The sequence below is a fragment of the Alligator mississippiensis genome, chromosome 1 (assembly GCF_030867095.1).
Source record: "Alligator mississippiensis isolate rAllMis1 chromosome 1, rAllMis1, whole genome shotgun sequence".
NCBI lineage: Eukaryota > Metazoa > Chordata > Crocodylia > Alligatoridae > Alligator > Alligator mississippiensis.
The window spans coordinates 258,349,726-258,593,518 of record NC_081824.1 but is presented as its reverse complement, the minus strand read 5'-3'; the positions used below and the strand labels follow the sequence as shown (position 1 = coordinate 258,593,518).

Here is a 243,793-nt window from a genome sequence, read left to right as displayed (position 1 = left end):
AGGGGTGGGGGAGAGGGCAAACAACTTACTTTAACTTGTAACCAGACTCAGATTTGACCCAGGCCTTTAGAAAGGGTAATGCATTATTCCAATGTCAGCAATTAAATACTTACGTTAAAAATATGTAAATGGAAAAGCAGACATATTTAATTCCTTTCAAGCCCTTCACAAGTAATTTTCTTTCAATACTAGAGAATATCTAATCAGGGTTTGAAGATTATAGGTTGTGTCAATAAAATTCTATGGACTTTTCCATTACTTAACATATTAAAACAGAGTGGAAGAGACAAGTTTGTTAATGAGACTTCATTAGCGTATTTATAAAAGATCTTTAATAAGTTTGAAAGTCTTTGAGTCACAAAATCCAATGTGGCTCCATTTATAGAACCTAAAGTGCTATGTATGCATCTGTAATATTCTGCAGTGTAGCAATATTGCAGAAAAATTATAGAAACTTTTATTTGCCTAAAATACAAGTCAGTTCCTTGCAACTTTAATAGGCACCTATTGTGGTTTCTGGAATCATAGTGGCATGCATATCTCTAGTCATATTCGATTTCTCCTTCAGCTTTGATTGGAGCAATGTATGTTCCACCACACCAATCCGTATGTCCATCTGAACTGTTTCTTGCTTCAGTTTTGTTAAGGCTTGTTTAATTTTTACTAAAGGAGCTGTTAAAAAAATAAGACAGACAAACAGTTCATTTCTGTATCAATCTAATAGGTTAAGCATTTATTTTCCTTATATTTCACTCTCTGTGGTAATGGGAGAGCTGAATGAACAAAAGGATGATATACTTTAGACACACAACTTTACTGATAACATTTTTAACAGGCAAGCCTTTTAAAAAATAGAAATAGGTGGTGACAATTTTGCTGCCTTCCTGACATCTTGGATCTGATGATATGCATAAAAATAAAAAACATTTCCCAATCTCTTATGTTTTGCACAGCAATAATTCTCAGCCCTCTTGCTGAGAATGGGTCTGATGAAGAGCCCCTTAAGCAGCTGGATATAAGGGGTCCGGGACTTAGGCAATGTTTATGTACCTTCTTCCCTTCCACCTCTGCCTAGGTGGGCTCCCCCTTAATTCCTCTCCCCCTTGTGCTGCATGATATATGGGCTAGCAGGGAAGTAGATTTCATGTTCCAGGTAGTTCTGCACTCTGGAACTTGTCCTACGCACTGCCAATGCTGCAGGGTGACAGGGGTGGTGTGAGGTCAGGAGGCTGGCTCTGCCTGATAAAACAAGCCTGTACAGGATTTGATTCTCATAAGGGACAGCCATCATAAGTGGTTCACTCTAGTTATGCATTAGTTGGTTAATAAAGTGGCAGTCTCTACATTTATGATCCTATTATGGAATTTGTTTCTATATCTGCACCATTATTCCTTTTCCCTTTGAACAGAACATGTTTATCAGGCAAAAAAGCACAATACACTCCAAGGCAGTGAGAGGCTGATACCTACAGGATATTTAGATTTAATATAAAACAAAGGTGATATAAACACAAGTCTTAAAATGAACGTTTCCACCAGCTGGGAACCCCATCTCAAGCATTCTGCTTACTCCCAAGGACAGTCCGGTTATAATAAGTGTTTTCAGGCTCTAGCTTCAAATCATTTTTAATTAGTTAATTATTCAAAGAATGTATACAGATCATTTCTGATTCTATGGTTACCTTTCCAAGAAGTGCAGAAGTTTAAAATCAATAGGATTTGGGCTCCTACATGCAACAGTCACTTTTGAAATTAGAGGGCACACTCCTAAATCACTTTGGCTCCTATGGAATTTTTACTTCATCTTTTGCACTAATCCTTCATTCCTGTATTTTTCCTTGATCTGGGGTCAACTGTGCACACTTGATTTCTTAGTGAAAGGGAGCCCCACTGAGGAAGGCATGTACTTACCTCCATCAGTCATGCTGCTTCCCTTCTCTTCCATCTCCTGCTTCACTTTCTCTAGCACTTCAGTAATCTTCGAGTAGACAAATTGATTTTAAATGAACTGTTCATGCTTTCTGAACTTCAGTTTTTAAAATTCTGCCCTGAATAACTTGCATTAGTTTTACAAAAATGACTAATTGTACTCAGTTCTGTAAATACAGAAATGCAATTTTTCAATATCCAACTACTCTTACAAACTGGATTTTTAATATGTTTAAAAAAAACAGAAGCACAAATTGTGTTACATAAGAAATATGTTGACACTGTAATGCTGTTATTGTTTTGAAGAGTTGTACAGTCTATGAAATTATAAATAACAAAGTGATGCTGGCCAATAATGGATGGAGGACAAGAGCAACCATCTTTCAGAGACTAATTTATGTAGTGACATAGGCAACTCCATTACAAAAGACTAAATGTCTTCTGAGCTAGAAAATGGTTCACTAGGTGACAGTGGTTCCTACAAACACCAGGTGGGTACCAGAATGCAAATGTGAACAAGAGCTGCCAGTCAATTTCCCTGGGATGTGTGTCTGTAGAATCGGGAAAGAACTAAACCACATGAACTATCTTTTATGTCTAAGGAGAAAATATAGCTTTATTTTTAGCATTCATACAGAAAGTCAAGGCTTGATCACAGCCATGTGAAAGCAAATCTATACCAACATCAAATGCATGTAGATTCCCTTCAGATATTGATGACTCTGAAACTCATGCTAAGCTCAGGCCTACTCACAAAAATTAAAATACAGAATACTAATGCTAATTGCATATTGCAGGAGGATGCAAGTTCATGGCTAGGCTATCTGAGAAAAAAAAAAAAATAATAATAATGAGGTATCTCTTCATCTTGTCTTGCTACATTCAGAATGATTTCAGGCAGACTCCTAGTTGCCTGGTGTGTAACCATATGAAATGTCTATCCTTGATTAATTAGTATGGTAAATATTTCTTTTGAGATTAACTCATGCTTATGTGCAGTAAGAGACATTTTCCATATGTGATAGATGTCTCCTCTTGATTTAGTATGCTTTCCTGGCTGTTAATCAGTTTCTAGATATGTTCCAAACTGGATAACTTCTTGTTACTGAAGAAGATAACACATTCAAATTAGACATTTCTGAAAACCAGTGATAAGTAGGTTCATTAACATGATTTTCCCATCAATTACTGCTTGGGACTCTCTTGATTTACACAACTAAAAAATGCTTTGAAGATGCTAAGCTAAGGGTATAAAAAGGCAGTAAAACAGCAAACAGCGCGTGCGCTTCAAGAATAAGAAATCTCTCTGACACCAGTTGCTGATGCGCCCAACTTACTCGAGAAGTTGAAGAGAAACAGACTGCCTCTTCGTCGCCTGTTTGGTGAGAAATCATCACCTTATAGCTAATTACTGGACTTCGATTTGGTTTGGGCTCACTTGACTTGATTTTGAATACTTGTAGTAAATAAAGCCTTTCTGTCACTCATCAAACGAAGTGTTGTGTCAATCCCTGGGCTAGTCCAGAATCCTAGGTTTTTATTTGCTAATAGATATGTACCACAACAGCTAAGATCAGACTCTGGCTCAATATCTACTCTGTCATATATGTTTCTTTACTAATCATCCACTAATTATAACAGCACAAAAACATTATAATGACTTCAGATTTGTAAAGTGTTCCAATTTTCAAAAATGAGTTCTGCTTTTAGGAGGAGTAAAAAGAAACTAATTTTCTGGGTTTCAAGCACAAGGTTAAATATAATTGTACAATTAAACTTTTTCTAAAACAGGTACAGCTCTACGGAAGCTGCTCACTGGAAAAGACAGGTTTGTATCAGACTATTCCTATTAAATTTCTGTGATAAAAAGTGAATGAATGTATAACCCATTTAAAAGCAGAAATCTTAAATGTTGTGCTTGTAGTATCTAACACATTGCTGTTGAGTACTTAGCCTAGCCAGTAGAGCTGGGCTGAAAATGTCTTTTCTACCCTTCCATTCTGTTAAGAACCTTGTTCTGTCCTTGACCAAGATGAAAGTCATAATACTGAAAATGTTAATGGAGTGTAAATTCTGGTGTGAAAAATGTTGAAACAAAAATGTCAAAAAGTTGAAGTCAAACATCTTATTTCAAAGCAGTGCTTCTGATGAACTAAAATGTTCAGGGACAAAACCACGTGATCTTTTTGTAGGAAAATGTTTTGATTAGCTCTGCTAAATAACAACTTTTAAGCAAAAATAAATAACGATGGACGTTGTGAGATTTCCAGCTTTAAAACACTTCTAAAATCTTCCTAGGTTAATCCTCAAATAACACTTTGTGACAGGCAATAATGTTGTGGTACTATTTTTATATATAGACGGGGGAAATTAAGACAGGGGTAAGTAGCTTGCTCAAGCTGATAGATGAAACCTACAGTGGAACTTGGTTGTTTTATGCCTACCCTCAAGAATCATCAGTCCTGGGGTCACACCATAGGTTCTAAAAATATTAGCTTGAACTTGTGCTATGTAAAAATGGGCTGGGTTTATAAAATGGTAAATGTGACAGCTTGGGGTATCTGCCTTCCATTTTCTGTCTGTGCTCCCTGGCCTCCTCTGCCTCCTGCTTCTCATCTGCCATGACTTGATGTTAACATATATAGGTTTAAGAGGAGTCTGGCTCCAGAGACTGGGTCAGCCTCTACTTTGATGCTATAGAGCCTACAATTGTGGCCTCCTGCTGCCCCCACAGCAATGCCTATGCCCCGCAGATGACCCTCAATTGCCCCTTATAGGGGATCCCTTGGTCCCAAGTAGACACTGGGCCCCTCAAGCCTCAAACCCTTGTCCAGGCTTCAGCCTTCTTTAACTGGCTCAGCCCCATCAGCCCAGGTCCACTGTCTCAGACTTTGGGTTCCTGGGCCCTAGCCCTACACCTCTCTGACCCAAGCTGGTCTCACAAGCATAGAGTACCTCTGACACCCTGCTCCATGTCCTCCAGACCTCCCTTACAGCAGTAGGCCAGTCCTCTGGTTTTAAACACATAAAAGAAAACCAGAAAATGAAGGGTTATGTCTCACCTACAAGCCCCTTGGGGCCATAACAAATGGCACCACCATAAGAAACTGCCTTGATTCCCACCAGCTTCAGGGCACCTCCTTTTCACTGTCAGTCAACTCGGGTCTTCCGCTCCTTCGCTTGCAGGCATTAACTGCCAGCCCCAGCTCAGAGACTGGGCTTACATATAGGCAAACGTGGCCCCTTCCAGTCACCTGACTGATGCCCCTGAAGCCAGGCTCAGGTGTTCCTGCTCAGCCTAACAAACTGCTTTGGCTTTTCTTGCCCTGCAGCCCTCCCTAGCTTTTTAGCAGTCCCAGGCCTTGAGTCTCTGGTGGGGCGGGTACTGCAGCCATCTGACTCTGCAAGCTACGAAAGTCTGGCTCTCCTGGAGACCCCACTCTTTTCTCCTACTCCTTCTGTGGATGTAGTTACCAGGGTCAGGGTTCCCTGTTACAGTAAACAAAGAGGGAGACTGTCTGAGCATGGTGGATTATTTTCAAATAATGTATGGAAGATCTACATGACTCTGAGAATTAAGACCAGAAACAAAGTACATGAAAACATACTGTACCTCAGAAAGAATTCTAGTCCTTTCGGTTACTCCTCCACTTCCCTGCTGGTATTTCTCCTTGGCCTAGGAAAGCAGAAAATAAGCCAATATACAGCTTAGAGAATGTGCTTGTTAAGGTCCCAATACCAGGAAGTCCAACCCAAGAAAGCAGTCCCAATGCAGGCTACCAGTGCTTCATAGATCAGAAATCTTACAAGAATCTTGAAGCATCTTAATTAACCACAACTCTGCATGAAGGAAGCAAGTATCATTAGTCACTTGCAGGGGAAAGCAGGGAAATACCCAATCGCTTACCAAAGCTCTTGGGGTATAGAGGGAGGGGGGAGTTGTCAGAACTAGAATGGAACACAAGAGTCCTGGCCCCAAGGCCCGTGGCTCTAACATACTTTATTATACAATTAGGAAATGAAAACTGCTGTTTTCTAAAGTGAGTGTAAGGCAAAGTGCTGGTATTTTGTCACTCCACTCACAGAACAGTTTTCAAATTAGTTTGAAAAACTATTTTACTTAAAATATTCTATTTGAAAGAGTAATCAGTCATTAATTGCCTGAAAAACAGGGGGAAAATCAAGAGAGATCCTCATGTGTTAGCAATAAGCACTGTCATCAAGTCCATCAAACAGAGTTTGCCTGTGAAATGAGGTGCATAGAAATGGTCCAGGTTACATACCAAATAGGAATATTTCCTTCCGGGTTTAAAAATAAGCAAGCAAGTGGAAAATTTTCACACACACAAGGCTGATTCTAGCCTTATTCAAAGGCAGGGGTGGCAAACTCATCAGGCCTCACAGGCCAGATGAATGTCATGGGACTGATCCATGGGCCACATCAGGCCCAAGGATCTCACCCCTCCCCTCTCCTCCCTAATTCAGTGGCTGCTTCAGCTGTCTGGGATCCACTCTGTGTGTCTCAGATCCCAAAGCAGAGTGAATGGGCACCACTTGAGACACAGTCCAGGCACGCTGCACACAGCAGCTGCCTTGGCCAGACTGGACTGAATACAGTCCACCCTGGCAGCTCTGGGACTGTGCCACATGTGATGCCTGCTCCAGCCAGTCTGGGACCAGCTGGAGTGGGTCCCGCATACAGTGCAGTCCAGGCAGGGTGGCCACTGCATGCAGCGCTGATGCTGCTCCAGCCAGACTGCACCATATCATAGAATCATAGAAAATTAGGATTGGAAGGGACCTTGGGAGGTCACCTAATGCAACCTCCTAGTCAAGGCCCCAACTAGATCATCCTTGCTAGTGCTTTGTCTAGCCAGGTTCCAGTGTTTTACTACCCTCCCAGTGAGAAAATTCTTCCTTTCTTGAACCCTCCTTCAGGTAGTTGAAGGCTGGTATTAAATCCCCTCTGTCTTCTCTTCTTCAAAATAAATAAGCTCAGTTCCCACAGCCTCTTAACCCTTTGGAATCTGTACCACATGCAGCACATATCCCAAACTAGTTAGCACAGGCACTGGATCAGATATGCTGGGGGAGGGGAAGGGGGTCTGTGGGCCAGGTTCAGACTGGCCCCAGACTACAAGCGCATACAAACCTGGTGCCTCTTGAGTCAGGTGGAGCATGTCCCCCCCGGCAGCAGTCAGTGATGGGGGTGGGGAGAGTCCCCCTGCGGCCGATGTCACTGACTGGAGGGGAGGGGAGAGTGGGGGTGAAGTCCCCATGGCCGATCTCACACACCAAAATCAGCCATGCCACTTCCAGATGTCCCGTGGCCACTTCCGGAAGCGGCGCAGCTGCTTTTACTGGTGGCTCCACTCCCTGGCTGGCGCTCACGGGCGGGGCACCGGTGCTCTCACCTTCCCTGCCCCTCCCCCCCATCTGTCACCTAAACAGGGAGCACGGCTTGACAGAGATTGCACCAGCGCTCTCAGGGGGTGCCCACGCACCCCCTATGCATCGCCACTGCACACAATACCCCATGTGGGTCTGATCAGACCCAGGGCAGCACCAGGGGCTAGATGGCAGGGTTGCATGTTTGAAACCCCTGTTCTAAGAGGACTGATCAAATAAGTAGGTAAAGCAAAAATGCTCACTAGCTAAGGACACAGGCAGTCACCTTGTCACAGTAACTAAGAGGCTCATAAGAATTAAGACAGTTTATCAGGACTAAAACCTGTGAGATAAGGAACATTTCAAACAGGGAATGGAGGCACAAAGTTCAGTGGAACTTTATTTAATCCACACAGGACGTCATTAATTGAGTTAAAAAATGAATCCACGTTCCAGATCTACCACTGTATCTTGATAACCTGGACTTTCAAGGGTAGAACTTACCAGCAGCCCCAGTCTTACAACCAATTTCCATATTTAGGGAAATACTAAATATAAGTAATTGACAAATTATTTTGCTGTTTTTATCTTCCCTTCACTGTGACAGCAGAAAGTTTCTTGAACACTGTTTATTGCACTTAACTCCTGTGGGTGAACCAGCACTACAGAAAGCAACAGCAACGGGTCAGTACATTACCTCACTCAGCTGGGCTTGTGCCACACGATACTCTTGAACCAAATGCTCCAGCTGATTGTTGATGTATTTTTCCCGACTGCTGACCTTCTCCAGGGTCCTACTAATTTCATTTTGAAGTTTGTCAAGGTAACCCTGGAAAAGGTTATTCTATGATCAGCTGTTATACATAAAGTACCTCAATGTTTTTTAGAATTTGCTGTAATTCTGACAAAAATCAGAGAAGTTAGAAATAGAAAAGAATGATTAGGAGACTTGCCTGATAGCCAATGCAAGACTGCTCTCTAAGCTTGCTAACAGTTAAGTCTAATCCAGATCCACATTTTCAAGGAATGGTACTTCCAATATGTCTGCTGACAGACTATTCCAATACATCTCACAGTCAGAAAGCTATTCTCATTACTGTATTAAGCCCAAGTTCTGGTCCATTATGCTTAGTAAAATCTGGTGAACCTTCTTAAATAATTCTTCTACATTCTCTTCTCATAACTGTAGGTACAGTAAAAGTTCTGTTAACTGGCATCTTACAAGCCGGCATGATCTACTAACCGGCATGCTGGCTTGTAAGATAAAGTGAAACCAGAAGTGGCACTTACGGTTTCTCCGAGCCCCCATGGCCCAGGGCAAAGCAGCTTGTGCTGCTGAGCCCCCACAGCCAGGGGGCATAGCAAGCTGTGCAGGGCCCGCCTCCCTGTCCCATGGGGCCCACAGGGTCTGCGGGAGGGGCGGTGATGTGGCGGGAGGGGTGGCAATGCTGTGGGAGGGGCAGAGGGACACCCCAGATGCGGTGGGAGAAGCAGCGGCCGGGGTTGCTCAATTAATTGGCATATTTTGTTATCTGGCATCCCACATTACCTTGGGATGTCAGATAACAGAGCTTTTACTGTAGTTAGGTCTCTGTGAGGCAATACTTGGACAAATGGTATAGTTTCACTTCCTCTGATGTTTCTTTCATATTTGCTACATTTCTCTACAATGTTGTAAAACAACACCAATAAAATACAAGTTTCCCTTGCTTTATGAGGGTTCTGTATGTGCAAATTCACTCTTATGTGATGACACTTTTTATACCCAAAATTAATTATATGTGAGGTAAATTCACTCTTACGTGATTGGCATAGGTGTGCCCCACCCCCCCAAGCAGATAACTCTGTGGGGGAAGGGGCGGGGGAAGGGGAAAGGACCACGGCCAGGGGCGCAGATTGAGGCCCCAGCAGTGAGGGAGGGGGCGGGACACAGGCAGGAGCAGCGGTCGGGGTGAGTGGGGTACCGGTTGGGCCGGGTGCTGGGACAAGCAGAGGCCCGGGGGGCACGTGACCCCCCGATCTGTGCATGGGACAGAGGTGGCTGCCACTGCACTTTGAGCCCCACTGCCCCAAGAGCCGCTCCCAGGGCAACTGCAGCAGGGAGCAAAGTGCAGTGCGCAGCGGAAGCTGCCTCCACCCTGTGCACAGATTGGTGGGGGGCACCCTGGGCCTCCACTTTTCCCACTGCCCAGCCTGGCCTCTGCTCCTGCCTGTGCCATGCTCCCTCCCTCACCGCTGGGGCCTCGGCCACTCAGCCCAGTCCAGCCCCAGGCCGGGAAGAGCCTGGCACCACCCCCGCCCCAGCCCACAGCGGCAGTCTGGCCTCGTCCCACATGCAGATCTGGGGGCACATGCCCCCCGTGCACTCCCAGAGTGTATGGAGCAGCAGGAATCGTACACCCCATCCCATGCCTTGCCCCAGGTATGCAGCCCCAGCCCCAGCCCCTCTCCCTCCCTCATGACCGTGGGTACAGCTGAGGTCTTTGAACATATCCCTATTTGTTACATTGTAAAGTGGGTTCCCTTTATGCGAATTCGAGTTATGTGCAGTTTTCCAGGAATGCATGTACTGCATAAAAAGAGGGAAACCTGTAATGGAGAACTTAGCAGTCAATATATAATTAAAGAGGAGCTGAAATGCTAAGAGATCAATAGAGTATCCTGCAGGTACAAAACATACCCTAGTTTCTTTTAAAGCAGATTCAATTCCATCTTTGTGTTGATGCATTTGATCTATGTGGATTCGCCAGTCCTAAAATACACAAAAAAGTCAAATTAAATGACTAAATTATACATTTAAATAATACTGTAAATGAAAAGGGATATAGAGAGAGATGCCAACACGCAATCCTGTTCATACCTGGTGCTGTAAACTGTTGCCATGTGCAGTTTTGCAGCTATATTCCTACCCTGAGGGCATTGCTTTATGGTGACATGATTTATCAAACTCATGAATGTCACACTGTGACATTTGAATTCAAAACCAAACACTGAACATCCTCACTGATGGGACTGAGGCCAGGATCTTTATAAAAGCACTTCTGATAGAGAACACTTTGCTGGGGCTTCCAGGCATAAATATTGATTACTGCTTCATTAGTTGTGGTAGGTGTCAGGCAGAGAAAAAGCACAACTAACACATCCAAAGATGCAGTAGCATTTGAATCATTAGATCTCCCCATTCCTAGCCATGTAAAGAGAGAGGAAGGAAATAAGCAAGCAAGGCTACCCAGCTCCCTTATCTTGGAATGCAGGGAATAAATCTATATTACATTTGCTGGATTATATGCACATTATATTAGGATATAGGAAAAATACAATATATAATATTACTCTTCTCTAAAATTTCCCATGCCATACCATGGCTGATTCTTGAAGGGTGCTTAAACACATGCTTACCATTAAGCACAAGTATCACTTCCATGAGAACATTTACCTGCTTAAAATTAAGCATTTGCTTAAATGCCTTGCTGGACCGGTACCTACATGTGACAGGGAGAAAGAAGCACAGATCACAGGTCCAGCAGCTGTGAAGCATGTGCAGCCTGCTACCTGTAATCTGTTCAGGAATTAGGCAAAGGCTGGGTACAGAAAGTGTATTTTGTGTCAGGGCAGGTAGTAAAGAATTGAAACTGGGCAGGAGACCTAAGGTTACAGGTTTGTCTTTTGTTGATCAGTGAAGGTTTGTGATGATTTGCTGGACTCTGAGGCTTAAAAACATACTCTGCATATGCACACACAATTCATTTTATAATGAGCTGTGTTAACAATCAGTTAGCCTTCCCTGTATGGGCACACACAGCTTGGGAAATCATGCACAAGGTGATGTGTGGTGCTTTCTCTATGCTGTGTGAAAAAGGCCAGAACAGGAGGCAGGCCTGCTTCCAGTGCACTAAAGCAGTGTTGTACAACTTCACTAAAGCTAGGGGCTGCAGGTGGTGCTGTTGTGTGGTCCCTGGGCTATATGCTGTAAGGGACACAGAGGGCTGTGTCTATAGCACGCAACCCCCTGCAGCCCTGTAGGTGGCATGTGGTCCCTTACAACCCCGGCAGGTGGCATCTGGACCCCCCAACCCAACCACATGGTCTGCACCAGCAGCATGTGGCCTCCTGGGGCCTTCTCCATCATGTGGCAACAGGAGAGGCAGCCACTATGTCATACCCTTTCATTTACAACATAGTATATGGAGCATGGAATTGAGATCAAGCATTCTAGTCTAGTTTCTCCCACTAACTGGCTTTAATAAAACTTCAACACAAAGTGTTAGCAAGGATTAATTTGCCTATACTAGGGGGCCAACAACACACTGTCCTTGCTGTTTAACCAAGAGACTAATTAACATGGTTCGAACTTAGGGTATGTCTACACAGAAATCAGTGTACTGCAGATACCCGAACTACCTAGCTTGGGTTCTGGAAACCATTTAGCCATGGCAGCACAATGTGAATTAGCCCATGCTTAATTCCAGGTTTCCAAAGGTAAATGGTTTCTGTTACCTGAGCTACCTTATTTACAGCTGGATGAGTTATCCTGAACACTGCACTAGAGACTGCAATTCAAATATGCCCTTGGAGTAGAAGTGCCCCCCAGGACCATATGCTGTGGGCTGTGCCAACAGCGCACAGCACCCACTGTGGCCCTGCAGATCTGAATGATGTGTTTCATATGGTTGACCATAAAAACCACCCAAAAGAGCCACGTGCTAGGCTATTATGTTTCTTTATGCTGTCCCAAGTAGATCTTTTTTTAGAAGCTAAATTAATGGTTTGAATTGAAAAGCGCTTTCCATATTTTAAAAAGCTTCCATTGCAATTCAAGTACATATCAGCAATTCATTAAAGCATTGTGCGATTAGTGCAGTGCTAATTATTATATAGATTAGAAGAAACATTAAAATAAGTAATTCTGCTACTGAGTTTTATTGCAGGGGCAAGCAAGTGAGAAAAGTTCAAATTCAGTAAAAAAATGCCTCATTGGAACCCATGTCATGTAAAAGATTAGGAGAAATAAAAACGGAAGATGATAAACTACAAACTGCTGATCTGACTCATTTACGTCAAAGCATACCGACACACAAATCCACCCCCTGGTTCACCTTATTGTCAGTTCTAATTGTAACTTTCAGCTGTGGAAGAACACGTTCCACTTCCAGGTTCCACTCTGCTGCATCTGTTGTGGACTCTAAAATCTCTTCTTGCTTTGTGGAGTTGTTCATGTCCTAAATGCACACATTTTTAGGGGGGAAAAAATACAATTTCTAGGTGATCTAAGTTACAGTGGATTAGCCTTAGACCAGTGCTGCTCAACCTCCAGCCCTCAGAGCCTTGGAATCTTGCTTGCAGGCTCCCCAAAGGTCAGGAATTTTGGCAGTGGGGGAGCAGTGGCAGTTAATACTGCCACTCCTCCCCACTGCCAAAATCCCAAGCCCCATACAAGGCTCCCCACACATGGCCAGGTCTGGGTGAGACAACATCCCCTTCCCTCCACATGGCTGGGTTGGGGCTGGACTACACTCCTTTCTCCCTGCAGGGCTGGGCCATGCCCCCTCCCACTGTGCAGCTGGGGTTTGGGGTTGGGCCATGCCCCCTTCTCCCCTTGCAAAGCCGGGACACGCCTCCATCCCTCCATCTGGCCAAGTTGGGGTGGGCCATGCAGCCTCCCCTTCTTGTAGGGCTAGATTGAGGCTGGGTTATTCCACCTTCCCCTGCCACCAGGCCGGGTCGGGACAGAGCCAAGCCACCTTTCCCCATGCAGCTGAAGTGGGGCTGGACTGCCCCTGGCCCCCATTCAGACAGCTGGACTGGGCCCTGCTGTGCAAAACCGAGGCCCTGGATTGGGTCCACCGCCTAGATGAAGCCTGCGGAAGGACCAAGCACTGCCCATCCAGACCTGAAGACAAAAAGTTGGAGCACTGCTGCCTTAGAGTATTGAAAAAAAATAGAAAAAATATTAGATTTTAGTCTTCTGAAGCATTATTTGATCTATATTACTTAATGATTCATTCTTTCTTTTTCTAACTCTATGGTTGCTTGCAGATATGAAAACAAGCAAACAAACTGAGCTTTACTTTCAACTCAGTGTGCTCCCGCGCCAATACCAGCACATGCCCAGAAGAGGCATAGCGTTATTTTGACCCAGCTCTGCAGTGTCTGTATAGATTGGACACTTTAGTGGGGCTTTTTGGGCATTTTTATCTAATAGCTGACTGAATTAGCTATTAGATAAAAACACCAAAGAGCCCTGCTGAAGCACCCGATCTATACAGATGCTGCAGAGCTGGGTTGAACTAACAGGCTGCTTCTTCGGGTAAAGTGTGTGTTTTTTTTCACATCTGCAAGCAGCCTATGAGTAAGAGGAATTAGAATATCTTTCAGATTGAATTAACTATAGAAAATGAGTTAATAATACATATTCCAGATAAAATGAGAGCCAGAACACTATTTGAGCCACTATCTAAAAAAACCCAAACAAATAAATGATGTGTATTTTCCACGTTCAATTTTGCAAGCTGATTCTTCGATGTTCCAGCAGCAATGGTTTAGAAACCAAATGCATTTGCTTTTTTTAAGTTTCTCTTTTGACTTAATGGGATTTTCAAGTTTAGAGTGTATTACTGTCTTTATCCAAATACAAAACAACCTCCCAATAATTAGATTCTATAGCTCGAAAATTATAACTTATAATTTTTGAGTTACAGAACCTAATTATGGGGGGTGGGAAGGGGGGTTGTCTTAAATTTGCCCTTCCCCCACTCCCCATCTCTGACTCCCATAGCTGAGAAAGCAGGGGCTGAGGCATAAGTGACAAGGAAAGCAGCAGTAGGGGAAGCAAGTGGCCTGACCTCCCTTAACCCACCCTGATGCCTGTACTTCTTAGCACCTATCCCCCTTCTCCCTGTCCCCTGTCATTTGCCTCCTTCCCCCGACCACTTGACCCCCCCGCCCCACTCCTGTCGCTTACCCTATGCAACTGTTCTGGCTTCAGGCATAACCCCAACTAGATAGGGGTAGCTCTGGCCCTGGCCACAGCCCCAGCCCCAGCCCCGGCTCAGGGCTGGAGGTGGAGCTGCAGTTGCTCCCCTGCCACTGTGCAGTTTCCCCAATGCCACACACACTGCTTTCCCCAGCCCCTAAACTGCATGGGCTCTCCTGTGCTCTGCACCCCACATCCCACACTGTGCTCTCTCCCCTGTGCTCCACCTCCCCGCATCACATGATCTCCCCTGTGCTCCCTCCCCCATGCTGCGCTCTCCGCCACTCCCTTGAGCTCTCCCCACTATCACACTAGCCACCTCAAGCTGCCCTGGCCCTGGCCCAGGTGGGGGCCCAGCAGTCATCTGCCCCATGCCAGTACTCAAATCCAAGATGAGCTTTTTTTCCCCGTGTCAAATGCAGGAAAAACCCCTCATCTTGGATTTGAGTAAATAGGATATGCTTGTCAGGCTAAAGTGATAGCCTTTACTAATGACAACTGTTTTATTAAAACAGTGTCAACAGGTTCCTTTTTAAGATGTAGAGATTTCCAACTGTTATTAAAATGCTGGCAGGCAAACAAAAACAACACAAAACAAAACTTACTGATTTATAAGTTTGCGCCTTTAGAGCATTCAGATCAATAAAGTTCTCTTCACCGTCTGACTCTTCTTCCTTAAAAGGGAATGGCATGAGTATGTACTTAGTAAATATTGAATTACTTTTCTTTCAAAAACCACGATGCTTTCCACCCCCTCTCAAACCACAGCACAACATGCAATATTTCCCACGTTTTGAAAAAACACAATTTGGCATTTACTGAAATTCAGCTCTTGGGTAGCATGCTTCTTATGAAGAATGAAACTTTGGCTAGGATTTTCATTACAGCTATCTGAAGGTAGACACTGAGAACTAGGTTTTCCATTTGAAAACAATCACAACTCTCAGTTTTTCCCAATTACGTTCTGGATGATAAATGATGTGGCACATTCTATTAACAGCTGCAAGGCAGAGAGGCCAACAATTAAATTACTACAGCTTGACTGGGTTCACACCAGCGGCAAATCTGATTCTTATCCACAACAAAGCTACCACTGGCTCTGTTGCAAACTACTCCACCCAGGGACTGTCTTTTTGCTATCTGCTTATACAGTGCCTAGCACAACAGGGCCCTCCTCTACCACAATGAAAGCAACAGAAGTTTTGGGAACCACAGACTCATTGCAGGAAGGTGGTCAGGTTTTATATTCACTGGCTTATGTCCAGCCAGGTCCTCAGGGGATTTAGACCCTTTTTGCCTATCGAAAGAAATAAAACAAGCAAACAAAAATGAAAGGAAGGCAGCATATGTCTAAAACTGAATTACTATTAGTTAAAAAATAAATCAGTAAGTAATCTTAAATCCCTGAATTAGTCAAATCAACAAATAATCAATCCTTATTGTCACGGGGAGAGGTAAACTGGGGAACCCTAGGGCCAGGAGCTGGGGGTAGAAAAAGAAAAGCAAAAATAAAAAAAGAAAAATTACTTACAGCAGGAGGGGAGGAAAAGCGAGGACAGCGGGGAAAGCCTGCGCAAATCATTAGCCGCGCCTTTAGTCAGCTGTGGCCAGCGGATGACGTCAGCCCCAATCACCGGCCGGCAGAAATAAGAGGACCGGCGGTGAAGAGAGGGAGGGGGTGCGTGGACACTGAGAGAGAGCCCGACTGGTGGGGTCAGCCGGGGGCACAGGACGCTGGGAGAGCCTACACTCACTGGCTGTGGAGGAGCAGTCGACCCAGGCAACGAGCCAGCACCCGGAGCAGGAGTCTCAGCCACGGGCGAAGCAAGACGCGAGCCAGTAAGAGGACTTGGGGTGCCGCGAAAAGAACAGTGCTGGGAAGACCCAGAGAGAGGGCAGCTGTGCCGGGAAGACCCAGGGAGAGGACGACTGTGCTGGGAAGACCCAGAGAGAGGGCAGCTGTTCCAGGAAGACCCAGAGAGAGGGCAGATACGTCTTGAAGACCCAGAGAGAGGGTCACAATAGCAGAAAATTGCGGGGGGGAGAACAGCTCTAACCTGGGCAGGTGGAGCGGAGCCACAGAAGCTGGGTCGCTTGGAGAAGGCTCTGTCAGCAAGTTGATGTGTAGGAGGGCTATCCCTGCTCTGCAAGCAAGCCCAGTAGTGGTGTGGTGGTGGTTTCCTTAGGATTTGTTAAGTTTTTTTGACTAGAGAAGTGTGTTTCATGTTTCCCTGTGTCAGAAGGGGTTGAGGTTGTGCGGAAGCAGGAAAAGCAAGGAGGCGAGCAGAGGGCTCGTTGTTTGGGGGTGGCCAGGGGAGCACGAGGTCGGCCATGAAAGCGACCGGGATCGGCTGGGCTGGGTATAGGGCGAGGTATAGGGGAGGTGAAGCCTCGCAGAAGACACCAAAGGAGCAGGCATTCAACGAGGGCAACTGTGCCGCATGAAGCCCCACCCACTGTGAGAGATTCAAAGTCGTGGCAGGCGAGAAAGGGGCAGCCTGCGGCGTGTGTAAAGACCCCCCGTAAGATCACCTGCAACGGCAAAGCGAGTACCGGTGAACACTCGAATTAAGGAAGCCCGGAACAAGATGTTCGAGGCCCGGCGGGTGCACTTATAAATCCAAAAAGGCACTGAAGGAAGTGGCGCTCTGCTTAGTTATAAATGGCAGATAATGTTTTACTAACACAAGTTAGAGCACATAGCTTATTTTAGTGTGGAACCTTGCAACCAATGGCTCTGAAGATTGCCACAGACTATAGATTGTGCATTCTGAATTGCTTTAATAGGGCTGTATTTAGGGTTGCTTAAACTAGAAGAAAGTTTGTTTGCTTGCATCTTTCCTGTGTGAACTTTAAGTTCATACTCACTCATACCTACAACCAGCAGTCTGTAAATCAATGTTTTCTCTTTCTCGCTCTAAAACATGGCCTGGTCATAGTTCTCGGGAACATGAGCCTTCTCACAATGTGAGCAAATGACATTACATTACAAATGCCGTTACACTGGTGTAAGTGTGGTATGAATGCACAATGTACAGCTCCACGCCGTACACCTTATCTTCTCCAAAATACAAAGTTACCCCTTGCAGTCTGAAGTAATTATACCCCAGTATAAGTCATCAATTTATTCACCGTATAGCAAGTACAGATTAGGGGTCAATTTCATCTTGGGGTAGCTGCTTGCTTAATGCTATAGGTCAGGGGTTCTCAAAAGTTTTTATGCTGTGGCCTGGAAAACTGCAGCCCAGCAGTCACAGCTGACCGCAACCAGAATTTCTGGTCAGAAGACACGTAAGAATACTCCCATTCCCGGGCAGGCGGGTGGGCCAAACCCTGCGCTGCTGTGGGCCCTGTGGAAAGAACTGTGGCCTCTCCTCCCGGCTCTGGGTGATAAATGATGTGGTCCATGGTGACTTCCAGTCCAGCAGCCGACCGTGCTGCAGACTGACAGCCAACCCGCCATGGACTGGCATGGGGGCGCACCCCAGGGATTGAGAACCCCTGCTATAGGTTATTACTGGCTCTCACTTCCTGTAGATGGCTATATACTTTGAGGAAATGATCATCTTCCAACTATGGATACCGATGTAACTTACAGCAGCATACATACCGATGTAAGTCACACCAGTCTGCACATGTGACATGTCTGCCGCCTTCAGGCACATTGTTGACCCAAAAGGGGCAGCTTCTCAGTTTTACCTTTGATTCCTAGGACTTACGATTTTCACTTTTTCTGTCTGACAGTACTTCTCTCCAAAGGCCTTTGGACAGATCAGAAGGAAAGTGAACTTATGACTGACTTAGGTTGGGGTGTCAAACGCACCTGGCCCCCTGGACTGGATGAACGGCATTGGGCCTTCCACAGGCTGGATCAGGCCCACAGAACCTCAGCGCCGACATGCCTGATGCAGCACAGGCAGCACCTGCCTAGACCAGTCTAGGACACCAGCCCAAGAGAGTACCATGGGCAGCAAAGCCTGGAACTCAACCCAAGCAAACATCTCAGTGCACAGGCAGTGCCACTGGTAGCGCAGCCCAGGATCCAGCTCAAGTGAGTACTGTGGGTGGCACACGTTCTGGGTACTGCATGCTTGGATAGTTTGGTGCAACAAAAGGATAGCACTGGGGGCTGGATTATGAGGCTCTGTGGGCTGGATTGTTTAATGCACCTGCAAGCTGGATGTTTGACACCCCTGACTTAGCTCATCTTTAACATTCCTCCCACTGGGGACAAGTCCTGCTTAAACCCAGCAATTTAAAAAACTATCAATGTTTGTATGCCACAGAAGCTATCTTTCTGCAACCCACAAACACTCAGCATAGAGACCACATTTTAGGTAGCCAGTACAGCCTTGCTTAAGCAATAAACAAAGTCCCAAGGGGAGTGTCTACACATGCTTTTACACACGCCTAAACTTAATGCGCATTTGCCTAATGCACATTAAGGCAATTTAGGCGTGTGCCTATACGTGCACGCGTTAAGGCACATTAATGCGGTGTGCGGACTGACTTGGGACTAAAGTTACTCCCAAGTCAGTTGCCATACACAGTGTTAATGTGCCTTAGCACGTCTACATGTGTGGTAAGCCATGTTAGCTATTTGCTATTGGTTAGCTATTTGCTTTTGCAGGTATCAAATTTAGGTGTGAATAGCCTAAAATCGCCATTTTGAAGGCACATTAATGGCACACACGTGTAGACCTGCACCCTTAATGTGCCTTCAAGCCTTACTATTTGTCACTGGTAAGTCTAGGGCCTGGAGTACAGTGTCCAGTTTTGGGCCTCTCACTTCACTTTAAAAAAAGATGTGAACAAATTGGAAGCAATCCAGCTGTGAGTGACAAAAATTAAAACAGGCTTGCAAAATATGACTTATGAGAACAGTCTGAAAGGATTAAAACTGTTTAGTCTGGAAAAGAAAAGATTGAGGGGGGGGATGTGAGACCAGGCTTTCAATATCTGAAGGGCAATTATAAATAAAATGGTGACTGATCTTTCTCTGTGGCTGTAAATTCTAGGCTTTAGTTTGGAGAAGAGAAGACTGAGGGAGAATTTGATAACAGTCTTCAAATACCCGAGAGGATGAAGATAGATTATTCTCTATGGCCACAGGGGATAGGACACAGAACAATGGTCTTAAATTGCAGAAAGGAAAATGTAGGTTGGATATTAGGCAGACCTTTCTCCTTATGAGGATGGTTAACTGTCACACCAGGTTATTCAGCGAGGCTGTGGAATTACCATACCTGGACATTTTTAAGATCAGGTTAGACAAACACTTGACTAGGATGTTTTAGGCAGGGGTGATCCTGGTTTGAGCAGCAGGGGTTGGACCAAATGACTTCCTGAGGTCTCTTCCAAATCTACTGTTCTATGAGGTATGTAGGATTGTGTTCTTTAGTAGTTAAGTCCTGTGAAGGTTTTGTTTGTTTGTTTGTTTTTTTAGTCACAGGCCACCTCCTGATGGCTCTTCTCAAAGCATGAAAAGCATACAATCATTTATACTCTCTATAAATACATATAACAGAAGCCTTTCCCCAACGACTTTACAATCTGAACTAAAACAAGAAAGTGACAGTAAAGAGAAGCTAACACAGTGAAAAGCAGGAGAAAATGGGGAGGAGACCAGCAGAAAAAAAAATATTAGAAAAAAACAAATTACTTGGGTCACAAAGAAAAAAAGCTCAGGATTGATAAATATTGCTATAATCAGAAACAATCACTAACACCTACTGCAATATCCTCCTCCAGCTTATTAAGTGTCAATTCTGCATCATCTTCTGCTATTGCTTCTTCTTCCAGCTCTTCCATTGGGTATGCTGGTCTGAAACAAGGTACACAGTATATGTTCACAGAGCATTACAGATTTCATGAACAGCAAATGACTACCATGTGATAAATGTCCTCCGGAGGAGTTATCAGCAAACAAACATTTGTACAAGAGGCAGAGGTGATGCTGACTAGAGTCAATGACAGAGCAAGCACAGGAAATTAATATTTTGCACACACAAAATGCTAGTCCTGACATGAAAAAATTTAGCCATTTTAGATTACTCCTCAAAGCAAGGATTAAATACTGTGCCAAATGGCGTGCTGTGTCTTTGCTGTGAAAGCACTCAGGGATTAAGGTCGACAGGGTTTCTCATTGCTGACTAACCTTACAAATGGTTGAGTCCCTACAGATTAATTTTGTCTGACGGACACAATTTTAGTACTAAACAAACACAAACATTTTTCCTGGAAGTTCTTCTTCATCTACTTTTCTCCTCCAGTTTTCCCGTGCAAGGTTTAAATTTCCTATTTGCACCAAGATACCAAAGGGAGAATACTTCCACTGGAATGTGTTAGCACTGTGAGGGTCTGATAGGACATTGATTTATGTATTAGTATCCAATGGTTTGACTGGTAAATGATTGTGCTATAGTGGAAAGTAAACAAAAGGTAACAAGCAAATCCAGTTAATCAAGAAGGAAAAATAATGCCCCAAACTGATTCCTGGTATCATTCCACTGAACTGTGTGGTGAATTAATTTGTCTTGCTGTTCCTAACCATAGTGAATTCATCATTTAAGTGTAATGAAGCAATAAACAAAATATTTCACATTTTATTTACAGCTATATCTGTATACAATAGGGTGGGCATCCTGTATGACTAGCATTTGAAAACAAGATCTACAAAAAGATTTGTACAAGTATACTGTACCTTTTCCAGCTAAAGCCAGTATATTTCAAGGCTTCTTCTGCTAAACAGTCAAGAACATAACAAGCTTGTTCTCCAGAACCTGCCTTTAATTTTGAAGGAGGAAAATCCACTGACCTCCCCTAAAACAAAGAGATATAATATTAACTGCTGCCCATTGATTGCACTTTCTTTCAGAGAGGTAACCACATTTTCTTCACTAACACCAGAGGGTTCACAGCACATGAAGATGCTGGAAACTGTTATCCATATTTTAGTTCTAACATTTCCAGTCATGTAAGGAGGATGGAAAAATGAAACAAAAATGGCAGATGAGAGATGAAGGTCCAGGAAGGGTAGCTATAGTAGGAAAGGGTAGCTAGAGTAGGAAGAGAGAGAGAATAAAGAGGACTAAGGAAAGAGAATGGCCAAGCAAATACAAAGAGAAAATGATAAGATACAAACAGTTGAAGCAGAAAATCAGGCATGGCATGAGAAACAGCATGTGTTCACTGCTGATTCATTTGTTCCTGGTAATATTTGTGTATTACACAGAGAAAACAGATGTGCATCTTGTAACTTTATGGAAAGTTACTGCTTTAAGGAAAGGCCTCCTTAGCACTCCAAAGAGATGCTCCTTTCTTAGCCTTCCACAGGACAGCACCTTACACATGTTACAATGAAGTAACAGCTTGTGCCTAACTTTTATTTCTTAATAAAAAAAAAATTCAAAATATAGAAACAATGCCAAGTCATTCACAGTACTAGAAATGTTACTGTTGTCTTCAATGGCAGTGGAAATATTAGCATTTGTACACGATTAAAAAAAAAAATCTTTAATTCGTATATAGCAGAGTATTTCCAGAATGTCACTTGCATTTCAGTTAGTATTGATTTAATCCATTTCACAGAAAGTATACTAAGCTTTAGAATGGGTAATGATAATTGAGGTGAAGAGGTAGCATACTGTACAATGAAACCAAGCATACTGTACAATGAAACCATTTTTTGCAGTTCCCTAAAGAGAATTAGTAAAAACAATCTTTATAAGATTCTCGTTATCTTTCATGGTAGGAAACTTAAGAGATAAAAGGGGGAAAAAAAGTCAAACCCTTGGAAATGTGCTGAGATAAAAAAGGAAATGTGATTATGGAGATAAAAGCAGCAATTACTGTCATCTCAGAAGTTTATATGCATGCCCAAAGCACCTTTAGGAAGACAAAAATATGTTCAGCACTTACAAATGATCGCAGCGCTGAGAGTATGCTTGATATTGTTGCATTGGGGTCATCATATTCTTGTGGCTGCTCGAAGGGATGTCCTGCTTTAGTAATCAGCCAAGCAGCAAGCACACAAAACATATAGAACTGCTCACCAGGGTTTGTAGGCAATGCGAAGTAATGCCTGGTCAAAATAGGGGAAACGTCATTCTCTGACCTCTCCACTAGAGGGCAACACAGTATAGGCAGGCTCCTCTCTTAACAAGTCCCTTAAAATACTCATTCTCTCAAAGTAGCTTCACAATATTCAGCCTTGAGCTAATACAAAAGCTTTGAATCAAAGCTCATAGCAGCTGTGTAACTTGTGGTGGGCCACTGGGGCATAAGCCTCAGGCACTAAGTGAAAGGGAGCACCAGGGAAGCAGGTGGGGATCAGGGTCAGCTCAGTGCCACCAAATTCCATGTTGCCACACTCCACTGGCACAGTGACTTGCACAGTGCTACTGGCGTTTGCAACCTGGGAGCAAATCTTATCAGCTACACCTCTGGCTCATGCTATCTATGGAATACGTGAACATAGGGTTAGTCCATATAGATCTAAAATTACTAAATATAATTAATGTCTCCTGTAGTGAGTGAATGATAAAGACCAGATCATATGAGGAGAGGCTGAAAGACTTGGGACTGCTCAGTCTGGAGAAGGGAAGACTCAGAGAGGACTTGGTGGCAGCCTATAAGTATATCAGGGCTTGGGCAAGAACATCTATTCACCAAAGCCCCCCAGGGGAGGACAAGAAATAATGGGCACAAGCTGATTGAAGACTGCTTCAGGCTAGACATAAGGAAAAACGTTAACAGTCGAGTGCTGAGGGTTTAGAACAGGGTCCCCCCAGAGGTGGTACAGTTATTTGCCCTGGTGATCTTCAAAAAGTGTCTTGACACCCATCTTGCTGGGGTCATCTGATCCCAGCAGTCTTTCCTGCCCAAGTGCAGGGCTGGACCCGATCATCTGTAATGTCCCTTCCAGCCCCTAACAACTATGAAACTATAAAATGATAATCCAACAAGCACATTATGGTAATATAAAACAGTGCTGTATAACTGGTGGCCTATAGGCCACATGTGGCCCGAGAACCCCTGCAGTCTCCTCTCCCACAGCTGCACCGGGTGGAGGGGCCATGTCAGGGGAAGAGGTGGGAATCACAGAGGCCCACACTCACAGCATATGACTGGCACAGCGTACAGCCCAGGGGCTGCTGGGAAGTTAGACAGCCCTGACATAAAATGTGGTGTTGGAGCTTCTAGGAACTAATCAGATTTGGACTCTCTCTCAGCCCCCCGCTGATGCAGTTAAGTTATCAGCAGCTGGGTTAGCTGATCCAAACTGAACCTAGTCACTCTTCTAAGACACCCTAAGGCTCCTAAAAGACATGAGGCTCATTCTGTTTCCAGAGACTTCCATTTTGAACGTAGCACCAGGCCCCACAATGCCAAAACATCATCAATGAGTAGTGAGGGAGCTGTGCAATAATTGAAACTAATTAAAATGTCATCTAAACTGCGTAACACCTGTAACATTTTTAAAGCAGTAAAAAATAATGAGTTAGGCATTCCATCTACAACACTGCATTACTTCCAAGTGTCTGGGGCTACTTTCATTTAATGTATATATTTCTGATATAAAAGCTATTTGTCATTACAAAATTTACATTGAAAACCTACACTTACACAGTGTATCAAAACTTATACACAGCACACTGAAACTTATACAAAACACATTGAAACAGTAAACACGCTGGACATAGAACAATATTAAAGGGAACTATAAGGGGAAAAAAACTCAAATACCCCCTTCTGTGGTAGCAGTCAAATGGAAAATAAAGGTAACAATAAATTTAAATAAATGGCTGCACATAAAGGCTAATATTAATAATAATGTTATAGGTAAAATAAGTAAAGAAAGTATCACTATCAATGCATTTTCACACATAATAAAAAAAATCTGGCAGGGAACCTATTTCAAATTGTATACAGAAACCCATTAAGGTGACATACCAAACAATAGGTAATTTCTGAATCCTACGTTCCTCCCAAAGACTACCTTTCATGTGTAAAAAAAGCTTATTAAAAGATAAAATGCAAGACATTCAAAAAGATATAAAGTCCCCGGTATCAATCTTGCAAACACATACCCCCACAATTAACCCCCTTAATTCTTACTGAACTCAAACAGATTACTTTTGGTGAAGTTACCCACATGCAGAAGCTTTAGCACGTTCAGGGCCTTAGTATGTTATAACCATATCAAACCCAACATCATCCTTGTACAAAAAAAAAGGGCCCTGAATACTTCTGCAATTTTCCATGTCACAGGCTTTGAAGTATTTTGAAAGGCTTTTTATTATGAAAATGTGCCTATACAGATGAGAAACAAGGGGTTTTGGGTGGTCTTTTTTCTTGGACCAACTGTATAGTTGGGAGAGATGTTAGACAAGGTTTTGGGGGAAACCCCCCCCCCGAGGGTTCCAAAGAAGGGTATTTTATACCCTAAAACTTGTCTAACATCTCTCTCAACCACAAAGTTGATCCAATAAAAATAGCATTAAAAAAACCTTGCTTCTCAAATATTTCCTGGACCATCAGGGCAGCACCAATGCTCTAACCCTATACAGGCAACAGTCCTCCTCAGCAAGGTCTCATCGCTCACGCAGGTTTCTAACCTGTGTACAGGACCTCCACCTGACACAGGAGGTACACGGTCCCACTAGGGGGAATGCCATACTGGATCTGGTATTGGCAACAGGGGATGACATGATAGGGGACCTCCAGATCGGTAGCCATTTGGGAGACAGTGATCACCTAATAATAGAATTCAACATAAGACGTCGAGTGGGTAAGGTAACTAGTAGGGTGAAAGTGCTAGACTTTAGGAAAGCTGATCTCAATGAACTCAGGCGATTAGTCAAGGACGCACTGCAGAGTAGGAGTTTTGAAGTGATGGGAGCCCAAGAAGGGTGGCTGTGCCTTAAGGAAACGATCCTTCGGGCACAAAGCAAGACGATCCCCGAGCGAGGCAAAAGAAGGAAAGGGGCCAGGAGGCTTCCATGGCTGACCAGAGAAATCCAGGGCAGCCTAAGGGCCAAAAGGGGAGCACATAAAAAGTGGAAACAAGGTGAGATCACTAAAGATGAATATACCTCCTCTGCTCGTGCTTGTAGGGAGGCAGTTAGATGGGCCAAAGCTACCATGGAGCTGAGGATGGCAAACCAAGTAAAAGACAACAAGAAATTGTTTTTTAGATATATTGGGAGTAAAAGGAAGGCCCAGGGAGGAATAGGACCCCTGCTAAATGGGCAGAAACAATTGGTGACAGACAGAGGGTACAAGGCTGAACTCCTCAACGAGTTCTTTGCCTCAGTGTTCCTAAGTGAGGGGCACGACAAGTCTCTCACTGGGGTTGTAGAGAGGCAGCAGCAAGGTGCCAGACTTCCATACGTAGATCCTGAGGTGGTGCAGAGTCACTTGGAAGAACTGGATGCCTTTAAGTCGGCAGGCCCGGATAAGCTCCATCCGAGGGTGCTGAAGGCACTGGTCAACATCATTGCACAGCCACTGGCGGGAATATTCGAATGCTCGTGGCGCACGGGCCAAGTCCCGGAGGACTGGAAAAGGGCCAACGTGGTCCCCATTTTCAAAAAGGGGAGGAAGGAGGACCCGGGCAACTATAGGCCAGTCAGTCTCACCTCCATCCTTGGTAAAGTCTTTGAAAAAATTATCAAGGCTCACATTTGTGAGAGCCCGGCAGGGCAAATTATGCTGAGGGGAAACCAGCACGGGTTTGTGGCGGGCAGATCGTGCCTGACCAATCTAGTCTCTTTCTATGACCAGGTTACGAAACGCCTGGACACAGGAGGAGGGGTGGATGTCGTATACTTAGACTTCAGGAAGGCCTTCGATACAGTATCCCACCCCATACTGGTGAACAAGTTAAGAGGCTGTGATGTGGATGACTACACAGTCCGGTGGGTGGCGAATTGGCTAGAGGGTCACACTCAGAGAGTCGTGGTGGATGGGTCAGTCTCGACCTGGAAGGGTGTGGGCAGTGGGGTCCCGCAGGGCTCGGTCCTTGGACCAATACTCTTTAATGTCTTCATCAGTGACTTGGACGAGGGAGTCAAATGTACTCTGTCCAAGTTTGCAGATGACACAAAGCTATGGGGAGAAGTGAACACGCCAGAGGGCAGGGAACAGCTGCAGGCAGACCTGGATAGGTTGCACAAGTGGGCAGAAAACAACAGGATGCAGTTCAACAAGGAGAAATGCAAAGTGCTGCACCTAGGGAGGAAAAATGTCCAGCACACCTACAGCCTAGGGAATGACCTGCTGGGTGGCACAGAGGTGGAAAGGGATCTTGGAGTCCTAGTGGACTCCAAGATGAACATGAGCCGGCAGTGTGACGAAGCCATCAGAAAAGCCAATGGCACTTTATCGTGCATCAGCAGATGCATGATGAATAGGTCCAAGGAGGTGATACTTCCCCTCTATCGGGCGCTGGTCAGACCGCAGTTGGAGTACTGCGTGTAATTCTGGGCGCCACACTTCAAGAAGGATGCGGATAACCTGGAGAGGGTACAGAGAAGGGCAACTCGTATGGTCAAGGGCCTGCAGACCAAGCCCTACGAGGAGAGACTAGAGAAACTGGACCTTTTCAGCCTCCGCAAGAGAAGGTTGAGAGGCGACCTTGTGGCTGCCTTTAAGTTCATCATGTGGGCACAAAAGGGAATTGGTGAGTATTTATTCACCAAGGCGCCCCCGCGGGTTACAAGAAACAATGGCCACAAGCTAGCAGAGAGCAGATTTAGTTTGGACATTAGGAATTACTTTTTCACAGTTCGAGTGGCCAAGGTCTGGAACGGGCTCCCAAGGGAGGTGGTGCTCTCCCCTACCCTGGGGGTCTTCAAGAGGAGGTTAGATGAGTATCTAGCTGGGGTCATCTAGACCCAGCACTCTTTCCTGCTTATGCAGGGGGTCGGACTTGATGATCTATTGAGGTCCCTTCCGATCCTAACATCTATGAATCTATGAATCTATGGCCTCTCTACAGAGATTTATTTCTGGATGCAGATTAGACACGTCATTTTTCAAGGGTGGCCAAAATGTAACTGATGGGCCAATGGTAACCTAAGGAGTTTATAAACATTCAGCTCCACTCATGCAAAAGTAAAACTCTGCAATAATGTGCCTATTTAAAAGATCCTGGGGTAGAATTTAAGCTGGCAGAAAGGCATTTGACCAGGACTATCCAAGCCTGTCTTAATGGGGATTTTTACTCCATGTTCATCACTACCATATTTGTGTGACACAGCAGTGGGAACCTGTCATGTGATCCAGCCAACACTAGTCTTTGGCTTTTCAGCAGCTGACAGCTGATCCTTTGACAGCCTGTCTACCTTCCCAGCAAGGGAAAGGGCAGGCTGTCAATGGGTGGGATCCCCTTGGAGTGTGGGAAACCAAGGAGCAGCCCTCTATCACCTCCTGACTAGAGAGCTTGTGACTCCAGCTCTCCAGTCAGGGAGCTGGATTGTTTTCCTGGTCCTGGAAATTTTGGGACCTCAAACTGAACATCTGCCCATACTCTTTGGCTTTCATCCCTTTTCCTAGAGATAAAAAAAAATACCTCCCAAGCTTATGGTGTTGCTAGCTTCTGCAAATCAACAGCACACCAGGGGCTGATTGGCTGGCATTGTGTCTGGCTGCCTTTGACTCCCCAGATCATATAACAAAGTACTACTTTATGTCTGGGATGACTGAGGCTTGCCTTTTGGTACAAGTCTGGAATGGCCTAAATTCAGGCCTCAGGAGCTGTAGTGAGACATCCCAACCAGTTTGTCCCCATGCCTATTATTATTATCATCATTATCATCAATATCAATTATGATGATGATAAAAATAAACATATTTTATACTCTAGGGGAAAGTTGCAATGTGACAAACCTCAGACTTTTGCAAGAAGCATGATAGTAAGTGACACCAAGAGCCAGGATTTGGTTTTTAGAAGTGATCTGTGAAATATTTGCCAAAACAGACTGCACTGATTTTTTAATCCTTTGGGGAATAAAAAGAAAAGATCTGGAAGGCTTGTTCAATCTATTCCTTTCTCTCCCTACCCCCCCATCCCACTCTCTTTTTCCTTGAATATCACAACATCCACTGTATAGTTTGACTGAATCAGAGAAGCATAAGCTTTCATGAACAAGAGCTCACTTCATCAGACGCTATATGACTCATTCATCATAAAAACTAATGAAAGTGTATGCATCTCCGAGTCAATTAAAGTGCATCTTCACCCTGCCTTCTGCCTGACTTCAGACTAATACCACTAACTTCCTCTCGTTATCTATTTTAACTTGATTTTTATGCAAAACATCCGAAGGTCTCTGTGTACACTAATCACTTCCATCTTAACTGATGAGGTCAGGGGTTTGAATCTTAAAACCAAAATATCCACTGTAACAGGAATGCCCAGTTCTGCTACTGGGAAAGGGCTGAAGGACAAGGAAAACCTGCAAGCCATTTAAGAATAGGACTTTTGTAGCCTGGAGAGGCAAGGACTCAGAAATGGGAACCTGACTCCAAGGAGGAACAAGGAGCTTAGCTCCCTGAGACTAGCAGGGGAGAAGGGTCCAGTCTAGAGTCTGCAAGGGTGAGAAAGACACCTGGTACCTGCAACAATAAGCCGTCCTAGGAAGGCAGCCACTAAAACAGAACTGCCAGTCCCTTGGGGATCCAGCTGCCTAGCAATAGGCTTCACAGAAATTGCTCTGCAGGCCAGGAGTAAGCTGAAGGCTGCAAACAGGTAGGGACACTGCTGAATGACAAGCAGCTGGCCCAGGACTGCAGACTCACCTCTCACAGAGGCCCTAGGACAGGGGTGGGCAAAATGCAGCCCGTGGGCCGGATGCAGCTCGCCAGGCCATTCTATCCGGCCTGTGGGGACCCTAAAAAATTTAGAAAATTAATATTTATCTGCCCCTGGCTGCCTGTCATGCGGCCCTCAATGGCTTGCCAAAACTCAGTAAGCTGCCCTTGGCCCGAAATAATTGCCCATCCCTGCCCTAGGAGATAAAGAGAAACCTCTGTGCCCAAGCTGAGCAGCAGGGATAAGCTGGCCAGCATACGGGCTTACCTCCCAGGCAGAGTGGGGCACTCTGGCCCTGACTGTTGAGGATCAAGGAACTCTGCTGCTCAATATGGGGAACCCAGAATCACAAGGAGAGGAGAAGCCACTAGAAGAGGCAGGGGAGCCGCTATACCAGGAGTGTGCCTGTGCCAGGTAACATTTTTGTTAAGGACTGTTACCCAGTGGGCTTTTGTGTTTCTGTTAGGAGTCTGATAATAACGACCAGAGGACCAGGAGTGATTGTGAGGGTGTGTTTGAAGGCCACAAAGCAGAGTGCCCAGCATGCTGCGATCTTTACTTCTGTGAGGGACAAGAGCCTGAAGCAGCATAGGCTGAGGCCATTGGGCCAAGAGCCAGAGCCGAGGGGCAGAGGCCAGGGAGGTTCAGGCCTATCTGAGGAATGTGAGCCTTATGCCGATGGGACAAGGGTTATCCCCCACTGCTAACAGAGGGGGTTACTGGGCATGCGCCAGCTGAACCCATGGGACGACTACAACGCAGAATGGGGACGGGAGCGAAAGCTGCCGTGCCAGACGAGCGGGCTGAGGGGGTCGTTCCAGCAAAGGTTACCAACTCTGAATCTATTCCAGGTTTCATAACACAATGTAATGACATGAATGGCTTCATGTCAGGAAGTCAAATACAACGTTCCTATTACATTTTAAAAACCCACTGGACAACTATATAAATCAGATTCAACATTTAATAAATATTTATTTTAATGAATGCCCTGTCATTGACCTCCCACGTGACACTCAGCAGTCTCCTGGAGATTTATATCTAATTTCTGGAGGCTCCAGGGCAGTCCTGGAGGACTGGCAACCCTAGCACCTGCCAGTGCCCACTGGACTGTGAGCAAGTCCAAGGAGCAAGTGCCTGCTGCCCAATAAAACGCTGCCCAGACCAGGGCCAGGGTGCAGGTGTGGCTGCAGGTCAGCTACTTTGGACCCTGGGGCACCCCTGGAAGGATCTAGGACCACTCCCTCAGGGGCAGGGCGCAGGGCTGTACCAGAGCCTCTGACTGTAAGCCACACCCTACCCCAGCCTCAAACCACGCCCCCTGCAGGTAGACTGCCAAGGCGACGTCACAGGCGAGGAGGGAGGTAGCCCCTAGTTAGCGCCCCCTCTGCCCCGCGCCGCCAGCGGCTTCCGGGTTAAGGGTCACCTGGAGAGGGGCCGCATGTTGTGGCGCCGCAGCGCCTCCTCCTCGTAGTCGAGCAGCTTCAGCTTCTCCAGCAGGTCTTCCATCGTCACGAACATCTGATAGGCCGCGCCCGGGCCCCGCTCCGCTGCTGCCTCCGCCCCCTCCCCGCCGCGCCGCTCGCCGCCGCCGCCCTCCTCCGCCATCTCTAGCCTCCCCCTGCCCAGGGCCTCCAAAGCGCTGCCCCGACCCGGCAGCCGCGCCGTCACCGCGGCAACGAGCTCTGCCAATCGCCTCTCTGCACGGCTCGTTCCGCCCTGGCCCCAACCAATCAAGCTCTCCGTACACCATACCCTTGCACCAGTCACCTCGCAGCTCGGGGGCCCAGCTAGTGAGCGGGGGCTGTTCTCCTTCACGCGCGCCCCCAGCTGAATTGGCGAGCAGGCAGGGCGCCGAAGCGCCAGAATGTCGGGTTCTGTCGTGACGTGTCGCGACGTCACCGCCACCCCGGGGCGCGCGCACGTTCAAGCATGTGCATCCGCTCACACGCCCGTGCCCGTTCACGCGGATACGCACCCATAATCACCCCCACACACGTGCACCCCCATTCATACTCCCCACACAGGTGCACCCACTGTCACCCCCAAACACACGCACCCCCATTCACACCCCCTCATAGGTGCACCCCTATTCACCCCTCCACGCACGCACCCCCATTTACACATACCCTTGTTCCCACACGCAGACGTCCACACCCATTCCCACACACACGCAAACACGCACACCCATTCTCACATATACACCATTTATACACACATTCCCCTATTCACATAGCCCCACTCAAACGCCTGTATACACGCCCGTTCACACGCACCTTTCACACACTCGCACCCTCACTGACAGCCTCATTCTCTTACGTTCATACACAAACACGCACACCTTCACACAAATACACACACGCCTATTCACACCTCTCATTCACACACGTCACCAGTCACACGCAGTTCTCTCACGTATGGGCATCCAGTCACACAAAGCACGCACACACAAAAACATGCACACCCATTCACACACGCACACCCATGTACACACAGAACCATTTACATGGATACCAACAAATGTGCATGCACACCCACTCACACACACCTGCACCCATTCACACACATGCACATGCATGCCCATTCCATACATGCACACACAAACATGCACCCATATACATATGCATGTACACCCATCCACACACACTCCCCATTTACATACACGCAGACCCATTCAGACACACACCAACAGCCATACATACACACACAAACATGCACATCCATACATCTATTCACATCTCCCCATTCACACACGCACACTCCCATTCACACCCATAAAACATTCACACACACTCAGGCACATGCACCATTCACATGAGATGTACTCCCACTCACACACACATACATAGGCACTCCCATTCACACATGCACCTCCACGGACACACAAACCATTCCCACAAACATGCACACGCAGGCCCATTCTCACACACAAACACACACACCCATTCACACATGCACCCCACAGACGCACACACAAACGTGCCATCATGCCCCTGCATTCACACACACACAACCCCATTCACACCTGTTCACCCCATTCACACACGCGTGCCCCCATTCGAAACACACCCATCACACACATGTGCGCCTCTTCGCATACACAAACCACTCACGCAGGCGCACACAAAAAAAAACACGTGTGTTCATTCACACATCCATTCACACGCGCGCGCACCCATTCATGCCCCCAGTCACACAAACGGGCACACCCATTTACACACGCGTACATGCACACCCGTTCCACCAGACTGAGACACGCCCATTGACGCCTTCTCACACACCCCCATTCACATGCATACGCGCGGTCGCAGGCACCACTCACACCCAAACACACAACAGTACACACCCATTCACTCACACACACACACACACACACACACACACACAGATTTGTTGTCAACTCATGATTTTTGGCATTGGTCTTAAAGTCTACGCTTCGGGAATGTGAAAAACTTCCCTCTTTCATATATATAATGGGTGTGTGTGTGTGTGTATAATGTATGGATGTATATGTACATATATGTATGTATATATGTACACATGTATACATATAATACATATCATATATAAGATATATAAAAACGTAGCTATATATGTATATGTATAAAATAATATATATTATATATATAAAATATAACATATAAAAACGTAGCTGTACACACACACACACACGTATATATGACAGGAGTTACGTTTGTCTCATTCCCGAAGGGTCGACTTTAAGAACAACGCCGTAAAAACATGAGAGTTGGCAACACCCAGGCGGCGCCGGCAGGAACTGACCCAGGTGAGGGTGGAAGAGCTGGTGTCTGCCAGGGTCACAAGCGATCGCCCTCTGCTCCTTGCCGCCGTGGTTGGAGGTGCGGGGGATGGGACGGTGCGAGTTGCTACCTCCAGCCCGGGCAGCTCCTTGAGTTGGCAACCCGCTGCTCCAGCGCAAGGCTCGGCCGGACCGCAGGTAAGTGCCTAGCACAGCAGGGCTGGGGGTGGGCTCAGCAGGTGCTCTCGGGCCGGGGGGCCGCAGCTTTCATTCCTCTTCGGAAGAGGACAGAGAGCAGAGCTTCTGTGGCAGAGATCCCGGCCCGCAGCACAGAAATCTCTGCGTTTCCCTCCTGAAATAGGTTTGCTGCCTCAGTGTGTGGCACCCTGCCTCACCCTTGAAAGGATTTCAAAGCACCCCAGGGTGCTGCGGTGCCCTGGCTGAGTTCCTGCTGGCAATCACCTCCAACGTTTGTTTTAATGAGTGCTTCCCAACTTCAGCAGCAACTGATTAACTACTGCATAGTTTGGAAGCAGTTTTTTTCTTTCAAAGACAAAACAAACCAGGAATAAACCAGCAAAAAAACAAAATAAAACTATGGTTTGTTTAGCCTTTGAGGTTTGTTTAGCCTTTGATTTATATAAATCAAACCTGTACACTAAGGTAGGTGAGGAATAAACCAGGAAAAACAAACAAACCGTGGTTTGTTTAGCCTTTGATTTATATAAATCCAGCCTGCATGCTAGTGTGGGAAATAAATAATCCAGCCAAACAACTATGCTTTTTTTAGCCTTTGAAAGAAAGAAACCTGCTTCCAAACTGTAGTACTAGTTAGCTGCTGCTAAAGTTGTGAAGCACAGAGAGAGAGCGAGAGCTAGCTAGCTCTCTCTCTATATAGATAAATCTCTCTCGCTCTCTCAAATCAATACATTCATAGCCTCATTTTATTTTTCTCTTTATCCTTTATATATAAAAAAGTTAACTCTGAACTTTCCTTTCATTTTACTTACTAGCAACTTTGCATAAATGATGACTCAAATCCCAAGGAACAGTAAGGGTGTGTCTAGGTGCCTCCAGATAGGAGCTAACTGTGCACTCCAATGTGCACTCCTTCCCATCTAGGCTGCAAGGTGAGGTGCAGCACATGGGATAGGCTTTACCTGTGAGAAGAGTTGGCACCGGCACATGCAGACAGGTTATGTAAATGGATTTTAAGGCAGCACTCAAGGTAACGCACTTGACAGGCAGACTGACTGGAAACCAAGCCCTAGAGGTTTGTGTTTTCCAGAAACTGATTATAAGAAGGGGGAGGGAGAGGCATGAGTTATTGTTTGAGATTCTTTGTGGGACGTGTATAAAGTGAGATTGCTGGGGCGAACCTAACCCTTGAAGGGAAGCAAGAGAGAGCTATTTTTGCAGGACAGCAAGGCTTGGAGGGACAAGCTGTTTAGCTGGCTTTATACAGACAAAACCCTGATTGTTTGGACCAGCTATGGCAACAGGAAGAACAAGCCAGGGCATTGTGGATGGGGTGACCACGTTTTTCAAAATAGAAAGGCGAGACATGCCTGCAGTGCCCTCCTGCCCGCCCTCGCCAGCAGCATGGCCAGAGCAAAGCCAAGTGGAGCAGGGATGGATGCAGGCTGGTTGCTGCAAGCTCGGGGCTCCCCACCCTGCTGCCTCTCCCCTGGGAGCTCTGTGCCAGCCATGTGCCCCCTGTTCACCCAGCAGTAGCTCTGTCCCGCTCCATGCCCTAGCTGCAGGCTCCATGTGCTGCCCTGGATAGGCAGTGCCTCCAGTCCTGGCCCCTGCCCCACTCCCTCCGTCATTGTGGGGGCCTTGATCTGCCCCCCCTCCCCCTACGATGCCCCACCCCCATAGATTTACCTGCAGGGAGCTGCTTTCCCTGCTGCTTGGCTGTATTCTCACTCAGGTGCATGTGTAGGGGCATGCACACGCATGTGGTGCCCCCTGCATCCCACCCCCAGCAGCCCCAAGCAGTCCCTTGCAGGCTGGAATGCTGCCAGCCTGCAAGGGGAAACCTGCCATTTTCTGTGGTGAATGAAAAACCTGGATTCCTGCACATGATACTGTGAATCTGGGACAAATGCTGTCCTGGAGTCATGCAGCCTGGGACTGGGACTTGATGTTCCCATTCTGGGACTGTCCTAACCAATTAGTGATGGGTGCTCACCCTAGGTTGGGGCCAATGTTTTTGGTAGGAGTGTCACAAATTAGCTCTGTACCCAAGTGCTACTCCAATCTCCTTGCCCTGCCTGATCAGCTGCTCTGCTTTCTTCCCTGCGCTGCCTGTCCCCTTAACTGCCGTGTGCTACACATAGATGCTGCCAGTGCCTGGCCAGCCCTGAGCTAGAGTAGAAACTTTTATAAATGCTCTGTGGTGCCATGCACACCATTGTTGCCACTTTCCAACTCATTGCTGCCCCTTGGGTTATCAGCTTCCTAAGACTTCTGAATGTCATGCTGATCAATATAAGTCTCTTACCTCATCTGCTTTCTCATGCCTTCTGCATAGATCACAAACAGTTTAGGACTGATGTTCTCTGGTTGCCCAAGAACAGAATCTGGGCATCATCCTACTGACTTCTTTTCTACTCTGGAAAACAATGCTTTCATACTGTTTCTGTGGCACTGAAATTTTGACCCCACCTTTGTGCGTCTCATTTGGTGAGCACCACTGAAGAAAACTACCAAGGTTGTACAGGTGGCAAGTCACAGTAATAGAAGTGTTTGTCCCCTGAGTAGGGTGGCCATCATAGAGGACAGTCTGGTTGTCCTCTGTCCTCTATTGATATGAAATTGGACGCCTTTATGTCCTCTATTTTTCTCTTGAAGAAACAAATAGAAGCTGGTCTCTCACCCATTAACTCCTCAGTCTACATCTTCACTGACTGCCTGTCTTGTACGCATACCAGCCCAGCCTCTGGCTTCTTTACTTTTCATTCCATCCAGAAAGAGCACACACCAACTGCTGAAAACTTTCTTAGCCTGACGAAGGGTTTTTGAATGCAAAAGCTTGCTTAAAAATTGTTTTCCAACTATTTAAGTTGGTCTAATAAAATATATCAGATTCACCCAAAGAACCTTGACTGCCTATTATCAGCAATCGGCTTTTTTTGGCCCATATAGCCAATAATGTCACCAAAAAATGCCACATGCATATGTGCAGCTGCAACATGCACACAGCCAGGAATAGAGCCTGGCAGCATGGAGAACAGTGTCCTGATAAGTCTGTGGGAAGGAAGGGGCATAGGAGGTGCAGATTGAAGCCCCCACGGTGAGAGAGGGAGTGGGTGTGGGGCAGGAGCATGGGCTGCCCAGCTCAAAAATATTGAGAGGCTGGGGGACATGATTTAGGAGGAGAGGCTGAGGGAACTGGGCTTATTCAGTCTGGAGAAGAGAAGACTGAGAGGAGATTTAATAGCAGCCTCCAACTACCTACGAGGGGAGGGGGTTTGAAAAAGGATGGAGCTAGACTGTTCTCAGTGGTGGCAGATGACAGAACAAGGAGCAACGGTCTTAAGTTGCAGCAAGGGAAGTTTAGGTTAGATATTAGGAAGAATGTTCTCACCAGGAGGGTAGTAAAACACTGGAACAGGTTACCCAGGGAGGTTGTGGAAGCTCCAACCTCGGAAGTTTTTAAGATCTGGCTAGACAAAGCTTTGGCTGGGATGATATAATTGGGGCTGGTCCTGCTTTGAGCAGGGAGTTGAAATAGATGACCTCCTGAGGTCTCTTCCAACCCTAGCTTTCTATGATTCTATGATCAGGGCTGCTCAGTGCCACAAAGCAGTGGGGGGACACCTGCAGCTGGACCCATGTCCTGGTGACAGAATGGGGCAGGGGGCATAGGAGGAGGGAGAAAATATTATTGAGGTGGGGGTTGAGCTCTCCCTCACCATGGGGGCCTTGATCTGCACCCCAACGTCTCTTCCCCATGACAGACTTGCCTGCTGTGGTGAGAAGTGCTCTACATGCTGCCAGGCTGCTGCAGGCTGCGGCTGTGTGTCTGTGCATGCCTCTCCCCCACTGGCTGCAGCTGCCTGTGCCCAGGCTGCCAACACTGCCCCACGTTTGGGCTAAACCCCATTAACCCAAGCCTTCTGCTGCCAATGGCAGGGGAAGCTCTGATTTTCCATAGTAAAAAAACCCTAAAATCAAACACCGAAATATATAGGTATTTAGAATTTATTTTATTATAATGCTTGAGGCACTGGTAGGTTCCTAATTGCTTTAAAATTGTAAATATATCAATAAAACATTGTGTTCCACTGATACCTATATATAAATATATATATACAGAGAGAGAGAGAGGTGTTTCATTTTAATTGTGCAAACTTTGGGTTTTTAATGAGTTTTGGATTTTTTATAAGAGAATTTGGGATTTTTAAACAGAAAACCAGGAACCCTGCTAAATGTGTGACAGACTGAGAGAGGGGCTGACAAAGGGATTCTGGGTGGACTGTTTGGGGCCCTGTCTGTTGATGTTTTCCAGGTATTTAAAGCAGGTGAAAAAACTGGAATAATTGGAAATGGGAAAGAAAGATACAGCTCAGCTGCTGGAGTGAAAAGAAAGTTGAAATATATGCAGCATAGTGGCATGACTTGAAAAAGAGCAGGTGTTGAAGGAGACTGTGTTCAGTGGGCACTATCATCTATCATGCATCTTATTTAGATGGGCTGCACTAAGCTATCCTTGTATGTTCCCATCAATTTTGTGGCAATGGGGGGCTGCTTTTGTGCTTTTGTTCCTCCTCAGTGTTTTGGCTAGTAGCAAGCAAATGCATTTTTTGCACCAGGTGAGGGTGTTGGAGCTTGCTCTGGCTTCTCCAAGTGCCAGCCTAGGACTCCCTACGCGCACACACACACACACACAGAGCGTATTGGCTGCATTTAATCAATACAGAGTTGGTTTCCATTACTGAGCACATGCTAAGATAGACAATGTATTTAATGCAGTTTCCTTGTATCGGAATGTAAGACTCGGAAGAAAAAAACCTTGTTTTGTATTCAAATAACTGCCTCATTGACTACCTACAAGCTTTTTGAGGTTACTTTCTTTGTAAAGCTCTTCAAAACCTTAACAGTCCTAATTCTTGAAAATTTTACAAGCTCTTTAATAATCTGTTGCCAGGTTACTATCAGAACAAGACAACAAGCTGAAATGCTTTCTGCTAAGTAAAACAAACTAAACCAGCTCCTTATCTTCTTTTTTCTAAGCACATAAAAATAGCAAGTTATTTCCCTAAACCCAATTAATTCCAAATTTACAGTAGTTATGCTGAAAGAAGAGTTTGGAAAGGTTGTAAAATACTACCCATTTCTCATTGGTTTCTCTATGAAATTCATGCTTTTGTAACATGAAATTCACTCACATTGGTGAATTTTATTTAAATAGTAACCTGTAACAAACGTCTCACACTTTGTTGGATCCCGGTACATCAAATAGAAACCAGAGAATGTTGTGTATGTGTATGTTTTGTTAGCCAAAACAAAATTTAAAGCAAATAAGCAATTACAGAAAGCAAAATAATGATGGCTATATGATTACATTTCCCAAATTTAAAAGAAAGAATGTAACATGGAATGCTACAGTATATCAAGAAAAATGTGTCTCTATTAGTTTAAAATCCGGTTATAGTCTTATTTCATAGGCATTTTTTGTTCTAATTGTACACTGTTCTGGGCAGATTTTCTGGGTAATACTGGTTTGAGTTTCTATAAAATTTAATTTACACATTTTCCAAGCCTAAAACTGCACTCCCTTTTGAATTTCCAGAGTAGAAATACACTTACGCAGTGTTTAGAAGTTTGAAATGAATTCTGAAGTCCAGTGACCTTCACAGATAATACCCAGCTAACTGCTCCCTTCCATATAAGCTCTTAGCATGACATTCTCAACAAGTGGGCTGCTTCATTCTGGGCTGACTACTGCTTCTGTTCTATTTTTAAGATTGTAAGAGCAGAATTTATTGTGGTATGTTACACTGTAGTAACAACTGAATGGACAACTGTTGCAGTGTGGTTTTCGATAAAGCAATAGCATGCTTTTTGCTAAGCCAAACAGGGGGAAAAAACTGCCTCCCACTATTACTTGAACCAGTATGTATCCATCTGTTGGGCTTCCCAGAGGGAAGGAAGGAAATCCCTATTTGTGAATCTCTCAGTGCCTCCGTCTTGTTTGGTATCTTAGTACTGTTGTGCACTGCCCACACACTTTGGCTTGGGATGAGAGGAAAATGTCAAGGTTTCAAATCTGTTTATCTTCTAACTCTATTAACATTAAATTTCCTGGCTCTAACTCTCCTCAGAGGTAGGATTGCATGAAAATCCCACTCGGCTGTCTAAATCTTTATGAAACAAGCTTTGTTAAGAAATAGAGAGAAATACGAAATAAAAGACTGTCACCTTACATACCTAGATTTAGAATGCATTAAGATGTAAGAATACAGGTACCACATTTCCAGAGCCTCAAAATAAACTAAATTCTTACAGGTTTCTAGAGAACAATCTTTGAACTGGAACCTGTTGTAACCAATGTAAGATACCACAGAAATCCTCTCAGGGATTTTGATATGTTATTCTGGATTGATATTCTGTCAGGAAGGTCTCACCATATCCTGACCAACCCTTGTTTTCTAGCAAAAATACCTTTGTATTTGCAGATGCACATCCTGTAGATTCATTAACTTGGACTGCATGTCAAATCTTTCACAGAAAAGTTCATTACAAGCACTGTGATTTTGGCAACAGCTGTACCACTAGATTTTAGCAGCATTATTTAGAATCCTAACTCCTCCTGCCTAGGACTTTGAAGGGACCTGCTCCTTCTTGGAAACCATTCAGGTGAAACCTCCTGCCTAAAGCTAAAACTGCTTTAAATTTGCTTCAGGGATGTAACTGTGTTGTTCTAAGGACACAGGCAGACAAGGTTCTTTGAGTAAATCCGATATCTTTTATTAGATCAACTCAGATAGTTGGAAAAAAAATTCTTAGTGAGGTTTTGGGCACCCACTCTATCCAGGAAGAGGCTGAGGAAGTGTCTGCAGGTGGTCTATGCTCTTCCTGGATAGAGTGGTAAAGCAGCCAGAGGCCAGTATGAATGCAAGAAAACCAGTCAGTTAAAATGTAAATTGAGATGATCTGCAGGTGAGAGGCAGGTGGTGGAGGGTTAAGGGGGAATGAATGTAGCTGTAGCCAAAAGATGAGAGACAGAGGTGGGGAGGGGAATGAGAATAGCTGGTAAAAAGTGGAGGGTTTACTTGGGAGTCAGATGTTAGGCAGATTATGTCATAAATCCAATGTCTATATTTAGTGAATGATTTTGTGTATCCAGGAGACTGATGTAGTGAAGTTCATGGGCTTTTCTGTGAAAGGTGTTTTGTAAATTCTCTTTAAGTATTTGAATCGAGAGATTGGAGAGAGAGTGGAGAAATGTGCTCCCACAGGTAGTTGGGTATTCTTGTCTTTGATAGATTTGCAGTGTCTGTTCATTCTGGTACAAATTTGTTGTTTGGTTTCTCCTGTATATTTTCCATCAGGGCATTTGGAGCCCTGGATGTATCTCATTCTGGAGGTGCAGAAATTTGCTTGGAATTTTCTCTTTAGTTATATATTATAACTGATGGATTGAGTACAGAGGTTAGCCTTGTTAGTCAGAAGACAGGCAGAAGGTATGGTATCTTGGAGACTAACTGATTTAGAGAGGCATGGCTTTCTAGGCAAAACCTACTTTGTCAGATGCTAGGAATGGACTGTCAGAAAATCTATGGAGTTAAAGGCTCATTTTCTTCTATCTAAGAATGAGTGGGAAAGCAGATAATTTTTGAGGTCAAGCTTTAAAAATATGTCAGTATTTCATATATTAGGAGCTTGACTCTGCAAGAGATGCAGGGTCTATACTACTGGATGTAAAAGATCAGCAGAGTCATCACAGGTTTTGCAACCTGGCCTCTGACTCCAGCAGAAACCATCATATATACTCCTTGATCAGGATTACCCACTGAGCCCACCTGGATGGTATCAAACTTATGTTTTATTCTTTCCACCTGAGTTCTGATTAGCATAGCTCTCAAATTTTGAATATTTATGATTTTGTACCAATAATGAAGGCTTATTCTCCAGCTCATGGAAAAACAAGCATCTTCTCATTAGCTGTCAACCCCTTGCTTCTGCATGGTTCCGGTTACTTCAGTTAAGTGGCCTTTCGTGATCCCTTTGCATATATACAGAGATGTAAACAAGGGTGCGGACAGAACTGACAATTTTTGTCTTATCTGGCCACAGAAAGCAGTTTATAGCCATGATCAAACACAAGCACACAGCTGCAAACAGCATAAAAATGGCTGAGTGGGTGAAAATCTGACCCCTCACTGCATGAAGTTTCAGATAAAGATGTTTCAAAATGTAGCATCTTCTGTAATTTCTGTCTGCTCTGCCTCCCAGCCTGTCACTATTTTTAGAAGGGGGGGGGGAAGGGAGTGGAGGGAGTTCAGTATGGGGTTTTTTCAACCCCTTGGAGGGTGGGGCATGTATATTGGAGCCTCCCTAGGTGGGGGGCTCCAATTCACCCGCCCCACCCTTCAGCACCAGCTGGGGAGCCCCATGAACAAGCTCCGTCTGTTGCCTTTCCCACCTCCCATTCGGTAAACTGGGAGCACCAGCAGAGAGCCATGGCCAGTGCTATGGGAACATGTCTGCAGGCTCCCAGCCGCCAGCTAGATTCCCCTCTTCCCTGAAACCAACAGTGAACTTCTGTTTGATTCAGTGTTACCATCTCTTGTCATGTATTGCAACTCTTATGATTTCTGGCAGTTTTTAAAAAGCCCAAGCTCCCACAGCCGTGTCATAGTCTCAGTTCTGATTTATTTTTACATTACATTACTGATCTTCAAGGTTACAGAGAACATCTTGAAAACATGAACCCCAAAGACCAAAAGGCAGTAAAAGAAAGTGTGTGTGTGTGTGTGTGTATATGTATGTATTAATTAGGGAACTATGTATGTATGTATGTATAATTAGGGACCTATTTAATTTGTGGTTTCGCTGATTTCATGGAAACCACAAAATCTGGGATAGTTTGCAAAATCCACAAAATCAACAACAAAAAACCCCATAATAAAAATAAAATGCTAGCACCTTCCCCTCACTGTTGGGAGGGGAAGATGCTAGCTGGTGGGGTGGCACAACGGTCAGCAGACAAGATGGCTTCTGCTTCATTATCCCTCCTCCCCCACCGGGGCCTTCCTGGCAATCAGAGCTGAGGAGTAGGGCCTCTCTCCCAATCAGTGCTAAGGGGTCGTACTCTCTGCCAATCAACGCTGAGAGGTGGGGATGCTGAGAAATAGAATATCTTATGGTTTTAAAGCCATTCATGATATTCTGGCCCCAATCATGATTTTGTATGCTTAGTGAGGCCCCAGATTGCACAACATTGTGGGGAAGAATGGCTTGGGACTCAGGAAACTGTTTGAGGAATTGGGAAATCTGGGCTTGAGTCTGCTCCACCACAGATTTCCTGCATGATTTTGGGTATAGCAGTTAACTGCTCTCTGGTTCTGTTTTTAATTGGTAAAAGGAGGGGCAATAGGATTCCCTTCCCTTACTGGAGCATTTTGAGAATCAGTACATTTAATAATATATACATTTTGGAGCCAGTGGAGCTCCATGTTGGCACAAGCTTCCACTTACCTGCAAAGCTGCAGAATAAGGGATTTAGGGCGGTTGTACACGTGATGGGGTTTAGTCCTCAGGGTTTTATTCTGTGCTCCCTAAATTAAAATGGTGGTTTTTTAACTGAAACGCACTGTTTCAATTTTTCTATCACGTTACTGCAAGGAGCCTGATCCTTTTTTTTCCTTTTTTTTTGTCAGAGCTGGAGCCTGCCTCAGGCCGAGGGGCAAGCTGCTAGTGGGCTGAGCGGCCCCTAAGCTGCGGGAGCCCCTGGCCATTCCCTCCATGGCAGTGGCACCTACAGGGCTGCTAGCGGGCCGGGTGCTGCCCCAGCTCACAGGCAGCACCTGGCCTGATCCAACTCTTTCCTGACCCTGAGCTGGGGCAGCACCCAAACAGCTATCAGCCTAACTGGGCAACCCTAAGGGGTGCTGCTGCTGGACAGTGAAGGACTCAGGGGTTGCTCAGCCTGCTGGTAGCTTGTCCTCCAGCTGTGAGAGAAGTGACCAGGCTCTGCTGGAAAAAAAAAGAAAAAGGATTGGGCCCCTCACTGCTTCTGGCTTCAGCAGATGCCTGCAGCTGGCAGGATGCCTGGAGCTGCCTGAGAACAGGCTGGCTTGCCCCTAGGCAGGAGGGTGTCTGGGTTTGCTGGCATCCAGAGAAGGCAGCGGGGATTGTGCACAGGGTGTTGGAAGCACCGGCAGGCTGCTAGCTGGCCAGGTGCTGATCCAGCTTGGAGATGCCTGATCCAACACTTCTCTAAGCCCACCCAGACTTCCAGTGCCCCACGCACCATTCCTGCCACTTTCTCCAGCCACCTGCACACCCTGCTGCCCTCCTGCCACCTTTCTGTGCTGCCCCAGGGGCAGGCTGGGTGTGCTGGTGGCCAGAGAAGGTGTCAGGGACAGTGCATGGGGTGCTGGATGCCCGAGTGGGCTTGGGGAAGCATTGGATTGGGTGCCTCCAAACTGGGGCAGCATTCGGCCAGCTAGCAGCCTGCCTGGGCATGCCCACACCTTATGCACTGTTCCACCGACTTCTCCAGCCACCAGAAACCCAGCCACTCTCCTGTCATCTCCCTGCGCTGCCCCAAGAAGAAACCAGCCTGTTCCCACACAGCTCTAGCCATTCTGCTGGCTGCAGGAGCCTGCTAAAGGCAGAATTGGCAAAGGGCCTGATCTTTTTTTTCTGCAGCGCCTACCCACCTCTCCCATGGCTGGTGGGGGCTTGCTAACAGCTGCATCATTGCAATTTGCAATGATGCAAACTCATCTAAAACCCTCAAAACTGGCACATATGTAATGTGTGACACCATTAAGCCACACAAATGTGTGACAAAAATGCAGTAGTTTCCCATCAAGTAATTCCCTTAGTGGGCAGAGTTTAGAGAACATTGACCTGTATTTGGTCTCTAAAGGGCCCTAGCACGTACGATAGAAACAACATTTTATATTTTACATGCTCATAATTAAGGGTAGGAAAGGAAAGCATTGCAGAGGAATTTACACCATATGTATTCCTTTTTATTATCAGCTGGAAGCAAAACTGCTATGAAGATAAGAGGACATGAAGGTGCACTTCCATCTCATTTTCCTGTTGCATGCATGTACTATAGTTTTAGGTAAGTTTTGGTGTGAGAACCATGCTGGGTTGTGGTGTAGTGAGACTATGACTGCAGGCCCCTGTCCTGCCCCAGGGATCTGTGATGCATATGTCACAAAGCAATAAGAAGAACAGATGATTAAACATGCTGTGAAACCTGCTAGAAGTAGAGAATCAGCTTGGCTGGATTTAAATTTGAGAAAGAAAAAAGCATAGAGACTCACCTAATTTACTCTCTTTATCTTGTTCATAAATATTTCTGTTCTTACAGGACTTGAAATAGTAACTGGACAGGTTTCCAAAGACTGCATTCTGCCGTGCTCCTTTCCACGTGGTGAAGAAGTAGTAATTCACTGGAAGAAAGAACTCCAAAATGTGCACAGCTACTACAGTGGGCAGGACCAACTAGCAAGCCAAGACTCTCAATACCGGGGTAGAACAGCTCTCTTTCATGAGGGGATTCCCAATGGAAATGCCTCCTTAAAACTGAGTAAACTGCACCAGACCGATGAGGGCTCCTATTCTTGCTATGTGGGGACAAAACAAACGAGAACAGAAGTGGAAGTCAAACTGTCCATACAAGGTCAGCAGAACACTTAAAATACAAACATTCAAGCAGCAAATCCTTTTATTTTCTTTGCCACTTGACATTGAAATACCCCTGACCAGTGGTGCCCAAGCTTTTGCCCTATGGGCTGGATGGGCAGTGCCTGGTCCATTTGTAGGTTGGATCTGGTCTGTGGGCCTGATCTAGTGTGTGGGGCAAGTGTGGCAGGATCCTGACTCAGCTGCAGGTGTGGGGCAGGGGTAGGGGGCATGACCCAGCTCTGATCCAGCCATGTGGGGTTACAGGGTAGGGGGAGGAATGTGGCTCAGCCCCAATTCAGCCATGCAGGGGGAGCGAGGGGACATAGCCTGGTCCTGATCTTACTGCATAGGGCTTGGGAATTTGGCAGCAGGGAGGGGTGGCAGTATTAATTGCCACTGCTCCCATGCTGCCAAATTTCTTGACTTGTGGGGAGCCATGTGGGCCGGATGCCCGACCCCTGCCCCAGACTCTGAGGTTCTGCACTCCTGGGCAGCTCTGTACTTTACCATTGCACTTCAGCTACAAAATATATTACAAGTAAGTTACAGCAGACAGAGGTTGAGAACTTCTGTACATAACTGGAGGTGAGAGTTACTACAGGGATATAGGTTGGCAGGAGGGAACCGGATACTGGATGGACATCAGTACGGAGTATGGATACCAAGGGGAGATTGGAAGTCAGTGAAACGTGAGTGAGGTGAACGCTACAGTGTGGGTGCGTCTACATGAGATGCTAACTGCACAGTAGTATTAGGCACAGTTAGCATCACTAAAAAGCTGTGCACCAGCACTAATGCACAGTAGCACCAGTTACTGTGCATTAATTTAGTATTTAGTTATGCAAGTACTAAAGTAATGTGCAGTAACTATGGCACATTAATGAACATGTAAATCCACCCTGTAATCTGAAGTAAACACATATAATTATGTTTAGCTCTGCTCTGGAGATTGTCTTCTACATTTTTGTCTTTATAGCTCCCCCTCATTACGCAATGGAATATGAAAAACAAGACTCTGAGAGACAACTGAAATGTTCTGCCTTTCTTGGCTATCCTAAGCCTAATATTATATGGCAAGATTGCTGTATATCAAGGGAAGACACAAGAACCGAAAGAACCCAGGATGGACTTTATTCAGTTAGAAGTGAGAAGAATATTACAGACAAAGCTTATTCTTATGTGTGTCACATTCAGTTTGGGGATCAGATCTGGACTGCTGACTGGAAGAGGGCAGGTGGGTTTGAACTATTTTCCATTCCTTGAACAAAATAAAGTGCAGGAGAGCTGGTCCATAAGGAAAGCAGTTCATCTACATGGTGATGGCTTGGCAATGAGATGAGACTTAAGGCTGCATCATGTTCAACTAAGGTTACATGGCTCAGATAATCAGAAAGCTGGGATGGTCAGCCAGCCTGTGAAACAGAAATGACTCACTGACAATCATTCCACAAGGAGGTCTCTGTGAACTACACCTGATTTGCTCTGTGTTGGATTCATATAAGCAGTTTTACATGCCCTATGTTGCATAACAAAGATTTTTGCATCATTTCAAAGACAGAACAGTTCAGCAAATAAATTTGAGGACCATAGTCAGCCTGACTTGAGTTTTGAGTTTGTTACACGTTCACATAGTAGCTTGGAAGTCAATGCAAACTCATTATCACAATACTCCACCAAATACTAAACCTTTGCTGTGGACAGCTAGAGGTGACCATGCATGGTGGAAGCAGCTAGTCTTGCTTCGTTACACTTCACTAACTCTATACTATAACAGCACTCAGAATAGAATTCGAGAAAAACAGTGCCAGGAGGAAGCTCAGGGGTTTATCTAGTCCAGGCACCTGCTCAGGGCAGGATCATCTCTGCCTAAAAGATGCGACAGCCCAGATTTGGGAAGCATTATGTTGGGTACAGTGGGTCTTAAACTTTCTAGACTCAAGGAACTGCAAGGAAAATGCCAGTTTTTGGTTTTCACACTTTTTTTGACCACAGAAAAACAACAGAACAATTCTTTTTTGCAAAGAACTCAGAAAGACCATAACAGGTCAGAATGTTTTTAACACTGTGAATTCCTATGTGAAATCTCTGAGTGTTTTAATTAGAGCGGCTCCAAGAGATCTAATTAAAAAAGTACCCGAAGCGTCATGTGTATCAGCATCCCCATGCTCGATTAATCAAGTCTGCTCTGATGCACTATAATTACAGTGCATTGGAGCAGCCTCTCTGCGAGTGTATAAGCGCCCTCTGGGATTATCTTGTGAAGCATATTTGCTGACCTAGCTGTGCTAACATTGTGTGGCATCTTCAGCATCCTTGAAAGGATCTCAAGGAACCCCAGGCTGCTGTGATTAAAAATTACTGGCATAGACCAGGGTTTGGTAACCTTTATCAGACATGGGCCTGAACAACCCAGCTCTGATCCAATGTAGGCCGAGTGGCTTTGGCAGTGTATCAGTGGCAGGGAGGCTTTCTCCACACCTGTGCTGGTATGGGCACAACTTCCAGCCTGCGGGGAGATGCACTGGGGCTGGACAACTGGAAACTGTCCACTCCAACACTGCTTCTCCCTGCTGTCCTTCTCCCTCTGGCTGCAATGTGGGCACACGTCTTTCTCTGTCATGGCCCATGATGAGACAGCCAGGCATGAAGCTCAATTCTTGCTGACCTAAAGCATCTTCCTGGTCTCCTGCAACCAAAATGAAGATCAAGAGTAATACAATAAAAAATGGTCATTTTCTCAATGATAATTATTCCCCTGCTAGTTATTACATTTCATGAATTATTTCCACTGCTGTTGTTTGCTTTAGGAATTGTGAAATAGTGCTAGTTGAGGTTCCCCCCCGCCCCCATGTTTGTTTATTTTTATATAGTTGACTAAAGTAAAATATTGAGCACAGAAACAAAGATTGGTATCCAGATATTTATTTTTCAGAAATGATCCTTACCCATTTGAAAGCTGTATGATATTTAAATCAATTTAATATTATTTTAAACAAAAATCAATCACTTGTGCTATAAAAATTTAAACCTTTAACTGAAAATATGAAAAAACTCAGAAAGACTGCAACAGGTCAGAATGTCTTTGTAGCTATGAATTCCTCTTGGAATGTCTGGATTTATCTTGTGAATCATGTAGGTGTTTGCACACCTAACAGTGCTAATATTATGTGGCATTCCTGCAGCACCATTGACTGGATCTCGCAGCAGCCTAGGGTGCTGCTGCACCATGATTGAGAATGACTGGTTTAGACTGTGAATAGAGATCAAATTGGCACAAGACATCTGCCTGCGAAGGTGCAAGACCATGAAATCTTATTGCCAGTCAGTTTCAGTGCACGATTTTTGGAAGATGACAGTATTATGCAGGGAGACAGAAGGGGGGAAAACACACAGCAAAAAACCCGAACAAGAAATATCTGAAACCTCTAGTAAGACATGGGCTTTTTATTTCATTTTAACAAATATTAGGTCTACAACTACAGTGCCTGAAATATTCTGTAAAGAAGTAGCTTTTGTATGCCTACATTTGGGAAAGCTTTCAACAAAATTATATCACTGTGCTCAAATATTCTTTGATAATGAGGCACTAAATCATATGAAAATTCTCTGAAAATGGACTTCTTCACAATAACTTCCTCCAACTATTGCATTTCCATTAACAGGTAATACTTTTAATTATATATTTCAGATCTACTTTGTAGAAGTGAAGGAGGTACCGCCATAATCCCATGTGAAGTTTCTGCTGAAAGTTCCTCATACACTATTACTTTGAAAGCAATAAAAAGTACATCTACTTCTGTTCTGGCATCCTTCAATAGCACATCAAGAAGCCCTGTACTTCTGCCAGAAAGATTCTATTTGGACACAGACAAACCACATAAATATAAGTTAAAGATAAGTGGCCTGACTCTAGATGACCAGGGAGAATATCTGTGTAATGTTTCAACACCTCAGTACACAAAACTGACTATAACGACTTTACAAGTTGGTAAGTTGCTGTGATTTCCCCATTGCCGGACCTCCCTTGGGAGAAAACAGTTAAATCTATCTAGTGTCAAGGAAAATTCTCTCAGGAGTCCTTCAAAAGATATGGGGAGGAAGAAATATTGTGGTGTTATTAGAGAAATATTGAGCTAGATCAGAAAAACCACACAGGTTTACCTTGTTGATTGTTGAGATTTTTGCACTTTACTGACCTCAAAAGATTGTTTGTCCTTCAGCAACTCTTTCTGGACTTGGTCTCATGTGGTGCTCAATACCCAGTGACTTCAGTTGGAAATGAAAGTGCCCAGCAACTTGCAGGCTCAGACTGTCAATGCTGTGTTGAGGGAGAAGTTTTTTTGGCTACCACGGCCTTTGCACACCTGATAAGAGAAATGGTTACATTGGACACTCATGGGTTTTGGCTTTTTTAGATTTTATGCTATTATAGCAGTCTGTTTTCCAAACGTAAATGCATGGGTGTGCATACCTATATTTTATGGGTATTTCACATTTGCAACTGTGATAACTCTTTTATGTTATTTCCTTCCCTTCATTTTCCAGGGAAGTTACCACTATTGCTTCCATGTCTTGCCTGGGTTTTCTGGCCAAAGGCTAAAAAAAAATAAAATGAAATTCAGGTTAATAGAAGTATAACATAAATAAATTTTAATGAGAATAGTCATTTGGAGTTGTATCTCCTTCCTTTGTAGTGACACCTACAGAACACAAGCTCCTCATCCAGTAGCACTTGAGAAGCTGTAGCTGTTAAATTAAGTTGCTTAAAAGACTGAAGTAGGACCTGGTGTAGAGTTCCTGATACTGTCTTAAGATGAGAGCTGTTGAGCACTTTGTCAGGTTGATGGAAAATAATTTGGGAGAGAGGCATCTGGTGTAGAAATGTATATTTGTGAAGTATTTGCATGGAGATGGTATTTGAATTGTGCTAGTCCAGGGGTTTTCAACCTTTTTTAACAAGTGTACCCCTTCTGCCTCAAAGTTTCAGCTCATGTACCTCTTCATATTTTTTCTTGTTTTTAAGGGGTGGGGGAGGGAGACAGATCAAGGCCCCCATGGTGAGCGAGGGAGTGGGGTTGGTGCTGGGGTAGGGGCAGGGGCAGACACTGCAGAGGCAGGGTAGAGTGTGGAAGGGAGCCACAAGAGCAGTCCATCCGGGGGGTGCAGGGAGTGGGGTGTGGCTTTTGCTGTGCACACCCTTTGCCCCCCAGATCTCTGCATGGGGTGGAGGCAGATGCTGCTGCAAGCTGGACTCTGCACTCTGCTGCCACTGCCCCAAGAGCTGTGCAATGCCATGTGCCTGCTTCTGCTGGGTGGGCAGTAGACATGGACACATATGCAGAAACATACACAGAAACCCTCCCCCCGCAGCAGGTAAGTGTGTGTGGGGGAAGGGGTGGGAGGACCAGATCGAGAAGTGGGGGTTGGTGTGTCTCCATGCCTGTGCCCAGGAACAGGGCCGGAAGGGCGAGGGCAGCGGTGTTCCCTGTGGGCCACATGCACACTGCCTGGCTTGCCAGATGGATGGAGGGAGCTGGGGCTCATATGCTGCCGCTGCCACCTCCACGCGCTGCTGCCGCCACTGCGATGCCCCCCACCACTTTCCCACAGCTGGTTGCACACGCAGCTCTGTGGGCTGCTGACAGGCCTTGCACCTGGCCAATTGTGTGCTGCTCATCAGCAGCTTGTGGAACTACATGTGCAACCAGCTGTGGAAAAGCTGCATGGGGTGCAGCAACGGTGGCAGTGGCACACTGGCGGTGGTGGCTACCACATGTGAGTGCCCCACCCCATCCAACTGGCACATGTGTGGCCTGCAGAGGGGCACTGCTGCCCTTGCTCCCCACCCCCCGGCCCTGCTACTGGGAGGGTGCACAAAGTGTGGGCAGAGAGAATGAGCTAGAAAGGCTGTGGGGGGCGGGGAGGTGCTGCAGTGTGCTGTGTGTGGCTGGCGGTGCCCAGTACGTCCCCCTCCCAGGTAAGAAGCAAAGTACGGGAACACATCGGAGGAGATGCCACTGCCGCATTCTCCCTCCCTGCTCACCTGCCCACCCATGTGTACCCCCTATGGCCTTTCTAAGTACCCCTGGGGGTACACATACCCCTGGTTGACAACCCCTGTGCAAGTGTATGACAGATTCTAGAAATAACGCATAAAATGAGAAGAGAAGCAGTATAGGGACACAGTCTTGTGCAACTTCCATTTATGTGGAAGGAAGTGTGAGGAAGAGCCTCAGAAGGACATACTGAAGGAACAATTGGACAGGGAGGAGGGGAACCAGGAAAGGACTGAGTCCAGAAGAGGAGAGCAGAATTTCATACCTGTTTCAGTGGACTATAGGAAGCAAAATCCAGATTGAAGGTTGGTGGTGTTGGGGGGACTATGATGACATGCTACACAGCAGCTGTGGGCAGCACTATTGGTGAGCTTTTAAATGAAAGGGAGAAGGGGCAGAAATTGAACAAGCAGCCATAAGTAATGCCATGTGTTTTATTTGTTTATAAGATGGGATAGATTCAAGCTTGTTTATACTGTGAATTGGCTGACATGAAGTGGGGAATGACAATGGAGGTAATGGAGATCAAGAAATGGGACAGAATGGGATAACTGGGGAATAATGTGCTATCAGTAAACATAGTGTTACAATATTAAAGGCTTTCCAAGACTCCTGTAACTTGTTGCCCTGTTGAGCATAGCCTCATCAACATAGATGCAGACTCTGTGGCTGCTCCAGGGCTCAAGCACCCACCAAAAAAAATTACTGGGTGCTAATTTTCAGATGTTAAAAACAAACAAACCGAACAAACATACTTTATCACAGCGGTGAGCAAAATACAGCCTGCGGGCTGGATCTGGCCTGCCAGGCAATTCTATCTGGCCTATGGGGCCCCTAAAAAATTAGTAAATTAATATTTATTTTATCTTGGCTGCCTGTCAAAGCTGTCAGGAGCCAGGGGCAGTAGGGCCCAGGGGGAGCCCTCGGCAGAACTGAGCAGCTCAGCCCCACCCCACCCCCAGCCATTTTCACTGTCTTCCTGCCCCCACGCTGTTCTTGCACCATGTGGCTCCTGGCTGCATCACCTGACCAGGCAGCACAGGGCCCCACCAGTACATGTGTATGTATGTGTGTGCCTGTGTGCGCGTGTGCAGGCAAGGGCAGAGTGTGTGTTTGCAGACAGGGGTAGTTTGTATGTGTGTGTGAGGCAGGGGCTCTGTGTGTGTGTGTGTGTGTGTGTGTGTGTGTGCAGGCACGGGCAGTGTGTGTGTGTGTGTGTGTGTGTGTGTGTGTGTGTGTGTTCATTGGGTGAGTCCCACACACACACTCCACCATAAACATGTACCCCCCCTTGCACTGTGTAGAGTGCACATGCAGAGTGCACATGCAGAGTGTATGTGTGTGTGTGCAGGCAGGGGCAGTGTGTGTGTGTGTTGATTGGGTGAGTCCCACATGCACACTCCACCATACACATGCACCCACATCCCCCTTGCACTGCTATACATGCAGACCCCCACACCCACAACCCTTCATACACCCCAGCCAACTTCTCCCACAAACCCCATACCCACCCACACCCCACATACCCACAGCTCCCCACAAACCTATACATACCCCCCCATGATATACAAGAGTAAGACTTCATTTTAAGCTATTGTGCAATCACCTCTGTGTACACTACACAAACACATGTAAGTCAGGACAAAAATATTTTTAAAAATCAAATTAATTAATGTTGTAGATGTTTACTTTTTAGAATATAATTTGATATTTTTCTGCTTCCGATATAGCAAAACCCCTTGCTGAAAGGAGTACTTCTGGGGACAACAGGAGGGACTTTGGGTGGCAAAGGTCAGGGGTTAGGGGGCGGGGGCAGGAAACCTGTCAAGGGGTGGGGCTGCCCATGTGGCCCTTGACAGCTTGCCAAAACTCAGTAAGCAGCCCTCCGCCTAGAAGAATTGCCTGCCCCTGCTCTATCAGAAGTGACCAACCTGACGGTGGGTGGTTGGACCCAGAAAGGTGCTGCGCGAACAGGCCGGGGACGGAAGGGTTACGGGACCTTGTTTCTCCTTCTCTTATCTCTCTTCCTGATGACAGAAAAACAATTAAGGAGGCGGTGTAACAAATAAATGTTTTACTCACACTTTCGTATAGGTGGTTTCCTTTACAGCAGTTTCAAGATTAAACTCGCTGTTAACTCGAGAGCTCTAAACACGTTTGAATGATATACTCGGTCGTGATGGGGGCATCCGGGGGGAAGGGATTTTGTGGATGCAGGACCTCCGGTGAGGGTGATCAGGCCTCTCCGATATGGCGTGGGTCCCTGTTTTTTGGTGCACGCGCTTTTCCTTTTAAACGGGCTGCATCCGCCCGCCCCCTGCCAATCATCATGGGCCGGGACTGCCGATCTCGCAGCTATCAGGCTACGCCCACTACTTCCCCCACGCCATGAGCACAACTTGCTCTCATGTTGGCGTTTGGTCATTTATATATTTTTTTTTCTTTGTCGCAAGAAGAAGCAGCACACTACTTCAACCTGGCTCTGAACATCTATAAAGATGGAGTGTTTCAGGGGGGCTTTTTGGCATTTCTAGCTAAAGCTGATTCAATCAGCTGTTAGATAAAAGCACCAAAAAAAGCCCTGCTAAAGAACTCGATCCTTACAGATGTTACAGAGCTGGGTTGAAGTAATGTGCTGTCTCCTCTGGGCATGAGTGGGGCTCAGCACAGGAACGTGCCAAGTTAGAAGTAAAGCACTGGGTTTTTTGGGGGTGGGGGGATTATGTCTGCAAGCACCCACTGGCAAAAAACAAAGTCAGCGCCTATGTTCCTAATTCAGCTGTTTCTTCTTTTAGAGTACAGTACAGCATTGATTCTCTGGAATAACCAGTGTCACGATCATTCTGGATGGTCAATTTTTCTGGATAAACAAACACCACACTAGGAAGTACTGAAAACTATACTTTAATTTTTGTAATGTACAGCAAAGAAATGGTGGTACTGTGTAATACAGTAGGTGCATACATTACCATAGGCAGAACTTTTGTTACACTAATTGTCATTGTAGATCAGTGATTCCCAATCTGTGGTACACATACCAATTGTACACAGACAACCTGTCAGTGGTACATGTTAACAGATTTATTATAATTAATTTATATGACAAAATTTTGCTGGTGGTACTTAATGTTGTATTATTTTTAAATTGGTGGTATACAATCTGTTAGAGTTTGGGAACCACTGTTCTAGATAATCAATGCTCTACTGCATTTAGAAGTGGACACAGTATTCCAGATGAAGGCAAAATTCTCTGTTTTCAGTGATTCTCAATCCCTTTCCTTATCCATCTTAACACTGATTTTTTTTTTTGACTGATGCTCACTGAGCATATGGCTTAGCTGAATTGTCCACAGTGATGTCCAGATTTTTTTCCATGACTTGTTCCAGTAAAGTAGAACTGAATAAAAAGTGCTTATATGGCATTTGTAAACGCAGTTTATTCTCCATTCATGGTGCCCTTTATTTGGGTCTTCTTTCAAGTAGTTGGGAGTTGAATTTTAGGTGACAGTTGTTATTAATTCTTTAATGTAAAAATCTATGTTTCAAGTTTGCTAACAGTTACTAAGAGTTCCATAAAAAAGCGAGGAGAGGGACTATTGGTGGTACTGGTTACTACACCAGAGAGTGTTTACAGGACCAGGATAATTCATCTTTTAACCAGCCTGTTGGGTAAACCATCCACACACTCTGTAACAGAATACCCAGAACTGAGACTAAAGAAGCAAATAACAAGTGGCAAGCTTTCAACTGTTTGGATTTGTCATTTTAAATTGGTATTCTCTTAAGATTGCAGAATTTTAGAGCTTGTATTAAAACTATTGGATTTTAAGACTGTGATAATATTAATGGACAGACCAAGGCGGGTTCCATCTGCATTACAAATTTATGAATTCTAAATTAGAACTAAAAAAGGACAGGTTACTACACTTTGGGGGATGCTATAAGCATTACTTTGTAATATTATGAATTATTATGAAGCTCTTTTATTTAATTATGTGAAATTAAACCAAAATATATATTTTCAGAAGAAAGAACAAGTACAAATTCTGCTGTATCTGGCACTGGCATTGGCATTGGCATTGTCATCGGCATTGTCATCACTGTTATTGGCGGCATTTCATATTATTTATACAAGGTGCGTATGACTGCGGGCATTAGCAAACACACTTCCACACACTTTAGTACAAGATTCATGTAAAAATACAACTCCAGGTGTTAAGGTTGAACCAGAACATGGACAAAAACTACTTTGGGTTAAAAAACTGGCAAAAGATTGGAAATGTAAAATGAAAAAAAGAAAAAAGTTGTAGTTAACATTCCCCTCTTCCAGCCACTTCCTGTGGCTTGCAGGCAGCCTCCATGACTCTCTGTACCCAGTGTCTGGGTTGCACTACTTTGGATGTTGCCTTGGGCAAGTTTTTCTCTTAAGCAACATACTGTACTTAGCTAAATTAAAAATTGCCATGATGAGGTTGAGCGCAAAATCAAAATTAAGAGAAGAAACTGCATTCAAGCATATCTAGGTTGCAAGATGGCAAAAAAAAGGTATGCTGGATTTGCCTAGTTTGTGTATCATACTGAAGCAGCAGCAGATGCTTGCATTTCCAGAGATCCCAAAACTATTTTGTCTATTCCTGACTCCTGAGGCATCCCCAGTAGCCCAGTTGGGGAAGGGTGGATCCTATTGTCTTAATTCCTTTGTAACCTTGTCTAAGCTTGTCTAAGTTGGTATTTCACCATATTTGGCTTTGTCATGTAACTGTTCATTTTTTCCCCTCCCACAGAAAGGACACCCTAAACAAAACCGGAGTGCGGTAAAAACTGCGTCACCTTCAGAGGTAAGGAGTATTTTCTCTTTCAACTTGCTTTGAAATCTGCTTGGTTTTATGTGGGACTGTTAGGCTTACAGGTGGTGACTGGGATCCTGTCTCTGTAGTTACAGGTAGTTGGGATTTATATATAAATGTCCTCAGTAGCCTCAGATATTAGTATTCTACCTTCTTCCATATTTATGTCCTGTGTCTGTAAAACCAGAAATGGAAAGACCGGTATTGTTGATTTCTTGGGTAACATTTTCCAAAGTTGGTACAAATTCCCTTTCACAGAAGGCTCTTGATTCTGAAAAAACCCACCCTGGGTGAGCATCAGGGTGGAACATACTGTGGTGACCATTTAAGTGTAAGGATGCACCTCATAAAACCAGATTTTCAACTGGTTTAGATACATTGCCCCCCAGGAAACACTTTCCCGTTATTCTTATGCGGTACCTGATAATTGATAATCCTGCCCCAAGGGCCACCTTCTCGTTCCAGCCTACTCCCTTAGCTTGGAAGCTCTTCTGAGCATTAGGCCAAGCTCCTTCCACTGTGTATCCCTCCCTTCAGTGTATTTCAACTTCACCCACAATTCCCTGTTCCTGATTTCTGATACATCCAACTTCCTGTGTCTGCTGCCTGAAATTAGAGCCAAGCATAGAAGATACAAGTATTCACCATCCAGCACAGAGTGTCAAGGGCCTGCAGCAAGGCAGTAGCCCTTGACTTCAGGAGGGCCAGCTTCAACAAGTTGAGGAGATTGGTAGGAGAGGCATTGCGGTCCTGGAGAGTAGGGGAACTAGGTGTCCAAGACGAGTGGTCGTTTCTTAAGAAGATGATCCTCCGAGCCCAGGGGGTGACAGTCCCAACGTGAGTCAAAGGGGTGCTCAAAAGCCCCCTTGGCTCACCAAAGGCATTCAGGAACATCTGAAAGCCAAAAAGGGGGTGTACATCCAGTGGAAGGTGAGGGGGCTATCACCAAAAAGGATTATACCTCCATAGCAAGAGTCTGTAGGGAGGCTGTTAGGAAGGCTAAGGCGGAGATGGAACTAGGGCTAGCAACAAAAATCAAGGACAACAAAAAGTCCTTTTTTAAATACATAGGGACTAAAAAGAAGGCACCAGGCAATGTAGGGCCCCTGCAAGATACGCTTGGCAATCTGGTGGTTGCACTAGATGAAAAACCAGACCTTTTCAACAAATTCTTTTTTCTGAGCAGGAACCAGTAGCTCTCCTCCCCCGGGATAAAGGATGGACTCCGGAGGGACTCCGCCAGGCCTAGGGTAAGGAAGGACCGAGTTAGGGAACTTCTGGAGGGGCTGGACATGTTCAAATCAGCAGGTCCAGATGCTCTCCACTCTAGGGTGCTCAGGGAATTGGCAGGGGTCATCGCAGGGCCCCTGGCATGGCTTTGAGCACTTGTGCTGCTCTGGCCAGATGCCAGAAGACTGGAAGAAGGCCAATGTGGCCCCCATCTTCAAAAAAGGGAGGAGGGAGGACCTGGGCAACTCAAGGCCCGTTAGTCTTACTTTGGTCCTGGGGAAGCTCTTTGAGAAGATTATCCAGGAGCACATCTGGGAGGGACCAGCAGAGGGACGGATGCTCAAGGGCAACCAGCATGGATTCATTAGGGGCAGGTCCTGTCAGACCAACCTGACAGCCTTCTACGATCGGGTCATAAAATCATTGGACGCAGGTGTCGCGGTGGTTGTAGTCTTTCTGGACTTCAGGAAGGCCTTTGACACTGTCTCTCACCCCTTTCTCATTAAAAAGCTAGGTGACTGTGGCATTGATGCCTACACAGTCAGATGGGTCACAAACTGGCTGAGGGGCTGCACCCAGAGAATGGTGGTGGATGGGTCCTATTCAACCTGGAGGGAGGTGGGCAGTGGGGTCCTCCAGGGTTTGGTCCTTGGGCCTGTACTGTTCAATTTCTTTATCAGTGACTTGGACAAGGAGGTGAAAAGCACCCTGTTCAAATTCACTGACAACACCAAGATTTGGGGCGAGGTGGGCATGCTAGAAGGGACAGGATACAACTGGATCTGGATATGTTACAGGGGTGGGCAAATGAGAATAGGATGGGATTCAATACTGACAAGTGCAGAGTAATGCACTTGGGCAGGAAGAACCAGCAGCATACCTATAGGCTGGGGAACTCCCTTCTTGAAAGGACAGAGACAGAAAGAGATCTTGGAGTCATTATTGATTCTAATATGAACATGGGCCGCCAACGTGAGGATGTGGTCAGCAAGATTAACCGCACCTTGTCATGCATCCACAGATGCATCATGAGCAGGTCCAAGGAGGTGATCCTCCCCCTCTATGTGACACTGGTTAGGCCACAGCTGGAGTACTGTGTCCAGTTCTGGGCACCACAGAGGGATGTGGACAGCATCAAGAGGGTCCAGAGGAGGGCCACCCGCATGATCAGGGGCCACCTGCAGGAGAGGCTAAGGGATCTGGACCTTCACAAGAGAAAGCTGAGAGGGGGTCTAGAGACAGTCTATAAACTTACCAGGGGGGACCAGAAGGGAATGGGTGAGACCCTGTCCCCTGAGCACCTCCCGGAGTAACAAGGAATAATGGTCACAAGTTGATTCAGAGTAGGTTCAGGCTAGACAACAGGAAGCACTACTTCACAGTCAGGGAGGCCAGGATCTTGAACCAGCTTCCAAGGGAAGTGGTGCTGGCTCCTACCTTAGGGGTCTTTAAAAGGAGGCTTGATTGTTACCTAGCTGGGGTCATGTGAGCTTAACTTAGTGGGCGTCATATGAGCCCAGTATTCATTCCTGCCCATGGCAGGGGGTCAGACTTGATGATTTGCTCAGGTCCCCTCCAACCCTACATCTATGAATCTATGAAATAGTGGACAGACTCATTTCTAGGAAGACTCCACTCTACGAAGCTTCCTTTTCCTGTTCCTCAAGTGACTGATCAGTCAGTCTGCCAGATGCTTAGCTGTACTATTGTCCATTTATGCAGTCAGCAAGCAGAGTACTAGGCGAGCTCAACTTTCAGGATTGCCACCAAATAGAGATATAGACATGTACACAGAATATAGCTGCTGGGTAGAGAACTCAAGTAATAGGTTTTTTAATTGCCACAGCCCTGTATTGTCTATCAATGAGTACCAGATATAATGACAATGGAAATTCTGGAGTGGGATTGGGATTATCATAGCCTGTTGTATGCAGGGGAAAGGAGAAGGCTGGATGGGAATGGAGGGAGACAGATGGAGAAAGAGAAAGCACGCAATGTGGAATAAGCAAGTTACATAATAAGTATACTAATAGGTAAATTAATTGAAGAGCCTGTGGCCCCTGGCACATATTCAGTTAAAGGTATGATGGGATCCGATCCCAGATCCCAACAATCACACCCCCTACCATGGAATACATGCCTGGCAGGAGGTGTTATTGTGGGATCAGGGATCGTTCCCAATCATGTTATATTGCTAGTGCAGGGGCCACCTAGGATCACTGGCAAATAGCAATCTAGTCAGGTGATCAGCACCACCAGCTTTGGCAGTGCATCAGAGTGGAGGACTCTAATGCACCCTCCCAAGGCTGGGAGCTCTGATCAGCTGACTGCTGCTCCCAGCTTTGGAGGTGCACCAGAGCCAGGGGTACCCCAGAATCTGAGAGCAGCAGTCAGCTAATCAGCACTCTCAGCCTCAGGGGTATGCTGGAGTCAAAGGCTCTGATGCGCCTCCCAAGTCTGGGATACCCAGTCAGCCTGGCCACACATTTAATTTAAGGTATGATGGCACCCGCCACAAAGTTATTACACATTTTGTGCAATACCTTTGTGGTTTATTCCATTTTATTGCACTATTAATTGCATGAATGCTTGGCTGGGTTACTGATAAGATGTGATTAAGTGGTAAACAAATCTTAAGTATAAGATCTAATCTACCACAGGCCCACAGGTCACAGAAGTGTTCCGTATTCTACTAAAAAGAAGCATTACACTAGGGAAGTATTACACTGGAGAAATCACTTTAATCCCAGCTAAACTGTGTTTTTCACTTGGACCATTCCATGTAGCCAGTGGATCAGGTGGTAAATTCTATAATTTCTGCTCTTTCTGAACAAAGAGGCATTTAACTGTTCCCTCATTTGACTTGAGCAAAAGATGGCTAACCTGCCCATCAGCTCCAGTGAGGTTTTCTCAGCGACCTTTCACTCAGTAGGAAACAAAGATGGAAATCAGTACATAAAAATCAATACATAAAAATTGGCAAAGTTTAAGGTTATTCAATCTTTAAGTTGATATGGCAAAGTTTAAGGTTAATAGTTATTCAATTTACAATATTTCGAGTAACAGCGTTTCACACTTACAACATTTATAAATTCACACTGTTTCAACTTTCTGAAGTCAGTTTCGAATTTACAACACCTGATCCGACGCAATGCCACACCAGCGAACAAGTTCATTGCTTTGCCCATCTCCCTGAAGAGCATCCCAAACTTCCTTGGACTCTTTCTTTAAGAAAGCAGACAAGACTCCAGAAAAACCTGCAGCCAAGACTCCTGAGAAGACTCCAGCCAAGAACCCTTCAAAAAGTCCAGCAAAGTCACCTTAAAGAAGTCCTTCCAAATCAATATGAATGCTATTTACAATAAATTTCTAGTCTCCTTTTATGACCAGGTTATCTAGTGTCTTTTTATGACCAGGTTACGAAACGCCTGGACACAGGAGGAGGGGTGGATGTCATATACTTAGACTTCAGGAAGGCCTTCGATACGGTATCCCACCCCATACTGGTGAACAAGTTAAGAGGCTGTGACTTGGATGACTACACAGTCCGGTGGGTGGTGAATTGGCTAGAGGGTCGCACCCAGAGAGTCGTGGTGGATGGGTCGGTTTCGACCTGGAAGGGTGTGGGCAGTGGGGTCCTGCAGGGCTCGGTCCTTGGACTGATACTCTTTAATGTCTTCATCAGCGACTTGGACGAGGGAGTGAAGTGTACTCTGTCCAAGTTTGTGGATGACACAAAGCTATGGGGAGAAGTGGACACACCAGAGGGCAGGGAACAGCTGCAGGCAGACCTGGACAGGTTGGACAAGTGGGCAGAAAACAACAGAATGAAGTTCAACAAGGAGAAATGCAAAGTGCTGCACCTAGGGAGGAAAAATGTCCAGCACACCTTCTGCCTAGGAAATGACTTGCTGTGTGGCACGGAAGTGGAAAGGGATCTTGGAGTCCTAGTGGACTCCAAGATGAACATGAGTCGGCAGTGTGACGAAGCCATCAGACAAGCCAATGGCACTTTATCGTGCATCAGCAGATGCATGATGAATAGATCCAAAGAGGTGATACTTCCCCTCTATCAGGCGCTGGTCAGACTGTAGTTGGAGTACTGCATGCAATTCTGGGCGCCGCACTTCAAGAGGGATGCAGATAATCTGGAGAGGGTCCAGAGAAGGGCCACTCGTATGGTTAAGGGCTTGCAGACCAAGCCCTATGAGGAGAGACTGGGGCACCTGGACCTCTTCAGCCTCCACAAGAGAAGGTTGAGAGGCGAACTTGTGGCTGCCTATAAGTTCATCACGGGGGCACAGAAGGGAATTGGAGAGGTTTTATTCACCAAGGTGCCCCCGGGGGTTACAAGAAATAATGGCCACAAGCTAGCAGAGAGCAGATTTAGACTGGACATTAGGAAGAACTTCTTCACAGTTCGAGTGGCCAGGGTCTGGAACAGGCTCCCAAGGGAGGTGGTGCTCTCCCCTACCCTGGGGGTCTTCAAGAGGAGGTTAGATAGGCATCTAGCTGGGGTCATCTAGACCCAGCACTCTTTCCTGCCTATGCAGGGGGTCAGACTCGATGATCTATTGAGGTCCCTTCCAACCCTAACATCTATGAATCTATGAAAAAAACATTAATAAAGCCATGCAACTCATCTATTATTGACTGAGTACAAAATTCTGGGTTATTTTTCATGAAAATAGGGTATTGAGCCTTGGTTCAGGAACCAATCCCACATTTATAACATCATTTCTTATGGGAAAAATGGTTCTGAGTTACAATGTTTCAACTTAAGATGCCGTTTTCAGGAACCAATTGTGTCGTAAGTCCGAGGACTGCTTGTAACTAAAATTAGAAAGGGCCAAATTTCCTATAGCCTTTAGGGACATTTTACAACAATTAGATTGTTTACATCTGAAACAATCTCAATCAGTCATTCCATTTTGTAGATTATTCAGATAAATAAAAGACTTTAAGTATAAGAAACCATGGAGAAACACTCTTGTCTTTTCCATTTATTCCACCATTTTGCCACCCATGACTTTACATGGCTAATGTAAACAAGGAAAAGTATACTTGTATTTCTGGTTGGGAACCCATCTATCACCTTCTGAGCAATTTTATGTATTACGAGATCCAATAAACTTTGCTTTGTTTGTGTTTTCCAGGAGAGTACTTAACCTTTTTCCCCAGGACCAAGAAAATAATCAGCAAAATAATTTTCTCAAGTCTCTCTCCAACTGTATGCTTAAAAAAAACCCCAGAAAATTCTTTGCCCTTTGATTATTCCATATATAATCCATATAGTTGTATTAGAAAGCAAATGTACAAGTAACTTTCTGAACAGAATTATTAACAAAGGGACAGAAGCTTGTAAAAGCAGGTGGATGAAAAAGTGTGTCATGCTTTTCACAAAGATTGATTGCAGAACATGTTAAAGTTTTATTAAATATGACAAAATCTATGTTGTATCAAAATGGTGAGAAAAATCTTACGCTCTTTGTGGTTCATATATTTGTATATGGCTGTTTTAATCAAACTTGGAGAGAAGGTGGGTCAAACTGATATCTAACTTAATCTCTCTGGAAAGTAGTAAAAGTCACTGTAAACATTTTACCTCATAGTGAATAATACTCTTGATAATTTGCCAGTACATACATACATACACACACACACACACACACACACACACACACACAGTCGGGCCCTCTCAGAGGCCAAGAGAGGCCCGGGCCACTTCCATTTTTTGAGGCTCAAAATACAATGCAATAATTTGCAATAAATGTTCCTTTTTTATGTAACAAGTAATTTTCTAGCTTTTTTCTTCTTCTTTCAATCCTGTCAGTGTATCTCTGTGTCTGTATGTATAACGTCGTTTGGAGATAACATCAAAAGTCTAAATTTGAGGCCCTCCATGAATGAGAGGCCCAGGCCAAGTGGCTTTCCTGCCCCCCCCCCCCCCCCCCCCCCCCCGCAATGATAGGCTCTGTATACAGTGAGGGGGAGAAGGGGAGGGAGAGTGCTTCTTGTTATTAGTCTGCAAAGTTCCCTTGCACCCAGAACTTTGTGGTCAAACTTCTCAAATAAGCATGCAACCCTATGGCTGAGTACAAACAGTCAAAAAGCCCAAAGCTGAATTGTCCTTGCAGATTACTTTAAACTACACAGATTAAATTGAAACAGAAGTGAACAGACATTTACCTTTGATTCAGGAAATGCAGCCATATGCCTGCAGTGGCTCAGGCCAGAAGTCAGGGGATGCTAGAATAGGGGTCTCTAGCATGTAGCCATCATGGGCTGTGTGTTCACTTCCCCTTTCTGCTGCTCCCAATGTCTCTGGGATTTGTGGTCCAAAATCACAGTAGCAGAACTCTGCAGGGTTGCTTATCACTTCCTCTTAGTGTTTCCAGGTGCTTCTAGGATTTGTTGTCTACAGTCACAGTAAGTTTGAGCAGGGGAAGGGGGGTTTCGCTCCCCCCCCCCCCCCCGGCCTCAGAACCTAGCCAGGGTTTTCCTGGAGGGTGAGGGGCAGTCCCCTCCCTCCACCCCTGCAGACTGGGCTGCATCCCCAGCCAGGCTTGCTCCCTCCCACCCCTTGTCAGCCAGCCCTCACTACTCCAGCTAGGGAGAAGAGGGGTGAAGCCAGCCCTGCTCTCTGGAGCAGACAGCATAGCCCAACCCAGGGTTGCAAAGCATGCTGGTGTAGCCCAGGTGTACACAGGTTTGTGCTCCCCTCTCCAATTGAGGGAATTATTGGCAGGGCAGTGTGCTGTGGAAGGAAACAACAGCCCAGTGGCTGCCTCCGTCCCCTATAGAGTCAGGCCCAGTCAATCAATTCCTTAACTATATACAAATTTATTATTACAACAAAACCATTAAAGGGTAAGAACATAGATTTTATATATATATATATATATATGTACAAATTAACAAAACAATAAACCCTATAGCATATACATATACATACACACACACACACACACACGCACATACACACAATTATTATTTAAAAATACAGGTGAACAATAGAACAACGCAGAACAAAGGATATTGATTGGGCAACCTTATAACTCTGTTAATATACAAACTATTACTTCAACTTATTTACATAAACTATAAGGCACTGTCTACAAATATAACAAGCAATCCTAGACTACCTGGCTGCCCTCCAGGGCAGGGGCCCCACTTCCAAGGTACCACTACAGGAAAGGAGGTGGGGGGAAAGAAAAGGAAAGGGAGAGCCCAAAGACTCCTAAACCCCCCTGCTATAACCCAGGAGCGGCCCACATGGTGCCCCTTCGCAACCCTGGGGGGTCCCTCCCCAGTGGGGACCCTCTCTCCAGGGTAAGTTACTACTCGACAGTCCCGGAGGGTTGCCTCTCATTCTCCAGGTCGAGCTCTGTTCCCTGATGGGTTTTCCTGCCACCCAACTGCTGCTGTCAGCCTGGCTTAGGGCCACATGCAGCGTTGAGTATAGTGGGCGCTTCACCTTGTGCTAGGGGGTGGAGGTCCGGACAACCTTGTGTAGCACTGGGGCTTGGTCTGCTCCCGGACCCTCTGGGCAGCGTCATCTATACTGAGCTGTTGCCTCGTGCCAGCAGCTGTAGACCTGAGCCACCTCAAGCAGCCCCCAGAGTCTCTCACCGTCCATGCAGTGCCTCCTGCACCGAGCTCCCATCCTCATAGATTCATAGAGTCGGAAGGGACCTCAGTGGGCCACCTAGTCTGACCCCCCGCCCCTGGCACGCAAGAAAAGAGTCACTAACCCTGGGGTCATGTGATCCCAGCCAAGTGCCTGTACCGTCTCTTCTTGAAGACCCCGAGGGATGGGGTGATCACCACCTCCCTTGGGAACCCATTCCAGATTCTGGCAATCCTGACCAGTGAAGAGCTTTATCCTAATGTCCAGCCTAAACCTTCTCTCTAGTAGCTTATGGCCATTGTTCCTTGTTGTTCCAGGGGGTGCCCTGGTGAACAGATAATCGGGGGTTGCAGGCTCGAGCTGCCACTTGCGGCTCCCAAAGCCTGGGCTCTGTGCACTGAACCATGCACCAAGATGTGCCCAAGCGGTCTCACACCACTCCCAGGGCCAGATCTTCACACACCGTCCCTGTGCACTGTCAACAGCCTGAGCGGTCTCACGCTGCTCCCAAGGCTGCTCCTCTAGTGGGAGCTTCAGGAGCCTATTGCTCACTGGGGCAGAGTTCCCCAGCTTTTCTTGGCTCTGCTCTTTTTGAGTCCCTAACAGCGTTTCCCCTTGTGCTAGACACCTAGCTCCTTTTATACGCTCCAGGGCTCTGCCCCTGAAGTCTTCCAGACCTGACAGTTTACAGTCTCCAATCAGGTCCAGGAGAGCTCTTCTCCCCTCACAAAAGGGGCGTGACTTTATTTCTCCTGCTGCCTCCTGATTGGTGGATGCACTCCACCAATCAAAGCAGCAGGATCTCAAGCCTGGGACTCAACCCAAGCTCTGAAAGGTGAGCCTGCTACACCCATTTCAGCCATTTCGAAACTGCTTTATGTGCACTGAGCTTCTGTTCTGTTACAGGTTTAAACCTGTTTCTGATCACTTAAACCAATTTATGTGCAACTTCTGTCCCTAGCTTATGTGCCTTTTTTTGTTATCCTTCTTGATAGAAAAACAGGCTCACTGTGCTCATTTATATCCATACCCCCTGTAGGGCACTTACCGACTCAATGTTTAAGCCCTTTTGAGTCACAGCAGCTATGCCTTTAGAGCAAACCTAGCTGACAAGAAAAAGTAGGCATCCCATTCTCCTTAACCTCCATCTCTTTGTGCATAGAATCAAGGCACTTGTCTCTCAGTTTAGTGCAGTGGCAAACAATGGGTGATGCCATTGATAACAAGTAATTACATTTAACTAAATGTATTCTTTAATCCAGTAACACGTGAATAGTGTAAATTATACTGCTATAGAAATTTAATTTAAATAAAAGATGATTCCTAGGAATAAATCTGTGTGACATCTTTACTTTGTGTCTCTGCTGAATTCTCACTTGTTTCATGGGACTGGAGGAACTCAGATCCTCAGGAACCAGCAAGTGAATAAATAAAACACAAAAGGGTATGCTGAAAGCTGCATTCAGAATGCCACGTAATCAGCAATCCCTGCATCACAGCCTGCTGTAATATAAGGCAAGAAGCTGGTTTAAGTTAACACATCTTCTTTATCTATAAAGGAACTGTATTAGTCTATAACAGCTGCTTTTAGTCTTCAAGTCTGGTTTTATTTGTTTTTGTGTGGAAAGAAAAATTGGAAATATCTGGCCACAGAATGGACAAGGCAGGAGAAAGGAAATCGGGATAGGATTGAGTGCCCCCTTTAACTTCTCCTCACTTGGGTTAGAGCACGACAGTTTCTTTGTGCCCCTGGCTGCTTATCTAGAACATATTCCCTAATATCTAGAGCCTAAGAGTTTAGATAATGTCTTCATTTCAAGCGGTGATCAAAGTAAAGATGATTCCAGCTCCTGCCTTCACTACTCCATGTAAGTTACAGGATTGCACTGACATTGAACTGCCATTAGGGTAACCAAAGAGAAGGGCTTTCCAAACTGCCTCACTCCCTTTCAACCCCAAGTCAAGCCCCAATGATACACTAAAGGAGTCTTTTAGAACATTGTTTTGGCAACATTTTTTTGGTTTCCTTTAGTTCAGAATCAACTAATATATTACTTGATATTAATAACTTTTGTGGTGCCTACAATAGTCCAAAATCACCAACATGCTGTCTCCACTTGACTCTAAAATCTGTTAACTTTCCTCAAAATGTAGGTTAGCATAGTGCAATCCAGCAATTTCCTAGGGCTGAGGCCATATTGCTCAGGTAGAAATCCTCCTGACAGAAAGGAAATGATGCTTTTAATTAACCATTATCAGAGAGGAAAGTTTTTAACTACATACTGGGCTCATCTATAGGAAACATTTACTGCAGTTACCTAATTAGCTCCACACTAAAGTCTCAGTATCTACACATGTGGCCTTATTAGACCACAGTAATCTAATTGACTCTGCTGTACATTAGTACTTGTAAATGCAAGTACTATCCTATGGCAGCTTTCTTTTGTGCACAGTAGTGCATATGTAGATGTTGATGGGGCTGGCTGGGGCACAAGGGTGCTCTAGTACAGGGCTAGGCAGCAGATAGCCCTTCACTAAAGCACTCTTGAGTCCCAGCCAGCCCCTCCCTCCCCAGCATGTTGAGTCAGGTCAGAGCAGCCCCAGACTGGCAGAATGCACCCCGCCCACTCCTCTCCCCGACCTCCTGCTAGTCAGGGCTGCTTTGCTCTGGCTCATTGTGATTTTGAGTGTGATATATGCCAGAGCTTATTGCATCACATGAATTGCACATATAGATGTGCCCACTGAGGGGAAAAAATTATCTGCCTATACCTGCTTAATGAGCAAGGTATGTTAAGAATATATTTGATATAGCAGACTACAGTGTTCCTTCTTACAGTTTTGCTTTAATATTAACAGAAACAAATGAAATAGAAGGTTGCACCAGATACGTGTTGGTTCTTTCTACTGGGAAGATAAAAGAAAAAAAAAAGCATGGGAGATGTTTTCCCCCTGTAAGTTTGAAAGCATAGTATGCTTGAAAACATTCAAGGATACCAGCAATGAACATGCCTATGAGTAAAATGGTTAGGGTACTTAACCAAACTTTGAAAAACAAACCTCACAGGGATAAGATTTTGCTGGTTCTAGTGCAAATAGGGGGAATCTCTCAAAATAGAAGGAAGCCCAGTTTAAGTAGAAGGAATCTCTCAAGCTATCTGTAAGAACTGAGGAGTAAGCAGTCTTGCTAGCATAGGGTTTATCCAGTATCTAAACCTGCGAGGGAATCCAGATTGGGGCCAGGGCTGCACAACAGGTTCATAACTAGGGAGTCTGAATCATGTTCCTAGTCCCTAGCACTATACATGTCTATAGTCTAGGTCAGGCCAGAGATCAGGAGCTGGGGAGGCCCGAGCACTAGACAGGGTAAATAGGAGTGAGGAACTGGGTTCCAAGGTATGGGTGAGGCAAGAGCAAGGCTGGATCTGCTGCATGGTATGAAGCACTGAGCAGCGCAAATGGGCTGGGCTAATATTAGCTCAACCTGTCCTGCAGGCAATGAGATTGACCCTGGCGGTGGCTGCCTCTCTGATATCAGGTGGTATACCACTGAAGGTGCAGATTGCCATCTAATATGAGCGGGCTCTTTCAAAATAGGGGTGGGGGTGACTATTAAAGGGAACCAGTTTACAGGCACTTTTCAGGGATCACAGTCAAAGCTGCTTTATATAATATCCTGGAAAATTCAGTTTGGTTGATCCAAACCGCTGGAGGAAAGAAGACACAGCACCTGAAAATCCATCTAGAGCAGGGCTTTCCAGATTCTCGGAGGTGGGGGCAGCTGCACACCCCACAGGCCACAACCTCCCAAGACACATGCTCCATGGGCCACACATCGTAAGGGCAGCCCTCCTTGGGTCCCTCCCTGGTCTGTCTTGGAGACAGCCTGTTCCTCCCTCTTCTCCACATGCACCCTGGCTCTGCTCCCAGTCACACAGACAGCTTGGCTCTTTTCTTCCCCGCTGTGTTCAGTGTCAGCAGCACAGATCCCTCTCTGGTCCTACTCCCACCATGCAGCTCTGGCCCTGAGAGCAGGACAGGAAGCAGAAGCTGGAAGAGGGAGGGGGAGCCCAGAGCAGCAGGTACAATGGGAGGTATGCTGGCCAGACGGGAGCCCATAAATTCTCACAGGCCACAAGGCCTGTTCTACAGGATATAAAAGACCAAGTAAGTACTGTTTAAACACTGAGCCCACAGACAGCCCACAGTATTAATCAAGATAAAGCAGCTCTTTATGTAAGCAGTAAAGTTCTCAGTAAAGCTAATGAATAAGTTTTGAATATGTCTTGATCAAACTGAAAACAAGCAATGCCACGGAGCACCTGCCCTTGTCACTTATGGTTTCTTCAGCTCGATGCTTGTAGCTTTTCACTTGTAATTGCAGCTTATTAATTAGATCCTGCATCCTACCCAGGTTCTTCTGGTCTTCCCAGAACAGTCAAACAGAAAAATATCATAATGTCTTAATATATGGGCCCAAGGGCTGGAGGCATTACAAAGTGAAGTTGTTATGGGTAGTATTCATATTATGCTAGAAATTATTATGCTTTGAACTTAACATGAGTTCAACTTGGACCACTCTTTGCAGATGTGAAAAAAATACATTCTCCTGAGCTGTCCTGAACAATAATGAAAGCAACACTGGGAGAGTGTTGAAGAAAAGAGAATATGCATTAATGACATATCAAGGATAAGTTCTCCAGGCTCCCATACATAAAATGCTGACGCATGGATGATGTACTTAGTAATGACAGTACTGCAGTACCTGAGCTCACAGCATTTTATCACCAATGATAGAGACAAAACTAAATCTAATCCCTTTGCCTATGAAAGCTATATCTTTCTGAACCAGTTAGTCTCCTAGGTGCTATCTTGTCCTGTCTTTTGCCTTTTATTCCTGTTTACAGAGTCAGGGCAGAGGGAGACAGCTATCTTTTATACCAACAGAATTGTTATCCTGGGCACTAACTCAGGATTGAGCAAAATGGCGGATTTGGCCAGTGGCTGGACTCCATTTCCCAGCAGCCCCTGCCCATGTCACTGTGGCTGGTTTCCACAGAGACCCTACCAGGGGCAGGGCAGTGACAGCTCAGGGGCAGGGTTTCCATGGAGACTGGCCCTGGCAATGCTGGCAGGCTGTGCAGCTGTGCAGGGAGCTGCCCTGGGGTGGGGCTGGGATCTTGTTCCGGTGACCGCATAGTCCGGAGCTGGGGCAGAGCCAAGATCTGCCTGCACACCCCTGCCCAGGGCGGGTAGACAGCAGATCACAGCTCTGCCCTGGCTCCGACCATACTGTCACCACTGCAAGATCCTGGCCCCAGAGCAGCTCCCCACCCAGCCTCGTGCCCTGCCAGCACTACAGGGGCTGGTCTCCATGGAAACCCTGGTTGTCCCTGGTTGTCACTGCCCTGCCACTGCTGGGAACTCCATGGAAAATGGCTGCAGCCATGAAGGCAGGGGCTGCTGGGAAATGGAGTCTGCCATTGGTCCAATCCACCCCGGCTCTAATGCCGTGGATTTAATGAGCACAATTTAACAATGCCAGATTCCTGACGATCCCAGCCCTCCTACAAATGCTACAGATGTTTTTGGTGAATTGATAGTACCACAGGAAACAAACATTTTTAAAAAATACCCTAGCACAGATAAATTCTGTCTTCCACAAAGAGAAGATTGCATATGCTAAAGGACTCATCTCATCCCAGGGACTGTCATCCCAGGGACCAGGTATTTCATGAAGTATTTAGAACGAAGGGGCTTCACAAAAGTACCTGCTGAGTCAGTTTTTAAAATGAGTCTCAAACTTGTGGATACCTTTCTGGGCATCTGAATTGCAGTGGAGCTCATTCTGGAGTTCATTTTCTAGGTCATAAATCTGCAAGAGAGGAAAAAATAATATTCTACAGATTTAAGTAGTGATTGATTTAAAGCTTAAGTCATATATGTTCTCACACGATCTTCCACAAGCATAACTCCTGTGTGTGTTTTGGAAACATACCCAAGTGTAAGAGGTATTTAACTGTTTACAACATCCTTCTAACATAGTGCTAATATTGCATAGGCAACCGTTCATGATCGGGCCTAACATATTAGATGCTGCACACAAACAGGAAAAACAGAGATTGTAAGCTAAGTGACAATTGTAGTGGTTTTCCTCAGGTTTTAGATTACATACCTCATGTGTTGCTAAGAAGGTTTCTTCTTAGCAACTGATGAAATAAGAAGCAGCATTTCTGATTTAGTTAGGCTAAAAGGTGCAAATCTGCCCTGCTTTCTGCCTGACTTCAGACTGATACAAATAACTCTCTCTCTCTACCTTATTTGAAGTCTTGTATTCATTATGTATGCAGCCTTCTCATTACCAGACCAACCAAGTTAGATGAAAAGAGCGAAATCCATGTGTTCACATAGATTGTATGTATGTCAGGTCTGGGTATAGCCCCTAGAAGAGTTAACTCTTTGTATGATCCATGAATGGGCTCTAAGATCAACTTTCTTACTTTAATATTTGCATGGGGTTACATATCAGGCCATGGGAGTTGCTCATGGAAGTTGATGCAGTAACAGACTTGAAAAGGCTGAAATTCCCTATGCATCCTTCATACAAGCAGAGTCTGAGCAGCAGTAACACGGAAGATTGCCAGCCTGTGCAGACAATAGACCTCACCACCAGCTAAGACGGATCTGGGACCAGGAGTTTAGTCTCCATGTCATCTTCAGTCTGGGGACATTTTGTTGATTTGCTAACAAGGAAGCCATTTCTGACCTGAGACGTGTCCATACCATCCAAGTCCAGCTACATGCCTAGTGCAGGTCATTCAACAGCCATCAGAAGGTTTAGTCATTTATTGCCAGCTTGGGTTGGAGTTGAACTGGTGACAATGACTGGTCTCTCCTTGTGAGAAACAGCAAGGCTTAAGTTTTAAAAGGGAACGGTGTTCCTCATAAGTTATAACTGAGCCTTTCTTTTCCCCTATTGATTTACATGGTTGCCAGACAGGAAGGTGGTTGAGAGGTTTCCAAGTGTCTCCTCATGTCCAGACAAAGATCCAGCTGCATCAGAGATGATGTGACCCAATCTAGATCTTATGGATCAGTAAGGACATGCCCCATCTTGAGGAAGAGCAACCAGCCAGGAAGAACCCTTTTCTCTCTCTCCTTTCTTCCAATTTCTTTTCACCAGACTATATCTGTGTAGCAAGCACTTGTTCCAGGGGTGGCCGTGACACTTCCTGATGGCCACTCAGCCCTTGCTTACCTGCTATACCTTGATGTTATTGTCTTTTAGGAAAAGGGAGGCTGCCCCAGGGCTTGCCAAGTCAGATCTCCTCTTGTGTTTGTGCTTGTTGCCTTAAGGGCTAATTACATGGCTCTGTCCTTCGCTTTACACCGTGCCCATGCCTTGCAGATGGTATCAAGCAGTCTAGTCACTCTCTTATAGGGGTCTTTGCCCACTTGGCCTCTGCCACTTTTTTCTTACTGGGCCACTTAGCTTAGATCCCCTGTGTTGGACCCAGCTTCTGGGCCCCAACCCTAGTCTTGCCCTATCGGGCTCTGGCTTAGCCCCTTTAGGAGTTTGGGCCCCTGGCCCTTGTCTCCACTCTATTCTTGTGCTAGGCCCTCTGGCCCCAAGCTCTTCCCTGCTCCAAGTACTGGGCCCTCTGACTATACCTCGAGCTTGCCCGTAGCAGGGCTCAAAGTAGTCACATGCATCTGGGGCACTAATGGGACCTCCAAAAAACACCCCTCAACAGTCCCTTCCACAAACCACCAGATATGAACACTAACAAAACTTATCCTGCTCTAGGTATAGCCAGCAACAGTAATACCTAGCTGTCTGGCAGCCAGACTCCCTCTTCCCCTTCTCCTTCCCTTTCCCCTTTGCTGGGGAGGTGTTCCTGTTGAAAGGCATCACTATTCAGCTGGCAGGTCTGAGAGTAGCTCTGAATCAGCCTGGCATTCCCCAGCAGTCTCTCTGGCCCAGAGCTCTTTATCCAGCAGCTTGCAGGGCAAGACTGCTTGACCAGCTCAGGCCCTGGACTTCTATGCATCAGGCCTGGCCCCCTCCTGGCCAGGTGGTTCCCTAAGCACATGCAGGGCTTCCTCCGCAAGGCTTAATTACTGGCTGCCATGGCAACTTAAAACTCCTGCCCTAGCAGCTTCCCGTTAGTGGAGTTAGCTGTTGCCCTGTCAGCTTATTTTGGGCTGCCAAACCTGCAGTAAGCAGTCATGGTCTCAGCTCTCCAGCTGGCTGCTCCCTTGTAGCAGGCTAGCTGGAGGCAGAGAGCGTCTGACTGACAGCAGTGCAAACCTTTTCCCCAGTGGGTCTCCCCCCTGCCTGGGCAGCAGGGTTTTGCTACTGCCTGGCCCCTCTGGCTGTGTGTAGACGAAACAAGGGGCATGTGTGCACAACACTTTAAAGTGGATTAAATGCTTTTGTACCACTTTAATGGTGTTGGTGTTTGCATGCCTCAGTGGCATATTGCGCATTATTTCCAGCTGCTGTAGCAAATTCGGTAGTATAATGCGCCTTAAATGACTTGGGGTGCAGCAAACTAAAACTCCAAGGAGGTGTTTTAGTTTGCTGCCCTACAGCCATGGAGTGAAGCAACGGGCTCTGTGTAGCTCAGGGGCTCTGCAGGAAGCCCGTGCAGGCAGCCTGACAGCAGCCCAGGAAGGCAGGCTCCGCCTTTTTTCCTGGAGCCTGCCTGCCTGCCTGAGCTGCATGGGGGCCTGGTGTTTCCCTCTGAAGCTGCGGTGCCCCCTGGGACTGCCTGAGCCAGGTGCCTGTGGGTGGGTACCACCTGGGGCAGGGAGCCGCCATTCCTGTGGAGGGAAACTCCAGCCCCCTGCCCCAGCCCAGGGACCACTCCACCCGCTGCCGGTTCACCCTCCCCTCCCTGCCACTAAAGAGGCTGGTAAATTCAAGTGTGTGCACAACACAGGGGTTTAAAGGGCTCTAAATTGAAACAATGTTTTAAAAAATCCACCGATTCAGTTTAGGGTCCCCCGTTTCATCTACACATGCCCTCCAGCTGCACTTTTTCTTCTTATAGTAACAGGAGCCACCAGCTCTCTGTTACAGTCAGTCACTTTCAAACAGTGATGGAGCTTCATTAAAAAAACAAGATGTTTTCACAGTGAAGGAAATGGCAATTTAGGTCTGTCTAAGCACATTATCCAAAAATGATTCTGTATATGTCAGAGATAAGGGAGCAAGGAGTCTGCTTAAATCAGTGATTGCTGCCTTACTTTTTTCTTTGGCATTCCTACACTCCTGTATGACCTCCTCTACTTCATTCTGCATCTAGCATTCCCTTCATCTCCAGCTTCTTCTTCTGACCAAGTAGACTGATGTTTTAAAAAAAGAATGTGGGGGGGAAGAGGAAAAATTATTAGGGATATTGATTATTTAAATTTACAGTGAATCTGTGTCCAAGTTTCATCAGTATATTACAATTTATATTGGAAGAGCAGCAGCCTAATTTAACACTGCTTGTATAATGGCGTTGGTTTGTAAGTTGGCATGTTTGAAAGAACATCAAGCAAGTACACCCACTTACAGCCCACAGGTGAAAGCATAAATCCTGGTTTTCTCCTGAACCAGAAACACTTGTTTTCTTTGGGTTCCTTCTTCTTGGTTTCTGATTTTTCCAAGCCTTCTTCACCTTCCAGAACTCTACTTTCCTTTTCAGTTTCTGCAGACTTCAGGGAGGCTTGATCTTAAAGAAAAGCTTCATCCAGGGCCAGTTTTTCCCAGGGATGAAAATTCAAATGTTCCAATGGATCACAAGGAGGGTGTCCCATGGGGAGGGGAGAAGTGGGTCTCCTCCCTGCCTTGGGTCTAGGCCCACTCTTCCCCCGTGTCAACCTAGGCCTGCTGCTTGATCCCTGCCCACCACCACCACCACAGCAGGCCAGCTGCTCCCTCCCTGCCAACGCTGTGGCGGGCCAGCTTCTCCCATCCTCACATCGGGCCCAGGCCCACTTTTTCCCTCTCACTGCTGTGGCATGCCTGCTCCTCCCCCCACTGCTGCTGCGTCAGCCCTAATAATGATAAATTATTATAATTTTATAATATTATGAAAGCCTTAATCTGTCAGTCTGTCATTCCATAACACTTTATTCATACTCTGACTGGCTGACTGAAACAACCAATCAAAATGTGAATACAGCATTGGGACAGGGGATGGCTGTGTGGCAGAGTGCTGCCATGATGGTGGGGGCACAGGGGATTGGGGGGGGGGGCGAGGCCAGCAGCGCTCCCTGCAGGTGGCGACGATGGAGTGGAGTGGGAGGTGGAGGCAGTGGCGGTGCGGGGTGGGGGGGGAACTATTCTAGAATATTCTAATATTATAAAAGCCTTAGTCTGTCTGTCTGTCTGTCCATAACACTTCATTTGCACTCTGATTGGTTGTCTCAGCAGCCAATCACAATGCTTACTGGAACAACCAATTGGAGTGTGTTGCACAGACAGAAGCACTGCTATGACAGCAGGGACTGAGGGGCCGGGGGCGGGGGGAGTGTGCAAGACCAGTGCTGCTGGCCTCGCTCTCACTCCAGCCCCTCAGTCCCTGCTGTCATGGCGGCACTGTCCCTCAGCAGGGCCAGAGTGGGGGGCAGAGGCCAGCAGCCCTGGCCTTGCCCCCCTCCCTAGTCCTGCTCCCTGGAGGCAGAGGGAGACGGCGGGTGGGAAACAGGCCTGGACCTAATGCGGCCAGAAGGGAGTGGGGAAAACAGAGCCAGATGGGGGGCTTCATCCCCACACACTCCCCCCAAGATGGCAGGGACTGAGGGGCCAGAGTGGGGGGGAGAGGGCGAGGCCAGCATTGCTAACCTTGCCTCCTGCTGCCCCTCAGTCCCCACTGTCATGGTGGCACCATCCCCACCATTGCCCTCTGCCTCCAAGGAGCAGGGCCTTGCCCCGCTGGCCTTGCCCCCCCATCCCCTCAGTCTCCACTGTCATGGCAGCGCCATCCCCACTGTCCCTCAGCAGGGCCACAGCAGGGAGTGAGGCCAGGGCTGCTGGCTTTGCCTACATCCCCAGCCCTGCTCCTTCAAGGCAGAGGAGGAAGGAGGGGGGCGAGCAACGGGCCCAGACCCAATGTGGTGGGGAGGGGAGGGGAGGGCAGAGCGGGGGGAATGGGGCTGGATGAGAAGCAGGGGTGGGGCTGGACACAGGCCCCCATTCCCCCCCCCATGACAGTGGGTTCTGGGGGGGAGGGAGTGGGGTGGGGCCCATGGGGCCAGAGGCAGAGCGGCAGCAGTACAGGGCATTTAGTGGCAGTGCTCCATACTCGCTCCCCCCACCCCCAACCCGGCCCCGTCATTCTTGACGGGCAATTGGCCAGTATAAATTTTAACACAACATGAACATGAACATGACATGCAAAGTGATTAGTACACAGGTAGGCAAAACAACATATATAAAAACACAATTACAAATAAAAATGTCATGTCTGCACACATGCATGGCCAACAAAACAATATTGATATTTAATCTCTTTTTGTAAAAGAGAAGAAACTTCAGCTGGAAATTCAGGTAACATTATAGTTCAGGGAAGAAAACTTTTAAAAATCTGTTTGACTAAGCAAAAACACTTTAAAATGTATTTGGTTAAGGCTGAGAACAACCAAATCAGTAGTTTGATAAGATGGAAAATTGCTTCTAGCAGCTGAAAATAAATAGTGGGTCAAGGGTTAACACCAGCTGATGTTACAGCTAACTGTTTGTTACCCTCTAAGCACAAGAAAAGACACTGGTTTACATCCTGAGTACATTTAATTATCATGTACTAGTATTGGTGAAACATGGTAGTATAAAAAAAATCAAGTAGTTTTATGTTTAAAAGAAATGAAGTAATTTATGTGTATTTGTGTGTGTACACATACACATTCTTAAATAGGGTTCGAAGCCGTTTTATAAACAAAAGTCAACCTTGCTTGAAACCTTTCTTCCACATTATAATGATGTTGTAAGGGATGTGTGTAATTTAAAGTATCCAAGTTGTAGCCACATTGGTTTAGAGGAAAAATCAGGACTCGTAGTAGAGATTATATCTTTTATTAGACCACCAAGATTTTTGCAACAGCAACAAATCTTTAAGTGCAATCTTTTGGGCACAAACACCCATCATCAGGCATTGGAGAAAAGATTGTAAAAGTTCCCCTGGGGAGAAATGAAAGTTCATATTTCATAGGATTTCACAAAGGAGTGAATAGGTGGAAGACTCTGGCAGCAGTTCATAACTGATATGGCGTCTTATTTATAGTATGAACTCATACTGTAATATGAGTAATAAATAGCTGGTAGGGAGTTTATTTCGAGTATGGAGGGGAAATAATGTTGGGCTATATTTAGAGGAGGATCGGGAGGGTGGGCTGTGGTGCAGTTGCTGCTCCCTATGGCTGCATCATATGTGAGCTCTTAGCAGGGGCCTACTTTCTCAGGGTTCTGGAGCCCTGCTGACCTCAATGGGGAGAAAGAAGGAGGGGAAGGACCAAGAACAGCAGCTCTCACTCCCTGAGCTTGAGCTCTGGAGGCATGCAAAAGCAGGGACTCCAACTCTAATCAACTAGTGAGCTGAGACCCACTGCTCACAGGGTGCTCTGGTAGAAGGCTGTGCTGACCAGGCACTGAGCTCTCAAAGTGGGAGCAGAGGTGGACACTCCCCCTGTCCCCCCTTTTCAGTTTCAGAAATGCGCAGACAACCGGAATCTAGAATTTGCCTTTTGTTAAACTTGACCCTTCTTGTTAAGTTAGAGCTTTGAATACATAGAATTAGGGTTTTTTTTTTTAATAATAATCCATTTTAGTGAGCTACAGCACTAACTTGTGGAGTCTGATGCTTTAGACGTTAGTGTTTTGTGTTCAATAAAATACTTTCCTGAGTTTCCCCTGTGACAACATTGTCTGGTTTGATTATGGAGAATTCAGTGGATTGGGGAGCAGGGTTTTTATTTATTTTTTATTTCTACAAATACTTCTCCTCCCTGTTAAAGGAGATGGAGGCAGCTGCAGGCTTTGTCTCTTTCTATATTTGTTACCTTTTATTAATTTCCTGTATGTGGGATTTTCCAGGACTTTGTTATAGTTATGAAACAGACAGCACTATTGTTTTTCCCCTCGTTACTCAACTTACGGCATAGCATGAGTCTTCCCTGTCTCATATGAGGTTGGCTTTTCAACTGTTTTACCCTTTACTTACATCCCAAATAATGGATGTCCAGGATGTCCACAATATAATTTACCCTGTCCAATTTGTTTAACTTAATGCAGGATTTAAAGCAACTTGTAAAGTTTTCACTTTATTTTTCTTTTCAAGTTGCTTGTTTTCTAACTTCTCAAGAGTGGTCTTTGACCCTTTCACAGTTATACTTTTGAGTGAAAACTGTTTTTTAACACTATGTATTTCCCATTATTTAGTGTAACAGCTGCTTTGTTATAGCACAGCTGGGTATTACTTTTGCCAACCTGCCACTAAAGTACTTTCTGGTCAGCACCTTGGTGCTGAACTTTTGTAACTGTTTGCTAACTTCAGTACTTTTGCTCATCATGTGGTACATGCCTCTCATTGGTTTTTATCCTGTTTGTAACATTTTGAACCTCCTTACCTAGGAACAGTTCCTTTGTGAGTGTCCCATTTGGCACTAAGTATATGTAGCAGGCTCACCTTTCAGAGCTTGGGTTGAGTCCCAGGCTTGAGATTCTGCTGTTTTGATTGGTGGAGCCCATCCACCAGTCAGGAGGGTGCAAGAGAAATAAAGTCACGCCCCTTTCCTGAGGGGAGGGGGAGAAGAGCTCTCTCACACCTGATTGAAGACTGCAACTCTGTCAGGTCCCGAAGACTTCAGGGGCGGAGCCCTGGAGCGTATAAAAGGAGCTGTGTACCCAGCACAAGGGAGATGCGTTGGGGAGAAAGAAGAGAGAAGAGCGGGTCTTAGAAGAGCTGAGGAGAGCTGCCTGGCAGGGCAAAGCAGTAGCACAAGAAAAGCCCCTGAAGACTTCTATCTGTGGGGAGCTGCAGACAGCTCCAGTAGCTAGGCTCTTGGTGCACAGCATGGTGCATGGCGTCTGGACCCTGGGAGCTGTGTGAGATGGCTCAGGTCTGCAACCTTTGGTGTGCAGCCAGAGACACGGTGTACAGGCCAGTGCACGGAGCAGGATCTTTGGAGCCGCAAGAGACTGGGAGCTTGGTGCCGGAGGCGCTGCACGGAGGGTGAGAGACCCTGGGAGCCACTTGAGGTGGCTCAGGTCTATAGCTGCTGGCACAGGGCAGCAGCTCAGTGCAGACAACGCTGCCCAGAGTGTCCAGGAGCAGACCAAGCCCCAGTGCTGCACAAGACTGTCCGGACCTCCAACCCCTAGAACAAGGCAAACACACAGCGGTCTATATGGCCCTAAGCTGAGCCAGTGGCAGGAAAGCCCAGTGGCGATCAGAGCTCAACCTGGAGAACAGAAGGCAACCCTCCGGGACTGTGGAGTAGTAAATTACCCTAGAGAGAGGGTCCCCACTGGGGAGGGACGCCCCAGGGTTGCGAAGGGGCACCATGTGGGCCGCTCCTGGGTGATAACGGGGGGGCTTAGGAGTCTTTGGGGTTTCCCTCTCCTTTTCTTTCCCCCCACCTCCTTTCCTGCAGTGGTACCTTGGAAGTGGGGCCCCTGCCCTGGAGGGCAGCCAGGTAGTCTAAGGATTGCTGTTATATTTGTAGACAGTGCCTTATAGTTTATGTGAATAAGTTGAAGTAATAGGTTGTATATTAATAGAGTTATAAGGTTGCCCAATCAATATCCTTTGTTCTGGGTTGTTCTATTGTTCATCTGTATTTTTTAATAATAATTGTGTGTGTGTGTGTGTGTGTGTGTATAGGATAAGGTTATTTGTTTTATAAATTTGTATATATATATTACACACACACACACACACACACACACACACACATATATATATATATATATATATATATATATATATAGCTATGTCCTTACCCTTTATTGGTTTTGTTGTAATAATAAATTTGTATATAGTTAAGGAATTGATTGACTGGGTCTGACTCTATGGGGAATGGAGGTGGCCACTGGGCTGTTGTGTCCCTCTGCAGCACACTGCCTTGCCAATAATTCCCTCAATTGGAGAGGGGAGTACAAACCTGTGTACACCCGGGCTACTTATAATTTCTCAAGGCTATTAGTATTTTCCCCTCCTATGTTTGTCCTTATCAAGTGTGCCTTCTGGTGCATCTCATCCCATCGAGGCTGCATGTATATCATTCCAGCAAGGCTGCCAGATTATCTCCATGAACAGGCACCATCTGGAGTTTATTAAGCTCATGTTCCAAGTTTCTCACTGACTAGCATCTCAGACAAGTTCACAATTCTGTCACCATAACTCAGGACTATTTGTCTAATAAAGAAATAGAAGACTGCAGCCCATCATGATCAGGACCTCTTTTGCAAGCGCAGACCCAGAACTAAGGTACAGTTACAATTCCCTTAGTGATTATCATCCCTGATGGTCCTCTGTTCACTCTAGCAGTGAGGGTCCTACCACCACCCAAGTCAGATTACTGACTCTTTTTCTAGGGGGTTGAAATCCTGTGGCCCCACTTGAGCTTACCATGAAAGGTGGTAGAGAATTGCAAACAACTTCCTTCCAACAGCAGCCACCTGGGGCACCATTTACATTACCTAGGTTCATAGATTTCGTAGACATTAGGGCTGGAAGGGATCTCGGAAGATCAAGACCAGCCCCCTGCCCGAGGGGCAGAAAGTCAGCTGGGGTCATAGGATCCCAGCAAGATAAGCATCCAAATTTCTCTTGAAGGCATTCAATGTAGGTGCATGAACCACCTCCGGTGGCAGGCTATTCCATACCTTGGGGGCTCAGACAGTGAAGAAATTCTTCCTTATGTCCAGCCTGAAACGGTCTTGCAGGAGTTTATAACTGTTCAACCTCGTCATCCCTTGGGGAGCTCTAGTGAACAATCGTTACCCCAGATACTGGTGGTCACCCCTGATAAACTTATAGGTGGCCATCAGATCACCCCTGAGCCTGCGCTTTTCCGGGCTAAAAAGCCCCATAGCTCAGCCTGTCGTCGTAAGGTCTGTTTTCCTGACCTCTGATCATGCGTGTGGCGCTTCTCTGGACTCTCTCAAGCTTCTCCACATCCTTTTTCAATTGGGGAGCCCAAAATTGGATGCAGTACTTCAGCTGTGGCCTCACCAAAGCTGAGTACAATGGGAGAATGACATCCCGGGATTTGCTTGAGAAGCATCTATGGATGCAAGCGAACGTTTTGCTTGCTTTACTAGCCGCAGCATCACACTGAAGGCTCATATTCATCTTGTGGTCAATCATGACCCCCAAGTCCCTTTCATCTGTAGTGCTAACCAGCGTAGCACTGCTCAGCCTATAAGCATGCTGCAGGTTTTTCCTCCCAAGGTGGAGAACCTTGCATTTTTCAGTGTTAAACACCATCAGGTTCTCATCCGCCCATTTCCTGAGCCTGTCAAGGTCAGCCTGGATTGCCCTCCTGTCCTCAGGTGTGGATGCTTTGCCCCAGAGTTTGGTATCATCAGCGAACTTGGCCAGTGCGTTTCTGACTCCAATGTCCACATCATTAATGAAGATGTTGAACAATATAGGTCCAAAGACAGAGCCTTGGGGGACCCCACTGGTCACAGGGCACAACGATGATTGACTTCTGTCAACCCCCACCCTCTGGGTCTGACCACAGAGCCAATTACCCAGCCAGAGGATAGTGGTGGACCCGAGGCTGCAGTTGGCCAGTTTTGCCAAGAGGTGATGATGGGATACCAGATAGAAGACGTTTTTGAAGTCAAGATATATGACGTCAATCTCCTCTCCCTTGTCCAGGTGATAGGTCACCTGGTCATAAAAGGACATAAGACTGGTCAAGTAAGACCTACCCACAACAAACCAGTGCTGGCTATCCCTTGGCATGTTATCATCAGCAAGTCTGTTAAGAATGGCCTCTTTAATAATCTTTTCAAAGACCTTCCCCGAGATACAGGTCAGGCTGATGGGCCTGTAGTTTGTCGGATCCACTTTTCTCCCTTTCTTGAAGATAGGCTCCACATTGGCCTTCTTCCAGTCTTCAGGCACTTCACCAGAGTGCCAGGAGTTCTCAAAGATCCATGCCAGGGGCTGAGCTATGATACTAGCCAGCTCCTTGAGTACCCTGGGGTGCAGATTGTCAGGGCCGGCTGACTTGAAGGTGTCCAGTCTCTCAAAGTGTTCCTTCACAAGGTCAGCATTGATGGAGGGCAGGGAATCTCCCTCATCAGGCCTCCCCTGTCCCATAGTGGGAAGGGGCGTACCATGGGACTGACGAAAGACTGATGCAAAGTACCCATTTAATAGGTTGGCTTTTTCCTGGGTGTCAGTTGTCAGTTGTCCCATCTGGTTTAGCAGGGGTCCAATGCTGCCCTTGCTTTTCCTCCGGCGCCCCACATATCTAAAAAAGGACTTTTTCTTGTCCTTGATACTTGTGTCACAACCCAAGGGTGTGATTTTTGTTTGTGTGTGCTTTGGCACTGCTAAATTATTTCCCGCCACTCGTAGCTTTCTTTGCAGGGTGCATTTCTTAGTTACAAAAAGAGAAATGCACGGTACAAGGAGTTCCCGCCATTCGTATTCAAATTTGTGTCCCACTATTGGCCAGTTCTAAATTATTCCCACGTGGCAGCTAGCGATTGGCTTGCTAGCCGTATAAGAGGCTTGAGTGGTTTCCGCCAAAGTTGGAGAACTCCGAGGAGAACCCCGCAAGGGAGGACTCCACAACCACCAGGAGGAGGAGAACTTCACATCTCGTGAAGATCTCTAAGCGCTGCGGAGCCTATTGAACCCAGCGTGTATATCAAGAAGGCTATAGGGGTCTGATCAGCCTCTCGCCTCTCCCCGTTGCCGCCTGATCCTTTGAAGTACCCTTCCCTGCGCGCAAGTTCCACGGAGCCTAGCAAACTTCGTGTGAGTGTATTCAGAGCTCTTTGCTTCGAGTTACTTTCTTCGGTTGACACGACAGGCTCGCGGTTTAGAGCTTTCAACCGGATTGGGCTAGAAGGTTCACGGGAAGGAACTCTAGTCCGCCTCTCTCCTTTTCTGTCTGTAACTGCAACTCAAGCAAGTTTTCCTGCCTGCACCGCGACCATCTTCGGTGTAAGTAAAATAATCTTAAATCAACCACTAAGCGTCCGTGCCTAATTCTAGCATGCCGCCTGCCTTCCCCAACCCGGCGTGTCCAGGCTGCTGGCCACAGCCCGCCGCGCGAACCCCCCCCCGAGGGCCTCGGACCGCTCCCGGCCTGCACAACTTGTAGCTAGTTGGAGTTCTGTCGCAACCTTGGCTTTCCTGGTTCACTTCCTGCAGGACCGGACCAGTGTGGAATATTCCTCCTTGGAGGTGGATCCAGTCCTCCATCCTTTGTAGGTCTTTCTTTTTAGCCGCAGGAGGTCTGCTAGTTCCCTGGAGAGCCAAGGGAGCTGCTGTGCCCTTTTGCTGCCTTTCCTCCGAGATGGAATAGCGTTAGCTTTTGCATCAAGGATCACTCCCTTGAGGAGCAACCACTCTTCCTGAACTCTCCTCCCCCTGGAGCCATGGTTCCTTAGGGCCTCAACAACAAGCCTCCTAAGCTTGTCAAAGTCAGCTTTCCTGAAGTCAAGGACTTCTGTATTGCTGACTGACTTGCCAGCTTTATGGCAGATGGTGATCAGCTCGTGGTCGCAGTCACCCAGCTTCCTTTTGATTATTAGGTCGCTGATTAGGTCATTCCCGGTTGCCAATACCAGGTCAAGCAGCGCTTTACCTCTCATTGGCCTGTAGACCTCGTGTCAGATAGAGGTCATCCATGCACGAGAGGAAGCTTTGCGACCGATCGGCTTTAGCTTAGCACTCGTCCCATGAGATCCGCAGGTTTCGGTCCCTGGACCGATACCCTTTAATGTCTTCATCAGCAACTTGAATGAGGGAGTGAAGTGTACTCTGTCCAAGTTTGTGGCTGACACAAAGCTATGGGGAGAAGTGGACATGCCAGAGGGCAGGGAACAGCTGCAAGCAGACCTGGACAGGTTGGACAAGCGGGCAGAAAACAACAGGATGCAGTTCAACAAGGAGAAATGCAAAGTGCTGCACCTAGGGAGGAAAAATGTCCAGCACACCTACAGCCTAGGGAATGACCTGCTGGGTGGCACGGAAGTGGAAAGGGATCTTGGAGTCCTAGTGGACTCCAAGATGAACATGAGTTGGCAGTGTGACGAAGCCATCAGACAAGCCAATGGCACTTTATCATGCATCAGCAGATGCATGACGAATAGATCCAAAGAGGTAATACTTCCCCTCTATTGGGCACTGGTCAGACCGCAGTTGGAGTACTGCGTGCAATTCTGGGCACTGCACTTCAAGAGGGATGCGGATAACCTGGAGAGGGTCCAGAGAAGGGCCACTCGTATGGTTAAGGGCTTGCAGACTAAGCCCTACGAGGAGAGACTAGAGAACCTGGACCTTTTCAGCCTCCTCAAGAGAAGGTTGAGAGGCGACCTTGTGGCTGCCTATAAGTTCATCATGGGGGCACAGAAGGGAATTGGTGAGGTTTTATTCACCAAGGCGCCCCCGGGGGTTACAAGAAATAATGGCCACAAGCTAGCAGAGAGCAGATTTAGACTGGACATTAGGAAGAACTTCTTCACAGTTCGAGTGGCCAAGGTCTGGAACGGGCTCCCAAGGGAGGTGGTGCTCTCCCCTACCCTGGGGGTCTTCAAGAGGAGGTTGGATATGCATCTAGCTGGGGTCATCTAGACCCAGCACTCTTTCCTGCCTATGCAGGGGGTCGGACTCGATGATCTATCGAGTGGGTCCCTTCCAACCCTAATATCTATGAATCTATGAATCTCTGGGTAGTTGAAGTCTCCCATGACAACCATGGACCTGCAGCATGTGGCCTCAGCCAATTCCCTGGCGAACTCCTGGTGTAGCTCTTGACTTTGGGTGGGAGGTCTGTAGTAGACTCCCACCATTGTGCCCCTGTGATGTGTTCCCCATGGATTTTAACCCAGAGGGTCTCCAGCCATCCACCCTGGTCACCAATGTCAGCTTTCAGGGATGCGTAGCTCTCCTTGACATAGAGAGCTACCCCCTGCCCCTTTTGTCTACTCGATCTCTCCTGTACAGGGTATAGTCATTTATACCCGCGGTCCAGTCATGGGTGGAGTCCCACCATGTCTCCATTATCCCTATGACATTGTAATTATTTGTGTTAAGCAGGAGGACAAGTTCTTCCTGTTTATTTTCCAAGCTCCTGGCATTTGTGTACAGGCAGGCAAGCGTCCCCTTTCCTTGCTTACTGGTTGTTCCAGGGCTGGGGCATGGGTGGGCTCCCTTAAGTGCCTTGGCCTGCTGGCTTTCCAAGAGTTGCTCAGCAGGCCAGAAGTGGTGGTAGTTCCCCTGTCCCTCTGCAGGCTTAGTTTAAAGCCTGGTGGAGCAGGTTATGGGTGTACTGGTAGATAGCATGTCTAGAGGCCAACCTTGTATTGTTTATACCCTATGGCATAGGAATAAACACTTATTCTAGCATCTCTGGCTGGCAGAGGCAGTGCAATATAGATTGTCACCTATTCCAGCTAGGGAGATGCAGGGGTGAGGAGGGTAGTATGCAGGCTGGCAGAAGGCATTCTTGAATTTGTTGCTTCTCCAATTTTCTCCCCCAGTCTATACCCTAACCATAAGCATTCCTGATTCGTTTAATTTAAAATGCTTTGTTCCACTGAGACTGGGAAGTGGGTTGAACCAGTTTTTCTATGCACTTGAAAAATACCAATTAGCTGAGATGTACGTCCTTGTGAAATGTACAGTTTGGGAAGGGAGGATTTCTTATCCCTTTCACTATCATAGAAAGCTGCTTGCCCCCATACTGCTCTCTTTTTGCCTTGGTTTCTGACCTATACAAATGAGGCTGCTTTGTTTTTAGAATTTATCTGAGAAACTCAACTCAAATATGTCTATCATAGCAAAGCTGTCTTTCTAGTACATTCAGTTGTATCAGTCACTACTACCAACATTTTAAAGCTATGATAGAATGCAGCAGTGCTCAGCCTTCCAGCCTCATGGCTGGAAGGTCTGTTGGCTTTATCCAGAGTTGGGCTGGCACACAGGACCGTGTCATCCAGCCCACAGGGATCTCCGCGTATGCAGAAATTTGGTGGTGGGAGCAGTGGTGGCACAAATTGCCACGAGTGGCTCTGGAAGCTGTGGCAATTTCGGGAGCTCCTGCAGAGAGCCCCGCAGGCTGGGTGGTTCATCCTTTCAGGCCAGAGGTTCAGTGCCACTGATAGAGTGTATTTGGATGACCTATTTTAAGGCCTTCTTGTATAAGGTCTCCTTCCAGGCCCAGTGTTTTGTTTAATTAAATCTGACTACTTGTTTTGCTTGACATGTTGATTGCTTTCCTTATTCTGCTGACTGAGCTAGCTGTAAATGTTGACAAAAGATTAACTCTGTGGTCATTCAGAAACAGGCCTGGAATTATAAACAGAGCTAATGGGTGAACCTTCAACCCTTTGGCGGCAGAGGTGTGCATTTGTGAAAACAGATCTAGCTTGTGTCTTTGCCCACCTCCACTGCTGTCACGTTTGCAATTTGGTGTTGATTGCTGATTTTTGCACACATGTTGCCATGAATTTTTCACATCTTTTCTTCTACACAAGTGAAACAGAGATTAGAGGTCTCTGCATGGACCCCCCCCCCCCCAAAAAAAAAACCAAAAAAACCCCAAAAAACCAACCCTACTGTATACACCTGCAAGTTATTGCAAGGGAGCAAATGGAATTACAAGTGGAAGAAAAGATTCACAGATCATTTATGGATTACACAGAGTAAACCTCACAAAAGTCTGTTTACTGAGCTTAGTTTGGTGCCATCCTTGCTGATTTGCTTGGTGGTTTCAACTTCTATGGGTGTGTACAAAAGTTCTCTGTGCACTTTTTACAGCACTGTAATTAAGAGCACTTTTTATAGCACTATAAAGTTACAGTGCTCTTAAACATGACAAAAATGCAGTGTTTGGTGAGGGACCTCTGAGCCTCCCTGCACTTTCCAGGCTAGGAGTCAGAGGGTGTTCTGCAGCCTCCTGGGGCTTCTTCACTGGTCAGAAATTTGACCAGTGTACAGAAGTTATTTACGGTTGGTTGCCAAAGTGCTGTAAAATATAGTGCTTCAAAATGTAATACCTAATTTAAAGTGCTGTACCCATTTTTAAAGTGCTGAAAAGTTTTACGCTTCTGTTGAGTCATGTCAAAAAAATGCTTTAAATGGTGGAAAAAAGCAACTTCTGTACATACCCTATATAACTTGAATTTCTAAGCAAAGTTTTCTTCTACTTCCTTCAGCTCCAGTTAAACTCTGTTTACTTGTCCTCTCCTATCTTTTTATTTTGTATTTCATGCTGCTTCATCTGCTTCTGGGGAGACAACTAGGTAGGGTTAGTAGGTGACAGGGTTATTAAAAGATAGGAAATATCTGCATCCAATCAGACAGGAAGAGCAAGTATGGAAAACAGTGATACCTGTGCGTAACAGGAAGCCAAAGGAGCACAGCAGTGGGATTAAGCTGCAGCAGAGAGGGGCAGGTTGCCTGTTATGTGGAAGGAGAAACTCCTGTGAATGATTACAGGCTATATAAACCCAGCACCTGAAGGAAGGAAGGCAGGCCAGTGTGATGCAGGGAACAGACCTCCCTGGAGAGAAGGGCTGCAGGTGGCACCCTGGTGAGAGCTCCAAGGGAAGTGGGGCTGGCAAGATGTATGGTGTTACCCAGAGTGGGGGAGGGTTTGCTTTTTTTGTGCAAGCATTTTCTTGTACCACAGCGGGTGCCCCAGAAGCACCCAGTTTAGAGCCTTGCTTAGGGACTCCAGAGGGCTGGAGCTGAGCCTGAGAGCAACCTCACCTGGGTCACAGACTCCAGAGTCTGGAACTAAGATCGAGCAAGTCAGGGTCAGAGCCCAAGAAGGAGCAAGATGGGGGCTAGGAAGCTGAGATCTGAGGCACTGGACCTAAGGTGACAGGGGGCCCAGCCAGAAGAAAGGAACTGCAACCAGGAAGGCTGTTGCTCCAAAGGTTTGAGGCCTGATAGGGCCAAGCAACCCCTCTAAAGTGATACCATACCATCTGCGAGGGTATTTTGCATTTTGCAAAAATCTTGTTGGTCTAATAAGAGGTATCATCTTTACTATGAGTACTGAGTGCCAGATCCCATGTTGTACTCATCCACCCATCACCCCTCCTGGGACCTGGGAGAGCTGGGTTTGAGTCCTTGCTCTACTACAGATTTTTGGTATGACCTTGAGTATAACAGTAAACCTCTTTCTCTAGGTCCATTTCTCATTGTAAAAATGGAGTGTAGCAGGACCTGGTCTCTGAGGTTGGCCACAGCACCTCCTAGTGGCCCTTTTTGTCCTGCTTGCTCCCTTCTGGCCTTTCAGGGGATTGCCTTGTTATCCTGCCTGCCATGACTTGCAGGTGAAATTGGGGAGACTACCATCAAAGGCCAATGTGAGCTTTCCAGACACAGTCCCTTACCCTAGGGGAACATTAGCTCTCACTTGGCTCTGACCCCTCTGGAGCCCAGTTGTGCCCCTCCAGGTCTCTGGTGCCTTAAAGACTTTAATCATGGCCTCCAGCTGCTCCCACAGCCATGCCCTTGCCACACAGGTCTTACTCTTATGTCCTTCACTATACCCTCTAGCCTTATATTGGTGTTAGTCCTCTGAGTCCATGACTTTTTCCAGACTGTTACACTCAGCCTATGAACCCCATGGCTTTGGACCATGTAGCCCACCGGGTTCTGCACCCTTTCAGGGCTCAGTCTTGATTTTACCTCCTTCCCTGCTCACACACTGACCCCTGGCCCTTTCTCAGCTCTAGCCCCTGTAGCCTACTGGGTCCTTGACTGTTGCAGGACTTTATCTGGTCTCAAGCTCCTTATGACAAGGCACGATCCCTGGCCTCCAGAACGGCCCCTATCATCCATACCCAAACCCCTAGCAAGTTCCAGTCCTCTGCCCGCTGGCTCCCTCCAGCTTCTCTAGATACTTGGGCTGACCTGTCCCCTCCTTTCACAGCCCAGACTCTCTGGAGTTCTCCCCTCTCTGGAGGTCAGGGCCAGGCTGCCTCTCTAGCTCTGGAGCTAGGCTTTAACTATACTTTTCAGTCACTTGACTCTCAACTGACTCAGAGGGTTCTGCTCAGCACATCACTTACTTTCCTCTCCTTTACTGCAATCTGCCCAGCTGTTCTTGGTTTGCTTCTCAAGTACTTGCTTGCCAAAGCACTGCCCTCATAGTTTACTGCTCTCCCCAGAGAGCTGTCTGCAGCTCCTCTCTGTATCTTCCTCTGGACTGCCTACTTCTCTGCAGCTGGCCCTTGCTCAGCTGCCTATACCACACTGCAGCCCTCTGAGGCTGACCTCTTCTTCTCTAAGTAGCAGGGGCAATAAGACTTCCCTCCCTTACCAGAGTATTTTGAGGATAAAAGCATTTAAAATATTTTGGAGCTAGTGGAGCTCCATGTTGGCTTAAAGATCTACCTACTTGCAAAGCTGCAGGATCAGGGACTTAGTGGGTATGGTCTGGAGAATACAGATTTGTATTTTGTCTCTAAAAGGTCCTTGAATATATGGCAACTGGTAAAGCAAAACTCTAATATATAATTCTATATATTTCATACTCATAGGTAATGATAGTAAAGGAGAAGCATTATAGAGGCATTTCCAAATTTCTCTCCTTTTCATTACCAGTTGGGAGTGAAACAACTCTGAACCAAAGACGACATGAAGGTGCACTCTCTTCTCACCTTCTTATTGTATGGATGTTCTGTAGTTTCAGGTAAGTTTTGGTATGAGTGTCATGCTGTATAATGCCACAGGAACCTGTGCTGCATATGACACACAGCAATAAAAAGAGCAGATGTGAATACAATCAGCAACAGCTCAGTACCTTCTAGAAGCAGTGAACCAATTCTGCTGGATTTAATTTGGATTTTTTTTGCAGGGGGGAGGGAGAAGGGAAGCATATAGACTCGCTTAGTTGACTTGTTTAACTTGTTCATAAATATTTCAACACTTACAGTTACGTGTCTTGAGTATTACAGGGCTTGAAGTAGTAACTGGACAGGTTCCCAAAGATTGCATTGTGCAGGAGCCTGACTCAGCTGCAGGTGTGGGGCAGGGGTAGGAGATGTGGCCTAGCTCTTATCCTACCATGTAGGGGCAGGGTAGGAGGAAGGATATGACCTGGCCCCAGTCCAGCAATGCAGGGGGAGGGAAGGAGTATGGCCTGGTCCTGATCTGACTGCATAAGGCTTGGGAATTTGGCAGTGGGCATGGGTGGCAGTATTAATTGCCACTGTTCCCATGCTGCCAAATTTCTTGACCCATGGGGAGCCATGTGGGCCAGATGCAATGGATCCCTGCCCAAAACTCTGAGGCTCTGGATTCACAGACAGCTCAAGGTTTTACCACTTCACTTCAGCTACAAAATACATTACAAGCAGATTACAGTAGAGGTTGAAAACTTCCACTAGTAGGTGGAGGTGAGAGCTACTGCAGGGCTATGGGTTGTCAGGAGTCAACTGGATACTGAATAGACATCAGTACAGAGTGTGGATACCAAGGGGAGTTTGGAAGTTGGTGAGACATGAATGAGGTGACTGCTACACTGTAATATGAACGAAATACATACAATTGTATTTAGCTCTGCTCTGGAGGTGGTCTCTTACATTTTTGTCTTTACAGTTCCCCCCTCCCCCCCATCTCCCATTATGCAATTTATATGAAAAACAATACACCCATGAACAACTGGAATGCTCTGCCTTTCTTAGCTATCCTAAGCCTGAGCTTATATGGGGAGATAGCAGCATATCCAGGCCAGACACAAGAACCGAAGTAATTAAGGATGGACTTTATTCAATTAGAAGTGAGAAGAAAGTTACAGACAAAGCTTCTTCTTAAATGTAGCACATTCAGTTTGGGGACCAAAACTGGACTGCTGACTGGAAGAGGATGGGTGGGTTTGAACCATTCTCTATTCCTGGAGCATAACTTTAAAGTGCAAGAGAGCTTCCTGGAGAGCTGAGCCATAAGAAAGCAGTGCATCTACATGGTGACAGTGAGATGACAGTTAAGGTTACATCATGTTCAGCTAAGGAAACGAACAGCTCCTGAAGCTTCTTTGGCTTAAAAAATCCTAATGACTTACTTCAGAACAAAGCCCTAATGTCAGCTTTTCCTATAGAAAGTCTATTCTTCCCTCTCTTTATAGAGAAGGGAGAGATCTGTGCAACTGAAGTGAAGCCAGATGTTCAGGTCTTTTTTTCTGTGAGAAGGATCCTTGACATGCTGGAGGAAAGTATGGCATGTCCAACCCAAACATTTTGTCCTTTCTGTGGTAGAAGTTTAAAATAGATGCCTTGCCTACATGGTAATTTAGTGTCCCGGTCTTTCTAATGTTTGTTTGACACAGGGCTTGTTGTTGTGACATGTCCTATTGACACCACTGGGAGAATGCATGAACACTCAGTACTGGTTGCATGAGCTCACCCCAAGCTATTATGAATTTGGTGAGAGTGCAAGAATTTGTCTACTACCTCCAGGAAACCCCTTTCTTTAATAAAATGAAAAATACACATACTCCAAATGTTAATCTATTCCCCTGCTAATCATTACAGTTCATGACTACAATTGGTGCCTATGGCCTAATTAGGGTCTGTAGGAGACAGCAGTACCAGCGGCCAGTGATGTTGTTCGTTCGTTTTAGCAATTGTGACATAGTTCTAGTTGGATTTTTTCCCCCCGTGTTTTTTAGTTTTGGCCCAGTTGGCTGAAATATAGTATTGAGTGCAGAGCGAGGGAGTGGTAGCCAGATACCTCTTTCTCTAAAATAAGCCTTTATGCATTTGTTGTTTTATGATACTTAGATTAATATTTTGCACTATTCCTTTAATAAACATTTTGAACAAAACCTGTGCTATAAAAACTTACATCTTTGAACAAAAACATGAAATGAGTCTAACATATGACATCTTCTGTTTGCAAAGGTGCAAGATCAGGGTAATTTGTTTCATGTCAGTTTTTAGTGTCTGATTCTCACAATGTTACAGCATTAGGCAGGGAGACAGAGCTGAGAGGATGCACATCTATAACCCATATCAGTATAAACAAAAATAAAGTAGAAACCTTTAATATGAGAAAGGGATGTTTTGTTGTTGGGGTTTTTGTTTGTTTGTTTGTTTTAAAATTGATATTCAGACCCAGACTACAGCACCTGAAATCATCCTTTCAAAAAGTGGTTTTAGTGTGCGTAGATTTTTTTGCTAATGGAGCAAATCATACTGGGTGAACAATGCTCTGAAAGGCTGAGTGCTCTTCACAGCAGCTTCCTCAAACTGGTTGTCGCTTCTTTTGATTATATATTTCAGGTACAGTTCATCAAATGGAAGGAGATAATGCTTTAATTCCATGCGAATTGACTGCTGAAAATTCTTCATACATTAAAGACTTCATACTTATTTGGAAAGCAATAAAAAATGCATCTACCTCTGTTCTGGCATCTTTCAATAAGACATCAGGAATCACTAGATTTTTTGAAAAAAGACTGTCTTTGGACACAGCCAAGCCATATCACTTACACATAAATGGTCTGACTCTACATGACCAGGGAGACTATCTGTGTAACGTTTCAACACCTCAGTACACACAACTGACTATAACAACTTTACAAGTTGGTAAGTTGACACGATTTCTGCATGGCAGGACAGAAGAAGAAAAAGATCAGCTAAAATCTATGGGCTCTCAAGGAAAATTCTCTCAAGAGTCCTTCAAGAGATATAGGGAGGAAAGTGTTTTGTGTTTGCATTAGAAAAATATTGAGCTGGATCAAAAAAAAAATCCAGTGTTATCTTGTTGACTATTGAGATTTTTGCATTTTATAGACTTAAAGATTTTCTTTCAGCAGCTCTTTTTGGACTTGGCCTTGTGTGGGGCTGAGTCCCCTCAATGCCCACTGACTCTAGCTGGAACTGAGTGTGCTCAGCAACTTGCAGGCTCAGGCTGTCAATGCTGTGTTGAGGGAGAAGGTGTCTTGGCTACCATGACCTTCACACATATGGAAAAGTCCTGGAAGAACTACATGGAGGAAGGAAGAAATAATCACTTTTGGCAATCTTTTTTAAAGATGTCATTGTTATACCAATCTGTTTTTCACAGCTGCAAATATGAATGTGTGTGTACATGCATGTTTTATGGGCTGTAGCAGATTTGCAGCTGTGAGAACTCTATTATGTTATTTGCGTCCCTTCTTTTTCCAGGGAAGTTACTATTACTGCTTCCATCTCTTGCCTGGGTTTGTTTGCTAAAGGCTAAACCTCCCTCCCCCCCCCCCCCCCCATGAAATCCAGGTTACGAGAAGTATAATACAAAGAAATGATGAGGAAGATTTTGGAGTTGTGTCATTTCCTCTTGAAGTGTAAACTGGAGAACACAATATCCGTTCTCATCTAGCAGCACTTGAGAAGCTGTAGCAATTATTTAAAAGTGGGATTTAAAAGTCTGAAATAGGAGCTAGTTTAGAGCTCCAAACACAGTCTTAAAATGAGACCTTCTGAACGCTTTATCAGGCATCTGGGACAGACAAGTAGATCTGTGAGGAGTCTGCATGGGGATGGTGTTTGAATTGCATTTGTGGATTAGACCATCCAGAAATAAGGTGTAGAGCAAGAAGAGAAGGGAACTAGGGCACTCAGTCCTCTAAGACCCCCATTGATACAATATGGGGAGAGAGACATGAGGGAAGAGCCTCAAAACAGACATGCTGAAGAAGCAATTAAGTAGGAGGGGAACCAGGAGAGAGAAATAACTTTGTTTTATGCATGGTTTGCCCCTTGATTGCTGACCCCAATTTCCACATCAGAGCACAATTACAAGACTGGGTGTCAGAGGCTCAGAATTTGCCCTGCAGCACATGTTTTGAGTGGCAGGTGTCCATACTTGTCGCAGTGACCCGGAGATGTACACAAAGGGCTCAAGCCCACAACTGCTCAGTGCTCTCTCCTCCCTTTAATGTCAGATGCAGTTGTGATATGCTCACCCCGCTGCAAGGCCAATCCTTGGTATCCTCCATCAACATATCCTATGGAGCAGTGGTTCTCAAACTTTTCTTTCTGTGGACCACTTGAAAATTGCTGAGGGTTTCAGCAGACCACTTAAACTTTTTTTGTTCTACAAATCACAGCGCATGACTCATATTTCAGTAGATTTACCTTTCTAATATGGTGGATGTGCCTGTTTTTTTTAGCAAAGCTCTGGGAAGTTGGGTGTAATGTTTGTCAGCTTTAGTCTTAGGTCACCTTTCTGTGGACCACCTGAATGGAGCTCGCAGACCAGTGGTGGTCCGTGGACCACAGTTTGAGAACCTCTGCTATGGAGCGTATCGTTGTTCTACCACCGTCAGCACAGTGCACTTAGTCTATGTTCAATGTTAGGTTAGAGGCTGTAGCAGGACTAGCCCCTGAGGATGGCTGTGGTGCCCCTTGGTGGTCGAATTAACCTTGTCCTGTGTACTGTGGTCTCTGAGGCCCCTGCCTAATCTGCACCTGCCATGCTTTCCTGGATGACCTATATCTATTTAGGAGGCTGCCCTTGGAAACTCAGACTGAGCCTTGGCTGCTCTCTTCCAGTTTGGCCTCAGCCATTCATGCTTCTATTCTCTCTCTTACACACACACATGCAACAGTGGGCTCCAGCCTAATTTCTCTGGGCCCCCCACTCCTAGATAACAATCTTTATGCCTTGCTGGCACTGCTGTCTCCTACAGACCCTAATCAGGCCTTTGGGCACCAACTGTAGCCCTATTGGCCTTAATTGTGGCCTCCAGCCTCCCCCATAGTCATGCCTACATCTTGCAGATCTTACTTTAGCTCAACTCACCAGGTCCACTCCTGGCTTCAGCCCACTAGGTCCCTGACCCTTACAGATATGTTCTCTTGCTTGAGTCCTCTGGTTCCCTGAGCCTACTATATGCAGGGCTAGTTTACTTACTTACTGGGCTTCTGGCCCTTTCTTGGCTTTAGCCCACTGGACTCCTGGTCCTTTCAGGGCTTTGTCTTGGTTTCAGCCCCAACACAGAATACCTTCTGGGCATCCTTTGTGGCACCCAGGCTCCTATAGCCCCCCAAAAGAGCACCCTGCTGGCACCCCTCCATGGCTACCTCCTTTTCCCCGTTAAGCCACATTGAATCTTGTGGTTAAACAAAACACAAAGACAAACCCATCAGTCTCTAACCCTCACCTCAGGTTTCTTTGCCATGATGAAACCTCATCACCAATCAGCTGGCTCGCTCCTAGCCTTCAGGGTACCTTTCTAGGTCTGCAATCACCACTCTTGCAGCTCAAACTTGGAAGAACCTCTTCTCCATCCAAAGGTCAGGACCATACTGAGACCTCTAGCTCAGAGGCTAAGCTTCTTAGTAGTCTGGACTCCACTCCTGCCAATCACATGGCCTCCACCTAACCCTGGAGTTTCTTCTTAGCCCATTACTCAGTCTGCTCTGAGCTATTGCAGTTTGCCCAGCTGGCCTTCACCTCCTCTTTAACTAACGTCCTGCTTAGAGCAGTGCCCTATACCTTACTGCAGGGGCACTGTGTCCCAGAAAGCTGTCTGCATCTCTTTATCTTTTCTGTGTAGCTGGCCCTTAGTCAGCTGCTTGCTCTAGAAGGCTAAACTTTTCCTGCTAACTAAGCTCCCTTGACCCCTGTTACAGGAGAGGTCTGTAGGATTGTATCAGGTAGCCAGGAATTGTATTCTAGGTGATGCTCATTAGTTCTGTAAAAATCTGTGTTTCAAGTTTGCTAAAAGTTACTGTTGAATATATTACTGAATCGTTCCTGAAAAAGCAAATCAATGGGAGTATTCATGGCATTGGACACTACAGCAGAGATTGTGATTACAGGATCGGGCCATTAAGCTTCTTTTTGAGAAACCCACCCACCCATGCTATAAATAAGAGAATAGCCAGAACTCGGAACTGAAATGAAGGAAGTAAATGTAAAGCGGCATGCTTTCAACGATATGGATTTAAAATGTACTTAATATTTTTAAGCTGTATTCTTTTGAGACTGCAGAATACTAGAGGTAATATAAAAAATTATTTCAATTTAAGTGTAAGATTATGATAATATTAAAGGACAGAGCAGCATGGGTCTCACCTGAATGACAATTTTATGAATTACAAACTAGAAGAAAAATGAATAGATCTACACTTGGGGGGGCTATTGTATGCATTGGGGGAATCAGGTGGCATCAGGGGACATGGGGGAATCAGGTGGCATCTATAGGAGGAGGGGGTGGGGGGAGATAGCGTCTGGAGGGGGATGGAGAGGGCAGGCAGTGTCTGCGAGAGGAATGGGGGCAGGTAGCATCCACGGGAGCAACCAGGGGGCAGGCAGAGTCCATGGTGGTTTGGGGAGGTCTAGGAGGGTTTGGCAGGATCAGAAGGGCAGACAGGGTCCACAGGGAGGCTTTTGGGGAACCAGGGGCTTTCCAGCAAACCTACCCTGAGGTAAAATAGATTAGATTGGGTAGCCATTTTTGACATGATCTCACTAATCCCTGCAAATGTCTGCACTTAGCCATTAAGTAAACAGTATTAGCTTTCTAATTTAATCTTATGAAATTAATCAGAAATACATATTTTTAGAAAAAAGGACAAGGACAAACACCAAACTAGTTGTAATGCTCACCAGCAGTGTGGTCACCGTGGTCAGCTTTGTTGCCGTCATCACTGCTATATATTGCCTTCCAAAGGTGCGTATGACTGTGAGTGTTAGAAAACTCCCTTCCACACACTTTACTATAGGATTTATGTAAAAATACAACTCCAGATGTTAAGGTCAAACCAGAATGTGGACATTTGACAATATAACTTTGGGTTAAAAAACTGGCAAAAGACTGGAAATGTAAAATGAAAAAAAAGAAGAAGCTGTAGTGAGTATTCCCCTCTTCCAGCCACTTCATGTGGCTGGCAATGCCCTCTGTGTACAGTTTTTGGGTTGCACTACTTTGGGTGGTGACTTGGCCAAGTGCTTCTCTTGAGCATCACATTGTACTTAGCTGAATTATAAATGCCAGAACAAGGTTGAGTGCAAAATCAAAATTAAGAGAAGAAACTGCATTCAAGCATATCTAGGTTGCACAATGGCAAAAAAAAATATTCTGGATTTGCCTAGTTTGTATCATATCGAAGCAGCAACAGATGCTTACATCTCCAGAAATCCCTGAAGTATTTTGTCTATTCCTGACTCCTGGGGCACTCCTGGTAGCCCAATCAGGGAAGGGTAGATCCTAATTCCCTTTCAACCTTTTGTAAGCTTGTCAGTATTTCACCATATTTAGCTTTGTCATGTTACGAAAATTACCTCTGTTCATTTTTTTTCTGTCCACAGAAAAGACACACTAATCAAAACAGGAGTGAGAGAAATAGTTTGCCACCTTAACAGGTAAGGAGTATTTTGTCTTTCAACTTGCTTCTAGGCCTTAAAATAAATTTGACTGAGTTCAGATCTGAGCTTGTGCATGCTCTGGGATATCATTGCTACCTCTGATGTGGATTGTGTTCTCAAAGGTCATCTGTAAGCAAGAGAGGGAGTATGTAGTTCCTGGGATCCTGTGTCTGTATTTTAGGTTGTTGGTGTTTATGCATAAATGCCCTCAGTAGCCTGGGGCTTGCTTATTAGTAATCTATTGTCTTCCTTATTTATTTCCTGCATATGTAATTGAGAAATGCAAACACCCATACTGTTGATTCCTTGAGTAACAGTTTCCAAGGCTTGTGGACATTTCCTTTCCATGGAGGCTCATGACTAGGCTCTGGAAGGCTGCCATGGAAGGCTCTGCTCTCAGGCAGTGCCAAACTGGGTGAGCCTCGGGGTAGAATATACTGAGAATGACAATCTAAGAATAAAGATGTCTTTATAAAACCAGATTTTCAACCATTTTAAGTTGGTGTACATGCATTAACCCCAAGCAAGCAGTGCCCATTTATAGCATTCTGTTGATCTTCTGTGGTACCTGACACAACAGTATTTTGTTCTGTTTAGAATAGGAAAGAGCAGATTCTTACAGCGTGTATTTTTCTCCTTGCTATTCTCTCATCCTCATGCAGAGATTTTCAGTGTTGTGGTCTTAATTCCTGCATTGGAGCTCTGTAAGACTCCCTACCATTGTGAGTGGGGTATTGAGACAGACCCACCCCAGCTCTCCATTTTATTGTTAATTCTCTTGTACTCCGGATACCAAAAGAAAACAAAGCAACTTTTTTCTTTGCTTTGAGCTCCTACTAGCTCAATCCGGACAATGGTTTCCTCTGAGACTATCTACTTGTTTTGCATAGGGAACATTATGGTTTCATTTTCAAACTTTTTGTTAAGGATACATAATCCTGGCTTGAGGGGCACCTTCTAGCCCAAGCCTACTCCCCTTAGCTTGGAAGGTCTTCTGAGCTAAACTCCTCAGCAGTTTGTTCCCTCTCTTCAATGTGTTTCAAATTCACCCAAATGCTCCAGAACAAGCACAAGCAACAGTCCCAGAATTCCCTGTCTCTGATGACTAAAATTAAAGCCAAACATAGGAAGGAAGTAGTGGGCGGACTTGTTCCTAAGGCAGCTCTACTCTAGGAAGCTTCCCTTTTTGTTCCTTTTTTTTAAATTAATAGGTCTACTTTATCTGTCCTATTGTCTAGTATGTTGCCAGCAAGCAGAGAGCTAGTTGAGTGTAACCTTCAGGGTTGCTCTCAACGGAGATATAAGGATATACACAGAATAGAGATGCTGGGTAGAGAACTCAAGTAACAGGTCTTCTAATTACCACAGCCCTGTATTTGCTGTCAGCAAGCACCAGACATAATGACAACAGGATCTTTGGAGTGAGAATTAAAGCTATCCTAGTGTGTTGTATGCAGTGGACAGGAGAAGGCTGGATGGGAAAGGAGTGGAGAGACAGAGAGAGAAATGGAAAGAGAGTGAGCGCAAGAGAGAGAATGAGAAAGAGAGAGTGAGTGAGAGAGCGAGAGACAGTGAGAGAGAGAGCAAGAAAGAGTGAATGAGACTGAGAGTGAATGAGTGAGAGTGCAAGCGAGTGAGTGAGCAAGCAAGAGAGAGAGAGAGAGAGAGAGTGAGCACATGCACTTGTGAGCAATGTGGAATAATCCCATCATTTATGTATTAATATAGTTGTTATACGTTAAACAGTCTAAAGGTCACGTAAGTGTTCAGTATTCTACTAGGGGCAAGCATTACAAATATTAAACTAGGAAATCATTTTTATCTAACCTAAATTAAGTGTGTGGGGGGGGGGGGCGCGGGGTTGCTTGGACCATTTTTGGACCATTTTGCTCGGACCATTTCTATCATTTCTGCTATTTCTGAACAAGGAGACATTTAATTACTCCCTAATTTGACCCGAGTGAAAAGTGGCTAACATGCCCATCAGCTCCTTGAGGTTTCCTCAGTGACCTTGCCACTCAAAGACCAATGACACACTGCGGGTAGCCTCCAATACCCTAGAACAAGATTTCATTATAATATCAATTAATTACACTCCATTACTGGTCCTCTGACATTGTGATCTACTACTGGCTCCAATTTATTGTTGTTTCTCTTGGTACCTTTGATAGAGAGAATCAAGGAAGGTGCCTGAAGAGAAAAGGGACTGAATAGTATAAGAATTTAAGGGAATTTAATACTTAAATATTTACACAGTAGGAAATAAACATGGCAATGAACACACTATGTAAAACTACATCTTTTGGCATAGTTTAAAGTAATCAAAATGGCCTAAAATTAGAAAGGGCCAAATTTAATACAGTCTTAAGTAAGACTGTTTACGCCTGAAATTTACCTCAGTCAGTCATTTTGTTTTGCAAATTATTCAGATAAATAAAACACTTTTTTAGCATAAGGAAAGGAGGAGAAATATTCCTGCCTCTTCCATCCATTCCCCCTTATGTCATCTGAGATTTTACATGACTAACATAAACACTGGAAAGTGTACTTGCATTTCTGATTTTGAACCCACCCTGTGTCTTCTAATTTTTACATATTTGCTAGATGTAATGAACTTTGCCTTTTCTGTATTTTCCAGAAGAGGAATCATCATCAAAATGTTCCTTTGAATTCAACAATATAACCTCATCATCTATACAACTGTTATCTAAAGATACAGACCAAGAGAAATTTGAAAAAAAGGAAGAGAATTCTTCAAAATTATGTATTCCATCTATATTTATAGTTTTATTATGAAACAAACATAGAAGTACCTTTATGCACTGACTTATTGATTAGGCAGATGAAAAGCAGAGTATCACAAAGACTCATCCTGGACTATTTGAACAAAGTTTTAGGAAGCATGATAAAAATCTTTTTTACTAAAGCAGTGAGAGAAGACTCTTCCTCGTTACAATTTGTATATGGCTATCTTAAGAAAACTTGAAGAGGGGTTGAGGTAGTCCTTAATCTCCCTGGAAAATAGATTCATAGATGTTTGGGTTAAAAGGGACCTCAGTAGATCATTGAGTCCAACCCCCTAAACCTGGGCAGGAAAGAGCGCTGGGGTCAGTAAGGGAATTGTTTCATTTACTGTAAACACTTTACTGAATACTCTTCATCATCTGCCAATGTAAATAGGTGAGTTTCTAGTCACCATTCTCTGTGTGCATTCATGTATTTGGCACACACAAAACACAGAAACAGTTAACCATTGTCATAAACTGCTCTAAAAGACACAGCTTCACGAAATTAAAGCTCAGTTAGAATCTGAGACTTTTCACACACTGTTTTCCATTGCAGAGATAACATCAGCCCTCCACCCAACACTTTTATACTTTCAACTTTTCAAAGCAGAAGTGCTCACGTCGTGGCCTTGTCAGATTCTAATGAATCTGCGAATTCTGCTAACCACCTGTCATCAACAGTCTCAGACAGGACATGAGAAGAAGAAGAAAACTTTCATAAAGAAGTCCTGCCCAGGAGTCCCTGTGTCTTGTTTTACGCTTGCTTTGGCATTAGATGATACTGTAGAAAACTTGCAGGTCAATATGTTGACTGTGGGGGATGAACTGCCAGTGGGTCCCCATGCAGTACCATATTCTGGTAAGGAACTTGGGAAGCCAGGATGAGTGTGAATAAGTGCAAAGGGCCACAGATATGTGTAGAGGATTGCTTTAACCATTAGATCATACTGCTTTAAAAATCCCAACATGAGGATGGCAGACTGCAAGGATTTGTACATGTGCGTAGGTTTGTTTATTTCCATTACTGCCACTTGGGATTTGTTTCAAATAAATGAACAGGGCAGTCAGCAGGATTTAATCATTTTTTGATCCCTGGGGCTGGCCCCCGAATAGCACAATAGAAGGAAAAGCACTGCACAGTCTGTTTTGAGTTTGAATATATTTATTTCTTTAGATGCCTGGTTTATTTTGCTTTCAGTTGTGTAACTGATTTTACAATGCATCAAAACACATCTCTGGTCTTCACTTCAGCAAAGCAAAGTGCATTTACTCTTCTTCATGAACCTGAAAATGCAATGTGTGAGAGATGTTATGATACAGTGCAGGTAATTGTGATTTATGCTAGGGAACCCTACTGACATTTTCATCTTTTAATATGAAACAAAATGTCTATTCTCTGCTGCTTTGTTGCATTACTAAATTCCCACTGGACACAAATCATCAATAAAACCTGCATCACTCAATGAAGTTAAATTGATTTGTGTCAACTGTTCCCTGTCCTGGCAGTTGTTTATATGTTATTAACAGCTTATAAATTTCATACAGCACTGCTGTGGAATACAACATTGTTCGCTTTGCTGCTGTGTATACAGGGTATAATATAGTTTCATAGTAGCTAGGGTCAGGAGGGACCTGAACAGATCATCTAGCCTAACCCCCTGCCACAGGTAGGAATGAATGCTGGGTTCACAAAACCCCAGACAGGTGATCGTCCAACCTCCTCTTGAATTTGCCCAAGGTAGGGGCGAGGACCACTTCCCTGGGAAGTTGGTTCCAGATTTTGGCCACCCTAACTGTAAAATATTGCCTCCTGATCTCTAACCTAAACCTATTCTCCATCAGCTTATGACCATTGTTCCTTGTCACCCCAGGTGGTGCTGGGGAGAAAAGGGCTCTGCCTATTTGCTGTTGATCCCCCTCCTGATGAGCTTGTAGGCAGCCACCAGGTCTCCCCTCAGCCTCCTCTTGCTGAAGCTGAACAGGTTCAGGTCCTTCAGTCTCTCCTCGTAGGGCCTGTCCTGCAGCCCTCTCACCAAGCGGGTAGCCCTCCTCTGAACCCTCTCCAGGCTGGCCACATCCCTTTTGAAGTGTGGCACCCAGTACTGGACGCAGTACTCCAACTGCGGCCTGACCAAAGTCGCATAGAGGGGGAGTATCACTTCTCTGGACCGGCTTGAGATGCATCTTTGGATGCATGACAAGGTATGGCTGGCCTTGCTGGCTGCGGCCTGGCACTGGTGGCTCATGTTCATCTTGGAGTCAATAATGACTCCAAGATCCCTTTCCGCCTCTGTGCTTTCAAGACGGGAACTTCCCAGCTTGTATGTATGCTGTGGATTCCTTCTCCCAAGGTGCAGCACCCTGCATTTGCCTACATTGAACCCCATCCTAGTCTCATCTGCCCACTTTTGTAGTCTGTCTAAATCTAGTTGCAGCCTCTCTCTCCCTTCAAGTGTGTCCACCTCGCCCCACATCTTAGTGTCATCAGCAAACTTAGTGTGCTTTCCATCCCCTCGTCCAAGTCGCTGATGAAGATGTTAAACAGTGCGGGCCCGAGGACCAAGCCCTGGGGTCCCCACTGCTCACATCTCACCAGGTTGAGTTTAACCCATCCACCACTACTCTCTGGGTGCGCCCCATCAGCCAATTTTTTACCCATCCAACTGTGCAGGCATCAATGCCGCAGTCACTTAATTTATTGATGAGGATGGGGTGAGAGACAGTGTCAAAGGCCTTCTTAAAGTCTAGAAAGATTATGTCCACAGTGACACCATCATCCAAGGATTTAGTTACTTGGTCGTAAAAGGCAATCAGGTTGGTCTGGCAGGACTGCCTTTGGTGAACCCATGCTGAGTGTCCCTGACCATGATCTCCCCTGCAGGCCCTCCACAGATATGCTCCTTGATGATCCTTTCCAAGAGGATCATCTATAATTACTTGGGTCCTCCTTCCTCCCCTTCTTAAAAATAGGGACCACATTAGCCAGTTTCCAATCCCCCGGCACCTGGCCAGATGACCACAAATGCTCATATAGCCGGGCCAAAGGCTCTGCGATGACCCCTGCCAGCTCCCTCAACACCCTTGGGTGGAGGGCATCTGGACCTTCAGATTTAAAAATGTCTAGCCCTTCCAGAAGATCCCTAGCTACATCTGCACTGACTGAAGGCTTGATAGGACTATCCCTAAGATTGTCCCTACCTCTGGTAGGTGGGATATCCTGGTCCCTGTTCAGGAAAACAGACAAAGAACTGTTATGATTCATTCTGTTTAACTGAACTTGGTCTGTTTCCACTAACATCTCTGTGAGCTTCTGCATAGGTTTGCAACATGTCCCTGGAAAGCTGGGAAGAGACATTTGTGAACATGCCCCAACCCAGACACAGCGAGAACATCCTGCACTTGGCTGCTCTGTGTACCACAGGCCAAGGTCTCAAGAGCAGACATGGGGAGGGAGAGGATGCTTTTGTGGGGGATGGGAGGTGAAAGGGGAAGTGATAGCTCTGCCACAATATTTGGGCTTGACTCATGCAAACATCCTTTCCTGGGGATGCCAGGAATACAGTGTAGACAGATCCTGCATTCCTCTGTCATCTCAGAGAGCTGCTCTAATTAAAGTGCCTGGAGCATCACAGGGATCAGTGTTCCTGTGTTGAAAAATGGCAGTGGGGCGCTTTAACTAAACCTCATTAAACAAGCTTTAGTTAAAGCACCCCCAGCACAAGTTTTCAGCATGGGGACACTGATACACATGACGCTGGAGTCTGCTGGAGCCTGGTAACTATCACACTTCAGCAGACTCAATTAATCAAGTCTGCTCCGTGTGCTGTAATTACAGCACGTTGGAGCAGCCTTGCTGCATGTGTATAGGTACCCATAGTGACTAACTTGCCACAGAGGTCATTTAGTCCATGTTCATAGCAAGTTGGTAGTGGACATTTATGTGGATAACATCATCCAGAGTTACAATGGGATATAAAGTATCAGGATTTAAAACAATCCCTGAACATGAAGGATGACTTCCATCTAGGGGTGTTCTGTTGCACACCTGTTACTGTCCTGGCTGGACAAGATGGACCTTTGGTCCGATCCAGTTTGACAGTACTTACATTTGGAAATCTCAGCTGTACTGCTGCACAGTCTTTTAGCTGCCCCCACCCTTTTATTTTATATTTTATTTTATTTTTGAACACCCACAGTTGTTTCCTCCCTGAGATTTTACAAACAGGCCTCAGGGAGTCTATCCTCCTCCTATCTTCCTTCTCATTTTCTAACAATTCTTTCCTCTTCCCTTGTCCTCTGTCAGCAAGGTGAAAACCTAACTGCTTACCTTCCCTCTCCTGAGTCTCCATCACTGCTGACAACTGACAGTACTACCATCTTCCCTGGGACTCAGGCCCACCCTCTGCCCTGTTCCAAACATCCAAGTCACATCTAAATCTACCACTGTCCCCTCCTCAACACTGCCATTGGTTGTTCTTTTCTTTCCCTCTTTCAGACGTAGCACTCACTTAGGCCCTTGACTCTTGCACCCTCCTCCTCTCTAGTCTCCCATTAACCTGTGTTACAAGCAGGTTTCAAGCAACCAGCTTCTTCACAAACCAGTCACTTCACACCCTCCTCTTTGGAAAGCCTTCCAGAAGACCTCTGCTTCCTCCCACTTCAGCTCAAGCATAGCTGCTTCGAGAAGCTCAGTCAACCTGAACCTCCCAACTTAATCTGATCCACTCTTGCTGCACGTAGCCCTCCACTGATTCCTGCTCTGCTAGTGTTCTCACCCCCAAGAACTGATCATCAGCTTTTCACATAAGCATGCACCCCTATATTACTTGTCTGGATGGCACAGACTCACTATGCTTGTTAATGTCCTTACTCTCTGTAGCTCCTTTACCCACTCAGTGTTTAAGCCCTTTGAGTCACAGCAGCTATGCCTTTAGAGCAAACCTAGCTGACAAGAAAAAACAGGCATCCCATTCTCCTTAACCTCCATCTCTTTGTGCATAGAACCAAGGCATTTGTTTCTCAGTTTAGTTGGGGGGTGCTATTGATACCAAGCAATTACACTCAACTAAATGTATTCTTTAATCCAGTAACACATGAAAAGTATAAATCAGAGGTTCCCAAACTGTGGGTTGTGGCCCCAAATGGGGTCACAACAGAAATGGATGGGGTCGTGGTGCAGCACTGTCTCCCACACCAGATCCCACCTGCTGGGCTGCAGAGGCCCGGGGGAATGGCAGCAGGGTGGGGAGCCCCAAATCCGCAGTGAGCAGCCTGCATCCTCCCCACCGCCACATGCTACGCTCTGGCTGTGCCAGCCACAGTGGAGGGGACAGGGACAGTGGGGCGGGGAAGCCAGGCTCTGAGCTCCGGCCACAGAAGCTGCTGCTTCTTGTTGGTGGCAGCCAGGCCTTAGGCATTGCTGGGGTGGGGGGACACGGGACTGAGGGCCTTGGCCCTAGGGAGAATGGGGGGCTGTGGATTGGGAGTGAGGGACACCAGCAGGGCCAGCGGCTGTGGGAAGCTGTGAGTTGGGAGTGAGGGGTCATGCTGAGGAAATGGGGTCAGAAATGGGGTCATGCTAAGAAAAAGGTTGGAAAGCACTGGTATAATTGATATTGCTACAGAAACTTAATTGAAATAAAAGATAATTCTTGTGAATTAATCTGTGTGACAGCTTTACTTTGTGTCTCTGCTGAATTCTCATGTGTTTCACGGGAAATATATGGCCACAGAATGGACAACATAGGGGAAAGGAAAGGGCAAGGGGATCAAGTGCCCCTTTAAACTTCTCACTCTGGCTAGAACAGAAGTTTCTTTTTCCCACTGACTCTGGGGCTGCTTATCCAGAACATATCCCCTACAACCTAGAGCCTGTTTAGATAATATTTCCACATCAGGTGGAGAACAAAATGAAGATGATTCCAGCTCCTACTTTCAGTACTCCATGTAGGTGTAAGAATGGATCTATCACCCAATTGCCATTAGGGGAAATCAAAGATAATCAAGAGCTTTTCAAGCTGCTTCATTTTTCTTCAACCCCAGGTAGAAATCCACATAATAACAGAAATGAGATGGTGCTTTTAAAATAGCCACTCTCAGAAATGAGTCTTCTATCTAAATGTGTTGGGGGAAAAGCTTCTCTGGCTTGCAGCTGCTTAACTATCTAGGACTGTGTTGGTGTATGTTAGGAACACATTGCTTTGATGTCTCATAAACTGTAGTTTTCATTTCAAAACCTTTGCTTTAACGGAAACAAAATAAGACAAATATTGGACAAATAATAGATCCAAATTAGACAAATATTTGGATCTAAAATATAGGATGGAATAATTTCCCCCACCTTGTGTGTGTACGTATATACAAGCCAGTGGGAATTACAGATTCATTCATGTAGCAGAGAAATGCCATACCTTTTTAATGCCAATATCTCTTGTCTTGGTTCTCAGTTTATTAACCTGGGATTCAGCTATTTCAGCCCTTTCTTCAGCATCATCCAGTTCATGTTGCTGTTTCCTGTATTTTGCCAGGTACATATTGGCTTGTGCTTCCTATTGAAAAAAAGCATGAGAGGAGTTTCCCCCGTCTAAGTCTGAAAGTACTGTCTTCAATCCAACATTAGCAGCAAATGTGACTAAGCATAAATATCTAGGGCACTTAAACAAACTTTGAAAAGTTAGTTTCACACTGTAAGGGTTTTGGTGTCCCAATAGTATTACCCAGTGTAAGTGGAGGGAATCTCTCCAATTACCATATCCTTTCAAATAGGGAGAAAAATAAAGGGGAACCACCTTACAGGCATTTTTCAGGTATCACAGAATCCAAGCTGCTGTACATGACATTCTGAATAATTCAAATCTCTTGGGGAAAGCAGCGACAGCCCCTGAAAATCTATTTACACTACAGGATATAAAAGCCCAAAGTACTGTTTAAACACTGAGCCCTAGGGAGTGTACAGTATAAATCAGAATGAGGCAGCTCTTCAAGGAAGCAAAATACCCTCAGTAAAGCTGATGAATAAGGTTTGAATCTGTCTCGATAAGACTGAAAAAAAGAAATGCCATGAAACATCTACACCTATCACTTACAGCTTCCTCAGCTTGGTGCTTGTAGCTTTTCACTTTTAATTGCAGTTTATCAATTAGATCCTGCATCCTGGCCAGGTTCTTCTTGTCTTCCTCTGACTAGAGCAAAACAAACAGAAAAAAAAATCTTAATATACAGGCCCAAGGGGTGGGGACATTCCAAAGTGAACCTGTTATGGGTAGTATTCATATGACACTGGAAATAAAAACCTTTGAAATGAAAAAGAGTTCAGATAGGATCACTCTGTTAGCAGATGAGAAAAATATATTTCCCCGGGCTGTGTTGAATAACAGTAAAAGTGACACAGCGAATGGAAGAGAATATATATTTATGAAGTATCACGACTAAATGCTCCAGCTCCCACAATGATGATGATGCAGAGATGATAAAATGTAGGTCTCCTGTACTCTGTGAAAGTAGTACTGTGCTACCAGAGCTCACAGAATCTTATCAGCCCATGACAGGGACAAAAGTAAGTCTAATATCCTTTTATTCCTCTTTGCAGAGTCAAAGCACAGGGAGACAGCTGGAGCTTTTTCTTCTCCTACAGCAACAGAAATGTTATCCAAGGCCCCTCCTCTGCAGATTTAATCTGGCATTTTAACAATGCCAGATTCCTGACTATGCCAACCCTCCGACAAAAGATAACGATGGCTTATGTGAACTGATTGTAACATGGGAAAGAAGGGGTTTTCTACAGCTTTCCTAGCACATGCAACTGCTGTCTGATAAAGAACACATTTCATCCCAGGGACTGGCTGTTTCGTGTAATAACCAGAGTGAATGGGCTTTGCAGGAGTACCTGATAAGTCAGCTCTTTTATGCGTCTTTCAAACTTGCGGACACCTTTCTGAGCATCTGAATTGCGACGGAGTTCATTCTCGAGTTCATTTTCCAGCTCACGAACCTGCAAGAAAAGAAACCTTATGATTCCACAAGACTCAAGCAGCAAGACGAGTACTGTAATATGGATTGTGACCAACACACCAGATGCTGACCAAACATACAAAACAAGTTACAGAGTTTATAAGAGGATTTGATAGAGGATTTGATCATTTTAGAACACATACGTTATTTTGAACGTGGCGTTCATCATATTCATATGCACAGAGTTACCTAAAACCACCACACTGCCATAAAAAGGGAGTAAGACCGTCCATATCTGGTCTGGATGTAACTTGTCATATGGCCAACTCACATAACTCATTTTATAATCCCTAAATGATCTCTGAAGATCATAAGTGGATGCAGAGGCTACCTGCAAAGACCACCCAGAGCAACCATTTTGCCCAAGTCCTGTAAAGACTCTGAAAGGGGGACAGTGTGGTGCTTGGTTCAGGATGGAAAACTTACCCTGGATTCCAGTTTCTGGATCTGCTTCTTGCCACCTTTCAGGGCTATTTGTTCTGCCTCATCCAGTCTCTTCTGTAGGTCTTTAATAGTCTGCTCCATGTTCTTTTTCATTCGCTCCAAGTGAGCGCTAGTATCCTGCTCTTTTTTAAGCTCCTCAGCCATCATTGCTGCCTAAAGTAAAACAATACATCACACTGAAGAGTGTAAGACTGGAATAATTTTCTAAGAGAAGTGGGGAAAGCCCCATTGCTCAAGTCATTTAGTACAAGGCTGGACAATGTACTTGAGGACTTTCTATAAAACCCTGCATTGCTGAAGGGGAAGGGATGCCTTTTTCCACTTGTCTTCTACTGTCATGATCTAACACCTGCTTTCTTACTTTAATGCCTGCATGGGGGTGGCATATAAGGCCATGGAAGTTGATTATGAAAGTTGCTGCATTAACAAACTTGACAAGGCTGAAATTTTCCATGCATCCTTCGTACAAGCAGAGTCTGAGCAGCAGTAACAGGGAAGATTGCCAGCCTGTGTCAACAATAGACTTCACCACCAGCTAAGAGGGATCTGGGACCAGGAGTTCAATCTCCATGTTGTCTTCAGTCTGCGGATATGTTGTTGATTTTTTAACAAGGAAGCCATTTCTGACCTAAGGTGTGTCCATGTCATCCAAACCAAGCTCCATGTCTAGTGCAGGTAACTCAACAACCATCAAAAGGTAAAAATGTTTAGTCATTACCAGATTGGGCTGGAGTTGAACTGGTGGCAATGACTGGTCTCTCTAGACCTGGAGAAGATCACCCTTATGGCTTGTGAGAAACAGCAATGTTTAAGGCTTAAAGGGGAATGCTGTTCCTTATAACTGAGTCTTTCTTTTTTTGCTCTTTGATTTACATGCCAGACTGGAAGGTAGTTGAGGGATTCCCAAATGTCTCATCATGTCCAGACAAAGATCCAGCTGCCTCAGAGATGATGTGACCCAAAACGGATCTCAAGGATCAGTGAGGACATGCCCCATCTCGGGGAAAAGAAACCAACCAGGGAGCACTTCTCTCTCTCCTTTCCTCCAACCTCTTTTCACCAGACTGCGTTGATTGCTTTTAGACAGCAGTGGAGTTCATTTAAAAATCAGAGGTTTTTTTTACAGTGACAGAAGTGGCCATTTAGGCCTGCCTAAGTTGGTCCTCAAAAGATAGTGCTGTATATGCCTGAGAAAAGGGAACAAGGAGTTTATTTACATCAGTGATCGCCTTCTTGGCTTTTTCTTCGGCATTCCTGCACTCCTGGATTGCTTCCTCTACTTCATTCTGCATCTGACTGATGTCTGCCTCCAGCTTCTTCTTCTGACCAATTAGGCTTGTGTTCTTTAAAAAAGAAAAAAAAGAGATAGGAATTGGGGGGGGGGGGGGAGAGGAGACAGATTATGAGGGGCATTGATTAATTAAATCCTATGCAAACCTATGTCCATGGACCATCAGTGGATTACAGCTAACAGCTGGAAGAGACTATCTGTTATAGATGACACATGCCTTGTAGAAGGCACATGGCTGTAAATATTGGTACTTAGCAATAAAAAGAAGACTGAAGCAACAAACAAATGAAGTTTGTTCATCAGTGGTGAACTATAGGCCAATAATTAGTTATTCTAAAAGACAATTAAAACTAAAATACAGTATTATGGATGCAGTTCAGGAGCCAACACAGTATCTGTTAACTGTGCACATGTTGCTAGTGCATGAAGAGCTTTCATAGAATCCCAGTAATTAACTATTTTGTGATTAGCTCATTTGGGATTGGAAAGATAACCCTTGTGTACAAGGCCATGCTCTCCAGAACCTTGCTATGGGAATGCAGCTGAATATATTTTGAGTGACTCATTTCCTTTCTTAACCTTTGGGGAATTAATGAAATAGTCCTGAGGTATGATCAGTGATGACTATAGAGTTTATGCTCTTTTTGCAATTGCAAACTTTAAGTTTTCCCTGATAACCACCACTGCCCACTGCTGCTTGCTTATTATGCCTGATACATGTCACCTAGTGCAGGAAAAGGCCCAGTGAAATCCAACCTGTGTATGCAGAAGGTTCACACGCTCAGTGGCTTCAAGTAACTCTTGCTCTGCCACTTTACGCACACGCTCAGTCTGGTCTAGCAAAGCCCTCAGCTCATCAAGCTCTGCCTGCAAAAGGTTGTTTCTCCTGTCAGTCACAGCTAGCTGCTCCTTCAGGTCTTCATTCAGATGACTGGAATCATCAAGCTGCACCTGCAATTCCTGTAAAAAAACCCAGCAGTATTTACCACCCATCAAAATGATACCATTTGATCTCAAGTCCTTCCTGAAAAATGCAAAAACACCATAACACTTGGCAGGAGAGTTTGGTGCAAGACCGCATTAGCTAAATCTGCACATACTCTCGGGACTCTGACTGGTCCAACTCCCCACTGGGTAGCTACCTGTTAAAAGGCAGGTTGGAGAGAGTGACAATTGTGGGTTCCTTGCATGACTCCTTGTGAGGGGCCCTCTGTCCCTCTGGTGGAATCCAATTCAACTTTTCTTGTCAAAATGGCACAGGTTAAAACACAGTAGCTGAGGACTGGTTATACTCTGTGCAGTGCTCTTGCATTGCACATGGCCTTTTTGGAGCAGATTCTCTGGTTGAAATCATTATTACAGCTGTATTAACAAAGGCTCCCTCTTGCTGTGTGCTTGGGGTGACTACTGTTGCTGTGTCTTAACAAAACCCAGCCCCCTTGCTTGCTGTTGGATGTCTTGGGCTGGTGGCTCCCTCGGTACCTTGATTTGTGCCTGCAGGATACGTGCAGACTTTGTTGCTTCACTGGCATGCCTGTTGGCATGACTGAGCTGGATTTCCATCTCATTGAGGTCTCCTTCCATCTTCTTCTTCAGCCGGATAGCCTCATTCCTGCTCTTGGCTTCTGAATCAAGGGTGGACTGTAGGGTGTCTATGGTACGCTGCTGGTTTCGCCTAGTTTTGGAGGGATATTGAGAAGACCTTGCTAAGAAACGGACAAGGGCACTTGTTTTCTGCCCTCCGCAGAAATTTTATTCCAACAATATATTATCTCTGAAACACTTCCAGTTTCTGTTCCATTGCTAAGTGGATGCGGTCATTCAGTGGTAGCGGGTGATGGCCTCAAGTGTATACCTATACTGCTTCCACAGCACTCCCAAAAATGCTCCTCTTAAGTATGCTCCTTCTGCTTATCATAAAAGCCGAACAAACTATAATTCACTTGACAAGAATGTCTGCTGACTTGTTTAGTGTGCTTCTGGCACCAAATCAGTTAATACTTTACTACACTCCCTTTCCTGTATTTCATTACCAAAGGTGAATGCTGTGATTCATATGACTAACAACAAAGTTACATTTTGTCTTGGGCTTCTTGGCATATTTCTCTGACCAGCACCTTTACTGAACTTCTCAAGAACTGTTGCATAATCAGACAGTAAAACATTGTTCACACTGAAAGCAGGGCTGGAAAATACCTGTTTGATTAACCAATTTCTCCATAGATTATTCCCAGCAGTACATTTTCTAGAGTTTTGCCCAATCCAATTGTGAAAGGAGAGCAATTCTTTAGCCTATCAGGGCTCACTCCAGTGGGGCAAAAAAACCCCAACACTGAAAAAGCTAGAAAAAACCCCTCTTCCTTCCATCTTATTACTTCCTAATATATCCCTTTCAGCCATGAGATAATCCCTCTTCCACAATGGTGTGCCACACCTTGGCATGGGCACTGCTTAGCTCAACTGCATATTAACACTGGAAGCTCGTCATTTTTTCCTCACAAGCCAAGGCAGGAGAGTTATACTGCATTACATTTTTTTCTGGCAGTATGTTGGCTTGTTTGCTCTTCACAGAGACATGAGCAGTGTAGATGAAGGGGGAGTGGCAGCAGTGCTAAATGCAGATGCAGAATATCCCCTTGGTTTGAGAAAGTAGGGCTTCTCCATTGCTGGTAAGAGCAGGGCTCCCTAGTCTGTTTTAGTTACTTTTAGCTATGGACACAGGAGGAAAGAGTCATTTTCTTTCTCCGTGGTGTGCTGTTTTTCTCTTACAGACACACGCCTCTTACAGACATTTGGTTCCTCTTGGGACAGTTGCTGCAGGAGAAACCACAAGTGTAAGAGAAAACCTCCCTAAACCCTTTCCTCCACCCGAGCTGGTGCCGCCCTATGTTCCCGCACACAGTCTTAGGCCACACGGGTGCATCTGACGTGGCTCCTGCCTGACCCAGGCACATGCTGGGGACTTGGGGTGGGGGAGAGTGTGCAGGGAGAAGCAGGGAACAAAAGTTAGGTTCTCCTAACCTTTGTCCACTCACCTCTCTGCCCTGAGATCAGGGGTGGGCAATTTTTGGGGCTGGAGGGTCGCTTAGGGATTTTTGGTGAGCTGTTCCAGGTGGAAGAGCGAGTGCTGACTTGGCCCGTGATAACTCACCAAGACTCCCTAAGTGGCACTGTGACCCCAATAGATGCCTATCCCTTCTGTAGGTGGAGGTCAAAAGAACAGGAATCCTGAGTGAAACTTCATGTTAGCCTGCTTGTGAAGACAAGCTTTCCTCATATAACTGTCTCTGCACTGGTATCAAGTGAGACAAATTATCTTTGACTAATCTACCTGGTTTTGATATGGCCCCTTACTATATTCTGAATAATGCTACTGCAGTGATGATTACATTCCCATTATAGATTCTGCATGCCTGTCTTTTAGGTAAACAGAAGAAATTATGGGCTGTATCATAGGGAACCCTGGTCCTACAGGGTTACAGGAGAGTGGTACAGTGCTTTTAAGAGCAGAGTCTTTATAGCATGGGCAGGCAGCAGAGCAGGGGTTGAAGGCCAGCCCTGTAGTCAGGTCAGCTGACTGGGGCCTCGCCAATGAGAAGATGGCTCAAACCAGAGCTATATAAACCCTGGGACTGAGCCAGTCAAGGAGATCAGCCCCTAGAGTTGCGGAGTGTGGAGATCCTGACAGCGGCCATCCCCTGCCTTGAGTCTACAAGGAGGCTGGAAGCAAGTAGCTCAACCATCCTGAGAATAAGAAAGAGCAACCCAGAGAGCAAGAGACACTTGTTAAAGCGGGCAAGTGGCCTTCGTGTTTATCTTATAGCCAGGGTTCAAATTACACTTTGACTCTTGGGGGGGGGGGGTCTGCAAAAAAAGTTGGACTGCCCATCCTGGTGCCCTAATGAAATCAGAGACCTCCCAGGTTATGATCTTATAGGAGGGCTCTCATCTCTTATGGGGGGGGGATCAGTCCCCCTGAACCTCCCCATAATTCGAACCCTGCTAATAGCCTGTGGGCTTATGGTTTTATGTTACAGTTTACACTGGTGGCTTGGTTTTGGGACTAGAGGGGTGTTTCGGAGGTCCCAGTAGTGTCCTAGGGGCATGTGATTATCTTGGGCTCTGCTGGGGAATGGGCAGGTTGAAGGTAGAGCGAGGGCTGGGACCCAGAAGCCAGGCTTAGAGCAGTGGACCTGGGCTGCAGGACCAGCCAGAGTAGAGGGGCAGAAGCCAGGAAAGCTAAAGCTCCAACAAAAGAGGGAAGGCTGGGAGTAGCCTGGAAATGAAGGGACAAGTGTCCCACCTGATCGGTGGCTCAAAATCTGCTGAGGTATAAAGCATGGTGTAGGAGAGGTATGGAGCCATGCAATTAGCCCTTAAGACAAAGAACCACCACCACCAGTGTTCCTTAGATCAAGACCAAGTCTGGGAAGCTCTGGGGCAGTCTCCATTTTATAACTATAAAGGACATCAAGATGTGGCAGATGAATGAAGGGGAGACTGTTCCCCCCAGAGTGACCATAATAAAAATGGGAATTTGGGGGTGCCCCCAGGGAGCTTCTGACCACCCTAGGGGATGGCACCCTGTTACATGCTGTCAACATACTAAGAAAAAAGATGAATGAAATTAAACCATCACCCTGACTTGACCTTTTCCAGAGAACAACATACTTGGTTTTTGGTTTTTGGTTTTGCATGCCTCTGTGCTTCTTTCTTTAGTTACAGATGAGAATATCTGAATCACACAAGAAAGTCTGGAAGATTTTCAGTCTGATGACAGACACTGGCTAAAGCCCTGAAGGAGCATAGGGACTATTAAATTTACATATTACAAACCATCCTGGTGATGATATACAACCTTATGTTGTCCAGTTCCTCTTCCTTTTCTGCCAGTTTTCTTTCAAACTCTGCTTTAATTTGCGAAAGTTCAAGTTGAAAACGAACAGTTTTACTTTCTTCATGCTCCAGGGCTCCCTGAAATAGAATATCTAGAATCAGAGGGTTGAAAGGAACCTTAAGGGTCATCCAGTCCAAACCCCTGCACAAAAGCAGGACGCACTATTCTATAACCATCCCAGATAAATGCTCATCCAGCTTCTTCTTGAATATCTCCAGTGAAGGAGAATCTAAATGGAACAAGAGTCTTCTGCCCAAGATCTCTCAGACCTCTTCAGAGTGATAAACCCTGGACAAAAATGGATGCCTAAATGCTGTCCTTTCCTTTCCCATATATATGGGGAATCCCCTGAACTCCTTTATGATCATCAAGTACTTGTGCATCTACTTTAATCACTTACTTGGTAAAATATCATGAGGAAAATATCTATCATTTAATGCAACTCAGCAGCTGGAAACATAAGCAACAGGGCTGTATGAAGCTTTGGTCCCCAATTTGGTTTGGTAGAGATTTGGCCTGATTTGGTGGCTGAATCTCTGAATCCAAATCAAATCAGAGGACCCTTTAATCTCTCTGAACCAAATCAGAACCCTCCGAATCGATCTGGACAGATTCGGAAAGATTCAGTGATTCGGACATAGACACAGCTTTAAATGTTTTTTCTACGTACCTCGAGGTAGCAGGCGGCTCGTGACTGCTGTGATGCTGGGGCACATGAAGTGTCCAACAGGAGTGCAGGGGGCTACCCAGCATGCTTTGCAGCAGACCTGGAAGTAGACTAGAAGCACTTCCAGTCCACTTCCAGGTCCACCAGGGAGTGTGCTGCCCTGCCTCCCCCCCCTCCCTGGCTCAATGACTGGTGGCTCCTGGATCTGGGGGGACACACCCGGGGTCCCCCTGTGGCCGATCACTGAGCTGGATAGGTGGGGGGGACCTAGCGTACTCCGCAGCCAACCCAGAAGTGGACCAGAAGTACTTCCAGTCCACTTCCAGGTCCACCGCTGAGCACATGGAGGCCCCCCTCCCCTCATACCTGTGGGCTACTCCATGTGCCCCAGCATTGCAGCAATCATGAGCTGCACCTGCTACCTCAAGGTATGTAGAAAAAACTTATAAAGCTGTGTCTATGTCCGAATTGCTGATTCTTCAAATCAGCATCGAATCTTCAGAATCAGATTCGGCTGAATCGAATCAGGGACAGTCATCCAGATCAATTAATTGAATCACTGTCCCTGATTCAGGCCAAATCTGAATCTGATTCAAATAGGGCCTGCTTTGCACACCCCTAATAAGCAGCCACTTGACTGCTTCACACTACTTGGCCAGACAACTTGGCCAGACTGACTGCAGTTGAGGAACTGAAGTCTTTGGCAAGGTATACACAGTTTTTCTACCAACATAAAAAGCAGTAGGTAGACAAGTTCTAAAACAAGACTTGGGCACTAAAAAGGACATGATGGAAATTCTCAGATTTGTATGACACAAATGAAGCTAGCATTAAAATTAAAATTAATTCTGTTTCATTAAAATACGAAGAAAGAACCAAAGGAGACTCTTTTGCAATGTTCTATTTGATCCTATTACCTTTGTGTTTTTTCCACCCATAGTCAGGAGATCTAACACAATACCTACTCTTTGAACACAAAGGCCTCAGACTAGTAGAACTCTCATGGAAATCAGTGACTGTGCTGACTTACACTTACCAAATAAGGGTTTAATGAGAGGGTTAGCTAGGTAAGGACTTGTCAGTGTTTTCTGAGGGGGGTGGTGGTGAGTTGCACTTATTGATAGATATCTATTTCAAAAGAAATGGTGTAAACAAAATGACATACAAAAAGAAGGAATGATTTGCTTATCTATGAGCTCAGGGGATCATGCACCCTTTAGAGCAGTGGATGGCAGCCATGCACTGGAACAACCTGTCTCTGGTCTGACACTGGCTGTGTGGCTTCAGCAGCACAGGGCTTTCCCCACACCTGCACCTTGGCCAGTCAGTTGGGAGCTGCAGCCATACCACCATGATTTTTTCCAGCCCCCTACTACTGCACCAAGTCTGGCAGCTGGAAGCTGTGTCCATGCAGCTGGTGTTTCTCCCCATACAGCTGTGGTGAGAACAGTTGGAAGTTGCCCCAGTCTTAGCACATCACCTTCCTGTTTCACCCTGGTGCTGGCAGAGGCAAAGCTCTCTAGTTTCATCGGTCAGATGCAATGACTGCACATGATGGGTGTTGCCAACCCCTGCTTTAGTGTCATTTTACAAAATGCTCCACATTTCACAGGAACAATTCACAGGAACTGCAATAGCACACATAGGTACTGCAAATGTTAATGTGACAGCTTGACATTCCAATTCACAAGAGAAAAAAAATCCTAAATTAAAAAAAATCCACTCTACAATTGACTTTTGATGTAAGATATATCATCACTTTGGGGTGTAGCTTTTTACCTTTGTGCTTACTATGCTCTGCTTACAGCTTTATTGAAGTTTAAGGAAGCATTCCATATAATTTATGAAAGTGATGTTTGCTCATTATACGCCCAAGAAATGATATATACTATTTAAAGAGATAAATATATACGCGGCACATATAATCACTCTCAGCAACCCAGAGCTGTGGAAAAAGGCATGCTTTTCCTTTGCTCTGATCTCAACACCTGTTTATTTGGCTGTGAAATCCCTGCTAAGTATAGAACATCCTGCAATACACAAAAAAGTCACACATTTAAATGTATGAAGATAACAATAATTTCATTAACTATTATTTAGAGAACGGGATATAAGATAATAACACAAAAGTATCAAATCATATTGCCTGTGAGGGCTTGACCCGCCACTGGACCAAAGCAGTCATGATGCACTGATGCACAAAAGCTCTGCAATGCACTAAATGCTCAAGAAAGCTGCAAACTAGCCTTTTAAATAAACAACCAGAAACAGGTCAGCAACTTCAGTTTAATAAAAGGACTATCAATTTTGGATACCCTAATCTGAGGTGAGATGGAAGGGCCTGATTTCTGAAAAATTAGGCCCCTTGCAAGACATTTCAATGTGGACACTTAAAATGATTAGAAATTTTAGATTAACAAGGGGTATAGGGAGAAAAGTAGGGGATGCTTCCCAACACGTGATCTTTCTCATATTTGCTCTCTTAACATAGACGTTTGAAAGAGGAAGTAGAAAACCCCTTTCTCTTCCTTCAGCTCTTTCCCCTTACCTCAGCTTCTTCCAGGGCTAGCTGAACCTCTGACTTTTCTTGTTCAACCTGTTTCTTGATCTTCTCAATCTCATGAAGGCTCTTGTTTCCTTCACTAATCTGGTTAGTCAGATCAGAAATTTCCTCTGAAATGACAAGACAGAACAACTTAGGGACAAGAAAGAATCCAGGAAACATATTAACATTTTACCACTTGGCCCAGAGAGTAGCTACAAAAATCTCCTTCTTAATTCTACAATTGACTTGTACAAGTTGTGCTAGTTTCACTGAAATCAGTTTAATTACACTGGTGCAACGTGTGTGTGTGTGTGTGTGTGTGTGTGTGTGTGTGGACCCTCTTATTACCTGTTTGGAGACACTAACTCTTCTTGACATATATGGAAAGAGTCTGTTGCACTTGTGACACCAACTAACCTAGGATTTACTTTATGATTGTCTGATCTCTTACTCCTCTAATTTTTTGTTATTGTTTTAAACTTAACTCCAGTGGATGAACATTATATAGTATCATTATATGATGATCTTCATCTGAGAGTGCTGAAGGAGCTGGCTGAAGTCATTGTGGAACCCCTGCAAAATCCTTTCGCAACTTGTAGTGCTCTGGAGAAGTCCCTGAGGACTGGAAGAGGGCCAATGTTGTGTCCATCCACAAGAAGGGCAGGAGGGAGGACCCAAGTAACTATAGGCCAATCAGCCTAATTTCCATCCTAGGGAAAATCCTAGAAAATTCATCAAGGAGTACATCTGCGATACGCTTGCAGAAGGTAAGATTCTGAATGACAGCCAGCATGGCTGTCGTGGGCAGGTCTTGTCTTACCAACCTCATTTCCTTCTATGACCACGTAATTTGCCACCTGGACACGAGAGAGCAGGTTGACATTATATACCTTGTCTTCCAAAAGGCCTTTGATCTCATATCCCACAATGTCCTCTCAAGAAAATTAGAGGATTGTGGGGTTAACTCCAAGACAATCAGGTGGGTGAGAAACTGGCTGCAGGATAGGATCCAGAAAGTCGTAGTGAATGGATCTGTGTCATCCTGGTGAGAAGTGGACAGCAGAGTCCCGCAGGGGTCGGTGCTCGGTCCAGTGCTTTTCAACATCTTTATTTACAATTTGGATGTGGGAGTGAAGAGCTTAGTGGCCAAGTTTGTGGATGACACCAAGTTATGGGGGGGCATGGTCGTGCTTGAAGATAGGCTACAGATACAGGTGGCCCTAGACAGGCTAGCAAGTTGGGTGGATCAGAACCTGATGAAGCTTAATGTTGAGAAATGTAAAGTTCTCCACTTTGGGATGAGTAACCCTCAACACACCTACAGGCTTGGCGGTACCAAACTGTCTAGCACCATGAATGAAAGGGACCTGAGGGTAATAATAGACCACAGTATGAATATGAGCTGGCAGTGTGATGCTGTAGCCAGTCGGGCAAATACACTGGCATGCATCAATTGATGCATCTCCAGCAAAACCAAGGAGGTGATTCTTCCTCTCTACTCAGCACTGGTGAGACCGCAGCTGGAGTACTGTGTCCAGTTCTGGGCACCACACTTTAACAAGCACATGGACAAGCTTGAGTGAGTCCGAAGAAGAGCCACCCGTCTGATCAGAGTCTTAAAAGGCAAGCCATACGAGGAAAGGCTGAGGGATCTGGGACTCTTCAGCCTGAAGAAAAGAAGGTTGAGACGGGACCTGGTAGCAGCTTACCTCTACACTAGGGGAGTACATCAAGGGCTTGGTGAGCAACTGTTCACCAGGGCTCCCTTGGGGAAAACCAGGAGTAGAGGCCACAAACTCCTGGAAGACTGATTCATGCTCAACATTAGGAAAAACTTCTTCAAGTCAGGGTGTCCAGACTGTGGAATAGCTCCCTCCAGAGGTGGTGCAATCACCTACCCTGGAAATCTTCGACTAGACAGTCACCTTGCTGGGGTCACCTGACCCTCAGTTATCTTTCCTGCTTGATGCAGGGAGCTGGACCTGATGATCTTCTGAGGTCCCTTCCAGCCTTACAATCTATGAATCTATGAATCTATGGTAGAAACAAAAGAGCAGAAGATGAGCCATTAAAGATGAAGGCCTGGTATAGTTTGTTAAACTGCTCTTACTTCTGTAAAAAAGTTGTTAATTTTCTGATTACAGGGAACAAGGTAAGCTCAGGGTACTGGCAAAGGGCCAGTAGATAAAAATCTAAAAAACAGCTGATCGATGGAGCAAGTGAAATTAATTATCTCTTGTCTGATAGTGGAGACAATTAATTATCTCTTGTCTGCCATTGTTACATGGTGAATCATAACTAGCACCAGCCCGCTCCTTTTCTAAACAGGCTCAGTATTTGGCCAATGACAGAAACAGTCTGACTGATGTCTTTATTCTCTAGAGAGAGACCCTGTTGCACAGTAGGATTAGGATACGTTGGCCAGTCAGTGTAAGAGAGCCTGCACATCTACTGCCTCTGGTGTTTCTCTCTCTGTGGTTGCATATTCCATCTCCAGTGCTGGGAATGTAATTGTTTTTCACCAATTGTTTTAAAAATTGGACCCAGAGAAGGAAAATGGACTGGGTTAAAATGGAATGTGGTTAATGATGGTAATAACACCAACCCTTTAACTGCTTCTCTCTAACCTATTGTCAAGTCCACTGTGCATGGCTTACCTTGGAGGTTCTTGTTTTCCCTTTTTACTGTCTCCAGGTGATCCAGTGTCTCTTCATAGGCATTTTTGAGCTTAAAGAGCTCTGTGCTGAGGCTGCGGGCTTCCTTCTGGGAAGCTTCAAGCTCTGCCTGTGACTCTTCATACTTCTGCTTCCAGTCACTGATGATCTTGTCAAAGCTGCGCTGTTTCTTGTCTAGGGCTGCTGCAGCGGAATTGGATTTTTCCAAGTCAATCATCATATCCTCCAGCTCATTCTGCAGCCTGTGCTTTGCCTTCTCCAGAGAAGAGCACTTGGCATTAGCTGCTTCAATCGCTTCTTCAGCTTCCTGCAGGCGAGCTGCAAGCTTTTTTCTAACAGGACAGGAGGAAAGTAGAACAACCGTGAGAAATAGCTCCCAAGTTGTTGAATAAGTTCGGTTCTTGATTGACAGCATCCATTATTCATCTCCAACTTTTATTTAACCACTCAGAAACTGTAGACACACACAAGTGTATGTAATGCTATTTAGCCACCATGAAAGTATATGTCATAAGAGGATTAAATTGCTGGTGTTTTCCATGTTGTCAGCCGAATGAAAGCTAAAAAGGGTACCTGATATATATAATGCTAAAGAATTCTATACAGTGTAGTGTTCCCAGCTGAGTACAGGAGAAAGCCAACACTAACACAACACACTTACTTGGCATCTTCCAGTTCCTCTGTTCTTTGAATGGCATCAGTTTCATATTTTGTCCTCCACTGTGCTACTTCTGCATTTCCCTTGGACAGAGCTCGCTGAAGCTCTGCCTTGGCTTCTTGTTCCTCCTCATACTGCTCCCGCAGGAGATCGCAATCATGCCTGGCAGCTTGCACTGCATGAGCCAGGGCATTCTTAGACTGCAGGATTAAAAGGTTATGTCATTATATTAAGGAACCAAAAATTCAGCCTGGGCCCCATAAGAGCCAAATAAACAGTCTCTAGCAATTCAAGCTAAGCTTTCAAGATCTCAGAAAGTTCAGTTCCTTTTTTGCCTTTCCACATCTGGCCACAGCTAAGGAGAAAGGCACAATATCAGAACAGCTATTGTCATGGCATTTCTAGTCCAAACACTACAAATGCCATGAGAAGGTCTGTTCTCAAAATGCTCTCTCTCTCTTTGACTTGTACTGATCAAACACAGAAATTTCTATTTGTACAAGTATCAAAATATTTTGACCCAAACACCTGATTTCAGTTTTCCTCTAAGTTAAAAATCAATAGTGTTCTTCCATTCACCTCAATGAATGGGTGTTCCAGCTGTCTCAGATTTGTTTGCTATAACCTGTAAAATATTCAAGGCTGACAGATAAGCAAATGAGTATTACCTTGATCTCTTCTTCTAGCTGTCTTCTCAGTTCTTCAATCTGTTGAGTGAAGGACGTTTTCCCTCTGGAAAGTTGACTTATCAATGACTCCCTCTCTTCTAACTGTCTTGCAAATTCACCTGCCAAAGGTTTTTAATCAGGTAAGATTGAAATATGTCCTGTTTCCCATTCATCAGCCCATTCCCATGGTCAAATTTCAGTTATATCTGCTCAAACCAACAAAAGGAAAAAAAAACCTGACAGTGAACATGGATGTTCTTTTTTTAAAGGAAGCATCTGAGGAAGCCTTCTCAGATCTATGTTGGAGTAAAACCCCATAGAACCATTTTCCCCTAGATTCTCTTTCATTTGATGAAGACAAATATGAGCACTGTAATTTTAATGAATGATGCAAAAATCAAACTAAACTAGCCCCTCTCATACTAGCTTCTGTGTGTGGCTAATGCTTTGTTCTTCACACTTTTTAATGTTTTACATTGCACTTCTCTAGACCTTTCTTCACAGTATTCCAGAGCACTTAAGAGCACCAGCTTTGCAATTCCCCTGAGGTAGGGTCAGGAAAATACATGGTGGATGCTTCAGCAACCACCTGAAAGTGAATATAGCTTCTTCTGGGATGAAAAACAATAACTATTTATAGTCAATAAAACAACAAGAAAAGAAAAATGCTGCATAAGTGAATACCCACAGGATTTCAGGGCAGTTGAATAAACACCAGAGCTGGAAATTCATTGGAATGAAATGTTCCACTCTTACAAAAAGTGCCAGTCATCACAAATAAGGGCACATCTACATGTGATGATGTTACAATGTATACATGACAAAAATTTCCCTTTGTGTGGCTTAATGTACTTGCATAAATTACACGTACACGAGTTTTGGGGTTTTTAAATGAGTTTGTATCATTGCAAACTAAACTACATCTTGATGCAAACTTAGAACATTGCAGCCGTTAGTCAGCTCACTCCCCAGCTGTGGGAGAGGCAGGCAGGCTCTGCAGAAAAAAAGGATTGGGCCCTCGCTGCTTCTGCCTTCAGCAGGCTCCTGCAGCTGGCAGGATGCCTGAAGCCACCCAAGAATGGGCTGGTTTCTCCCCAGGGTAGTGCAGGGAGGTAGCAGGAGGACAGCTGGGTGTGCTGGCAGCCAGAGAAGGCAGCAGGGATGGTGCATGGGGTGTGGGACTGCCTGAGCAGGCTGCTAGTTCCCTGAGCCATCCAGGCTTCCAGCACCTTGTGTACTGTCTGCGCCACCTTCTCTGGCTGCCAGCACACCCAGCTGCCCTCCTACCACCTCCCCATGCTGCCCCAGGGGCAAACCAGACCATACCCAGGCAGCCTCAGGCATGCTGCTGGCTGCAGGAGCCTGCTGAAGGCAGAAGCAGCAAGGGGCCTGATCCTTTTCCCCCCCAGAGCCGGTCCACCTCTCCCATGGCTGGAGGACAGCTGTCAGATTAATGGCCTCTGGCCATGGGAGAGGTAGGCAGGCTCCACCAGAAATAAATAAACAAACAAATAAATAAAAAGGATTGTGCCCCTTGCCACTTCTGCCTTTAGAAGGAGCTTGTAGCCACCAGGACAATACTCACAGTTTCAATTTAGGGGTCACAGAATCCAGCCCTAAGGACTAAAACCCATCACATGTACAGGGCACCCTATATTTTTATTTCTTCCTGAAACAATGATGTCTAAACAATATGCCAGATTATAGCATTTCCTACCGGTAACAGCGACACCTACAGACTCAGCCACCACCTCCAGTAGCATCTGAAGTTAGTGTATTGCTTGTCAGTGTTCTCAGTACAAATGCTTGCCCAGCCACAGCCTGACCCTGTTTAGTTCAAGAGACTTGATGATAGTGCAGCATGTGAATAGCATGGTAATTGACTGCTTTATTTTAAGGCCAGTTCAAGACAAACTAAAAAAGAGGAGTTACAACAGAGAATTTGAGATGAGCAAGCATCAGACAATGCAAAGTTGCAGGTCCACAGCATGCACAACCCAACCCATCTTCCTGAAGATGTAATCCTTACACTATTTCCCTATACGTCATAATAGGGAATGCCTTCCTGAACTAAGAGAGCTGAGTTATGTTTCACATGAACTTCTTCCCATTCACAATGGTACATTTGTGTGGACTCCTGCATCTGAAGTTTCTGAAGAGAGCTGAACCCTGTAGTATTTATAGATGTCAGGACTTTGCAGTCAGCCCGCACTTTTATCTGTGCAGGAGCATATCATTGGGTATTTGTTTTCTATCCTCCCTAAGATTTGATGCTGAACATTGACCTACCATTCTCAGTCTGCAGCTTTGATTTTTGGGTGGTGAGGTCATTCACAAGACGGGTCATTTCATCCAGCTTAGCCTTTGTCTCATTCAAGTGGTCTTCATATGTGCGACAAAGCTTTTCTGCATTTGTCTGATGGAAAATTGGGGGAAAAAAAGATACACAAAGCTGCAGACCTCACAGCCTGCTATATAATCATTTTGCTTCCCAATTAAAACAGGTCATCTGGTCATTAGGACTATTCTAACCTTGACATTAACACTATTTAAAGCCTGGGCCTGTTGGATTTTGTAAGAAATGGTGTAGGCTTCAACACAAAGCCTCTATACAAGGAGTTGAAGTGAGAACGCTTCCATTGTATTTTGTTTGCATTATACTTCTAAGCATATTTGCCTACTAATATTTTTATGCTGGTTGCCAGAAAATCCATAATACATTATAGTTTGCTTGAGTACAATGTAAATGAAGACTTCAGGGGTTGGCTCAGATTCTATACTACAGCAACTCAGGGAGAATGATCACCCACAGATTTTTTAAAATCAACAATAATGTTTGTAAAAGGAGAGAGGGCACCTTGTTCCCACAAAGTTTCTGAATCCAGGAATCTCAAAGGAATTTGGAAAGGAGATCAGCTCTCACTATTTGCCTTTTACACTTGGGGAACTGAGGCAAAGAGAGGGGATCTGATTTGTCCAAAATCATCCAGCAGGCTGCTGGCAAAGGCAAAACACAGGTCTCTGACTCCCAGACCTGTGCTTTATCCAATCAGCAACACTGCCTCCATCTCTGTTATTCTTTTGTTTAATGACATCCTGCATTCACTGCCACAGACAGATCCTGCAATGACTTCAGCAGGTAACACACACCTGCAAAATTTAAATATAAATTTCTTAAAACCTCCTAATTGCTAGGTGGGGGAAATTATTCCCAATGAAGACTACTTTACTCAGTCTGCTCTGCATGCCATTTATCATGAATTAAGTTTGATGGAAGCTTTCTGAAACTCATAATGTTGAAAACATGCCTTCCCTATTCTGCCTTTTAAGTACTGCTGAAAGATACTAAAATTTACCACCCAGGAGACTAAATCCACAGTTTATCTATAGCATGTAATCACTCAAGCTGTGGCAGTTTGAGTTCCCTGCTGATGTGCCTCAATGCTGTGACCTGGTGGGATTTCCATGTGAGGTGAGGGGATGGTTCAGTCTCCATGACCCTTCAAGCCCATGGGTGTTCTGCTAAGTGGGGAGGTGTTCTTCACCCTTTGGGATGAGCAAGATGGGCTGAGACTGTGCATGTCCATGGTAGTACTTTCTAACTGTGGGGTCTGTCGGATCTCCTCTTCCTTCATGGAAGGAAGGAAGGTCTGTCGGATCTCCTCTTCTTGAGGCAACTTGGATTGCCTACAGGTCCCTCAATATGTCCCATAACACTTACAACTCTGCATTAAGGCAATAATTATAATCAATTTTCATACTCCAAAGATTCAGTCTGTTGCCTGTCAGGCTCAGGAATGTAATTTTCTGGAACGCACAATTAGCAAGCTGTTTTCTTTTTCCATCCCCATATTTGCCCCTTCTTTTGAAGCCTCAGGGACTTGCCACACTTGGAGACTGGACAATGAGAAGGTAGATTCAGTGCTCTGAAGTAGAACGGAGAATCTTCTCTCCGGGAAGCCTGAGTGGTTGTTTTTTGTTTGTTTGTTTTCTGCCTTTACCTGCAGCAATCATTTAAGCTCTCCCCATCAGTTCCCTGCCATTGCAGGGGCAATAGGCATCAATAGCTTCCCAGTCTCTCCTGTTTTGTCTGTGCCACCTAGGTTGGTTTCCTGAGAACTGAAATGCTTTAGTCCATCTGAACTCCTTGGATTCAACATAGGGTTTTGGGGGGAAATGGAATGATCTCTGGTACGTAGGAGGTCAGCTCAAATCGCCTGGTGGCCCTTGCACTCTATGACTAGGGGTCTACCTAACTCAAAAAGGCAGCTGGCCAATTTTGCAGGGAGATCCCTGGGCCAGCCACCATATTCATAGGCTGATTGAGTGCAGTGGACCTCCCAACAACTCTGATTAGCTGAGGAGCCCCAGTGGTCCACCCCTCATTGCTGATTGGTTGTAAGGGCTCTCCATCATGTGGCCCTGTCCCTCACTGCTGATTGGTGGCAAGAGGTAGGGCCATGTGACAGGCAGCCCTCTCAGCCAAATCAGCAGTGAGGAGTGGGGGTGGGGGTAGCAGCCATCATGGACAGGCCCCCTTTTCTTTCCCTGCCCCCAGTGGGCTGCACAGCCAGGCCACAGTGCCATGAGGACTGCTGGCCCTCGATGGGGAGCCAGCATTTTATTTTCAATAAATTTTCTTTTTTTTGTTTGGTGGATTTCATGTACATTGCCTGATTTTGTAAGCAATGCCCAATTTTGAGATTTCCATGAAATCTGTCCCTATCTAGGAAACAACAGTGATTTTTTTAGATAAGTGCACACAGCTATTAATTATCTGTGATTATCTGTGATTAATAATCTGTTGATTATCACCAACCCAGGAGAGGTTGAAACTGGTGACCTAGTTGCTACAGCCTCTGGACCCCCTCCTCCATGATCTGAAACCTTCCTCTGCCTCCCTCTGGAAACTTTAAAGCAACTCCCATATGCACTGTCAATGAGTAAGTCTGATAGAGCCTACTTTTCCCTTGACCATCTGCTCCATGTTGGATGATAGGTCGTCCACCTCCAGCTTCAGCTCACTCTTCTCTTTCTCTAGTTTCTGTTTGACCCGCTGTAGGTTGTCCAGATGTTCCCCCATCTCTGCCATGCTGTCTGCATGCTTCTTCCTTAGAGTGGCAGCTGTGGCCTCGTAATGCAGAGTGGCCTCCTCAAGGTCCCGCCGCAGCTTCAGAAACTCTGCCTCTCGTTTCTTGTTCATCTCCAGCTGGACAGCGGTGGCTCCCCCAGCCTCCTCTAACCGTTCGCTCAGTTCCTCCAGCTCTCGAGCCAGTTCCGACCTCTGTTTCTCCACCTTGGCTCGAGCAGCTCTTTCTGCTTCTAGCTCCTCTTCTAGCTCCTCTATACGAGCCTATCAGACAAGGACACACCGATGTATATTAACATTGTTTACCTCAGTATTAATTTCCCTCAAATGTTTTCAGTACTTTACACACATCTACATGTCAGCCTGATATGGCACATATTATCATCTATGTCTAGATCTAGACTTTTCTGCTGTTTTCCATAAAATTCAGTACACAATGGATTTAGACAGACAGGGAGCCACTTGCCCAGGAATTTACCCAGTAAAGGCATTAAATAAGTGTCAGAGATGGAATAGCACTAATAAGTCATATCTCCTACTAAAACTGTTAAATTCTTTCTCCTCAAACATTAGTTCAAGATATATAGGTAGGGACCTACTTAATTTGGAGTTTCACAGATTTCTCGGAAACTGCAAAATCTGGGATTGTCCACATAATCAACAAAAACCCTTAAAAATAACATTTTGGCTCCCCAGTTGAAGCCAGTGGTCCTTGCTGCTGGGAGGGGAATGCACTGGCTGGTGGAGTGGCACAAAGGACAGTAGACAAGGTGGCAGCTCCCCTCTTATCCCTTCTCCCCTTGCTGGAGCCTGTCTGCCAATCAGGGCCAAGGGGCAGGGCCACATGAATAGCAGCCGGCAATCAAGATGGTGGCTGGCCCCTTGTGCCCACCAGGGCCTCTCTGCCAGTGAGCGCCATGGGGTGGGGCCACCTCCAAATGACTGCAGAATTAGAGCTTTACACCGCAATCCAACTGCAAAATTTGATAAGTCCTCCTGCGATTTAGGTAGACTAAAGACAGGTCAGAAATAAGAAAAAAAATGTGTATGTCCGTGTAATGGACTGTTCAACTACTGTTCAAGAAAGCTGTAAGAGGTTCTCTTTCCCCTGAATTTAATAGTCATTTTGTTGCAAGGTCTTCAACCTCCTTCAGGAGAATGAGAGATGGAGATCAGGAACAACTGGTAGAAAATGCATGTGAATATTGGATTTTTTTCAATTCAGTGGCCAAACTTGAAAAAAAGAACTGTCATGCAGATTTGGTTGTGTTGACTGAAATATCTCAGGTTCAATTTACTGAATTTCCCCTGCCATCCCTTTTCCTTTTAAAATTCACTACCTATCTTTGTGTAGAAAATATATTATTTGCCAGAAAAAAAAAATTAACAAAGCTCTACATGACAGGTTTTTTTGTGAAAGTATATAACTTAAGTTTTGCAAGTCAGATTCACATTGGGGTTCTTTAATTTACAGTCTTCTGGCCCCCAAGTTCCATCATTTTGTTCTCCTGCACCCATGCTCAGACTTATTTCCCTCTTAATCAACGTTTTCTTGCCCTTCTTGAATCTCCATGGTGTGAACCTCTCTAGTTAAACCTGTGATTCTCTGTTTGTTTTGCTTGAGGATGGGATTCCATGCCTGGTTTCCTCTTGCCAGAAAATGGAAAATCCCTTCCTCTACACTTAAGAAATGAGCTCCTGAGCTTTTGGAGTGGCTTCTCAGTTGGTTCAGTCTCCTCTTGTGTGGCCCACGCTTCAGGGCAAAGCATGAGCATTTGAGGTCAGCTAGGTCCCTTTCCTTTCTCTGTCCAATATATCTAAAGGAGAAGTTGGGACATAGACTTCCCAGCTGCTACCTTCATTTTCTAGGCTTTCCTATTCCTCTCTGGGGATCAATTCTGACTTCAGACACGTGGATATCATAAGCCATTAAACCATAAATATTTCTGAGGACAAGACTTGGCCTGCAAAGCTCAAAATAGGCTTGCAGATAGTGGATGACATAAAAGTTTAAGTGTAAATCACAAAAAAAATACTTGGCTAGCCAGTACCAAACTCAGAAGCCAAGTGCTCCACTTAATTGAAGTATAGCAATTATGATTTGTGAAAAGAAGTAGAGAAGGCTTACCTGAAGCTCCTTGATCTTCTTCTGGAGTTGTACCACTAAAGCTTGCTCATCCTCTATCTTGGAACTCAGTTGATTAGTTTCAAATTCTTTCCTGTTAAGGCAAGGAAATTCCTGTGAAAATTTATCTTAGAAGTTCAAGCAAAGTTTGACTAAAGCAATTTTTTTCTGTCAGTCTCTAGATAAAGTCTTGGGAGCAAATGTGAAAACCAAATTCAACTGGAAATAAGCAAGAAGATATAATACTGCATAGATGCAGCGGTCTTCTCTCCAAGTAACCTTGTTCAAGCTAAGGCCCTGCAGGTACTCCTGTTGTACTACAGTACTGTGCTCAAAGCTCCTTAATGCTACGTACTTATGTCTTGAGTTTTTAATTTCAAACAAGTTTAAAAACAACCAAGAAAGAAAGTACTATGCTGTGTGCTATATACAGTAGATGAGAACATTTTACCATTATTATTCATAAATGATATATCCTGAGCCTGCCAACCCATGGAATAGCTTTCTGTAAACAAGGACATGCAAGGGAATGATGACTGCATTTGACTACCTTTGACTCCTCATTTACATCCGAGATAAAGGGAAAGCCTTTGTTTGGCACAAGGTTTGAACCATGTCTCTAAAACTGGAGCACAATGCTTTAACCACTCTGCCACCACCCTGCCTTCAAAAATACCTAGAGATGCAACACCTTTTCAAATTCAAAGGAAAAAAGTATATTTAGCAAGGTTCAGACATTCAGTGCTGCTGAGCACTAGAAAGAAATTATTCTGTCCATATGCAGCATTGCATCGTATATCAGGTACAGTTTCCTCTGAAACGGCATTGGTATGAGCCACTGCCATAGGGAGACGCTCGACTTGATGGATCTGAAAGGACAAACCCTGTGCTCCTGTGCTATTTTGTACAATATAAATGGTTACTTACTTCTTTAGCTTTTCTTCCAGCTGCAGCTTATCATTCTCCAAATCCATGACACTCTCTTGGGTTAGCTTCAGATCCCCTTCCAGTTTACGTTTGGTCCTTTCCAGATCCATCCTCACCTTTTTCTCCTGTTCAAGTGAGCCCTCCAGCTATAGGAACAAGAAACCAGTGATGCAATATGTCCAAAAGCATCAACACCATTCCAACCTCCAGTTTTGTATTAAACATTAACAAATCCTGAAGCAGAAAAGTTCTTCTGCAACTGTCTCGTTTTATGCTTGCCCTTCCTAGCTTCAGGGAGAACTTGAAGCTTCAGGCTTCCAGGACAACTCAGGCTGTGATAATATGGTGCAAGGACCTCTCTAGGCTTCTTCTTTGTGCAGGCATCATGGTAGCCTCTTCTCCACAAAGGTTAGTATGACTAAAGGACAATTACATTGCAATAAAAACTAAATAGATGCCTTCATCATTGTTGCCTTCCTTTCAAATATTCAACTATAGAGGAAAATTATTATAGTCTTGCTTGTATTAGACACCTTATATTGGGACTTTCATTTGTACATCCTAGATGAGCATTTACAAAAAACACAACGTATTTCAGAGTTTCCCACTTTCAAAAAAGTTATAAATAAACACATAAGCATAGCAAATGAAGAGAAGAACAAACTTACATCATCCACCTGCTGCTCCAGTTTCAGTTTAATTTTGCTCAGTGTATTGACCTTGTCCTCCTCTGCCTGTAGGTCATCCAGAGCTTGCTGGTGAGCTTCTTGCAAAGATTTCTTCTCTTTAGTGAGTTTGCTGATGGACTCATCAAGACTTGCCATTTCTTCTGTCAGATTTTTGACCTGTGAGGTTGAAGAAATGCAACAGCAGTTACAGATGTGCTTGTAAGTCTTTTCAGCAGAGATAACTGTAAGCTGGCCAGAAAGAACAATCTAGACTATATGTGTATACTGCTGCCTGGCCATTAGGATGATGGAGTAAAAGGGGAGTTCATTCAATGTTTGACTCATCAGTCGAAACTGCCAACAAGATAGCTAATTAGTGCCACTTCTTGCTGTGCCTTCATTATGGGGACATCTCCCAAACACACACTGTTTGGAGACTGAATATGGTCAAGGGTACAGTTGCTTAATATGAAAGGCTAAGAAGTTGATACTAATCAAAACAGGCACCATTCTTAGTAGCACAGAAAATATATCCATGAGTAGTCCTAGGCCTCAGGAAATACATTTAAGGGGCACAACTAATGTGAAATTTAGCTGCCAATGGCAGCACAACTCACATGGGTAAAGGGAGACTCAGAATCAACCTAAAACAGTTGTCTTTCACGAAGTCACTTAGCTATGCACTATATACTCTATACATTATACTCTAGTCTTGTAGCTTGGCCTGCATTTAAGTTTCTTAATACTTAATACAGTGCGTTAACTTGCAGAACTCTAGTAACACTCACTATAAAGTAGCCTACTTATCAATCCTTTATGGAGAGGTATGGTGTATTTCTAATGGTACCTTATTTTCAGTAGCATGTTTCTCTTTCTCTACTTTTGCTAGAGTTATTTCAAGGTCATCAATATCCTTCTTCAGTTCAGAGCACTCATCTTCTAGTTTTCTTTTCTTTGACGTCAGTTCAGAGTTCATCTCCTCTTCGTCTTCCACTCTCTCTGTGAGCTCTTTGACTTTGGCCTCCAGCTGGATCTTGGATTTAATCAGCAATTCACATCGTTCTTCTGCATCTGACAGAGTATCTTGTTCCTGGTGTAGTACAAGAAGATGACCACAGTGTGTAGGAGTAGTCATCATTATTCTTTACCATTTGTCTCCCATCCCCTTATGGATCCTCAACCACACATTAGTATGTAGGTCAGAGAAGCATAATCAAAAAGGCTATGAGAATAGGTAAATATGGACTTTCTGAAGGAGCTTGTTCTTTCTTTCCACTTATGTCAAAGACAAGAATTCTGAAAAATCCAGGGGGAATAAGATGAGGCCTACAATGTTGGACACATCCATTTGCACATACAAGTTGGTAAACTACTATACACATCTAATTATGCTGGACATTGCTATTACCATGAACTATACTTTTAAAACTGTTTCAAAGATGATGACCTACATCCTTAAATATGAATTTATATTCATGGTAAAAATGTTAACCTACTTTCCTAACAAGAACAGCAGCTTAATTTAAAACCATCTGTATAAATACCATGGTTGGTAAGTTGTCACGTTTGAAAGAATATCAAGTACACCCACTCACAGACTGCAACTGAAGGAGCAAGTCATTCTTCTCCTGAACCAGAGACACTTGCTTTTCTTCAAGTTCTTTCCTCCTGGCTTCTGACTTTTCCAGGGCCTCCTTTAACTTCAAGAACTCTTCCTTCATGTTGGCCATTTCCTTTTCAGTTTCTGCAGACTTCAGGAGTGGCTTGATCTTAAAGAACAGCTTCATCCAAGGCCAGTTCTTCACAGCCATGAAAGCTCTAATGTTCCACTGGATCACAAGCAGGGCATCCCTGGTTTAACAAATGAAAAACTCAGCCTGAGTTGAGAGAGACAGAATTCTTTTTTAGGCCATCCTTGAGTCAGTTCTGCCTTTGTGGTCTGAATAGCATTAGGAACTTGTACTGGGTCGTGCAAAAAATGTGTTCCTTATATCTTGACCTTCAGAGATATTGATCAGCTGTATCTGTGATTAAAATCTGAATTCATGGGTAACTAACATGCAACAATTGCTATTTTGTACTGTATATCCACAAAAATGACACATTAACACCCTTATCTTACATCCCATTAAAAGCTTAAGTGCTATTAAGGCTTAAGTACCACTAGGCATGTCTACACAGGCATTAATGTGCTTTTCCTAATGTACGTTAAATTTAGTACCTCCAATGTCAGGTATTAAATTAATGCACATTAGGCTGTGCTAATGTGCAGTAGTGCAAGTGCACACTTTTTAGGTGACACTTAATGCACAGTAGCCTATTTTACTGTGCATTAGCATAATAACATTGTTTTTTATGAGCTACTTTAATGCTCAGCAAAATAGGCTACTGCATATTAAAGTGCACGTGTAGATGTGCCCTCTGGGCATATCTGCATGTACTATTAATTTGAAGTAGGCTTACTGCGCAGTAAAAATACTGTGCTGTAAGCCTAACTGGAAGCACGTCTACACACGTTCCCAATAGGAGCAGCCCAGTACAGGCTCCCACTGGATGCTAGCCCAGGGGCTGGCAAGGAACATGGGACTGGTCCTCATGCTCTTGGGGCCAGAAGAGCTCTGCTGGCTGCAGCAGCAGCTGTCTCCTGGCCCTGTATACATTGGGAGGGGTCCTGCTGTGCTCAGGGCCAGAAGATAGCTGCTGCTGCTGCAGAGCTTTCCTGCACTGTGCACATGGGGACAAGCCATATACCCAGCAGGACTTCTCCCCAAAGCCTGGAACTGGTCGGAACCTGCTCCAGAAGCAGGACAGTTCCCAGCCAGCCCCAACCTGCATGAGGAAATCTCTGTGCAGCCTGGAGCTGGTTGGGACCTGCCCCAGAAGTGGGACAGTTCCTGGCTGGCTTTGGGATGCATGAACATCTCCTCATGCAGGCCAGAGATGGCTGGGACCCGCCCCAGAATGGGACAGTTCCTGGCCAGCTTCAGGGAGCTCCCAGATCCTAGCATTGTTCAGCTTCCAGCTTCTGTGGGGAGCAAGGAGCTAAGCAGCACTGGGATGGGGTGGGGAAAGAGAGCTATCCCGTCCCAGTGCTGCTCGGCTCCCAACTCCCAGGGGGAGCTGGGAGCTGAGTAGTGCTAGGACTGGGGGAGTTCCCCATCCCCTGTGGCCCCCTACTGTAGGGGGTAACTGGGAGCAAATGTACCCCCAGCCAGCATCTACACATATGCTAATGTGCAGTAGCTACTGTGCAGGTAGTTACTACCTGTATTTATGGGTGCAGTAGACTAATCTATTGTGGAGTAAAGCATCTTGTGTAGACATACTCACTAAAAGCTTAATGGTCCTATTTAATCATCAGTGAGGCAGCAGTAGCATGGTATCCCAGACTTAAGGGAACAATCCATACCTTCGCTCCACCATCTTCTGGAACTCAGCTCTCATTAGCTTGCCACGTGCTCTTGCCTGGATCAATGTTAGGATCTTTGCTAGTCTCTCATCCCTCATCTCTTCAAGATGACCTAGGAGCCCAGCCTTAAAGAATACCTAAAATATAGACAGGTGCCACTTAGAAGCAATCAGAAAATAATTCCATCCTCAAGAAACATGGATTGATGAAAATTAGTTTTTATATTGGCAGTTATGATAAAGCTTAAACAGGTAAAGGTGCTATCCTTATTGGTCAATTTCTGCAACAGAAATGAATAGATAGTTAGGAAGCATTAAGTTCTAGGTTAGGGAGCTGTGTTGATCCATTGTGATGCCCCAACCATTTTTCAATATTTTAATGTGTTTAGTTTTTTTTCTTTGCCTATTTCAAATGAGATATACATTAGTGTGGCCTATGTTACAAAACTCTTATATATTTGTAAATTTTCTCACTTTTAAAAATTATAACTAGGCATAATAAAATGGGAATAAAGTCATGTGGTACCAGGCATGACCATTGTTAGTCTCATGAGCCTTGTCTACAAAAAAATCTTCCTCCATTGATGAAAATGGACTGAACTGGATCAATTTAACTGGAAGTATAGGCAGGACAGGACAAAATTGTGTTTGGTGCCATTTCACAAAGTGAAGCTGACCCCTTATTCTTTAAGTAAGGCAAATTAATAGTAATGAACATTCTGTTTACACTGGCAGTAGGACTGCTAATGGCAATGGATGAGCTCATCCTGTTAGTGGTCAGTATTGTTGCTCCGATAGTAAAAATTACATGGGCATTGGAACATTTCCTCTTGACATACAAAATGAAAATCCATAATTTGTTTTCTGAAAATTACTAAAATTAATTGTTACAAATGATTAAAACTTTTGCTAACAGATCACTTGTTCCAAACTTACTTAAGTTGTAAGCATGTGTAAGTGTGCCCCACTGAGGGCTGCATGTTGGATTCTTTTAGCCCAGACACTATTTTTGTAAAAGGAACTGCATGGTCTTTTCTGGTTACCTTAGTGTGTCCAAAACGATACTGATTATGGTCGATATCTAAAGAACTCAGCAGCTTCTCAGAAGCTTTTCTGCTATCTACAAACTTATCCTCAGGAATTGCAGCTGGATTCAGAATGCGATATCTATTAATAAATAAAAGGGGATGAGAAAGTTAAGAATGCCAAGATTCTGGGCAAAATTCTAGTCTCATTAAGACTAGAATAAATCTAGAATAACTTCAGGGAAGCCAGTTCAGTGTTTTCTGTTTACTAACACAAAGGAGAACAGAACAATTGACTTGAGATCAAACAGAACTGAACAGAAACTTAAATAAAAGAGAAAAGGAAAGGACCGCTGTGGCTCATTTTTACTGGGAAGGAATGGAGCGCAAACAGAAATGCAAAACTTGTGTTCAGAGGTTGATTCTGCTTTACCTTTGTTTAAAGTCAGCATAAAGCACTCTGTTCGGAAACCCCTTACGGCAAATACGGATTCCTTCCAGCACACCATTACAGCGAAGCTGATGCAGGACAAGGAAAGCATCTATTTCACCTAAAAAGGTTAAAAAAACCCAACTAAATGAAATTAGATCCTTTTCATGAGGATTTAACTTTCAGTTAGTCCAATATGGGAGAAGATTTGGGAGTCATGTCTTGAATGGGCAACCCGCATAGTGACTAATCAAATAGCATTTAAATTCAGTACCAATAGAAATAAACAATTGAGAGCAGACGGCAGTACTGAAATACATACAGATAAAAGGCTTTCTGTACCTGGAGTTTTAGTTTCATTGGGGATAATACATCGCACAAAGTGAGGAGCTGTAGATCTCAGGTTAGTCATCAATTTATTTAAATTTTCCTACAATGAGTATAATAAAAACAAAAGTTAGCTAAATCAATAGAAAGCCAAGCTTTGTAGCATGTGTATATGTGAGCACTAACTCTACAGAACACATATAATCTAATATGTAGAAAACAAAACTGATTAGAAGTAGAATGTCATATTATCACTGTAGCGTATTCAGACTGAATGGTTTCGATATACCAATTTATGCAAAAGACGTCCTCACACTGCTAGAGGTGGGACAATTTGAGCAGCTAGATGTCCTCAATATCTTGGAAAATATGCTTCTTTATCAACTGATAATCAAAAGCTGCAGGCTTTAGAAATTTTCCCCTGCTATCTTCACACTTCTTTGCTATGTCTACATTGGCAAAAATATCACTTGGTTCTCTAGTGATGTCATCCCACTATCAAAAGATAGCAGCAAGATTAGGTAACACAGTAGTATCTGTGGGATTGAGGGGTGGGGAAGAGAGTGCAGGAAGAGTAGACTCAAGGTTTATATATATTTCAATTTCCTCTATTGTCACCCAGGTGGCATTGCACTGCTGGTAAATTATGGGGGGTGGTGGTGGGGTGGCCAGTGAAAACAGGTCTTTCCATTAAGCCTCTACAAAAAAAGCTTTTCAATTTTAATGGGACAATAGTTGCAGAAAATAAGTTTTAAGCTCCAATACCCAGGAAAAGCACATTGTGCATTTTACTTTAGTGTTCCATAAACATTCTACATATTATTCTGATTATATCTAGTATGTTAATCTATTAAGGGACAAAAAACAATATCAGGCAATGAGCTCCAAATTGCAAACAAACAATGCTTTTGAAATACCTCATAGAGCAAACAAAAAAAACCTAAAAAAGATTGAATAATATGATCAAAACAATTGAAAAACACTGGATATCAAAACAGAAAAAGAGGAATTTGTTCATTAAACAATTAGTTATATTTTTTTTTTCACTTAACCCTGGTTAACACCCAGGCCAGGACAGAACTGAGACATTTGACTTCAGTTTCCTTTGATCGACAAAAGCACTTTAGGAACCTCTTTTTAACACTGTGCCTCTGCATAGCTGAAATGTTGTCGAAAAATCAAGTAACAAGAGATATGCTTTTAAAGAACTGAAAATTACTTTGTGTAATGATGACACTGTTTGGAAGGAAGCACCTTTCTTGCGTTTCTTTTCACCACTCTGATCTAAAAAAAAATAAAGAAGTGAAATACATAAACAACTGAACCACGTATTCAGGTAAAAAATAAAATAATGGTGAACACCTTTTTAAAATTACAAGTCAATTAAAGCTTGGATAAAAGGTGAAACCAGGATCATGTGGGTCTTCTGGTTAGCCAAGTGGTATACTGAAACTTCCCAAACTAGTATTATTATAAAGTCAGTAATATTGTTTATAAAGGTGCAACTACCAAGGTGTGTGCCCTCAGCGACTGTGGCAGCAGCAAGGGCCAGCTAGGCGGTAGTGACAGCAGCAGCTGCTGTTCCTGTGCCTCCTCTAAGTAGGCATCTGGGGCTGGTGCCCTTGTCATTCCATCCTCATTACGCTACTGGCTGTTTAATGCTTTGGGAGATGCATGATGGGTACACTCTCCATCTTGGTTTTCATCCAAGATCTTAGCAAACATGCCACATTATGCTTCAGGGAGATTGAAGCCAGGCCAGCAGCGTTTGTTTACGGAGAGTAGGACTCAGAAGAGGCCTTAATGGTCTCATTTTTCTTTGATTTGAGGTCATATGGCTTTGACTCTTAAATGGAAATTCAGTTTCCACTTCATTCAAACCCTGACTGGAGTTGTACTGTGTTCCTCAGGATATATTTGCTACCTTTAAATACACAACAATTACTTTTGCCTTTCTAAACTTGGAAGATTAGGTCACCTATAGGAGGACTGGCATGTGGATGACCTGTCAAGAGCAGTCTACATAAAAGGAAGTAAAGAACGCACTGTATTTGATGTAAAAAATGTCTACCCATGTTCAAAACGACTGTGATGAGATTGGCTATTCCTTTTTCCTGGCCCTGGGTGAAGGACAAAGAAGCACTTCTGGGAATGATGCTCCATGTTACCAAGGCAAACAGGCACTCTGTTTCCTGCAACAGTTTGCCTGTGGCAGTCTTTTTCGTATTGTTATTCTGCTCCACCTGTAATCCACATTACAAAGCCTGCTGTCTGTCTACTTGCTTCAGAAGTGGCTTTATGATTCATGACAACTACAACTGTATAAATGAGATTACTACTAAATAAGATGTAACCGATTGTGACTTCAAGACATAACAGCAATATCTCTGTAATGAGTCCAGTTCTTCTAACTCAACATGAGTTTTACACAAACATGTGGTGTGCCACCTCCTGGTGGGAATGATTCCGATCACTCCCATCATGTGGTGTGCTGTGTGGTGTGCCACCTCCCAAATAAAACAGCTGAGTAAGAATGAGGGAGCTTAAGTACTCCCTCGGACATATTAGAAGTCTTTGCAATAAAACCTGTTCTTGGAAGGCTTCCTTCCACTAAGTATGCAGAGCTGGCAGGTTTAGAGAAACACTGGTCTGGTATTTTCCAGTTTGCCTATCCCTAGTCAAATAAAAAAACTCTGAATGGAAGAGCTTCAATTATCACAGAAAATACTGCTTTCTAAAGGGTAACTTTCTTGTTTAGTCTAGATTCTAGACACTGCTGGGAAATCTTGTAGTTCAATTAGAGTACACACAATTTGGCTGAGTTATTCCCTCTTAAAATATCATAGCAAGCAGATACCATGCTCACCCACACAACTAGGAAATTCCTGTTCTAACTGGGGGTAAGTATCTGCTTACAATGGCTTATTTTTAAAATCCATAACCAAGCATGTGTCCTGGAAATGAAAGAAAATCAAAGTCAGATCATTCTGCTTACCACTGTCAGCACTGACATAGTTTTCAAAGAGGCATGCCAGAAGTTTGTTGGCGGACTTTTGAAAAATGCCCACTACTGTTTCATTAAGTGGGTCTTTGTTCTTCTCAAGCCAGCCAATGATGTTATAGGGCACCTACAGATAACCACATGGGCAAAAAATATTTTAAAAAGAGATTATCTCAGACTGGCACTCTCTCTCTCTCCCTCTCTCAAATGCACTTTCAATTCTTTCCAGTTTGGCTTCAAATGAACGTCACAAGATTTATATTCCCTGAGGTACTTCAAAAGAGATCCTTTGCTTGAGCCATACCTGCCTTTCATTCTTCCACCATTTTTCACCCAACCCTCCATTTTCTGACTCCAGCCTCACGTTCCAAATCATTCTCACCAGAACCCTCCAAACCCCCCCACTACCGACAGGATGTGGACAGACTGGAGAGAGTCCAGTGAAAGGAAATGACAATGGTGAAGGGGCTGGGGCACATGACTTCTGAGGAGAGGCTGAGGGAACTGGGCTTATTTAGTCTAGAGAAGAGAAGACAGAGGAGATTTAATACCAGCCTTCAACTACCTGACAAGGGGGGGAGGGCAGGTTGAAAGAGGATGGAGCTAGACTATTCTCAATGGTGGCAGACAGAACAAGGAGCAATGGTCTCAAGTTGCAGCAAGGGAAGTTCAGGTTAGATATTAGGAATAATTTTCTCACTAGAAGGGTAGTAAAACACTGGAACAGATTACCCAGACAGGTGGGGGAATCTCCATCTTTGGAAGTTTTTAAGACCTGAGTAGATAAAACCTCAGCTGTCAGTAGGTGGGAGGAAGAGTGATGTGAGGTGGGGGGGGGGGGGGAGTCTGGGGGTTTCTGTGTCCCCAGAGCTGGTGTTGGTGGGGACCAGAGACCCTCTCCCTAGGTGAGGGGACCCAGCCAGGGCCCCCTCACCCCAATCACTGACTTGGTTGCTCCCCCAACCCACCCGCTCAGATGCAGGCAGCGAGGCTGGGTGTTGTGACTGTCAAGAAGTGGCAGACAGGCTGGGGGGTGGCATGTGCACCCCAAGGGCATGTGGGCCTGTCCTGGCACTCTCTTGGACCTCAGCAGGGATAGCCTGGTTAGGCCCATGTGGCACTGGGGCAGGCACCCCACTTGCTTACTGATGCTTGTCAGTGGCCAGCTCAGGCTGCTGTCAAAAAGTGGCAGGCTGGCTGGGGAGTGGGATCTGAGGCCCAAGGCTGTATAGGCCCAGTTTGGCAACCCCTCAGACTCTAGCAGTGGTACCCAGGCTGAACCCTCATGGCCTTGGGGAACACATGCTACCCCACAGCCCACCTGCCACTGCTTGTCAGTTATAGCATTGCCACGTGGGAGCAGGGGTGCAGCTGGTTAGCAATCAGGAGTTTGGGGGGCTCGGCCAGGTCCCCCCAGCAGGAAATGTCCCTGGTGTCCCATGGCAGGGAGGGGGAACACCCTTAAGGCCTCTCCCTCCCTCCCTGGCTGCACAGAGAGGAGAATCTCTGCCTCCTTCCTGTGGCAGATCAGGGATATGACATGTAAACCTTGCAGGGAGCTATATACAAGTTCTCCACGGTGCTCTAATTTAGACAGCCTTCATTTATTACCTGATTTAACAAGGGTTACATTGTCACGTGACTGGCCATTTTAAAAGCACTCTGCAACCATGCCCATGTGTTATGACATTGCTGTAGAACACTTTCAGGGGCCAGATAGCATGAAAAATGCCACTTGTCTGTGTCCTTATTGTCTCAATAGCTTCCTATCATATGGTGCTTCCCTCCACAGCAGTAGTGGCCCCACTCCAGGTGGCACCCACCCACAGGCACCCGGCTCGGGCGGTCCCCAGGGGCACCGCAGCCGTGGAGGGAAGCACCGGGCCCCACACAGCTCAGGCAGGCTCTGGGGGGGAAAAAAACAGATCAGGCTCACCACTTTTCTTGGGTGAACCCTGCCTTCCCAGGCTACTGTCAGGCTGCCTGCAGGGCTTCCTGCAGAGTCGTGGAGCTGCACAGAGCCCAGTGCTTTGCTCTGTGGCTGTAGGGGCAGCAAACAACTCCTCAGGGAAATTTTAGTTTGCTGCACCCCAAGTCATTTAAGTCATTTGACATTACACCGTTAAATTTCCTACAGCGGCTGGAATTAATGCGCAATGAGCCACCGAGGCCATTAAAGCAGTGCAAAAGCATTTAGCCCGCTTTAAAGTGTTGTGCACACATGCTCCTCGTTTCATCTACACACGGCCTAAGTGTCTATACATGAGGGTGGAGGCTGCTCCAACACATTGTAATTACAGCACGTTGGAACAGACTCGATTAATTGAGTCTGCTGGAGCATGGTAATTACTGTGCTCCAGCAGCCTCCCGGGTCTCATGTATCAGTGTCCATGCACTTCAAAATGATGGCAGGGGTGCTTTATCTAAAGCTTGTTGAACATTTTGAACATGCCATTGCCATTTTGAAGTGCGGAGACACCAATACATGAGGCACTGTGACACTTTAATTAGAATGGCTCTCAGACCTGCTCTAATTAAAGCATCCCCTTGCCTGACCACCACCTCTGGAGCACGTGTAAAAGTGCCGTATTTGAGCAAAAGGCATTTTCCCCCACCTTTTTTCACAATCTGAAAACTCAGTTCTAAATCTGAAACTGGACTACTTTGGGCTTGTGTATCACAGGCTCCATTGACAAATTTTGCCGGTAGGCCTTTGTTAACATTTTGTTAAATATGCGGAAGGGAGAATTAATCAATCTATTGCATTCCTGCAGCAGTGTTGGCTATGCAATACTAATAAAAGCAACAAAAATAAAAGTAACAACATTTTGTTTTGTAGTCAACTTAGAGATGACTGAATTTGCACAGGGGATTACTGTGTTAACTAAGAAGGTGGCATTTTTCTTTTAACGGTCACTTTTCTGAAGGTGAGTAACTTCAGTCAATTGTACAGGACAAACCAAATCTTACTAAGCCAGCTTTAGTCCTTCCTAACTGGTCCATTATTTCTGAGTTTTAATGAATATGACTCCCTTGGTTTTCATGGAGAAAGGCTTGCCAGAAGTTGGCTGGCATTCTTAATTCATTGTAATACTTATGCACAAAGAAACTAGTACTGCCCTTACTTCTGACTGGCCCTCTCTTTTCCCTTTAAGTATAATTTTTTTCCTCCCATCATGATTATGGAACACACCCATTTGGAGGAATTCTAGTCTAACATCTAGCTCGTGATGTTGGAAACTTACTGCACCAGCATAATGAAGAAGTTCAAAGTGAGCTTCATATTTCCTTTTCTTATCAGGTCTGGGTTTCTGTAAGTTGGGTGACTTGCCAAGATGGTTGTCATAGAGTTTGGCTTTGAATGTCATATCAGTAGCCTTTGGGAACATGCACTCCTCTTCAAGGATAGACAGGATTCCTAATGGCTGTTGATCCAAATACATTATAGTAGAACAATATTTAGAATATAGGTTTCTTAGTTACCTGATTATAGTAGGCTACACAATATTTAGGCTTGACTTGACTGAATCCCATGCTTGCAGGATTGTTCACCCTATGGGCGGGTGGACTCCTGTGTATTCTGTTAAAATGGCAGCCAAATTTTCAAAACCTTGGTGTGAAGCCTTTTCCTTCGGGTACTTACACAGGCCTCTGGTAGTATATCATAAGACTTTCAGGTTTGGCTGTATTCACTTTCCAAGTTACTCAGGCTGACTCCTATTTCTGAGTTTATCAGGATAGGATTCAGCTCCCTGTGATGCCAGTGGAAGATATCTACTGATGCCAATGGCCAAATGACTATGTGTTCCATTGGAATTGAAGCATGATCTCAAGTATGCTCCAGCATGCCCATTGTTTTTCTCTGAGCAAGAATAACTATGTTGTTTTGGGGAATACCCATGATTATAAATTGTTGACTAGATAGGCAATTAATCATTGAGCACCTCACCTCCTCCACCCCCCAACACAGCTGCTGAGGTTACTGAATCATTTTTCTATTTGGTCTGCAGGGTCAGTGCCAGATTTAAGCTTAAACTACTTAAGCTACAGCTTAGGGCCTCACAATATGAGGGGCCTCTAAATAAGAAAAAAAAAACTGGACAGTCTCGTTCTAATATGACAAAAATATACATATATGTGGCTCCACAGTTATTATTCATATTGAGTTAATACATTTCTACAGAAATAACAGCAATTCATCTTAAAATTTAATGGGAATCTATTTTCATGGATTTTGTGGATTATTTTTATTGTATGGAGCCTCTTAAACTGCACATAGTTTAGGGCCTCAGCATGTCATAATCCAGCACTGCTCCAAGGGAGCACCATGCCTTACTGCTTCTGTACGTACCTTCTCAATTAGGTCAATGCAAGCCTGAAGGTCCAAGCCAAAATCAATGAACACCCATTCAATGCCTTCCTTTTTATACTCTTCTTGCTCCAAGACAAACATGTGATGATTGAAAAACTGTTGTAGTTTTTCATTTGTGTAATTGATGCAAAGTTGCTCAAAGCTGTTATACTACGGGGAAGAAAAAACGGAAAACAAATTAACTATGAGCAGAGGTTGATGAAAGGAGATAGGCAAGAAAGAAATGGTTTAGGTCTAAAACAGGGGTGGGCAATTATTTGGTACGAAGGGATACTTAGGGAATTTTGCTGAGCTGTTATGGGCCAGGTCAGCACCCCCTCCCCACCACAACAGCTCACTAAAACTCTTTAAGTGGCTCTGCTCTGTGCATTGGCCAGGTGATTGGGATGTGTGGCAGGCAGGCGGGGAGCAGCATTTGGGAGTAGGACTGATGGCCAGGGCTGGGGCAGAGCCATGATCTACTCCCCACACATCCCTGTGATGAGCTGTATTTTGTCCACCTGGGTCTAAAACCATATAGTAGTAACTTCCTAAGAGGCTACAAGGGGCAGGCAGAAGGAGTGGGGAATGTTCTTTAGTTAGCTGACTGCTGTCTAGCATACAGTACAGAGGAAAACAAGAATTTCCAGATTTGATCATAGCACTGGAATTCAAATTCAATATCCTTTTTCTGGCAAGAGCCAATGCCAGATGTTTCAGAGGAAAGCAAAAGCAAAATGTCAGTGCTGTGCACAAAGAGTCACGTTGCTTTGTAACCCTCATGGTAATTATCATACTTCTTGTACTGCTACATGCATTCAACATCTGCATTGCTGCCAAAATGCCAAAAATACACTGCATCCCTCCTTTGATTTCAACAGAAAGCAGCAAATAGCATGAAGGGTCAGAGCACTTATTTTACACAGGCAAAGGATCCAGAAACTAGGCCAATGAAATTTGGAGTTTTATAAGAACATCACAGAAGAAACAGAAGGAACTACTATCCTCCCCACTCTAAATTAATGCCAAAATGGATTGTACATCAAGGAATTTCCAGAAGTGCCAGGATACAGGACATTTATCTGGTCCCCAGTGGCCACGTTTTAAACGTGTGCTTTACTGCAGAGTAGACTATTTAGCTGTGGAGTAAAGCATCACCATCTACACATGTGACGCTGTTAGGTCACAGTAAATTAATTAAGAATGCCATAAGGTAGCGCAGTCCTTGAGTACCCTGAGGAGTAATTAACTGTGATTAAACACACGTGTAGATGCTGACCACAGGCGTAAATTGCAACCGGTCAGCCCAGCCAGCAGGGCGTCAGACTCCTGCCTGCTGCCTAGACTCACAGCTCCACACTTTGAGCACCCTTATGCCCCAGCCAACCCCTCTGCTGCCCAATGCCATGCCCCAGACTTGGGGCAGAGTAGGGTAGCCCTAGCCCTGGCATAAACTACTGTGCCCTGGTTCAAATTGCTGCTATCCTGGGCACACATGCAGATGCAGCACCCAGGAGTATTTTACTATGACTCGAACTCCTCTGGAGTTTATTGCTTTGAATTAATTGCACATATAGAAGAAATTTTCATGAATTAACAAAGAATTAACTCAGTTTAGCTTCTCCCTCCCTTCCTTCAGTGGAAAGGTCTTACTTAGCACAGGTGGAGGCACAATACAGCCTGTGAGCCAAATCTGACCTGCTGAAGGAGGGTCTGCAGTGGGTCCCTCAGACCCGCCCAGCCCAGGCACAGGAGGCAGCCTGGGCTGTGGCACGTGTGGCCAGACCTGCCACCCCCAGGCGCACAGCAGGGCTAGGGTGACATGGTGGCTGGAATCCATTTCCTGGCAGCCCTGGCAGCAGTGGCTCCTTCTGGCTGCTGCAGCTGCTGAATCCAGCCCTGCTTCCTAGGTGCCCCAGCCCATCTACCTTGCACCCCCTGCTGGGGGTGGGACCTGCACAGGTAAGGCACATGGTTCAGGCAACTGGGATGGGGCTGCAGGCAGACAGAGCGTGCTGTTGAGGAGCAGGATGAACCAGGGAGACCCCAGGATCTTGGGAGGGTGGCAGTGTGGGGGCCGGGGCCCAGAGCAAAGTCCAGGGGCCCAGGGACTGCCTGCACACCCCTGCAATGGGTGCAGGTTCCATGGGCAGGGGCATGTAGGGAGCAAATTGTGGCTCTGCCCCAGCTCTGGCCCCCACACTGTCACTGTCCTGACCCATCACATCCATGCAGCTCCTGACTGGTCTCCATGGAGACCCTGAGATCACTGGATAATGACAGCACAGGGCCAGGGCCAGGACAGAGCCCCAGTTCTTCAGGCAGGGGTGCGTGGGGAGTGGATTGCAGCTCTGCCCCAGCCCTGTGCTGTTACTGCCCTGCGATCCTGGAGTCTCTGTGGAGACCAGATGGGAGCTGTGCAGGCAGGGCGCTCAGCTGGGAGGGTGGAAAGCTCTGTCTGGGGCTGGGGCTGAGATCTTGGGGTGGTGACAGTGTGGGGCCAGGGCTGGGGAAGAGCTGCAATCCACTCCCTGCATGCTTCTGCCTGAGGAACCAGCACCCATTGCAGGGATGTACAGGCAGTGGATGGTGGCTCTGACCTGGCCCAGGCCCCATGTCGTCTCCCTCCTCCCCTCCATGACCCTGCCCCATGATCCCAGCCTCACCCTCCCATCCTGCTCCCCAAACACTGTTCCCTGCCTGCCCACAGCCCCATCCCACATAGGGAGTTTTGGTGAGCTGCTGCACAGGGCAGGGAGGGGAGGAGCTGACTTGGCCCATGACAGCCAAGCAAAACTCCCTATGTGTCCTGTGGGCCCAAATAATCGCCCACCCCTGTCTTAGAAAGAATGTATGCCCCAGAAAGATGAAGCAAGACAGCAGACCATTGGACTGTACAGCAAGGCTCATAGGGCTGGACAGAGCCCAAGCTGAGGAATTTTTCAGTGTATCTGCTAGATGTACTAGATTATATTTTATTTCCTTCTTATAAAGGCTTCCTTCCAGCTCTCAAGAATGTGATTTGGGGCAGAGGCCTTGTTAACTAAGACACTTTCCTTACATGTACCATTTTACAAAAGACATTACAAAAACAGGAGCCATAAACAGAATTTTCACTCAAAGATAAGTAATCTGTGGCATTAGACCTCAAAAAAAGTGGCTTCTTCCAGTCAAGTGCTGATGAGATCCAGAAGTCCTTCAGAGCCTTATGTTGGCTCCTGGTGAGATCCAGAGCCCTTTCCAAAATATCACTTACATTCTTCATGCAAGCAACAGACTGCATGTCCACTCCTACAAAATGCACTCCACACACTCCACATACACTACACCCAGCATCTTGCAGGTAGGCACACATGCTTTGCCTTTTAGCCACATTGCTCTTTCCAGCTGTCCTGTTAAGAAGAAACATAAAAACCGAGACACATTGCTCAGTAGCATTCACAGCCTTCCACAGAGTACCAATCAAAACTCACATCAAAGATTTCAAATCCAGCGATGTCCAAGACTCCGATGAAGAACTGTCTTGGCAGTTTAGTGTCCAAGGTCTTGTTAATGCGCACCACTAGCCACTTGAACATTCGATCATATATTGCCTTGGATAAAGCTCCAACAGCATACACAACCTGAAAGATAGGTTTCACACACGCTTGGGTACCAGACAGTAATAGGGATGCAATTCATCAACAGAACACAAGGTTGTTCTTCTCAAGAGCATTTAATCTGTTTAGCCCATGCTTAGAATTCCAAGAAAGTTTCACAGCAATTCTAATGCTTTGTGGTGAACATCTAACAACTTCAGGAAAGCTTCCCCTATGAACTGTGCTGTACCTTTTTTCTCCTTACAGTGCTTGTAGTTATGAATTTTGCTAAATGTATATACAAACATATATTGAAAGTTATAGTTATCTTGACTCCAATATATTTATTGGGTAAAATCCCAGCACTAAAATGCTTCCTTGGGCACAAATGGACACTATTTTGAAGGCTCGTGAAATCTGACAATGTTCAACTGCAGCTAGAGTCTGGAGAGAGAAGCTATCTTATGAATGGCTGTACATTAGGGGTGTGTGAAGCAGGCCCTATTCGATTTGGATTGGGATTCAACCCGAATCGGGGACAGAGATTTGATTCGTTGATTCGGATCACTGCCCCTGATTCGATTTGGCCGAATCTGAAGATTTGATGCTGATTCAGAGAATCAGTGAGTTCGACCATAGACAGTTTTAAATGTTTTTTCTACATACCTTGAGGTACCAGGCACAGCTCATGAATGCTGCGATGCTGGGGCAGATGAACTGTCCCACGGGAGTGCAGGGGGGGAGTGGGGGGCGAGTGCTTAGCAGCAAACCCAGCAGTGGACTGGACACACTTCCAGTCCAGTTCCAGGTCCTCCAGGGAGCGCATGGGTGTGGGGGGGTGGGCCCTTGCGCCCCTCTCTGGTTCAGCAATTGGCCACAGGGGGACACCCAGTACCTCCCCAGACCCAGGAGGCACCAGTTCCTGCGTGCTTTCCTGCAGACCCAGAAGTGGACCAGAAGTGCTTCTGGTCCACTTCTGGGTCTGCTGCCGAGCACACTGGGGAGCCCCCCGTACTTCTATGGGATACTCCATGTGCCCCAGAATCGCAGCATTCACAAGCTGCCTGCTACCTAGAGGTATGTAGAAAAAAATTTAAAGCTGTGTCTGTGTCTGAATCACTGAATCTTTCTGAATCTCTCTGAATTGATTCAGAGGGTTCTGATTTGATTTGGAGATATTAAAGGGTGCTCTGATTCGATTCATATTCGGAGATTTGGCCACCGTATCGGGCCGAATCAGGGACCGAAGCTTCACACAGCCCTACTGTACATGAAATATGTACCCATATATCAGAGAGGCCCTTGACTGTGGGGTTGGGAATAAGAGAGGTTCTCCATTACTGAGGAGAAGCTCACTGGGCCAGAAAGCCAAAAGTGATTTTTGAGTCTACTTGCTCCCCATTTTTTGTAGGAAGCCACAGAGACCTTCAGCTTGCAACTGTGATACTCATGTGAAGAGAAGGGACAATCAAAATACCACAAAATGGTACTAGCAATACCTCTTGTTTGTCCTAACAAATCACAAAGAGGAGACACCAGACATAACCTCTGACAATCGTGATACAATGGTGCTCTGATTACAGATCACAAATTGCAACCTCCTCAGCATCATTTGTGGTCCCACCACAGAGAGGCAGCAGTGCTTGCTCAATGACTTCTTGACTAGATAAACTAATAGAGACTAATTAAGAAAGCCTTGATGCTAAAATCATATACTGGTAAATAATAAATGAGCGATCCTCCCCCTCCTCCTCCTCCTCATCTGTCTCAGTTCTCCTATGTGAGTAAATCACATTCAGAAATAGGAATTGTCATCTAAGTAGTTTACTCTGCACATTTTCCTTGTATGATTGTTGTTACTACATCAAGGAAATGGTGCTACTGTCAAGTCTCTTCCTTCCTTATTTCTCCATAGCACAGGCACTGAGATATAATTACCCACTATAAATATTTGTAATATATTACTTAATTTATCATTATTAATTTATCATTCTGTGGTCCAGATGCCAAAACAGTGGAGGTGGAGGAAGGGCAGCACATGCCAGAGCAGCAAATTACTAGCTAAGAAGGAAATCCAATTCAGAATTGTATGTAAAACAAGCTCGACTGAGAAAGAGCTTCCACCATATTGAGAAGTGTCTGGTGGAAAAAGGACAGAGTAGCAGTGCTTCCTAGCACTGTTGAACCCCTTGATAGATTATGGGCCAACAAACATTTTCCACAAACCTCGGCTACCAATATACGTGATGACGAGGCCACTCCCACATATCCCAGTAAGCCCTCTCCACTTAGGTAAACCAAGTTTTCCAGGAAAAACTTTTAAATAAGAAATAGTTTGGAATTTACAAAAGCTACATTATGATCTACTGATGCACAGCCATGCTAGAGCAAGAATTTTTTGTAACCTTTGTTTAGAATTCTGCAGTAGACATTTGTGGACTTGTGGAGCAGGCACCTGGCCTGTAAGAACAAGTGCACTGAAGGCTGCTTCTCACCTGTTCAACAGTTTGACCTTTGGTGACATACTCATTTCCAACTTTCACTCTGGGGTGCAGCAAACCCTTAACCAAGTCAGAGGAGCTAATACCCATCAGGTAAGCAACTTTGTCAGCATCTACTTAAGAAAAACAAGATTCCAAATCAAGTTTAATTGAGACATGAAAGCATGCATGCACAGAAACACTCAGACCTTAGATCAGCTTCTAAACTGGATAATGGCTTTTTAATTGTTTCTAGGTTTGTCTCTATTCTTTCCAGAAGTTATGCAGTCAGTGTTATACCTACTACATGTGAACAGTCTCAATAATCATCCTTTAAAAATGTGAGATTCCTTAGACAAAAGCAACAGCAGCAGTTCTTCATGAAGGACACACAGCTGAGTTAGAAGCCTTCACAGTTGAGAAGGCTCCAGTTAATTGAAGGGAGGCCAAGTATGGAGATGAAAGGAACTGAAGACTGAAAGAGCAATGTTCACAGCCAGAACAATGCAGCTTTACAGATTATTGTAATTCAGAGTTTAAAACATGAGGAAAGGAACATAACATTGTACTTGACCTGACTGACAATTTAGTCACATCTTTTATTAAACTAGCACCTCTCTTACAGCTAATACATAATCATGGCACTCCAAAATGAACAATAGGACACTTCCACAAGTTTGAACCAGCAGGAATATATATTTTAGCTGTATATGGTGCATGGTACACCTCACACTTTTACAAGTAAGACGCATTGCTAGGTATTAGCCTTACTCTCAGTGCCGTCAGCCTCTGCCTGCTCCTCTCTAGGTCTTTGCTTAAATTTCATGTTTCCAAAGTGCATGATTGCACCTGTCATTTTGTAGGCACCATACTTTTCATCAGGAATAAAACCCAGAATGTCCATGGCTTGCTGTGAGAAAAAATAATAAAAACAAAACAGCACACAGATGTCTTCTGTATTGGGTTATTATATACAAATATATATTGTCTATATTAGGATATTAAAATTATTATATAATTGTAATCATCATATAAAAACCAGTCAGAACTGTGTGCCTATTGGTTATGGAGACTCCAAACAATAAGGTGATCAAACCTCATGCTTTATCTTGATGCTTCAACTAGTAGTTTGGCTTCATTGCTCCCCCTTAGCACAATGGTAAAACTTCTTAGCCTTTTCAATAGCATTTGGACCACCCACTCAGACAGCATTCTTCCTCATCACATGCACATTTCATGTGGTATGCAAATGCCAAATGACTGACTTACATCTGTTGCCATCAACTCTTCTCCATCATCCAAGTTGTCCACAGTAACCACGCCTTGTGAACAAAAGTGGAAGTCATAGGGATTGGTAGATATCAGCAACATATCTGCAAACGAATTGCCATGATCAAAAAGTGCCACGCACAATTGCCTGAACTAATTCAAGAAGATGGCATCCATTGTAGCGTATCTGTCCCTCTCTAAGTATGTATATGCACATATGATCCCACACACACACACACACACACACACACACACACACACACACACACACACACACACAGATCCCTCATGTTTTTGCTTTGAAAGAAGGGAGAAAAGGGGTACTAAGACATGTAAAGTATTCACAATTCACACTCTGTTTATATCTTTTGAATACAAGTAATCCACAGGTACCCTCTTCCCAACCCCAGTTCCACCAGACAAAACCATCATTTCTGTAGTCCAGGACTGGCTATCATGAGTGGTAAACACAGCTAAATTATGCCCAGATACCTTATTATTTCTGTTGCCACTTTCTCTCTTCTTTCCTGATTGTTCTATGAATCTTTTTTTTAAATCTTTTTTATGTTGCAAATACACTTAGACAGGGAATGTCATTTACAGGATGTTTGTACAGACCTTGGCATAAAAGGGTCCTGAACTAATAGTGGCCTCCAGATAAAACTCCTCCCTTGTTCCAAGCTCTGCTCACCTCACATGAACAGTGGGGACTCTCTCAGAAGCAGCTTTAATCAGATGCTTAGACAAATATAAGGTTCAATGTCCTGCACTAAGAAGGCAGCAGGAGTTTGGTAGGAGCAGCATCCAATCAGAGCTTTTTTTCTAAAATGCACCCAGGCATGAAGTGAACCTTACTCAACAGCTGAACTGTTCTCTAAGAAGAATTTTTTTTAAAAGTCCTGCCTGGGCATCAGCCCAGCTCCAGTAAGTACAACAGGAAACTGATCTGCCTTGGGGCCCAGCTGGGTTCATTCAGTTTGCAGTTTGTGAAAGCACTGGCATGCCTAGGGCAGCGTAACCCAAGCAACTGTGCTGGAAGCAGTGTGATTACACTGGCAGTAATTCTCATTGATCTTGTGCCCCAGGCACCTGTCTACATTCCTATGCTGCCCAGTGAAATGTTGTTGACCTTGGAATTTGACCCTGCCAACAATGGAGTCACTCAGCTCTCGATTTTCCTGTTCTACTGCTTTCTTCTCTTACACAGTGAACAGCAACAACTAAAAAACAACAACTAAAGCCATGTTAGAAAAGCTCCTGCTTGAAAACATCTGTGGAATTCCCATTCTTTGAGGCAAAATGGGAAGTTTCACCCCTCCTTGGTGGATTACATCTCTAAGTAGCAGATCACTTAGATCCTTCATAGATTGTAAGGGGCTAGAAGGGACCTTGGAAGATCATAGGGTCCAGCCTCCTGCACCAGGCAGGAAAGACAGGTAGTGTGAGGTGACCCCAGCAAGGTGACCATCCACAGTCTCCTCTTGAAGATTTCTAGGGTAGGTGATTGCACCACCTCTGGAGGGAGCTTATTCCACAGTCTGGACACCCTGACTGTGAATAAGTTTTTCCTAATGTTGAGACTGAAACAGTCGGCTAGGAGTTTGTGGCCATTATTCCTGGTTCTCCCCAAGGGCGCCCTGCTGAACAGTTGTTCACCGAGCCCCTGATGTGCTCCCCTGATGTAGCTTTCATTGAGTCTTTCCCCTCCCTCAGCAGTCAGAAATAGTCACTACTAATTTCAATCACTGGCAAGATTCCTGCAGACCATTGGCACTAACTCTGATGTGGAAAGTAAAAGATACACTGTTCTTGACAAGCAGTACATTTTCTCAGCATGAAGATTCATGCTCAGATCTCATTAGCAAAGCTCTTCCTTGGAACCTTTCCCCTAATCTTCCTTAATTAGGGCACAGAAAAGCTAAGAGGGTTAAGGGTTTAGTGGTTTGACCACTCATTGTCAGGATAATGAGACTTCAAAACAGATTATGATTTCTATTAAATAGCAGCAGTTTAATATGGGGACAAGTGATTCTTCAGTATACTACATGAAATGTTTCTTACAGTGCATGTTATTGACGTCAGCGAGCCCAGCGAGCCACATTACTTTAGAAGAATAGTAGTGATGACTTTGAAAAAGTTCTTAGAGATACTGAGAAGTTCCATTCATTTCCAACATATTTCTAGGGCAGGGGGGCCAACAAGTAGTATAAATGCCACAAGTGGCATGGGTAGGCTTTTTGTGGTAGGTGGCAAACTGGTAGATAGGGCAGGGAGCAGAAGGAAGTGCAGCAGATTGGGCAAGGAAAAGGCATTGGAGTGGCATTTAGGAGGAGAGAGAGAGGAGGTGTTCAAGGCATGTGTGTGATGCGCCCTCTAAAAAGTTTGCCCCCAACTGTTCTAGGGGACTTCTTGAATGCCAACAAGGATGGAATTTCAATGAACTCCCTACCATCCAGTGCAGGGTCTCAAAGGCCTGCAGCAAGGCAACAGCACTAGACTTGAGGAGGGCAGATTTCAATGAGCTAAGGAGACTAGTCAGGGAGGCACTGAGGTCCCAGAGGGGAGGGGAGTTGGGAGTCCAAGAAGAGAGGTCATTCCTTAAGGAGACGATCCTCCAAGCCCAAAGGGTGACAATCCCAAAGCGGATCAAAGGGGGCAAGAGTGCTCAAAATCCCCCATGGCTCACCAAAAGCATCCAGGAACATCTCAAAGCTAAAAAGGAGGCATACACCCAATGGAAGGGAGGGGCCATCACCAAGGAGAATTATACCTCCATTGTCCAAGACTATAGGGGGGCTGTTAGGAAGGCTAAGGTGGAGATGGAAATGGGACTAGCGACCCGGATCAAGGACAACAAGAAGTCCTTTTTTGAATACATAAGGGGTAAAAAGAAGATAACGGGTAACATATGGCCTCTGAAGGACATGCTAGGAAATCTGGTGGTTACACCAGATGACAAAGCTAACTTCTTTAACAATTTCTTTGCCTCCATTTTTTTGAGCAGGGACCGGGGCATCCCCCCCATCTGGGTCCCCAATGGACCCAGGGGAGGTGCTGCCAGGCCCAGGGTCAGTGAGGACCTAGTCAGGGAACTTCTGGAGGGGCTGGACGTGTTCAAACCAGCAGGTCCTGATGATCTCCACCCCAGAGTGCTGAGGGAATTGGCAGAGGTCATTGTGGGACCCCCAGCACAGCTTTGTGAGCACTCGTGGTGCTCTGGCGAGGAGCCAGAGGATTGGAAAAGGGCCAAGATAGTCCCCATTTTCAAAAAAGGGAGGAAGGAGGACCCAGAAAACTACAGGCCCATTAGTCTTACCTCAGTCCTGGGGAAGCTCTTTGAGAAAATTATCCAGGAGCACATCTGCAAGGGACCAGCAGGGGGGATCATGCTTAGGGGCAACCAACATGGGTTCATTTGAGGCAGGTCCTGTCAGACCAACCTGGTGGCCTTCTATGATCAGGTCACAAAATCCTTGGACACAGGTGTCACGGTGGACGTAGTCTTTCTGGACTTTAGGAAGGCCTTCAGCACTGTCTCTCACCCCATTCTCATTAAGAAATTAGGCGACTGTGGTGTCGATGCCTACACAGTCAGATGGGTTGCAAATTGGCTGGAGGGCTGCACCCAGAGAGTGGTGGTGGACAGGTCATTTTCGACCTGGAGAGATGTGGGCAGTGCAGTCCCCCAGGGCTCAATCCTCGGGCCCACACTGTTCAATATCTTCATCGGCGATTTGGATGAGGGGGTGAAAACCACCTTGTTCAAATTCACGGATGACACTAAGATGTGGGGAGAAGTGGGCATGCTGGAGGAGAGGGACAGGCTACAACTAGATCTAGACAGGTTACAGGGGTGGGCAGATGAGAACAGGATGGGTTTCAATATGGACAAATGGAAGGTGTTGCACCTGGGGAGGTAGAACCGGCAGCAGATCTACAGGCTGGGGAACTCCCTTCTTGTCAGTGCAGAGGCAGAAAACGATCTTGGGGTCATTACTGATTCCAAGATGAACGTGGGCTGCCAATGTGAGGACGCAGTCAGGAAGGCTAACCGCACCTTGTCATGCATCTACAGATGCATCACGAGCAGGTCCAAGGAGGTGATCCTCCCCCTCTATGCGACACTGGTCAGGCCACAGCTGGAGTACTGTGTCCAGTTCTGGGCGTCGCACTTCAGGAGAGATGTGGCTAGCATGGAGAGGGTTCAGAGGAGGGCCACCCGCATGATCGGGGGCAGCAGGGCAGGCCGTATGAGCAGAGGCTACAGGACCTGAACCTGTTCAGCCCCCACAAGAGAAGGCTGAAAGGGGATCTGGTGGCTGTCTACAAACTGGCCAAGGGGGACCAGCAGGCAATGGGAGAGTCCCTGGAACCAACTTCCGAGGGAAGTGGTGCTCGCTCGCTCCTACCCTGGGGGTCTTCAAAAGGAGGCTAGATAATCACCTAGCAAGCGTTGTTTGACCCCAGCACTCTTTCCTGCCCATGGCAGGGGGTTGGACTTGATGATCTGCTTAGGTCCCTTCTGACCCTATCAACCATGAATGTAATTATCTTCCACCTGTTTGTATATGCTATCATTCAACCCAAGCATTATACACATGCTAGTATTCTGGACAGGGCAAGGAAGCTGGGTTGGATTTGCCATATATATTGTGGCAAGTCCTTTTCCCCTCTCTTTGCCTCATCTTCCCCATGTGTAAAATGGGGCTATAATGCCAGAGGAGTGCTTTGAGGCTTCATATTTGCCATATGCTTTGAGAACTTGGCTAGAGAAATGGAATATATTATTCTTTTTTATATCTTGTCAAAAATATTTTAAAATCCCTCTTCAGTCTCCATTTGCCTATACTAATGCATAACATAATTTGCTATGCCTAACAGTGGTAGGCAATTCGGACCTGCACATCAGGAAGAAAACTGGTCCTCCTTGTCACAGCTATCAAAATAATCTCATTTTAGAAGACATACTGGTTAGTGGCATTTCATGTTAAGAGGCTTAATCTTAATTTATTTGGTGAATGACCATAAGAACCTTTTTGAACATAACAGCCAGTTTTCCCCTCAGAGATTTACTCATAGTATCCATGAGCCAGTCTCTTATTCTTACCTTGGAGTTCTTCTTTCTTTCCTGATAGGATTTGGTAGAAAATGTGATAACATCTTTCACCTGGCTGCTGGAAAATCACTCGGGATTTCTCAAGTAAATCTAGTTAAATAATGAAAAGTTCAGTAAGAAAACTTCTCTCCGAAGTTTTGGAGAAGAATTTGTTTTTCTAGAACAAGAGGAAAATTTGCTGCTTACATATTTCAATATCGGCAGATGACAGCTTGCCTGTGGTTCCAAAATGGATTCTGATAAATTTACCCTAATTTGTGCAAAAAAAAATCTAATTAGTGCAAATAAACTGTAAAAGGATACACAAGATACAATGCCTATAGAATCACTTGGTGAAGGGAGAAGATCATTTCTAAAGGATATTTAGTATCATGCAATACGATGGGATGTATTAGATATTACTAAATATTGTGCTTCATGTTTTTCAGTGCCTAAACTTAGATATACTTCTGTAATCCTCAAAACATTCCTAAGAGGAAAATAGTATACTCATACTCATGTCACACACAAAGATGCAGCCAGGTGCAAACAGCATGCTAGACAGACTTCAGCTGCTGGTTGCAGCTTTACATTATACCCCTTGCTTTTTCATTCAGTCAGAGTAATGAGACTCTCTCTGTCTCTGTTTCATGACAGGTCTCTTTTTCTATTTCCGTTTTGGATTCTTACCCTCATTCTGAACCTTCATACATGCTGCCTTTTTCTCCAGTGGGTTATCAAAGCAGTGTTGCTGTTTTCATGCTACTTTGCCCTTGAAATTTGCACACATGTCCACTGAGACAACAGGGCTCAACATCTGATTAAAATTTTACCCAAATTATTTAGACTTCATCTGGTGTATTCCCTGTTTTAATCACTTTCTGTCTCTGGATGGCAAAGGCCTGATAAGTGTGTGCATTTTATATAGTATACGCACACTTCTCTTTTAAATTAAGCTGCTCAGTGTTGGTATTGGTTTTGGGAGAGCATTTTTCCCTGATTAGATCCTGTTAGTTGTATGTCAGCTATCAACAATCTAAAGCTTTCCATGGAGGAAAGTGAAGGATATTTTATAAAAGTGATTATTGCATACAGACTTACAAAACGTGAGGAGTTGTCATTTCTTAGCGTTTTGGCATTCCCAAAGGCTTCTAAAGCTGGGTTTGCTTGGATGATTTGATCTTCCAAGGTTCCCTTGAATTCAAAGGATTCAATTACTATTAATATACTTGCAGAAGAGAAATACAGTTAGCAAACTGTATGTATATAATTACAGTCTGAAGCCTGACTGACAAAGTGACTTTGCTCATACCCGTAGTTTGCATGGTATAGATGGAGGACAGCAGCTGGACTCTCAACTCAGCACCGGAGAGGGCTGAACCCTAACTGCTCTCTATTGTTTTGTCTTCCAGAATTTATGCCTAAAAGCATTGGTGACACTGTCCTCCTTGGTCTTTACTTATGGTATGGGATAAGGTTATTGTTAAAGGGTATTTTATGCCTGAGTTATGCAAGAGGAACCAATGGATGCTACTGTGGATCCTTTTGGACCAATGGTCACTTGTGAATGCAAAGGACTGAAAACAGTGGCCTCTGAGGCCCCTTCCAGTCCTAGGTGCTTAATGACAAATTAGAACAAACACAGCAGTTTTACTGATGTGCTGCCATGTACCTCAATGTAAAACAGTGTATATAGAGGGACTAGAGAAAAAAACTGAGAAACACTAATAAAAGAGATCCATCATTACAACTGGTTGAAAGGACTCAAACTTCCTAATGTCTCAGATTTTCATTTAAACTATTTAACCACCAAGCTCCCATTTCAATTAGCCAATGACTACATCTTGAATAGCATAGCCTCAGAGGAATATTTCTACAATGGGACAACACAGACTGGAATGATGCTGAGCTGACGTTCACAAACCTACACTGACAGAACTCATTTCATGCTTAACTTGACATTTTAAAATAAAATAATGAAGTCATCTACTTACCCCAGTCCTGGTGGCTGGCTATTATCCGAAGAGCAACAGAAGGGAAAAGAAAAAGGGTGACAGAATGATTACTAATATGAAGGGAGGTCATGAAAGGCTGAAAGACTCCCAAGAGTCAAGAGATCTAACAAGCACAAACCAGGCAAGCCCTAAGAATATCCGGAGCACATGAACACAGATTCAGAGATTTTTGGAGGCAAGATCCACCCCTCTACCAGAACGAATCTGGTTTCCCCATGGAGCTGTCACCCAATCAGTGGTCTAGCACTTAAGTTTGGTGCCCAAGGCAAAGCCCGCAGCAGCAGCCTGCCATCGCCCTGAGCATAGATCTGGGGGGCACATCCTCCCCATGCTTGCCCGGGAGTGCAAGCAGCGGTGGGAGCCACCCATCCCCACACCCCCCAAACAAGCCGCTCACAGCTCTGCCCTGCACCCTGCCCTGGCTGGGCAGTGCTTATTGGCGCCCCTTTGCTTCAGCACCTGGGGCAGTCTACCCTCCTTGCCCCGACTTGCTATGACACTGTACCCACTACATAGCTGAAAATAGGAATGTGTGGGCCAAACCTCTCTTCCCTCACAGGTTTTTATCCAAGTTTTCTGCTAGGTGTCCCACATGTATTCCAACTAGAATTAAAGACAAACTGAATTCACAGAGAAGATGTGACATCAAAGGACAAGGATGAAAAGATTCAAGCAAAATCAGGCAAGTTTTAGAAAACTGGATCCCACTGCAGCTGGATTTGAATTGTTATATCCTTTAGTCATGGATAATGGAAATAATGGAGAGAGTTTTTTTACTATGTATTAAATAGACAAAATGTCCATCTTTAGGCTCTGGGTTTGTACAAAGATGCACCTACATATACCTGAATACATGCTAGTTTAACACATGATGTTGGTGACATCATCAATTACAGGTACAAAATTAGCAGATTAAAGGTAATTGAAGCAGTTGTTTAACAACGGACAGCAATACTATACAGCAAAGAAATGTGAACACGGTATTCAACTGGAACTTCAAGGCAGCACGTAACAAATTCAAATTGCAACTTAGGAGAGCTGGTTAACATTTTTTTCGTAGAGTTTTGGGGTTTCTTTTTCTTGGTCAAAAACAAACTTTGCATCACAGCAGTAATTTTGATGGGAATTTTTCCCGTTTTTACAACAAAAAAAAGTTTTCCATTTTTAAACCTATTTTTTTGCCAAAATCTGAAAAAAATATTGACAAAAAGTCCTTTTTTTTCCTCATGGAATATAAAAACACATGTATGATCAAATCTAGAACCTAATTAGGCCATTATGCCTGGAAGAGAGTGGCAATTCAGTCTTTAATAATCACAAGTAGACAAAACCCTAGCTTTGCTTTCCACCCTGAAAATGCAAAACACAGTTCCCCAACATCAGATGCATGCTGACTCAGAAAGAGAAATGATATCTATTGAAGTGTCAATATCTTTTGCCTGTGTTTTCAATAACTGTTATTCCAACAGCAGCTTAATACGCCTATGAACACTTGGGGTTAGTTTCATACAGTGAAATAATATTGGAATCAGAATGAAACAGCTCCTTCCATACTCACACTCTTTTTACCAGGCTCGCCAATAGCTGCCACCGTGGCAAAGTACTGAATGACACGTTTAGTGTTGACAGTCTTGCCGGCACCAGATTCTCCACTACAAAAAGAGGAGTGATTATAGTGACACTGTGAGAACGTCTGTAAGCGATCAGTTTACCTTGTACTCACTCATTCTTAACAGGCTTTGCTTAACTATTTACTGTTTCCTGCCATTATTGCCTGGGCTTTTGAGGGGCAACCACATATAATTAGGTTGGATGAATAGGGTTAAAAGTTCACCACGCCAGTAACTAATTATTTACTGGCTTGGGCTCAGATACTTTATTTAAAAATTCATAGATTCATAGACTGTAGAGTCGGAAGGGACCACAATGGATCATCGTGTCCGACCCCCTGCCCCCGGCAGGAAAGAGGACCGAGGTCAGATGACCCCAGCCAGGTGACTATCTAGTCTCTTCTTGAAGACCTCCAAGCTAGGTGATAGCACCACCTCTCTTGGAAGCCCATTCCAGATCCTGGCCACCCTTACTGTGAAAAATGTCTTCCTAATATCTAACCTAAATCCACTCTCAACTAGTTTACACCCGTTTTTCCTAGTCACTCCCTGGGGCACCCTAGTAAACAGCACGTCACCTATTCCCCATTGACCTCCCCTAATAAATTTATAGGAATAAATTCCAAAATTTGCACATTCTCCCTAAGGACATTAAATCTTATTAAAAACCTAAAGTCCCTGCACAGGAGGTAAGTTAATTTTATAGCCAATAGGGAGAATAAGACCTAGAAAGGCTTTGGTTACTGGACCAGTATCATACATGGAGCAGTTGAGAACTATGAATAGTATTCTAAGGCAACACGCTTTCCTGCTTGTGTTGGAGAGATTACGGCACATGCCTTGCTTTGATTATCCCAGCCACCTCCTCCCCTAGATCTGACTGCCTAGGCAAAATCCTTAATAGATTTTGTGATGGTGAAAGTAGCCATTTTAATGTGGTCTTCTCTATATTGACAGAACAGATACATCAAAAGAAAACATATAAGCAAACTTCTCCTATGCTTTTTTCAGTGCATTTTATTCCTCTTCTCAGTGGACCACAACTACTTGGCTAGAGATTAGACCATAATCCATTATGTCCTTGGTGATTCAATCCACATTGGGCATAGTATTGCCACCAGATGGCAACATCGATCACTTGTGTTGAGTTCTAGATGTGAAAGAATTCATTTTCAGTCACACTACACATCCAGTTTCAAGGTGTCATGCCCTTGGAGGATGATGAGCATTCAGAGGTTAGCCAAATGCCCTTTCCTCCCATTCTCAGACATTGCATTTCAGCAAGAATTATTTTTGCATTGACGGGTTCTTAACCCATTCAACAAGATCAAGACTTACGTGATCAGCATAGACTGATTCTCTCGATCTAAAGGAAAAACAAGAAGAAAGGTAGGTCAATAAAATGAACTCTTCATATCAGTAAGAAGTCCAAGGCACTACTTGGTATTTCAGGGTTGTTACATAAAGAATTTTAAAGTAATGTGAAACAGCAGTGGAAAGATCAATTAGCTCTCATCTTTTCCAACCTCTCAGGGACAGTGCAAGTTACCTTCCTATACTAAATATCTTCTCCAGTGCTTTGTCGAGTGATGTGCATTCAACTACTGCTTCTGGGAACTATGCCATAACCTGAAAGATCTCAGCAATAGCAAAGTGTTTCTCCTACTCCTCCTAAACATATATTTTTTCATGCCCATCTGCTCCTTCTGTTCATGCCTTGCTGGACCAACCTAAACAATTCCTCCTACTCAGCCATTTGCTCATAAGTTGCTCTTTTATAATTGTTCTTCTCTGTGTAGCTACATTGTCTAATCTCCTTTCTACATCCTTATTGTACTTAATATTAATATTGTTGCTACTTGAAGTATAATTATAACCGTACTTAACCACTACAATACATTAGCAAGTCAAGTTTAATTATAGACCGAAAAAAATAAAAAGGAGAGAGAAAGAGACTTTTGGGCCAAATTCATCTTAAGTTTCATTCCATTTACATCAATGATTTACACTCAGAATTAATTTTAATTTGGCCCCATTTTGAGCTTCATTGCACTTTAGGTAGCTGATATGCCAGCTTCAGTTTATAGACATGTTTACATTACTGTCTCCCTGTCCTCTGTCTTCTTCCACCATCTTCCACTTGTTACTCTTTTCCAACAGGTAAAAATGCATTACAAGTCACATGCTTCCATAATTGCTATTTTTCATTAACACCTGTAATAAGACTTCTCCACAGTAGTTGGCATGCATGCATGCTTCGCCACTGCCCTCTAATGGAAAGAATCAAAATTTGCTGAAATATTAATTGCATTGGCCACTAAAACAAGGGTGGGCAAAATGCGGTTTGTGGGCTGGATTCAGCTCACCAAGCAATTCTATCCGCCCTGTGGCAGGGCCTGGGCCTGGGCAGAGCCGTGATCCACTTCCTGTACATCCCTGCAACGGGCGCTGATTCCATGGGTAGGGGTTGGCCTCTGCCCAAAGAACCGGTGCCTGTTGTGGGGAGTGGATTGTGACTCTGTCCCAGGCCTCAGCCCTGTGCCGTCACCTCCCTGCAATCCTGGCCCCAGCCCTGCCTCCCTGTCCTGCTCCTGGACACCACTCCCTGCCCCATCCCAATCACCCAGCTGACCTGGATACCTGGTCTCCCCCTGCTCCATCCAGTGATCCTGGTGGTGGGTGCAGTGGGGACAGGCCCAGGGCTGGATAGGATCAGTTGGCAAGTCCCTGCCCCACCCCCTCCCCCCACCACCAGGCGGTGTAAATAGCAGTGACAGGGGGCCGAGGTCAGGAGGTCAACAACCTCCACCCCACAGCCCTCAACAGTTCACCAAAACTCTTTAAGTGGCCCTCTAGGACAAATAATTGCCCACCCCTGCACTAAAGGATAAAATATCTACTACTACTGATTGCTAATGAGATTTTTTTCATTCACTTACATAGCAGTCCATGTGGACTGTGTGCAGAAAACCCAGGATTCATTCCATTTATGAGTAGGTGTTCAGATAACATGGCAATAAACACAGTACAGTTATAGAGATAAATGAGTGTACAGCCTAGGCATTTATATAGGGGAAAAAATAAACAAAACAAACCCAAAAGAAACATGGGTTTTCTTACCTAGACTCCAATTTTAATTCTGTTTTAGTTCCCCTGGATTTCGGTAAAATCCTCTGGAACTAACCACTGTTAGAAAATGAGCTAGCATTCCCACAGCTGCAGAAATATCAGAGGCCCAATCTGAGCTTTGATTGGAGGATTTTAGACAGGTTACATTAGAGCAAATTCAGATACTCATTCAAATATTATTAGGTGGTCATGACTCCAGAGCGGAGGTTGAATCTGGACTTCCATTTTAACCCCTATTTCCCCCTTTTTGTGCCTTGATTGGAGCAACTGATTTTTTGGCACAAAGAAATGCCTAAGCTAAGCTCACATAATGGTTTTGTGGGGGTTTTTTTCCTCCCAAGAATTTGGAAGTTACAAAATTAAAGAGTTTCATTTTATACTCACTCCACAAAGTTTTGTCACATTTTTTATCTCAGCGCTTCTCCATCCATTATGTCTATTTGTTTTCCCCAGTCCCCATTTTCTGCAGAAGTAGATTTTCAGAGTTCCAGGAGTCATATGTAGAGATAGTCCCTCTTTTCATAATAGCACAGAGTATTATTTAGGAATTCTCATCATCAAGGAGTGGAACCAAAGTAGAAAGAGGTCAGACCAGACTGAGACAGTTTTATTGCCCTTGAAAGCATTTGCTTTCTATTCCATGACTGAACAAGCACACACTTCTTATCAGAAAACTTGAACAAGCCATCTGGGGCTTTGTATCTCTGTCTCTGACAAGGAGCTTTAAACAGGATCAGATAATTTTAGAAAACAGCAAACTCATTCCTTTTTTGGGCTATGTAAAACTTGTCCAACTCACTCCAAGAGGGTGGGGAGTAGGGCAAAACCAAGGCTATTGTATGATAGGACTAAGTGCAGAATTTCCGTTTTATTTGATCTTCCTCACTCACAACAAATAATTGCATGGATATGAGTACTCCTCATTGCAAAGGAGATTGCCAGAGCCTTGTTTGCCTTGTTTGATTGCCTCTGGGTTAAGGCTCCAGCAAAGGGTTTTGGAACAGTCTCTTCTTGATGAGACAAGAAACATCCCATCTCAAATAAATATGACACTTTTGTGCAAATATTTGAGTAAGTGCCTTTAACAATCTGCTTTTCATGAACATTTGCACAACTTGATCATGCACATCCTGGGGAAAACTGAACACAAAAAGAGGGCTATGCATACGGACAGCCATTTTATTTTTAAGGTTGAGCAAATGCTCATGGACTTTCTGGGGTGTCATACCATTTGTAGTACAAACTAGGATAGATTATTCTTCACAATTGCTGGATAGAAAGGTATTAGCCTCATTTCCCAGACAAAGTGATGCACAAAGAGTAAGCGGTATACCTGTCCAAAATCACACAGTACTGGCAGAGACATGAGGAGAATCCAGGGAGGCAAATTCCTAGGCTCCTCTTTTATAGTTTATTCTTTTTTGTATAGCTAAATACTAATAGGGTTTCTGATTAACATGTCATAAAATTCTGTCCATTTACAAGTCAGTATAAGCCACATGGGCAAATAGGATGAAATCAAGTTTTAAAAGCACATGCTGCTACTTACTGCGTAACATGTCATTGTACGCATTATCTGCAATGGAGAAGATGTGAGGAGGGGCTTCAGAGCGTCTCTTTCCCTTGTATGCTCCCACCACCTCTGCCTTGTAGACTGGAAGCCATTTGTAGGGATTTATAGTCACACAGAATAAACCGGAATAGGTCTAAAAAAAGAACCCAAACCCGAAAGTAAAGAAAGGAGGAAGAAAGAGGATTGAGATTTTAGAAGGAAAAAAAATCAATCAGGTTTCAGTGTTTTCTGTATCAGTACTCAGTTTTTATACATTGCTTCACATTTTTAAAGGGATTTAGGCATTTTTCTGCTCAGGATTGTAAGGCCCAAGCCCACTGAGTGTAATTTCCCTTTATTCACAGATATTAAAGGGATTTACAAAGGAAGGTTAGAATGATCCTGGTTTTAAAGATGACAAGCTAAAGAACAGAGGGACCAGATTCTGCCCTAAGGAGCCTAAATAGACATCCTCAATTATAATGAGGTCATGTAGTTGGGTAATTAAGCTTTCTGGTAGAAAAAAAATCAGCAAGTTGATAATTGCAGTGGAATCACTGTAGTGTGCTGAGAACAATGTTTTCTTGATTATATCACCTACTTGCAAGCCAAAACTGTAGTTTCAGAGAGGTATGCACATGTGCATACCATGAGACGTATGCAGAAAGCATATCACTATACAAAGATCTGGTACAGGAACATTTTATCAGAATTTAGAAGGGGGAAAGTGGGTTATTCCTCCTTTGTCAGAAAACCCACACACCCGTGGATTTCAGTCAAACATGTTACTGCCAAGCTGCGGGCCAAATTTAGGTTTATGAAGTTAGTTGCTATTGAAGCTCATCCTGATGCTGACAGAAACTGTTAATTTCAGAAAGTTAGAGAACCAGGAAAGAATTTAGAGTGAAAAAGAGGAATAGGAAATAAAGGAAACAAAATGGATGCGCTAAAAATGTAAAGTTCCATGGAATAAAAGTTAAACATATACTTTAAATTTTGAGCCACTGACATGTAAGAAACCAGCAAATCCCACTGGTTTGGAAGGCCATTGATTAGCTTGGAGAGTGGCATAAAGTGAACCAGCTCTTCAGCTTCCCTGGTTTTCTTTTCCTTCGCTCACAGCTTCTGAGAGGATAAAAAACATTGTCTCTATTTATTCAGGATTTTTCGTTAGTTAGCTTGTTTTCCAGATACAAATTGACTTCAAACATTTTTTTCTCTGAAAATGTAACTGAAACCCTCTATTTTAGGGTGTGTCAATTTGGGAACAAGTGGTTAGCATTGCAGCCTTTGAGGGCTCTACTTCAAAATATATTGGTTTTAACAGTGACTCTTACATAAATCATCCAGTTGCTGTAGCGTCTTTTCAGATTGTACAGCACAGATGCCTCATTAAGGTGGGTCAGCATTGCCATGTCCTCAATCATATCAAACTTGGGGGGGTTCATGGCCTGCACATCATCTTCTTTTAAAGTGAGGGTCTGCAAAAAAAAGAGATGTATGACACTGCTGGCAGCCAGCATGGCTCTCTGTTTCTGCACATATCCTACATTGTGATATAGGTCCCAGTGAATCCACCTGGCCTAAGACCATTCCCTATTTTAAGTAATAGGTGTCAGATGAATATAAAGCAAAGGCACAGTGGAAGGTAGACAGGTGATAAACAGATGGAGAATGAAGTTGTAGGATCATGGAACTATTTTTAAGTACAATAGTGTTTCATTTTTTTTTGTAGGGTTGGAAATAGGGTCCGATGGCTGCAAACTTTGGCTGATAGATATCAAAGAAGAAATAAAGTACAAGCTATTAACTGCTTTGGTTCTATTTATCTTTACTATCATGCTTTGGTTTAATTTTTTTAGACTTGCCTCTATATTTCTCTTTCCTTTGGTTATTTTTTCAGATGTCATTAATGTTCACAGTACAACTGGTTGCTAGTGCTTGTCTTTTACAGTGTATTTTATGGATGGTATAAATGAAGTAAGAGCTGACCTAGTTTCTATTTACTGAAACTTACTCCTCAGCCCTCATTAGGTGAGGATTAATATTGCTCAACTCACTAGTCAAATAAAAAAAATTAAAGTTTCATACATTTCCATCCATAGTTTCAACTGTGGCTTTGCCACCGCTGCACTCTTTAATCTCAGCTTCAACGTATGCTTTCTTATCATCAGGAATCCAACATTTCTTCTTCCCTATAGAATCAAAGAAACAAACAGTTTATAGTATTTATTCAAATGAAAGCAATTAATTAATCTTTGCAAGTAATATCATAAAGATTACTTTCATACTGCAAGTGTACAAAACCCCTTAGTCTATACCACAAGCCAACTGCTTAACTTTGACCAATATGAACTGGAGTTGTGTGGGTAGTTAAAGGATAAAAAACCTCAACATATTGTGTTAATGTTTCCCTTTTGCAAGTACTGCTTTACACACTTAGGGAGCTTTTCATAGATTTCATGGACATTATGGGCTAGAAAGGACCTCATGAGATCGAGTCCAGCCCCCTGCCAGATGCAGGAAGTCTGCAAGGATCAGATGATCCCAGCAAGATAAACATCCAAATATGCCTTTTGAATGAGCCCAGAGTAAGTGCTTGCACCACCTCTGGGGGGAGTCTGTTCCAGACCTTGGACAACCAGACTGGTAAGAAGTTTTTCCTTATATTGAGTCTGAAACAGCCTTCTAGAAGTTTGTGGCTGTTAGACCTAGTTATCCCTTAAGGAGCCCTGGTGAAGAACTGTTCTCCCACATCCTGATGCAGGCCCCTTAAATATTTACAGGCAGCCATCAAATCCCCCCTGAGCCTTCTCTTCACCAGGCTTCATCAGGGGAACATTTCAGAATCCATAATTAAGCCTCAACGCTCCCAGAAGGTAGGTAGTCTCATCACCAATATACAGATGGAGAAGATGAGATGTTAAGAGAGTCACCAGAATTCAACAAGTGAATCACTATCAGAACCAAGAACAAATCCCAGGTTGTTTAGCTTCCCAGCCACATTTTAACCACATTTCCTGGCACTCTGTTACAAGGGTGGCCAACCTGCAACTCCAGAACCACATGTGGTTCTTCAGAAGTTAATATGCATCTCCTTGAATCTTTGCACAAGGACACAGTGACCAGCTTTCTTCATCTTCTCCCAGAGGGAAGCTGGTCCCTGTGTGCTTGTGCAGAGATTCAAGGAGACGCATATTAACTTCTGAAGAGCTACATGTGACTCCAGAGCTGCAGGTTGGCCACCCCTGTAATAGAGTGCAGAAGATGTCCAGAGAATGCCTTTTACTGTTTACTATCAAAATACTACATGTTGCTTGTTAACACTATACACTATTTACCTCTCGCTTATTTGTGTATATATGTTTCTTACCATACCTGAAGGTCCTCCATGAATAGGGGTTTCAGGAAAAATAAGATATGGAAACAAGTAACTTAAAGTGAAGTCTACAAACTAAGAGGCTGTCCTTATACATAGCATAGTTACTTGAATCCAGGATGAAGTCTCCCCTCCCCCCCCCACAGTCAACATAGCAGGGGAAAAGCCTCATCTTGGATTCAGGTACCAGCCTGGCACAAGTGACAGCTTAGCTCCAGCTTCACTCCTGTGCTTCATGGCTGAAGCTGGAGCTGAGCTGCTACTTGGGCTTGGCTGGAACAGCTCATTTGGTGGGGGAGTGGGCTTGCTGCTGTGGAGAGTGCAGGGGAGACTGGGGGGGGGGGGGTCCCACACCCTGCCCCCGAGCCAGTGCCCACCCCTCAGCCCCCTGCTCCCCACTGCAGCTCCACCTCCTACTCCCCCTCCCCGCAGCTGCCCCTTCCCCCCTTACCTTCTGCTCTGGTCCCTCCAGCCCTGGCCTGGCCTGGCTGGGAGCTGCCACCGCTTCTGCTTAGGAGCGGCTGGACCAGGACTGGGGCTGTCACTACTGCTGAGTGCCTCAGAGCCAAACCAGAGTTGCAGCAGAAGGTAAGGAGGGGTAGGAAGAGTGGGCATGGAGTGTGTGGGGGAATAGTCACAAAGGACCTAAAGCAGGGGTCAGGCACAGGTGTGATAAGGGGCAAGAAAGTATAGAGGGGCACATGGCAGAGGACAGATATCAAGGGGAGCAGGCACCGGGGGGATAGACACAGGCACAGAAGAGCAAGGGTGGGGATCTGGCCCCTTGTCCCCTGCTGCTGCTTTCTCCACCATAGCAGCAAGGGAACATATATAAGGTGGCTTTCCTCAATTACATTCTACCAATGGAAAATTATAAAGTCTATTTATGGGGCGGGTCATCTTAAATTCAAAGTCATCTTGAATTTGGATAAATATGATACAGTATACACAAGCTGTTATTGATAAGCTGATGTACACTTATCTAAGTATGGGGATGGTTAAGGACTGGAACAGGCAACCTGGAGAGGTTAGGGAATATCCATCATACAATATGTCTTGATATGCAATGTAGAGGCTGATTAAATATAGAGACATCTAGTTAGTCCAAGGTACTGTTTTTCCCCTGGTCTAAACAGACACATTTCAGTGTATGCTACATTGAAAAGCTTAGTCATAATGCACCTTATTGGTGAATCCAATTAAGCATGGAGTTCACCAGCTAAGGATCTGCATGCACTGCAGTCACATAAGCACTCCAGTACAGTGTAATAATACCTGAGTGAGCTTTCACTTGGCTTGTGTGGGCCAGTAACCGCAGAGCTGCAGGAGCATGGAGTTCAATGTGGGCTAATTTAACCAACTTCTTCATGAGTGCAGGGTTGAACAGGCCAGCAGCAGTTGCCAGCCAATTACAGAGACTATATTTTACCTTCAAATGCCACAGTTTGTAACTTCATCAGCTCGTTCTCACTCTTCCTGAGGAAGGGCGCAGCCTCCCCAAATTCTGACATGTGCATCATCTTGGCAAGTTATCAAGGTGGCGTAGCCCAAAGAACGAAGAAGAGGATCTAGTCTGCAAAACACAAAGCAAAAATACCCTTGTTTCTTAACACATTTGAAATCTGATACAGAACACACAGAATAAAGTGGCAGCAAGAGTGTCTAATAATTTCAAAAAAGCAAACATGTCAAATAAAGATTCTTGGCTAGAATAACCCTAAAAAGCCTTGCAAGCTCTTTGGAGTCAGCTGAATTCTGCCTATTCAATAGTCCTGGCCTAAATCATGCTTTTCTGCCTGGGAGAATTGTCTCATCTTTTTATAATACAAAAGATAAGCTATCATTTTACATCAAATTTAAAAGACAAGGAAATATTTCAACTCTTTCATATGAAAACTCATGCAATTCACACAGCCTTGTTTGAGAGTCGTTTATAATCAGGGACCATTTAAGACTGGGATTTTTCATAATCACTTAGCATTGAGCTAATTTCCAGTCAAGTCCCTGGGTGTTGGCAGGGTTATTTGGAAACTCCCATTGCATCTCCAGGGAGTTAATACACACACTCCCCATGCTTTAGGTAAGTGTTTTCTTGGAATGTCAGTTCAACAGGGTTCAGGGCCCTTTTAATGTCAACTGTTTCACAGTTTTCTTGATTTGGTCTAGTAGTCAAGCTTTTGTTTTTTTTTAGCTACTGTTACGGTCATCATTTTACCTATAAGCTGTAGTCAAGGACCCCAATTTCTGTGTATCAACTGCTGGCAAAAATGTGAGCTGCAGAAAGCCAAACATTTGCACTTACCCTGGTTTTCTTTATAGAAATATTTGCTCAGTAAATTCTGAAGCTAAGAACTCTAATCTTTGCTGGGGCAAGACTGAGCTGAGGAAATGTGTTGACTGTGCAAGGATCAAAGTCTTAGACTCTCCATAACATAACACTTAGAATATAGTTTGAAATACAGTTTAAGAACTTGGTTGTATGGTAAGCAGATGAAAGTAAAACCATTAGAACTGAAATGACCATCAGGCTGAAAATTAGACAGCATGTGGTGTACAGTCGATTAAGAGACTGATATCTAACATAAACCTGTCATCATACTGTAAGGCATATAGGGCATTTATACACATGCTTCTGGGGGGAGGGGTATGGACAGACTTTAATTAGAGCAGCTCTAATTAAAGTGACCAGATCATCATGTGTATCAGCATCCCTGCACTGGAAAATGGTGGCAGGGGTGCTTTAATTAAAGCCCATCAAATGAGTGTTAGTTAAAGTGCCCCCGCTGCCATTTTTCAGCATGGGGGTGCAGATGGATGTGATGCTGGAGTCTGCTGGAGCGTGGTAATTACCATGCTCCAGCAGACTCAATTCATCAAGTCTGCTCTGAATTGCAGTGTGTCAGAGCACCCTCAATGTACATGTATAGGCACCCTTAATTACTTCATGATGCCTTTATTTTCATTGCTAAGAAAATGTGTTACTTGAAGTCCACTGCCATTTTTGTAGTGAGAACCTCTTAAACAGTGCAAGTCAGTGCAAAGAAACGTTACCCTTTAACAGCTATATCTCATTCAAAGTGTCTATTAAAATGGTTGTGCACTCTAGAAAAACAGGCCAAAGTTATCTTTAGTGAAATTTCACTGAAGTGGAGTGATGAATTTGTTCTCCTATATAAACATTTTACTTTTCACCAAGGTTAGATATGTTATTAATATCTTTTATATTACCCTGTATAAAGCCCAGTTGGATTGGGGAACTAATGTGAACAAGAACCCAGGAAGGAACAATCCCCCTGCCAAAGTCTTGTCTATCAAACATAATCGGTCTTCTCAATTACTTTGTTAAAATCAAGAGGTCATAATTAATTGATATTTGATGACTGCATAGTTGATTCTTGCAGATATTCACTTGGTCAGCTTTACTTTCTGTGCCAAGACTAATAACTGAAGAGAATTTTTCAAGATGCTCTTGCTTGGTTTCAGGTTTTGTTATTTCTTGTTCATTTATTTTATGGGATTCTCATGAAGTCAAAAGTCTTCATCAACGCAAAGTAATTTTCTGAACATGTTCCATTCTGGACAGGTTCCCTATCCAGGCTCAATTGCTGACAATTACTTCAGTGTCAATCTGAGCTGACTGCAAATCCCTGTGGAGATTTTACTCAAAACCCTCATGACAGTCTAATTTGGCAGGACCTTGTCACTGTGGAAGGATAAATCATAGAAGCAGTCATGGCATTACAGAGAGTTATGAAACTATATCAAATCATTTTTTAAACAGAGTTGTAACAGAAGGTACAAGGAATGATAAATGTGCACATATGAGTCCATTTTTAAATTAGCAAATTAGCAAATTTGATTCTGGAAATCATCTCAAAAGCCCAAATGTAAAACAAGTTACTGCTACACCATTCACTTTATATGTACTTCTGTCCTGCATGGAAGTGAAAGTAGTTATGAAAGTAGGTTTTCTTTCTTTCTGCAGTGGAAACTATAAATCCATGGCCAGTCAGCAAAGCTAAGCATTTTATACTGTTAAGCATTTTATACTGTTAAGGAGAAGCATTGCTAAAATTAGCAGAAAAGACCTCTCTGTGCCAAGATCCACAAGATGCTTTGAAGTCATTATTGTCAGCAAAGATGGGAATGATACCATCTTTAGGGAACTTGTTAGTCAGCCCGCCCTAATATTAGTAATAGCTTGCATTTGAACAGTGCCTTTATTTGCAGGGTCCAAAACACTTTATAAACCAGAGTTATGCTTGAAAACATCCCTGAGAACTAGTGTTTCCAGTTCTTAAATGACATAAAAAAGAAGTTAAGTGACTTGCCCAAAATCACCAGTCAGTGGAAGGTCCAAAGCTAGAAAGCAGGCGATTTAGTTTGCCCGTTCCTTGTTCTCAACTTGAGCCATTAGGCTACAGTACTAGTGAAATCTGATTTGCAAATCTGTAGGAGCTTTGAAGGCTGGCCTAGTATAAATTTGAAGTGGTACCCAGCAATTCTCAAAGGATAGTGGCTCAGTTCCTATTTAAACATGCCTTGGATAGCTGATTCGCTTAAAAATGTGAACTGCATTATTTATAATCTTGCTGAGATGTTAAGGATGATGGAAAACAGGACTTGAATATAACAACTGATGAGTTCCAATCAGCAGCATAACAAGAGACCTCAAGTTTTCATAAAAGACTTGGTTCAACTAGTTCCAGTTGGCTAAATGAACAAGCAAATGTTAGCTACCAACATTCTCAGAAAAAGACAAATTTGCTACCATATCATTTGCTACCTTACCATTATGTGCTTACTGACATCATTGCCAAAGCCTTAAAATCTTAAGCTACATAAAAAACAAACGAGCACAGTGGGCTATACATATACTCCGAAGGAAGAAAGATTGGTACTTACCCTGAATAGTAAAGAAGGAAACTGTCAGGATTCTGCTAGATGCAGGCTTATATACCTGTTCTTCAAGGTCACTGATTATAATGATTTAAAGGCATCCATAGTTTTCCTTTGTTTCTATATTTACCAGCTTGGCTCTAGAAAAGGAGCCAATGCTCCAGCAGCGTACTTTTGTGGTTAGGGGTCTGGTGACTGGAGGGAGTGGCTTGCAGTTTAGTTGTTTCCCTGTCCACTCCATTCTTGCTACACGACTTCATGAAATAATTCTCGTTTCAAACTGCAGGTATTTTAACAAAGGCAATTATTACTTGTCCTGGTGCCTGATAATTTAATTGCAGTTGCTTTAAAAAAGAGAGAGAAAAAGCTATTCAAGTTATTTTTGAGAAAATAAATTGTAAATATTTTTTATTTACAGGACAAATCATGGAAAGGGGAATTTGGTTTTCTGTACACATGGAGACCAGAAGACAATACTGCCTCTGGATAGCCATGAACTCAAATCACATCTCCTGAGTCTTCCTTGAAACACAAAACAATCTTCCTTCCTCTTTGCATGGTGCCAGAGTCCAAGCCAAAGCCCAGGACTTGGGAATTTCCCATCATCTATGAAAAAAGCAGGACAATGAAGATGGTCAAGAACACACTTTAGTTACGAGAAATTAAACAATTGATAGTAAATAAAATAGGCACCATACTTAGTAGCATAGGAAATATATGCACAGGGAGCCTTATGTTTAAGAAGGTCCATACATAGGACACAACCAACATGAGATTTACCCCTCTTATGCTAAACCCAATCTTGACAATCAGATGCCCAGATCTCATTTTGCTTCATCGCATAAATAGTTCAATGAACTGAAATATATTGAAGACACTGAGTATTTTGGCTCACCAGCACAGCAAGATATATGGGTGGCTTTCTGTTCTAATATCATGCTACACATGGATCAAGTAGAATATAAATATTGACAATAATTTTAGTCAGGCTAAGTATATTAAGCTGTAGAAAACTGAAATCCAAGAGTTAAAATAAACAAGCTAGCATCCAGCGCTGTATTCCCATATACACATAAGGAAAGTTGTTTTAATTTATAAGCAGACAGAAATAAAAATACATGCTACATCTGGCCTTTTAGCTGCTGTTATGCTGGACCAGGCAATGATGGGTTACATAAACAAAGGGATCTCCTGAAGAGACAAACTTGTAGCATAGATAAACAAAAAAGAAGAGCTACTCATGTGCTTTGAGAATCTGGGTGTTTTACTGACAAGATATTCTTAGTATTCTGGGAAGGTTCCTAAGTGATAGAGAAACCATATCCCATAGTAGGAAAGATGGGTTTCTCCATCTGAATGAAAAGAACTATGGAGAAAGAGATGGGTATTTATAAAAAGTGGATGAAAAAGTTTCAATAGGCTTTTCAGTTTGGCTTCTACAAAGGGGATGTGCATGTCAGCCAGGTGTTATAAGTCCCATACAGACCAAACTACCAAGGCAGCTATATTTTTCACATATCCATTAAATCAGCAGTGCTCTCAGTCTCCTCACAATCCACACATCTCTAACCCATGCTGTGGCTCAGTTACTCTCTGGCCTCAAAGATTTATTCCAACACTTCATGGTATTTTTTATTTTTTTATTTTTATTTTTTTTACATTTTGCTTACTGTAACCAGATTTCATGCTTTGAATTTAAATCATTTAACTGAATGACTGGCTCTGCAAAACTTGATCGGAAGCTCCTAATATTGCAATTCAAGAAAAGGTACATTGCATTTATCTTCTCAGTTAATGAATGCATCAGGAGCCTCCCCAAACCAGAAATGCTATATTTCCTATCATTCATGGGCATGGGACATCTTGCACACTTCCCCATATCTCCTTTCATAGTCCAATAGCAGTTGTATTTTCAAATATAGAATTTGATGCTGAGAACTTCTTGGTTCAAAAAGGGCTTTTTACAGAAACTGTATTGTGACTTTAGCATTTCTTGGTACCACCCATTCATTTAATTCCAGTTACGCAATTGTGGCATCATCTCCCAGCTCCTCCACCCAAGAATTTTCTCTTAGCAAAGGGGCATGCAAACAGCTGTTTCTACACAGCTGATGCCAATATCTTTTCAAGGTTTCTGCCACTTGAACGCAGTATGAGTAACAAACAAGTCAAGCATGATAGATTTGTATTCCATGCAATTCTGACATGGGTGGTCACTGCACTTCTGTTATTCTTGCCCTTCCCAGGTCTTTTCTCTTTTGTATTAATGCAGACAGGAATAGACGCTGCCTCTATTCCTTGATTAAATTTGGTAACGATGACAAACAAAGGCCCTTTTCCCCACAAGGCTACATTTAGAAAGGTTAATGTTGGTCACTATTTCTCGAATGGATGGCTAGGGCTGGAGCAGGAACTCTGATAAGGAATCCTTGTGACTAACCTATTTTTAATAACATTACATATTAGAAAAGAATGCAATAACGTTTATCTTCTCCAGACACAGATAGTGTCAGTGCAGATGCCATGGTCTTACTCAGGTTGTCATCTGGCTTCTGTAAAAGCCCACTTCTGACACTTTATGGCTTTTTTAAAAACAAACAAAAAACAAACAAAATGCTTTTAGTTGAGGCCAGCAGCCCCTTAAAAACAACATACTTTATACAGCCTATTCTCTAAAATCATACCTCTGAAATAAAACAGCTTTTGTTACAGCAAAGAGAGCTCTGCAAGTTACATAGAGATGCAATTTATACTAAATGGATTATAAGTGGATTGGATAAAAGTTGCATTTTGATTGACTCACTCTAATGCTGGAAAAAAATAGGCATTTTAGGTGCATCCCACTGGGAGAAAACAGGAGATTTAGAACTTATCATTCAACTGAGGGCACAACTTGAACATTGTTTACTGCTGGTGGCGCCCCCCTGGTCCAGGAGATGAATAGTGGGCAAAATGACCTAAAATGAGCTGGAGCAGTCTTTGTGCTCTGCAAGATATAAAAATCATTCACAGAGTAGTCACGGCATAGAGAGAACAACATTAAGGCCTTGTAGGATGGGAAATTCATGGGCATCTTTACTGTTGCAAAGAAACTTGGTTTAGCTGTTTCAGGATATGCACTCTTGAAGACAATTTTTGGAGGGGAAACAGAGATGGGCCAGAACTAATGCAGTTGTACACTGGCAAAAATAGCTAAATACTTGGGTATTGGGTCCAAGAGAAGAGCAGCATAAACAATTAAATTCTGTTTCATCATTCCTGAAGAATGATAAAACTGGCACTAAATGTCACACATACAAAATTCAATTACAAGCATTCATGGGGCTTGGACAGCAAGATGCCCTGGTTGTTATATTACAAATGCTTAAGACTGCTATACCAGTGTCATTAGCATGGAAAGGTTTATGTTTTCATGCCATAGACCTTCTCCAGCACCATTTGTTTCAGGCAGCATTCTAGGACAACACTGAGTTGAGTGGTTGCAACAGGAAGATCTCCCTGTTCTTTCCATCTTCTGTAGAGATGTCCATTTCCCTGTCCTCATTTTAAATAGTATCCTGCATCTTTGCTGGATTTATAGCATCTTTGCTGTCATCTGTGTGTACTGTATAACAGTGCACAACTTGACACAGATAAATCTATTTCTGCCCTCAAATTTCTTCCAGCCCTACCCATTGGCAAAACAGACCTAATATAGGACAGTCAGATCCTCTTGGAAGATAGCACTGCCTGTCCCATGTGTGCCTTCTCATTTAGACAGTAAAAAGCAAGAGTCCAAACACTAAGGAGAGAGTGATCAGCCTAGCAACTACAGCTGAGAATTGATGGGCCTTTTTAACACAATACTTGATTAAAAAGCCATGTTCAAGGAAGGCATATTGCAATACTCCAGCTATGCTTACTTAGATCTGCCAGTTTTCAAGAAGTTTGCAAGATGTGGTATTTACTACACAGCTATCAGGAGAAATTTCTGAAAGCAAATAAAGTCTGGAGATTCCTTCTACACAGTGCCTCAAATGTTATTCAAGGTTTTAAATGGACCTGTGGATATAACTCAAGCCTACGCCTTTGTGTGGAATAAACTTGCTTTGAGACAATCTGAGTTTACACAAGATATTGAAAAGCTTTTGGGGATAAAAGTAACTGAAATAATATTAAAATAGTCACCATTGAAACTAAAATCAGTATCACTACATTATTATAATAAAAATATCAAAATGTATGAATTGCTTGAATCAGAAACATGTTTCGCTGGTTGAGAAGCTCATTGTTGAAATACAAATTGCGAGTGATGGAGGAGAATACATCATCAAATGAAAATATGAAACCACAAAAGGAAAATAATCCAACAATGTAGTTCTACACCGTATAAAGGTATTCTTAGTCCCTATTATGTATTCAGAAGACCACACTACTTGGCGTCGTGCAGTGTGTATAGCACAATAACATGCTATATTTCCTACTGAAGAAGCACATGGGCTCCTTTTCCATCCCAGGCCAAGATAATATACATTTCAAAGCTGTCATTACTCTTTCCCCCTTGCTGACATTTGATCATTACAGTATCTTAAGGACATCCAAAAAGGTTATGACTTTAGCGAGAGAACTCAATTTCAGGAAGTGAGGCTGACAGAGTTCTTAAGCCTTTTAATAGGGATTACTGGTGCTGATGAATCAATCTCAGAGTCCAGTGCTGGACTTCTATAGCCTCACACCAAAGAAAACAGAAAGCAGTGCAGCTTGAGGTTATGTACATAAAAAGCTTTCATTTTTTTAATTTTGTAGACCTCTTTTTAGGAAAGACTTTATCCCATTCCCTCTTTTTCATCATAAAAGCCAGAGTTGTCCTAGTCCATTCAATCTCTCCATCAAATTAACTTTCTTCTCCCTGTCTAATAATTTTAAATAATATTTAATAGCTTCAGTTAGAATTCTGTTTCCCTTTACTTTCTCCTTTGCCATCACTGCACGTTAGCACAGTTTTCTGAACTGAAGCAGTCCACAAGGATTCCTTGGTTCCAAATCAACTGTAGTGGCATGGGGTAAGGACTGATTAACCTTTATAAGCAGTTCAGAGGGTTCTTTTTAGCATTCATTAACCAGAGGTTATCTATACAAAGTTTCATTTGCCATCATTCACCAGTTTTGTTAAACCTTCAAGTTCTTCATAGAATGAAGTTCTTTTCTAGCCTTGGCTAACCTATACAAATATGTCAACCACACATTTAGCTGAAAGGTTTTTATTCTGCAGCTTACTTTATAATTTATATCACTTTACTATCTCTATTTCCACCTACCACTTTTCTTCTGATGTATTTTCTACGCTCAGGTGGTCCACACACCACACCTCTTATCTACAGACTGTGATAAAAAGCACTTTAAAAAAATACAATTATGCCTTCAAATAAGAGATATATTTGAGGTCTTGGTGCTCAACTTCCATGCAAATTCAGCTTTGCATGGCTTTCTGCAAGTCATTTGTTTCAGATGAGGAAAGAAGTAGGTATAATCCATGATGATTCCCTAGATTATTTTTTTAAACAAAACATATCAGCATTTCCAGGTTTACAGTCTTCCAACACTTCTTACTGAAGAACAATATTGTTGCTGTGTCTGCCTGCAGTCGAGATGAGACTATTACAAATCTATCGGGGGGAAGATGGGAAGAAATAAGGAGCCACAGTATAATCTGTGAAATAATTTCCTTATTAGAGCATCTTGAATAACTTTGAAAGTGCCTGAAAAATAAGATTATTTAGTTTGACATTAAAAATCAAGAAATGATCATAGCAGGAAACACAGAGAAATAAATGGCTTTCCTTTTATAGGAAGGATATTATTTTTGCAAGGATATTATTTTTGTTCAAGCACTGCAGTAGAGAGCTGTTCACCAAGTTCAGTCAGGAAAGTTATTCAAAAACAAGTCAGTTTATATATGGGCAAACATCCAGAAAGCTTGCTTTTCACCATGAGCCACAATAAAATGCACTTTGAAGATATTCTGGAGACATCAAGAAACTTAACATATATTAAGCCTCCCAGAACCCTTAGGAAACAGGTATTAGGCCTATTTTGTAGGGACCAATCATCACCCAGCAACCAAGTGGTACAAACAAGAGAAGAACTAGTGAATGTAGTGCTCTGATCAATAAATCATATTCCCAAATGTGATGTTTAATAACTGTAGACAAAAAATAGACACAATGAATTGTGTCTATGTTCCAAAAGACTTTTTATCTTCAAGAACTGCTAAGCTATTCTGATTACTCATCTGTGGGCTGACTTCACTTCTACCTGTTTGCACTCAGCCAGGCACCTCATACCTTTTGTTATAAAAGCAAGCTCCAAAATAAACTATAGAAAAGGAGAACCTACACCAGTGGTTCTCAAACTTTTTAGACCAAAGTCAACCCTCATGAGACTCAATGCATCCCTCACAAGATGCCAGCTCTTAGCTTTCACTCATGCCTTGACTACAGAAAATAATAGAGCAATTATTTTGTTGCAGAGAACTCAGAAAGACCACAGCAAGTCGGAATGCTTTTGACACTACAGATTCCTATTTGAAACCTCTGCATTTATCTTGTGAATCCTTCACAGTGCTTGCATACCCAAGAGCAAGTAGAATCTCGCAATACCTTGAGGAGGGTCTCTTGGCACCTGGGATGAGAATCACTGCCCTTAACTGAAGCCTTGGATTCAGATTGTGAACAGATAGTTTTCCTACCTTTTAAGGAGCATGGAACATCTGGGGCCAGATGGGTAACTGCATTGGAAAACAACAGACAAAAGAGAGGGCAAGTAGGGGTGAGAAAAGAAATGAAACTCCAGCCTGTCAAGCAGCTAAATGCTTCCATGGATTGAGCATCTTTTGCAGCCAGAAGAGAACTTAAACAAGAATTTCACTGACTGAAGGGTCAAAGGAGAGGATAAGGGACTGGGCAAAACAAGAGAACTGACAGAGCTGGAGGAGAGACGAGTGGCCTCCTTGACCTCAGCCACGCAGATAGCCCCTTGGGAGAAGTGCACAGCTTGACCTGCCTGAGGCTGAGGCCCACTCTAAATATGCCCTTACTGCTCTGATCAGAGACCTGCTGCGACCAGAACTTCTGGCGACAGCTAAGTAATTTAAAAGCAAATTACCTTTGCCAGAAAGGAAAGCAGCAGTTCAGTTGTTAAGCCACAGCTGAATGTGTAGCCGCCTGCGGAGTCTTACAAACACCTCCACAGCAGCAAATACTGCTGCAGCAGAACAATAATAGCTCGATTTGATTTAAATCTGCTCTTATTACTTATCATGTGGCCTTTAGAGAGAAAACCATGTCTTTACATAGTCAAAACAGCCACTGTATTCCGTTTCATTTCACATGACAGAATGAGGTATTCAGAATGGAGGCCACATTTCACTGGGCAAGCAAATTCAAAGTTTTATATGCTCATAGATAATTATTGAAAAAAGCTATTCCCAGCATGGCATTTAACAGTTTTCATCTTTAAGAGTAGATATATGCATAGAAATCCCTTTATTATCTCAAGGTACTTATACATTTACATCACTCAGGGAAAGAAAAAGAGGAGCATGACCTGAAGTACCAAACATTTTGTAACTCAAACTATTTTTGTATCATTTAAAATCTCATATACATTTATTTCTTAAGTAATTTACTCTGTGTTTTAAAATGTAGTTCAACTCTGCAAAATAACGATGAAGTTTCAAGAGACAGCTGCTAGGACTTGTGTCTACAAATAAGCAGCACAGAAAGGCTGTTCACCAAAGCCTTCAACATCTGGAAAGGATCCAGTTCTGCAGATGTTTTGCACGTATTCGTGTGATGTGTGTCATCTGCTGCAGACTTATTTGTCTCCTCAGGGGCTACAGAGCCTGCTTTATCTACTTAGTAGTCCCTACTCCCCAATAATGAATAGTTTGGAAAATTAAGTTGTGGAAGAGTCTCACATACGTTAAAGAAAATCTCATCCCATCATTTCCAGGTCTTTTTCAAGTAGGCCACAATTTGAATCTAGTTTATACACATTGACGCACTGAAAAGGTGTTAGCAAGGGGAAAAAAAGCACAAATTCCCTGGTTTAGCCAGAGTTTCTTTGTCTCCCTTCTGAGAGCTTTCCAGCCATGCAGACAGCAGGCAATGATAGGAGGGGCAGCTGTAGCCCAACAGCTACTGGAGTAATTTGTACGAAATAGAAGCCACTTCTGGGAAGCCCAGTTGCAAGCCTCTCTCAGCAAAAAGGTCATTCCCATACGTGGCAATTTATTTCTCTCCATAGTCCCCAAAAGGCAGAGGAAATTCACAGGCTGCTTAATATTTTGCTTCTTGATTCAGGAACTCACTGGAAGTTGAGAGCAAAGGAACACTCATTAAGAAATTAGGCGACTGTCATGTCAATGCCTACAGTCAGATGGGTCATAAATTGGCTGGAGGGCCGCACCCAGAGAGTGGTGGTGGACGGGTCATTTTTGACCTGGAGGGATGTGGGCAGTGGGGGCCCCAAAGGCTCAGTCCTCGGGTCCACACTGTTCAACATCTTCATCAGCGACTTGGGCGAGGGGGTGAAAAGCACCTTGTTCAAATTCACGGATGACACTAAGATGTGGGGAGAAGTGGGCATGCTGGAGGACAGGGACAGGCTGCACCTAGATCTGGACAGGTTATGGGGTGGGCGGATGAGAACAGGATGGGGTTCAACACTGACAAGTGCAGGGTACTGCACCTGGGGAGGAAGAACCAGCAGCATACCTACAGGCTGGGGAACTCCCTTCTCATCAGTACGGAGGCAGAAAAGGATCTTGGAGTCATTATAGACTCCAAGATGAACATGGGCCACCAATTTGAGGATGCAGTCAGTAAGGCTAGCCACACCTTGTCATGCATCTACAGATGCATCACGAGCAGGTCCAAGGAGGTGATACTTCCCCTCTATGCGACACTGGTCAGACTGCAGTTAGAGTACTGCTTCCAGTTCTGGGCGCCACACTTCAGGAGGGATGTGGCCAGCATGGAGAGGGTCCAGAGGAGGGCCACTCGCATGATTGGGGGCAGTACGGCAGGCTCTACGAGGGGAGGCTAAGGGACCTGAACCTGTTCAGCCTCCACAAGAGAAGGCTGAGAGGGGATTTGGTGGCCATCTACAAACTGGCCAAGGGGGACCAGCAGGCTATGGTTATGTTCCCCCGAGCACTACCGGGAGTAACAAGGAATAACGGCCATAAGTTGACCGAGAGTAGATTCAGGCTAGATATCAGGAGGCGCTACTTCAGTCAGGGCGGCTAGGAGCTGGAACCAACTTCCAAGGGAAGTGGTGCTCGCTCCTACCCTGAGGGTCTTTAAAAGGAGGCTAGATAATCACCTAGCCGGGGTTGTTTGACCCCAACATCCCTACCTGCCCATGGAAGGGGGTTGGACTTGATCTGCTCAGGTCCCTTCTGACCCTACCAACTATGAAACTATGAACCTATGAAACACTCTGAAAATTAAAGTGTTAAAACAAGCAAGCAAACAGAAGGGCAGTGAAGAAAAAATGATCGACTCCATTCCCACATAATATCCTCCTGAATTCACTCCTGCTTTCCAAAACAAAACAGTAATGTAGCCACTTCTTTCCCAGAACTGAGGATGAGTACTTTGTGCCCAAAATCTTGTCAAACTCTCTCCCGCATTTATAGTTGATCCAATAAAAGTATTACCACAAAGTCTCATTCCTTGCATATTCCCTAGACAATTGGTTCTCAACTTTTTTAGATTCAAGTTAAGCCTCAGAAAGTGCTAGCTCTTCATTTTCACTCATTTTTAACTATAGAAGAATACTAGAACAGTTCTTCTGTTGCAAAGAACTCAGAACACAAGAGGTCAGAATGGTTTTAACACTATGGATTCCTGTTTAAAATTTCTGGGCTAATCACGTGAATCATGTTTGCACTCCTAACAGTGCTAATACTGCATGGCACCCCACTACACCCTTGAAAGGATCTCAAGACACCCTGATTGAGAATCATTGCCCTTCATCATCACAGCTACAACTCCGCTTTCAGAACTATGTTTCAGACTGAACATTCAACAGAGCCCAGCATATGATGTTATTGGACAGTTCTCTCCACAACCATAAAATATCAACCCTTTAAAATAAAAAAAATCTAAAGCATAAATTCTGCAGGAATGGATTGAAGAACAGTATTAGTTAAACTCTGCGCATGCACGTTTTACCATGTGTATTGACAAGTAATTGCCTATTGCCTTACAGATCCAAATAAGTCCTGCCCAGCTATTCAAGACCTTAATTCCTGAGGACCACATACTTTTTAAGTATTAAAGAGTAATAACTGCAAGGGAAAGAACATTCAAGGGGTGCTCCAAAACAAAGCATCACAAATTTGGAAATGTAGTGATAAGTCCGAAATGACCCTGCTACACATTCGAATTAAAGCTGGATAGAAACCAGCTATAGAGCTCTTACACATTTCAAAGCACTAACTTAATAGCTGGTTGATTCTTTTTATAGCTGGACAGTCATTTTTTATGTAATAATTACTTTGCAAATGTGGCTGGTCTAATGTATTGCACAATTAACCATTAATTCCAAAATATATGTAACATGTAGCAGGGACTGAAGAAGTCCAAATACAAGTATTAGAGGAAGAATCCTGGGGCTAATGAATGCTAACAACTATCATTCTCTTGTGGTGACATGTCCTCAATACATATAACAATGATTAAAACAGAATTTGTAGTCCTGGATTCGATTAAACTGATTAATAAAGAAATAACATTTTCTTCATATTTCTCCACTCGTGGCTGATAAATACTCTCAGCCATAATTCTTATTTAGCAGCTTATCTCTGAGAATTTCCCTGGGGATGGAAGCCTTTTTGCTCTAAAATTCATACAAAACATCAAAAATAAGAACTCAGACAATGCTGTGACATTTCAAATCCTTTGAAGATATGTAGAGTGAACCTTAAATCATTCTCACTCTGTTTTTATTTATCTTTTAGAGGCAGATTCACCACACAAAGAATATATAGCAGTCAGAGACCACCTGTCTGACAGACTGAGTTTACAGCTCTCTTTGCATGGCTCGAATTGCACAGAGCAGCTGAAGTTTACAGGTGGGCCAGACTTTTTATTTTGCAGATAACTGGTTTGAAGGCTATGTTAGTGAACCCAAAGCTTTGTGAAGGGAGGTCATGGAGAACCCAGTCTCTAAATCCCACTGACTCTGAACTTTAAGGCTAGGGACAGAAGGTACACATGACCTGATTTAAGGGATCAGAAACTGGTTTAAACCAGTAACAGAACAGAAGTTTAGTGTGCATAAACCAGTTTCAAAATGGCTGAAACTCATTTCAGGTAAACCTGGTTGAATATAGTTATCAGACTTCACCAATTTAGGTCAAACTGGTTTATGAAACTTCTGTCCCAGACCCCTTCCTGGTTCAAGTTAAATCAGAGTTCCTCAGCATGCTGTCCAGCCCTGGACTGGGCTGTGCTGTTTGCTCCAGCAGAGATGGGTTGGAAGTGGGGGGGGGGGGGGGAGAGGAGAGGCAGGGACTGTTCCCCCAAGCTCTAAATCCCTGGGGAAGATCTAGCTGGGGTCTGGGGTCAGGGCCAGAGGTTAAACTTCCCTTCCCCTGAGTACAGAGCTGGCCTGCCCTGCTCTGCTAAAAACTTACTGCTGGCTGTGACCATGGACTACAAATCCCAGAGGTACCTGGAAGCAGGTAGAGGAAGTGATGAGCAACTTTGCAGAGTCTTGCTACTGTGATTCTGGACTGAAAATCCCAGAGACCTTGGGGGCAGCAGGATGAGAGAGCAAACACACAGTCCATGTTGGCTACATGCCAGAGACCTGTGCTCTAGCGCCCCCTGGCTTCTAGCCTGAGCCCCCACAGGTATGTGGCTGTATTTCCTGAATCAAAAGCAAATGTCTGTCCAGCTGTTTCTCAGTTTAAGCTCTGCAGATTAAACTAACCTGCCAAGACTGAATAGATTCAATCTTGTGCCTTTTGACTGTCTGTACTTAACCTAAGAGGTCCCCCATGCTCCTGTCTGTTTCCTTGCCAATTTGTTCTCACTGAGCCACAGAGCCAAAGGGTTGATGCTGTGGAGAGCCTACCATTAAGTGAATCTTTAAAATGCATGATCAGTTGAGACTATTAATCTGCCAGGGAGACTGCAACACATGTTCCCTGTCTCCCTTGTATGACTGAATCATTACAGCTGAAAAAACAGTGGCATGGAAATTATATGTAGAAGGGTGGCAATTAGTTGAGTAACCTCTGATGTCACAGTGGGCCCATTTAAGAATTACTTGAGCCTGTCTGTCTGGAGCTTACATAATCATAACAATTAGACATAAGTTATTAATAACTTGGCTTAATTATAAACAAATTTCTTAAAATATACATCTGCCAAAGGTTTCAATTAATTTTAAATATACAGAAAATTTTATCTGTATGCATTATTCTGTTAAGATGATTTGGAACAAAGTAGAATGTGGCACAAATGCTAAATTCCTTAAGGGGCACATTTTTAATTAGTTTGAACCCAAACTAATTAACAGATTTGTAAATGCCCGGAAAATGTATTCTGTACTCAAACAGCTGCAAGGCGAGGGACCCTGTGCTGTATTTGTCATACAAATAAATGAGCTTGAATCGCTGCTTGAAGTGTAAAATGTTTCTCAGGCATAATTATGGGAGTTGTGACACAGTGGCATAGGGGGTGCACAGGGGTAGATGTGCACCCCCTGAGAGTGATGGTGCACCCCATGACAGGCCACACTCCCTGCTTAGGTGATGGGCAGGGGGGACAGGAGGGAGCGCTGGCGTCCCTCCTGAGAGCACCAGCTGGGGAGTGGGAGTGCCTGGCTGGAGCGCCACGGCTACTTCCAGAAGTGGTGCAATTGGCCATGGGGGGATACCTCCCCCCGGTCAGTGTGATCAGCCATGGGGGAACCCCTTCCCCCAGTCATTGACTGGTCACGGGGGGGGGGGGGCGGGGCATATGCCCTCCCTGACTAAGGTGGCACCAATCACCCATGTCGTGACCCACACTTCCATTATAAAAATGTCTTGAAATCTTGGGTTGACAACCGCACAGTACTGAACTTATCACTACCTTAATTAACATGGTCATAGTTTTTTGTAGCAGAGTGGTCACCAGTCTCTTGTCCTCTGTGTAGTTTGACCCTCTGCTAGGACTCTAGACTTCACCATGCACACAGCAGCTTGGACAGAAATTCCAACACAAAGCCGTAGAATTTATCACAGTATACAAGAGCAATAGGTGCGTTTAAAGTTCCCATTGCTAGTAATGCCCGATCCCTCATCCTTCCCAATAGGAGACCACCAGAAGAGGTCATTCATTCTTGACCGAAGCAACAATGCGCATGCTAAAGCAGCTGTTTTGTTTCCCCCTATTTTGGCACCTATAACTGCAAAAGTAGTGCTAACTAAAATGGAATGATAGAATTTTTCAGCTTTTTTCAAACTCATGAAGACAGAAACTAAATCAGACTTTTTACCCCGACAACATCTTGCCATAGCTAGCAATTTGTTCTCCATATTAAAAAAGTATGTAAAACACAATTACTACCTCGTTTTATCCTGTTAGGGTGAATATGGCAACACAGGAAAAAAATCCTGCCATTGAGTTTCAGCTCTCTTTTGAAGTCAGTCTTAATTATGCTAGGAATCTGTCAGAGGAAGCTAACTGAACTGTATCTTTATTTTCCTAAGTGTGCAAGAGAACTGGATTTATACTCCAGCAACACTTCGCATAAATGACATGAAGTGACCTTGTCTATTGTTCTTAAAGTGTTTTTTCCAGCCTGTCACATGCATCTATTGCCCACTTATCGACCCACTTGAGCCTATACAATCCAGCCAATCCAGTCCTTCCTAAATAGGTAATTAAAATGCAGTATCAATTGCATTCTGTACCTCTAAACAAAATTCCTCAGCTAGATATACATTTATTTAAATCTTAGAACACAAGCTATTCTCACAGAGGCCATTTAATAAGTAAACAGTAGTTCTGGGATAAAATGTTCATGTATATAAATCTGTATTTCTATAGGATCTTACAGATAAGAACACTGACCCTTTAATATTAAAGATGTGAACTTCATAAGTTTGTATGTCATTGGGATCCATCAATTTCATGGCTGAGGATTCTGATGCAAACAATGTAGGATACTTGTCCAGGATAATACAGGAAGGTATTGGAAGGCCTAGGGCATTGGTTTCTACTCTTGGGGTTAGGGTATTTAACAAGTGGGATCACAGGAATTCAATTATAGTGTTTGGGCTCAGGCCAGAAATGGGGATGCTCAAGAAAAAGACTGGGAACTGCTGATTCTTTCAGTTTCCACGTCATTAATACTTGCAGATTCCAAAACAAGTTAGACGATAAACAGTGAAAAATGGAAAAGCAACATGTGCTCATCATTGGGGTTGGAGATGGGGGGAATTATGAACAGCAAATGTTATAAGGAAAGGACATGCAGTTGCTGCTTTGGGAAGTTATGTAACCATATTTAAATGGTTGTGCTTATACACAAATATACTTAAAAAACTAAATTGTAACTTGGATTATCATGATCCCATCTGAGGAAGCAAAAGGAAGAGGGGAAATCCTTCTACCACTTTCAGGTTTATGAAGATTACCCTGGTCTTGGGTGTGGAGAAGCAGGAGGTATAGCAACCCCCCCAGTTTTTCTTCTTCAAAACCTCCAGTTTTTCTTTTTTTTTTCTGTTTAAAATGCATTCCCTGCCCTTCCCCAACCATTTCTGACTTTCTTTCTGCCTTCTCAATCCCTTATAAGTGATTACAAGTAGTACTAGGTAAGCTAAATTCTTGTATACTATTATTGTAATAAGCCCCTTTTATATATATATATATATATATATATATATATATATATATATATACACACATATATATATATTGTAAATAGTGTTATGTTTGTATTGATTTTTACTGTTTTATATTGTATTATATTGTATTCCTATCATTTGTGCATTGATTTTTATTGTTTCATATTAGTATTGTATGGTTTAGGCCTGTGTCTGTAAAGTGATATCAAGTATCCATTCCCATTCCCATCTTGCCCCCATGCCCTATTGTGTAAGTATGTTGCAATTCTGTAACCTCTCCAATGTAAATTGGTTTTCCTTGAATGCCTGAAACAAAGGAGCGAATGGATGAATGAAACACAATAATAGCAAGACCCCCTACTAAATCTCCCCACCATCAAAACCAATACCCGGACCAATGACCCAGCCCTTGGAACCACCCTCAGTGTTCAAGAAACAAAAGATGAGGCATCCACCATTGTGCCAGGCTGCACATGCTCAGTATGAACATCTGGAAGCCTCTGGAACAGGCCTGACATTACCCTCCCCATAGGAGATCGGAGGTAGTCTGCCCCATAAAAGAGGGTAGTGAATACTGACTCCTTGGGATGCCATCTTCACCTGAACCAGACCTGCTCCATGTCACACTGTGCATCAACCCAGAGGCCCTGCCAGCGACACCCCCTCTGGACAACACCTGCTGGAGAAAAACCCTGACTGGCCATCGAGGACCCACTCCCAGCCTGGATAGGTAGCTATCGCCCCACCTTCTCTTCAACCAAGGACTTGGGCTCTGTTTCTTTTCCCTACCTGGACTCCAGCCCTTCCACTGAGTCTCTTTCTCCTGCTACCAATGTGTGAGTGTGTGTAGGAACCAAGCTGTACAGTACAGTGTTCATTTAATAAACCTGTTCTTTGGACCCCCGAGTTAGGTTTTGCTTTACTACGGTTCGAGCCCTGCTCCAATCTCTGCTCCTCGCCCCTCTAACTTCTGTCTCATTTCTCCTTCTCCTGGCTCACCACCACCTCCAACACCTGTCCCATGCTCCTGTGGCTCCAGCTGTCCTGAGCAACTCTCTGCCTGCAAACCCATTTTTTTGCCATTGCCTTATCTCCACTGCCTTTCCCCCTGATCTCTGCCACTGCTATTGCCCCATCCCCACTGCGTTGTCCCCCAATCTCTGCCACTTGCTCTTTAATTACCAAGCACCCCAAGCATAGGTACCACAGGCACCAACACACACACACTGTCACCTGAGTCAGTGATTAACCTGTGTGTATATGTGTATGTATGTGTGTATTGTGTATGATTTCATGTCATTATCATTAGAGCATGTATGTGCTTGAATTGGTGATAGGTATGCATGTGCCTAGGCTGGTAATTTTGGATGTGTATGTGCCTGAGTTGGTAGTGTGTGTGTGTGTGTGTGTGTGTGTGTGTGTGTGTGTGTGTGTGTGTGTGTGAGAGAGTGCCTGATGGGGGTGTATGCACCTAGAGTGTGTGTGTGTGTGTGTGTGTGCCTAATTGATTTTTGTGTCTGTGTGTATGTACAATTGTACACCACAACCTCCTGTCTAACAGCACGATATTGAGACCCTGAGCATTGGCCTGACCCCACAGGGCAACAGAAGTAGATAAGGAGCAAGTGGAAAGGTTATAGCTTTGGTTTCACTACTGTCTAAGTCAGCAGAACATGGTATATGACTAATTTATTACTGCTGTAGGCCAATGATAATTTACCCCAGAAGCTAAAATTCCTTTGGCATGGCAGTTGTGTGTTGCCCCTTAAATTTTTACAGTCTACTTGCAATGTAATGTAGCCCCAAATAGTCTCTTTCATAGAGCTCCCCTGCAAGATTTGAAAATCATAACCTGGGGGGTCTCCAAATTTTATTAGGGCATCATGATGGGCAACTCAATTTTTTTTGCAAGAGTGAAAGTGTAATTAGAACTCTGCATACGTGTATCATTCTAATTCAATAAGACACATTCCGTAAGTGCATTATGCAAGTAGTCCCTTGTTGGTTTTGCTCAAGTTGCCTGTCAAGCTTCTGGAGTCTGGGATAAATCCAGGAAAATGTTAACACTTAGCAACAGTCTGAGACTAATACCAGACTTTGGTAACTTTATTTAAAACTTTATCACACTTCTTAACACTACAGTGATTGGAAAATGCTTACCAAAGATTAACACCACTCTACACAATCTTATCCTTTAGCTACGTACAGAGATTTGTACCCTAAATTCTTGGAAGCAGAAGATTTTTAAAGAAAAAACATCAATTTTGAATATATAGGAGATCTCACATTCGATAGTTTGTAAAAGAGGAGACACTCATATCTACTGTACATCTACAACCATGGTGGTACTGTGACATTTTTTATTCAAGAGGTATTACTATTCTATAAGAAATCCAAATTTACTTTTTAAAACTTTCCCCCCTGCCTCAATAAACTCCCTGAGAAAATTTATCTATCAAAATTAACACTAGCCCAAAGACATTTTATCTTCTGGTAACTATCCAGTATGTTTTTCCTGCATCCAAGTTTGGTAGGAAATTTAGTGATGTTTATATGCATGTTGCCAAAGGTAAACCCTGCTACTCCTGCTGCATGAAACTGCTCAGGGAATAAGATACTCATTCATTATATGTAGAAATGGCAAAATTTAGAGTTTTAAGATCTAGATACATTTTAAGAGTTTACAATAAAGGAAAGTTATCCAGATTGCAATTGTGTCCAAGCACTCATGAGTTATGAAATACAAGAACTAAGGTTGCCCAGGCAACCTAAATGCAGCCTCCTTATGCCTAGTCTTTCTGACAGTTTATAAATACATATGCACACATTATTTTTCCATACAGTTCCTGCCTCATTCAATATCCAGGTCAGACCTGCTCTGGAGATCAAAAAATGATAGCAAAGGAGACCACTGTTTGCATAATCTCTTCCTTTAGCTTATATTCAAGTTAGAAGCTAAGTTGCAAATGAGGCAAGGGATAGTGGAAAAAGAAAGGCTAGGTATAGACGTTACACTTATCGTACATTAAATATGCAGAAAGCACTTAAAAGCTGTAACAGAACAGAAGTTCATGTCACTTAAAGCGCTTTAAAAATGTTGGATTCCACTCTAAGGGTGCAAACAGAAGTGCAGCTCTCAGCTGTAACAGAAGGTTTTCTGCAAAGCGTTTGAGTTACAACGTTATCGCAGACCAAACAGAAGTTCTCTTTTGGTTCCAGGGGTGAGCCTGCAGCCAGGTTCCCATGGTAATGGCCACAACTCTCTGCCAGCACTTGCTGTTTTCAGAATAGAAGCGGGGAAAGGCAGTAGAGGGAGCTCATTCTAGGGGTTCCTTAGCTGGTGCTGAAGGGTGGGGTGGGTGAATTGGAGCGCCCCCACCCTCCAGGGCGGGGCTGAAAAAACCCCAGACTGAAGTCCTTCCACTTCCTTTCCCCCTCCCATTCTGAAAACAGCGACAAGCTGGGAGCTCCACAGACACGAGTTACAAAAGACACTACATTTTTTATCTGATACCTCATACAATGAGGGGTCAGATTTTTACCCAATCGGCTGAAACTGTTTCAGCCGATTTTGAACAGTTTTTGAAACCGTTTGCAGCAGTGCACTTGTGTTCGGTCACAGCTATAAACCGCTTTCTGTGGCCAGATCAGGCAAAAATTGTCACTTCTCTCTGCTCTCTAAGTTAACCCTTGATGAATGTATTAGACTAAAGCACTTTAGTTTAGGGTGCTTTTATAACTGTCTAGATCACATCCAAAGGCGACCCTCTGCCATGAGGCACTACCCCACCACAGCAGTGAGGCTTCCTTCCCCTTCCAGCCCAGTTCCCAGCTCAGTGAGAAGTTGGGCCAGGCAGCCCCTTACTGCATTTCCTGGCTGCAGCTGTCAAGAGGCTGAGGTGGGGCAGAAGGGACCCCCCTCCTTGCCATGCAGACCCAGCCTCTCTTCCTCCTTCCCCCACAGCCAGCAAGCTGTATGGAGGGGACCTTGCAGCAGGCGGGAGCTCTGTTACCCCCTCCCCCTTCCCCCCCCATCCTGCCAGCCTCTGCTGACAGTCACTAGCTGGTGTGGAGGAAAAATGCTGGGGACAAGGTCAAGTCCAGCAGCGTCCTGGGAGGTGTGTGGGAACGTTCCCTGCTGCTGGCCTTGGCCAGTGCAGACAGGCACTGAAGTCCCCCTTCCCCACCAAACAGCAAATGTCTGTTTGGTCCATTCCAGCTCTAACTCATAACATTTTTAGTAAAGTCTGTTAGCGTGCTTCTGCCAGGGGCTTTCTGAATGTCTCTACTTAGCCAAAGGTTTCAGGAGTTGACTGTTGTTCTAATGATCTGGATTAAATTCCTGCTTCTATTGAACCATTCTTGCCTCTAGGCAAGTCACTTAAACTAAACTAAACTCTTCCCAGGTCTCCAGTTGCATCTTCCTCTTTTTCATGATACCTAATTTGAGATCTCTGGCTAACAATTTGCAGAAAAGATGAGCACTCAGTGCCACAACTGAAGTGAGTAAGAGCTGTCCTTTAATGTATGATCCTACATAAAGCTATGTATTCTGAAAATCAGGTCCTAGGTATTTTAAATGGTGTATTGTGACTATTTTTTTTAAAGTTAATCTCTCTGCATCTCAGGTCCCCATTTCTAAGCTGGGGTAATATTTCACAGGGCTAAAGAGAAGTAATTATGTTTTAGAAGCACCATACTATGTTGATGGGTGCCACGTAAAAGCCCATAAGTAAATTAATAATCCTATCATAAGAGTGGGGATTATTAGGGCTGTGCAAAACAGCACCATTTTGTTTCAACTTCCATTTCAGTGTTTTGAAGGGACAGTGTCTTGTTTTGCTGTTTCAAAGCACTGTTCTGTTCTGATTCACCAAAATTGTTTTGCTGTTTTGACATTTCGCCCATAGCCTATAATAGGGAAATCACAAAAATGCCTATAACGTTGTCATTTCTTGCCTGATTCAGATGAAAATTGCATGGGTGGTAGCCCTTTCTGAGGGCACAAAGCCTGCCAAGTTTCAAAGAGATAGGTGTACTGGTTTCTGGGAAACTGCACTTCAAATTGTTCAAAGCAAAATTCATATCACTTGCTGGCAGCGGCAGCCTGCTGTTATCCCACATGTAGATCTGCAAGCCTGTGCCTGCCGGGAGGGCTGCGTGGATGTGACAGACTCCTCCCAGGGGGCACAGGCCCCTGGATCTGTGCGCGGGATGACAGCATGCTGCCACTGCTGGCTGGCACCAGCATCAACACCAGTCTCCCCAGTGCTTAGTGTGGGCTGTGCTGAGGAGCCAGAAGCAGCAGCCTGCTGTCATCCCATGTGTAGATCCAGGGGCTTGCACCCCTCAGGATGAGTCTGGCACAGCCCCGTAGCCCTCGCGGGGGACCATGGGCCCCCAGATCTGCATGTGGGATGACAGACACATGCCAGCTAGTGCCAGTGCCAGCACCCAAGTCTGCCTGGCGCAGCCCACACCAAGCATCAGGCAGACTTGGGTGCTGGTGCTGGCACCAGCTGGTAGTGGCAGCATGCTGTCATCCTGCATGCAGATCCAGCGGCCCATGTCCCCCAGGATGAGTCGGGCACAGCTCCACAGCCCTTCCAGGTGGCGCGGGCCCCCAGATCTGCATGCAGGGTTTCAGGAGGCTGCTGCTGCCAGCTGGGGAAATAGCCCAGAGCCACCACTGCCATCGCCAGCTGGCAGCAGCAGCCTGTCATCCTGCATCATCCAGGGGCCTATGCCCCAGCAAGAAGAGCTGGGAGAAGTGATCAGAGAGCTGGGGGAAAGATCAGGGAGTTGGGGAATCCAACCAGGAACTGGAGAAATGTTCACAGACCTGAACATTTCCCCAGCTCCCAGTTTGATTCCCAGCTCCTGGTTTGATTCCCCCCACCTGTCTGATCATTTCCCCAGCTCTTCCTGGGGGGCACAAACCCTGGGATCTGCAGGCTGGGTTTCAGTAGGCTGCCACTGTAGGCTGGGGCCAGCAGCAGCACCGCAGTCTTCCTGGCACTAGGAGTGGGCTGCGCCAAGCGGCTACCGCTGGCTCCAGCCCTGCAGTCTGCTGAAACCCCACTTGCAGATCGGGGGCTCGTGGCCCCCAGGAAGAGCTGGGGAAATGATCAGAGATCTGGGGGAAGTGATCAGAGAGCTGGGGAATTGAATCAGAAGCTAGATGTCAATATCAGAGCAGTCCTTCCCCCTTCTCCCCGCTCCCTCTTCTTAGTTTCTGTTTAGCTGCAAGCAAGTCCAGCTAGGAAACTTAAAATGTTTCAAAACTTTCGAAATGTTTCAAGTGCCCTCGTTTCATTTCAAAGCTGTTTCAAAGCCTTTCATTTCATTTCGATTTTGCCGTTTTGAGCTCGAAACACATTGAAACTACTTCAAAATGAAACACCTGGCAAAATTTTGAACAGCCCTAGGGTTTACCTATTTTGCAGCAAGTAAGCATGAGGTCACACATTAAACAAATGAGGATAAAACAAGTATTTAATAACTGCTCATTAAGTGAACTGAAAGAAGCAGGGTAAGGTGGAAAAAGTAGTGTGTTACCTTGTAACTGAAGACAGTATCAAAATGCACAGACCCAGGGAGACAAAGGACAAATTTCATTAGGACATTTTTCAATTTTTTAAGTTGCAAAGTCAAGCACTTAATGTCTTTTAAAATTATTTTTCCTGTGTAATATACATCAAGCTCCTTTGAAAACAAGTCATCTGTTGGGGAGAGGGTACATGGCTACCCATCCAAACTGAAGGCTCTGTTTGAATGCAGGGTTAATAAAAAACTACATGGAAACTTCAACCAAGGACACTGGACAAGTGAAAGTGACAGCAAATCATGGACCCTGAATACCTCAGTCTCCAGTATTTTATTCAAAGTCAGCTCACATCTCTACCTTCTAACAGAAGATGAAAAAATTGTCTAAACCTTGATGCAATTTTTTGATGCCCTTGATGCAATTTTTTGATGCCCGAGTACACTAATAATGAAGCTAAGATCAAGTAACTGCCCAACCATCATTAAGAGGCAGCTGTTATAGTTTTTTGCACACAGGTAATAACAGCTTCTGAAAAAAAAAAAAATATATATATATATATAAAATCAGTTGAGAATTCCTGTCATCTTACTAGGCAGACTAGGTTCTTTGGGTAAAATGTAATATCTTTTATTAGACCAACTAAAGAACCCTGTCTTGCCTATGTTCTTAGATCAACACGGCTACAACCAACAACCCTAAAGCACGATGTCATCTTACTAGGGCACTCTACCATGCAACAGCTATAGTCAGCATGGGAAAATCCACACAAGCAAAAAAACAAAAAAATCTTTTAAAGTCCCAATAGCATGATATAGGGCAAATATAAACCCAGGATGTCTTGCTTTGCTGTATCCTCAGGAGCTAAAGAGAAACAATTAAGGCACTTGCTATGACAAAAATAGGTGAGCAGCAATGGCTCTTGACCTTTTTTTCCAAGATTAAACAAAAATATGTTGTAACTGAGAAGTGTGTATTATTTTCAGGGTGTATCATAAGCCTCAGGGTTTTGAAATTATAGTAGCTTCTTCAAAAGGTCATAGGATTTTTTGGCTAGCCTGTAAAACAGTTGAAATGCAATACTTGAATACCAATATAAATAAATAATACACAGATAACAGTATTCTAAAGTAAAACCTAGCCAAGACAACAGCTGCTTACCAGCAAAATTAGTTTTTAATAACATAATACAGTGCAAGACCCTAAAAATGCACTGTAAAATCAGTTACTTTGAAGAAGAACTTAGCCCTTCATATGGTATTTAGCCTCTCATATTATGTATACTCATTTCTTGTAGAGGGTAATCAAGGAAAGAGATTATAACTCCTGACTAGCTCTTTCTGCTATGTGGGAGGTCCCATCACCATAAAGATTTTGGTTTCCTTGCCTGGGTAAATTTTTCAGAGATTACATACTTTGGCATGAAGATGAGAAGATGGGATTTAATTTGCACGTATTCAATGAAACTCCACAGGATGATTTTAGAACTGAGACCTAACCACGAAAACTGCAGTTACCTCTTAGGAGATAGGTAGTGTATCCAAGGAAATGGTGGGGGTGGGATTCTCTTCTTCCTCCCATTTCCTTTAAACCCTTGATTAATCCCTCCAGAGTCCAGGAAGGGCTGCTGACACCAGAAAGAGAAAAGATGATAGCACTGCATGTTGCCTATCCACATTCTGCACAGGTTTTCTAAGCCACCCTTGCCACATTCAAACCTTCTTAAACGCCTTATTTCTGCTGCAAAATTTCCAAAAGTTCTAAATGTTTTGAAACCAGATACCAAACGAACAATTTTTAAAGCCCACCTAACCATCAAAACGTCTCTCCTTCCCTGAGTGACTGCATGCAATTCTTGTACATGCTTCCCTCCTTTGTTCATTTAGGATCCTCACCAGCTGTGGGGTGTTAAGTTTAGGTTTTATTCTCTTCCAGGATGAACTGGTCTCCTTGCATGTTTGACAGAGCACCGTAGCACACTTCTGGGTGCTGTTCATCCTTCACAAGTGAAGATGACTGCATCCAGCCAGGAGATGGGGGAAGAGAGAAAGGAAGTGGGAAAGAAAAAGGGAGGCAGAAAAGAGAAAAGGAGAAAGAAGAGAGGAAAGAGGGAGGAGAGGTGGAGGCTAGGTGGCATGGATACACAGATGATTGATAAGCCCAATCTTTGCCCGGAACAATCTGCTGCAGCAGGGGCAGGAGAGCTACAAGGACTGGACACAAGAGGTCTTCATTTTCCTGACCATGTGCTTCCTCACTGCCTCTGCCATGTGCCGCTGCTCAAAGTCCAGTGCTCCACTCTGGACTGATCACCTCTAGGATAGATGGTCATGAGCAATTTACTCCCACAACTCCGGGTTGATGCCAAAACTCTTTAGGGACACCTTTAGGGTGTCCTTTTCGCACTTCTTTGGTGTGCTGCAAAAGCGTACTCCATTTGACAGTTCACCATAGATTTTCTTCAGCAGGCAAGTGCCAGGCATTCTTGGAAGGTGGCCAGCCTATCTTAGCTGCACCATTTTCAGTAGGGTGTGAATACTGGAAGGGGTACTTCTGGGTAGTCTTTAGAAGAATACACCACTAAACTAGAAGTGAAGTTCATCCAGCTACCATCTGTGTGAAATGGGTAGGAGAGTTACTATTTGCTTTGGATTTACCTGGACTGTGGTGTTATATTTACACCTCTAGTTCAACTTTAGTTCAAATCCCAGTAGGTGCATCTTACATGTGCCTAGTAATGTGCAGCAAGAAGCTTCAAAGTTTATCACTCCAGACATTATTGCTGCCAGGTGCACATCTGCACGTGTGTGGAGATTGCTGCACATTGAACTGGGGTGGAGCAGCCCTGGCTAATAGGGACCCCGGGGCCACCCTGGGGATGCTCTTGGTAGCTCAACATGTTGCAGAGGGGCTGACTGGGCCATAAGGATATTTCAGCATGGGGCCAGCTGGCAGGCAGCCCCCACACAGAAGCACCCTTATGCCCTGCCCAGCCCCTCCAGCATCTAAATGTGTGCTGCTGTGAAGTTTTTTTTTTACTTTGCAGCAGGTTAGTACATGCATTTACAAGTATGATCCTGCTGCAGAATGAATTAGTTTACTCCAGCCTAACAGGTACATGCGTAGATGCCGAGATGTTTACTGCGCCGCTTAGTCAACTGCACCGTAAATATCTGGTGCAACTACATGCAGTTATGTCCTATCCCACGCAATATGATATTGTCAAGCCCTATAACTATTTTATTTTAAACATAAGGAAGAGAGACAGAAATTAAGTAGATTACTTAAAATGATGAAGAAGCTATCTGGTGGCAGATCTGCAAGAGGAACCTAGATTGCCTGTGCCAATTCAGTGCCTTGACAAAAGAACACTTTCTTCCTCACTCCCAAACCCTATTTTGACCATGCAAAATTCAGCTCCTAGGGAAAAATATGCAGCAGCACAGTCTGCTTAGGGTTGAAGATACCAGGTGGTGGTTCAGAGAGATTCTGGAATACACTCAGTTTCTCCTAAACATGAAGTCATCACTTTCATGAATGGACCCCCAAAGCAGCATGAATTGACAATTCAGACACTTGTCTGTCCTGTCCGGAAAGAATAAATATTAGGCATGCAGCCAAATGTCAACAGAAGGCGAAGTAGAAACAAGTTTTCTGGTAAGTAGGAGTTGAGGAGGTCTGTGTGTTTAGCAAAAAAGTGGAGCAATGAGCACAGCATAAATTTTTTTTGTCTTGTTTTGAAGGAAACTACGTTAAACTTTCAATTGTCGGCTTGAAAGTGTATGCTTTCATAGAGAAAAGGGCCTGTAGACACATGTGAATAGCCTATGGTATTTGCTCAAAGGGCGATACAGCCTAAACGAGGCTGGGAAAAGGTCAGAATCTGCATTTGATTTACCCAATTTTCATATGGCTGACAGCAGCAATACACCCCATGAAAGCTCTCTGTGTTCAAACAATTCTACTTCTTTACAACACAGTGGTCCTCCTAGTTCTTCTAAGGTGATCTCTTTCACATGAAAAAACTAATGGCTGGCTTTTGATTTGTAAATATAAATTGCAAGCTTTAAGAATAGTTAAACTGTGTGTGGGAGAAAGAAAAACAGTTTACAAGTGTTACCTATTTTTTTAAGGGCATCTAGTACTAAATGTGGAAAGGTCAGATGTGGGATGTAGTCTGCAATCCAATCCTCACTATTTTTATAAAGCATGTATAAACAGTAAACTTATGATGCCAGATAACAGCTTCCTCAAACATGCTCCTTTACTCTGTCCAGGGTCCCACCTGAAAACTGGAAGCTTGTCCATGTTCACAGTGCTTTGAACAGGCTCATTACTGCTGCCGAGTGACAGTAATCATTAGCTCATCTGTGGTATGACATGGTTGAAGGCATGGCTAACTGGCATGGTATATTTACAAGGTAGACATGGTTTAAAGGCATTATGTTAATAGCTATTTAGCCATTAACCCCAAGAGCAGTTCCTTGGCTGATACTGTGACTTGCTCCTTGATTGAAGTGGTAAAGAGTGGAGTAGTGAATTACGGGGAGGGCAGTCCTGTCTAGGTACTCCCTGCTGTTGGGGGTTATACAGAGAATGAGAATCTGAAGCAAGAACTTAACTGCTGTACAGTCTATAATGCAATGCACATGCATAAGCACAGGCTGCTCCAGCCTCAGTATCACGTAGCAAAGAGAAACTACTGGTGGGAGAAAAGTGCAAGGAGGGAACTGCTGTGTTGAGCAAAACTGAGTTTCCAAAAATAGCTAGACAGGGATTCAAATGTAAGATTAATTCTGTAATTAACTTTATGAGGCTGAAAACATTCGAGTTCCTGAAATAATTAAAAGTACATAAAACCTAAGGGTGTTTGTACACAAGCAGCAAGGCTGTTCCGACCTGCTGTAATTACAATGCACTGGAGCAGACTCGATTAATCACGTCTGGTGGAGCGTGGTAATTACTGCGTTCCAGCAGCCTCCAGCATCTCATGTATCTGCACCCCCCACCCCACCTAAAAATGGGGGCAGAGGTGCTTTACCTAGAACTTCTTCAACAAGCTTTAGAAAAAGCGCCCCCACTGCCATTCTGAAGCAAGGGGAGGCTGGTACACAAGACACTCAGGGCACTTTACAGCTCTTGCAGCCACTCTAATTAAAGTGCCCCTCCTCCCAACTTCCAGGGCATGTGTATAAACAACCTAACACAGTGCTTCTCAAAGTGGTGGTCGGCGGACTGGTGCCAGTCCGTGAGCCACCAGTCACCGGTCCACAGCGAGTTGCCAGGAAAGAAACATATTTTCAGAAGCATAACATTGATATGTCATAGCGCCACAGTTCATACGTTCCAACACTCCAGGTGAGGTCATGTCATGCGAGGTGAGGAAAGAGAAAGGAACAGCCAGTCGCACATTTGTGTAGCGCTGTTAAACGCAGTTGCTGCCACAGGCTGAACCGGGCACCGGTCTCTGGCGCACTGGAAAAAAAATTACCCGTTTGCCACATCAGATAGTTTGAGAAGCACTGCCCTAACACATCTTTGGATCATATAACAGAAGACTTTTATTAACATGCAAGTAAACAGACTAGGAAGATTCTCTGTACAGCAATCCTAGGAACAGACAGTACACAGTGGCTTACTAAAAAAGGTTTTGTACCGACAATTTCAGTGGAATAAAACTCCTCCATTTTTGGTTTGCACGTATTTTCTGAATATTTGAGTTAAAATCCTGTCTCACACAGTGCAGATCATTATGCTACATGCATCAAGATTACTGAATGCCAAGATTAGTTTGATCTGAAAACTGGGGCTGAAGATTAGCTAGAATAATCTGACTTCAAGTGGTAGGTATCTCACACACCAATTCAAAATGAAGTGAAGTAACTACTGGGGTGGAGGGGAAGAACACAGACAAGCAGCTATTTACCATGTTAGAAAGAAAAAATGGGCTTATTCATTGCTCAGCATGCATATATGGAGTTATGTTTACTATGTTGTAATATATAACGATTTTGTAACACATTACAAACTTGTGTTACAAAATTAAAGAGGGCTGATCTAAACAGGTATTTTTTAAAGCAGAACTTCTATAGTAAAATTTTTCCACAAGTCCAAGTGAAGCCTACCAGAAAAAAACAACCCCCCCAACCTACAAGAGCATCTTAAAAGATCTAGAGACAATGTTCAAAATAAAAATCCACTTTATCCAATGATTCCATCCTACATTTGTCTAGCAGTTTGTAGGGTTGTGCAGTTACAGCACTCTTTATTTAAAAATTCAATACAAAATTTGTATGCAAATTATATGCAGTTCTTGCTCTTGGCAAGCAGCTAATTTAGTTTTGGATTGCAATGGCAGTGCACAAATAGAAGCTGCTGCTGAACTTCTTAAAAATGTCTTAATTCAGGCAGAACTTTAGATCTCTATTCTCTTCTGACATCATTTCTCTAAATAGATATCTGCTTATGTAGGGCACCAATCACATAATCAACACGACACTTAACTACTTTTATAGGCCAAAAGTAAGAGAACACAGAAAAAGATTTTGCCCAGGAAGGGCTGGGCGTTAGTAATCCAAGGACAAAAAACATGATTTACTGGATAACAAAACTGGAATAAGGAAGCTGAGTAATAGTGACAGAGAGAAATAATTTTGTCTTGGAAAAAACTCTAGCATACCCACACTTTGAAACAATGTCTTAAAATGTTGTTAAAACAAATCCATAAGAATGTGCCCAAATATAGCCACCAAATGCCTTTGGGAAAAAGAGAGGTGGTGAGGGGAAGTTTCTACAAGCTCAGTAAAAAAAAATAAATAAATAAAAAAGATTTTATTAGCCAAGTCCCCTGAAGTTGGTCTGCTCTGAGCCATTTTCAGTGCTTTTCCTTTAACTACAGGAGGCACTCAAGTTTATCGAGTGCTGTTGAGTTCTGTTTTTCACAAGTTTACTGGAAAATTGTCTTCACTAACCAATCCTGCTAGATCCAGGCAGAACAGAGGATGGTGCCCACACATGCATGCCAAGCCTCTACAAGCCAGTTTCTGCAACACTTTAGGGTCACTATCTTGAACTGGCCCCAAGCTCCCCTCATCTGCTTGGTACAGGATAGAGAAAAAGGACTTCTCTGAGAGCGCATGCAAGTCCAGCAAGCCAAAGGGGGCACTGAGGGGGAGCAAAGTGAACACAGCCTGGGACAGTCCAGAAAAGTAAGAAAGAGCATTTCTCCTCCACTTCCTCACAGCAAAGGCAAGCAACTGACACCACCAAGAGGGGAGGGGGGAGGGAGAGGCAACAACAAGAGTACAAGGGGCAGAACAAAACCAGCAGTCTTGGACAAGGGCTGATGAGTGGGACCCAGACTGGACAAGAAGCCCCACTAGAGTGATTGGAACCGGGTGTCAGCAAAGACCAGCTGCAGTCAGAAAGGGAAAGACAGATCAGATAAGAAGTCAGAGGAAGAAATGTCCACCAAGAATGGCTGGGCATTAGTACAGGGATAACAGTCCCAAGGAGAAAAAATTGGATTTATTGGATAAAGAAACTGGAATGAGTCTGAAATAGTGACTGAGAGAAAGGAAGTAGGATTCAGAAGACACAACTGGAACAGCTTGGGGCAAGGGAAGAAAACTTTCAATAAGTGAGAAGAAGAATCCAAGGCTCCGCGAGAGGCGGCAAGAGAACCCAAGATTCCCAAGTCTGACTTGTGCCGATATACCTGGGAACCCCCTAGCACAGTGGTTCTTAACCTTCTAAGGCATCTCTGAGAAAATGCCAGCTCTTAAAATTTTCAGTTTTAACCACAAATACCCTATTAACTCAAATTCAAGATGAAAAGATGAAGTATTTCCACCCCCCCCCCCCACACACACACTTAACATGGGGAAAAAGGCTCTGTGTCTTGGATTTAAGTGTGAGGGAGGGTCAGGCAGTTGCCACAGTGCAGACTCTGGCCCCAACCTGGCTTGGGAGTCTGTGTCTTCATCCACCCCACTGTTTACCCCTTTACTGTGACACTGAACATGTGTCAGCAGCTCTGTTCCCATCTCCAGGGCCACAGCTGTTGCAGCCTGGCAGGGGCTGGAGTGCCCATGTACCTTGGCAAGAGGATAAGCAGCAAGGATGTGCCAAATCAGGCCCTATTCAATTTGGATGCGGCCTGAATCAGGGACAGTGATTTCATTCGTTGATTCAGATTACTGTCCCCGATTTGATTCGGATGAATCCGAATCTGAAGATTCGATGCTGATTCAGAGAATCAGCAATTCAGACACAGACACAGCTTTAAATGTTTTTTCTACATACCTCAAGGTGCCAGCACGGCTTGTGAACGCTGCAATGCTGGGGTGGATGGAGCATCCCACAGGAGTGTGGGGTGGGGCCACGTGCTTGGCTGCGAATCCGGAAGTGGACTGGAACTACTTCCGGTCCACTTCCAAGTCCGCTGGGGAGCATGCACGGGGGGCCCTCCTGTGCTCCCCTGGCTCAGCAATCGGCCACAGGGGGACCCCAGGTGTCCCCCCCAGACCTAGGAGGCACCAGTCGCTGGGCTGGGGGGCCCCCAAGTGTGCTCCCTGGTGGACCTGGATGTGGACCAGAAGTACTTCCAGTCCACTTCCGGGTTTGCTGCCGAGCACTCTGGGGAGCCCCCTGTGCTCCCGTGGGACACTCCATGTGCCCCAGCATCACAGCATTCACAAACCACCTGCTACCTTAAGGTATGTAGAAAGTATATTTAAAGCTGCATCTGTGTCTGAATTGCTGAATCGATTCAGAGGGATGCGATTCGATTTGGAGAGATTAAAGGGTTCGGATTTGATTTGGATTCAGAGATTCGGCTACCAAATCTCGCCGAATCTCCGCCGAATCTAAATCAGGGACTGAAGTTTAACACAGCTCTAATAAGCAGTAGCAGAGCAGCCAGGTTATGGTGCAGGCCAAGGGGCAGGCAGGGCACAGTCTGCAGGAGTCAGTGGCAGCAGGGGAATAGAGTGCGAGGGTAAGGACAGGCAGGAGGTGCAAGCAGGAAGGGTCAAGCCACTTAACCCTCTCTGCTTGTCCAGCCCTGCCCCCTGCAGCATTGGAGGTGGGTGGGTATGAATTTAAGACCCACCAGTAAAATAGATTCTATACATGGAAAATTATAGAAAATTTATAATTTTAAAATATACAGAATCAAATTATCGGGGCAGTCATCTTATATTAAAAAATAGTCTTAGACTCAGAGCCTTGGGGTTTGATTTGCAGAAGCACAGGGAGCTCAGAGCTACTACTCAAATTTATGGAACTTGTCCCTGAAACGCACAAAATGTTAAATAAAAATATGCATCAAAACACCCATAGTCAGTCCACACTTTTGATCTTAATTGATGCCTCAGTTCCTGATCCTTAAAAACAGATCAAACCAGCCATCACTTCAAATCAATTCATGAAATAAATTATTGAGCACTCAAATGATAAGCAATACAGAAAGCCCATGAGAAAGTTAAGACACTTCCATAAATTGGTTTGGAAAAAAAAAAAAAAAAGATATTGAATAGCCGTTTAAATAAATCATGTGTATGGAATGAGGTACACGTCTGGTATATAAAAAAAAAAAGGATATGATCAACTAATTAAAGACCACCATGGTACATTGACACAAAGGAGACAAATCAAAGCTGCACATAAAACCTTAATTCTAGTACTTCAAGTACTTAACTTGGAATCTAATGCTTTTTCATAATTTGCATATGCAACATCAATGCCTAAGAGTAACACACAATGAAGCAGAACTAGCAATTTCCTCTTCGTTCAACATGAAAACATAATTACTTTAAAACCTATGGACTCCTCAGCTTAAACAGAATATAATTAATGACTAGCAGAAAGGTAAATTCTAGACAAAAACAAAACAAAAATAATTAAGTCAAACTTCAAGGTATTTAAATCCCATTAAATGATATTCAACACAACTGGTTAATGAACATATTTATGTAGCCAGATTATAAATCTACATACTAAACTTTTGAAAGCTTCATTTACAAGACACCGTACTGACTGTTGAATAATTTCAGTTCAGTGATGCATTCTATACTTTTCCCCATCTTTTAAGTTTAAATCAACATCAGTTAAATTAGTAACCGTAATATTTTAATTCCAGCTTGCATTTTGCCTGAAAAAAGTTTCTCTTTTCCCATGAAAAATATATTTAGAATAAACCTCTTTCTAAACTGATTTTACTCTCATTAAGCTATAAAATTGAACTATAAATTTGACTAATAAAATCTATTTTCCAAATTTAGCTTGTACAAATCTAAATACCAAACTCAGTAAATTCGTTTTTAATACTCATTTCTACCTATTGAAGGAAGCATAAGCAAATAACAGATTTAATCAAAAAACTAAAATTTATTATAGGTTGAGCTGGTAGTCGTGCCTATTATTAAGGTAACGTCATGCTCGCTTGGCATACACAAAACACAGAACACAGAGTCATTTTATTACTCTTCTCTTTATGAAGAACAATGATACTTTAAAATCTGAAGCACACCTAAGTCACAATAAATATACAATTAATGAACAGGTTAAAAAAACAGCCACTATTCAAGCGGGAGTTTACAAATAGGTCTGAAGTACTGGAGATCATGCACACAGGAGAGAGAGAGAGAGAGCACCATAAATACAGTTGAAAAATAAGGCATCTCAATAACACCTGTGGTACAATATTAAAATCTGACCTGTGCAAAAAAATAAATACAAATCAAATGATGGTAGAAATAATACAACTATGATACGTATTAGATCACTATTATGGTTCTTCCACTTAAATGCACACAAACATTGACAGGATTTTTATTTTTACAGCTAGGAGACATGCTATTCCCCCATCACATCCAATTTCAGTAAATTAAGAAGAAAGTGTTCCACCATGAAAGGAAAAAGCATTTCTAAATAAAAAAGCCTTTTGCTTAAAAAGTACAAAATTTTCTTTATATGAAAATAGTGAAAATTTTTTACTGTAAGCTTAAAAAACAGTATACAAAATCCTGTTTAAAACAATGCAACACTGACAATGCTGGAAAAATCAGCAACTGCCAAGCTGACAAGTGACATGTTGATCATTTTAACAATCAAACCAAGTGAGAGAGGGAATAATATAATGGATAGCATTTAAAAAGGTATTTGAAAAAGCATAAAGAAATGTTTAATAGTCTACAAATATACCTTTCCTATTTCAAAACTATTTTCCGTAAACTAGACAAATATGAATTCTACATTTTCTCAACTTCACCTCTTTTCACAAATCGTTATAGGTATTTTTAATAAGTTCAATTATTGTAGTGATTTAAATTAAAAAGATTTAAATTAAACTTTATCAGATAGTTTTTTACTGTAACATGCATCTTTTGATATTGGTACCACCTTTTAATTCATAGAACTTTAATCACTTCTGGGTTTGTACCATGGACATTGTTTCAATACTTATGCAACGTAGATTTCCAAATGGTATTTGAAGGTGGAGTCAAAACATATGAACTAAAGGAGATGGAAATATAAGCAGAGTGCTTCTTAACCTTTCTATACTGAACTCTCACATGTTATTCTCCCAAGCTGACCATCTCCTCCTTTTCCCACCAAAATATCTGAGATTTAGTTATTAAAAAAAAACAACAAACCATAAGACAGGCTTAATTCAGCTTGGGTTTGGCCCCTTGACCACCAATCTCCACAGAAGCAATCACAGACATTTTCTACACAGATGAGGTTTTTCATGCCAAAGCTTCTTTAGATGAGCAATACAATTTTTTTTCTTTAATGAACAAGTTCAGAATTGGGCCAGTTTTAACTGGCCTATAATATTTGAGCCAGATCACATATTCACTTTCTAGTTAAACAAAATACATAAAGTTGCACTAAATAAACCTTAATTCAAAACCTATAAGCTAAGGTTTACTGCTTCTGCACTTAGCTTGCCACCACTTAAACTGTGAATCATTGCTATCATATGTGAGTGTTTGTTCAGTTCTTCTTGCTGCAGCTTCACTATGGCCTCCTTTTCTTCCAAACGCCCTTCCAATTGGGACTTCTGCACTTCCAAGGAAGAAGCCTACAACATGAACACCACATAGGATTAAGACAAGCAAACGGAATACTTTCACATCATGTTAGAACTGCTTAAATGGCTGAAGTAATGTTAAAAAAAAGTAAAATACAAACTAGCAAAGTAGTTTCAAAATTAAGCCATTTGTTTGGAGCACACTGTCTTGTCTATACATTTTATGTACATGAAATAAGCTCACATGCATTACCACACTTCAGAAATGGTTTGGGTATAACTTTCTACAAAACAGCACCACCATTTGTTGTCTTGCAGTCTTCCTGACAGCAAAGACCCCAAAACATGTGCAACTGGACAAGCCTTTTAAGAAATAAATAAATAAATAAATAAATAAATAAAATAAACAAACTGTTCAGGCAAAATTATAAAAAACAAAGACAGGGTATATTTGCATCAGAAACTATTTCTCTAGGAAATCTAGCCTGCATTCCCAGTACTGCACGTGCCTTAATATGCATCTTCAAAAAGCTTTTAAAAGTATCAGTGTTCACCCCTATAAGACATTGCTGTTATTTTACGCACAAAAAGGGAGGGGGGGGGGGGCAGAAACAAATTAATAAAGACCAACTTATGCTGTACCTTCGTAAAACACCAGAAGTAGTCTTTTGACTCCATGCTATTTTCCTGCTTTCTTATGCCCCTATGAAGTAGCAAGTATGTACTGAGTGTATATTTATCTTCCTATTAGCATCCCTGCTGCCCCTTGGCCCCCAGCCCAGACTCTGTGGCTGTCAGCAACTACCCCGGCCCTGGGTAGCTGCTGGAGCCCAGGCTGCTCCCAGCAGGGCTTGCAGCATCTCAGCTGCCTGATGGGAGCTGGCCGGGCTCTCAGCTGGCAGCAACTACCCAGAGCCGGGGCCGGCTGCAGCCAGGAGGATGCAAACAGCCATGCTGGGCTCCGGCATCAGCTCTGTACTGGCGAGTGCAGGCACGCCTTAGAGCAGATGGTGGGGGAGGGGCCTGAGGCAGCACGGCTCTGGTCTCTCTGTGCTCCCAGCACAGAGCTGATGGTGGGTCTCCGGAGCCTGGCGCAGCTGGTTGTAGCCAGCCTGGGCTCTGGGCAGCTGCAGCAAGCAGGCTGCAAACAGGTGCTGGAGCTGTGGAGCCCGGTGCATCAGGTCCATGCTGGTGGCGACTGTGAGCACACCTCAGGGCAGCGCAGCCCACCCTAAGGTGCCTGTGCAGTCACCGCCAGCATGGAGCTGATGCCAAGGCTGTGGAGCCCCGCGCAGCCATTTGCTGCAGCTGGCCAGAGCCCAGGCTGGCTACGAACAGCTGCGCTGGGCTCCAGAGCCCAGTCACCAGCTCTGTGCCAGCTCGGCAGAGACCGGGGTTGCACTGCCTCAGGCCCCTCCCCCACTGCCCACTCCAAGGTGTGCCTGCATGCACCGGTACGGAGTTGATGCCGGGGGCTCCAGAGCCCAGCACAGCTGTTTGGAGCTGCCCGGTTACAGCTGGCCCCAGCTCTGGGTAGCTGTGGTCAGCCGGGAGCCTGGGCTGTTCCCAGCAGGCAGCTGGGATGCTGCAAGTCCTGCTGGAAGCAGCCCGGACTCTGTTACTGGCAGCAGCTACCCAGAGCCAGCCTGGCTGTGACACGCCGAGCAAAATGGCCTCGTGTACCATGCTCGGCATGCGTGTCGGGGGTTGCCAACCCCTGGGTCTACGGTCTTTCAGACAGGCTGAGGAGCTCTAGGAAGCCTTCTGGTGTTCAAAAAAAATAAAAAAATAAAAAACCCCGTTTCCTCAACAGATCTCCCCTTAGGGCTGGGTAACCATATGCTTCAAAAACAACCCAAATGATTTAATAGCACAGCTCTTTGGAAGGTCAAAAGGTAAGATTAAAAATTGAAAAGCCCTGTATTCATTGCATTATATTAGCTACTTCAGTTTTTCTACTATTATCACTATTAATTTATCTGATGTACCATCTATATCAATTATGCAAAGATTTATTTCTATATGAATCTGCATGGTAAGAAAACAAATCTTACCTTAATGCTCAATTCTTTTCTTGCCTGCTCAGTTTTACCCAATTCTTTTCTGAGAATGCCAATGGTTTCTTCCATATCTGTTTTTTCTTTCTGCCGGGCTTTAAGTTTCTCTTCCAAAATCTTTATTTTTTGCTGCAAGCCTTTCGAAAATGTGTTAGATCAGTTGACATGTTCAAAAAGAAATCCATCCAATTGCCCACAAACTTTCTGGTATGAGTTTTAGTAAAATATGACTGCTAATAAATGACTTACCCAGTACTGCCATCTACTGAAAAGTTTTAGTAGCTATTTACAAGTAATGCTCTTGGATATTTACTGAATATTTAAAAAATTAAAAACTGCATAGTCTAAGTTCAGCTGAAAATTTCAACTGTAAAAACAGGTTACATTTCGTGACATCATGCAAAATGCCACAATGCAGACACAGGTTAGGAAATTGTTTTTAAATTTCCTCCCACTTATTTTATTATTGTCAAAGTTTCATTTTTTAAACAATAAAACTTTACTAGGTCAGACTAAAGTGTTCAAAGCTTTTTATGAGCAGAAAATGCAGTTAGACTCCAGGTTTAAATCTAGTTAACTCTGTATTTATAAAACAAATATTTAAATACGTGCAACTTACTTGATATTGTACCATCTCTCTCCTGTAGCTGATTCACTAATTCTTTTCTATGACTTTCTGTTTCCATCAACTGTGCTATAGTTCTGAAAGGGGGAGGGGGAAAAAAAATCAATCCAAATGACCAGGCTATTTCAAAGGTAATTTCACCATCTAACTTTTTACTGCAGCATTTCATACAATTATCAAAGTAATTTTCAAGGTAACCAAGGATGAAGTGATTTTATATTCTTCTTGTGGGGGAAACTAACCTAATTACCTTTGGTTGTATTTCCTTTATCAAGGACATACAGTTTAAATAGCATAACCTGAAGTGAGACTGCTCCTCACCACTCTGGCCAGGCTTTCATTGGATAGCTTTTACCACTGGTAACGCAAGGACCAGGAAGAATGCTGCGTTATTTGAAATGCTTGCAAACTGACAGTTAACATTTTATGTCTAAACTGAATGCACGTGACCTGGCCTTAGTAACAGTCCTTTGCTTAAAGACCCCTCCCCCCCACCAGCCCTGCTTGAGGGTTTGGTTTTGTTGGGGTTTTTTTAATTTCTCACAACCTGAAAGCATCCTTCCCCAGCTACAAGAACTATCATTTGCAACAAATTTTGCACCAGGGGTTCAGCACTGGTCTGATGATTTAACAAAGCTAAAGGGCAAGAGAATCAGAATTGTTGCCTATATGGGGAAAGGACTGTGGGAGGATCGCTCAACCTGGGAAGTGAAAGAGTTACTGGTACACAATACTTAAATGTATTCTAGTAGGGAATGAAATGAGGCAATAGTGTACTGTAAGCTTACCTACTGTGCTGGAGAAGAGCCATTTATGAAACTCTTACTTCAAAATATAAAGCATCATTTCTTTATTCCCCAGATCTGAACAAGTAGAGCATTAAAAACTAACCCTGTATGAAATTCAGCCACAAATATACACAAACAAGTATTACCAGACTTGACTGAAAGCTTGCCTGAGCAGTGGCTGAAATTTGGATTAAAACAGATCAATAAGAGTGAACCATATCATCTTTTTAGCACTGAGGCACTGTGTACTTTCTGTAAAGTTGCATTTTTGTATTAATTCCCTTGGTAAAAGCAATATTCCAGAGAACTCTTCTACAATAAAAAGTAAGTCTTGAAACCTATTAAGTTCCATAAAATATGGAAGTAAATTATTGTATTATACTTGGCTTTGGGACTTCCTAACAACTAACTTTGGTTGTTGCGCCATTTTTATTTGTCTCTGTTACCTGTTTTCATGGAAGATCAGACAGTTACATGCAAAAAAACCCCCAACCTGTACAGAACTAAGTCCAACCATAAAGCTTAGTCTTAAACACAAAGAAAATGAGAAACACTTTTCCGTCCCGCTTTACACTCGGTTCTCTCAGGAGCTACCTAAACCACAGATAATTGAAAAATGGATACTGAAATGCAATTTTATTTGATTGTTTCCTTTTAAAATTTGCTTGAAAAATAAAAGCATGAATTAAACTTACTTGTCATTCTGTTGCTTGAGCGATTCACTCAGATTTTTCATTGCCTCAATTTGTTTATTGAGTGAATTGCATGTAACCTGCAGATCTTTATATTGTCTCTCCATGGTTTCATGCCTAAAAATAAAGTTAATGGATTACGTTGGCTTTTGAAAGGCTTACTTAAGAATCATTTGTCAGAAAAAAAACAAACCCTAAAAAAACCTTTTGCATTTTATGTACCATCTTTTTCTTCACTTTCAAGCAAAAAATGGTTATGTACACCTTCAAGGGGGAAAAAAAGCTTTGCTAGAAGAACCCCTTAGTACAGTGGTTCCCAACCTTTTTTTTCCTGAACCCTCCTGCTGGGAGCAGAGTGCAGCGGCAGCGATGGCCCCGGGGCAGTCCCAGCACACAGCGTGTCTCTTTTCTGTGCAGCGCTGCCGGCATTCCCCCGCGACCTTTGTTTGGGTTGTGACCCAGGGTTGGGAACTGCTGCCTCAGTACATTAAGTGAAGAGTAACTTCAATCCCACTCTGAAGCCTCACCCAAGCCCCACTATAACCCACTCTTGCACATAAATATATACAAAACCCCCACACCGGATTCAGTGGAAAAGATTTTAAAGGAGAGTCTGGAAAAACTAAATAGTTATTTATCTAAAGAACAACAATTATAACATATGGAGCACAGGGTGCAAACTTCTCTACAGTGGGTGCATCTATATGTGTCCTAATTAGTTCTGCAGCAGTGTCAACACCTATACCTGTACCAGTATTAGGCTGCAGTAAATTAGCCAGCTCCGCTGTAAGGTAGTACCATCAAGGACAGTACTCTTACAGTGGAGTACTTATGCATGCCAAAACGCTCATATACAGGGTAACAGGGGTTGGCCAGTGCATAGGAGTGCTAAAGTGCAGGGGCCGTCTCCCTGGGCTCCCTGTCAGCCTGGGGTTGCTCTGCCTTGGCTCAAAGTGCTGCGGTCCTGGGTGCAATAGACTCCAGTGCAAACTGCACCAAAGTTTATTGCTCCATCTTAACTGCACACATAGATGCACCCATAGCTAAGCCTGACTGGAATGGATCAGCTTCTGCCAGTCAGATCTGCTGAAGGTGTCAAACTTGCTGCAAATTATAGCACAAGGTAGTATTTCATTTTCTTCTTTTATGGATTTAAAGACAAATTTCTTTCACATAAAAATGGCTATGAGCAAAAGGTTCTGTGTACAAGATGACAACATGTTAGAATGACACAGAAGACCAGAAGATGAAGTATGTAGTTCAGTGGCCAAACCATAACACTTCAAGCAAAGTACAAAGAACTACAACCCAAAAATCAGGGAATAATCTTCTGCAACATTAAATTATTTTTAAATGAGGCACTTAGGTATGACTATATAAACAGAGTAGCTCTGATACTGAAAACATAAAAACACAGTCTAAAAACTGCCTTGGCACAGCTAAACAAAATAAATGAACAAATATAGAAGAAGCCATGCTGGCCCAGGCAGAAATCCTAGATTAGAAAGGCAAGGTTTTCTGATCTAGGGAATTTTAACTTCCATTGTTGCAGCTGTCATTCAGCTCTTGTTTTTTAATAAACCTTGTGGCTTTTCTGCAAATACTCCAGTCATGTTAATGATTGGGCAAAAGCCAGATTCCAAGCGATAGTGTGGAGGTTTTGGTCCCTTCAAAATCTTGATCCTAACAATTTATAGCTTTGCTTATTGAAGGGTCACTCCTTCCCCGCCCCCAGAATTCTTCTGCAACCTCTTGGCCTCACATCTAGTGAAAAATTCCATCAACTAATTACATACTGTGAAGTAGACAGCCTTTTCATTTTAAAGCTGTGGCCTGTATTTCCAATGTGTGTCTGTTTTTGAAGACAGCCCTATTTATTCTCTCTGGTATACTTTGTTCACATCCACCCCACTTTTTAGCCATTAAAAAAAATAATCTTCCCTAGAAAGGGAGTGTGGGGGATGAAAGAAAAGAAAAGCAGTTATAATTAAAAACCCCACAAACAAATTAATGTGTAACACACTGTCCTTCCAACATGCTGAAGCCAAAAAACTATGTTTTCAACACCCCAAAGGCCTCTGCTTTCCCATGATCAAGCTGACCAAGGGAACCTAATGGAGTCAGAGCAATCATTTGTTGAAACGTCAAATACCAGAACCTTTGCAGACATCCATTTACATATGTAATCATAGCTTTAAATATGCCCTCCCCTGCAAAGCATGACATTTAAAAGATTAAGTTCTTACTTCTGAAGAAGATCAATGGAAGATTTTTTCAGTATCTCATGTTCTTCAGCCACAGTTTGTAACTTTCGATTGTGCTGGAAGAGCTGTTCAATATCCTTCTGTGCCCGTTCAGATTCTACCTGTTGAGCTTTCAGTAGTACATTGAGTTCTTCATTTTTTCGTTCTGCATCCTTCAGCATTGCAGCAAGTGTTCTTGCCTTCGAGCAAAAACCAAACAAAAACCCACATGCAAACTCAATTACAGGCTCTCCTATGTAGCAACACCCACTCAAGAAAGGACATGTGAACGCCATGTTAGATTTTGTGGAGGGAATTTACAACAGCCAGTATTCTCCGAGGTCAGTGTATTTACAGATATAAAAACAGCAAATACTGAAGTACTGGCAAGATACGACTAAATTTGAAAGGAAGTACAAACTTCTAAGGACTGTGAATGACGAAGAAAGTCTAAGTCCTTTTAAAAGCATCTTTGAAGTGGTTACCCCAGTGGTTTACAGCTTCATGTCAAAACAGTTCCAACAAACCCTCTAGGTCTTGGCAATATTAATATGTATTTTTAAAATTTAATTAAATGTATTTTACATAGGTAGAAATGTTACCTTGAGTAGGTTTTGTCTAAATGGTTTTTCAAAAAATGTGTATTATGGGGCATTCATATGAGGGCTTAAGGTGTTGGAGATGCTTTATTGGGTCTATCAGTGAGCCACTAAAAGCTGGGGGCATGGCCTGCTGCAGAATTAGCTTGGCTTACCACCACCAGTCCTAGACCCATTGCTACCAACAGATCCCCTCCCCTGGGATCCATGACCACATCCAGATGCATTGCTAGATCCCTTGCCACTATTGAACCCCTGGATTCTTCTACTGTCACAGTAGCTGCCCTGTGCCCCTGGCTGGATCCTGCCTGCGAGGAGCCCTATAATCTGGATCAGCCACTGGGCCTCAGGAGAGTTTGACACCCCTGTTTTAAGTACAGCTTGATTAAGAAGTAGAAAGTTTCAGATGTAGTATAACAGAAACACATGGGAAATTCAAAGGTGGCTCAAGCTGCTTTAACTAAAAGCATAAAATGAAACTAAAGGAGACGAAGTACTGAAGTATATTTTTTAAACTAATAAAAAAAATTACCCTTTATCCAGTTTAATTTTTAAAATAAAACTTCCAAGTTGAGGTACATACACTGTGTTAGAGCTACTCTATAGTGGTTCCTCCATGAGGAAATTGGCATGCAGACTCAACATTGTTAGGCATTTTCCACATCAAAATTCTAGGCTCAGCTTACTCATACTCACCTCAGCCTCAGCTTGGGCTCTCTGACAGCGGTACTGTGCAATCAGCCTGTCAGCCTGAGCAAGGGCTAGGGCCTTTGCTTCCAAAAGATCTTGTAACCTTGTTTCTTTGGACTATGGACAAAAAGAAAGTAGCATAATTTCACTAACATAAGCGGGTTTATAACATGCAAAGGCAAACATGTACACACACACACACACACACACACACACACACACAGAGTTAACAGTACTCACTGCTAATGCAGAAAGCTTCTGTTCATAGACATCCATTATGTCAGATATCCTCACATCAGTAACTGGTTCCTTCACCTGTGGGAAATGTTACAGTAGCAAAATTAAGGGGTCTTGAAGAAAAGCTGTTCAACTTGTAGCTATGACTGCTCATTTAAAGAGCCTGATGACTGAAATGCAAGCCTATACGCCTAAATACTTTAATGATTTCTCAATGGAACATCAGCTTTACTGCAACTGTTCAATTTTAATCCCCATCAGTTGTATTGTTTGAAGTCATATGGTTTGTCCAGTAGCATACTAGAAGGAGTTCAATTGTGTCCTAAAAGTCAGTGAAGACCTTACAACAAAACTACTTGCCTGAATGTATGAGAGGAGCTTTCCCCCAGGTGGTTTGGGGATTAAGGGCAATTTCTGATAAGGCAGTGCCAAACAGAGGTGACAATTTTGGGAATTATTCAGTTATGTTGATGCATGACTGACTGTGCATATAAGCCCAGCAGCTTGCAGATGATTGCTATGAAATGTTCAATGTTTAGTGTGGGAAAAAAACAAACAAACAAAAACATTATTAAGATTTCCTGGAAAGTAACATTATTTTTCTTTCCAGAGAAATCAAAACACCTAAGCAAACAGGGAGAAAGCACACAGGAAAATGTCTCAACTCCTGATAGATCAGACTCAGACCTTCTGGGCATCTCTCAGCTTCTACATACTGCAGGCATTGAATTCTAGTTCAAAACATGAATCCATGCTGTTGTTTGAATGGAAATGCTGTAGCCCAATTAAAGATTTTTAGTGAATAACATTCTTGTTTTTACCAGATCAGAGTTGTAAAACTTAAGTTTACTGAAAATACATAAACTCTCAACCTCTAGTCCAGACTGAAGTTTCTGTATTAGCTCCTGGATGTTCGAAGTTGTTGAATCATCACTTGTAGAGTGGGTAGTAGAGCACTTCATTGAGGTCATATTGGTCATAGATGATTGCATATGGATTCTTTTGGACATGGGCTCCACCTCTTGTTGTTTGTATGCATTATTTGCAGCAATGCTTTCACCAAGTCTACATAAAAATAACAAGCAAGTAATAAAACCTTCCACAGATTTATGTTGAAGGTAGAGAATAGAAAGTTTTGCGGGAAAAAAAGCAGCTTGTAATTATGATACACACTGAAAACATGTAACAGATCAATCCTCCTGCTAACATCATCCTGGATTCTATCATTTCTTTTGACAGGTATACAACCATATCAAGACAATGGTGGCAACTGTCGATCCTCCTGGATCATGGTATATGTGTGAGGGCCACCCAGACCTTCAATGCCTATGCCTGGGCGGGAATTTTTGGAGGAGTGGAGGCTGCCCAGACCTTCCACCCTCCCTTTAGGCCACTAAGACTGAATCCAAAGGCCAGACCAAGTCTAGATGTTTGGTGCCTCCATGGCTGTAGTTGTATAAGTGTTTGGGAATCAAACCCAGGTCTGCTGTGTGGTAGACAAGGAGTCTACCACTGAACCACAAGGGACTCCCTCAAGACATAAAGGAACAAATGAAAACTAGGAGACTGATCACCCATTGACAGCATTTCCATAACTGCCATCACACTTTCTGATGCTTGATCTCTCATATCTAGAAAAACTATTATGATCTCAAAGAAAGAATAAGACCAGTCACTCTGTAATAACACAAAACACTTGGTTCCTTGCCTTGAGAGTTTGAAGAACTGAACTTTAAACCTGTCACAACTCCAGGACAGTGACTGCATGTATGATACATCAGTATTTGAGGCAGTAAAGAAAGAGACTCAGTTTAGAAAAACTAGTATAACACTTTACAAAAATGCTTCTCCAACATGCTTTCTTTAGCTCCGAGACATTTAGAACTTGTTTGTTTCAGTGGAAAAATTCAAGATCAGGTCTAAAAGACAAGAATTGACATGTATGTGCAAGAAACTTACACTATGGCAGGAAAGTCTGGTAGCGGTCCCGCTTCAAATAGTATTCTAAGACCAGCCTGGACTTGTTCTCTGTGGTCTGATGTTAAAGCAAAAGCCAAAGGTGTAATCAAACGTTGATCCTGGGCAGAAACCACTTATGTCAATATTATAATTAACTACAGAGTCCAGACATTGTAACACATCCAGACCTGGAGTTCACAAATGTTTAATTTAATATTGCTCTTATCCTTCTAGAAGTTATGTAAAAATACAAGCAACTTTTTGAACCTCCCCCCACCAAAAAAAAAACCCTCCCACGATACTATTTCAAGATTCTGTGCATCAAATGCGCAGAAGGATTTAAGTCACCTGAAGAGCAATGAATAAAATGGGTAACAGTGGTTGATTTAGCAGCATAGAAAATTCCACATACACAACATGGGCAGCAAAAGAAAAACCACCATCTCAACCTCCCATCTCCTAAAAGCGTGTTTAAATTTCAACACATGGGCAAGTTCCTCAATACTGCAGCCACATAAAAGACATGGTCTAAACACATTAAGGGGGAAAACATTTAAAATATAAAGCCTGTAGTAGTGTTTCAATATTCTGCACCTTAACATGATTCTTCATAGGTCTTTGAAGCCTACCTGAAGAATTTTGTAGAAACTGACTTCCATGCTGGGCACCAACTGCTTAAGTCTGCTCATAAGGTCAAGTGTTTTCAAAACAATATCAGCAGCAAGTTTGCTTTGAATATAAAAACACAATTGAGGTGGAAAATGAAGTCTGAGGTGTACAGTGATTGGGTTTACACTTTAAGCTACAAGCATTTTCTCTTTGGTTGACTTAAAGTGTGTCATTATAGTATAACCATGGAGACTAATTCCTCTACCTAGTTATATGATAAATAAAAGTGATGGTAGTAAAACAAGTTTACTTTGCTTTAACATGTTACTGAATCTCTATTATAGATGAAAGCAACTCCACTAGGAAGAGTTCAGTTCCCACACTTTGCTTCCTCCACTGAGATCAACAAGGTGGATACCAATAAGTAGCAATGATCAATCATTTATCAGTCTGAAGTTGCCCTGTGACTAAATTTCATTTCATAACGATCTGCTGTGAATAGGTTATTGATGACTGGGAGTTGAGACCAGCACTACATTCCAGCAGGCAACACTGAAGTGAAAGTTTTGTACTACCTACTTTTTTCTGTATATCTCTAAAATTTCAGATTTATAAAACCAAGGAAAAATGAAGAATGGATACCTTGGAACATTATTGGATGCCTAAGTTGCAAACTAAGAATTACAGTAATCAAAATTCCTATTACATTAAGTCCTCCTTTCCACAGAATCAGAATTCATATTTATGCCGCAAAAGAAATGCAAAATATCTAACAATTTTAGAGCATATAATTACCAAATAGCTAACACTACCTTTCTGTAACACTTCTATCACTGTAAAAATAGTAGCAACTTAATATAAAAAATACTGTTGAATTAATTTTATCTAATTAGCCCTTTAAATAAAAAAGATTCCTCCCCCGCAGTACATGAGGAATCTTAATAAATGAGATTTAAGATTAATCTGATTTTAGTGTGCTCACCACATCTCAGAGTCCACTACCTTTGTCCCAAAGCCAATATCAGTTCCACTATATGCAAACTGGTGTTCTATTAAAAATGTGCATCTGTTGGCAGTCAGTATCTTCGAGGCATGCAGTTTCAACGCATCATCTCCACAGAGGAGTAAATTCAGTTAAGAAAAAACAAATACAATTCACTTATTAGTGCTTGTTTATTGGAAACACGATAGCGGGTTGTTCCATCCATTAAGGAGACAGCCTTACTGAAAGCTTTCCAAATAAGAGTAAATCTGCTACAATAAGCCACAAAAGTGAAAATCGCATCTCAATCAAAATGAGAAAGGTCCTTTGAAGGGTGTAAAACTGTTCACCTTCAAACAATTCTCCTTGCATTTTAGAAATGTGATTTCATAGTGCACTGAGCTGTGAATACACCACCACCTTGCTAGGCCAATTCTTGGATGGTACCTCCAAAAAACTATATATTAAAAGGCATTTGAGTTAGTTCCAAAGTAAAAACACAAAAAAAGAATGCTACCTACCACAAAACTGAGGGCATTGTAATGCTGTAGGGACCATCCTAATCACCTACACAAACATGCTAACGCACACTACATGAACACTACACTACATTAAAGAGCTTTATGGTATTCATTACAATTCTGAAAACCCTGCAGACAGAGAATCCATCCCAACACTGATGTGAGGAAAGCACTTTGTTAAAGCAGATCACTGACACCTAAGCTGAGAAGATTTTTAGACAGTTTCACCAGAATATGGAGTTTTGCTTTTGCCACAGAGCATTCAAATGGCAGTCATGTCTTAGCTACAATATAATCCTTAGATTTCTGGAACCATTAAAAAAAATAGAAAAGAAAAAAAAAGGGTCCATAGGCTTCTTGTAAACCCTGATGCCCATAAATGCCTACTCTGCCAAATTTATTCTGCCTACTTAAAATTCCCCTACTGGCCCAACTGAGAGGAACTGAACACCATTTCCAAACATTTTGTTGTGCTATTATGGATTGTTATATGCCATGTTTTACACCAGACTGCTGCATTTAATATAAGCTACATACCTTATTTAATAACTGTTAAAGTACTTGGCATCTTTTAGGATGAAGGCCCCTGAGAAAAGCCAGACTTCATTCTGAAATTTACTGTTCCTTAAGGCCTATTACTATCTTTAGAGTAAATAAAAGCTTTTCAAAAAATGTATTTGATAGCAACCAATTACATCTTATGACAAGAGCTAAGATAGACAAGTAACAAATATCAATAGCATACATAAAGGATATTTAGCAGGACATCAATAGCTTTGACCATTCTTTCACATTTCTTCTTCACTAGCATCTCATCCACAACCTGTTCTGGAATCTGAAGATGATCAAGGAGAACAGGCAGCACAAGTTCTAAGAAGGGTTCTGTTGATGTGCTGTTGCCACTATCAATAACATCCTGTAGTAGTATGCACAAATATTCAACATTACAACAAAATTTAGGTCACAGATCAATGTATAACCTATGCTTCCCCATCTCAGTCCTTGTGACATTCATGCAACCCTGATCCAACTGTCTCTGTTCATGCTAAGTTTACTCTTTAACAGCAGCATCAGTTTGGGTAAAAAGGTTGGTGAAGCACTACAAAACCATTAACACTTTTGCAAGTCCTACAGAAGGAACACTTTCTTTCTTGACAGTCCTACATTTTAATTTTTCAGAAGTTACAATACTTTCTACTTAAAATTACAGGTTTAACATAGATTGGTTATAAATGCTAGACTGATACAGATGTTCAAAAAGCCCAAGGCAGAAACAATCCAAGTTTCATATTTTACTCTAAGCACCTCAGGTTAGGTCAAGAGCAAACAGAGGAAATATTCACCCTTTGCCTGGGGAAAGGGGGATGCATGCAAGCTGCCTGCACTGGCTGAGGCTGCAAGTTGGGGGTGCTCCCGCACACCTGACAGAGGGCTCCCTTGGTTGGGCTATCCCCGATTGCCTGCTGGACACGGTCGAGCAACCAGCACCCCTCCTCAACCCCCAATGGCAGCATCAGCCACACGCATGGCAAACTTGCTTGGTCATGCCCGGCTTGTCCTGAGCGAGCTTGCAGACTTCCAGATAGCAGCACTGGAGCTGGGAAGCCCTCCTGCAGCAGCAAGTGCCTGCAACCCTGTGCCACATGGTGGGGAAAGGGTGCTATACAGAAGGTCTACGCCCCATGCTGCTCTGGGGAATGGCAGGTGATGGCGGCAGGTGCCTGGTGCAACTGCAAGAATCATGAGTCCTGCAATCATGCAGGGTACCTGCTGTTCCCCAGAGCTCCGAGGGGCTTGATTCTTCCTTCTGCAGAGCATCCCCACAACTGTGCCTAGGAACATTGTATGAAGATAGAAAAATATTGAGTTACAAGTGCCACAACATGCCTCTGGCTAACAGCGCAAAGCAGCTGAGCACAAGATGAGTTCCAGCGGGCTTGGGGCTTAGGGGCAGCAGGGGCCTGCAAAGCGTCTGGGATGCCAGCAGACTGAGACTTAAATTTGAGTCAGGAAAGGATCTGGTAGAGAAGTTCAATAGATCAGTCTAACTTTAAATCACTTAAGTCTGATACTACATCCATCCAGGTCTACCTTAGACCAGGGTCCGCCATTTTTAAACCAGTCTGTGTGTGCTGAACTTCTGTTTGTTTACAGGTGCAGACCAGTTTCCCCATCACACACCAGTATAAATGTAACCTCTGTACTTAGCCTTAGTCTACAAACAGCTTAGGAGTTACACTTTAGGTTTTATCTACACAGATTGCTTTGAGCAAAATGAGAAAAATAGATACACAACCTAGAATTTGGAAAACCCAGGTGCATTTGTTTGCAAGTTCAATAGCTTAGTAGTAGGATATAAGATGACATCTAGGAAATCATGTAAAGTCTATATGTGGTCTTGATACCTCAAATATCTCCTTGAACAATTCCAAAACTAGAACAGAACAGTTATCAGATGCTTCCAATGGCTGGTTTGACCAGTGCACTAAATCAACAGAAGGCCTGGAAGATTTAGAGCGGGTGGCAAGTTTGGTCCTTCCAGAGACTGGAAAAGCAGCTGACTCCAGTATTGTCAACTGCAGAATATGACGTAGCTCTGTCACAGAACAAAAGGCAAGCAGTAATTCCAAGACCTGTGCCAAATAAATAAGGACAGTTTATTTTATGTAGTCAAATACTTCACGGGAACTGTGCAAAATAACACCTTGAGCCTCAACACTTTTTACTGAAATCTGTTACTATTAACTTTCTCAGTTTTACTGGCCTCAAAGAAATTAAGGTCACCAGGTATTTCTTCTTCTGCAGGTTAACAACAAACTTAATTTGTAGACATTCTTTTTCTCAGGCTGGTGTTGGGGTAAGCAACCTATAGCCCACAGAGCCACTGCATCCTGACACTTATGGTTTAGCTCCACAGGCTTTGGGCTTCACCTGTGTTGCACTGCAGTACACCAGAACTGGGTAATGGGGAGAAGCAGCAGCAGTAGCCAGATCCAAGCACCAGCCCGCCTTCAACCCAAGTGAGTTACTCAGGCCTGCCACCAGAAAATGTTACTCATTGCTAGTCTATTGCAAACCAAGTTAAAAGTTTCAAAGGGTTAAACAACATTTTCTCCATGCACATTGGATGTTACACATTAAGATGACTGCCCAGCAATCTATTGGCATTATAAATGATAATGTATGCAAGTATTGAAATTCTCCAGAACAAACAGTGCTCCAGAATATTCAAAATTGTTCTTTTGCATATCCAGAAGCAAATGATCAATTTCTGGCAAACTCTTACAAAGGATCTCTATCCAGAATATACTAGTGAGCAAGATCTTCAACATATATTAATGTTACCATTTATTACCTACCACATTGATGAATTTAGTCTAGGGTTTAGAGAAAAGCCTGAACACTTAAAAAAAAAATAAGCAAATGTTTGCTATAGACATAATACTCAATCCATAATATTTAGTACAATGCTGATTAAGCCTCTTCACATAAAGGTTATTTCACCTCAAAAATGGCAAAATACCAAAGCAGAGGTGAAAGTACCCCAAGATGGGTTGAGCACCTCTGAACCATGTTGACTGTGATACTGGACACTCAAAAATTAAGTCACCAAACCTAATATTTGCCAAAATCCATAGTCCACATGGAACCAAAAGTAAGGAATTCCTAGCTTTAGAACTATCATTCTACAAAATAAATAGTGACATTTTTCTTGGTATAAAATACCTTACATGCTGAATCAGGATCCCTTCCATGAAGAAGATCTAGTACTTGACTGAGACATGAGGTGAAATGTTCATACCTGTGTCATAAACAAGAATTATTAAATTCAAAATACAGTAAACTCTCTGGTAACCGGCACCTTACAAGCCGGAATGCTCTATTAACCGGCATGCCAGCTTGTAAGAAAAAGTGAAACCGGAAGTGCCCACTTCCTGGCTTGGGGTAAAGCAGCCTGCGTTGCCGAGCCCCCATGGCCCACGGGAGGGGTGGAGGGACACCCCAGACGCGGTGGGAGAAGCGGCTGCTCAATTAACCGGCATATTTTGTTACCCGGCATCCCCCATTCCCAGGGAGAATGAGCTTTTACTGTACATTCAAAGCAAATATTCATAGAAAAAAAAAAAAGTGGATACATCCCATCCCAGATCACTTAAAATACAGGGAAAAAAGAAAAAAAACGACAAGGTTATGGTAATATCAAATTGTTCAGATGTGGACTCTAAGTTTTCAAGGTCTATTTTATGAGAAATAACAAAGTTGATAATTACAGATAAAGAACTTGAAATGCTGTTGCCCTTGGTGGTGGACAGGGCAGAGGGATGGGGCAGGGGAAACTTCACAGGAAATTCAAATAACAAAGGGAAGGATTCAAAGGGTTAAAGCTGCTAAAATACTAAATTAAAAACTGCATAAAAAGCTTTTCATAATTGATATTTTAATCATATGCACAAAAATACTGAAAGTATAAAACTGATGCTTTGTAGAGAGGGCCCAATTACAAATTGCCCTTACATGCAAGTTGAGCGTCACTTATGGTTTGGGGGAGAGGGGCAGGGAGGATAGATGTCATCAGCACAACACAGTAAAATTTGGATAACTAACTTCTAAATGTCATGCTCAGTAATAAAAAAAATTCAGACCAATGCAGTATTACTACACTCAAATAGTTTCATTTTTTTAAAGTTCTGATTATATTTCTACATAAAAAGGATTTTGAGTTAAAACTAGGGCTGTCAAGTGACTAAAAAGTTTTATTGCAGTTATCTGTGATATTAAAAATATTAGTCACAATTAATTGTGATTTTAATTGCAGTTAAAATAAAAAATAGCACGAGAAAAAACTCAATTATGCAGGTAATTTGTATGGTTGGGGGGTTGGTGTGGGGTGTGTGTGTAGGAGGGAGATTCTGTGAAGGTGTGGGGGGCTGTGGGTGTGTGGGTGGGATTTGAAATCCAAGGAGTGGGAGTCCTCACATACCCTGGCAGGATGTGGGGTACTGTGGGTGAGAAGTGAGGGGCAACAGCAGGACTTGGGGAACTGTGGCCTAGGAGTGAGGGGCAGACACAGTGCCCAGAAGGTAAGTCTGTGGAGGAGGAGGGAAGGGGGAGAGGGAAAGGGCATGGGGCAGCACAGATCGAGGCCCCCATGGTGAGGGAGGGAGTGGGGCAGGGCTGGGGAGAATAGGGCCCTGGGGCCAGGGTGGGTTGTGAGAACAAGCCGTGGGAGGCTCATTAAGAGTCATGGCTATCCATTGCTGTGCACACCCCTGGGGAAGGCCTGGGGGGCATGTGCCATCGATTTGTGTGTGAGGCAGAGGAAGGCTGGGACTCTGTGCCCTGCTGCCTTTGTCCCAGGAGCTGCGGTACTCCATGATGTGACTCCAGCAACTGGGCAGGCAGGGGACATGCAGTGTGGCTGGCATATGGCTCCTGGGGCAAAGGGAGCAGGGGGCACAGAGCCTCAGCCTGTAGTGGGCAGCTTGCCTCTGCCCATGCACAAGTTGAGGCACACGTGCCACTCATGCCTCCCCCAGAGGTGCACGCAGCAGCAGGGAGTCGCACCCCCCCCACACCTCTGGATAAGCCTCCTGTGGCTGTCCTATGACCTGTGACCTGCGCCTTGGCCCTGGGGCCCCATTCACCCCAACCCTGCCCCACTTCCTCCCACACTGTGGAGGCCTTTGTCTGAACCCCCCTACACTCCTTCCCTCTTACCTGCCTATGCAGGGGGTCGGACTCAACGATCTATTGAGGTCCCTTCCGACCCTAACAGCTATGAATCTACCCCTCCTCCTCCACAGACTTACCAGCATAGTACTGCTCTACATGCAGGCTGTGGCTGCTTATGTGTGTACGCACGTGCCCCTGCCCTCCTGCTGCAGTCAATCGGAGCCCACACCCGAGCTACCCTGCGGTTGTCTGTGCTAGCTAATGTTGTCAAGCAGCCAAATACTGAACTTCATATCTATAGATATTTCCGGAAGTTACAATACTATATCACTATTTACTTTATAACCTGATCATTGAAGGAAGGACAAAGACAGGATAAAGTGTTCCACTGCAAGTAACAGTGAGAGCTTAAGTGATAGCATGAAAAGGTTGGAAACAATTCAGTCTACTTCTGCGATGGACTGCGTAAAGCACAGAATATACAGCTTACAGTACTAATGCAAACAAGCATTAAAAGGAAAAGTCATGTCTTCTGTTAAATTCACCAATTTTACAAGGTGAAATCATACCTAGTAAGATAATCTGCAATTTTGGGATTTTTCAGGAGATCCACGAGTAGATCAACAGAGTATTTTCTTGTCAGAGTCCCATCCCCATTTACAAGAATGTTGAATATTAACTGAAAAGTCTGATGAATGTTTCGAGCATGAAACAGCTAAAAAAGAAAAACATTTATAGTATAAAACACAATGAAATAAATGATTAGCTACTTATCAAAACAAAAAGCAACTAGATTAACTCAATTGCTGTAATTGTCTCTTGTTCTTAAAATATTATAACAACACCAACATTTAAAAAAATATATATTTACTCACCTTTTCCCCTACTTCTTCATTTAAAGTAAGGCTCGATAAAATCGAAAGTGCAAACACGACCATAGTCAAACTACTATGGGCCAAGAAACTTATCAAGGTACGGTAAAAACCTTTCACATTGTTCTAAAACAAAGGCAAAACAGATTAGCATGGAATAAAAATGCTTAAATTCATCAAATGAGAAATCAGTGTGTTCAGTAACAATAAGCTAAAATATTTATAAGTAAAAATGTAATCAAACCACAAAACTCCAGCCTAAGGGGACCTCATCAATTTATATCTGTGCATGTATTGGGGTGAACAGTAACATCAAGGACAAAGAATTTAACTGAAACTTGACTGGGAAGGAAATCAGCAAAATAATTCAATTCTATCCCCAGTTCCAAGATGAAAGGATTACCATTTTATGAACATAAAATCTTTGTAGATAAAAGGCTGTAGACTACAAATCAGCATCTACTTCCTGTCTACTCAAGTAACATTCTTTTCATAGAGAGAGGAGACTTGCAATGGAAATCTGCTTTCAGCATTTTCTAAGAATTAGCTTTCTACACATCAAAAATAACTAGGCAAATTACTATTTGTATAGCATCAGGGAAATGCCAGAATGCGTGCAGCTACATGTGCCATTAAGGCAACATGATGAACTCCAGTGCAGTTCATACTGGAGTTAGCTGCTTCCAGGCACAGCATTCACATGTGTGCCAGGAACCGCAGCAGACTGAACTGGGGCAAAGCATCCTAACTGGCAGGGGGCTAAGGGTTCAACCCCGAGCTCTGAGCGGTGACATCACACAGCAGAGAGGCTGGCTGGGGCACAAGGGTGCTAAACTGCAGGGCTGGGCAGCAGGCAGCCCCCACACTTCAGCACCCTCATGCCCCAGCCAGCCCGTCACCATCTACACGTGTGTTTCAGCACATGCAATTACTCCGCTGTAGGATAGTACTGTCCCTGATAGTACTATCTTATGGCAGAGTTAGTTAATTTACTGCACGCTAATACCAGTACACTTGTAAAACAATAATGCTTTACTGCGGAGATAATCGGTTAACTTCGCAGTAAAGTGTACATGTGGATGCACCCAGTTTAAAGGATTCAAGGCAAAAGAGATACATTCAGCTACCAGTCCTGTTGCACTGAATTTGAGATATTAGTAGTAAAGCAGTTCACTATTATTAAACAAATTACCATGGTGGTATAATTAAAGAATGTTTTAACAAGACAAGTGATGTCCAAATACAATGTTAAAAATCAGCATTAAGTTTTTGTTGTGAGCTAGGAAAGGCCATACCCTCAAATACACATTTTGTCAAAATCCATCCAAATAATTTTGCCTACATCCAAGTAGAGCAGTGATTGACAACCTTTCCAGGCTGTGGTCCAGAATGACTCAGTTCAGGTCAGAGGCTGGTGAGTGCTAGTATCTGACCCACAACAGAAGGCAAGATGCTTAAGTTAAAACTTTTAAGTCTTCAAATAATCAGTGAATTATATTTCCCCCCCCTCTCCTCTTTCCCCAGAAAAAAATTAGTTGGTAGGCCTTACCGAAGATTTTATATGAGCCTGAATAGATAGGTTGTGTCGACAGAGATTTGCCATGAGTCCTAAACATGGTATTGTTAACCCGTCTTCAGCTGATTGACTGAAAAAATTCCACAAAATGCAAGTATTCAACATTTAGAGCCATTCAACATTGTCCTCTGAGAAACTGTTTTCCATCTAATAACTTTGTACTAATGAGTTCTACAAGCATTCAGATTTGCAACAGCTATTCAGTCAGTCATCTGAAAGCAAAAAGTTATATGGCAGTCCAGCAATACAGAACCTCTAACACATTGAGGGTGCAAGGCCAGAGACATCTACACAAGCACAGGGAACTGCCTGTACAAGTATCTGAAGGATTGATGGCCACTTTTCTAAAGCAAATTCTAATGCCAAGAGGAATAGCAGCACATTGCCATTATATTTTCATTTTTTTTTTTATTCTTTGTTCATTTTTATGGGAAGAAATAGAACGACAAAAAGCTGTTGAAACTGACAAGTAAGCGATCGTTGCCTATTTGTAACATAGTGCTTTGAAAGAGACATCTGGTAACTCAGAAGCATTTACTCCATTATTTTTGATCTATAGCTTCATACTGAAGAAAGTTTAAAAATTATATTCCCTTAAAAATCCTCTGAAGCAAAGAAAATTGAACAAACTCACACATGTTGCAGTAGGAATGAAATTAATTCATCGGTATTAGCACTGGCATGGAACACTCTGACATTATAGGTTAATTTCTGCAGAAGCTGAATACTCTAGGGAAACAAACATAATTGTTATATATATATTTCATTCCCAAAACATCCAACAAAAAAAGCATATGTTAGTATATGGGATAAATCCCTATCCATCAATGAGCAATAAGAACACTTTCGTTTATGATTTACGTTCATATTTTGATTACAAAACTAGTATTATAGAAATAATTTAGCAATAATACTGTATTTACTCAACTACAAGCTGCCCCCCCCCCCAGTGGATTCTCTATATGGAAAATTTATAAATGTTATAATTTTTCAGGTATAGAACCTAATTATTGGAGGTTTGCCCTAAACTTGTACCCCTCCCACTCCTACAGCAAAGGAAATATATCTGGGGGGGAAATCAGGGGAACCCTTATCCTCTGCCCCCCAAATTCTTCCCCCTGCAGACCCTTCCTTAGCTTCCCCTTACTGTCAGACCCTGCTCTCCCTGGGCACATGGACGTGAAGGGCAAATTTGACAATACTGACTTTAAAACAAAGATGCCTCTTACTATAGGTAGCCATAGATATGGTTCATCCAGACACAGATCATACATTTTACCTGTTTTGAAACTGCTGCAAGTTTTAGCACAGGTGCTCCATAAATACACTTTTAAGCAGCATTTTTGTATCTACTTATTTTTAAAACAAACTATGCACTATGTTAGTCCAAAGCTAAAAGGCTCATGATTTGTCATATAGTTCATTGGGCTGGGCCCCAGTAGAATCAGCAGCGTTTCAAGCCATAGCAACCCCACAGCTCTGCATTGCTCAGTATCTGCGTGTACTTCAGATATCTTTCACAGAGGATCCACATACTAATTAGCCCCCACTCATGACTGGAACTGGGTCTTGTCACAAGTCCTGGGATCCTCCAAAACTTCTTATGGAGATGAGGCACAGGGCAACTTGGTTTGGATCCCCCAACTCCAAGGAAGGCATGACCACACTGATCACAGGCAACAGGCTGAGAAAGGGGGTGACAGAGGGATTCTGGGTAAACTATTAGGAGGCCCACTTAGTGATGTTTGGCAAACATTTAAGACTGGTAAAGAAATAGGAATTGTTGGAAATGGGAAAGAAAGGCACAGCTCAGCTGTGGGAATGAAGAGGAAGTCAAAATGTATTTGTTATAGTGGTTCTCCATGACTTGAGAGTCAGCACAACAGGCGCTACTATATATCTGATTCAGATGAGCTACACTAACATATCTTTGTGCTAGGTACATCTGGCTTGGAACACAAAATTTAAAAAAAAAAAAATTGTCCAACATGGCAGGGGAAATACCATGACCACTAAGGCGGTTTTCCTAGTCGCTCCCAGGGATGGCCGCTTTTCTAGCATGGGGTAGTACTTGCAGAGGTAACGTATAGTAAACCTCCCACTTGCTGCTGGAGTGGGAAGATCTTGGCTTTATGCCCACTTTATGGAAATGGGAGACTTTTCCCTAGCTTGTCCCTGGTGCCTTACAGCCAAGGGCAAGCAAAACTCAGGGGCATCTGAACCCCAAGCCTCTGGGCTTGGGACTGCACGTAGGATGACTGTCAAAGGATCTGGAAACATCTGAAGCCCGGGGTGGGGGGGAAGAGGGAGGACGGGGGATGTCTGCTGGTAGTAGGGCCACTTATGGTTTATGAGTAGCTCAGATTTGGATTAGAACATGAAAAATTATCTTAAAAATTATATATACAGTTGTCCAACATGGGCCATGCATTTTATAGTCATACTCAGTGTTTGCTGCATTTAATCAAATTCATAGTTGGTTTCCATTACTGAGTACATGCTGCTTTCGGCAGCAATTTAAAGAAACCATCATTTTGATTTCAAAATTCTTGGGAGACATCCAAATACAACTGTCAACCATACAATTATTTACTTGAAGTTAAATAAGCAAGCGATTTAAAATAGATGCACATTTTTCATTTAACCTATTTTTCAAAAAAGAGATGGTTTTATGGAAATTTACACAAAAATGCTATTTAGAACCAAACTACGTTGGCACAAAGAAGACTATTTTCTAGCTGTGTTTCAAAGGCCTCTCATCCCCAGGCTCTTTATATTCAGCAAAGAGATTTGGGTTATTTTGGAAGGCTTTTAGAGGCAAGGATTTCACCTAGAGTATTGACCATGCTAACTGACATAAGAACTCCTGAGATGAGGCAATGCAAACATTTAGGTTAGCTGCTGCCATCATCCCCTTATGACAGTTGTCTGATAGTTAAATCAAAACACTATTTTTAAAAAAAGTTCACTCCCCAATTCAAGTAGAATACTAATGATTACTTTTCCTACCTGTAATAAAACTGGATTGTTTGGATTGGTAGAGCTTCTATGAACCACTCCTGCCAGTACGCTAGTCAGATTATAAGTATTCTGAAGAGCCTCCTTGGCCTCACTGTCTGAAACTAAAAGGTAAAAGACATTCTGTTAAAGAAATGCTAACTTAATTGAAATTGCACAGGATTAGCTAGTGGTCTGAACACTAAGGCCCCTGGCGGATGTACACCTAAGACGTGACTTAATGTGGTAACTGCACCATAAAGAGTAACCAGATTGCACATTTAGGCAATGAATGACACATCAAAACAGGAAATCAGCTACAAGATTATTCCACAAAATGCATGCAAGATTCTTGTGACCGGTTTTCATTGCACCTTAAATTGAATCTGTAGCAGGGTAGCCCTGATATACAGCCTGATCCCAGCTGTCTGACAGGGTTTCATTGACACCTCCCCCACTGGCAAAAGGCTGACAGCTGCACTCTACCAATTTTCAGATTGCCAAGCTGAGGGGAGCTCATCGGCTGGGCCAGGGTGCGAGTCAGAGGGAGCCGCAAGGGTCACCATGACCTGGCGTGGTGGTTTCCTTGTCCCACGGTTCTGGAGGCAGCAGAGGACCAGTCAAGTCACAGTGAGTCATGGGGCTCCCTGCAACCTGACAGGTTGACTGCCTTGGCCTGCAGCTCCCAAGGAGCTGCAGAGAAAGGTAGGTAACATGCCCTAGCCACAGGAACCTTTAGAAAGGTTGTAGCCTGGTTGCACACAACTTTCTGCCATCCTTGGTGCATAGAGATTGGGGAACGTCCTGGATCCTGGGGTCTACATGCTTGGGCCTTAAAAAACCACGTGCAGATGAGCTGCACACAAGGTTTTCTGACATTCTAGTACGTAAGTCTCAGGGACTGGCCCCAGACACAAGTCAGCTGACTGTGGGTCTCTGGCTCATGACCACACCAGAGTCTCAAGTTAGATTTTGTGCAGTCCTGCAGTTGAGGCTGACAATCAGCTAATAGTTAGTACTGGGCCTGCATAGGTCACATCAAGCTGCAGGCCTTGAACTTCCTGGGCACTCCCTGCACTGGCATGTAGTAATGGAATGATTTGGAATTGATCCCAGATCCTGAAAGTGTGTGTCCTGCTATGTACATGTGGCTTGGCAGGGGGTGCAATTGTTGGGATTGGAGATCAGATCCCAATGCACCATTACATGAAAATGTGCCAGGGGCCTAAGAACCATGATGTCCACATTCCAGCAAAAGTTTTTCAAAACTTCTCTCTATTTCCACATCTTGCGCTCCATTCTTCTATGAAACGGTTAATATTAATCTTGGAATGTTGTGAAATTTAGGAAATCTGTCTCTACACAACTGATAAATTGTGCTCGATTACTTGAATAAATTTAGGATGATCTTTGTTCACCGTTTTCATGATTCACACTCCTTTTTCTAATTTGTGGCTGCAAATCTGCATAGTCAGAGGAAACTGGCAAACTGACATCGGATTAGATCTACCCAAACACTACAACAGATATACTGAAAAATAATATGTTCTGCCCAGATAGAAGTGTGGGCTAGTAACTGACTAACAGATTACCGAGATGGAAGTCAATCACCCGGGGTGACCAATCCAGGGTGTCACTTGACAAAGATGGAGGAAGAAGTTAAGAAAAAAGAAATGAACTTTCATCACCCATTTTAGAAAACAGAAGAGTGGCTCTATAAATTAGAGGAAAAGTCACGAACAGTACAGATATCCTAAACACTAGAGGAACTCTGATAAAGTAGTAAAGAATGCTGAAGTGTGACAAGGCACCCAAGACACGGAATGGCATGTAGGAATTTTACCTAGATCTGTATCTAAACAGTGCATTACATGCTTTATCTACCACTCATCTATGTAGGCATGCACAATAAACCAGAGTGGCCATGTGCTGAAGCTGTGTAAATAGGGGTGCACCAATAAAGATTTTTTTGGCTGATACCGATGGCTGATTATTAAAGTCAGCCATACTGGAGGATACTGATCCGATAACTGATTTGGTTACATGCGACACCAGAGACTGTTTATTTAGGTCAGTACTTTAAAAACGGTAAATTTTTACGAGCACAAAATGGTTTATTTATGTCAGTACTTTAAAGTGTCCTGACATAACTAAACCTTTTTTGGTGCACTCCAGCATCACATGCATCAATGTCCTAGCGCTTAAAAATGGCAGCAGGGGTGCTTAAACTAAAGCTTGCCAAATGAGCTCTAGTTCAAATGCTGCCACAACCATTTTTAAGCACAGGGACGCCTTAAAGCAGGGCAGAGCCAAATGGGACGAGGGTGGATGTGGGCTGCTTACTGTGGGCTCAGGGATCTCTGCCCTACTGTGTTTACCCTGGGAGCCCTGTGTTGGCAACCTGTCGCCTGCCTGCCCAGCAGCAGGAAGCACAACTCGCTGTCCACACTGTCAAGGGAAATGCAGCAGAGTGGAGAGCCCCAAGCCCACAGTGAGCAGCAAGCATTCACCCCGTGCACAAATCACAGCAGGTGTCCAGTGGTGGGGAGCTTCCTGACCCCATCTCCTTGGACAAACCACCTATGGCTCTGACATGCTCCCCACCCTGGGTCGCATGTACTGCCTTGGCTGGGCAGTGCCCCCAGCCCCAGCTTCACTGTGGAGGCCTCAATCTGTTCCATGCCCCTTCCCCTCCATTTTACCTGCAGGGAGCTGCTCTCCACACTGCCTGGCTGTTTTCCTGGCTACATGCATGCGTGTACCCCGTGTCTCACTCCCAGCAGCCCCAAGCAGTACCCCTTGCAGGCTAGAATGCCACTTGCCTGCAAAGGGAAACCCACCATTTCCAGAGGGAACCTGGGCATCCAGGGGGCCTGGCCCAGCAGGGGAGTGGGAACCCAGGCATCTAAGGGCCATGGCCAGAAGGCATAATTAATTATATTTATTGGAGAACACCATCAGCTACAATAGTAAAAAAAAAAATCAAAAAAAAAAAAATCAAAAAAAAAAATCAAGAGTTGATTGTGAACATATCACCCTTTTTGTCTGCCTCCCTGCTCTGAGTCTGCCTAGCCCTCTCTGTTTCAAACTCTGGCTGCTAGATCCACCTGGTCAACCCGGATGACTGGGCTGCGAAAATTTCGTAGGGAGGGGGCAACTCGCTCTTCCTTTGTCCTGTTCTTCCTGCTGAACAACCTCTGTGACCCTGGTCTATCTACCTGAAGATGCTGACAACTTTAAGAAGGACTGATCTGCATCCAGTACTGCTTGTTTCTGGTTGGGACTTAGCGATGAGGTCACAAAAAGCGGTCACTTCATTTTGAAAGGGGAAGTCATCTTTGGGACCCTGAAACTAGCAACAAGCCTCCAGAGCTCCATCGGTTTCTGGATGAACATGCGAGTAACTTCACTTAATCCTAAATTATTGGCTAAATTTCAGGTAACTAAGTGCATGCCCAGAGGGCCAATAAGTCCATTGTTTTGCTCAAGTAAGCTTCCTTTCCATTTTCCATTGTTTTGTATTCCTTCCTCACTCTTTCCCTCTTTGATCAAGGGTGAGACTGGGCTTTAAAGCCCCCCTTCTCTCAGCTGGCTAAGGTGGGCGTGGTTTTTTAGTTTCATCCCGTACAGGGGGCTACTTGTGAATGCTTCCGGCTAAAAGAAGCATCCCAAAATACCAAAGTAGGCTAAGCATCCCCGAAGTCAACAAGGTCCCCTGGGCTGCACAGGGCCCTAACGAAGACCAGGACCCGGGTAGTGGCTTGTGGGTATGCTCCAGGAAGGGGGTTGGCTGGATGTAGGTACCCCAGGGGAGACACTCAAAGCATGGTGCATGAATTCATTTGTGTGCAAACTGTCACCAACTGCAGCAGTATCACAAGCATTTAAAAAATGCATTTGTTTCTCTTAAACAGGTAAATAAGTTACCTAATTGTGAAAGCAAAGTAACCACAGAAAGGGTTAGAGAAGAGCTTATATTTGGGTCTTCAATAAGCTCTACTAGACAGGACAGACATTCACTTGGCAGTATCTGGTTTGATACAAACAAGTGGGTCAGCTTCAGTCCAAAGATAACCTGAAAAGACAAATTTCAAGAGTAGGTTATTATTCATCTGCAATAGAGTCTGTCTTCTTTAAATGCTAGGTTCAAATTGGGGAACTGTACTGGAACTGAAAAATGCAGTATACTGCCAGCACACATGGCATCATTAAGTAGAAGAATGAATATCTTGTTATCTCTTCCATCTATTTCACATTTGTTTATTATTTGTATAACTCTCAAAGCATGGAAACAGCTTCTGCAGCTTTTCAAAATAAACAAACAAAATGTGAGTTAAAAGTTATTTAGATGATGTAGCACCTACTCCAAAAGTTTATTTTAACAACTCTTAAGGGACACAAAACACTAGCAGCATATAGCTATAGACTGGTAGTCAATGCATTTATTTCTATATACAGAAACTGGTAGGATCCACATTTACTTCTCCATTAAATAAATGAAGTACCAGAGAAATTAACTATTGGGTATAGACAGGCTGAAAGCATGTTTAAAAAACTGTTTACCAAGGCGGTTTAAAAGGGAGCCCACCATGAACTCTGACAGTCATTTACACTAAGAGACAGCAACAAAAAAGAGTGATGCTACACAGGGACATAAAAGACATCCCACATGACGGTATCAGTCAGCCAGCATCAAGAAGCAAAGTCCAGTTATGGATCCAAAACCAACTCTGTTCTTTAAAAAAACGGAAAGAAAAAAAAAACCCCTAAGTGAGAAGTTTGAAACAGCTGGGGACAGGACACCAGCATGGCATCTGTGTATGTTAGGTCATCCAGCTTCTCATTTGTGCTGCCTAAAGAACATTAAAAAAATTTTAAGGTGGCACAAATGCAGAGCAAATAGATGTCCTTACCATTTTTTAGGCACATGACAGGAAAATCAGTGGTGCAACAAAAGGTAGAAAGAGACTCTGCTGCTTTACTGCAGTGGACACCTAGTACCTTGGGGCACTTCCCCCACTCAATTATCAGCAGGGACCAGCAGGGAAAAAACAGTTTTAAGTCAGCTGCCCTTGATCCATGCCATGGCTCTGGAGCAGGGAGAAAAAAAAAAAAAAAAAATGTTCCTCTTTTCAATCAGACCCCCGGGTAGGAGAAAACTCCTGCTCTCCCCACTGCCCTAAACCCAAGCCATGGATCTGGGGCAGCAGGGAAAAGCGCTTTCCTGACTAGCCAGCCTGGCTCAGCAGGGGGGAAATCCTGGCTATTCCCCTGCTCCAGATCCATTCCATAGGGACCGTAGGGGAAGCGCTTGTGGGGCTGGTGGGGGTGGGAAACACTAGCACTCCTGCTGCCCCAAACTCATGGGTCTGGGGCATGCTTCCCTGCTACCTCAGCCCCACAGGGGAGTCTGGGGAGCAGGGAAACCACCACTACCTGGGGTACAAAGGGTGAAGCAAATCAAGTGACTGCTCCCCCGCAGACATCCATTTCTAGCCCCACGAGGTGGACAGCAGGTAGCCCCTGACTCTGCCACTTTATTTCATGGCACTTCCCTGACTGCTGCCCAGTGCTCCAGGTCCCCCTGGGCCTGGGCAGCAGGGAAAGGGCTTCCTCCTTCAGCTGGGCCAACGGGGGGGGGGGGGGGGAGCTCTTCCCCACTGCCTAGCCCCACAGCACGGAGGGGGGGAAGGGCCGGGGGGCTCCACTGTGATGTCACTGCCTACCCTAACGGCCCAAAGTGGGGACGGGTGGGGGCCGCCGCGAGGCCAGGCAGTGACGTCACGGGGGCCGGCGGGGGAGGGGCGCGCTCACCTCGAGGCTGCGTTGCAGCTGCGCTGCGTGCGGGCCGGTCCTGGCGGCGCGGTACTGGGCGGCGGCCAGCAGCAGCGACTTCATGCAGGCCGCCGCGTCCGCCGCCATCGCGCCGCTGGGCTTACGGCCGTGCCCCTCCGCCCGCACTTGTATTCGGCGCCGGTACCGCCATTGGGCACCCGCGGTCCAGTCAGGGGAGAGCGCGGGAGCCCCGCCCTGCTGCGCGGGGCATGCTGGGAGCAGCGGGCCTAATCCTCCCCCATTTCCTCAGCGCGGAGCTGCCAACGCTCGCCTGAGGCTCCGGCTGGGGGCGCGGAGCTGTGGTGACGTCATGGGGCAGGGCCGTGGTGACGTCAAGGGGGTGGGGGGCTGAAAAGGCTGCTTGCCCCTGCCTGGGGCGCGGGGGGGAGATCGCTGTTACAGACCAAGTGCGACAGAAAAGCATCTAATAATTAAAAATGGTTAGTAAAATACACAAATAAAAAATGGTCTGATAAAATAAATAAACATAAATAAAATGATCTAATAAGATAATGCTAAACAAGTAAAAATGGTCCAATAAAATAAATACTAATATATAAAAATAAAAGTGGCCTAATAAAATAAAAATTAATTACTATCATCTAATAAAATACTAAATGCATCAAGTGGTCCAATAAAATAAGTAATAATAAATAAATGCAGAGGGTCTAATAAAGCAAATAATAAGAATGGTCCAATAAATAAATACTAATAAAATGGTCAAATAAAATAATTATAACTATGGTCTAATAAAATAATAAATGCCTAAAGTGGTCTAATAAAATAAGTAATAATGCTAATATTATAGAAGTCTTACGTCTGTCTGTCTGTAACGCTTTATTCGCGCTGTGATTGGCTGACAAACCACCAGAGTGTGAACAAGTGTTCCAACAGGAGGACCAAGCCCCAGCCGGGGGAGAATCCAGCCCACGGTGTCACGGTGAGCAGCAGGCCCTGGCTGACTCGGCCATGATGGGGGAATGGGAGGAGCAGGCTTGGAGCAGGGTGTGTGAGGAGTGGAGAAGAGGCTTGCTCCTGCCCTGCCTCAGCCGCCGCCATGTCAAGCTGGGCCTGCTGCTCCCCATCACTGCCTCAACGGGCTGGCTTCTCTCTCAGCTCAGGCCCAGGCTTTCTCCCCTACTCGGGCCCAGGTCCCATCCTCCCCCACCCCACCTCTTCCTCCCCTGTCAGCTCTAAGCCTGCTCCTCCCATTCCCCTGCCACTGCCAGGTCAGCCTGGGCCCACTGCTCGCACCGCTGCAGTGGGCCGGCTTCTCCCCACGCTTGGTCCCAGTCTTCCCCTGCATCGGACCCAGGCCCATTCCTCCTCTTCCCCTGCTACTGCAGCAGAGAGAGGGGGAGCGGGCCTGGACCCCCAGCAGCAGGAGGTAAAGGGGGAGTGGCCCAGACAGAGGAGGGGCATGCCCCCCTCCCCCCCAGGCCGTCATTCCTGATGGGCAATTGGCTAGTAATAAATAAATGTAAAAGGTCTAATAAAACAAATAATTATAAAAATGTTCCAATAAAATAATAAATACCAAATAAAATGGTCTAATAAAATAAGTAATGAACACAAATGGTCTAATAAAATAATAAATAATGAACGAATAAAATGGTCTAATAAAATAAATAATAAAATGGTCTAATAATAATTAAATGCAAAAGGTCTAATAAAATAATAAATAAAATTGGTCTAATAAAAGATATCACACCTACCCAAAGAACCTTGTCCACCAGCCCTGTATTTCTGTGCACCACCACCCCACAAGGCCCTGGCAGCCAGAGAGGATCCAGGCTCAAACTGGGGAGGTTGGCTCCAGCCCCAAGCCAGCAATGTGGGAAAAATCCACAGGCCCTAGCAGCAATACAAAAGCTGGGTTCAAATATGGCAGGGCTTACACCCAGCCACCACCCAGAAATCTGAGAAATGCCCACCTCCTGCAGCTCCTCATGGGCAGGCCCAGAAGAGCTGCCATGGATTAGGTCAGCGGTTTTCAGAGCGTGGGCTGCAGATTCCCCTTTCCACCAATAACTTTCCTGCTCTCAAGCAATTTTGAAAAAATGTAACAGTTTATTAAAGATAAATAAATAATAAAAATAATTTATTTTTGGTGCTCTTCAGCCTGGAAAAGCGCAAGCTCAGGGGTGATCTGGTGGCCACCTATAAGCTTATCAGGGGTGCTCATCAGGATCTGTGGGAATGTCTGTTCACCAGAGCGCCCCAAGGGATGACAAGATCGAACAGTCACAAACTTCACTGCAACCTATTCAGGCTGGACATAAGAAAGAACTTCACTGTCCGAGCCCCCAAGGTTTGGAATAGACTGCCGCTGGAGGTGGTTCAAGCCCTCACTTTGAATGCCTTCAAGACACATTTGGATGCTTATCTTGCTGGGATCCTATGATCCCTGCTGACTTCCTGCCCCTGGGGCAGGGGGCTGGACTTGATGATCCTCTGGGGTCCCTTCCAGCCCAAATGTCTATGAAATCTATGAATTAAACTTTATTTAATTCCTCCTCCAGCTACTAAGCTTCCCAGAATCATTTCCCTTCAAAAGAAAACATAAGAATCCCCCCAAAACAAAACAAAACAAAACTGTAGGCTACCTCCAACACTGGCCTCAGCCCAGATCACAGTGAGCCCCAACCTCCTGGTGGCCCCTGCACAATGGTTTCCCACAGGTTGTGTGTACTTTCCAAACAAATCAGGAAGGGAGGCCTAGCGACACAAAGACCTGACAGGGACTCAAGGATGTTGCCATACATTAAAGTTTTTTAGAGGTCCAAATCAGGAAAAGGACACAGACGCTTGCCCTTCTGACCCGGCAGAACTTGGGTATTTTTAGACATGCAACGGCACCAGGTGCTTTGAAAAGTGCCCAGTGCTGCATCACATACAGTTGTATAAGCAGTGAAATGCACATCAGCAAGTGCTAGCAGTCTGCTTCTGAACTAAAACACATAGAAAGCGTTTTCTCCATGCTGACACACATTTCACTGCTTATACAACTGCAAGCAACACAGCGCCATGCATGTCAGCTCGCGTGCAGAGAGCACACAATTAATTGAGTCTGCTCCTATGCGCCAGATCTCCAGTGCATCTGGGCACGAAAATGTGTGTGTGCAAATCTCAGAACACCCACAGCAGGCCACATGACAAACCATACACACCAGCAAGTTACACATAAAGTAGTTTTCCTAAAATAGGAAACAGCCCTTTCTCTTCTTCGGCAATAACCGTTTTCCCAGCATATAGCATGCATCGTATTTTTGCAGTCTCCATGCAGTCTGTCCCAGGACAGCATACAGGGAAGGGTTAACTCGCCTGCCCAGCTGCTGCTACTGCCTGAGCTGCTGCTCCTCTGACCCAGAGAGCAGCTGCAGTGACAGCTGGGCAGGCAAATTAATCCTTCCCTGCCTGCTCCCCTGGAACAGACTGCACAGGGCAGCCACAAGTAAATAGGTGGGATTCTAGGGTGCTGGGGAGGGTGGGAAGCAGGATGCAGGTGGGGTGTTTACATTAAAGTATAGCCTAGAGTGGCTACACCTTAGCATAAGATAACCTGGGTAACAGGGATCAGAGATAATCCTGCCCTGGAGTGGCGTAATTTGAATGCATAAAACTAGTTTCAGCTGTTCAGATGTGTGGACAGTCCAAAGGTTAAGACCTCCAGAAGCTGCCCAATATTACCATGTAACAAGGCCCTTACACTTACAGTGGCACCGGTGGCTCTAACAGTTAGGAACTCTTTTCAAGCATTAATGGAAAAAGTAGCCTTGTGCCTTAATGCGATGCAGAGAAGTATCTTCATTTTACAGATGTGAGATAGATACAGAGAGGTCTACAAACATGCCCATTGTAGACTGGCAGTGACAGACCTAAGTGCAGTATTTCTGCACTGTTTCTGACACTAATCACTTGCTACAAATAATCACCTTCAAAATTAAACTGCATTTTATACAGAAGCTTGCCTTACCTCTTCAAATCTAATTCTGGTTTAAAGAAAAACTATAAGCAATAGACCCACTTCCAGTTTAAAAGGTATGCAGCAAGTTCTGTTACCAAAACAAATAGCAAATAAAGAAAACTTCACAAAATCATTTGTGTAGGACTTAGGAGTTTAGAAGTAATCTGTAAACAGTATTGCTTATAGATGAGAAAGTCAAATGTTCCTTAGTTACTTTCATTTGATTTTTTTAACCTGTACAATATAGACTTAAAATTTGAAAAAAACAAAAACAAACAAACAAAAAACCCCTGTGGTGCTGATTGCCTATACTATTTTGTCAGCAGTATTAGCTTGTTCCAGTGCTACAGGGATATATTACTCTTCTTTGGATGAATCTACACATGCCATTAACACAATACAATAAACTCTGGGGTCAGTGTACTACTCTGGAGTACACTGCTCCTGGGCACAGCATCTACACTTGCATCTTAAACAGCAGCAATTTGAGCTAGGGCGGAGCAGCCCTGGGCTGGCAGGAGGCACACAGGGTCAGCCCCAGGCAGTGGCAGTGTCAGGGCTAGCAGGAGTTGGGTGTCTGGCTGCCAGCAGACTGGGCTGACCAGGTGCAATTTGCTCCTGGCAGTTATCATCTACATGTGCATTTGGTCTCACTTAATGACTCCACTGTAAAATAGTACAGTCCCTGGAGATAGTCTTATGGTGAAGTTGATTAGTTTACTATGCCTTAATACTGGTGCATGTGTAGACTGTGACGCTTTACTATGGAGCTACTTCTGCAGTAAAGTGTATGTGTAGATGCACCCTCTGAGACGTCAAAAGCTTCTCTTCATTGAAATTCTACCCTATTAATTGACAATGAGACAAAACCAACACATCATGCATAAAGCTCTTTTTCAACACTCTATGGAGCCTATTGAATTTGGATCACAGTAGATTTCAGCTTGCCTACTAGGAATCATTCTCCCACATCCAGGAAACATATTCACATTGTGATTTTCTAACAGGGTATATAAATACAGGGTACAGAATGTCCCAAAACATGGAAGACCATTGCTTTGATGAGCTGGCAAAAAGGAATGAATTCTAGAAACAAAAGTCTGTAGACAATAATATCCAGCCAGCAGAAATAGCCATGCTCAAGAATATATTTCTCAAGGCAGGAGTCTTCAACTGATCTGCTGTGATGTAAATTAAAAAGATAGCTTCCGAATAACCAGGTTCTGGTCATTCACTGCAAGACATCAACGTAATCACCATCTTCAAGTTCTGTATAAAAAAAACCAAACAATTATAAACCAGCATGTCAGTATTTAAACATTACAACGATCTTTTAGGGGGAGATAGGGTAGATTATTCCAGGCATATTTTATCCATTTGTTTCATTTTTTTCAGAATCGGCTCATCTAATGTATGCAACACTGACTATGCACAACACTAATCAGGACCAACGTTTCACAGATTGAGCCCCCAAGATCATTTCCCCACCCAGATCCTTTGAGTGAAACTGGTGGCAACTGAAGCTGAGAAGATTCCACATTGTGCTCATCTACTACCCAAGAGCTCACTCATTGATTAACCTCACACAAAAAGCACAGCTAAAAATGTAGCAAGAAATACTCAACTCTTCCCAAGCAGAGACACTTTACAAGAAAGACTTAACCCCCTTTTCTCTCATACTCAGCATGCACATCTACACGTGCTATTAATGAACTGTAATCTTACAGTGCAGTAAAATACTGTGCAGTAAATTTTCCTCGGCAGGGCATCTACCCAGGTAATAGGGAACTGCTTAGTAGACTAATCTACTGCACATGTGTAGACAGAGGTGCCTTACTGCACAGTAGGTTAGTCTATTGCACAGTAAAGCATCTTGTGTTAACACGCCCAGCATTAGATATAGTATTTCTTTAGGATTCAGTGGGAGCAGGGCCCTTGTTCCAGGAGCTCTGCAATCCTTTAAGCAGACATCTACAGCCAAACTGTTCCTGAACAATAAAGAAATCATCAAAGCTGGCTAAGGACTAATACTGAAGCCTTCAATCATGTGAGTAGCTCTGTTAACATCAGTAGAATTAACCACATACTCATGGTTTGCATGAGATGACCAGTTGAGAAGAGGCCACCTTGAGCCCACAGACCTGTCTAGAAAAAGATCTTGTGGCTTCCTTTGTGCAAAATATTTTGTTAATGTACATGACTACATTACTTTTTTAACTCCCATCTACCTGTGCATGGATTTTTTTACTTCAAAGGAAACAACAGTGCTTCTAAAAGCAAATATAGATTATATGTAAAGCATCCACAGTGTTAGGACAAATATCAGGGCACTTTTATAGGGGTTCTGATGCATTCTAATCAGAACAGGTCAGAGCAGACTTGATTAATTGAGTCTGCTGGAGAGTTCTATTCAGAATGCTTCAACGTCTCATGTATTCAGCATCCTGCATTTCAAAATGACAGTGGGGGTGCTTTAACTAAAGCTCATCTAGTAAGATTTAGTTAAAGTGCCCCTGCCGCCAGTTTGAAACATGGGATGCTGAATACATGAGGCACTGCAGGTGTTTTAATTAACCCCCTCTGCCCCCACTTTGGAGCACATGTATAAGTACCCTAAGTAAGAGGTTTTGTTTCTAGCCTGTGACCCAAAGTGAAGAATCAGTATCTCTTACGAGAGGTGAGACTGTTTAGCATAACTCATTAAGCAATGTAGCTACAGCCGTGAAACTTGCTCCAAAACTCGCACCTCAAGCTCAGAGCATTTGATCATAGTAAGTGATCTACGCCACAGCCAACTGTCATTTTAACATAGGGAGGCTTTAAAGAAACCTGCTAGCATAAATAAAGCTTTACTTAAATTCACAAATTTACTATCCTTCTCTCTGCAACAGAGTAGTTGCCCTAGTCAGGTTCTTATCCCATGCTGAAGTCCACATCATTTCTCATTGCAGTACAGATATAAGGCTGGGGCTGCCATCCTTCACCATCTGGGGGGGTTTGGAGGGTGGGCAAGAAGGCGGGGGGCATAAACGACGTGTGCCCCTGGCGACTGGGAGGGGCACGGCTGCGCTGGTGGTGGCTGGAGCACAGTGGCAGTGAGCAGGGAGCTCCTGCAGATGCAGCCGGCACTGTCGGCGGTGGGCAGCGGCGGTGAGTGCCAACCAAGGGAGCGCTCCCTGTGTGCACCCTCTGTGCATAGCCCCTGGTGGGGGGGGGCTCCAATCCACCTGTCCCCCCTCCAGCACAGGCCAGGCAAACCCCAGATGACAGCTCACTGCGGCTTGTTTTTTCCTCCTCCCTTTCCTTTCCTTTCCTGATGACATTGCTAGGGGTGGGGCTGGGACCAATCACATGACAAATTAACGCTAAGGAACACAAGTTCCCTAAGGCGCTCTAAAACAGAGTGCTTTCATCTGATCCCTCATTTGAGGAGGGTTATGTTTTGGTGCAATCAGTCACTTTAAAAGCACTCTGCAGCCGTGCACATGTGTCACAACACAGCTGTAGAGCACTTTCAGGGGGCTGATTGCATGAAAAATGTAACTTCTCTGTGCCCCCAAAGGGCAAAGTGTAGACTCTAGACACTTGCCCCTTTATAACAGCGGCTGGTATTGTTGGTATGTATCACTATTTAGATATCCATTTTAGCTTGTATGCTTAATAGAACAATGTCTTGTAATGCCATATTGAATAACAGTCAACCAAATGGGATGGTAGGGGACCTGCTGGCCACAGCCATAGCTGCAGGGGCAACTGACACACTGCAGCCCTGCCCCATGTCTACACTAGTGCTGGGACATGCAGCCCCATCCGGGGGGGGGGGGGGCAGGGGGCTTCTGACTTGGGTGTGTGATGGGCTGGGGGGAGGGGTGGAGGTGACAGCAGGGCTCTGTGTGTGTGTGTGTGTGTGTGTGTGTGTGTGTGTGTGTGTGTGTGTGTGAGAGAGAGAGAGAGAGAGATGGGGGTCAGGGATGGGGGACACTCCGGGTAGGAGAGGCTGCCAGAGCCAGGCTTAGAGAACCACTGCACAGAGAAGCCTGTGCAGGGGGAGGCCAGCCTGGAAGGGAAGGGGCTTGCCCAGCCAAGTCCCTGAGCCCCAGTCAAGGGCTTCCTGGGAACAGCCTGGGAAGCGCTGGGACCTGGGCACAGACACAGGGAGCAGAACAGCAAGGGCTGGCACTGGTCAGAGCCACAAAGCAGGATGGGACAGCTGCCACTGGACTCATGTCTTGGTGCTGGGTTGGAGCTGCTGCCAGGAGTGAGCTAGTGGGGGCAGGCAGGGGCTGCAGGTCAGGAGTGAGGGGCACCAGGGGGACAGCTGTGAGCTGAGGGTGAGAGGAAAGGACAGGGGCAGGGCACAGACATATCAATGCTGGTCAGCACCCCACATCCTGATGAGTAAAGGGGGCAGGGACAGCTCTGATTTTTCTAAGACAAAAAAACCAAAAGCAAATGCCAAAGTGTATAGATATTTAGAATTAATTTTATTATGATGATAGAGGCACTTGTAGGCTTCCAAACTGCTTTAAAATTGTAAATATATCAATAAAACTTTGCCCAACTGACCTCTCTCTATATAGTGGCATTTCATTTTAATCACAGAACACAGATTTTGGGTTCTTTAATGAGAGAATTTGAGTTCTTTATCAGAACATTTGCAGTTTTTAAATGGGGAACACCAGGATCTCTGCTCGTGAAGCAAGTGGTAAGACCAGGGCAAAGGAACCTGCCCCAGGCCAGCACTGGGGACCCAGCTGGAGGGCAGACAAGGTAGCTGACCTGGCCATTTGGGGCCAAAAGGACACACTGTGATAGTTCAAAGTGGGCCACCACAATGAGCACATCTTCTGGGTGGTAGCTACCCAGATGGCAGGGTGAGGGCACCAGAAGACATAACAGCAGTTTCGCACAAAGGCCAATTGTGCAGCCACAGCCCACTGGCAGCTGGCCCAAAGGTGTAGGAGGCTCTGCTGTGGTGTTCATACCACAGCCCAGGCAGCTGTGTGGTCCCTGTCTGGGTCTGGCAGACATGTAGGTGTGCCACTGCTAATTGTCCCCAGGGAACTAAACATAAGGGCTGTACGAAATTTCTCCAGCTGTTCTGTTTTGATGCTGTTTTGACTTGTTTTGAGCTCGAATCAGTGACATCAAAACCAAACGAAGGGCTTTGAAACAGCTTTGAAATTAAACAAGGGCAGTCAAAACGTTTCAAAAGTTTCAAAACATTTCAGGTTTTGAAGCTCAAGCTGGGCTTGCCTGCAGGGAAACAGAAAGTATATAAGGTGTGTGCATCAGGATCTGGGAGAATAGCTGTTCACCAGGGCTCC

General features: G+C 44.1%; 5 protein-coding genes and 3 long non-coding RNA genes across 18 annotated transcripts in view; 3 read left to right on the top strand and 5 right to left on the bottom strand.

The window, feature by feature from the left end:
- Positions 1–309: 309 nt before the first annotated feature.
- On the bottom strand, positions 310–32,980 carry IFT57 (intraflagellar transport 57). Of its 2 annotated transcripts, none has more exons than XM_014599128.2 (11): positions 32,892–32,980; positions 22,211–22,373; positions 20,994–21,112; positions 20,024–20,114; positions 14,896–14,964; positions 12,414–12,536; positions 9,998–10,069; positions 8,015–8,146; positions 5,543–5,605; positions 1,912–1,978; positions 310–672 (listed from the first exon to the last, which is right to left on the bottom strand). In XM_014599128.2, exons 2-11 carry the CDS (start codon positions 22,328–22,330, stop codon positions 494–496), a joined length of 1,035 nt encoding a protein of 344 aa, XP_014454614.1. In that variant the 5' UTR covers positions 22,331–22,373; positions 32,892–32,980; the 3' UTR covers positions 310–493. The 2 variants fall into 2 exon arrangements, with proteins under 2 accessions (XP_014454614.1, XP_006270575.3); XM_006270513.3 differs by lacking the exon at positions 32,892–32,980 and adding an exon at positions 30,535–30,731.
- On the top strand, positions 2,506–18,338 carry LOC132247704 (uncharacterized). The gene is made up of 3 exons (XR_009459017.1): positions 2,506–3,311; positions 3,721–3,757; positions 18,035–18,338. It is a non-coding gene; the product is annotated as an uncharacterized LOC132247704 (long non-coding RNA).
- On the top strand, positions 32,977–62,634 carry HHLA2 (HHLA2 member of B7 family). 4 transcript variants are annotated; one of them, XM_006270514.4, is made up of 9 exons: positions 32,977–33,066; positions 44,095–44,182; positions 44,435–44,746; positions 45,728–45,985; positions 48,440–48,739; positions 54,833–54,942; positions 55,592–55,645; positions 56,841–56,904; positions 62,041–62,634. In XM_006270514.4, exons 2-8 carry the CDS (start codon positions 44,128–44,130, stop codon positions 56,901–56,903), a joined length of 1,152 nt encoding a protein of 383 aa, XP_006270576.2. In that variant the 5' UTR covers positions 32,977–33,066; positions 44,095–44,127; the 3' UTR covers position 56,904; positions 62,041–62,634. The 4 variants fall into 4 exon arrangements, with proteins under 4 accessions (XP_006270576.2, XP_014454612.1, XP_014454611.1 ...); XM_014599126.3 differs by lacking the exon at positions 62,041–62,634 and adding an exon at positions 60,002–60,267 and having other exon boundaries at positions 54,836–54,942; XM_014599125.3 differs by lacking the exon at positions 62,041–62,634 and adding an exon at positions 60,006–60,267.
- LOC109280355 (uncharacterized) lies at positions 45,958–51,357 on the bottom strand. The gene is made up of 4 exons (XR_009459016.1): positions 51,073–51,357; positions 49,223–49,347; positions 48,948–49,115; positions 45,958–47,437 (listed from the first exon to the last, which is right to left on the bottom strand). It is a non-coding gene; the product is annotated as an uncharacterized LOC109280355 (long non-coding RNA).
- Positions 62,635–78,213: 15,579 nt separating the features above from the next.
- Positions 78,214–100,968, top strand: LOC132247703 (uncharacterized). Of its 2 annotated transcripts, none has more exons than XR_009459014.1 (6): positions 78,214–78,733; positions 89,318–89,405; positions 91,996–92,301; positions 96,271–96,377; positions 97,016–97,069; positions 99,711–100,968. It is a non-coding gene; the product is annotated as an uncharacterized LOC132247703 (long non-coding RNA). The 2 variants fall into 2 exon arrangements; XR_009459015.1 differs by lacking the exon at positions 78,214–78,733 and adding an exon at positions 86,973–87,290.
- A 34-nt stretch (positions 100,969–101,002) lies between these two features.
- Positions 101,003–172,191, bottom strand: MYH15 (myosin heavy chain 15). Of its 4 annotated transcripts, none has more exons than XM_019476196.2 (43): positions 172,077–172,191; positions 168,601–168,744; positions 165,884–165,987; positions 165,130–165,273; positions 163,790–163,946; positions 160,450–160,477; positions 159,060–159,153; positions 157,481–157,498; positions 156,588–156,680; positions 155,694–155,757; positions 155,499–155,597; positions 150,392–150,495; positions 149,894–150,032; positions 149,138–149,259; positions 146,538–146,687; positions 143,065–143,235; positions 141,959–142,138; positions 138,708–138,840; positions 136,932–136,996; positions 135,728–135,815; positions 135,389–135,506; positions 134,974–135,097; positions 133,932–134,068; positions 132,118–132,373; positions 131,370–131,612; positions 130,523–130,699; positions 129,855–130,000; positions 128,931–129,021; positions 126,677–127,066; positions 124,003–124,129; positions 121,714–121,832; positions 121,049–121,245; positions 120,370–120,719; positions 117,716–117,840; positions 114,462–114,577; positions 111,086–111,278; positions 110,360–110,563; positions 109,530–109,655; positions 108,295–108,465; positions 107,744–107,848; positions 106,944–107,039; positions 106,269–106,406; positions 101,003–101,142 (listed from the first exon to the last, which is right to left on the bottom strand). In XM_019476196.2, exons 2-43 carry the CDS (start codon positions 168,689–168,691, stop codon positions 101,125–101,127), a joined length of 5,811 nt encoding a protein of 1,936 aa, XP_019331741.1. In that variant the 5' UTR covers positions 168,692–168,744; positions 172,077–172,191; the 3' UTR covers positions 101,003–101,124. The 4 variants fall into 4 exon arrangements, with proteins under 4 accessions (XP_019331741.1, XP_019331743.1, XP_019331745.1 ...); XM_019476198.2 differs by having other exon boundaries at positions 149,138–149,256; XM_019476200.2 differs by lacking the exons at positions 155,499–155,597; positions 155,694–155,757; positions 156,588–156,680; ... (6 more) ...; positions 168,601–168,744; positions 172,077–172,191 and adding an exon at positions 151,083–151,101.
- Positions 172,192–203,980: 31,789 nt separating this feature from the next.
- Positions 203,981–234,748, bottom strand: CIP2A (cellular inhibitor of PP2A). 3 transcript variants are annotated; one of them, XM_014598993.3, is made up of 22 exons: positions 234,479–234,567; positions 233,578–233,754; positions 232,592–232,739; positions 228,677–228,789; positions 226,302–226,396; positions 225,641–225,737; positions 224,095–224,217; positions 223,789–223,934; positions 221,273–221,348; positions 219,952–220,179; positions 218,303–218,462; positions 217,026–217,167; positions 216,064–216,163; positions 215,435–215,553; positions 214,348–214,540; positions 213,479–213,553; positions 213,245–213,355; positions 211,953–212,149; positions 209,710–209,823; positions 208,221–208,303; positions 207,599–207,738; positions 203,981–205,595 (listed from the first exon to the last, which is right to left on the bottom strand). In XM_014598993.3, the coding sequence occupies exons 2-22, from the start codon at positions 233,578–233,580 to the stop codon at positions 205,425–205,427; spliced, it is 2,634 nt and encodes an 877-aa protein (XP_014454479.1). In that variant the 5' UTR covers positions 233,581–233,754; positions 234,479–234,567; the 3' UTR covers positions 203,981–205,424. The 3 variants fall into 3 exon arrangements, with proteins under 3 accessions (XP_014454479.1, XP_019331989.1, XP_019331991.1); XM_019476444.2 differs by lacking the exon at positions 233,578–233,754 and having other exon boundaries at positions 234,479–234,748; XM_019476446.2 differs by lacking the exons at positions 228,677–228,789; positions 233,578–233,754; positions 234,479–234,567 and having other exon boundaries at positions 226,304–226,396; positions 232,592–232,658.
- Positions 234,749–236,614: 1,866 nt separating this feature from the next.
- The window catches only part of SH2D1B (SH2 domain containing 1B), a 22,560-nt gene continuing 15,381 nt past the window's right edge, over positions 236,615–243,793 (bottom strand). The window contains exon 4 of the mRNA XM_006270516.3: positions 236,615–239,735. Within this exon, the coding sequence (XP_006270578.1) occupies positions 239,698–239,735 (38 nt within the window). The 3' untranslated portion in view covers positions 236,615–239,697. The remainder of the gene's footprint in view (positions 239,736–243,793) is intronic.

Coding starts and splice junctions, on each gene's coding strand:
- CIP2A (XM_019476444.2), bottom strand. CDS start 234,586: ATGGCGGCGGACGCGGCGGCCTGCATGAAGTCGCTGCTGCTGGCCGCC. Junction 208,304..209,709: donor CTCAAGCAACAGAATGACAA/GTAAGTTTAATT, acceptor TCCCCCTTTCAG/AACTATAGCACAGTTGATGG. Junction 205,596..207,598: donor GAAAAGAATTGAGCATTAAG/GTAAGATTTGTT, acceptor TTCATGTTGTAG/GCTTCTTCCTTGGAAGTGCA.
- HHLA2 (XM_006270514.4), top strand. CDS start 44,128: ATGAAGGTGCACTTCCATCTCATTTTCCTGTTGCATGCATGTACTATA. Junction 48,740..54,832: donor TATAACGACTTTACAAGTTG/GTAAGTTGCTGT, acceptor ATATATTTTCAG/AAGAAAGAACAAGTACAAAT. Junction 55,646..56,840: donor AAACTGCGTCACCTTCAGAG/GTAAGGAGTATT, acceptor TTTTCTGAGCAG/GAACCAGTAGCTCTCCTCCC.
- IFT57 (XM_006270513.3), bottom strand. CDS start 30,716: ATGGCGGAGGAGGGCGGCGGCGGCGAGCGGCGCGGCGGGGAGGGGGCG. Junction 20,115..20,993: donor ACTGGCTTTAGCTGGAAAAG/GTACAGTATACT, acceptor ACCTTGTTTCAG/ACCAGCATACCCAATGGAAG. Junction 5,606..8,014: donor CACAAGCCCAGCTGAGTGAG/GTAATGTACTGA, acceptor CTGCTTTCCTAG/GCCAAGGAGAAATACCAGCA.
- MYH15 (XM_019476196.2), bottom strand. CDS start 168,691: ATGATGCACATGTCAGAATTTGGGGAGGCTGCGCCCTTCCTCAGGAAG. Junction 142,139..143,064: donor GCATTGACCTAATTGAGAAG/GTACGTACAGAA, acceptor TTGGATCAACAG/CCATTAGGAATCCTGTCTAT. Junction 135,816..136,931: donor CAGTGTCATCATTACACAAA/GTAATTTTCAGT, acceptor TACTCATTGTAG/GAAAATTTAAATAAATTGAT.